The sequence below is a fragment of the Schistocerca gregaria genome, chromosome X (assembly GCF_023897955.1).
Source record: "Schistocerca gregaria isolate iqSchGreg1 chromosome X, iqSchGreg1.2, whole genome shotgun sequence".
NCBI classification, from domain to species: Eukaryota; Metazoa; Arthropoda; class Insecta; order Orthoptera; family Acrididae; genus Schistocerca; species Schistocerca gregaria.
This window is the reverse complement of record NC_064931.1, coordinates 673140802-673429159: the sequence shown is the minus strand read 5'-3', so window position 1 is coordinate 673429159 and position 288358 is coordinate 673140802. Positions and strand designations below refer to the sequence as shown.

Below are 288358 nucleotides of genomic sequence, written 5' to 3'. Positions count from 1 at the left end.
GAGTAGGACACAAAATTTGCGACTGTACCCTGACAGCAGTAGTAGTACAGTGGCATTTCCTTTGTCTGCTGATAGAATGAGTATTCCAGGATCATTCCATAATTCTCGAATGCCAGCTCTTTCCATTCTCATGATGTTTGTCACGGGGGGCAGGAGGGGGAGAGGGGGGGGGGGGGGGGGGGAGGATGGCACATATCTCGTTGTGTCTCTTCCGCATTGTCATTAGCTAGGGTGGAAATTACACTCACAAAATCTGCAGGTATAGTAGTTGATGATGGTGCGAAGTTGATTTCCTTTTTCAGAACTGATTTTGCACACTGTTAATCTATTTCCCCATGAGGTTGATTATGGTTCATGGTTGCTCTTCTTACGACTGTTGTTCTCTTGGTGCCAGATGTTCAAACTGGGAAACTTGTTTGGTGGTATCACTGCTTCGAGATTGGACTGCATGAGCCCAAGTAATGGTGCCTTCCTAAGAAACAGTATTCACTCCTTCCAAACTAACTACAAGAGTAGACCAGATATGGTTTAACAGCTCTACTAAAGAGAGAGCCTGCACACCACTTGTCTGTCCTCTCCTGGAATATACAGCACAATAGTTCAAAGAAGGGCAACTCATTTTGTATTACTTTGAAATAGGGGAGAGATTATCATATATGATATGCAAGTTGTGTGACAAACATTAAAACAAAGGTGTTTTTGTTGGCTCAAGATCGTTTCGTAAAATACCATCACTAACTTTCTCATCCAAAGGAAAAAAAATTTTTTGTCACGCACCTACACAGGAATAAATTATCATCAAAATATAATAAGAGAAATCAGAGTGCATAAGGAGAGATTTAGTTGTTTGTTTTCCCCATGCGATGTTCAGGAGTGGAACAGTAGAAAAATAGTCTGAAGGTGGTTCATTGAATCCCATGCCAGGCACTTAATTGCGGATTGCAGAATAGTGGTGTAAATGAACAAGGATGTGTGTAGGGACAGCCAAAGCTCTCCAGGTAGTGCAGCTCAGGGCCATCAACCAAGAATTGTGCTCTGCTGTCACTACTGATAATGCAGGGGAGGAAGCACAGTAGACCCGCCAATAGGATCTCACCTGACCAACAATGTGAGTGACTGTTAGATGCTCTGTGCCAATTATTGGATGTTTTTAAATCTGGACTGGAGAAGAGACAGGTCAAGTGTCTCATGCTTAAACACTGTGTGAGCATTTGGGGATCATCTACCAATTAGCTAATGGTTGTTGCCAGCTTAACAGCACATAATTCTGGAGGAAGCGAAGATGATGCTGTGCAATAACATCATTCAGCCCCCAGGGAGTTCTTTGTTCTCTGCTGTAGTCCTTGTGAAAAGAAGGATGGCACAGGATGTTTCTATGACAACTATCACTGACTGAACAAAATCACAGAAAAAGATGTCTAGTCACTGCTGTGGATGGATGACACCCCAGACTAGTTGAAAGGAGCAAAGTATTTCTCAACTATGGACATGCGGACATGATACTGGCTAATCATGGTAGACAAAGCTGACGGGAAAAATATGCATTCATAATTCCCATTGACCACTATGAGTTGAAAGTTATACCGTTTGGACTGAGTAACGTTCCAGCCACCTGCAAACATATGATGGTCACAACCTGCTCTGACACCTTAAATGGACAGTGTGTCTTTGCTACATGGATGACACTGTCGTTTTTTCAAAGACATTTGAAGACCATATAAGATGGCTGACAACCGTGTTAAAATGTGTTCAGACTCCAGGCCTCCACTCGAATCTGAAAATGTTCCTCTTCACCACACAAAAAATACAAATCTTGGGACACCTAGTTAATGGAGTCCATCTTGATCCAGAGAAAATAAGAGCAGTCACATATTTTCTCAGTGCTGGGCATATTCTTGACAAACCATTCAGTTGTGACAGACCAGTGCTAACTCACTAGGCTGAAGGCTCTGTCTGGTTGACTAGCAAGATGGGCACTGAGTAGCTTCAGGAGTACATCACCACAGTGGTATACAAAAGTGGATGCAAACACAAGGACACAGACTTCCTTTCAAGGAATCCCATTGCAGAACACAGCAGTATGGACAAAATCTCAGTAACTGCTGCATTAAATGACATAGCTGCTGAACAGTGGAGAGAGTCAGCATTGCTGAAAGCCATAGAAGAACTGACCAAAGGAGAATTCCAGTTAATAAACAGAACCTTGTATAAGAGGAACTATGATCCAACTGGGTGCAAATGGCTGCTTATCATCCCTGCTATGTAGACAGTTATCCTGAAGCTATTACACAAAGCGCCAATCTAGGGTTCGTGAAGAATCTAGACAGAATCCAACACATGTATCACTTGCCAGGTGTCCACTGATCCATTTGACACTATGTCAGCTACTGTAAGGAACACTAGCAACAGAAGAATATGCTGCAGCTGCCTCTGGGGCATCTTGTGCCAAATCCACCACAGTAGCAACATTCCACAAACCTGGATTTGACCTCTTGGGGATGTTCCTGAAGTCAACAAATAGAAATCAATGTATTACAGTCTGCACTAACTACTTCACCCGCTATGTTGTCACCAAAGTTGACTGCCAAACCTCTGGAAATTGCAAGATTCTTTGTAGAAGACATCATTTTGAGGCACAGTGCACCCTGGCTGAAGATTTCTGAATGTGGAAACGTTTTCCAGTCAAGAGTAGTATCGGAGGTAATTTCACATTGAGACATCATTCGCAGGTCAAAACTGCCTACCATCCACATGCAAATGGCCTCACAGAAGGCTTTAGTAAGAAGTATATCAGATACAAAGTTAAGGATTATGTCTCTTCATCAAGAAGACAAAAGCACATAGAAATTTTCTGTTTTCTCCTCATAAAGTCCTCTTATGCTCCTGAGGCTCAGATCGACATTGTTGGCTTCCCATTTGAGGAAATTTAAGGCCTACTAATGACCACAAAGCTTCACGCCAGTTCAAACAAGACCACCAGGTAAAGTACTTATCATTTCTGAAAGGTTCTAGATATGTCTTATGTTTGTACATTCTTGCTGCATGCTGGGGTGCAACATGTAGACGACATCCGAAATGGTGCACTCCAGGCAACGTCCTTCATGAAAAGGACATCGAAAAGTCTACACAAACAAAGACCATACTGGATCACATCGATCTCTAATGGTGCCCACAAAACAAAAATGGCAATTTTAAACACCAACTGACAAGGCACTTTGGCTCCAAATTAAATAATTTGCAAATCAACGTAAAAGGAATCTCCAGAGACAAATGTGAATACCTAAGCAGATGGGCAACTGATAATACCATTGACATAATAGCTCTTCAAGAAACTCACCAGCCACCAGAAGCTCCTGAAGCAAGAATTAATACTGCAGGATATAAGCTGATAGCACACATACCACCTACTAACCATGGGTTAGCTGTTACGCCAGGAACACTCTCAGTCACTACAGAATAATTAAAGAAAAACAGCAACATGACGTTGAAACAATTGCCATCGACGTTAACAGTGTAACTATCATGACTACTTACAAACCATCCAAAACAATCTGGGTAAATTCTATACTTTCCACCTTCCCTCACACTTTAACAGCTGGCATACTAATTCGTGCTACAGCAACACTGATGAAAATGGTGAAAAACTAGCCCAGTGGATAGAAAAAGAAGATCTACATGTGAGCTATGATGCCATGGACCTGAAAACTTTCCAGTCAGCAAGGTGGAACACAAACACCAACCCAGACTTGTGTACAGTTAGGAAGGACTCTAATAACATCCCTCTACCCCATACAAAGAAAATATTAAAGAACTTCCCAAACAGCCAACACAGGCCTATGCTAATCACCATGGGTATATAATTCCCCCTAGTAACCTCCATTAGGAAACTATGATGGAAGTTTAACAAAGCAAATCGGACATAGTATACCAAAGAAATCAAAGACAGTATTCAATGGATCAAACCTAAAGTAGAAAACTACAAATGATTTATTGGGATGATAATCAGTGCTGCTAAGAGAAACATACCCCGAGGCTGTTGTAAGGGATATATACCTTACTGGGACGAAGTCACTGAATAGCTATACAAAGAGAACAGCAAGAGCATTGATAACAAAAAGGGAAAACAAATACTAGAATCATTAAACCAAAAATGGAGAAACAGATGGAAAACATTAACATCTGAGTTTAACTTTACCTATTCCGGCAGAAAGGCATGGTCCCTACGAAGGTAATTGGGCTCTGCTTTTTCTAAAACCATTAGTGAACCAACCTTACACGCCTCACAGATAGCACAACACATTAAACAACAAGCTGAAAATGTTCCTCTGGACCGAACAACTGCATTTGAAGCAAAGAAAGAGTTGGAAGAAATGGGCAAAAATCTGCAACCTCACCCCTATTACTCGAACACCTTCACAGAGCTAGAAATAAAAGAAGCCATTAGGAGCCTCAAAAATTGGAAAGTTGCTGGCACAAACGGGATCTTCCCAAAATTCATCAAACACCTACAGAAGAACGGCACACCTTGGCTAAGAAACTTCTACAACCACATTCTCAACATTAGGAAGATCCCACAACTGTTTAAAATAGCTCACACTATAGCAATACTCAAACGAGGTAAATCACCAAACGATCCAACAAGCTATTGCCCAATAGCATTACTGAGGACAAGCTACAAATTGCTGGAAAAACTCATATACCGTATATATAAGGCTATAGATGAAGTTACCACCATTCCAGGCAAACTTCCTCAATAATCATAGCTGCTGCGAGCAAGTACTGGCTTTGACATCATACATAGAAGCCGGCTTCCAAAGAGGACTGAAAACATCAGTGACATTCATGGACTTAACAGCTGCCTACGATACTGTTTGGCTGGATGGTCTCATGCCGAAACTGGGGAAAGCGATCCCATGGCTTTGGCTCACAACTGTCCTGAAGAACATGCTCACCAATTGCAACTTTAAAGTGACAAGTGGAATGGACGTCAGTAACTCTTTTAAGATCACGAATGGACTACCCCAGGGCTCAGTCTTAGCACCACTTTTATTCAAGCTCTACACCGGCGATACACCTGACAGAGTAAGCAAAACATGCGGATATGCTGACGACCTGGGCATATCAGTTCAAAGCAAATCTCTCAAACAAGGGGCAAAGACTTAACCAGATGACCTTGAAGGTCTTAACAAGTACTACAGAAGATAGTGTCTGCACCCAATCTCTTCTAAGACAGAGGTCTGAACTTTTCATCACAACAATAAAGCCGCCAATGAAAGGCTGACCACGTTATTTGAACAACAGAGGGTGAAACACAACTTCCATCCTAAATATTTGGGTTTAACACTGGGCAGGACCCTAAATTACAAAGAACTCCTTAAAAATGTCAGTCATAAGCTCAAAACATGGAATAATATCATTAGGAAATTGGCGGGTACTTCCTGGGGTGCAGATGCATCAACTCTACGAACAACAGCAACATCAATAGTCTACACCACTGCAAAATACTGTGCTCCTGTCTGACAGAGAAGTCACCATACCAAGATGGTAGTTGTGAAGCTACACGATACCATGCATTTTATTGCTGCGACATTGAAATCTACCCCAATACAATGGCTCTCTGTCATCGCCAACATAGCGCTGCGAAAAGTAAGGTGGCAAAAAACATCTATTAAGGAATGCGTAAAAATGACACAAACAGATGACGAAAAATGCCTACCTATTCAAGACATCATTAGAAATTTACAAAATCACCAATTGAAGTCATGAAACTCGATATGCAATAACAGCAACATAAGAGGAGAGGAAAGCTTTAACCTTGCAGACACTTGGAAAAAGGAATGGGAGAACTCATTCAGTAATTATCACCTTATAACTGACCCCTCAAAAGCACTAAAAGGGATCAACTTTGCTAGGAAAGAATGGTTTAAGCTCAACTGTACCTGAAGTGGCTACACTAGATGCAAGGCCACGCTCTATAAACGCGGATTTGTAGATAACCCAAGCTGTGACTGTGGAGCACCTGAGCAATCTCTGGACCACATCACAAAAGTGTGCCCTACCAGGAAATTCAGTGGATCAGAAGAGGACTTCAAAGAAGCCCATCCTCGAGCTATAAAGTGGATCCAAGACCTGCATATCTATGTGTAACCAATAGCATCTAGTCTCACATAATACATGTCATATTTCTGTGTATCATATCACATTGACCATTGTATGTATAAGAAATATTTTATTCACTACTTCATTATTTTAAATATATCTGTATGTATATTCCTTTGCATTGTAATGACAATTTTTGTATATGTGCTGCCGGCAAGTCATTTGATAAATATTTAAATTGGTGTCTGTAATAAACGAGCATTCAGTGCCGAGTGTTGCACTTCATTGGCAGTCCTGCTTTTGAATTTGGACTCAATTCTGGCTATGTGACAATACCGAGGAACCATGAACCACAGTCTTCATAGGCCACAATAGTGCCACTATTGAAATCTGACACATTCTGGAAGCCATTTCTCCTTCTTACACATCTCATAACAAAGTATTCTTACAAATAACAAACATGAAACTGTGATTTCCCAATGAGAAAACTGCTGTATAATATTTAATATGCTACCTACTTAATGTGTTTGTGCCAATATGCTCATTATTTGTGTATTCAAGAAAGTAGTAAATTTCATGCCAATCTGTTGTTTGTCGCAGGCTTTTTTTATGGTTTTGTAATTTTAATGGCCAGTTGATCAAAATAGCTTTCATGCATGCACCTTGGCATAACCAACTTGGACAGTAAGATGGCACTGCGAGCTGTGAGTGGCCACCACAACAAATTGGCAGAAAGAAGCCATGCTCTCAGGGCAATCATTGAATCACCTGGCGGAGTCCTGTGGCTGCTGCCTGATATAAGCGGATGCTCCACTGGGTATCGCGCTTCCCATTGGCGCTATATGATCCGCCTATTACGCCAGCCGCTGTGTGATGACAATTACCACCTCACACCCAGACTACTCATGGACTACGTGATTATGTAATACTTCTTTACCACTTGTCCGTCCAGTGAATATGGAATATAGTGTTAGTGAGTGTAAACCTCAACAGTGGCAACTAGTATTTTCCGGATCTGTTGAGCTTCAATTACACTGACATATGGACTCAAAATTGCTGCACCAGTGACTGGCACAATAACAGTTCCAGCGATAGTTGGACAGGCAAATAGTGGAGCAACAGCATCAGCAGTTGGTTTTACAACAACAGTTGTCAGCGTTGTCTGTCACGAGATGCCTCGCCTGCAGCTGTTCCTCCATTTCCTTCCTTTGTGGATGGCGTTGAGCTGTGGGACACATATTTACAGCACCTCAACCACCATTTTGCGGTGTAAATTATGATCAACACCAGTTGAAAGTGATAGTTTATTTTTCTTCCATGATCCTTCCAAGCTGTGTTAGCTTTGCTCCACAAGTTGTCTCCTACAGCAAACCGTGATACTTTGTCATTTCCCAATATTTGCACTTTGTTGTCAGACCACTATGGAAGTCAGTCTTGAATGGCACGTGCAATATTGGGTCATTAAGCTTCACAGCCTTAACCGTCGTCATGTTTTCACCTGCTCAGCAAATGCTTGTCGAAGTTTGTATGCTGATTCTATGATTAGGGAGCCTCTATTTCAATTTAAACTGGATATTTAAGCGTGCACACGAACTATGCACTACGCAGATCCATCCTTGGACGAAATTCTTAAAATTGCTATAGAGCTTTCGAACTGGAGTAGTGAGTGGACTGTTCAGGGGAATCTCTTTTTACTACACTGGCTGTGACGGCCAGGCCAGCAGTACACATGTCGCAAGCACGCACCAGGAAAACTGGAGCCCACCCTGGAATTCTGAGTAAACAACTTGTACCTCACAGTCATTCTGAGTTGCACAATGACACATCAATTTCCTGAGGAAATGGGTCTTCCTGAATGTTTTCTAGTTGATTTTCTCGTTTCTGTGCACAGCTCAAGGCAAATTTGAAATTTGTACTAATACACAATGGTAACAAATTTAGTTCAATATCACCTGCTCCCTCAAGGGAGGTGAAAGTAGAACATAAAAACCTAGTTTTGATCTTTGAGAAAATTAAGTCTCATAAACATTAATGGATGGTTTGTCTAGACCTATGAATGGTAAACTTTCTCCTTGGTCAGGAAAGTGCTTCTTGTGAGTCTGGAATAGCAGAGAAAAAACACACCCCAGTTGGGCCTTTTGAGGCAGTATGTAAAGGTTTTTGATAAGAGTAGATCACGCTTTGCATATATAGGGAAAAATGTCTGAGCTGAAAGCGGAAAAATTAAAGCAGAAATATTTGACGATCCACAAATGCCAATGCAAAGGCCCTCGTGATAAAATAAAACGTTATAAACTACACAGAGGGCATCCACCGCATTCACCAAATTTCATCACTAAAACCCAGCGAGGGTACGAAGTGGGATGACCCAGAAGTCACACTTAGGAGCCCAGTAAATTGTATCTCAGTCAGGCCATCCACATTTAGATTTCCTGCAGTCTTCCAAGCATAAGCTTAGACTGGAGAATGATGAGAAGGAAACCTAAACGTAAATGCCCTGACTGAGATTCGAACCACTGCCCTCCTGACTGTGAGTCCTGAGTCTTCCCACTTCGCCATCTCGCTGGGTTTCAGCTTTTGTCTACGGAGAGGAGTTTTCTCCTACACAGAAATATGGAAGTGATTGCGCATGCGCGAGAGTCTGTGTGCGCACGCGCGTGAATGTGTGTGTGTGTGTGTGTGTGTGTGTGTGTGTGTGTGTGTGTGTGCTCGGCGGAAGGCGGGCTGGGGCGACGGTAGCGGAATACACGAAGGCGTACCCCCAGGAACGTTAGGACGCGTTGTCGTGTGTCGGATAGCCAGATGCCGGATTTACTACTGTTCCTGTTCCCTTGAACGATGTTATAGCACACAGCCATCTCTGCAGAAGCATAATACAACATGCGGCCTGTAGGACGAACCCCATGAATGAGGAACTTCGTAACTTGGTCCTTTCCAACAATATTCTATACCTACATCTACAGGGCGTGGACACAAATATGGAAAAACCAAAAGTACAACATCTTACCACGCCTAAGGCGGTATAGGAAAATCGTTGGCATTCTAAACAGATTCTAGTAGTCACAAACTGGCGAAAACAGGTACTGTGCGGTTTTCAGGGGAATCTTATACCCTTCTTCCTGAAAAATATTGGGAACTTCAGATAGTGATGATGGAAGTGCGTAGTGATCACATACACTTCATTCCCAATTTGACGACGAAGGCTAAATAATGCTGAGATCTGTCAGTGTGGTGACCAGGGGAGATGCGACAACTCAATCTCTTGGTCACAAACCAGTCTTGGACGATGTGAGCTGCGAACAGGAGCAATGTCTTCCTGGAACACAGCACCTATATCTTCATGATTACTTTGCTATTTACAAAAAGTGCCTGGCAGTGGGTTCAATGAACCACTTTCAAGCTGTCTCTATAGCGTTTCATTCACGAACGGCGAACAGATAAAACAAGGACTTAATTTTCCTGTGCAAGCCCTGATTTCTCTTATTTTATCGTGATGATCATTTCTACCTATGTAGGTGGGTGCCAAGAGAATGTCTTCACAATCGGAGGAGAAAACTGGTATTAAAGTTTCATGACAAGATCCCTTCCCAACGAAAAACGCCTTTGTTTTAATGATTGCCACTCCAGTTCACTGTCTCACCTTCTTGGCGATAATGCAAAGCGAGCTGCCCTCCTTTGTACTTTTTCGATCTCATCCGCCAGTCCCATCTGATGCGGATCCCGCGCCGCACAGCAATACTCCAGAATAGGGCGGACAAGCGTGGTGTAAGCAGCCTCTTTAGTAGACCCGTCGCACATTCTAAGTGTTCTGCCATCGAATCTCAGTCTTTGGTTATCTGTACCCACAACATTATCTATGTGATCGTTCCAATTTAGGCTATTTATAATTGTAATCCCTAAGCATTTAGTTGAATTTACAGTCTTCAGATTTGTATGAGTTACCGTGAATCGAAATTTTGCGGTTTTATTTGATACTCATGTGAATAACAACACACTTTACTTTGTCCAGGGTCAATTGCCACTTTTTGCACCATACAGATACCTCTTCTAAATTATTTTGCAGTTCATTTTGGTCATATGATGACTTTACAAGACGGTAAATAACAGCATCAACTGTAAGCAACCTAAGACGACTACTGAGAGTGTCTCCTTTCTGCTGAACTTGTTTCCGGTTTTAGGCAGCTATTTGATATTCAGTGCTGGCTATTTGGGCTTGGAGATCAGGTTCTTTACCAACACAGCTACAACAATTAACAAGAATAATACCCATCGCTTTTACAACTAACTGACTGTGTTTTACCTATCCCCTTTTAGACGGACGCCCTTTCTGTGGTTCCACCACTCGGCTCTGCACCAAAGGAACACAGTCCGTTCTATCGACGATGCTGCAGGTCACTATAGGAGAACAAATATTGTACCATGTAATAAATCTGATCAGACAAAATTGACACACAATCCTTGGCAGTAATATGACGTTGTACTGTTACTATGGGCCCCAAGGAATACCAAGGTATGGCTGACCATATTATCACCGAACCCTCGCCAAAAATGGTTTAAATTGCTCTGAGCACTACGGGACTTAACTGCTTAGGTCATCAGTCCCCTAGAACTTAGAACTACTTAAACCTAACTAACCTAAGGACATTACACACATCGATGCCCGAGGCACGATTCGAACCTGCGACCGTAGCGGTCGCGCGGTTCCAGGCTGTAGCGGCTAGAACCGCTTGTCCACACAAGCCGGCAACCCTCGCCATGTTTCGCTCTTTGCAGCAAGCAGTCTTGAACACAGGCTTGGGACATGCACATGCCAGACATTAACACGGGCAGCAGTTGGAAACAGTGTAAAACAAGACTCACCCAGCCAAATGACTTTCTCCCATTGCTCCATATTTAAGGTTTTATGCCTTCAGTACCACATTTTCCTGTTACACCCATTGCAGTCGCCAATGCTTGGTTTTGAAATTAAACATCAGCCTGCAATTCTCTGCTTATGAAAACCCCTTCCTGTTGTTTATGCTGACAGGGTTCTCCAGTGCGACATTGAGTTCTGCAGTGACTGCTATAGCTGTTGTTCTCTTATTTTTCGTCACAGTCCTCTTCAATGATCATCTGCGATGGTTACTCAACACACACTTTCGTTCGCATTGTGACTCAGAGAATGCGTTTCCACTCTCATTGTATTTGGTATAAATCATTGATGCAGTGCCTCATGAAACACGAAGCACTTCACCTACTTGGTAACAGAAACAAATACAAAAAAAAAAAAAAAAAATACTTGGCAATGTATGAATGCAGTTACCTCTGACATAACACACTTACAGCAGCACAGAACACTCTTCTGACCACGACTGACACTTCAACGAATAGAGGGCATTGCACAGGTGCCATTCGTGATAAAATACAACAGCTAATCCAGCAGGTTTGGCTATCATCTGCATTTATGTTCAAGAATGCTTTGTATTTCTTGTAGTGCATCCCTGTTTTGGTCCAACACTTGTATATCTAAAGCCACTGTCGAACCCTTGTATGTCTACAAACCCTGTATATCTGCAAACCACTATGAAATGTATGGCAGAGGGTACTTCCAGCTGAACTGGATACCGTTTATTCTCCTTCCATTCACGTACGGATTTTATGAAAAATGACCGTTTATACGCGCTGCAGTTAACCTAATCCTGTCCTCTCGATCCCTATAGGGGCGTTGTAGTATATTCCAAAATTCATCTACTAAAACTGGTTCCTGACACGTTGTATGTAGGTGTCTGCCAGTCCAGTTTCTCCAGAATTTCCGTGACACTGTCCTGCAGATCAGACAAACCTATGATCATTGCTGTGTCAGTTCTCTGTATACGGTCAGTACTCTTGTTCGTCCTATTTGGAAAGGATCACACACACTATTGCAATATTCTAGGAAGTGTCGTATGAGTGTTTTGTAAGCAGTCTCCTTTGAAGACTGAGTACATCCTAGTATTCTACCTATGAAACGAATTCTGCGATCTGCTTTGCCTACGGATGAGCAAATGATATGCAATTATTCAGTTTACAGGGTATGTATATATGACGACTGTTTATATTAATGAACACATTATTTTTTGTCCTACTCACCCAATTACATTTAAAAAATATTTTCTTTCTCAGGCAACCGGCTTTTAAAGGGAAGTTCGCCCATGAATTAGGACTGGGTTGTCCAGGGAAAATGAATCTAATTTATATTTAAATCTTGACACGCTACCTGTCAGGCATAGTACGTTATTGTGCAAATAATCAAAAAATTCTTTGCAGCGTATTGAACTCATTTGTGAGTCACTGAAAGCTCTAACAATGGTTAATAAAGTTCACTTTTTCCTCTATTGTTGCAGGTGAGTAAAGCACTATACTTCTCAAATTGTGGTGGATTATTTATGACGATTTTGTGACATCACAGTTAAAATGCACAGCTCCTTGAAGAAGTACCTACATGACGACCGCGTGTGAACATCACTTATTACTACTTATTATTCTTACGGCTCGCTTTTGGGCAATCAGTACCTTATTTCTAACTGGTAACGTCCCAAGAAAATTACTACATGAGTCATTATTCAGAGTACATACGCAAAATATGTTAGTATGTTGTTTCCAAAACTAGCAAAAGTAGCAAAAACAAAAGTAGCTGAATTTAACTGTTTGAGAAACTCAGCAACACGCTTCTTCCAGTTCATTTTTTCATCGGTATGTAGATCGAAAAATCTGAAGCATTCTACCTCGCTTTCCGACTCCTGTTCTTGTGCCACGCTTATTGTTGATATTACTCTGTTTATTGTACAGAACTGAATATTGTGTATTTTCCCAAAAATTTAGGGAGAGTCCAATTTCCGAGAACCAGTTAATAACCCTTTGAAAAACATTATTAACAATGTCTTCTGATGCTTTCCCTTTAATGGAATTTCTTAAAACACAAGCATCATCTACAAAAACGTACCAGTTTTGCGATCAACTTTGATTCCAAAGGAACTGTTGTGCACAGGGACCGTAGACTACAAGGAAGGAGAGAAACACAGCATTCAGACGCATTTCCATAACTTTTCTTACTCTTGCATATGGGAAAAGCCGGCCGCGGTGGCCGAGCAGTTCTAAGTTCTTCAATCCGGAACCGCCCCACTGCTACGGTCCCACGTTCGAATCCTGCCACGGGCATGGATGTGTGTGATGTCCTTAGGTTCGTTTGGTTTAAGTAGTTCTACGTTCTAGGGGACTGACGACCTCAAATATTAAGTCCCATAGTGCTAAGAGCTATTTGAACCATATATGATGACGGCTACTTAGAGCCGAAATCTAGATATGCAACAGTTATAAAACTAGTGGGTCGCGAATGATTGCCGTGTGTCTCTTCTGCCATAAATTCGGCGATCACCCCTTTTCATTCCTTCAAAACCTGTTACATCCAAGAATTGGTATGTGTTGACAGATTCCAATTAAGACTCGTTGATATTTTAGTTATTATATACTACATTGTTTTCTTTTTGCGAAGTGCATAATTTTGCATTCTTAGCGCTTGAAGAGTGTCCAGGTGTTGCATCATTCTGAAATTCTATCAAGATTAGACTAAATATCTGTAGACCGTATTTCAGGCAGCTCTTATTGTAAATAACTACACCATCTACTAAAGGTCTGAGGTAACCGTTAATATTTTCTGCACTGTCATTAATTTTCAACATGAACAGCACGGGCAGCATCACACTTTGCTGGGGAACAGGGTGCCCCAGGAGGAATGGTCAATATTGAGGGATGTTACAGGAACGATCGTTTGAAGCAAAAAACTTCATACAGGCATATGCCCCATTCCGAATGATTTTCGAGACAGTACACATTTAATGAACATCGTTATTTATTTTCTGTATTCTTCAATAAATTGCCAGCTTCACTCATTTACAACAGTTAGTAAATATAACATTATTAGTTTAACATAGTATCAGCTCAAAAATATCTCCAAGTATTATCGTAAACGTCACATCACAGCTGATGTATGGTTCACAATCAGTGTTCGAGTATTGCAGCCCCAACTTCAACGCATTTGTTCACCCTTGGAGAACATGTGTTAGCTGTCACTGCCTCAGCATGTTCCCTAATGAGGGTAGCAGGGTCCATGATGCGACCATGCGGTTCATCTCACGTACATACCTTTCTCTTGTACATCTGAGACTTCATCCAAGTTCAAAGTAAAAAATCCAATGATGTAATAACTGGCGATCTTATTGGCCAGTTAACTGGACTACTAAGACCAAACCAGCGACTACGGAAGAGTGGCTGATAAGTTTTCACATAAGTCTGGTAAAATGTAGAGGGTCTCCATAATGCTGGAAGTACATCGCAGTTCCTGAAGCCAAGAGACCGCTCTCAAGCTTGCAAGATGCAAATCATTCTGTCTTGTTATTCGCTCCTCTAAACTGATTGATCGTAAAAAGAACTTGTAAATTGGGTTCCACTGTGGCGTGCAGATTTTCCTGCGGGCCACCGATAATTATTGAGTGTGTTGTTGATTACGATCCATATAAACGTGTCTACATGAGCAAAACGTAATAATGGAAGCAAATTACGATTGTCATGTAACCAGTGACAAAATTTAATTATGATGCTATCGTCGCTATTATGAAGATTGTAAAAGGTAGTATGTAGAATGGGTAAAAGTACCCAGGCGAGGCCACAGGCAGCTGCGACAGCGGCGCGTCCCAGGGGAGTGACACGCCAGAAGGCGACCTGGCTGCTCTTTGCTCAGCGGCTGCGGAGACGGTTGTGCGTGGGTCTGAACCCATGCCCCTCAGACAGGCGACAGACGGTGGCTGACGTTGTGACGTCGAGTCCCTCCCTGGGTCTCATCATTTCCGGCAGCAGACAGGAACAGCAAGCCAGCAGGGCCATGACGCCAAGTCTCACAAAGGACCCACTGTGGCGGCACTCACAGCCTGGTCTCGAACCATAGGCTGCTGCAGGCGCTGCACAGTCGTCTGATTGGCCAGTCGTGCTCCAGCATTGTGGTGCGGCTACTCAGAAGTTACCAAGACCCTGACACGAATAATGTCCTGTTCTCAAATTCAGCCTCATTTATACTCCATTACTACCCATTTGTTCCTCTAAATCCTGGTGTCTAGTCACACTGCCCATAACAGAGAGACCTGCTTCAGTGCAGTGGCAACGACCCAGTTGGTACTATCTATTGACACACAGTCAGCATGGGTTTAGAAAAGATAGTTCCTGTGAAAGACAACTAGCTCTTTATGCAGATGAAGTGCTTAGTGCTATTGACAAGGGATTTCAGATCGATTCCATATTTCTGGTTTTCCGGAAAATTTTAGATATTGTACCGCACAAGCGGCTTGTAGTGAAATTGCGTGCTTATGGAATATCGGGTCAGTTTGTGACTGGATTTGTGATTTCCTGTCAGAGAGGTAACAGATCGTAGTAATTGACGGAAAGTCATCGAGTAAAACAGATGTGATTTCTCGCGTTCCCCAAGGTAGTGTTATAGGCCCTTTGCTTTCCTTATATAAATAAACGATTTGGCAGACAACCTGAGTAGCCGTCGTAAGTTCTTTGCAGATGACGCTGTCGTTTATCGACTAATAAAGTCATCACAACATCAAAACAAAATGCAAAACGATTTACAAGAAGTATCTGAATGGTGCGAAAATAGGCAATTAACCCTAAATAACGAAAAAGTGAGGTCATCCACATGAGTGGTAAAAGGAATTCGTTAAATTTCGGTTTATAATAAATCTGTCTAATCTAAAAGCCGTAAATTCAACTAAAAGGCTAGGTATTACAATTACGAACAACTTAAACTGGAAGGAACACATAGAAAATGTTGTGGGGAAGGGTACCCAAAGACTGCGTTTTATTGGCAGGACACTGAGAAAATGTAACAGAACTACTAAGGAGACTGCCTATACTACACCTGTCCGTCGTCTTTTAGAATAATGCTGCGCGGTGTAGGATCCTTACCAGATAGGACTGACGGAGTACATCGAAAAAGTTCAAAGAAGGGGAACACGTTTTGTACTATCACAAAATATGGTACATGTTCCACATCCACGACGGTCTCCTCAGCACGGACCTATGGAACGAAAAAATTATCTAATCTAATGAAAAGAGTGTCACAGCAACGATACAGAATTTTGGCCTGACGAAAGTAAAACAAGGGCGTTTCTCGTAGCGACGGAATCTTCTCACGAAATTACAATGACCAACATTCTCATACGAATGCGAAAATATTTTGTTGACACCGACCTACATAGGGAGAAACGAACACCCCGATAAAATAAAGGAAATCAGGGCTCATACGGTAAGATATAAATGTTTGTGCTTTCCGCACTCTATACGAGATTGGGATAATAGAGAATTGTGATCGTGGTTCGTTTAACCCTCTACCAGGCACTTAAATGTGATTTGCAGAGTATCCTAGTAGATGTAGATTCTTTGCTGCGCGGGGCAATTTGCCATTGCACTAAGCTATACTTGCTACACAAGTCACTTACGCATCTATTATTCTGCCTTATTTGTCGACGTAGCATGGCTGGTGGCCAGCGCTGTCACTATAATAATCCGTTGAGGCCTCCATGCTACTTTCAGCGCTTACAATTAAGATTTTTTACTTTTACCAGAATTATGGGTCGCGTCACTACGCAGTGTAGTAGGAGTAATACCACCTACATTATGAACATATGACTTTCTCATTCAGAATGTTGCTTTGCCTGTGAGATGATCGTGTTAAGCCTCACGTACGAACAGAAACGTCTACCAGCACGTGTCAGAATTCGACAGTGGCAGCATCGTGAACATTCGAAAAAGTGGTTTATCGTTCCGCGATATCACTACTTGCCTTGGTTGGCACTCCACGATTGTCACGTGATATGGAATTAATGCGTTCAGTAGATTCCTATTCAGCGACGTGGGAAATCGCAACAATCACATATGTCTGGAGCCCGTGGGACATGTATTTTCATTCAACTGTCCAGAATCACAAAGTAAAGTTACATGCCAAGAACCAGGAAATGGGATTGCTTACTACACGACAAGTGTCCACGCGGAGAATGGGGTGGCGTCTCGAGCACTACGGACTATCAGTGCAGAAACCATTGCTGCTGCAACCCTTGACACAGCAGCAGAGGCAGGTAAGGTGAAAAACCCTGGACACAGGAGTGGCGCCATGACACTCCTTCTGCGTATACCATCATAGTTTTTCAGCTTTCCCATCATTGTCATACATGCTCCAATACCTGGTATCATGCTACTGATGGCTAATGAGTACAGGAAATGTCTACTTCTGGTTCTCATAGCTGGTAACTTGGACAGCAGCCGTTATATTTCCGACTTCTTAAACCAAGTGATATTACCTTATATTTGAGGTCTCCAGAACGTTATCTTTCAGCAAGACAATGCAAGACCGCATGTAACCACACTGTCCAAACCTGCCTCTACACAGAGAGTGTACAACTGTAGTCCTGGCCAACACGTTCTCCAGATCTCTCGCCCATTGAATACATTTGATCACGGGTTGCCAAGAGACTAGGATGCTTGCACTTGACACTACGATTGGCATGTAACTGAAGCAGCATAGCGTGCTGCACCCATACCTCTCATACAAGTTCAGTTCAACTCAATGCTCAGCCAAATTAGAGTTATCGTTGCTGCCAGAAGTGGCAATTCTGTGTATGCCACTCATATTAATGTGACTACCTGACAAAAGCCTGAGAGACCACCTTTTGTAATGTGAGATGTGCAGAAGTAGTCAGTGAGGTTCTAGGGGCACAGAGAGGGATGTGGAGTCATGCCGACTCCAGGGTGGTTGCCAGAAGTTGGCAGTGGGATCGAGCTAGTCTCACAGATCCTCAACTAGGTTCAATCCGGGGAGGCTGGCGGCCAGGGGAGTACAGTATACTCATCCTGTCGCTCCTCGAAACACGCACCTACGCTGCGAGCTATGTGACATGATGTTTTTCCCTGCCGATAGGTGGCATCGTGTCAAGGAAAAACAAACTGGATGTAGGAGACAGAGGGATACAAGTACATTTGCTGAAATATTGTGCCTCCAGAATGACGAGATTACTCAGGGAATGCCATGAAAACATTCCCCAGAGCATAATTCTCCCTCTTGGTTACTGGGTGTTTCCTTTCAGAGAATCCTATGAAACATAATACGTGATTCATCTGAAAAGAACAGCTGTCGAGACACTAAGTGGCCGCCAGTTGAAGTATTGGCGTGCAAATTACAGCCTTTTCCCGCCGATGAATAACAGTCAGCATGTGTGCTTGAACCAGAGACCTGCTCCAGGGATCATACACAGCGAAGCTGGCTGAACGGTCGTTGAGGAGACACTGTTGCTACCTTCTTGGGTCATCTAGGTAGACAATTGCTTCGCAGTTGCACGGCTATTCCCCTATACACAACTCCGCAGCCGTGGATCACCTCTGTTATCAATGGACTGTGGGGCACCAAGTTGCCTCAACGCTAGTTTTGGATGCCAGGATACTTTAACCACAGTTGCACATGAACAGTTTACACAAATAGCCGTTTCGGAAATGTTTCCTCCATTGGTAGGGGAGCTCGTGGTCGTGCGGTAGCGTTCTAGCTTCCCACGCCCGGGTTCTCGGGTTCAATTCCCGGCGGGGTCAGGGATTTTCTCTGCCTCGTGATGACTGGGTGTTGTGTGATGTCCTTAGGTTTGTTAGGTTTAAGTAGTTCTAGGGGACTGATGACCAGAGATGTTAAGTCCCATAGTGCTCAGAACCTTGGTAGGGATGCCCCATTTGTGCATCATATAAATCACTCCATTTCCGCATTACGATAACTACTGCACTGTTTTCCGCATCCCCGCGACACTGCTGGTGGTGTCACCTGTCACCTTATGTCTTTGCGTGGTTATTGCATGTTGACGTCGAACATTAATGTTACTGGACCGTGCAAAATGCGGAACCTGTACGCTACCAAATCACCTACAGATTTATTCACGTATTCTTTCTACTACACTGTATGCGCACTATGAGTAAAATGTCATTATTTTCTATCCTTCCTGGTGCGCAGTTTCAATGGCAAGCAATGTCTTTTCGATCGTTCTTACAATGTGCTACAAGGGTATCATCAACTATTACCACTGACGGATTCTGATTTCTATTCCAAAACAATGTTTGCATACATCTCCACAGCTGTCAGTTGTTGCAAGTATGAAGCAAGTAATGGTTTCCCATGAATTAGCATTTCTGCACGTAACGTGTCATTTAGCACTGCATCTGTTTCCTAGCTAGTGGAAGTGGAGCGTTCTGGTTTTGCGAAGATATAAATTATACAACAAAACTAATTTTCGTTGAGAGAAGAGCAGTAGAAAGAAAGAAGGAAAGTTCAATAGCCCTTCATTCTGTTTTGCACAGCGTGGTCACCAAAGATATTAACTAAACATCGAAACTAGTCTTTGTACAACGAAGACGATGGAGACAAAATGGAACGTTTGACTCAAATGCTCAACAACAACGGTATGATTATCTACCGACTACTTCCTCAGTGGGAGAAGGATGAGAAAGAAATTCGTCTGCGTCTCATTCAAAGAATCGACATGGAAATTGCTTGCATTGATTCAAGTGAACCATAGACAACCTTAATCTGAGTGGACAGATTATTTACTCGAAATCTATTTCTACTGAAAGGAAATCTACTATCTTAGTAGAAATAAATTATTGTTCATTTAATGCATTGGACTGAGGAAGTCAAATTTATATTGGCGCTTTGCACACCTATTGTCAACATTAATAACTATTACGCCATTTTAAGATAATCAGGGAAACTAGCAATGAAATAATTACACAGGCCAAAAACAAACTGTTTTTTATATCTAGGATTTTAGAATTGATTTTAGCCACAGTTGGGGCATTGAATCAAAAAGTGAAATCAGTCTTCCTCTATCCGCTCTTCTTTTTTTAATCATTGTTGTTTAACCTGCACTTCTACATGAAATGTGCATTTGTAACTCTGGTTTGTGCACTTCTAAATCACATGTACGAGGATTGGTTCCTGTACGTTTGCCCTATTGCCTGTCTGCTTTCTAATTAGTTTCAGGAATATCCACCAGATGGAGTTGGTGGTTACTGTGTGAGCTCTGGCCGTACAGGGCTGAGCGAGAATGACGCCGCTTGATCTATGCTGTAGTTTTTTGCACTAGTGCTGTTGAACAGAAATAATATAAGTTAAAGTAGAAGAAGTTGTGTAAATCACATTGATGGTTTTTGCTATGTATGCAGATAGTAAAGGCTGAAAGGAACCGAAAACCTATTGTTGAGTTTGTAAACACTTTTGCAATAAATCTGTAAAACTTGTACAGAAAATTTACGATTGTTGACTATGGGGAAACGAAAACATCTGATTCAAAAGCCACTCCGATACCTGTTGTTTGTGAGGACTGGTGTTGCTCCTCTGATACTAATGACGATGAGAGTGATTATGGGGGTATGGCATTAATTCCTCAGGGTTCAAACTGGGATGAATTAATAACCCACCACAGATCTCAAGCCATCAAAAGAAGCTTTTGTATTACTGGCTTCCAACAAAAAAGTACTGGATCAAGGAACGAAAGTTATGTTTTACCATACAACAGAAAAAGTTTGCTACCCTTCTTTTTCTTGAAATGGTTATCTGAGGCAAAATATCCCGATGAGCCATTCCAATTGAAATAAATCGCTGTTGTAACTACATAATAGTTTTAGTTCAATGGAACTAAACTAGCTTGTGTAGATACTATTTCTTAATATTTCTTCTTGATTTATTTCACAATTAGTTTGTCACCCATAGTAAAACATAATACACAATTTTTTCTTAGTATCAACTTTTTTACCCATCAACAAGACAAAAAAACGTAGTCTCATCACCAAAACCTCTTTTTACACAGAAGGAGCTCATTTTCAATTGATTGCTGATAACAAAAACGTTACACATGTGTCTCACATACAAAAGCTGAAAAGTCAAAGCAGCTAATAACTATGCCCAACCTGATTTGGGATGCATACAGTTCTATATAACACAAAATTGTTGTCCAAAATGTTCTAGAATTTCCTTTGTCAAAATAATTATTAGAACGACATCTGTTTTTACAAACAGTGGAGATTTATGCAAAAATTATACCTTTTTTGGTTACAAGAATGCGATTTGCAAAAGAAATTTTATATATTCCTGTAATAAAATTTAGAAATATAAAAATCCACAAAGTTCTAAAATTTGTTTACATATTGCAGTATTAAATTATTATGTCAAGCAGAAATTTTCTAGTGAAGTTAACTGTGGTTTTTGAATTCACTTAAGACTATTGTCTGATAAACAATCAATTACGTTTTTCTACAGCTCATATGACATTTGGAAGTTTGTTGAGTACATTTCATATACAGAAAAAACTGTATATATGGAGTGAAATCCAATGAAAACCTTTAAGGTTAACAATACCTTTTAAATATAGCCTTCTGTAAAGTGAAATCTGTAGGATGACCAGTTTTCATAATTTTATGTCTTCATGGTTTAACTCACACTAAAGAGGTAAATTTGGAAAAGAATACTATTTCGTAAATACTTCAAAGTATCGTGTACCTATACAAGAGTCGTTAACCTCATACTTTACGATCTAAATCGGAATAAATGTTAAACAAATGGATGTGGAATCGTATCTTTCGGTTTTGTTCAGGCTGGTGTTGTAACGACCTGTTGATCCAGGAAGCCCTTCATTTACGGAGGAAGGAAGAACGTCATTAACGACCCCTTAGTTGACGAGAGAAAATCATTTCTCGTCCATTGCATATCAAGTTGGACCTTTTGAAGCAGTTTGTAAAAGCTTTTGGCAAGAACGGATCAAGCTTTGCATATGCAGGGAAAAATGTCTGAGCTGAGAACGGAAAAATTCAAGCAGGAATATTTGACGATCCGCAAATAAGGCTACTCTCCATATGAAAACTGTCACCGATTGCTACCAAGGAAGATCGGATATGCACGTGATGGCAGTTTATGGCACGAATTTAAAAATGGACTGCTCAATAATACAACCAAGAATATCATGGAAAAGAAGCTTCCTAAATTTTCAGGGAGTGGATGTTATCATCAATGACTTTTTTATTTAGTATAGAATAATATTTATATAATACAATAGTAAAATTTATTGTTTAATTTTTATTCATGGACTTATATTAAAACAGTATAACATATATTTCACTAAAATCTTGTATTTTTGAATTTTAAGCTCCTTGGAAAATATTAATCAATTGTTTGAATTCAGGACATGAAATTCTTAGAAAATCAGCTCAAAACACTCTGGTGTTATCCTAATAAATAGCACTTTACACGAATTTTAATGCTATGGTTTTCAGTCAAGACTAGTTAATGCAATTATACTAAGAAACATACAAGTTGGAGCATTTTAAGCATTTCATAGGATTTTTAGTCAGTTCATTGTTACACTAATAATAATCTATGTTTTTGCTCGTGAGTATTATCTTTCGCTCTGTGCTCTGTGGTAATGAAGGTTAGAATGTAACATACCTTGAATCAGAATTATTACAAAGGGGCACTGTCTTACTTGAAAGGGCAGTTTAGAAAATTGGTCATAACTATGTTCAAGGAGCCGTAATATCATTTGCATGAAATGAGTTAGAGACACGTGAGGAATTGTTAATCTTCCTGAACGAGAGTCCAGTGTTTCCATGGCTGCACCACATCGTACATAAAATACAATGTGGACTGCTGATGTGCTGCAATTATTTTTTGTTATCTGTTGTTGGATTTTGCTCAAAGAACAATTTTTTAACTACTCGAACACGTTGGGTTGGCTACACCAAAAATAGCTACCGCACGTAAACTGGCCAATGAGAGGGCTGTCGTGATAAAATAAAACGTAATAAGCTACACAGAGGGCATCCACCGCATTCACCAAATTTCATTAATAAAACCCAGGGGGGTGACGAAGTGGGATGACCCAGGAGTCACAGTTAGGAGATCAGTGGTTTGTATCTCTATCAGTCAATCCACATTTAGGTTTCCTGCAGTCTTCCAAGCATAATCTTGGATAGGAGACTGCTGAGAAAGAAACCTAAATGTGGATGGCCTGACAGAGATTCGAACCACTGCCCTCCTGACTGTGAGTCCTGTGTCTTCCCACTTCGCCACCTCGCTGGGTTTGTGCTTTTGTCTAAGGAAAGGAGTATACTCCTACATAGAAATATGGAAGTAACTGCGCATGCGCATCCCCGCGTGTCTGTGTGTGTGTGTGTGTGTGTGTGTGTGTGTGTGTGTGAGCTCGTGGTCATGTGATGTGTGGAAGGCAGGCTAGGGCGACGGTAGCAGACACGTGAAGGCTACCACGCTTTCTCGTGTGTCGGATAGCCAGATGATGGATTTACTACCGTACCTGTTCCCTTGAACAATCTTACAGTACACAGCCATCCCTGCAGAAGCAGAGAAAGAAGGAGGAACTTCGTAACTTGGTCATTTATAGCACTAGCCTATATCTACAACTACAGGGCGTGGACACAAATATGGAACAACGTAAAGTACATCTTACCACGCCTAACGCGGCGAAGGAAAAAACAGCTTCTAGTTATCACAGAACGGCGAAACACAGGTTCCGTGCGGCTTTCAGGGGAATCTTGAACAATAGTTCCTGTAAAATATTGGGAATTTCATGCAGTGATGATATAAGTGAGTAGTGATTACGTACACTTCATTCCCAATTTGACGATGAAGGCTGAATAATGCTGAGATCTGTCACTGTGGTGGCCAGGGAAGGTGCGACAACTCAATCTCTTGGTGACAAACCAGTCCTCGACGATGTGATCTGTGCGAACAGGAACCATGTCTTCTTGGAACACAGCATCTATATCTACATGATTACTCTGCTGTTCACAAGAAAGTGCCTGGCAGAGGGTTCAATGAACCACCTTCAAGCTGTCTTTCTGCCATTCCACTCTCGAACGGTGCGCGGGGAAAGCGAGTCCTTAAATTTTTCTGTGCGAGCCCTGATTTCTCTTATTTTATCGTGATGATCATTTCTTCCTATGTATGTGGGTGCCAAGAGATTGTTTTCGGAATCGGAGTAGAAAACTAGTATTGAAATTCTGTGAGAAGATCCCGTTGCAACGAAAAACGCCTTTGTTTTAATGATTGCTACTCCAATTCACGTATCATGTCTGTGGCACTATCTCCGCAACTTCGAGGTAATATATAATTAGCTGCCCTTCTTGGTAATTTTTCGATGTCATCGGCCAGTCCCATCTGATGCGAATCCCACAGCGCACAGAAATACTCCAGAATAGGGCGGACAAGTGTAAGCAGTCTCTTTAGTAGACCTGTCACACCTTGTAAGTGTTCTGCCATTGAATCTCAGTCTTTCGTTGTCTGTATCCACAACATTATCTATGTGATCGTTCCAATTTAGGATATTTGTAATTGCAATCCTTTATTATTTAGTTGAATTTACACCCTTCAGATTTGTGTGACTTGCCGTGAATCGAAATTTAGCGGATTTCTTTTAGTACTTATATAAATAACTTCACACTATACTTTACCCAGGTTCAATTGCCACTTTTCACACCATACAGATGCCTTATCTAAATCATTATGTCGTTTGTTTTGGTAATCTGATGACTTTACAAGACGGTAAATCACAGTATCATCTGCAAACAATCTAAGTCGGCTACTGAGATTGTCTCCTACTTCGTTAATATAGATCAGGAACAATAGAAGGTCTGTAAAACTTCCTCGGGGAACGTCGGATAGTATTTCTGTTTTACCACAAGACTTTCCGTCTATTACTACGAACTGTGACCTTTCTGACAGGGAATCATGAATCCAGCCGCATAACTGAGGCGATATTCCATAGGCACACAGTTGGTTTGAAGATGTTTGTGAGGTACAGTGTCGAAATACTACTGGAAATCTAAAAATATGGAATTAGTTTGACATCCCCTGTCGATAACACTCATCACTTCATGAGTATAAAGAGCTAGTTGAGTTCGAAGGAATGATATTTTCTGAATTCGTGCTGACTACGTGTTAATAAATCGTTTTCCTCGAGGTACTTCATAAAGTCCGAATACGGTAAATGTTCCAAAATACTATTGCAAATCGACGTTAGAGATATGGGCATGTAATTCAATGGATTACTCCTACTTCCCGTTTTGGGTATTGGTGTCACTTGAGTAATTTTCCAGTCTTTAGGTACGGATCTTTCTGGGAACGACCTGTTGTATCTAATTGCTAAATATGGACCTATTGTATCAGCATACTCTGAGAGGAACCTGACTGGTATACGATCTAAACCGCAAGCCTTGCTTTTATTAAGTGATTCTAGCTACTTTGCGACAGCAAGGATATCTATTTCTATGTTTCTCATCTTGGCAGTTGTTCTTGATAGGAATTCAGGAATATTAACTTCGTCTTCTTTGTTGAAGGAGTTTATGAAAATTATGTTTAATATCTGTTCTTTAGTGGCACTGTCATAATGACTTCACCGTTGTTATCGCGCAGTGAATGTAGGCTAACTCGGGGCAGAACGGGATAGCGGGGCACAATGGGAAATTGCTCTTTTCTAGACTGCACAGTGTTGCAACCTGCTGTATGGCCATGTAACTATTTCTCCGAATGTAAGGGAAGTGAGGGCAGCCTCTCTGATTTAGTTCCAAGTGCGAGATCTAAGTGAAATGTTGTCCATCACGGTACCGCTTGCGTTGTTCTAACGTTTGGTGAGTGTCAACGAAAGGTAAGTTGTTAATTATATACCCTAAAATGACACATTCCCTTAAAGTGCATGGTATTTGTTATACTTTAGTTATTTACTGCATTTAAATACATTAGTTACTACACTCCATAAAAGTTGTTAACCTCAAAAGTGCTCTTGGAGCGGAACGGGACAGGGCAGAATGGGATAGTGTCCTGTTCTGCTCCCTCATATTTTGATGCTAGTAGAAAGCAAACCCAGCCTGGATGTTCATGGATGCCAGACTCTCCCAACCAGCTACGTTCGCCGAACAACTCAGCTTTCCAGATATCGCCCGAGGCTGTCATTCGAATCTGTCAATATACTCGGCGGAGTACAAGACGAAAAGGAAAAACCGTCGTATTAACAGATCCTCCTTATAAGAAGGAACTGCAGAATGCTGTCGCACGTAAACCAGGCCTATAGAAAGGAGTAGGGTGCACAAATATAAGCAATGTCAGGACAGAGACGTCAGGTGCAGTGCAACGTAAGGCAAAATTATCAAATTGTACACCAAAAAAACCGAAACAGAGGACATCAAAGACCTTCAGAAAAATAAAATGAAGAAGTGATGGAGAAGAGAGAATCAGAGAGAGAGGCTGCTGAGTGTCACTACTGTGGGGACTTGTACTCCGTTTCTAAGGCTGGGTCGCATGCCAGAGTGGGCACACAATTCATGTGCTGGCATAGACAGTGAAGATGAGGAGGAAATACTGATTTGTGACTATTGTCGAAAGGGCTAGTAGTTAGTGGTTTGGTGGTTATTAAGCATTGTACATTTTTCAGAATGACATTAAAATATTTTCTTATTTTGAAGAATGACTTTTTAATTATTTAAGTTACACATTCCTTAGTCTGAATTGCCTGTTATAAAACATTTTGTCATAGTTTAATACGATATTCGAAATTCAAATTCAACTTGTATGCAATAATTAAAAAAAAAAGCCTTATCCCATTCTGCCCCGTGGGTGGGGAGGAATGGGAAATATGCAAGACTTTCTTCGAAAAATTGTAAAAAATGCAAAATGTATGGTTTTAAGTGATTTTAAAATAAGGTAATTTAGGTTACATTACAAGGTGTTTTTTATCACTTTAAGAAGTGTTCCCTTGTGTTCCCTTATTTTATAGAAATTCTTAAACTTTAAGTATCCCGTTCCGCCCCGAGTTCCCCTATTAACTGCGTCTTGCCACCAGTGTGCTTTATGCATCACCAGAATCTCTTTGGGTTTTCTGCCAGATTTCGTGACAGAGTTTCGTTGTGGAAATTATTGAAAGCATCTCGCATTGAAGTACGCACTATATTTCGAACTTCTGCAAAACTTTGCCAGTCTTGGTTATTTTGCGTTCTTTTAAACTTGGCATGCATTTTTCGCTGATTCTTCAACAGTGATCTGATCCGTTTTGTGTACCACGGGGGATCAGTACCATCACTTATTAATTTATGTGGTATGTATCTCTCAACTGCTGTCGACATTATCTATTGTAAAACATTCCACAACTTTTCTACACATACATGATCAAATCGGAAGGAGTGAAGACTGTCTGTTAAAAAGGCGTTAAGAGCATTTTTATCAGTTTTTTTTTTAAATAGATATACGTAGCGTTTCTTTTTGATGGTTATAGAAGTTATGGTATTCAGACTAGCAACTACTGTTTTGTGGTCGCTAGTCCTTGTATTCGTCACGATACTCACTATTTGTCCAGGATTATTTGTTGCTAAGAGGTCAAGTATGGTTTCGCAACCATTTACGCACGAGTTGGCTTATGAACAAACTGTTCAAAATAATTTTCTGAGAAAGCATTCAGTACAATTTCGGATGACGTTTTATGCCTGCCGCCGGCTTTAAACGTTTAATTTTGCCAGTAAATGGAGGCTAGATCAAAGTCACCACCGACTATAATAGTATGAATGGGGGAACCTATTTGAAATGAGAACAAGTTTCCTTTGAACTGTTCAGCAACTAATAGTCGGAGCGTCGGTAAAATGACCCAGTTTATAGTTTAGTCTGGTTGTCAAGTATAACCTCTACCCATACTATTTCGCAGGAACTATCTATTTCAATTTCACTACAAGTCAACTAGTCTTGACAGCTGTAGATACTCCACCACCAATTGTATTTAATCCACCCTATTTGAAAACTGTTAGACCACTGGAAAAAATTTATGCTCAACTTGTTTCTGGCTTTAGCCAGCTTTCTGTACCTTTAACCATTTGATCTTCAGTGCTTTCTATTAGGGCTCGTAGCTCTGGTTCTTTCCCAACACCGCTACGACAATTTACAACTATAATACCGATCGTTTCTACAACTAACTGTCTGTGTTTTACCTGTTTTACCTACCACCTTTTAGACGGACGCCCTTTCTGTGGTTCCCTGAGGCCCATTAACCTAAAAAACCACCCAGTCCCTCCCACACAGCCACGGCTACCCGTGTAGCAGCATCCTGTGGGTAGTGGACTCCTGACCAATTAAGCAAAACCCGGAAACCCACCACCCGATAGCGCAAGTCAAGTAATCTGCTGCCTACACGGTGACAGGACCGCTTGAGCCTCTGATTCAGACCCTCCACTCGGCTCTGCACCAAACTACCACAGTCCACTCCATCGACGATGCTGCAGATCAGTATTGGAGAACAAATATTGTACCATGAAATGGATCTGATCAGACAAAATTGACACACAATCCTTGACAGTAATATAACCTTGCAGAGTAACAATGGGGTCCAAGGAATACCACGGTATGGCTGAATAAATCATCACCGAAACCTTGCCATGTTTCGCTCTTGACAGCAAGCTGTCTGTATCGTAGGCATGGGACATGCATATACCAGACATTAACTCCTGCAGCAATTGGAAACAGTGTAAATCAAGACTCAGCCAACCAAATTACTTTCTTCCATTGTTCCACATTTAAGTTTTTATGGCTTCAGTACCATGTTTTCATGTTACACCCGTTGCAGTCGCTAATAATTGGTTTCGAAATCCCACATCAGCCTGCAGTTCTCTGCTTATGAAGATCCCTTCCTGTTGTTTTGGTGCTGAGAGTATACTCGAGTGCGACATTGAGTTCTGCAGTGACTGCTATAGCTTTTGTTCTCTTATTTTTCGTCACAGTCCTCTTCAATGATCATCTGCGGTGGTTACTCAACACACACTTTCGTTCGCATTGTGACTGAGAGTACGCATTTCCGCTCTCATTGTATTCGGTATAAATCTTTGATACGGTGCCTCATGAAACACCAACCACTTCAGCTACTTGGTAACAGAAGCAAATACCATGAAATCACCAACAATCTGGCCATGTATGAATTCACTTACCTCTGACATAACACACTTGCAGCTGCACAGAACACTCTTCTGACCACGACTGACACTTCCAACGTATTGAGGGCATTGCATAGGTGCCGTTCATGATCAAATACAACAGCGCACCCAGCAGGTTTGGATAGCATTTGCATTTATGATTAAGCATGCTTTGTATTTCTCGCAGTGTTCCCATATTTTAGTCCAACACCTTTTTAACTACATCCATTGTCGAACACCCTGTATGTCTACATCTATATTCTTCAAACCACTATAAAATGCATGGCAGAGGGTACTTCCAACTGAACTAATTACCGTTTCTTCTCCTTGCATTCACGTACGTGCAGTTAGCTAATCCAATTCTCTTGATCTCTGAGGGGGCGTTGTAGGATAAACCAAATTTCGTCTACTAAAACTGTATGTAGATGTCTGCCAGTCCCGTTTCTCCAGAATTTCCGTGAAACAGTCCTTTTTTTTGTCTTACTCACTCAACTATATTTAAAAACATTTTCTTTCTGAGGCTACCGGCTTTTAAAGAGAAGTTCGCCCATGTGGTAGAACTGTGTTATGCAGGGAAAATCATTCTAATTTATATTTAAGTCTTGCTGCGCTGTCAGTCATAGTACTTTATTGTGCAAATGATCAAAAAATGCTTTGCAGCGTATTGAACTCCTTTGTGAGTCACTGAGCGCTTTAATAATGTGTAATAAAGTTCACTTTTTCCTCTAGTGTTGCAGGTGAGTAAATCACTATTCTTCTGAAATTGTGGTGGATTGGTGACATCGTATTTAAAATGCACAGCTCCTTGAAGAAGTACCTACATGACGATCGCGTGTGAACATCACTTATTATTACTTATTATTCTTGCTGCTCGCTTTTGGGCAATCAGTACCTTTTTTCTAACTGGTAATATCCCAAGAAAATTACTACATGAGTCATTATTCAGAGTAAATAAGCAAAATATGTTAGTATGTTGTTCTGAAGACTACCTATTATACTAAGAACAAAAGCAGCTGAATTTCACTGTCTGAGAAACTCAGCAATACGCTTCTTCTAGTTCAAGTTTTCATAAGTATGTAGACCCAAAAATTTGGAGTATTCTACCCTGTTTACTGACTCCTGCTCCTGTGCCGCGTCAATTGTTGATAATACTCTATGCATTGTACAGAATTGAATACAGTGCATTTTCCCAAATATTTAGGGAAAGTCCAATTTCAGAGAACTAGTTAATAACTCTTTGAAAAACGTCATTGACAATGTGTTCTGTTGCTTTCCCCCTAATAACATTTGTTAAAACACAAGTATCATCTGCAAAAAGTAACAGTTCTGCGATCAACTTCGATTCCACAAGGAACTGTTGCGCGCAGCGACCGTAGACTATAAGGAAGGAGTCAGTCGCATTTCCATTAGTTTTATTACTTTTGCATATCTGAAGACGGCCATTTAGAGCCAAAATCTAGATAGGCAAGAGTAGTAAAACTAATGGGTCGTGAATGATTGCCTTCCTTAAATTCTGCGACCATCCCGTTTCATACCTTCAAAACCTGTTATATCCAAGTATTTCTATGTGTTCACAGATTCCAATTAAGACTCGTGATATTGTAGACATAAAATGCTACATTGTTTTCATTCTGCGAAGTGCGTAATTTTGCATTCTTAGCACTTGAAGAGAGCGTCCAGGTGTTGCATCACTCCAAAATTCTATCAAGATTAGACTAAATATCTGTGGACCGTATTTCAGGCAGATCTTAATTGTAAATAAGTACACCATCTGCAAAAAGTCTGAGGTTACCGTTAATACTTTCTGCACTGTCGTTAATATTCAACATCAACAGCAAGGGCCCCATCACACTTTGCTGGGGAACAGGGTGTCCCAGGAGTAATGGTCAATATTCAGGGATGTTACAGGAACGATCGTTTGAAGCAAAAAACTTCATACAGACATATGTCCTATTCCGAATGATTTTCTAGACACAACACATTTAATGTACATTGTTATTTCTTTTCTGTATCCTTGAATAAATTGCCAGCTTCACACATGTACGCATGTACAACAGTTAGTTGAAATGGCTCTGAGCACTATGGGACTTAACATCTATGGTCATCAGTCGCCTAGAACTTAGAACTGCTTAAACCTAACTAACGTAAGGACATCACACAGCACCCAGCCATCACGAGGCAGAGAAAATCCCTGACCCCGCCGGGAATCGAACCCCGGAACCCGGGCGTGGGAAGCGAGAACGCTACCGCACGACCACGAGATGCGGGCCAACAGTTAGTTAATACAACACTAATCGTTTAGCAGGGTATCAGTTTAAAAAAAAATTATCAGTAAAACATTTGTATTTTTAGCACATTCACCCCTAAGTACTATCTACACGTCACATCACAGCTGATATACGGTGCACAATCAATGTTCGAGTATCCCAGAGCGAACTGCAATGCATTTGTGCACTCTTGGCGGACATGTGTTGCTTCTCTGAGTGCCTCAGCACGTATCCTAATGAGGGCAGCAGTGTCCATGATGCGTCCACGCAGTTCATCTCGCGTATTCATCTCTTGCTTGTACATCTCAGACTTCATCCAACCTCAAAATCAAAATGGCGTAAGGTAGGGCTATCTTAGTGGCCAGTTAATTGCACTACCACGACCAAACCAGCGAATAGGGAAGTGCGGCTCAGAAGTTTTCTCATACGTCTGGTAAAATGTGGAGGGTCTCCCTAATGCTGGAAGTACATTGCAGTTTGTGAGGCCAAGAGAACCCTCTCAAGCTTTCAACATGCAAATCATTCTGTCTTGTTATTCGCTCTTCTAAAATGATTGAACCTATCACCATGTTACCGATCGAGCCACATCAAACAGTGATCGGAAAAAGAAGTTGTAAATTGGTTTCCACTGTAGCGTGCATAATTTAGAACAGCCACCAATTATTATTGAGTGTGCTGTTGATTATGTTCCATATAAAGGTGTCTACATGATCATAAATTATTAATGGAAGCAAATGACGATTGTCATATGACGAGTGACAAAATCTAACTACTATGCTATCGTCGCTGTTACGAAGATTGTGAAAAGGTTGTATGTAGAATGGGTAAAAGCAACCAGCGAGGACGAGACCACAGGCAGTTACGGCAGCGGCGCTTCCCAGGGGAGTGACACGCCAGAAGGCAACCTGGTTGCTCTTTCCTCGGCGGTTGCAGAGGCTGTTGTGAGACGGTCTGAATCCATGCCCCTCAGACAGGCGACAGACGGCGGTTGACGTTGTGACTTCTAGTCATTCCCTGGGTCTCAGCATTTGCGGCAGCAGACAGGAACAGCAAGCCAGCAAGGCTATGACGCCAAGTCTCATAAAGGACCCACAGGCGGCAGACACGGCATGATCTTTAACCATAGGCTGCTCCTGGCGCTGCCGAGCCGGCTGATTGGCCGGTGGTGCTCCAGCATTGAAGTGCGGCTACTCAGCATTTACCAAGTCCCTGACTCGAATAACGTCCTATCCTCAAATTCAGCCTCATTTATACTCCATTACTGCCCATTTGTTCCTCTAAAGCCTGGTGTCTAGCCACACTGCCCATAACAGAGAGAGCTGCTTCAGTGCAGTGGCAACGACCCAATTGCTACATCATTTTGAATTACCTATTGACACACAGTCAACATGGGTTTAGAAAACATCGTTCCTGTGAACGCGACTATCTCTTTATTCAGATGAAGTGCTTAGTGCTATTGACAAGGGATTTCAGAAAGATTCCGTATTTCTGGATTTCCGGAAGGTTGTAGACACTGTACCGCACAAGCGGGTTGTAGTGTAATTGCGTGCTTATGGAATATCGTCTCAGTTATGTGACTGGATTTCTGATTCCCTGTCAGAGAGGTCACAGTTCGTAGTAATGGACGGAAAAATCATCGAGTAAAGCAGATGTGGTTTCCCGCGTTCCCCAAGGTAGTGTTATAGATCCTTCGCTGTTCCTTATCTATATAAACGGTTTGGGAGACAACCTGAGCAGCCGTCGTCCGTTGTCTGCAGATGACGCTGTCGTTTATCGAGTAATAAAGTCATCAGAAGATCAAAAGAAACTGCAAAACGATTTAGAAAAAATATCTGAATGGTGCGATAATTGACAGTTGACCCTAAATAACGAAAAGTGTGAGGTCATCCACATGAGTGCTAAAAGAAATTCGTTAAACTTCGGTTTACAATAAATCTGTCTAATCTAAAAGCCGGAAAATCAACTAAAAGCCCAGGTATTGAAATTACGAACAACTTAAACTGGAAGGAAAACATAGAAAATATTGTGTGGAAGGCTACCCAAAGACTGCGTTTTATTGGCAGGACACTTAGAAAACGTAACAGTACTACTAAGGAGACTGCCTATACTACGCTTTTCCGTCGTCTTTTAGCATACTGCTGCACGGTGTGGGATCGTTACCAGATAGGACTGACGCAGTACATCGAAAAAGTTCAAAGAAGGGCAACAGGTTTTGTATTATCACAAAATATGGGATGGAGTGTCACAGAAATGATACACAATTTTGGCTGGACAAAATTAAAAGAAAGGCGTTTTTCGTAGCGATGGAATCTTCTCACGAAACTCCAATCACAAACTTTCTCCTCCGAATGCGAAAATATTTTGTTGACACCGACCTACATAGGGCCTGATAAAATAAGGGAAATCAGAGCTCGTACGGAAAGATATAGGTGTTTGTTCTTTCCGCACGCTATACGAGATTGGAATAATATAGAATTGTGATGGTGGTTCGATTAGCTCTCTGCCAGGCACTTAAATCTGATTTGCAGAGTATCCTTGTAGATGTAGAGGTAGATTCTTTGCTGCGTGGAGCAATTTACCATTTGCTAAGCTATACTTGCTTCACAACTCACTTACGCAATATATTATTCGGCCTTATTTGTCGACGTAGCATGTCTGATGGCCAGCGCTGTCACTATAATACTCCGTGTAGGCCTCCATGCTACTTTCGGCGCTTACAATAAAAATTTATTACTTTAACCATAATTCTGGATAGCGTCACTTCGTAGGGTAGTAGGAGTAATACCACTTACACTTTGTATATATGGGTTTCTCATTCAGAATGTTGTTTGCTAGTGAGATGATCTTGTTACGCCTCAAGTACAAACGGAAACATCTACCAGCACGTGTCGGCATTCGACAGTGGCAGAATTGTGAACATTTGAAGCACTGGTTTTTCGTTCCGTGGTATCACTACTTGCGTTGGTTGGCATCCCACGATTGTCAAGCAGATATGGAATAAATGCGTAAATTAGATTCCTATTGCGCGACTTGAGGGATCGAAACAATCACATATGTCTGGAGCCCGGGAGACATGCATGTTCACTCAGTTGTGCAGAATCACGAAGTAAAGTTACATGCCAAGAACCAGGAAATGGGTTTGCTTACTACACGACAAGTATCCACACGGAGAGTGAGGTGCCGTCTCGAGCACTACGGACTATCATTGCAGAAACCATTGCTGCTGCAACCCTTGACACATCAGCAGAGGGAGGTAAGGTGACAACCCTGGACACAGGAGTGGCGCCATGACACTCTTTCTGCGTATAACATCATGGTTTTTCAGCTTTCCAAACATTGTCATACATGGCATCATGCTATGCAGGGCCAATGCGTACAGGAAATGTCTACTTCTGGCTCTCACAGCCGGTAAATTGGTCAGCAGCCGTTATATTTCAGACTCATTAGGCCCAAAGGTATTGCCTTATATTTGAGGTCTCCAAAACGTTATGTTGCAGCAACACGATGCGAGACCGCATGTAACCACACTGTGCAAACCAATCTCTATGCAGAGGGTGTACAAGTGTAGTCCTGGCCAAAACGTTCTTCAGATCTCTCGCCCATTGAATACATTTGGTCACGGTTTGCCAAGAGACTAGGATGCTTGCACTTGACACTACGATTGTCATGTAACTGAAACAGCATAGCGTGCTGCACCCATACCTCTCATACAAGCTCAGTTCAACTCAATGCTCAGCCAAATTGGAGTTATCGTTGCTGCCAGAACTGACCTCCTGACAAAAGCCTCAATGACCACCTTTTGCAGTGTGAGATGAACAGAAGGAGTCAGTGAGCTTACAGGGATTCAGAGAAGGATGTGGAATCATGCTGACTCCATGGGCATTTCCAGCTGAGCTAAGTTTCTCAGTTCAGGCTCCCTGGTGGGATCCAGCTAGTCTCACAGATTGTCAACTAGGTTCAATACAGGGGGGTTGGCAGCCAGCGGAGAACGTTATACTCATCCTGTTGCTACTCAAAGCACGCACATACACTTCAAGCTATTTGACATGATGCTGTGTCCTGCCGATAGGTGGCATCATGTCAAGAAAAAGAAATTTCATGTAGGGGACAGATGGATATAAGTACTTTGTTGAAATATTGTGCCTCTAGAATGATGAGATTGTCCAGGGAACGCCACTAAAAACATTGCCCAGATCATTACGCTCCCTCCTGGTTGCAGGGTGTTTCCTTTGCTTTCAGACATTACTATGGAACATAATACGTCATTCATCTGAAAAGGACAGCTGTCGAGACACTCAGTGGCAGCCAGTTGAAGTATTGGCGTGCAAATTACAGCCTTTGTCGCCGATGAATAGCAGTCAGTATGGGTGCATGAACCAGAGACCTGCTCCAGGTTCCTCTGCCTCGGGGTGTTGTGTGATGTCTTTAGGTTAGTTAGGTTTAAGTAGTTTTAAGTTCTAGGGGACTGATGACCATAGATGGTAAGTCCCATAGTGCTCAGAGCCAGCCTGCTCCAGGGCTCATACACAGCGAATTTCGCTGAGCAGTCGTGGTGGAGATACTGTTGATACCTCCTTGGGTCATCTAGGTGGTCAATTGCTTAACAGTTGCACGTCTATGCCCCCATACACATCTCCGCAGCCGTCGTTCACCTCTGTTATATATGGCCGAGGTGCACCACACTTGCCTCCGTGCCGGTTTTGAGTGCACGGTATACTGCAGCCACAGTGGCACATGAACAGTTTACAAAAATAGCGAGTTCGGAAATACTTCCACCCTAGGTCCGAAAGCCAATGATCATGTCCTTTTGGGCATCATATAAATCACTCCATTTCCGCATTACGATAACGACTGCATTGCTTTCCGCATCCCCCCGACACTCTTGGTGGTGTCACCTGTCACCTCAAATGTTTGAGTGGTTATTGCATGTTGACGTCGAACATAGTCAGTGGCCACATTAATGTTACTGGACCGTGCAAAATTTCGGAACCTCTATGCTTCCAAATCACCTACAGATTTATTAACGTACTCTTTCTACTACACTTTATAAGCACTATGAGTAAAATGTCATTATTTTCTATCCTTCCTGGTGCGCAGTTTCAATGGCAAGCAACGTATTTTCGATCGTTCTTACAATGTGCTACAAGGGTGTCATCAACCATTACCACTGGCGGTTTCAGATTTCTATTCCAAAACAATGTTCGCATACATCTCCACAGCTGTCAGTTGTTGCAAGTATGAAGCATGTAATGGTTTCCCATGAATTAGCATTTCAGCACGTAACGTGTCATCTAGCACTGCAGTTATTTCCTAGCTAGTGGAAGTGGAGCGTTCTGGTTTTGCACAGATATTAATTATACAACGAAACTAATTTTCATTGAGAGAAGAGTAGTAGAAAAAAAGAAGGAAAGTTCAATAGTCTATCATTCTGTTTTGCGCAGGGTGTTAACCAAAGATATTAACTAAACATCGAAACTAGTCTTAGTACAATGATGACGATGAAGACATAACGCAACGTTGGGGGTCAAATCCTCAACGACGACGGTATGATTATCTACCGAATACTTCCTCAGTGGGGGAAGGATAGGGAAGAAATTCGTCTGCGTCTCATTCAAAGAATCGACATGGAAATTGCTTGCATCGATTCAAGTGAACCATAGACAACCTTAATCTGAGTGGACAGATTATTTACTCGAACTCTTTTTCTACTGGAAGGAAATCTACTATCTTAGTAGAAATAAATTATTGTTCATTTAATGCATCAGAATGAAGAAGTCAAATCTATGTTGGCGCTTTGCACACCTATTATCAACATTGATAACTGTTACACCATTGTAAGATAACCAGGGAAACTAGCAATAAAATAATTACACAGGCCAAAAACAAACTATTTTTATATCTAGGATTTTAGAATTGATTTTAGCTACAGCTGGGGCATTGAATCAAAAAGTGAAATCAGTCTTCCTCTATCCGCTCTTCTTTTTTAATCATAGTTGTTTAACATGCAATTCTACATGAAATGTGCATTTGTAACTCTGGTTTGTGCACTTCTAAATCACATGTACGAGGATTGGTTCCTGTAAGTTTGCCCTATTGCCGGTCTGCTTTCTAATTAGTTTCAGGAATATTCACCAGATGGAGTTGGAGGTAACTGTGTGAGCTCTGGCCATACAGGGCTCAGCGAGAATGAAGTTGCTTGATCTATGCTGTAGTTTTTTGCACTAGTGCTGTTGAACAGAAATAATATAAGTTAAAGTAGAAGAAGTTGTGTACATCACATTGATGGTTTTTGCTACATATGCAGAGAATAAAGGCTAAAAGGAAACCGATAACCTATTGTTGAGTTTGTAAGTACTTTTGGAATAAATCTGTAAAACTTGTACAGAAAATTTACGATTGTGGACAACCGGGAAACATCTGAAACAATGTCCACGTCAACACCTGTTATTTGTGAGGACTGGTGTTGTCCCACTGATACTAATGACGATGACAGTGATTATGTGGGTATGGCATTAATTCTGTAAGGTTTAACCTGGGATGAGTTAATAACGCACCAGGGATCTCAAGCTGTCAAAAGAAGCTTCTCAATTACTGGCTTCCAACAAAAATGTACTGGATCAAGGAACCAAAGTTACCTTCTACCATACAACAGAAAAAGTATGCTACCCTTCTTGATCTTGAAATGGTTCATCTGAGGCAAAATATCCCTGATGAGCCATTCCAATTAAAATAAATCTCTACTGTAATTACATAATGGTTTTAGTTCAACAGAACGTCATGTGAAAATGACTCTTTCAAGATATGATCAAACAATTTGTAGAATAAAGGTAAATATTCATATTGTTTCAATGAGAAGCGGCAGCATTCACCTAATTTGGGTATGAATAGGTTCTCAGACTGTTTAATAGCTTGTGAAGAAACTATTTCGTAATCTTTCTTCTTGATTTATTTCACAATTAGTTTGTCACCCATAGTAAAACATAATACACACTATTTTCTTAGCGTCAACTTTTTTACCAATCAACAAGGCAAAAAAACGTAGTCTCATCACCAAAACATCTTTTCACACAGAAGGAGCTCATTTTCAATTGATTGCTGATTACAAAAACGTTACACACGTGTCTCACATACAAAAGCTTAAAAGTCACCTCAGCTAACAACTATGCCCAATCTGATTTGGGATGCATACAGTTCTATATAACACAAAATTGTTGTCCAAAATGTTCTAGAATTTCCTTTGTCAAAATAATTATCAGAACGACATCTGTTTTTACAAACAGTGGCGATTTATGCAAAACTTTTACCTTTTTTGGTTACAAAAATGCGAGCTGCAAAATAAATTTTATATATTTCTATAATATAACGTAGAAATATAAAAATCTTCTAAAATTCGTTTACATAGTATAAAATTATTATGTCAAGCAGAAATTTTCTAGTGAAGTTAACTGTGGTTTTTGAATTCACTTAAGACTATTGTCTGATAAACAATCAATTACGTTTTTCTACAGCTCATATGACATTTGGAAGTTTGTTGAGTACATTTCATATACAGAAAAACTGTATATATGGAGTGAAATCCAATGAAAACCTTTAAGGTTAACAATACCTTTTAAATATAGCCTTCTGTAAAGTGAAATCTGTAGGATGACCAGTTTTCATAATTTTATGTCTTCATGGTTTAACTCACACTAAAGAGGTAAATTTGGAAAAGAATACTATTTCGTAAATACTTCAAAGTATCGTGTACCTATACAAGAGTCGTTAACCTCATACTTTACGATCTAAATCGGAATAAATGTTAAACAAATGGATGTGCAATCGTATCTTACGGTTTTGCCCAAGCTGGTGTTATAACGACCTGTTGATCCAGGAAGCCCTTCATTTTTAGTTTTTATACTCTCAAAAAGACAATGTCATGTTTTGCTTCGTAATTAGTGGACTCCTGGGGAAATGGGACTTCCTGAAAGTTTTTTGTTTGACGTTCTTGTTTCTGTGCACAGCTCAAGGCAAGTTTGAAATTTTTATTAATACACAACGGTACAATATTTAGTTCAATATCGGCTGCTCCCTCAAGGGAAATGAAAGAATAACATAAAACCATAGTTTTGATCTTTGAGAAGATTAAGTCTCATAAACATCAATGAATGGTTTGTCTAGACTTACGAACGCTAAGATTTCTCTTTGGTTTGCAATGTGCTTCTTGTGACTCTGGAATAGCAGAGGCAAAACACATCACAGTGTTGGAAAGGAACGGCCAAAGAGAGAAAATATGTACGGAGGGAGGAAGAATGTCATTAACGACCCCTTAGTTGAACGAGAGAAAATCATTTGTCGTCCACTGCATATCAAGTTGGGCCTTTTGAAGCAGTTTGTAAAGGTTTTTGATAAGAACGGGTCATGCTTTACATATACAGGGAAAAATGTCTGAGCTGAGAACGGAAAAATTCAGCCAGGAATATTTGACTATCCACAAATAAGGCAACTCTGCATATGAAAACTGTCGAGGCACGCTACCACGAAAGATCGGATATGCACGTGATGGCAGTTTACTGCTCGAATTTAAGAATGGACCGCTCCAAAATAAAATCAAGAATGTCATGGAAAAGAAGCTTCCTAAATGTTCAGGGACTGGATATTATCATCAATAACATTTTTATTTTGTACAGAATAATATTTATATAATACAATAGTAAAATTTATTGTTTAATTTTTATTCATGGACTTATATTAAAACAGTATAACATATATTTCACTAAAATCTCGTATTTTAGTATTTTGAGCTCCTTGGCAAATATTCATGAATTGTTTGAATTCAGGACATGAAATTCTTAGAAAATCAGCTCAAAACACTACGGTGTTATCCCAATAAAGAGCACATTACACGAATCGTAATGCTATCGTTTTCAGTCAAGACTAGTTAATGCAATTATAGTAAGAAACATCAAAGTTGGAGCATTTTAAACATTTCATAGGATTTTTAGCCGGCTCATTGTTACACTAATAATAATCTATGTTTTTGCTCACGAGTATTATCTTTCGCTCTGTGCTCTGTGGTAATGAAGGTTAGAATGTAACATACCTTGAATCAGAATTATTACAAAGGGGCAATATCTTACTTGAAAGGGCAGTTTAGGAAATTGGTCATAACCTTGTTCAAGGAGCCGTAATATCAATTGCATGAAATGAGTAAGAGACACATGAGGAATTCTTAATCTTCCTGAACGAGAGTCCAGTGTTTCCATGGCTGCACCACATCGTACATAAAATACAATGTGAACTGCTGATATGCTGCAATTATTTTTTGTTATCTATTGTTGGATTTTGCTCAAAGAACAATTTTTTAACTACTCGAACACGTTGGGTTGGCTACACCAAAAATAGCTACCGCACGTAAACTGGCCAATGAGAGGGCTGTCGTGATAAAATAAAACGTAATAAACTACACAGAGGGCATCCACCGCATTCACCAAATTTCATTAATAAAACCCAGGGGGGTGACGAAGTGGGATGACCCAGAAGTCACAGTTAGGAGATTAGTGGTTTGTATCTCTATCAGTCCATCCACATTTAGGTTTCATGCAATCTTCCAAGCATAAGCTTGGACAGGAGACTGCTGAGAAAGAAACCTAAATGTGAATGGCCTGACAGAGATTCGAACCACTGCCCTCCTGACTGTGAGTCCTGTGTCTTCCCACTTCGCCACCTCGCTGGGTTTGTGCTTTTGTCTAAGGAAAGGAGTATACTCCTACATAGAAATATGGAAGTGACTGCGCATGCGCATCCCCGCGTGTCTGTGTGTGTGTGTGTGTGTGTGTGTGTGTGTGTGTGTGTGTGTGTGTGTGTCTGACTGTGAGCTCGTGGTCATGTGCTCGGCGGAACGCGGGCTGGGGCGACGGTAGCAGACACGCGAAGCCGTACTTCCAGGAACGTTATGACTCTTTCTCGTGTGCCGGATAGCCAGATGACGGATTTACTACCGTTCCTGTTCCCTTGAACAATCTTATAATACACAGCCATCTCTGCAGATGCAGAGAAAGAAGGAGGAACTTCGTAACGTGGTCATTTCTAGCACTAGTCTATATCTACATCTACAGGGCGTGGACACAAATATGGAGCAACGTAAAGTACAACGTCTTACCACGCCTAACGCGGCGAAGGAAAAAACAGCTACTAGTCATCACAGAACGGCGAAATACAGGTTCTGTGCGGTTTTCAGTGGAATCTTATACCATTGTCCCTCAAAAATATTCGGAACTTCACGTAGTGATGATGGAAGTGAGTGGTGATCATGTACACTTCATTCCCAATTTGACGATGAAGGCTCAAAAATGATGAGATCTGTTACTGTGGTAGTAAGTGGAGATGCGACAACTCAATCTATTGGTCACAAACTAATCGTGGAAGACGTGAGCTGTGCGAACACGAACCATGTCTTCTTGGAACACAGCATCTACATCTACATGATTACTCTGCTGCTCACAACAAAGTGCCTGGCAGAGGGTTCAATGAACCACCTTCAAGCTGTCTCTCTACCATTCCATCCTCGAAGGGTGTGTGGGAAAACCGAGCCCTTACACTCTTCTGTGCGAGCCCTGATTTCCCTTATTTTATCGTGATGATCATTTCTTCTTATGTAGGTGGGTGCCAAGAGAATGTTTTCGCAATCGGAGTAGAAAACTGGTATTGAAATTTCATGAGAAGATCCCGTTGCAACGAAAAACGCCTCTGTTTTAATGATTGCCACTCCAATTCACGTATCATGTCTGTGGCGCTATCTCCCCAACTTCGCGGTAATACATAACGAGCTACCCTTCTTGGTACTTTTTCCATGTCATCGGCCAGTCCCATCTGATGCGAAACCCACACCACACAGAAATACTCCAGAATAGGGCGGACAACCATTGTGTAAGAAGTCTCTTTAGTAGAGCTGTCACACCTTGTAAGTGTTCTGTCATTGAGTATCAGTCTTTTTTTGGCTGTATCCACAACATTACCTATGTGATCATTCCAATTTACGGTCACAGGTTCGAATCCTGCCTCGGGCATGGATGTGTGTGATGTCCTTAGGTTAGTTAGGTTTAAGTAGTTCTAAGTTCTAGGGGATTGATGACCACAGCAGTTGAGTCCCATAGTGCTCAGAGGCATTTGAACCATCATTCCAATTTAGGATTTTGTAATTGCAGTCCTTAATTATTTAGTAAAATTTACAACCTTCAGATTTGTGTGATTTGCCGCGGAATGAAATTCAGTGGATTTCTTGTAGTACTCATGTGAATAACTTCACACTTTACTTTACTCAGGCTCAATTGCCACTTTTCGCACCATACAACTTCCTTATCTAAATCATTTTGTAGTTCGTTTTGGTCATCTGATGACTTTACAACAGGGTAAATGACAGCATCATCTGCAAATAATCTAAGACGGCTACTGAGATTGTCTTCTATGTCGATAATATAGATCACGAAAAATAGAGGGGCTATAACACTTCCTTGAGGAACGCTGGGTATTGTTTCTGTTTTACTAGATGTCTTTCCGTCTATTACTACGAACTGTGACCTTTCTGACAGGAAATCACGAATCCAATTTCACAACTGATGTGATATTCCATAGCCACGCAGTTAGGTCCGAAGACGATTGTGAGGGTTGGTGTCGAAATGCTTCTGGAAATCTAAAAATATGGAATCAAATTTACAGCCCCTGTCGATAGCTCTCATTATTTCAGGAGTATAAAGAGCTAGTGTGTTTCAAAAGAACGATATTTTCTGAATCCCTGCTGACTGCGTGTCAAAAATGGTTCACATGACTCTGAGCACTGTGGGACTTAACAACTAAGGTCATCAGTCCTCTAGAACTTAGAACTTCTCAAACCTAACTAACCTAAGGACATCGCACACATCCATGCCCGAGGCAGGATTAGAACCTGCTCCCGTATCGGCCGGACAGTTCCAGACTGAAGCGCCTACAATCTCTCGGCCACGACGGCGGGCCCAAATAATAGTTTAGTCAAGTTGTCAAGAATAACCTCTACCCATACTATTTCGCAGGAACTATCTATTTCAATTTCACTACAAGGCTAACTACTTCTGACAGCAATAAATACTCCACTACCAATTGTATTTAACCTATTCTTTCTGAAAACTATTAGATCGTTAGACAAAATTTCTGCTGAATTTATTTCCGGCTTTAGCCAGCTTTCTGTACCTATAACTACACTCCTGGAAATGGAAAAAAGAACACATTGACACCGGTGTGTCAGACCCACCATACTTGCTCCGGACACTGCGAGAGGGCTGTACAAGCAATGATCACACGCACGGCACAGCGGACACACCAGGAACCGCGGTGTTCGCCGTCGAATGGCGCTAGCTGCGCAGCATTTGTGCACTGCCGCCGTCAGTGTCAGCCAGTTTGCCGTGGCATACGGAGCTCCTTCGCAGTCTTTAACACTGGTAGCATGCCGCGACAGCGTGGACGTGAACCGTATGTGCAGTTGACGGACTTTGAGCGAGGGCATATAGTGGGCATGCGGGAGGCCGGATGGACGTACCGCCGAATTGCTCAACACGTGGGGCGTGAGGTCTCCACAGTACATCGGTGTTGTCGCCAGTGGTCGGCGGAAGGTGCACGTGCCCGTCGACCTGGGACCGGACTGCAGCGACGCACGGATGCACGCCAAGACCGTAGGATCCTACGCAGTGCCGTAGGGGACCGCACCGCCACTTCCCAGCAAATTAGGGACACTGTTGCTCCTGGGGTATCGGCGAGGGCCATTCGCAACCGTCTCCATGAAGCTGGGCTACGGTCCCGCACACCGTTAGGCCGTCTTCCGCTCACGCCCCAACATCGTGCAGCCCGCCTCCAGTGGCGTCGCGACAGGCGTGAATGGAGGGACGAATGGAGACGTGTCGTCTTCAGCGATGAGAGTCGCTTCTGCCTTGGTGCCAATGATGGTCGTATACGTGTTTGGCGCCGTGCAGGTGAGCGCCACAATCAGGACTGCATACGACCGAGGCACACAGGGCCAACACCCGGCATCATGGTGTGGGGAGAGATCTCCTACACTGGCCGTACACCTCTGGTGATCGTCGAGGGGACACTGAATAGTGCACGGTACATCCAAACCGTCATCGAACCCATCGTTCTACCATTCCTAGACCGGCAAGGGAACTTGCTGTTCCAACAGGACAGTGCACGTCCGCATGTATCCCGTGCCACCCAACGTGCTCTAGAAGGTGTAAGTCAACTACTTTGGGCAGCAAGATCTCCGCAACTGTCCCCCATTGAGCATGTTTGGGACTGGATGAAGCGTCGTCTCACGCGGTCTGCACGTCCAGCATGAACGCTGGTCCAACTGAGGCGCCAGGTGGAAATGGCATGGCAAGCCGTTCCACAGGACTACATCCAGCATCTCTACGATCGTCTCCATGGGAGAATAGCAGCCTGCATTGCTGCGAAAGGTGGATATACGCTGTACTAGTGCCGACATTGTGCATGCTCTGTTGCCTGTGTCTATGTGCCTGTGGTTCTGTCAGTGTGATCATGTGATGTATCTGACCCCAGGAATGTGTCAATAAAGTTTCCCCTTCCTGGGACAATGAATTCACGGTGTTCTTATTTCAATTTCCAGGAGTGTATTTGAGCTTCAGTGCTTTGTGTTAGGGCTTGGGACTCTGGTTCTTTCCCAACACAGCTACGACAATTTAAAACCACAATACCGATCGTTTCTACAACTAACTTACTGTGTTTTACCTGCCCGCTTTTAGACGGACGCCCTTTCTTAGGTTCCCTGAGTCCCACTAATCTAAAAAAAAACCGCCCTGTCCCTTCCACACAGCCACCGCTACCCGTGTAGCAGCTTCCTGTGTGTAGTAGACTCCTGACCTATTAAGCGGAACACGGAAACCCAGCACCTGATGTCGCAAGTCAAGGAATCTGCAACCTACACCATCACAGAACCGACTGAGCCTCTGATTCAGATCCTCCACTCGGCTCTGCACCAAAGGACCACAGCCTATTCTATCGACGATGTTGCAGATCACTATTGGAGAACAAATATTGTACCATGAAATGGATTTGATCAGACACAATTGACACACAATCCTTGGCAGTAATATGACCTTGCAGAGTAACCATGGGATCCAAGGAATACCAGCTTATGGCTGATCTAATCATCACCTAACCCTCGTCATATTTCGCTATTGACAGTAAGCTGCCTGGATCGTAGGCTTGGGACATGAATATGCCAGACATTAACGAGGGCAGCAACAGGAAACAGTGTAAAACAAGACTCAGCCAACCAAATGACTTTCTTCCATTGCTCCATATTTAAGTTTTTATGGCTTCAGTACCACATTTTCCTGTTACACCCATTGCAGTCGCTAATACTTCCACATCGGCCTGCAGTTCTCTGCTTATGAAGACCCCTTCCTCTTGTTTTGCTGCTGACAGTGTACTCGAGCGCGACATTGAGTTCTGCAGTGACTATTACAGCTGTGGTCCTCATATTTTTCGTCACAGTTCTCTTCAGTGATCATTTGCGATGGTAACTCAACAGACACTTTCGTTCGCATTGTGACAAAGACGGCGCGTTTCCGGGCTCTTTTTATTCGGTATAAACCTTTGATATGGTGCCTCATAAGACACTAACCACTTCAGCTACATGGTAACAGAAGCAAATACCACAAAATCACCAACAATCTGTCCATTTATGAATTCACTTACCTCTGACGTAACACACTTACAGCTGCACAGAACACTCTTCTGACCACGACTGACACTTGCAATGTATTCAGGGCATTGCACAGGTGCCGTTCGTGATCTAAAACAACAGAGCACCCAGCAGGTTCTGCTAGCATTTGCAGTTATGTTCAAGAACGCTTTGTATTTCTCGCAGTGCTTCCATGTATTTGTCCAACACCCGTATATCTACATCCATTGTCGAACCCCTGTATATCTACATCCATACTCTGCAAACCACTATGAAATGTATGGTAGAGTGTACTTCTACCCGGCCTGTGTGGCCGAGAGGTTCTAGGCGCTACACTCTGGATCCGCGCGACCGCTACAGTCGCAGGTTCGAATCCTGCCTCGGGCATGGATGTGTGTGATGTCCTTAGGTTAGTTAGGTCTAAGTAGTTCTATGTTATAGGGGACTGATGACCTCAGAAGTTAAGACCCATAGTGTTCAGAGCCATTTGAACCATTTGGTACTTCCAACTGAACTAATTAGGGTTTCTTCTCCTTCCATTCACCTACAGATTTCGAGAAAAATGACTGTTTATACCCCTTTATACTCTCCTTAGTTAACTTAATCTTGTCCTCTCGATCCCTGTAGGGGCGTTGTGGTATATTCCATAATTCTTCTACTAAAACTGATTCCTGACACTTTGTATGTAGGTGTCTGCCAGTCCGGTTTCTCCAGAATTTCCGTGACACTGTCCTGCAGATGAAACAAACATGTGATCATTGCTGTAGTCTTTCTCTGTATATGTTCAGTACTCTTGTTCGTCCTATTTGGAAAGGATTTACATCACCATCTACATGGTTACTCTGCAATTCACACTTAAGTGCCTGGCAGAGGTTTCAAAAAATGGTTCAAATGGCTCTGAGCACTATGGGACTCAACTGCTGTGGTCATTAGTCCCCTAGAACTTAAAACTACTTAAACGTAACTAACCTAAGGACATCACACACATCCAAGCCCGAGGCAGGATTCGAACTTGCGACCGTAGCAGTCGCACGGTTCCGGACTGCGCGCCTAGAAAAGCAAGACCACCGCGGCCGGCGCAGAGGTTTCATCGAACCATTTTCATACTACTTCTCTACCATTCCACTCTCGAATTGCGCGAAGAAAAAGGACCACCTAAATCTTTCCGATCGAGCTCTAATTTCTCTTATTTTATTATAATCATCATTTCTCCCTACGTAGGTGGGTGTCAAAAAAAGATTTTCACGTTCGGAAGAGAAAGTTGGTGATAGAAATTTCGTAAATACATTTCGCCGCAAAGAAAATCGTCTTTGTTTCAGTGACTGCCACCCCAACTCGCGTATCGTATCAGTGACACTCTCACCCCTATTGCGCGAGAGCACGAGACGAGCTGCTCTTCTTTGCAATTTTTCGATGTCCTCCGTCAATACCACCTAGTAAGGATCTCACACCACGCAGCAATATTCCAGCAGAGGACGGACAAGTGTAATGTAGGCTGTCTATTTAGTGGGTCACATCTTCTAAGTGTTCTGCCAACAAAGCGCAGTCTTTGTTTCGCCTTCTCCACAACATTATCTATGTGATCTTTCCAATTTAAGTTGTTCGTAATATTTAGTGGAATTGACAGCCCTTAGATTTGTGCGATGTATCGTATACCCAAAATTTATTGGATTTCTTTTAGAACCCATGTGGATGACCTCGCTCTTTTGTCTGTTTAGTGCCAATTGCTACTTTTCGCGCCATACAGAATTTCTCACTAGATCATTTTTAATTAGAATTGATTGTCTGATGATTTGAACTAGACGGCAAATTACAGCGTCATCAGCAAACAATCTAAGGGGGCCGCTCAGATTATCACCTAGATCATTTATGTAAATGAGGAACAGCAGAGAGCTTATGGCACTGCCTTGGGGAACACCAGATATCACTTCTGTTGTACTCGATAATTTACCAACTATCACTACGAACTGTGACACCAGAGCACTATTCTAGGAAGGGTCGTATGAGTGTTGTGTAAGCAGTCTCCTTTGAAGACCGAATACATCCTTGTATTCGACCAATGAAACGAACTCTGCGATCTGCTTTGCCTACAGCGCAGCAAATAATATGGAATTATTCAGTTTACAGGGTACGTATATATGACGACTGTTTACATTAATGAACACATTGATTTTGTCATACTCACTCAACTACATTTAAAAATATTTCCTTTCTCAGGCTACCGGCTTTTAAAGAGAAGTTCGCCCATGTAGTAGAACTGTGTTGTCCAGGGAAAATGATTATAATTTATATTTAAATCGTGCTGCGCTACCTGTCAGACATAGTACGTTATTGTACAAATGGTGAAATTTTTTTTTTGCATGGCATTGAACTCCTTCGTGAGCCACTGACTACTTTAATAATGGGTAATAAAGTACATTTTTCCTATAGTTTTGTGGGTGTGTAAATAACTATTTTTCTCAAATTGTGATGGATTATTTATGACGAATTTTACTAGCGAATATATGTATAGCGACACTACAACTAAAATGCACAGCTCCTTGAAGCAGTACCAACATGACGACCGCGGGTGAACACCACATAATATTCTTACTGCTCGCTTTCGGGCAATCAGTACCTCATTTCAAACTGGTAACTTTCCAATAAAATTATTTCATGAGTCATTATTCAGAGTAAATACGCAAAATATGTTAGTATGTTGTTTCCAAGATTAGCAATTATACGAAGTACAAAAGTAGCTGAACTTCACTGTTTGAGGAACTCAGCAATAGGCTTCTTCTAGTTCAAGTTTTCATAAGTATGTAGACCCAAAAATGTGGAGTATTCTACCCTGTTTACTGACTCCTGTTCTTGTGCCGCGTCAATTGTTGATATTACTCTCTTCATTGTACAGAACTGAATATGGTGCATTTTCCCAAAAAATTAGGGAAAGTCCAATTTCAGAGAACCAGTTAATATCCCATTGAAAAACATCATTAACACTGTCTTCTGTTGCTTTCCCTTTAATGGCATTTGTTAAAACACAAGTATCATCTGCAAAATGTACCAGTTCTGCGATCAACTTCGATTCCACACGGAACTGTTGTGCGCAGCGACCATAGACTATAAGAAAGGAGAGAAGCACAGCATTCAGTCGCATTTCCAATGGTTTTATTACTTTTGCATAGGTGAAGACGGCTATTTAGACGCGAAATCTAGATAGGCAAGAGTAGTATAACTAATGGGTCGCGAATGATTGCCGTGTGTCTCTCCTTTCTTAAATTCTACGATCATCCCGTTTCATACCTTCAAAACCTGTTACATCCAAGTATTTGTACGTGTTGACTGATTGCAGTTAAGACTCGTTGATATTGTAGTCATAAAATGCTACATTGTTTCCTTTTTGCGGAGTGCGTAATTTTGGATTCTCACCACTTGAAGAGAGTGTCCAGGTGCTGCATCACTCTGAAATTCTATCAAGATTAGACTGAATACCTGCGAATCCTATTTCAGGCAGATCTTAATTGTAAATAACTACACCATCTACGAAAAGTCTGAGGTTACCGTTAATATTTTCTGCACTGTCATTAATATTCAACATGAACAGCAAGGGCCACATCACAATTTCCTGGGGCACAGGATGTCCCAGGAGGTATGGTCAATATTCAGGGATGTTACAGGAACGATCGTTTGAAGCAAAAAACTTCATACAGACATATGCCCTATTCCGAATGATTTTCGAGACAGGACACATTCAATGTACATCGTTATTTATTTTATGTGTCCTTCAATAAATTGCCAAATGGTTCAAATGGCTCCGAGCACTATGGGACTTAACTTCTGAGGTCATCAGTCCCCTACTAGAACTTAGAAGTAATTAAGCCTAACTAACCTTAGGACATTACACACATCCATGCCCGAGGCAGGATTCGAACCTGTGACCGTAGCGGTCGCGCGGTTCCAGACTGTAGCGCCTAGAACCGCTGGCCACTCCGGCCGGCAATAAATTGCCAGCTTCACACATGTACGCATGTACAACAGTTAGTTAATATAACAATATTCGTTTATCAAAGTATCAGTTTAAAAATATGTATTTTTAGCACATTCATCTCCAAGTATTGTACACGTCACATCAGAGATGATGTACGGTGCACAATCCATGTTCGAGTATCCCAGCGCAAACTTCAATGCATTTGTGCACTCTTGGAAGAACACGTTGTGTTGCCTGTCTGAGTGCCTCAGCATGTTCGCTAATGAAGGCAGCAGTGTCCATGATGCGTCCACGCAGTTCATCTCGGGTATTCATCTTTTGCTTGTTCATCTCAGACCTCATCCAACCTTAAAATCAAAATGAAGTAAGGTCTGGCGATCTTCGTGGCCAGTTAATTGTACTACCACGACCAATCCAGCAACTCGGGTAAGTGCTGTTGAAAAGGTCTTTCATACGTCAGGTGAAATGTAGAGGGTCTGCGTAATGCTGGAAGTTCATTGTATTCCGTGTGGCCAAAGGAATGCTTTCAAGTTGTTCAACATACAAGGAAGTCTCTCTTGTCATTCGCTGTTCTAAAATGAGTGAACCTATCAACATGTTACCGATCGTACCGCACCAAACACTGATAGGAAAAAGAATTTGGAAATTGGTTCCCACTGTAGCGTACGGATTTTCCTGTGAACAGCGATAATTATTACGTATGTGTTGATTACATTCCATATAAACGTAGCTTCATCAATGAATAGTTTTAATGGAAGCAAATGAAGATAGACATTTAACAAAGGACAAAATTTAATTACTGTGGCATTGTCGCTAATGTGAAGATTGTTGCACATAGTATTTGAAATGGGTAAACCCCCCCCCATGAACCATGGACCTTGCCGTTGGTGGGGTGGCTTGCGTGCCTCAGCGATACAGATAGCCGTACCGTAGGTACAAGCACAACGGAGTGGTATCTGTTGAGAGGCCAGACAAACGTGTGGTTCCTGAAGAGGGGCAGCAGTCTTTTCAGTAGTTGCAAGGGCAACAGTCTGGATGATTGACTGATCTGGTCTTGTAACAATAACCAAAACGGCCTTGCTGTGCTGGTACTGCGAACGGCTGAAATCAAGGGGAAACTACAGCCGTAATTTTTCCCGAGGGCATGCAGCTCTACTGTATGATTAAATGATGATGGCGTCCTCTTGGGTAAAATATTCAGGAGGTAAAATACTCCCCCATTCGGATCTCCGGGCGGGGACTACTCAAGAGGATGTCGTTATCAAGAGAAAGAAAACTGGCGTTCTACGGATCGGAGCGAGGAATGTCAGATCCCTTAATCGGGCAGGTAGGTTAGAAAATTTAAAAAGTGAAATGGATAGGTTAAAGTTAGATATAGTGGGAATTAGTGAAGTTCGGTAGCAGGAGGAACAAGAGTTCTGGTCAGGTGACTACAGGGTTATAAACACAAAATCAAATAGGGGTAATGCAGGAGTAGGTTTAATAATGAATAGGAAAATAGGAATGCGGGTAAGCTACTACAAACAGCATAGTGAACGCATTATTGTGGCCAAGATAGATACGAAGCTCACAATTACTACAGTAGTACAAGTTTATATGCCAACTAGCTCTGCAGATTACGAAGAAATTAAAGAAATGTATGATGAAATAAAAAAAAATCCAGATAGTGAAGGGAGCTGAAAATTTAATAGTCATGGGTGACTGGAATTCGAGTGTAGGAAAAGAGAGAGAAGGAAACGTAGTAGGTGGATATGGATTGGGGCTAAGAAATGAAAGAGGAAGCCGCGTGGTAGAATTTTGCACAGAGCATAACTTAACCATAGCTAACACTTGGTTTAAGAATCAAGAAAGAATGTTCTATACATGGAAGAACCTTGGAGATACTAAAAGGTATCAGATGGATTATATAATGGTAAGACAGAGATTTAGGAACCAAGTTTTAAATTGTAAGACATTTCCAGGGGCAGATGTGGACTCTGACCACAATCTGTTGGTTATGACCTGTAGATTAAAACTGAAGAAACTGCAAAAAGGTGGGAATTTAAGGAGATGGGACCTGGATAACCTGAATGAACCAGAGGTTGTACAGAGTTTCAGGGAGAACATAAGGGAACATCAAGAGCTCAGATGGTAACCCAGTACTAAGCAAAGATGGGAAAGCAGAAAGGTGGAAGGAGTATATAGAGGGTCGATACAAGGGCGATGTACTTGAGGAAAATATTATGGAGATGGAAGAGGATGTAGATGAAGATGAAATGGGAGATACGATACTGCGTGAAGAGTTTGACAGAGCACGGAAAGACCTGAGTCGAAACAAGGCCTCCGGAGTGGCAACATTCCATTGGAACTACTGACGGCCTTGGGAGACCCAGTCCTGACAAAACTCTACCATCTGGTGAGCAAGATGTATGAAACAGGCGAAAAACCCTCAGACTTCAAGAAGAATATAATAATTCCAATCCCAAAGAAAGCAGGTGTTGACAGATGCGAAAATTACTTTTAATAAGCCACAGCTGCAAAATACTAACACGAATTCTTTACAGACGAATGGAAAAACTAGGAGAAGCCAACCTTGGAGAAGATCAGTTTGGATTCCGTAGAAATACTGGAGCACGTGAGGCAATACTGACCTTACGACTTCTCTTAGAAGAAAGATTAAGGAAAGGCAAACCTACGTTTCTAGCATTTGTAGACTTAGAGAAAGCTTTTGACAATGTTGACTGGAATACTCTTTTTGAAATTCTAAAGGTGGCAGGGGTAAAATACAGGGAGCGAAAGGCTATTTATAATTTGTACAGAAACCAGATGGCAGTTACAAGAGTCGAGGGACATGAAAGGGAAGCAGTGGTTGGGAAGGGAGTAAGACAGGGTTGTAGCCTCTCCCCGATGTTATTCACTCTGTATACTGAGCAAGCAGTAAAGGAAACAAAAGAAAAATTTGGAATAGGTATTAAAATCCATGGAGAAGAAATAAAAACATTGAGGTTCGCCGATGACATTCTAATTCTGTCAGAGACAGCAGACGACTTGGAAGAGCAGTTGAATGGAATCGACAGTGTCTTGAGAGGAGTATATAAGATGAACATCAACAAAAGCAAAACGAGGATAATGGAATGTAGTAGAATTAAGTTGGGTGACGCTGAGGGAATAGATTAGGAAATGAGACACTTAAAGTAGTAAAGGAGTTTTGCTATTTGGGAAGCAAAATAACTGATGATGGTCGAAGTAGAGAAGATATAAAATGTAGACTGGCAATGGCAAGGAAAGCTTTTCTGAAGAAGAGAAATTTGTTAAGATTAGTATAGTATCAGGAAGTCGTTTCTGAAAGTATTTGTATGGAGTGTAGCCACGTATGGAAGTGAAACATGGACGATAAATAGTTTAGACAAGAAGAGAATAGAAGCTTTCGAAATATGGTGCTACAGAAGAATGCTGAAGATTAGATGGGTAGATCACATAACTAATGAGGAGGTACTGAATAGGATTGGGGAAAAGAGAAGTTTGCGGCAGAATTAGACCAGAAGAAGGGATCGGTTGGTAGGACATGTTCTGAGGCATCAAGGGATCACCAATTTAGTACCGGAGGGCAGCGTGGAGGGTAAAAATCGTAGAGGGAGACCAAGAGATGAATACACTAAGCAGATTCAGAAGGATGTAGGTTGCAGTAGGTACTGGGAGATGAAGAAACTTGCACAGGATAGAGTAGCATGGAGAGCTGCATCAAACCAGTCTCAGGACAGAAGACCACAACAACAACAACAAAAGTAACCAGCATGCAATGTTAATCACACATGTGTTCGTGGGACACTTATACGCGCAGAGAGTCGCCATGTGCTTTTAGTACGAAGGGCGTTTGAAAATTCCGTGCAAAAATAAAAATTACTTACGTGTTTGGGGTAAACCTTTTTTTAATTTTTTCACAAAGTCTCCTTTTACATTTATACACTTCGTCCAACGCTGTTATAATTTGTGGATTCCTTCCGAACGATTGGAATTGTCCAAGACTGCAAAATAGATTTAGTTGCTGCAATCACCTCCTCGTCTGAATAAAATCTTTGTCCCGCCAGCCATTTTTTCAAATTGGGGAACAAACAGCAGTCCGAGGGAGCCAATTCTAGAGAATAGGGGGGATGTGAAACGATTTGGAGTACTGTTTCCAATCATTTAGCAACGACAACTGCTAAAGTGTGTGCTGGTGCATTATCGTGAAGGAAAAGGACTTTTTTGCGATCCAATCGCCGGCGTTTTTCTTGCGGCTCAGTTTTCAAACGGGCCAGTAGCGATGAATAATATGCACCTGTACTAGTTTTACCCTTTTCCAGATAGTCGATGAGGATTATCCCTTGTGAATCCCAAAAGTCAATCGCCATAACTTTTCCGTCCGAAGGAATGGTCTTTGCCTTTTTTGGTGCAGATTCTCCCTTGGTAATCCACTGTTTGGATTGCTGTTTGGTCTCAGGAGTATAGTAATGTATCCACGTTTCATCCACAGTGACGAACCGACGTTTAAAGCCCTGCGGACTCTTCCTCAACAGCTGAAAACCATCCTTGCAACACTTCATACAATTCCGTTTTTGGTCAAGCGTGAGCAATCGCGGAACCCATCTTGCGGAAAGCTTTCTCATGTCCAAATGTTTATGCAAAATATTATGTACCAGTTCATTCGAGATGCCCACAGCGCTAGCAATCTCACGCCCCCTAACTCATCTGTCATCCATCACCATATCATGGATATTATCAATGATTTCTGGAGTCGTAACCTTCACAGGGCGTCCAGAACGTTCAGCATCACTTGTGCCCATATTGTCACTCCGATAATTTTGAAACCACTTATAAACTGTTCTAATCGAAGGTGCAGAGTCACCATAATGTTTATCAAGCTTCTCTTTAGCCTCCTGAGGCGTTTTGCCTTTCTTAAAGTAATGTTTAATCAGCACAGGAAATTCTTTTTCGTCAATGTTTTGACAGTTACTTGAGTTTCTTGATTCACACGATGCGAACCATAAAGAAATAGACCAATATGGCTGAAAGTTGGTGTGCGTTCTTTCCAAAGATGCTACTAACTAAACATGACCTCGATACGCGCCTGTAGTGCCACCTCTAGGACTTTACAAGGACTTTTCAAACGCCCCTCGTAGGGCTAGGCCGTGCCATTGCAGCAATGTGAAGCTGTTCCTGGACATGTTGTTGAAATACGTGTCCAGATGAAAAATGGGAATTTCGAAGAATACCTGTTCCATGCAATGTGCTGAAAGCTTGGGTAAACACTCTATGACTAGGAATTCCACGTGTCGCAAAGCGCCGACGGTATTCTTCGATAGCCGTAAACATACACTATATCTATACATTCTTCATTAGTGTATTTGTGAGGCATTTTACCCAGTGTATGTACGAAAAAAGTTGACCAGCACTTCTTTCTGATACACACTCAATCCATCGCACTATTTCAGTTACTACACACCATGGACAACTACACGTCCAGCAGGCTAGTTTAATGGCAGAAAGACATCCTGAGCAAGCAGGTTGAAAGCAACGAGGCAGGTTGCCCTAGAATTAAACGTCAAAGATGCTGGCTGGGTAAGACATAGCGCGCCCCACCAGCCCAAAAACAAAACTACATTAAATGCGTATTATCTCGGAAACTGGTCTCAATGGGGATTATGTCCATCTGAACTTCTCTCCTTTAATTGAGTGTTTCTGTCACACCCACGAATATAGAGCTTCATTGTTGTGTACTTTGGTAAATTGGGCTAAAAACCGATATCGTCTCTTACTCACCGACCTACATCTATATCTATATCTACATTTATACTCCGCAAGCCACCCAACAGTGTGTGGCGGAGGGCACTTTACGTGCCACTATCATTACCACCGTTTCCTGTTCCAGTAGCGTATGGTTCGTGGGAAGAACGACTGCCGGAAAGCCTCCATGCGCTCTCGAATGTCTCTAATTTTACATTCGTGATCTCCTCGGGAGGTATATGGTTCAAATGGCTCTGAGCACTATGGGACTTAACATCTGAGGTCGTCATTCCCCTAGAACTTAGAACTACTTAAACCTAACTATCCTAAGGACATCACACACATCCATGCTCGAGGCAGGATTCGAACCTGCGACCGTAGTGCTCACGCGGTTCCAGACTGTAGCGCCTAGAACCTCACGACCACCTAGGCCGGCGCAAGACTTAAACGACTGGTTTTTTATTTAGCGTATGGCTGATACAGACATATCATAAAATTAAATTACTTATACATATGTACATATTGACCTACAAGAAACTTTGGAGTTAAGCACCTGAGAAGATGTTAAGCAGGCGCACATCTGTCACTGCTTCTCACCGACCTTTCCATTCTTCAAGAGGTTTGAAATCCTTAGGAACCATGACAGCAGCATCGCACAGAGTTGGATGGCGTGATTTCAGTCTCTTACGATTTAAAAGTGGCAGGTCGCAATGCACGGGTAGGTTAGAATTCCTGGAGACCTTGTGGAATTCTCTCGTAAGAGCAGTAGATCTGCCTAGATCAGGAGGCATTATACCGGTTAACAGTGGAAGCCAATAAACGGGAGTAGATCCGATTGCGCCAGATATTATGCGCATTGTCGTATTCAGCTGGGTGTCAACAAGCGTTGCATGATGACTGTTCATCCAAACAGGTGCACAATACTCAGCACTTCAGTACACCAAGCCCAGAGCTGAAGATCGCGGGGTGGTTGCTGAAGATCACCAGGTAGTTCCGCAAAGCTTATGTTGTTTCGAGTCCTCAACTTCTGAGCTAAGTTAAGAACATGTTGTTTGAAGCATAGTGTACGGTCCAGGATGACTGGTTAAACTGGTTAAAGGAATTCTGTGAGCATGAAGTGAATTCGATGTCGTGAAAGGCCTACTTATTACTCGCTTTATTTCACCAAAATCAGGATCCATAAATTTTTTTGCCTTTCTTGTCATCAGGCTCACATTTTTGACCTCTTGAAGCTGGACTCAACCATTCTTAGACAACGTAGTGCAGGAAGTGGGCAAGATATTTAGGAATCCATGGCGTCCGACAGACAGCTTATTGACTCGTGGCGACATAGTAAAGTCACGCGGCCACTGTGAGTGTTTTAGAGGGAAATTCGAAAGTCATGTAAGAAAAATGAGTTACAAAAGCACAAAAGTACACTATCTGAACAAAAGCGCCTGGACATCTATTGATGGACATTAATATGGAGTGTGTCCACCCGAAGACTTCCTGATGGCTTGAACTCTGAGACAATTTCAATGAGACGTCTGAATATCTGTCGAGGAATGACAGACCATTCTTCCTTAAGAGCCGAGATCAGATGCTGTAGCTGTGTTGGACACTGGAGTATGGAGTGAAGTCTACGTTCTAACTCATCTCAAACATATTCCATCGGCTACAGGTCGGGATTCTGGGCAGGTCTATACATTGGAAAAATGTTATTCTCCACAAAGCATTGTTGGACAGATGCTACGTCGTCATTATGATAAACCAGTCATCTCTTCTGAACTGTTCCTGTGCTGTAAGCAGTACACAATACGGTGACAGGTAAAATCAATTCATATCCTCCCTCATTCACTGTTCTCTTAACCGCAATAAGGGGGTCACGTTTTAATCACAGAAAACACGCCCATACAATAACACCATCTCCTCCGAACTTTACTGTTGGGACTACGCATGATCGCAGGTGACCTTATCTAGGCATTCGCCACAACCTGTTCACTAGAATTGTCATAGAGATATTAATCACTCCAGATCACTCTTTTCTAGTCACCCACTGTCCATTCACATCGCTCTTTACACCATACCAAGCGTTGCTTAGCAACGAATACAGAAATGTGTGGCTAGTAAGGATCTGCACAGACATTGTACCCCATTGTTTTTAACTCCCTATGCACACTTGCTGTGTTAGCGGGTAGCGCTCTCGACTCATGAGTGATCTCTTCCGCTGGTTTAATACGTTTTTTTACAACCTTATTCCACAATGCTCGACGATCCCTGTCCATCAGTACATTAGGTCTCCCTGGTCTTGGTTTATCTTTGGTAGTTCCTCTGAATTTCCACGTCGAAATTCACTTTATCAACAGTCGACTTCGACAGTTTTAGAAAGGTGGAAATGTCACTGTTTTATTTCCTGTGACTGGTCAATGCCGCCCACTGTGGCCGTGCGGTTCTAGGCGCTTCAGTCCGGAACCGCGCTGCTACTGCCGTCGCAGGTTCGAATCCTGCCTCGGGCAAGGGTATGTGTTATGTGCTTAGTTTAGTTATGTTTAAGTAGTTCTAAGTATTAGGCGACTGATGACCTCAGATATTAAGTCCCATAGTGATCAGAGCCATTTGAATCATTTTGAGAAGTCAATGGCCGAAGTCACTGAACTCAATGAGCGACCAATTATGCTGTTCCTGCTTCTTTACTGAAAACACAATACTGTCTACTTCCTTTTAAACAGTTGGTTCTGCCTCTCACGACATGTAATTTGCAATTCTGTATTACTTCGGGATTTCCAGATACTTTTAATCAGATAGTATGTTTTTACAAAAAGTGTATATTTTTGGTTTAATAATTGCACCAATTGTAAAAACTCCAAAAAAATTTTCAACATCGCTATTACAACACTATAACGGCTTTACCCATATAATTGCAGAAAACCCTACACAACGTCTGTTGCGGCTGTATCTGCCACTGTGGTTCAAAAATGGTTCAAATGGCTCTGAGCACTATAGGACTTAACATCTGTAGTCATCAGTCCCCTAGAACTTAGAACTACTTAAACGTAACTAACCTAAGGACATCACACACATCCATGCCCGAGGCAGGATTCGAACCTGCGACCGTAGCAGTCGCGCGGTTCCGGACTGCGCGCCTAGAACCGCTAGACCACCGCCTGCCACTGTGGGTGCATAACAAAAATGTACTGGCGAAGTAAAGCTAGCTCTGTAATAACACTTTTTTTTGCTTTCTGTGTAATCTATTTTTAAGGATTACCATAAAAGACGAACGAATAGAACTAAAGGGAATAGCATAAGTGCCAAACGAAAATTCATATAATTTCTTTGTAAGCTTGGCATTTCACTAAATATAAAGCCGGCCGCTGTGGCCGAGCGGTTGTAGGCGCTTCTGTCCAGAACAGCGGTGCTGCTTCTGTCACATGTTCGAATCCTGCCTCGGGCATGGATGTGTGTGATGCCCTTAGGTTAGTTAGGTTTAAGTAGTTCTAGTTCTAGGGGGCTGATGATCTCAGAAGTTAAGTCCCATAGTGCTCAGAGCCATTTGAACGACCTGGTATACAAGATAGATGGGACAGGTAAAATACCCACTGACCCTCAAGAAGAATGTAATAATTCTAATTCCAAAGAAGGCAGGCTTTGGTAATTTGGTACTGTGTTGCAATATTTCACATAACATACCCGACACATTACCTATTCCATGTGAGGAAGTACTGTAGCAGTTTCTTAAGTTTGAAAAATCGGGATAATTGGTTTGTGTTTCCTGTCAAACCTTCATCTTCACTCTTGGGAGGCTGTTAATACTCAACAAAAATGCCATATAGTGAATGATTCATTTTGTCATGTGTTTGGGCTACACGTAAAACCTTCTTTTTAATTTTATATTTAAAGTTACAAATAACAGCTTTAATCACATGCATCACATGACAGAATTTATCCAGGTTTTGTGTGTGTTAATGATAGAAATTTCAGTTGATTTTTTGACCTTATATAATTATATAAGTTTAAAATGATGTGTTGCACATCTTCTGCGACGCCTTTTTCAGCATCTGTCAGGGAACAGTCCTGTAGAGTATTATTCAAACATACTAGGTTATGACAAATAGAACTCGTATGTTATGTCCATGAAATTTGTTTTGTTTTAGTAGGTGCTGTTATAAAAGAGAATGTAAATGATGTCCGGTAAGCATTTCCCAAGAACTGATTTTCTAATGTTAAATGTATCTAATGTGATATTATTTATTCTTATATGACTTTATTTTTCATTAAGACAAAATTTATTCTGTATCATCAGTCCTCTCATCTGAACGAAGCAAACTAAAGGTAATGACAAACTTATAATATTTGCTTCTCACAGTGTAACAGTTCTCCAATTTCCTCAATGTACCCCCACATACAGGCCTTGTAGATTTCATGTTCATATATATTCAAAAACAAATTATCCATCTTGTAACTAGATGAAGGATATGAAATCAAATAATGAAATGTGAATGCTGCTTTATAGGCTTTCAGTGCGAAAATGGTTCTACAGTGGTTTTTTTTCAGTTAGTTACTGTAAAATCTGCTCTGGTGTAGCCCATAGCATGAGTTCAGCCTAGGGGTCTAAGCATCCTAAATATTACCATGACCTTCGACCATAAATATAATAGACTGGCCCCGACGTCATTTTCGTGGCTCCAACATCTCTGGGCTAAAGTCACGTGAATGTTGGCAAAACATGGTTGTTTCATATTGCGCTTATGGCTGTACTCAGCGTTTTGTTGGGGGAAATGGCATTACATTTCAGGTGTGTTTCTATGATAGTGCAGATGAGTTTATTGAAATCTGCTGAAGTGACCTTTATATGTTTTTTACCCCTGAAATACAGTATCACGTAAATTAAATTGTTGAAAGTGATGCTTGTAAAGTCAGACTCATATTATATTTTGGAAAGTATCTGTGATAATTCGGATACAGAAGTAAGTATAACTGTTCCTCGTTCCTACTCATAGGTTCCCTAAGAATGAAAACCGAAGGCAGCTTTGGATACAGGCCCTGAAACGGAAAAACTTTAAGCCATCTGCACATAAGCGCGTTTTTGTATATACAAGTGAGATTATAATAAGGTAAGAGCACCTATAGTCGACACATGAAGAGAATTTTTTACTACCTTCTAATACTATTAAATAAATGTTGGCTGCAAAATTATTTTCTGAAACTTCAAAGGCTCACCTTTCATGTAAAATGTCGTTTTTTTAAACTGATAGTTAAAACTTTTATAAAAATAGTAGGAACTGTAGCTTTGAAGTGAACCTAAAATTGATACTCTAAAATGGACCTGCTCGTAAAGTCGACAATTTCGGCACCAATAGTTGACATAATTCCCATATCCCATTTTCTTTTATAAGTGACTAGAGCTCAAAACGCGGCGAATCCAATATTTAAAGTTTTGACAAGAGCCCACTCTTACTGTTTAAAAGAATTTTAACGACACTTTAATGGATAGTTTATAGTAATTTCGTTCCGCTGCCCACCAGATGAATTTGTTAGATTTTATAAATGGTACTGTGAACAAATCCAGGTCAAATGTAGTTCTCACATAATTCTTCGCAAATAAAAAAGTAATTTTTGTTGGAAACGTTTGGCAGTCAGTTGAGAAATGTGGGTAAAATACGATACAAACATAGGATGGCAGACCGTTGATTTGAAATCCCGCCTCCTTTTTGCAAACAGTCACGTGGTTTATGTTGGAGCCACATCAGCCCTATAGCTTCTGCACAGCAAGGCCAGTCTACTAGTATCTATGGTCGAAGACCATGACTGACTTGAACAGTTTTTAGATTAGCATAATTTAATACAGGTGTAGTCAAGCAAAAGCGCTCCAGCCGCTCTCTTGCCTGGCGATCCGAACGCAGCGGCGAGTGGGGCTGCAACGCCGCGAAGGCGTATCCTACGTGAGCGACAGAAGCGACCGACAGCACTCGACATGTTGATACGCGACACTCCAGCGACAAGCAGCAGCATCGGGCCAAAAGGTCGACTGTCCTGCATGCGAGCGACCATGTCGTGCTGCGAGACGGCTGCTTAGAGCCGACCAGCTGTTTCTATAAAACGGCGCCCCTAAACTGTAGAATATTGTAGCTGGAGAGTGAAGTTACAAACTTAACTTTGCTTAGGAAAATAAAGCGAAAAGGGATGCTGTGCATGAAATTTACTAAGGGAGGAAGCGTCATGATTTATACCATCAACTACGAAGATCACCAGACAATTCTTCGAATACACGTGAATGAGCGGAGGGGCATTTGACTATCTCATAAATAAATTAAAGACGAATGTTTTTTACATCATCAAGAACTTTTAACAGCCGATAAATGTGGAAGAATGACTGACTAGCCTAAATATCAAGAATAAACGTACACAAAATAGACTGAGCAGTGGTGTAACGGTAGCGTTCCCGTTTTGTGAAAACAACTGTGGAAGCGTCGTGGGTTGACCCTCAGCACCGCCAAAAGCTAGCCCACCTGGAGAAAAAAGTGTGCAGTGAAAGTGAATAAATGGAACAGAAAAAATGGTTCAAATGGCTCTTAACACTATGGGGGTTAACATCTGAGATCATCAGTCCCCTAGACTTAGAACTACTTAAACCTAACTAACCTAGACGGCCGGAGTGGTCGAGCGGTTCTAGGCGCGACAGTTTGGAACCACGCGACCTCTACGGTCGCAGGTTCGAATCCTGCCTCGAGCATGGATGTGTGTGATGTCCTTAGGTTAGTTAGGTTTAAGTAGTTCTAAGTTCTAGGGGATTGATGACCTCAGCAGTTAAGTCCCATAGTGCTCGGAGCCATTTGAACCATTTTTATGAACCTATTCCAATATATCACACACATTAAATTCCTAATAAATTACAATGAACAACCATGAAATTTTACAGATATTTGATGTTGCGAACGTAATTCATCAGCAGCCAGTGTTACGGCCAAGCGTTTTAGTTATTCTTAATAGTCTGTAAAAGTAAAGGATACAATATATTTGAAAAGAAAGTCAAAACGAAAGAAATCGGTCAAATATTTTGTGAAATGATTTGTCTAAAAGTAAAGGCCAAGTGTTTCAGTTAATCTTAATAGTCGGTAAAAGTAAAGGATACAAAATATTTGAAAAGAAAGTCAAACGTCTAGTGAAATGATTTGTCTAAAAGAATAAAATAAAAAATATTAGAGAAACGTTTGATGCAGCTCATTTTCTGTTCATGATTTCCAGCATCATTCAAACGCAAGTAGAACGTTTCTCTGGTCTATTAATTTCTTTTACACAAATCATTTCACAAAATATTCGACCGATTTCTTTCGTTTTGTATTTTCAAGTTTTATTCAGAAAGCATGATCTACTCGTTTGCATCCCGAAAGGCCAGCCGCGGTGGTCTCGCGGTTCTAGGCGCGCAGTCCGGAACCGCGCGACTGCTACGGTCGCAGGTTCGAATCTTGCCTTGGGCATGGATGTGTGTGATGTCCTTAGATTAGTTAGGTTTAACTAGTTCTAAGTTCTAAGGGACTGATGACCTAAGATGTTAAGTCCCATAGTGCTCAGAGCCATTTGAGCCTTCGGAAAGTCTTCTGTTCTCGAAAGTCCTAAATATGGTACTTGATGCGAATGAATCCTTTTTGACATTTAAATACCGCACCAATGTATCTTTTTATGTGCAAGATAGCTAGGCCTTAAACAATTAACTTTCTGACACTTTAGTTACACAGCTTGGCAGCTGCATTTCGTGAAATATTTCAGGTTTTCCTTAACTCATTAATTAAGTTTTCCTTAATTGCCCTGATTATTTAAAGCAGTTAAATATTTGCATGCAGAAATAGCTCTCACGCTGGTCGCTTTGATATCCCGTTTGCCTGTTTCTCTCTGTTTGTTTGGCTACGAAAATTCGGACAAAAATTCATGGTGTAATTTATAGGGAGTCTTGTTTTCGCTCTGCTCACGCTTTTTCAAAAACATATCGAGTGTTAATCATACGGTAAAATAGTCCTTTCTGCGTGCTGTCATTTCCATAAAACGTCGTTTCGATATCTTGAACCGTTTATGAGATACGACGATTTTTACGACCACCTGATTCCCCTCCCGTCGGAGGTTCGAGTCCTCCCTCGGGCACGGATGTGAGTGTTGTCCTTAGCGTTCAGTTAGTTTAAGCAGTGTATAAGTCTAGGGACCCATGACCTCAGCAGTATGGTCACTTTGGAATTCACACACATTTGAACTAGATTCCGGAAGCGCAGGAAAGGATTCGGACCCGCAGCGGGTGACCCGTCCGCGGATACAACAACCAGTGCCTCAAGAATGAAAAGAAGTATCATTCCGTTCTCAACTTTAAATATAATTTAGTTATATTGGTAACATTTCATACGCAATAATGCATGGCTTTCAACGAACTATAAGGAAGGTCTTCGCAATGTGATTTTACCTTTGCAAATTCTTAAAAATTTCGTGCAGCCATTATTCAGTTACGTGCAGCACAGTAACTATGACGAATAACGAAAATAAATTCAGATCTTGATCGAGCAAAGATATGAAGCTATAAGATGCGGAAGAATCAAATTTTTTCACCGAATAGTTTTCTCAAAATCGGATGATACGTATTCCATAGCTGCAGTCGCTTGCGCTCCACTGCTTTGCCGAGTACGGCACGTGGCTGTCGCTCTGTGTCGCGCGTCCTGCAACGACGAGTTTCAAACACGTTTGAATTCAAACGTCGCTAGTTGCAGCAGAGAACTGGCAGCGCCACGGATGTCGCCCACGTACGGAACTTCCTTAACCATACCTGCAGATGTTTTTTGTGTCGCCTGAAGCTGTCGCGCGCTGTCGCTCGCTTCTGTCGCTCACGTAGGACACATCCTAAGACGACGCAGTCGGTTTCTCACAGTATGCTAAAATTAAAATTGTGTTAAATTAGATTCACTTTCTGCATTAGGAATACCATGGCGTCCACGCACTTGCCAAAAAAAGCAAAAGTGGAGAAACCATATTACTTAATGTTCAGTGGCAACTGTTTTATTTTTCTGTAGTTTGAAGGCCACATAATGTGCTTAATGCTCCATCGCACTGTTATGTCTTGGAAAAAGATACATCGTGACATCATTACAACACTAGCCACAAAGGCAATAAGCTGCACTTGCCTTCTGACAAAGTGAAAAAAAGCCTGTAGCGAAAAATCGAAGGCTATATAGAACAGTCTTATATCCTCCTTTCAAGACACTGTCCATTCCGTTCAACTGCTCTTCCAAGTCCTTTGCAGTCTGACAGAATTACAATGTCATTGGCGAACCTCAACGTTTTTATTTCTTCTCCATGGACTTTAATACCGACTCCGAATTTTTCTTTTTTTTCCTTTACTGATTACTCAAATACGGATTGAATAACATCGGGGGCAGGCTACAACCCAGTCTCACTCCCTTCCCAACCGCTGCTTCCCTTTCAGTCCTTTCAGTCGGGTGACGCTGAGGGAATTAGATTAGAAAATGAGACACTTAAAGTAGTAAAGGAGTTTTGCTATTTGGGGAGCAAAATAACTGATGATGGTCGAAGTAGAGAGGATATAATATGTAGACTGGCAATGGCAAGGAAAGCGTTTCTGAAGAAGAGAAATTTGTTAACATCGAGTATAGATTTAAGTGTCAGGAAGTCGTTTCTGAAAGTATCTGTATGGAGTGTATCCATGTATGGAAGTGAAACATGGACGATAAATAGTTTAGACGAGATGAGAATAGAACCTTTCGAAATGTGGTGCTGCAGAAGAATGCTGAAGATTAGATGGGTAGATCACATAACTAATGAGGAGGTATTGAATACAATTGGGGAGAAGAGGAGTTTGTGGCACAACTTGACAGGAAGAAGGGACCGGTTGGTAGGACATGTTCTGAGGCATCAAGGGATCACAAATTTAGCATTGGAGGGCAGCTTGGAGGGTAAAAATCGTAGAGGGAGACCAAGAGATGAATACACCAAGCAGATTCAGAAGGATGTAGGTTGCAGTAAGTACTGGGATAGAGCAGCATGGAGAGCTGCATCAAACCAGTCTCAGGACTGAAGACAACAACAACAACATACAGAACAGTTACAAAATTTTGTATTGTCGACATTATCAATTATTTTAACTCACTAAGTGTCTTGATGCAAGTGGAGAATCATTTCGTAACAGATATGGCCCTCAAGACTAATGATATGAAACAAAAATTATTTGTCAGTCCGTTTTCGCTTTTGGCTGCCGATGTACCTCGTCATTATCTCCAATTTGGGTTGATACCTGTGCAGTGTTGCCCCTGGCGTAATGACCTGTCTGTCCAATCCAGGTATTTACAACACTCCTATAAAATGTTCCTCAAGAGCAATATCCGTGACTGCACAGGATAGCCGCTAAAGTTATGTCAGTGTTTGGTTCTACGTGTGTGTGGTTCCAATGGTTCAAATGACTCAAATGGTACAAATGAGTTAACATCTGAGTTCATCAGTCCCCTAGACTTAGAACTACTTAAACCTAACTAATCTAAGGATATCACACACATCCATGCCCGAGGCAGGATTCGAACCTGCGACCGTAGCAGCCGCGTGGATCCGGACTGAAGCGCCTAGAGCCGCTCGACCACAGCGGCCGGCAGACGGTTTTTTTCTGCTATGAAATCCAAAAAGTCCCGCCAGAGTTTGGTTTTAACAGATTTTAATCCGTGTAACTACATGTACTTGACTGTATCACGAACCATAATTCCAGATATATGACATTCTAAAATCCAAATGTCTATAAATTTGTAAACATAGCAACTTAATGTTAAATGCCTGTATGTAAAGCTTTTTGTAGTTAAAGTCATTGTATTACCACTATCTAGCACACTTATTGACTTATGTATTGCTCTGTCAGAAAAACGAAAAGTTGAAAATAAACACTAGCCATAGAATCCTGCTTATAAAAGTATGCTGCAGTATTCGCATCTCAGAAGTAATCATACTGTTTTGCAAATATGATTTCCTAAGTTTCCCATGTGTGCAGTCTTCAGCATATATTCGGCTCACTCACACACCTGCTCGAAATAGCACAGTGGCGGAGGAAGCTGAGCCGACAGCTGCACTCGCAGAGCGTGAACATGCTCCAGGAGCGCAAGTCTTGGCAGTTCCTATTCTGTAACCTACATACCGATCAGTGCAGTAGGTTAGCCTCGGTAGTGACATCATTTTTGGTTACTTATCCCAAGTTCCTATTCAGTAAGCTTCTGAGAACTGTTACCGATTGGTCCTCCTGCCGATTTTTTGACAACTGTACTGAGAGGTTTTAGATTTTAATATGGCCCTCTCGTTCGGTTCGTTGGATTTATTTGCAGCTAGAGTTTGGAATTTGATATATTGAGCGGTTTTAGCTTCGGATTTAGTGATTGTGTTACTGAAGAATCACCTGGACGTGCCTGGGTGGAAAGTTAGTTCATAATAGACTATTTTCCTTTTTTAGAAATATAGTTTGTATTGTTACTGTGAATGATTATAACATAGAAAACAGTTTCGGTCAATATTCTGACAAAATACCTGTTGTTTTTACGTAATTAATAGTATAAAAATCATTAAATGTCAAAAGATCGGCTGTGCTGTATGTCACATGAGTGTTAGCTGAAATTACTACTGACCTCGAGTACTTTTTCCGCAAATGGTGTATCTGTTAATTATCGAAACGCGTTTAAAACTTTTAAGTAAGAATGCTATGGAATTTTGTGAAACCTGATAGAGGAAACCTTCCAAAATTTCATGTATTTACGGCGTACGTCCGCATCATTCGGCTACGAAGTCAGCCTGCATCTTTCTCGACTGTAATTATGTGGAATAAAGTACTGAATACATGTGAGTTGTAGTAGCCAAGTAACAGATTCTGAGATTTCTTTAATCGTCAACGTTAAGAATTTCTCTGAAATATTCGTTGTTATTTACACGTAAGAGTGCGTTTTCTCACTAATGAGTACCTTCGATTTCGTGACTTCCATCTGTTTAAGAAATGAAAGATGAAATTCCTATGTGTCAAACAACTGAGAGTGACATTTATACATTTTCTTGTCACAAATAATTCACCTTTTTTTTCTTTTTTTTTTTTTGGCCGGTTGCGTTGGTCTAGCGGTTCCAGGCGCGCAGTCGGGAACCGCGCGACTGCTACGGTCGCAGGTTCGAATCCTGCCTCGGGCATGGATGTGTGTGATGTCCTTAGGTTAGTTACTAGGTTTAAGTAGTTCTAAGTTCTACGGGACTGATGACCACAGTAGTTAAGTCCCATAGTGCTCAGAGCCATTTGAACCATTTTTCTGAATACGTGGTGATTTCCGAGTGTGTGGTCAGACAGGAATCTAAGAGCACAACTTAAGGTACTCAGAATGAAACTAGCAGTAATTGGCTTTATGCTCTAGCTTGTCACAAGTATTTATCTGTGGTCCAATGCTTAACAACAGTAGACAGAGATGAAAGATGCCTGCCACAAAATTTTTAGACTATACCACCACATACGAAACATTTTGAGTCATCATATGCATGTAACAAACTACAACGAACTTCTATAGATAAACTCGCCACCCACTACGAAAAGGCGATTTTTTAATTTTCTTTTTATGAACCAAATCATTGATGTAACATGTAGAGAAGTAGGTACTTCATCATTTGGATCTCTAGGAGTGAGTTACAACCACATTCTACGCAACTTCTCATTCTTTGTCACTCTCTTAAACCATTTTTCAGGATCCTGGAAATGTGTTTCGTCTATGCAACTAATTGAAGGCAGTTTGTTTACTGCCATACTCTTATTTATGAAGCATCTTCACGAATAAAAGAAGCTAAGCGCATATAGCAATAAACAAACTGCCTTCAATTAGTTGCATAGAGGAATGTACCTCCATGAATTTAGATGCAACTAAGGTACGATGGAAAACAGAAAAAATGACAATTTTGGGGGGGTGGGGGTTCTATAGATGTATTTGTACAACGTGGCACTACACTCCATTCCTAACCCATATTGCGAAACGTAAAATCCAAAACAAGACATCGATGTGAATAATTTGACATTTATGACAGTTTCCAGAACACAGTAATTTTCCATCGTTATCACGCATTCACGGAGGCCCATGGGCAGCGAAATTTGAAGAGTATTACATACACTCCCGGAAATGGAAAAAAGAACACATTGACACCGGTGTGTCAGACCCACCATACTTGCTGCGGACACTGCGAGAGGGCTGTACAAGCAATGATCACACGTACGGCACAGCGGACACACCAGGAACCGCGGTGTTGGCCGTCGAATGGCGCTAGCTGCGCTGCATTTGTGCACCGCCGCCGTCAGTGTCAGCCAGTTTGCCGTGGCATACCGAGCTCCATCTCAGTCTTTAACACTGGTAGCATGCCGCGACAGCGTGGACGTGAACCGTATGTGCAGTTGACGGAATTTGAGCGAGGGCGTATAGTGGGCATGCTGGAGGCCGCGTGGACGTACCGCCGAATTGCTCAACACGTGGGGCATGAGGTCTCCACAGTACATCGATGTTGTCGCCAGTGGTCGGCGGAAGGTGCACGTGCCCGTCGACCTGGGACCGTACCGCAGCGACGCACCGATGCACGCCAAGACCGTAGGCTCCTACGCAGTGCCGTAGGGGACCGCACCGCCACTTCCCTGCAAATTAGGGACACTGTTACTCCTGGGGTATCGGCGAGGACCATTCGCAACCGTCTCCATGAAGCTGGGCCACGGTCTCGCACACCGTTAGGCCGTCTTCCGCTCACGCCCCAACATCGTGCAGCCCGCCTCCAGTGGTGTCGCGACAGGCGTGAATGGAGGGACGAATGGAGACGTGTCGTCTTCAGCGATGAGAGTCGCTTCTGCCTTGGTGCCAATGATGGTCGTATGCGTGTTTGGCGCCGTGCAGGTGAGCGCCACAATCAGGACTGCATACGACCGAGGCACACAGGGCCAACACCCGGCATCATGGTGTGGGGAGCGATTTCCTACACTGGCCGTACACCTCTGGTGATCGTCGAGGGGACACTGAATAGTGCACGGTACATCCAAACCGTCATCGAACCCATCGTTCTACCATTCCTAGAGCGGCAAAGGAACTTGCTGTTCCAACAGGACAATGCACGTCCGCATGTATCCCGTGCCACCCAACGTGCTCTAGAAGGTGTAAGTCAACTACCCTGGCCAGCAAGATCTCCGGATCTGTCCCCCATTGAGCATGTTTGGGACTGGATGAAGTGTCGTCTCACGCGGTCTGCACGTCCAGCACGAACGCTGGTCCAACTGAGGCGCCAGGTGGAAATGGCATGGCAAGCCGTTCCACAGAACTACATCCAGCATCTCTACGATCGTCTCCATGGGAGAATAGCAGCCTGCAATGCTGCGAAAGGTGGATATACACTGTACTAGTGGCGACACTGTGCATGCTCTGTTGCCTGTGTCTATGTGCCTGTGGTTCTGTCAGTGTGATCATGTGATGTATCTGACCCCAGGAATGTGTCAATAAAGTTTCCCCTTCCTGGGACAATGAATTCACGATGTTCTTATTTCAATTTCCAGGAGTGTACTTTAACCACACTTTTCGGTAGTGTGAAGAATAGCGAGCCTGTGTCGGCTGCTAGCCGCTTTCCGTTTGTTCCACTGCAGTGCGCATGCGCCGAATTGAGACAGATTGCTTTTGACGGGTTGGTGCGAGGAGAACTGACAACAGCGTCTCGGTTCGCTACGACCGTTCGGCATCGCTTCCGAAGTGCTTACAGAATAATGTTGGGGTTCTCCTTCGAAAACAAGACCGTTTGGTACCCTCGCGAAACGAACCGATCGGTAAAATGGCGGAAAGATACAGAATAGGGCCCCAGGCCTGGTTTAATATCTGACAGTGATTTGGATTCCCCCGACAGCCAGAGTATCAGTATGGAGCGAAGCTCAGGGATACTCAGGCATCAAACCACGGGTGCAACTGGTTCCTGCAGAGGGCGTGGCCACCACTGCAGACACGTCACGTGGGCCCATCCAGACTTGACAGTGTTCCTAAATACCGCGACTCTGGACTTGTCCGGCAGTTCTCGCTATTGCCTGAAACCTTCGATATGTGCCATTGATAACAGAATGATTATTGGTTGTGTTTACGTTTTTCGATTCGGTTCGCGTCCTGCACTGTCTGTGCACTCTTACTATGACTGTCACTACACCTTGAACTTTCCTTCTACATAGCAGTACACGTCATGAACACCATCGTCTTTGAACACAGGAACCATCTGTTTATTCCACCGGTCTCCGCGTCACTGTCAGTGCGAGTGATCGCTCCTAAACTGTGTTCTACCTGCGCCAAGTAGGATAGAAAAGTGATGACGTGGGCTTCCTCTCCGAGCACCTATTCACTGTGAAGCATAGATCCTGAGCTTCTAAAGTTGTGGACTCGGAGTTGCAGCTGCAAATGGAATAACAAATGCAGTGATAGGAAGAAGCAGTGGTAATTCCCACAGCAGCACACACCAAAAATAGGAGTTGCTATTTCAACTACTGCAAAACCAAATAGATTTTGGTCCTGATGGATCAATTGGGACTGACAGATCGCCTTGTCACCCCCTGACAAAGGCGTCATCGTTTGCAGCACGGAAGGATGTGGGGTCAGCACACCACTCTCTCGGCCGTTATTGACTTTCTTGAACTTGGAGCCGTTACTTCTCATTCAAGTAACTCCCCAGTTGACCTCACAAGGCTGACTATATCCTGGCCCAGACCTCCCATAGAGGAAAAATCCCTGGAAGTACTGGAAATCGAAACAGGGCCCCCAAATAGCAGCCAGACACACTGACCACTCAGCTACGGAGGCAGACGAATTCTTCAAAGTGGTGCATAAATTACACACACACACTAGGACAACGATGTTTTGATCTTTCTGATGCTTGTGGATTACTGACTGACTACTGCGCTCACCTAACCTATGTAGCTGAAACTAGTCTCAAATTTAATATACACGCTAAGCAGTGCAAGCAAATATACACAGCATGGGCTGCTGAAATGCAAGGCTTAGCACTCAAGTGTGATTCTTCCAGTAAACGGTGTGGCACATTGTACGCAGTATCATTTATCCTTGATATTATTATACGTCTAGCTCGTGATAGAAAAGTTAGAGAGAAAGCTTTAGAGTCATCTGTTCTACCACTGAGCGATGTGTTAAAAACTACCTAATCTCCCGAGGTAATAGCGTAACTGCAAGCTGTGTTTCACAGTATTTCTGCTATCGGCCTTCTTAGCGGCAGTAGTTGTTGTTGTTGTAGTGGTTCAAAAATGATTCAGGTGGCTCTGAGCACTATGGGACTTAACATCTGAGGTCATCAGTCCCCTAGAACTTAGAACTACTTAAACCTAACTAACCTAAGGACATCACACACATCCATGCCCGAGGCAGGATTCGAACCTTCGGCCGTAGCTGTCGCGCGATTCCAGACTATAGTGCCTATGTCAACCAATCACCATAATCCTTATTACCGAGCACTAGATCGTCTAGTAGTCTGGCAAAGCAGGATTCAGTACTTACAGCAGTGGTTAGCGGTCCACTGCCCTCATTGTTGGTAGACGTGCACAAATTGTTCGCAGTCAGGGTGCCCCAAATTTAGAAGAAGCTCATACAAAAGTTTTTTCCACGTCGTTATCAAAGAGTCCCAGAGAAGTTTGTGCAATCAAATCGTATCCAGATTGCGACCAAAGGAATGAACGACGTCGCTGCCCAGTCCGTGACATCAGCTGTTTTGCATGCTGCAAACCGTGTCCGGCGGGAGACAACAGCAGCAACCAGTGCGCTGCATGCTATCTTGCCAGTGCCAATAACAGCAGCAGACGATGTGCAGAAGCTCATGGTGCAGCTGGAAGTTAATGGAGCAGTGGCAGAATTCCAGTTGCACAGAGGCATGAACATTATATGAGAATGCAGGTTTTCTCGGCAAATCTCGATGATTAAATCTTCGCCGGCCGCTAGTGGCCGAGCGATTCTAGGAGCTTCAGTCTGGAACTGCGCCTCGCGATGTCTCGGGCATGAATGTTTGGGATGTCCTTAGGTTGTTGTTGTTGTTGTTGTGGTCTTCAGTCCTGAGACTGGTTTCATGCAGCTCTCCATAGTACTCTATCCTGTGCTAGCTTCTCCACCTTCCAGTACCTACTGCAACCTACATCCTTCTGAATCTGCTTGACGTATTCATCTCTTTGTCTCCCTCTACGATTTTTACCCTCCACGCTGCCCTCCAATACTAAATTGGTGATCCCTTGATGCCTCAGAACGTGTCCTACCAACCGATTCCTTCTTCTGGTCAAGTTGTGCCACAAACGTCCCTTCTCCCCAATCCTATTCAAAACTTCCTCATTAGTTATGCGATCTACCCATCTAATCTTCAGCATTCTTCTGTAGAACCACATTTCGAAAGCTTCTATTCTCTTCTTGTCCAAACTATTTATCGACCATGTTTCACTTCCCTACATGGCTACACTCCATACAAATACTTTCAGAAAGGACTTCCTAACACTTAAATCTATACTCGATGTTAACAAATTTCTCTTCTTCAGAAACGCCTTCCTTGCCATTGCCAGTCTACATTTTATATCCTCTCTACTTCGACCATCATCAGTTATTTTGCTCCCCAAATAGGAAAACTCCTTTACTACTTTAAGTGTCTCATTTCCTAATCTATTCCCTCAGCATCACCCAACTTAATTCTACTACATTACATTATCCTCGTTTTGCTTTTGTTGATGTTCATCTTGTATACTCCTCTCAAGACACTGTCGATTCCATTCAAATGCGCTTCCAAGTCGTTTGCTGTCTCTGACAGAATTACAATGTCATCGGCGAACCTCAATGTTTTTATTCCTTCACCATGGATTTTAATACCTACTCCGAATTTTTCTTTTGTTTCCTTTACTGATTGCTCAATATACAGATTGAATAACATCGGTGAGAGGCTACAACCCTGTCTCACTCCCTTCCCAACCACTGCTTCCCTTTCATACCCCTCGACTCTTATAACTGCCATCTGGTTTCTTTTAATTGAAAATAGACTTTCGCTCCCTGTATTTCACCCCTGCCACCTTTCGAATGTGAAAGAGAGTATTCCAATCAACATTGTCAAAAGCTTTCTCTAAGTCTACAAATACTAGAAACGTAGGTATGCCTTACCTTAATCTTTCTTCTAAGATAAGCAGTAAGGTCATTATTGCCTCACGTGTTCCAGTATTTCTACGGAATCCAAACTAATCTTCCCTGAGGTCAGCTTCTACTAGTTTTTCCATTCGTCTGTAAAGAATTCGTGTTAGTATTTTGCAGCTGTGGCTTATTAAACTGATTGTTCGGTAATTTTCACATGTCAACACCTGCTTTCTTTGGGATTGAAATTATTATATTCTTCTTGAAGTCTAGGGGTATTTCGCCTGTTTCATACATCTTGCTTTCCCTTCTTTGCTTAGAACTGGGCTGCCATCTGAGCTCTTGATATTCATACACTTGGTTCTCTTCTCTCCAATGGTCTCTTTAATTTTCCTGTAGGCAGTATCTATCTTACCCCTAGTGAGCTAAGCCTCTACATCGTTACATTTGTCCTCTAGCCATCCCTGCTTAGCCATTTTGCACTTTTTGTCGATCTTATTTTTGATACGTCTGAATTCCTTTTTGCCTGCTTCAGTTATTGCATTTTTATATTTTCTCCTTTCATCAATTAAATTAAATATTTTTTCTGTTACCCCAGGATTTCTACTAGCCCTTGTCTTTTTACCTACTTGATCCTCTGCTGCCTTCACTACTTCATCCCTCAAAGCTACCCATTCTTCTTCTACTGTATTTTTTCACCCATTCCTGTCAATTGTTCCCTTATGCTCTCCCTGAAACTCTGTACAACCTCTGGTTCTTTCAGTTTATCCAGGTCCCATCTCCTTAAATTCCCACCTTTTTGCAGTTTCTTCAGTTTTAATCTACATGTCATAACTAATAGATTGTGGTCAGAGTCCACATCTGCCACTGGAAATGTCTTAAAATTTAAAACCTGGTTCCTAAATCTCTGCCTTACCATTATATAATCTATATTAGTATCTCCAGGATTCTTCCATGTATACAACCTTCTTTCATGATCCTTAAACCAAGTGTTAGCTATGATTAAGTTGTGCTCTGTGCAAAATTCTACCAAGCGGCTTCCTCTTTCTTTTCTTAGCCCCAATCCATATCCAACTACCACGTTTCCTTCTCTCCCTTTTCCTACACTCGAATTTCAGTCACCTATGACTATTAAATTTTCACCTCCCTTCACTATCTGTATAATTTCTTTTATTTCATCATACATTTCTTCAATTTCTTCGTAATCTGCAGAGCTAGTTGGCATATAAACTTGTACTACTGTAGTTGGTGTGGGCTTCGTACCTATCTTGGCCACAATAATGCGTTCACTATGCTGTTTGTAGTAGCTTACCCGCATTCCTAATTTCCTACTCATTATTAAACCTACTCCTGCATTACCCCTATTTGATTTTGTGTTTATAACCCTGTAGTCACCTGACCAAAGGTCTTGTTCCTTCTGCCACCGAACTTCACTAATTCCCACTATATCTAACTTTAACCTATCCATTTCCCTTTTTAAATTTTCTAACCTACCTGCCCGATTAAGGGATCTGACATTCCACGCTCCGATCCGTAGAATGCCAGTTCTCTTTCTCCTGATAACGACATCCTCTTGAGTAGTCCCCGCCCGGAGATCCGAATGGTGGACTATTTTACCTTCGGAATATTTTACCCAAGAGGACACCATCATCATTTAATCATACAGTAAAGCTGCATGCCCTCAGGAAAAATTACGGCCGCAGTTTCCCTTTGCTTTCAGCCGTTCGCAGTACCAGCACAGCAAGGCCGTTTTGGTTATTGTTACAAGACCAGATCAGTCAATCATCCAGACTGTTGCCCTTGCAACTACTGAAAAGACTGCTGCCCCTCTTCAGGAACCACACGTTTGTCTGGCCTCTCAACAGATACCCCTCCGTTGTGGTTGCACCTACGGTACGGCTATCTGTATCACAGACACACGCAAGCCTCCCACCAATGGCAAGGTCCATGGTTCATGGGGGTGTCCTTAGGTTAGTTACGTTTAAGTAGTTCTAAGTTCTAGGGGACTGATGACCTGGGATGTTAAGTCCCATAGTGCTCAGAGCCATTAAATCTTCTCGGGTTGACAGCCGAGTCAATGCATTGGTCTCCAGCAACGTTCCAGCAAGTTTCTTACTTGACTTCTTCAGGCGAAATGTCGGTTTCTCACGGTGTCACTAATTCCGAGACTGTCCTCGAGTCCAGTGGTGTGGGAGGGTAAGCAGCACGGCTGCTGTTCCTTCGTCGACCTCTCAGGTTGATTGGTGGCCTCTCGTTGGAATCGGCACGTGGCTACTTCCTTAGGTTTTCGAAGTAGGCTTTTGCTGCTTAATCTTCTGGGGCAGGCTTCCGCCTGCCGGAGCGCCACTCTTCCTTCACCCACTTCTCCTCGACTTGGTAGACACTGGCGGGGGCTGAAAATAGGGTGGGCATTAAGCAGACGCAACTTCTTCTCTTTATTCGCACGAAATAATGGCCGCTATCGACAGGGGATCTCAAGTTGATTCCGTATTTCTAGATTTCCAGAAAGCTTTTCACACCGTTCCTCACAAACGACTTCTAATCAAGCTGTGGGCCTATGGGGTACGGTCTCTGTTGTGCGACTGGATTCGTGATTTCCTGTCAGGAAGGTTGCAGTTCGTAGTAATAGACGGCAAATCATCGAGTAAAACTGAAGTGATACCAGGTGTTCCCCAGGGAAGCATCCTGGGACCTCTGCTGTTCCTGCTCTATATAAATGACCTGGGTGACAATATGAGCAGTTCTCTTAGGTTGTTCGCAGATAATGCTGTAATTTACCGTCTAGTGATCCACATGAGTTCCAAAAGAAATCAGTTGGAATTCGATTACTCGATAAATAGTACCATTCTCGAGGCTGTCAATTAAACTAAGTACCTGGGTGTAAAAATTACGAACAACTTCAGTTTAAAAGGCCACACAGATGGGGAAGGCGACCGAAAGGTTGCGTTTCATTGGCAGGACACTTAGAAGATGCAACAAGTCCACTAAAGCGACAGCTAACACTACACTCGTTCATCCTCTGTTAGAATATTGCTGCGCGGTGTGGGATCCTTACCACGTGGGATTAACGGAGGACATCGAAAAGGTGGAAAAAAAGGCTGCTCGTTTTGTATTATCACGTAATAGGGGAGAGAGTGTGGCGGATATGAAACGCGAGTTGGGATGGAAGTCATTAAAGCAAAGACGTTTTTCGTCGCGGCGAGATCTATTTACGAAATTTCAGTCACCAACTTCCTCTTACGAATGCGAAACTATTTTGTTGAGCCCAACCTACATAGGTAGGAATGATCATCAAAATAAAATAAGAGAAATCAGAGATCTAACAGAAAGGTTTACGTGTTCGTTTTTCCCGTGCGCTGTTCGGGAGTGGAATGGTAGGGAGATAGGACGACTCTGCCAAGCACTTAAATGTGAATTGCACAGTAGTCATGTAGATGTAGACACTCCCTCGTGCAACAGGCCACGGGTGTGGCGAAGTTAGCCCGGGTGGTGTGGAAGGGGAGGCTTGGGCATGTCTGGTGGCGTAAAGGGATAAGGGTTGTCCCAGTGTGGGTACGACCCATCCCTTACGGACGCCGCAATCTTGAGAAACGGCTGCACACTGCGCTCATCTGGGAGCGGCAGGTACAGGGGCAGCTCTTACTCTTCTGATGCCTGTTCCTCATCGTGTGAGGAAGCGGACGGCGTCTCTTCCCCAGTTCTTGTGTCTGTCTCCACATCGGGAAGCAGAGCAGGCATCTCGACGTCCATCTCCAGGTGCAGTGCCTCCTGCTTTTCTGCAGGGGGTGAGGCGGTGGTCGTCTGCGTGGCGGGGACAGGCGCCTTATTCTTCAGAACCCGCAGCTCCTCGCGCAGCTGCTGGATCTGTCGATGGGCAGCTGCTATCTCGTCCTCGAGTGCGGCCCTCACGGCCGCAAAGGCGGCTCGGAAGCCGGCCATGGCGTTGTTTATTTGGCCTTTGAGTGTGTACTCAATTTAGCCATCGGCAACACATAGTGACAATGTACACATAATTGAATAAACAAATACAGAAATGCGTATTTACAAGAATAAAAAGCTTAACTGTTACAGTTTTGTACATACATAAATAAGATGTGGTTGACATCATCTTCCGGCTCAGGATCACACTCACATGCTGGTGAACTGTAAACGTTGATCCGATGTAGATGTGGGAAAGAGGCATGATTGAAGCGGAGTCTTATGATGGTAAAAATCGTGGATCGGTCCAGATGTGTCCTCATGAACCACGGCTGTGAAGGTTGGTTGGTTGGTTGTTTGGGGGAAGAGACCAAACTGCGAGGTCATCGGTCTCAGCGGATTACGGAAGGACGGGGAAGGAAGTCGGCCGTGCCCTTTCGAAGGAACCATCCCGGCATTTGCCTGGAGAGATTTAGGGAAATCACGGAAAACCTAAATCAGGATGGCCGGACGCGGGATTGAACCGTCGTCCTCCCGAATGCGAGTCCAGTGTGCTAACCACTGCGCCACCTCGCTAAGTGGCTGTGAAGGAATCCGAGGTTGTAGCACTGCGTAATAACCGCATTTTTTCTGTTGAGAAACGTTCCACATTTCCTGCCATTGTTGTCTTGCGTGATCCTTGACTTCACGTAAGTAGTCTGTATAAGGAAGGTGCAGATCCAGGACAGTGCCTAAGGTTGCCGCTTGTTTGGTTAATGCATCAACGTCATCATTATAGAGGATACCAGAGTGGGAAGGTACCCACAACAAGTGGATCGTCCGGCCCGTGCTGCGAATATATTCAGATATGACATCGAAGATATAAATGTTGGTTGTTTTGATCCATCGACTGTACTGAATGTTTTTAAGAACGCTTTGCGAGTCAGATACTATCAATATCTTGGGGAAGGAAGTGCTAGAGACAAACTTAAGCGCTTCCAAAACTACCACTGTCTCTGCCGTAAAAATAGAAGTGCTCGTAAGCAGTTTGAAGCTTTTGCGGATCTGGATCTGAGGGCAGAAAAAAGCGCATCCTGTACACTCGTCTTGCGGAATTTTGGAGCCATCGGTATATACACAGAGCAAACCCGGCCATTGTGCTTGAACGAGACGATTGAAGCCAACGTTGGCATTAGAACTGTCCAGCCAGGTCGTACTTAAATAATGGACTGGGATCTGGGAACAGAGCGTTTGAAGATCATATTCAAAAACATGTAGATGCGCTGAACGCCGTATAGAATGTATGACAGGTGACCAATTGTCAAAGCTGGCACAAACGGCTGGCACTTTATTCTTTCTGTGGGATGCAATCCACAGTCGGTAAATGCAGTCTCTACTTTGATAGACGGAACTGTCCACAATGGCCATGCTTTGTATGTAGAATATGTCCGATAACATTTGGCGCCTAATGCTCAAGGGCATCTCCCCTGCTTGTATTAAAAGGGCGTTGGTGGGCGTCGATTGCATGGTTCCAAGACAGGTACGAATGGCTCTATATCGAAGAGTATCTAATTTGGAGAGATGAATCTTTGGCGCAGTGTGGTAGAATTGACAGCCATAGTCTAATCGTGATCGAATTATCCCTCGGTACGTGGTGAGTAAAACACTCTGGTGCGCTCCCCACCAGACACGAGTGGGTGTTCTGATTACGTCTTCACGCCAGACACCGCCGCAGAGCGTGTCGCGCCGTGCTGGCGGCGGAACTCTTTGAGGTAGCCGCAGCTACGCGTTTGCGGCGTGTAAGCCGCCGCAGTTCGCGCATCTGCAAGCCACCCCTCGTGCCTCGGGACAATTACGAGTGTCGTGCGCTGCCGCGCACTTCAAGCATACAATGGCGTTCTTGCATACACTCGCAGTGTGGCCCACTTGCTGGCACTTGTAGCACTGCACTTCCTTCTGTGTACGCTTCGGCTGTCGTTTGCCGCTGCGGTTACTCCCCATTGCGTCGATGAGAAGCTCCAGCGCGGCTGCAAGCTGATTCCCTTGCGTCCAGACGGATGCCGTGGTCTCGCGGTTCTAGACGCTCAGTCCGGAACCGCGCGACTGCTACGGTCGCAGGTTCGAATCCTGCCTCGGGCAGGTTAGTTAGGTTTAATTAGTTCTAAGTTCTAGGCGACTGATGACCATAGATGTTAAGTTGCATAGTGCTCAGAGCCATTTGAACCATTTGAACCTTGCGTCCAGTCATATCTTGCGGCTAGTGGCATAGGCGAGCGACTGTGTGCGTCGCGTGTGCGCTCTCTCTCTCTCTCTCTCTCTCTCTCTCTCTCTCTCTCTCTCTCTTACTGCAACTGGCGACGTTTGAATTCAAACGTGTTTGAATCTTGTCGCTGCAGCACGCGCCATAGTGAGAGTGACAGCCACGTGTCTTCTCGGCAAAGCAGTGGACCGGACGCGACGGCAGCAATGAATTACTTAACATCTCATTTTAAGAAAACTATTCGGTGAAAAAATTTGATTCTTCCGCGACCTATAGCTTGATATCTTTAAACAATAAAGGTCTGAATTTAGTTTCGTTATTCGTCATAGTTACTGTGCTGCACGAAATTGAGTACATAGCTGCACGAAATTTTTAAGAAATTCCGCAGCTAAAATCACATTGTGTAGACTTTCCGTATAGTTCACTTAAGGCCATACATTATTTCGTATGAAATGTGACCAATATATACTGGGTGTTACAGAAAGGTACGGCCATTCCTCACACACACAAAGAAAGAACATATGTTATGTGGACATGTGTCCAGAAACGCTTACTTTCCATGTTAGAGCACATTTTATTACTTCTCTTCAAATCACATTAATCATGGAATGGAAACACATAGCAACAGAACGTACCAGCGTGACTTCAAACACTGTTACAGGAAATGTTCAAAATGTCCTCCGTTAGCGAGGATACATGCATCCACCCTCCGTCGCATGGAATCCCTGAAGCGGCGATGCAGCCCTGGAGAATGGCGTATTGTATCACAGCCGTCCACAATACGAGCGCGAAGACAAGAGGTTTCAAATGCCCCCATAAATGAAAGTCAAGAAAGTCAGGTGAGCGTGGAGGCCATGGAATTGGTCCGCCTCTACCAATCCATCGGTCACCGAATCTGTTGTTGAGAAGCGTACGAACACTTCGACTGAAATGTGCAGGAGCTCCATCGTGCATGAACCACATTTTGTGTCGTACTTGTAAAGGCACATGTTCTAGCAGCACAGGTAGAGTATCCCGTATGAAATCATGACAACGTGCTCCATTGAATGTAGGCGGAAGAACATGGCGCCCAATCAAGACATCACCAACAATGCCTGCCCAAACGTTCACAGAAAGTCTGTATTGATGACGTGATTGCACAATTGCGCGCGGATTCTCGTCAGCCCACACATATTGATTGTGAAAATTTACAATTTGATCACTTTGGAATGAAGCCACATCCGTAAAGAAAGCATTTGCACTGAAATGAGGATTGACACATTGTTGGATGAACCATTCGCAGAAGTGTACCCGTGGAGGCCAATCAGCTGCTGATAGTGCCTGCACACGCCGTACATGGTACGGAAACAACTGGTTCTCCCGTAGCACTCTCCATACAGTGACGTCGTCAACGTTGCCTTGTACAGCAACTTCTCTGACGCTGACATTAGGGTTATAGTCAACTGCACGAAGAATTGCCTCGTCCATTGCAGGTGTCCTCGTCGTTCTAGGTCTTCCCCAGTCGCGACGCAAGTCATAGGCTGGAATGTTCCGTGCTCCCTAAGACGCCGATCAATTGCTTCGAACGTCTTCCTGTCGGGACACCCTCGTTCTGGAAATCTGTCTCGGTACAAACGTACCGCGCCACGGCTATTGCCCCGTGCTAATCCATACATCAAATGGGCATCTGCCAACTCCGCATTTGTAAACATTGCACTGACTGCAAAACCACGTTCGAGATTAACACTAACCTGTTGATGCTACGTACTGATGTGCTTGATGCTAGTACTGTAGAGCAATGAGTCGCATGTCAACACAAGCACCGAAGTCAACATTACCTTCCTTCAATTGGGCCAATTGGCGGTGAGTCGAGGAAGTACAATACATACTGACGAAACTAAAATGAGCTCTAACATGGAAATTAAGCGTTTCCGGACACATGTCCACATAACATATTTTCTTTATTTGCGTGTGAGGAATGTTTCCTGAAACTTTGGCCGTACATTTTTGTAACACCCTGTATAAATTGTATTTTAAGTGGAGACCGGAATGAAATCTCTTTTCATTCTTGAGATATTTGTTGTTATATCCACGGACGGGTCGCTCGCGGCGCGCCTGAACCCTTCCTCCAGTTCAGGAATCAAGTGGTCGTAAAACTCGTCGTATGTCATATAAGGTTCAAGATATCTAAACGACGAATTTTGTAAATGACACCACGCAGAAATGACTATTTCATCATATGATTAACACTCGACATGGCAGACTCCCTACAACTTACACCATGAGGTTTTCTCCAAATTTTCATGGCCAAACAAAGGGAGAGAAACAAGTAAACGGGGTATCAAAGTGACCAGCATGAGGTCTAGTTTGGCATGAAAATATTTAACTGCTTGAAAGTAATCAGGGTAATGAACGAAAACTTAATTAATAAGCTGAGGAAAAATTGAAATTATTCACGAAAAGCTACTGTAAATGAAGTGTCAAAAATTTCATCCGTTCAAGACCTAATTATTTTGCACACGAAAAGATACATTGGTGCGATATTTAAATGTCAAAAAGACTTCCTTCGAATCAAGTACGTTAAGAAGGCGGCAAACGAGGAGTCAGTAAGATTATGTTTTCTGAATAAAACTTGAAATTAAAAAACGAAAGAAATCAGTCAAATATTTTATGAAATAATTTGTGTAAAAGAAATAAGTAGATCAGAGAAACGTTCTAAGTGCCTCTGAATGATGCTCAAAATCAGGAACAGAAAATGAAGTGCACCAAACGTTTTCCTAATACTTTTTATTTCATACTTTTACACGAATCATTACACAAAATGTTTGATTTTCTTTTCAAAAAATTGTAAGCTTTACTTTTACAGACTATTTAGAGTAATTGAAACGATTGGCCTTAACACTGACTGCTGATGAATTACGTTCGCAACATCAAATATCTGTAAAATTTTATGATTAATTGTAATTTATTAGGAATCAAATGTGTGTGATATACTGGGATAGGTGTGAACATCAAGTTCTTTGGCAAGACCTTAAAAACATACTTAGCGATGCTGCGTAAACAGTATACATAAAACTTAGTATACATAATTGTAACTGAGTCAGTAAAAATATAAGAACGGTCCGCAAACGAAACCTTTTCTTTCGATAGGATCTAGAGAACTTTATCGGATCAGATTCACTTATTTCTAAGTATACATCTACATATATATAGGGTGTTTCAAAAATGACTGGTATATTTGAAACAGCAATAAAAACTAAACGAGCAGCGATAGAAATACACCGTTTGTTGCAATATGCTTGGGACAACAGTACATTTTCAGGCGGACAAACTTTCGAAATTACAGTAGTTACAATTTCCAACAACAGATGGCGCTGCAAGTGATGTGAAAGATATAGAAGACAACACAGTCTGTGGGTGCGCCATTCTGTACGTCGTCTTTTTGCTGTAAGCGTGTGCTGTTCACAACGTGCAAGTGTGCTGTGGACAACATGGTTTATTCCTTAGAACAGAGGATTTTTCTGGTGTTGGAATTCCACCGCCTAGAACACAGTGTTGTTGCAACAAGATGAAGTTTTCAACAGAGATTTAATGTAACCAAAGGACCGAAAAGCGATACAATAAAGGATCTGTTTGAAAAATTTCAACGGACTGGGAACGTGATGGATGAACGTGCTATAAAGGTATAACGACCGCGTACAGCAACCACAGAGGGCAACGCGCAGCTAGTGCAGCAGGTGATCCAACAGCGGCTTCGGGTTTCCGTTCGCCGTGTTGCAGCTGCGGTCCAAATGACGCCAACGTCCATGTCTCGTCTCATGCGCCAGAGTTTACATCTCTATCCATACAAAATTCAAACGCGGCAACCCCTCAGCGCCGCTACCATTGCTGCACGAGAGACATTCGCTAACGATATAGTGCACAGGACTGATAACGGCGATATGCATGTGGGCAGCATTTGGTTTACTGACGAAGCTTATTTTTACCTGGACGGCTTCGTCAATAAACAGAACTGGCGCATATGGGGAACTGAAAAGCCCCATGTTGCAGTCCCATCGTCCCTGCATCCTCAAAAAGTGTGGTCTGGGCCGCTATTTCTTCCAAAGGAATCACTGGCCCATTTTTCAGATCCGAAACGATTACTGCATCACGCTATCTGGACATTCTTCGTGAATTTGTGGCGGTTCAAACTGCCTTAGACGACACTGCGAACACCTCATGGTTTATGCAAGATGGTGCCCGACCACATCGCGCGGCCGACGTCTTTAATTTCCTGAATGAATATTTCGATGATCGTGTGATTGCTTTGGGCTATCCGAAACATACAGGAGGCGGCGTGGATTGGCCTCCCTATTCGCCAGACATGAACCCCTGTGACTTCTTTCTGTGGGGACACTTGAAAGACCAGGTGTACCGCCAGAATCCAGAAACAATTGAACAGCTGAAGCAGTACATCTCATCTGTATCTGAAGCCATTCCGCCAGACACGTTGTCAAAGGTTTCGGGTAATTTCATTCAGAGACTACGCCATATTATTGCTACGCATGGTGGATATGTGAAAAATATCGTACTATAGAGTTTCCCCGACCGCCTCATCTGTTGTTGACAATTGTAACTACTGTAATTTCGAAAGTTTGTCTGCCTGAAAATGTACTGTTGTCCCAAGCATATTGCAACAAACGGTGTTTTTCTATCGCTGCTCGTTTAGTTTTTATTGCCGTTTCAAATATACCGGTCATTTTTGAAACACCCCGTATTTCCCATGTATTTATTTATTTTTATATATTTAATGGGATTCTACTACCACCACTAGAAGGTTCCGAGTCGTCTTCGCGTAATGAATGTAAGGGGGCCTCCCTCTAAACCGTTTGCTCTAAGGATCAATCGTATGCCGTGAATCATTTTTAAGTGAGCCTACTAGTACTCGGAACGCCCCAATGGGCCAGAGGATCTTCGAATAATGTGGCTAAATAGTTCGATAGTCGTGTGCCGTACAATGCATTGTGGCGGAATGTCTCATGAGTCGCTGTCAGGTGGACCCACAGGTCCAGAGCGTTTTCGGGAGCGGCTTGCAAAATGTAATACAGCACCTTGCCCTTTAGCCAGTTGACGGCGTTAGTTCTTGTAGTGGGAAAGTAAGTGGTATTTGGGTGTAGGAGTTCGTCTGGTGTGACAGACCTAGACCTCTTTCAAACACGTAATCACGAACAATATACACTATCCCCACACCACAGTTATCTTTTGTTCACAGGTGTCAATTTGTTTACTTATGTTTGTATTTAGCGTAGTTATTCGTGTAGTAGTCATTTCTCCGCATTTATTAGCTGTTAAAAGTTTTTGATCATGTAAAAAAATATATTCGTATTTAATGTATCGATGACATGGTCGAATTCTCCTCTGCTCATTCACGTGTATTTGAAGAATTTGTCTGGTGATCTTCGTGGATGATGATATTTATGAATTTCTCCATGGAGATTCCTCTCTTTGTAAATTTCATGCACAGCATTCCTTTTCGTTTTATTGTCTTAAGTAAATCTAATTCTGTAGCCTTACTTTCCAGCTACAGCATTTTACAGGTTAGGGACGTCGCTTTCTAGAAACAGCTGGTTGGCTCTAAGCAGCCATCTTGTAGCGCGACATGGTCGCTCGCACGCAGGACACCCAAGCTTTTCGCCCGATGCTGCTGCTTGCCGCGTGAGTGTCGCATATCCAGAATTCACTCGCTGCCGCTCGCTTCTGTCGCTCACGTAGAACACGGCCTAACTATAAGCCTTACTTGAAGGCTGAATTGGTGAAGTGTTTAGTCTTTGCGACATTTACTTCTGCTTTTGGAGTGGAAGGGTAATGGTCATGGTATTTTTTGTGGGGGTCCTGTCGTTTGTGAGAGAAGTGTTTTATTATCCTGGGTTTATCTGGGAATAGGTAGTGGGTTTTATGAATTTTCATGTTAATAGGAATATGGGCTTTCGATTCTGAATTCTCTTGGGTTGTAGTAACCAAGGGAACTTATCAGCGCTTTCAGGGATTTCCTACCTCTATCATAGGTAGAATGCTTGGGCGATATTTTTAAACCTTGTTTTAAGAGGTTCTATATTGACGGCAGCGTGCAAGTCTGCAGTGGGGAAACTGGAGTCTACGTCTATGGCTCTTTTCTAGGCTCTGTTCTTTATTGCTTGCCATCTTTTGATATGGGATTTTGCAGTGTAGCCCCGTACAGGACATTCGAGGATAGGGCGCACTAGTCTGCATTGGCTGCTCTCTCTGTTTAGAATGGGGTATAGTACGTGGAGCCTTTGACTTTCTTTTGCCCTCAGGGCTTCTATGTGTCTATGCTATGTGAGGCGTTGGCCCGTACTCACCCCGAGGTACTTTATGTCGGGCCGCCACTCTATGTTGCGCCTGTGGTGACGGAGGGTGGGGTATGGGTGGCGGCGTGAAGGTCTCTTCCCTTTCCTATGTGTAAGCCTAATTGCTTGTGTTTATCCACTGTTCGGTGCTGTGCGCCATTTCTTGGCCCATCTGCCCGTTTTGTCAAGGACGTTTTGTAATCGTCTAGTGACTAGGTTCCTGTTTTCTGTGCAAAAAGGGCTGTGTCATCAGCTTACTGCTCTGTTTCTACCGCCGGTTCGGTGGGGTGTCCGCTTTGTATAGGTTATATAGGATGGGTCCTTTGACGCGACCTTCTGGCATTCCTGCATGGATGCGTCTTTTTTGCTAAGTGTGTGTTGTCAACTTTTACTGCGAAACTTCTGCCTGACAGGTAGCTTTTTTTTGAGTTTGACTATGGGCTCTGGGAAGCCCTGCGTGTACAGTTTATATATTAGTCCCTCGTGCCAGACCGTATCAAAAGCTTTGGCTACGTCTACTAGGACCGTTCCACAGTAGCCCCTGCGATTAAGGGCTTTGGTGCTAGCCTCTGTCACCCTAATTAGTTGTTGTGGGGCAGTATGGCCTCTCTGAAAGCCAAACTGCATCCTGGGGAGTATCTCCTCTCCTGCTATGTCCTGCTGTATGGGGAGAAGCAGGAGACGTTCATACAGTTTGCTTAGTGACGGTAGCAAACTTATTGGCCTGTAATGTTGTGGAAAGATTGGATCTTTGGCTGGTTTCGCGATTGCGATCACTTCTGTACGTTTCCATTCCTAAGAGAACTTGCGTGATCTCATTGAAGATGTTCGCGATGTGCGTACTCGCTACTGGGGGGGGGGGGGGGGGAGTTTTTTTAACAGCTCGTTTGTGACTTTGTCGTGGCCAGGCGCCTTGCTAGTCGGTAGCGGTTTTATGATTGCTACTACGTCTTCTGCGGTGAAGAGCGGTAGAGCGTCATTTTCATCGTCTTTACCGAGGAAGGCGGCCAACTGCCTCCTGGCCATAGTATCGTGTTTCCTATCCTGTGACTCTGCCGGTCGGAATTGTTTTTTGAAGATGTCCGCGAGCGTGTTAGCCTTGTCAGCAGCACTGAACGCGAGGCTTCATTCATCGTGCAGAGGGGGCATTTTTTCCCGTCTTTTGGTAAACTGTTTGGTTGCCTGCCAAAGGCTGTTGTCTTCTACTTCAAGAGTGGAGAGACGTGCGGACCGTTCCTGGTTTCTGTGTTCTGTGAGGGCTGCTTTCAGCTCTCTCTGGACCCTGTTAAGCAGTCTTCTGGTGCCTGGGTTTCTTGTTAACTTCCATTCCTTCGTGATCCTATTTTTGTTCCTAAGCTGACGCAGGTGCGGAGGGAACTGTTTAGAGGGGAGATCGCTTTCTGGAGGCCTGGGTGTGTCTTCCTGAGCTGCTTGTAGGATTGTTCCGGTGAGGTGGTGGAGCGCCTGTCCTGTGGTTTCTGCTGTGGGAGGCGGGGTGTCGGCAATGTCCGTGGCCAAGTCATGACGGAATTGCTCGCAGTAGGTGTTTGTGTATGAGTACTGACGCTGCTGACGCAGGACTCGGACGGTTTCGTGTCGGCGAAGAAAACCTTTCGCCAGCCGAGGCTTCCAGCGGCCCAGGGAATGGAACCCACCCCGAACAGGTTTCACGCGGTGGCTGATGAGCCAGAGACAACACAAAACAACGCGATAGAAACACAAACACAGAAACAAGTCACCCACCAACTCCCTGTGATTGTAGCAGAGTTTTCTCAGAATTACGAGGAACTCTTTGAGTTGCTAAAAACAGAAATCGGGGGAGGCAGTTTCAAGAGGAAACCTGCCGGTGATGACAAAATAAAAATATCACTACACGCACTAGATGACTACAATACAGTCAAAACACTTTTCATGAATAAAAACATACCTCACTACACGTTCCCCACAAAAAAAAAAAAAACACGAAACAAGAATATCGTCATCAGAGACCTCCCGAGACGACTATGCCCCCAGGCAATCAGAACAGATTGACTGCCCAGTGGTACGTCGTCAAGGCCGTGCAGCAGATGGCAAAGTGGAGAGCAAGTGGCCACTTTTCCAGGTCACACTGCCAGACATCCCACAGAACAAAAGGGAAATTAAGTTGATCCTGGCTGTGCCTGTCACCACCGAACCACTCCGCTGCAAAAACAAGACGGTGCAGCGCTTCAGATGTCAGGGCCTAAATCATATCGCCGCGCACTGCACCATGGCGATAAGGTGCAGAAAGTGCACTGAGGCCCATGACACGAGGTCATGCACACTAAAACCTTCGGAATCACAAATAAGGTGCGCGCTGTGTGACAGAAACCACACAGCGAGTTACCAAGGTTGTGAGGTCCACAAAAGACACTCACAGCGGACAAAGAACGCAAGGGACCCCTCCAACACACGAAAACAAGATACCACTACCCCATCAGGACACACAAAGAAACAAAACACGTCAACACACACATACAGGGCTTGGGTAAAACCAAGACCGGACACACCAAGGGCAACATACACTGAAGTGGTTTCTACCTCGAGAAACCATGGAAACGTAGCCCTATCACCACAACACCAAACACAGTCAGAAGAACAACACTGGAAAACACACAACAACAACGACCAGGTCCACCAAGAGAGAGGAAGTTCTAGGGAACTCCACACTCAGTTCACCCTCTCGGATCAGTTGCTAGGCATTATGCTGCAGACCATGAACCTCATCATGGAAATGATGAAGGAATTTAGGGAGGCCCAGAAGGAGAACACTCAGATCCTCGTTGCCCTTCAGGCAGCAGTCCAGCAGTCGCTCCCCTCTGCAACTTCACACTGGTTTCAAAACCCCATCATGGATAGACGACTATACCCAAGGCCTGACAATGTGCATCTTTAAGGCAGATGGCACTGTTAATCAAGAGGTCGAGTTCAGAGAACTCATGATGGAGTTCTCCATCGACATATGCATGATGGGAGAAACCCACCTAAAACCGGGAATAAAAGCGACAGTCCCCAACTACGTTAGCTACCGTAAAAGCAGGCCAACCCAAGGCAGAGGGATGGCCATATACATAAAAAGATGGATCCTCCACCACCAGGTATTCTTACCAGCTACCAATAAAATCGAAACCGTGGCTGTGGAAGTAACCACTGCCACCGGACCCCTAACAATTGTTGCAATCTACCGACCCCCATAAGACGAGATAGACGAGGGAGATATAGCTGCTTTAGGGCAAATTGAAGGCAAACTCATAATAGGAGGCGACTTCAATGCCAAACACCTCGATTGGAACTCTAGAGTAACCTCCAGAGCAGGCGCCAAATTGCGACGACAAGCGCGCGACCACCACTTCGAAACATTTTCCAAAAAATGGAGGTAAGCCCGACGTGTTAGACAAAGCCCTCACTAGGAGGATCGCGGGGTTTGTGGCCGCAATGGCAATCAACAGAATGTCTTTCGACCATAACCCAGTGATTCTAGAGGTCGATGTGGGAGAATGGGTAGCACTCTCAAGGTACCAGACGTCTTACAAACGCACAGACTGGGAGCGATACCGAGAAACTGTCGCCACTGATATCGCTCGCGCTCCGCCACCTGCTGCCGAAACAGTAGAACGAGCGCTACAAGACCTAACAGGCAACATTCCGCAGGCAGCGGAAGGTGCCACTCCACCACAAAGGGATGGCCCACCCCCGCAAGTACAACTCCCGGAACACTTACTAGCCCAAATCCGTCACAAGAACAGAGTGGCGAAATAGTGGAAGATCACCAGAAATCATTCTACCAGGAGGCTACTCAATCGTCTGCAGAGAGAGCTGCAGATAGCGTTCAACGAGCACAGAAACCAGCAATGGCAAAACCGCCTCACAGCTCTCAAAGTAGACGATCACACACTATGGCAAGCAACCAAGCAATTCACAAAAAGGCGCACTAGGAAGCCCCCACTGCACAGTGAGCGGGATCTGGCCTACAGCCATGCTGAAAAGGCCAACGCCCTCGCCGACTCCTTCGAGAAGCAGTTCCAGGCGGCAGCACCCCAGGATGAAGAACATGAAGTGGTAGTCCGTCTTCAACTGGATGCCTTCCTCAATGCTGAGGAGGACCCAGAGGACATTGCAAAAGTAATTAGGTCCTTCCTCACAAAAAAGGCGCTGGGACGTGATAGTGTTACCAATCAGTTAGTTAAAAACCTCCCACCCTCGGCTATCGAACACCTCGAGAACTTCTTCAACGAGATTACTCGTTCCTGCGAGTTCCCAGCTTGCTGCAAACACCAGGAAGTGGTCGCGATACACAAACCAGGGAAAGACTCTCTATTCCAGCAGCACTACAGGCCGATTAGACTCTAGCCAACTCTCAGCAAGATCTATGAGCGCCTCCTGCTAAAAACTCATACAGGACCATATTACCAGAGAGCAACTTCTGCCGGATTTCCAATTCGGTTTCCGGCAGAACCACTCTGCCCCACAACAAACCATGACAGTGGTTGTAGCAGCCACAGAAGGCTTCAACCACAGAGGCTACTGCGGTATAGTGCTACTAGACGCAGCCAAAGCCTTCGACTCAGTATGTCATAGAGCACTACTCTACAAGTTGTACACTCAAGGGTTCCCCGGGAGCATAGCTAAGCAGATCAAAAGCTATCTCACGGATAGAACTTTCTCGTTCAAAGTAGAAACTTCCACCCACACCAAAAGGCGTATTCGTGCTGGGGTGCCACAGAGATCGGTTCTGGGGCCCGTTTTGTACAATCTGTACACTGTGGACACACCAACGGCCCCCCTAGTGCACACCGCACAGTACGCAGATGACACAGCCTTCTACGCTCGAAATGCGAACAAGGACCTGGTCATCTGTGGACTACAAAGGGTTTTAGATGAAACAGAAACTTGGGCCTGTCACTGGCACATCACCATCAACTCTGAAACGACGCAGGTTATGCTGATCACCCGGAGGCTCGAGGAAGGCGCGGACCATCTCAACGCCCTCTCCTCCACCTTCACCTAAACGGAACCCAACTCCCCTGGCGCAGATCCGCCAAGTATCTTGGCGTAACCTTGGACTCTCGTCTTACGTGGAAACCCTACATAGACGAGGTCCACAGGAAGGTCTGTGCCAGAATGTCCATCCTATACCCAATCCTCAACACTACCAGCTCCCTTCCCTGCTCTGTAGGAGTGAATGTTTATCAGGCCCTTGTACGGCCAGTAACGGAGTATGCATGCACTGTCTGGGGATATGCGGCGAAGCAGCACCTGGAAAAGCTACAGAGGTTGCAGAACTGCACCGTCAGGAGCGCATTGCATCTACCCCTGGGATTCCCCACAGACGATCTGCACACCGCAGCTGAAATCCCACTCCTGAAAGAACGTTTCCAATATCTGGCAAGGGCCTTCTATGAAAGCTCTTCCAGATCAGGAAACATCCTCATCCACTCCCTACGTCGGTATGACATGTCCCGCGACAAGCATAAACGCCCATTGACGACCTTCGACGACTAAGTCAAAGAGAAAATCCCTACATCCAATACCTAATCCTCCTGCCTCCCCCATAATATCATTCATCTCGCCAACCTCAGGCAAGTACCAGACACACACAGAATATTCATCACATTACACAGACACCCAAAAACTACAGAAATAATCACACACACAAGTAAACAAGTGGAGTAAAAGCCGAAAGGCTACAAACTCCCCAAAACAATTCCCCAAAGAGGGAAAAGTATCAAATGAGAGTGAGTGAACCCGACACTTCGTCTGAAGATGGCAAGTAAGAAACTTGCTGAAACATTGCTGGAGAACAACGCATTGAATCGGCTGTCAACCCGAGGAGATTTTATCATCATAAGCATGACCATGTTTCTGATTAATGTTGACATGTAACAGTGCATTGAATCCTCACAGCTGTGGTGTTCTTGGCGTAGAATTGTGACGTACAGTGGACAATCGACCCCATTGCAGGATCAGATCGTAGTCTAAGACCAGTATAAAAGTAACGCTTGGCAGCTAACGCTGGTAGTAGAAACTCTTGGGTGACAACCATCATGTTTGGCCCAGACACTTTTACGGGTTCAGGTAAATCTAGTTCCAACCGTGATTCCAAGGAACCTGATACATTCTGTGCGCAATATAAGCAACTGTTTGAATCTTTATTAGATTGAGCAACAGAGTTTAAAGTCCATGAACCCTTAAAGTAATCAGCAGTACCTTAGATTTCTAAAGCACTTCCAGTGCCTGCTTTCCATGTACTACCAAGTTACAAAATGCGGAACTAGATAGATTGCAAAGTACGAGAGTAATATCCCGAGTCTCGTATAGCCTGTGGGAAAAGCCCATGGTTATAATTAAGAAGCCAAATGGATCACTTGGAATGTGTGTCGATTTTAGGTCTACGATTAACGCTCAAACTAATGTAAATCCGTACCCATTCATAGACCAGGGGAATTGTTGAAAAAGTTGGCTTGGAGCCACTATTTTTCCAAGGCAGACCTCGTTCAGACAAAAATTTTAATAACTAATACGCCAGTCGCCTTGTATCGTCCTGACAGATAGCCGTTTGATGGTGCGAGCGTTCCCACAACTCGTTCAAGGTATGGAAAAAAACCTGCAGAATCTAAAATTTGTATTAGCGGCTTCAAGTCCATGGACTCCATTGCCGCCTTCATGAATGTAGTTTCTTTGAGCCAATTCTGAAATACCATGAACATATACACTCTCCAAGCCAAAAAAAAAAACAATGTACCATGAAGAAATTATCCAAATGGGACGGAAATCGGTAAATGTGATGTAGTTGTACAGACAAACAACTTGCATGATTTATTAAAGTGAAAGAGCTCCATAAATTGAGTAAGTCGACAAGGCATTGCTCCACGTCTGGCCCTTATGCAAGCAGTTTTTTGACTTGGCATTGCTTGAAAGAGTTGTTGAATGTTCTCTTGAGAGATATCGTGCCAGATTCTGTCCTAATCAATTGCATAAAGAAGGAATTAAATTCAAGTTATCGGAGGCGCGCCAGAAAGCTTTCTTGCAACTTAATAAGTGACTTGTGTTGGCTCTTTGCTTAGCAAGGTTAAATCAGGGTAAGAACTTAATGCTAGCTACTGGTGAATGAGATTGTAGCACTGGTGCAGAGCTTTCCCACAAATACTCCGATGGCACAAAACAGCTACTTGCATTTTTTGTCTAAGACATTATATGTCCTGCAATGAAATTACTAGCAAATAGAAAAAGAGGGGTTGGCTGTCACATACGGCATCAAGAAGCTTCATATACACTCCTGGAAATTGAAATAAGAACACCGTGAATTCATTGTCCCAGGAAGGGGAAACTTTATTGACACATTCCTGGGGTCAGATACATCACATGATCACACTGACAGAACCACAGGCACATAGACACAGGCAACAGAGCATGCACAATATCGGCAGTAGTACAGTGTATATCCACCTTTCGCAGCAATGCAGGCTGCTATTCTCCCATGGAGACGATCGTAGAGATGTTGGATGTAGTCCTGTGGAACGGTCTGCCATGCCATTTCCACCTGGTGCCTCAGTTGGATCAGCGTTAGTGCTGGACGTGCAGACCGGGTGAGACGACGCTTTATCCAGTCCCAAACATGCTCAATGGGGGACAGATCCAGAGATCTTGCTGGCCAGGGTAGTTGACTTACACCTTCTAGAGCACGTTGGGTGGCACGGGATACATGCGGACGTGCATTGTCCTGTTGGAACAGCAAGTTCCCTTGCCGCTCTAGGAATGGTAGAACGATGGGTTCGATGACGGTTTGGATGTACCGTGCACTATTCAGTGTCCCCTCGACGATCACCAGAGGTGTACGGCCAGTGTAGGAGATCGCTCCCCACACCATGATGCCGGGTGTTGGCCCTGTGTGCCTCGGTCGTATGCAGTCCTGATTGTGGCGCTCACCTACACAGCGCCAAACACGCATACGACCATCATTGGCACCAAGGCAGAAGCGACTCTCATCGCTGAAGACGACACGTCTCCATTCGTCCCTCCATTCACGCCTGTCGCGACACCACTGGAGGCGGGCTGCACGATGTTGGGGCGTGAGCGGAAGACGGCCTAACGGTGTGCGGGACCGTAGCCCAGCTTCATGGAGACGGTTGCGAATGGTCCTCGCCGATACCCCGGGAGCAACAGTATCCCTAATTTGCTGGGAAGTGGCGGAGGGGTCCCCTACGGCACTGCGTAGGATCCTACGGTCTTGGCGTGCATCCGTGCGTTGCTGCGGTCCGGTCCCAGGTCGACGGGCACGTGCACCTTCCGCCGACCACTGGCGACAACATCGATGTACTGTGGAGACCTCACGCCCCACGTGTTGAGGTGTTCGGCGGTACGTCCACCCTGCCTCCCGCATGCCCACTATACGCCCTCGCTCAAAGTCCGTCAACTGGACATACGGTTCACGTCCACGCTGTCGCGGCATGCTACCAGTGTTAAAGACTGCGATGGAGCTCCGTATGCCACGGCAAACTGGCTGACACTGACGGCGGCGGTGCACAAATGCTGCGCAGCTAGCGCCATTCGACGGCCAACACCGCGGATCCTGGTGTGTCCGCTGTGCCGTGCGTGTGATCATTGCTTGTACAGCCCTCTCGCAGTGTCCGGAGCAAGTATGGTGGGTCTGACACACCGGTGTCAATGTGTTCTTTTTTCCATTTCCAGGAGTGTAAAATCTGGACCGATTCCCACAAGTCTGAGACACAGAGGTGGCGTGCGTAAGAAAGCTTTAAAAAAACTTGTTTTTGTCAAGTAAAAACAGAATGGAGGTAGATTTTAAAAAAAAAAACGAGTTTTAAAATTTTATCGAATTGATGCTTTTTTTTTATTTATATGATTCACGTTAAACGGTTTCTGCGCATTCAGTTCACGTAAGAACGAGTTTCACGTGCTGCATTTAGCTCGACTTTAAACCAACGTACCTCGCCAACGGACAAAGTTTATTGAGTAACGAAAATTTCGTTTTCACTTTATCCATATATCTACCTTCGTGTAGAGTTTTAACCCATTCATATAAGTTTAATGTATGTAAGCGGCGCGCTTGAAAAATCTTTCAAGAAAACGTGTATTTTGCATGTGAACTCCAAACGAAGCAAGATTTTTCAAACGGTTAACACTTATCTTAAACCAACGTACGATACACCGGTGGGTCAAAGTTCAACCATCAGTCTCGCTCCATTCCGGAGTTATTTAAGAGTGTTTTTGCACGTCAAATCCGAACGGTGCACATACAAATGGTGACCTTAGATGAGCATTGAATTCATATCAATTAAAATATTTTGCAAAAGGAATTAGGCGATTCGTACAATTTGCCTAGGCGCCAGTTTTGGTTCATCGTTCCAACCTTGCTTAATATACTGTAACGCAGCTACAGTAAGACAGATTTTCGAATGGCTATCAAAAGGCCGCTGGTCCGGGCTAAATCAAACATTTTTTTACCTCATGTTCTTAGCTGAAATAGGACCGAGCACCAACACCACTCCCACCCACACACCCAAAGCGGGACTCTGCGCACGATATTTTCACGATTCCTCGACTTCTTTATTCTTCCTATTTCTTTACTATAGGTTAATGTTGTGATTGGATGATGTATAAGTATTAATGTAGGCAAAGAACGACAAATATGGATTACTAAAAGTAGGAAATAACACAAAGTTGAGTCATGTAGCTATCATTGTAGGGAAGTTTGAAGTCTGAACTCGGTGACATTTTCGTCCTTAGTACACCGGCTGTGTACCGAGCGCTGCGTGCACACTCACCGTTAACTTGAACACTTTGCCCCGCCGTCGAGTGTCTTGCTGTGAACAGTGGCACCGTCGGCAGACTGCTTCTCGAGCAACCAGCCGTTCGAATTTAGCACGATGAAGCCTTTTATTAAAGCGTCAAAAGCTTCAGTACAGTATTCCATTACTGCAGACGCAGAAAAGAAGAGGTTTTAAAAGCAAGAAGCGAGACGCTTTTACTGTTCAAGCGCAGGTTTACCACGCGAATGCCTGTTAAATAGAACGCGCAGTAGTTTTAGTGCTCAGTCTGTCTGCATTGTGAATCACATTGCCTTGAATGTCCCTCCCTCTTGCGAAGACCAGCCGTGACTCATGGCTGGGGAGGTAGTAGCTTCTCTTGAGCGCGAAGCCACCTGTGAGGCACTGTGTCATCATCAAAGCGACTGTGGTCGTGTACTGTATTATTATGCGTGGTTAACTTAAAAGCTTTGTATGAAACTTTTCTTCAGGTTAATAGATACTTCGTAGCAGACAGAACTGAGTTGTCGTTCTTAATGGTGCGACACCATCAGAAGCAAAGGTAGTTTCCAGTATCTCGAGGTGGTATAATGGTGCCGAGAATACAGAACATCGCAAATTCCGGAACTCTGTAAGTAATATAACTGGAAAACGGTGATTTTGCAAAAACCTTAACATTCACAGCGAAAATATGTGCATCTCGTGTTGTATAATGACAAAAGTGACCTAAATAAGCACAGCGAAATCAGACAAACACGCCGATGAGTGAAAGTGTACAGCAACCACGTCTTGTCGCAAATACACCTGAGTTTTAGAGGAAAATGTTCGTTGGTGTGGGAAACGAGCAACGGAGGGAATTGTGCGTTTTAAATACAAAGTAACACAATAGTTGAGCGAATGCTGAACAAAAACAGAAAATATGGCTGTATACAAAGGAACGTTATGTTCATTTAGGCCAAAAACTCATGAAGAAGATCTCATCACAGTGTTAACAGATGAACTGAGCTACCTGAAACACAACAGAGCTGATTTTGAGAGTGTCGGCTTGGATTCATTAAAAGAATGACTTACGAGGAGAACACGACAAGCGCCATAACCTGTTTCCCTAGATACTCTGCTAAGTGGAGGACGAGTCAAAATAAGCGAACACATGACTCGGCTTGTCTGTAGATACTCGGCCGTTTATGAGAAAACGGCGGTCAAAGTTTTCGACGTAATTTAGATGTCTCAACAGCAGTGGTGGCACAGACGCTAGTGTCGTGGCTTCAAGCTTTTGCACCCTGTATCCGAAAGCTGATTTTTTTTCATTTATCTATCCATGTCTGCAGAATATTACTACTCGAGTGAGTTTTCCTACGTATATTGAAATAATATTGCCCTTATTCGTCCAAAAATTATTTGTCCGTTGAATTGATTAAATAAAATAAATGGATGAGAAAATGATTTGAAATTGTTTTCGGTGAAATTCCTTTAGTGTGTCTTGCCAGGAATATTCGTGTTGTTGCATATTTATACTTTTGGAAAAGTGATGTGTTATGCATGGTTTGAAGCGAAATTGTTGACAACACGTGAAATCTTCATCAATGTTAACGACGTTTCTTTCTCGAATGAGACTCAAACCAGGAACTGTGACTGTGGCAAACCTTCTTCACGCAATGCTCATGGCGTTTGCAATTTCTATGTTCCAAATGTTTCTACGATCGGTGTGATTCAAGGGAATGCATGAAATGTTCCTGAAGAATAAGCATAACAATAAAATATAAGAATGAATGCAAGAATTAATATAAGAATGAATATATTATCTGATATGAGAATGAATTATAAGACTGTGAGAATTTAAAAAGATTTTAAACCCTGAAAAAACAATTCAAACATATATTATATAATAAATACATGACGCGTATTGTAAAACCCAGCCGGCCAGAGTGGCCGAGCGGTTCTAAGCGCTACTGTCTGGAACCTCGCGACCGCTACGGTCGCAGGTTAGAATCCTGCCTCGGGCATGGATGTGTGTGATGTCGTTAGGTTAGTTATGTTTAAGTAGTTCTAAGTTCTATGGGACTCATGACCTCAGATGTTGAGTCCCATAGTGCTTAGAGCGATTTTTTTTGTAAAACCCAGATGAATGTTAGATTTAATATAACGCCCTTACGCTCCCTAACCGGATAAGAAACATTCTTGTAGCAAACTTCTGCGGATATGGGTAGATCAATGGAAAAAAAACAATAATCATGTTTGGAACACGGGGCTCAAAAGTGAGAAGCCGCGACGCTAGTTGCTATGACACCGCTTCGGTTTAAGTTGTAACGCACTAAACGGCACATAAATTGTGTCCAAAAATTTGACCGTCGTTTCTCAAACACGGTCGAGTATCTACGGATCAGCCGAGACAAGTGTTCGCTTATTTTAACCCCTCTTCCACTGAGTGAAGTTTCTAGGAAATCGGGTTGAGGCGCTTGCCATGTTCTCTACGTAAGAAATTCTTTTAACGAATCCAGACCGTCACTCTTAAAATCAGCACTTTTTTTTTTTTTTCAAGTAAATGAGTTCATCTATACTGAAGCGCCAAAAAACTGGTATAGGCATGCGTGTTCAAATCGGAGATATGTAAACAGACAGAAAACGGCGCTGCGGGCGGCAACGCCTATATAAGAGAAGTATTTGGCGCAGTTGTTGAGCGGTTACCGCTGCTACAATGGCAGGTTATTAAGATTTAAGTGAATCTGAACGTGGTGTTATAGCCGGCTCACGTGCGATGGGACACAGCATCTCCGAGGCAGCGATGAAGTGGGAATTTTCCAGTGCTACCATTTCACCAGTGTACTGTGAATATCAGGAATCCGGTAAAACATGAAATCTACGACATCGTTGTGGCCGGAGAAAGATCCTGCAAGAACGGGACCAACGACGACTTAAGAGAATCGTTCAACGTGACAGAAGTACAAACCTTCCACGAACTACTGCAGATTTCAATGCTGGGTGATCAACAAGTGTCAACCTGAGAACCATTCAACGAAACATTATCGATGTTGGCTTAAGGATCGGAAGGCCCACTCGCGCCCCGTTGATGACTGCACGACACAAAGCTTTACCCCTCGCCTGTGACCGTGAACACCGACATTGGACTGTTGATGACTGTAAGCATGTTGCCTGGTCGGACGAGTCTCGTTTCAAATTGTATCGAGCGGATGGACGTGTGTATGGAGACAACCTCATGAATCCATAGGTCCTGCAAGTCGACAACCTCATGAATCCATGGACCCTGCAAGTCAGCAGGGAACTGTTCAGGCTGGTGGAGGCTCTGTAATGGTGTGGATCATGTGCAGTAGGAGTGATATGGGACCCCTGATACGTCTAGATACGACTCTGACAGATAACACGTACGTAAGCATCCTGCCTGACCACCTGCATCCATTCTTGTCCACTGTGCATTCCGACGGACTTGGGCAATTCCAGCAGAACTATACGACAGCTTGAATTGCTACAGAGTGGCGCCAGTACCACTCTTCTGAGTTTAAACACTTCCGCTGGCCATCAAATTCCCCAGACATGAACATCATTGAGCATATCCAGGATGCCTTGCAACGTGCTGTTGCACCTCTTTGTACCCTTCGGATATATGGACAGCCCTGCAGGATTCATGGTGTCAGTTCCCTCCAGCACTACTTCAGAGATTAGTCAAGTTCATCCCATGTCGTTTGGCGGCACATCTGCATGCTCGCGGGGGCCCTACACGATATTAGCAAGTGTACCAGTTTCTTTGGCTTTTCAGTGTGTTAACACTGTAATGAGATCGGTCTTACTGAGTTTTTACCTGAATAAACATAACAGTCCTTGGTGAAGGTAGAGAACTGGAACAATCGTTAATGTGTACAGAGCAAGCTTCTAAGAATCAAAACGGCGTTTTACGTAAATCTGAGAACACTATACCAGAGAGAAATAAATTCAATGTCCTGGCCATGTATGAAGATCAAGAAATGGTCACTAACAATGATACCCTGAGAAACAAAGCCGTAATTAAAGGACAAAATAGGAATGCTGTAAATTATCTCAACTGAATTTAGCCTGAGTTATCTAAACCAGATGTTTCTAGTAACGTAGAAAACATACAAACGGAAGACACAGCAGTGCTCAGCACAGAGAAAGCAGAGAAGGAAGGAACAATGATAATTGTGGGGCCAGTCATGGAAGTGGCATGAACGAAATCATAAGAAAAAAATCTCTACCTTCATTAAGACTGGGGCCGTGTCAGCGTCAGAAATAGCCAACTTTAATTCCTATTACTTTATTGCGTTGACAGCATACTCAAATATAGAGAAACGAGTACCAAATGGCTGATAAAGCTCTACAAGGCTGTATAGAAACTCTAAAACAACTAATGTAATTATCATAAACACTCCACTACGTTATGACTTACCGTCATAGTCGTGTGTCAACAATGAATCTGAGCACAAGTATATGTTTTTGCAGGAATTTTAAGAATACTGCAGTTGTGTATATAATAATTACTTGAGACTCAGAATTCATGTGAATCATGGACTACACCATAACTAAATACGAAAACAGCTATTGGCAGCGAAAATAATTTCTGTTTTACGACGCCAGGAAATTACAGGCACTCCTAAAACAACTCCTAAGTAGTTGCTGATTACAAACTGATTAACAAAGAAAAGTGCGACGAAAACATTTACGAAACCCAATCCACTGCGTACTGAAACCATCATTGCAAACTACAACAAGCAGCTAATGACAACACTGTCAAGAGGTTACTTTTCTACTGAGATAATCTGTGCAGAACCTACACCAAACGCAGGTCCACCCAAGCACGAATCCAGCAATAAAGTAAGAACAGCGAAAAAGACCCACCAACTAAACACTATGTGATTCGTCCAAAATCACCATCGTCACCAACAGAAGAAAGATCCACAACAAAATTAACAGCAGCACCAGCATCAGCAAAAACGCAGAGAAAGTGCCTGAGACCAAAAAGATAAGTAGCGAAATCATCATCAGTAACAACTGCAGTAGACCCTCAGAGAATTCTCTGAGATCAAAAGATGCATAATAATGAGTAAGGATTTTTTGTGATTTTGTATCATGAAACGTATATCGAAAAGACAGAGAGAGGGAGTGTTCACTGTAATCGCTAAAAATATTATGACAAATTGTGTCTGCGAAGTTATCTGAACGCAGGTAACCAGCCTAGGTAAACTCAGTCATCGAATTTTTCACCGGCCACCCGATAACGCTGTGACAGTTGTAGAATCATTCAAAGAAGGTCAACTTTCAGCTCATTCAGTGTTAGTTGGAGTTGAATTTAACATACCTAGTATCGACTGGGGTGTTTAAAGTGTCGTTGCTGTTAGCTGGGAGAGGTAATCTTGTAAAGTATTTCTGAACACGCTATGCGAAAACTGCGAGAGGGAATCTTGTGAAGTATTTCTGAACACGCTTCCCGAAATGTGTCTTAAGCACCTAGGCCGACAACCCACAAGCAATGAAAATATTTTAGACCTTCTAGCTACTATCCAGGCCTGACCATATCGACAGTGTCAGTATAGAGACAGTGCTTATCATCATGTCGTTATGGCGACGATGGTTTAGTAAAGTTAATAGATCCATCAAGAAGGCTAGAAGAGTTTTAATGCTGAAAAGAGCAGACATGCAGTTATTAGCGTTCTTAGACAAAGAATGGACATCATTTAGTCCCAGTATGATGGACGTAGAGGAATGATGGACAAAATTTAAACTGATTGTATACCGCACTCCGGAGAAGTATGTGCCGAGTAAGGTGATTAAGGACAGGAAAGACCCACCGTGGCTTAATAATAAAATTCGGAAAATCCTGAGGGAAAAGAGATTTTTGCACTCTCGGTTCAAAAAAGAATGCAGAGGCGTTGACAGACAAAAGTTAGTAAAAATTCGTGCGGCTATAGTAAAGTGGATACGCGAAGTATGCAACTTCCACAGTATTATGTTTGCGAAGCCTTGACAAGAACCAGAGAAAATTCTGATCCTATGTAAAATTGTTAAGCAGGTCGAAGGCTTCTATTCAGTCACTCGTCGAACAGTATGGTGTTGTAATAGAAGAAAGCAAAAGGATAACTGAAATTTTAAATTTCGTGTTTAAAAAAACCAGTCACCCAGGACTATCGTACAGACATACTATAGTTCGACCGTTACACAGACTCCCTTACGGAACATGTATACATAGACATCCTTGGCACCGAGAAGGAGCTGGAAGAGCTGAGAACAAATAACTCGCCTGGTCTGATGAAAACCCAGTTCGATTTTACAAGGGCTTCTCTACGCCATTTTCCCCTTACTTAGACTACATTTATCGCGAATCTCTCACCTAACGCAAAGCCCAAGCGACTGGAAGCGAGCGCAGGTGACTCCCGAATATAAGAAAGGTAAAAGAACGGATCCGCAAAATTACAGACTAGTATGCTTAACATCGGTTCGCTCCAGGATTCTTGATCATGTTGTAAGTTCGTATACAATTAATTTCCGTGAGCCTTAAAGCTCCTGGGCTGGTTGATGTGGCCGAGAGGTTGAAGGCGCTTCAGTCAGGAATCGCGCTGTTGCTAAGGTCGCAGGTTCGAATCCTGCCTCGGGCATGGATGTGTGTTAGTTAGGTTTAAATAGTTAAGTCTAGGGTACTGATGACCTCAGATGTTAAGTCCCATAGTGCTTAGAGCCATTTGAAACACTTTAAAAGCTCCTGTCCAGGAATCAGCATAGATTTAGAAGACATCGCTCAGCCTGCAATTTTTTAACCCGACGTCCTCTGAAGCATGGACGAAGGGCAACAGACAGATTCCACATTCCTAGATTACCGGAAAGCGATTGACATAGTGCTCCACAGCAGACTGTTAACGGAGGTACAAGCATACGGATTAGGTTCCCAGACATGTGACTGGCTCGGAGACTTCTTGAATAATAGAACCCAGACGAGGGTTCATCACAGTGTGACATGATAGCTTTTGATTATTGAGTTTCTCGCGGTGTATTTGATAATCAAAATAGCCACGGGTGTACTGCCGGTCTATAGTGTCCAACGGGCACAATATTTCGACGATCAAACATGTCGCCATCATCAGGTGAAATGACGGACTGATCTCCTGTGAACGTGCCGGCACGGAGATCCGTACGCTATGGCTGCTCAGAGGGAACTGGGTTCGGTCGCCTTTTTCACAAGGATGGGGCCCCTCCACGCCCGCACCAACGTGGTGACCAAACCAAAAGTTCTACTGTCACCTCCGTATAACACGTTAGTTTTAGAATCAGGAGTCACAAGATGCAGGCTGTGATGTTATCCATGCGTCTGGGTAAGATTACTCATTTACATGGTCCATCAGGAGATAGAAGTGGTCGAAAACGATGGAAGGGTAGCGGTTGTAAGGGCAGAGGAAAAAAAAGTGCCAAGGCAAGCGCCAAGGGAAAAAAAACCTCTGCGACAGTAGGACGGGTAGTAAGGGCAGTAGCGGATTGCTAGCTGCGACAGCGCATGCAAGGTGTGGTTATGTTAGTGCGAGGTATCGTGCATCGTTACCGTTGTCGTTGCTGGCGCTCGTTCCAGGATCTGCTGCTGCTGCGTCCCTGAAACATTTCATTGTCGTCATATATTAGTGGGCGATCGGTCATAGATCAGCTCACAGTGTGGGGGGTGTGTGTGGCTGGTTTGCGTGCTGTGTACAGTACGGTTTCCCTGCGATTGCCGGTATTTCGGCGGGTTAAGCATCTGGGGTTGCCAGTAGTAGCTGAGTTGCAGGGGCTCGCCAGTACTGTCATGTTAGCGTGCTATGGACCATAGATGTTCAGTTTCGTGCTAATAGTGTTTTTGGTCTATTATGTTTCCATCTATGGTTGCGGTCGTAGTTACCCAGAGAAAGGATAAACGGTTTACGCGAGTGTCTCGTGTTTCTGTATAGTCGTGTGGAGAGTTTTTGGAATACCTGCAAGATGGTATCTAGCCGATATTCCCGGTGAAGGTCCGCGGTGCGCGTTGCTTATGTTTCTGAGTACTTTGTTCTGTATGAGCTGCAGACGGCGCACACGTGTGGGCGCAGCGTATCCCCAAACGGGAGTAGCATACGTCATCAGAGGTCTGATAAGTGTGGTGTACATGGACCTGGACACCCTCCTATTCAGTGTGCTATGCCTGTTAAGCATAGGCTAGAGTTGTTTGAGCCTCGCGTTTGCTTTGTTGGTCACGTGTTGGATGTGATCCCCCCAGAGTAGTTTCCGGTCCAGCCAGACACCGAGGTATTTGACCTTCTCTCGGAAACGTATTGGGCGTGCGTGTAGTGTTATTTGATTGCAGTGTTTATGTTTGCGCACTAGTTTCGGTCTTCTGGTGAACAGAACGGCTTCGCACTTGTCGACGTTTACTCTAACACGCCACTTCACCAGCCAAGGCTCTGCCGTTCTGAGTGCAGTCTGTAGTCGTGAGTTAATGTTAGACGGCTTCCAATCTTGCGCTAGGATGGTAGTGTCATCCGCGTAGATTGCCATCGTCGTGTTATGTGTAGCTGGGAGGTCGTTAATGTAGAGGTTAAACAGTAAGGGCCCTAGGATGCTTCCTTGGGGTACCCCTGCCTGTATACCATGTCGTGTTGATTGTTTGCCCTGCACGTCAGTGTTGAAACTCCTGTCCGTGAGATATGAGTGTATGAGACGTACGAGCCCGTCGGGGAACCCTGCGTCGCTTAGTTTGCGTATGAGGCCGTTGTGCCATAGACGATCGAAAGCCTTCTCGATGTCCAGGAACACCGCACCAGTTGCTTTGTTCATGTTGTATCCGTGTGTGATGTATTCGACGACGCGGAGGAGTTGTTGTGTTGTCGAGTGGTGATTCCTGAAGCCGAATTGCTCCGGCCTCAGGGTGTCATTTGTAATGCAGTGCCTAGTGAGTCGTTTTAGTATTACCTTCTCAACAATCTTGCTGAGCGCGCTCAGCAGGCTGATGGGTCGGTAATTTTGTGGGAGGGAGTGGTCTTTCCCCGGCTTCCTGAACATCAGGACCTTGGCCGTCTTCCAAAAGGCGGGGAAGTGTTGGTGTTTGAGTATGGCATTCGTGATGTGCGTGAGATATTCTATTGATTTATCCGTGAACTCCTGGAGGACACGGTTTTGAATGCCATCGTGACCAGGGGCCTTCCTAGCAGTGGTATGCATGATGGCCCATTTCACTTCAGCTGTGCTAGCCTGGCGGATGTTGTTGCGCGCTGGTTGGGCCAGGATGCGAGTGACCTCCTGGTCAGTTGCAAGTGTGAACGCTGGATCTGAAGGGTCCATGTTCGGTGTGAATGACGCTGCAAGTGTGAGGGCCATCAGTTCAGCTTTTTCTTCCGCAGAATATGCCGGTCCGTCGGGCCCTTGTAGCGTGGGTGTGTAGTGTTTCTCCCTGGTGAAGTGTCGGGCCATCTGCCACACGCCAGGTCGCCTGGTGTCTAGCCCTGCGAGTTTTTGGTCCCACTGTTGTGTTTTAAATGTTTGTATTTTGTCCCGGATTATTCCCTGGAGCCTGTTAATGTGCCGTTTGAAGTGCTGGCGCCTGGTACGCTGCCAATACCTCCTGAGGCGATTCCTCATTGAGATAAGGCCCAGGATCTCCTGGGGCAGGGCAGCACTGTATTGTTGTGGTGTGCGGATTGGTATGGTGCCGGCTATTGCGTCTTGGACGGCGTTAGTGAGGGTTTCAACAGCATCATCTATTTGGGCTGTCTCATTAATTGCGTGGGTAGGTGGGATGTGACTGTCAAGCGTTTCCTTGAACAATGTCCAATTCGCGCGCTTGTAGTCGAGCATCCTGCGTTGGTCAATGTGCTGCAGTGTTTCTTCAATGTACAGCATAACGGGTTGGTGATCTGAGGGCAGATCGTTTTCAACAGCAACGTTGAGTGTCGTTGTTATGCCCTTGATGAGGGCCATGTCTAATACGTCTGGCCTCTGTCCCCTCCGGTAGGGAATGTGCGTCGGTTCGGTTGGCGCTAGTGTAATGTAGTTTCGTCCTAGCGCGTGTTCGTATAGTTTTTTGCCGTTGGAGTTTCGTATACGTGAATTCCAGTCTGGGTGTTTCGCGTTAAGATCTCCAGCGGCTATTACGTGCGGTGACATGTTGAGTATAGTGCTGACGTCGCGTGTCTCAATGTTCTTAGGACTGTTGTATACTGACACCAGTGTGGTATAGGCTCCGTTGAACTTGACCCTGACGGCGGTTGCCTCTAATTTTTCAAGTTCAGGGAGCACTATGTTTGTGTGTTCAATGTCTTTGTGTATAATGATAGCCGTTCCACCGAAACCAGAGCCGTCCGGTCGGTCGGTACGATAGACGCAGAAGCTGGTAAAGTTTAGGTGGTTGTGCGGTTTGAGTTTAGTTTCGCTCAGTAGTGCGATAAGGATGCCCTTACGCTCCCGGTTCTAGGCGCTCCAGTCCGGAGCCGCGCTGCTGCTACGGTCGCAGGTTCGAGTCCTGCCTCGGGCATGGATGTGTGTGATGTCCGTAGGTTAGTTAGGTTTAATTAGTTCTAAGTTCTAGGGGACTGATGACCACAGCAGTTGAGTCCCATAGTGCTCAGAGCCATTTGAACCTTACGCTCCATGAGCGCGGCAAGTTCCGCCCTTTTGTTGTTGATCCCGTCTGCATTCCAGAACAGGATCTGTGATAGTGTCTGGTTGTTTGCGAAGGGGGCCGGGTGTGGCGTATTATCCATGTAGGGGTGTGAACAGTGTGGTGAATGCTGATTGCATGGCAGTCCAGTACTGTCCGGGTTGGGCATTCATGAGCTGTGTGATCAGTGTGGTGACGACCGAGAAGATCCTGACAAGGATCTGTTGGGTCGTATGCTGGGGGAATAGTGTTTCCAATATTCCACCTTGTGTTGTGTTTGTGTTGTGCATGTCGGCCTGTGGCTGGTTTGTGGTGTTAGCGGCCGCTGGTGCGGGTGTTGGCGTTGTGTGTGGGCTGGCGCTTGTGTTGCTGCTGTGTGCTGCAGTCTGTGGTGCCTGTGTTACAGTTGTGGTGACGGGTGGAGTAGTGTGTGTGCTGGTGTCGCTGGCTTGCTGACTGTGTGCCTGCGTTTCAGTGTTCTGTTGTTGCGGAGTGGTTTGTTGTGGCGATCTTGTGTTCCCGTTCCTGTTCCCTCGAGGTCGCCTACGCCTTCTTTGGGTTTTCGGTTCTGGGGGTCCTTGTGTGGGTGCGTCTTCCTGTGCGGTCTGCGTGGTTTCGCATGCCGTGGCCTCAGGGAGTGGGGTCGTGTTGTTTTGGGGAGCTGGTGTTGGAACCGGTGTGGTTGAGGTGTTTTCTGTTGGCTGAGACGGTTGTATTGTTGTCGCAGCGGTTGTGTTTTGCGCGTGTGATGGGCGCGGAGGTTCCGCCGCCCGCACCGCTCCTCCAGGGCTCGTAGCCATGGCGAACGTTACACCGTTCCTGACAGGGTTTGGTGCGGGCCTTGGACGTGGTATGGCGCTGAGTCCTCTAACTTGTTGTGTTTTACGCCTCTTTGTATACGTCGCAGCCCCTGTAGTTGGCCGCATGGCATTGACCACAGTTGGCGCAACGGCGTACGTTTCCTTGTACTTGTGTGCAAGCGTTGGATGCGTGTTTGCCAGCGCATCCGCGGCAACGGGGTGCCAGGCGACAGCGAAGGGTTGAATGACCGAATCGCTGGCAGTTGTTGCATTGTTGGGGGACGAGTGGTGGTTCATATAACTCTACCCTTACGTCCATCCGCAGAAGGCTTTTTATCTGCAGAAAGCCGCGGGAGGCGGCCGTATCGGCCATCTCGACCAGGTAGTGTGGTAGGCGGATGTGTGTGCGGAAGCCCGTCATCCGGTTAGCACTTCTGCAGTCGAAACCAAGGAAGTTGAGCGCCGCTTGAACTGTTTTGTTCGGGGTGCTGGGATCCACTCCCTTCACCACGTACTGCTGTGTCCGCTCTTCAGCCGTTCTGTACGTGTAGTGTTCGATCCCTTGTTCTTTGAGGAAGAACAGGAGATCTTTGTATTCTGCGTTAGTAGCCACGTACAGTGAGGCCCTATCCCCAGAGTATTTAGTGTGGAGCGTGCAAGGTGTGTGCCTCGCTTCGAATGTAGTGTTGAGGACGCTAAGGTCGCCATAGTTCTGTATCACGACTGGGGGAAAACCAGTCTTTTGTTGTGCGGGCGTAGCTGCGGTTTGTGTAGTTGTGTTATTACTGACCGCAGGTCGGTTCATGTTGGTTTCAGTGTTAGTGTTCTTCGCCGGATGTGTCGGTTTTGGTGTAGGCAGCAACGCCTTTCGGCTGCCTAGCGAGTTTGGTTGCTCGCTTGCGCCTGTTGTGTTTTTGCGTTTGTGTGGAGGGCCCTCCACCTGCCAAGTCCCAGTGTAGTGCTGTTCTGTGTCTTCGTCCGCCGCCGCTGATTCCGCCACTGGAGTCAGCTGCGACAGCGGGACGGTCGTGCAGGAGTCACCAGTAGCAGGCGAGTGCAGCGTAATGTGCAGTGTAGTTGTCCGTTTGGGTGTGTCGTTTGCGCCGCAAAGGTCGGTTATTAGCCGACGTTGGTCCAGCAGTTCCTGCACTTGCGCAGCGATCTGCCGATCCTTGTCGGCCAATACCTCCCCCACGGCGGCAAGCGGGACGCTGGCGTCGACGGGGACAGTCGACCCGAGCTCCTCTTCGCTGCAGCCTTGCTGCGGGTTATGGCGGGAGAAGCACCGGCCGAATCTGCCATCTTGGTGTTCTGGGAGGGAGGAGAATGGGGAACGACAATTTTGCTCTTTCTGAAAAGAAAAAGCCCTAACTGTTTGACCCTACGGAAGTGGGGGGGAGTGCCCTACGGCCTAGCGTGCGCCGTTAGTGCAGTGGCGCGGCACCTAAAGGAGGTGCGGAAGAAGAGAAGCGGCCTACAATACGCGGGGTGATCCGACGTGAACGGGCCCCTGGCACTGATGCTACCGATGCACCGGCCATCACCGGCTGAGAGCTCCTTCCGCCACGACGGCCAGAGCGCGTCTGCGGTTCGGTCGCGGCGGCGGCCGATTTAAATACCCTCCACCCGAGGCGCGCTCCCTCCGCCGTCCGCGCCCCGCGCCACGGTCGCGGGTGGAACAGATTGCGTCGGCGTTTGAGATGACGTCGGTGTGATGGCTCTGTCCGGCGTGGTCGTCACAACTATAGGTTTGCTCGATTTACTCTTGATTAACCCAATCGCTGGTTCCCAAGCCTTGCTAAGATTATAGCCACAGTCACGGTTTATGAGGTCTTCCTTGGTGCGAATTTCGATGGCCTCTCTAACAACGCTGTCCCAGTATCTCGACGTCTGTACCAGAATCCTCGTGCGGTCATACTCCATAGCGTGATTTTCCGACAAACAGCGTTCAGCGACCGCCGACTTGCTCGGATACATCAGTCGAGTGTGCCTCTGGTGTTCACGGCATTGTTAGTGCTGTTGAACAGGTTGCAGCTCGACTTCCGCCAGAATCAGCCGAGGAAATACGTCGTGAAACTTGTCGTGCGTTGACGAAATCCAAGCCGATCAAGTTAAATATCAGCAGTAAAGAGAGGGCGGCCATTCGTGATCTGAGGGAACGTTCTGAAATTGCTGTCTTACCGGCGGACAAAGGCAATGCTACAGTTGCTGTCTCCCATAAGGACTACACTGATAAGATGCAGAGCCTGCTAAATGACGATTCCTACCGGAAGATCAGCGTTGAACCTACAAAGAAGGTGGAGAACAAGACGAGGGTTCTTCTCAAGTACGCAGATTTACCGGAGGGTGACGCCATAAAATTGTTACCCCAAGGTCCGGTACCGCCTAGACTATATGGACTCCCGAAGGTTCACAAAGAGGGGATACCATTACGCCCCATTGTCAGCAACATCAGGGCACCTACATATTTGTTGGCCAAATACCTGAAGGGAATATTAAGTCCTTATGTGGGTAAATGTCCTAATCACATCCGTAATTCCGTGGATTTTGTTAAACGCCTTGATAGCTTCAGGTTGGATGAGTCAGATATCATGGTGAGTTTTGACGTCGTTTCCTTGTTTACGAGGGTACCCCTGCGAGAGTCGCTAGAATTGATTAGTCAGAAGTTTGAAGAGAATACCACTGAACTTTTTAGGCATGTCTTGACTTCCACGTATTTTCTTTTTAATGGAGAATACTACGAACAAACGGAGGGAGTCGCCATGGGTAGCCCACTCTCACCGGTGGTAGCGAACTTGTACATGGAGAACTTCGAGGAGAAAGCCCTATCGTCATCCGAATGGAAACCTATTTGCTTTTTCCGTTACGTGGACGACACGTTCGTCATCTGGCCACATGGTATGGATAAACTCCTTGACTTCCTTACACATCTAAACTCCATACACCCCAACATCAAATTCACTATGGAGACTGAAACGGAGGGTAAATTACCTTTCCTTGACCTATTGGTCAAGAAAAGGGCTGACGGCACCCTAGGTCATGGGGTGTATCGGAAGACAACGCACACTGACCTGTATTTGCACGCAGACAGCTGCCACCACCCTTCACAGAGGAATGGGGTACTTAAAACTCTAGTACATAGGGCGCGCACTATCTCTGACGCAGTGTGTCTACCCCAGGAATTGGAACATCTGAGAACTGTATTTCGAAAAAACGGGTACTCAGAGTGGCAGATTCAACGTGCTCTCCGCCCAACCACTGCAGCACAACCTGTTGAGATGGATGAAGTCACGAGGGAGGAGGTAGGCACTGCATTTATTCCATACACAGGCGCACTCTCGGGGAAAATCGCCCTCATTCTGAAGAAACACCGGGTCGGAACTGTGTTTTGTCCTCCGAGTAAAACTCGTGCATTGGTGGGGAGCGCCAAAGATGACCTCGGTTTGAGGAAGGCCGGCGTGTACCAGATTCCGTGTCAACGTCGCAAGTCGTATATTGGTCAGACGATGCGTACCGTCGAGGATCGATGCCGTGAACACCAGAGGCACACTCGACTGATGTACCCGAGCAAGTCGGCGGTCGCTGAACATTGTTTGTCGGAAAATCACGCTATGGAGTATGACCGCACGAGGATTCTGGTACAGACGTCGAGATACTGGGACAGCGTTGTTAGAGAGGCCATCGAAATTCGCACCAAGGAAGACCTCATAAACCGTGACTGTGGCTATAATCTTAGCAAGGCTTGGGAACCAGCGATTGGGTTAATCAAGAGTAAATCGAGCAAACCTATAGTTGTGACGACCACTGCGGACAGAGCCATCACACCGACGTCATCTCAGACGCCGACGCAATCTGTTCCACCGCGCGACCGTGGCGCGGGGCGCGGACGGCGGAGGGAGCGCGCCTCGGGCGGAGGGTATTTAAATCGGCCGCCGCCGCGACCGAACACAGTTCCCTCTGAGCAGCCATAGCGTACGGATCTCCGTACCGGCACGTTCACAGGAGCTCAGTCCGTCATTTCACCTGATGATGGCGACATGTTTGATCGCCGAAATATTATGCCCGTTGGACACTATAGACCGGCAGTAGGCCCGTAGATATTTTGATTATGATTGCTTTTGTTCTCTATGCAGGGTGTTCGGAATTACCGCTACAAGCCTACAAGGGATTGAGTATATGATATTTTGAATAGAAACCCATGTCCGGAAACTTAACGTTTCCGCTCTATGACGGTTTCAGTCCAGATATGCAACGTGCCCACGTCTGCCGAGGGAAAGATAAAAGTCTCAGAGTTGCTTGTCCTGGTACGCAATAGCGTAGGTAAGTTGACGTCTACTACATCAGACGGTCTCCTGATGTCACTTAACGTCGCATGCCAAGTTTAATTTACGAGACTACTGTAGAAACAGAGGAAGATCTGCTGTCACGAGTTCTGGCCGCTGCAATTAAAGAATAGTTCAAATGGCTCTAAGCACTATGGGACTTAACATCTGAGGTCATCAGTCCCCTAGACTTAGAACTACTTAAACCTAACTAACCTAAGGACATCACACACATCCATTCCCGAGGCAGGATTCGAGCCTGCGACCGTAGCAGCCACGTGGTTCCGGAGTGAAGCGCTCGGCCACAGCGGCCGGCGCTGCAATTAAAATTTAAGAGACACCACGGAGAGTGCGCACCAGAACATGTTTCGTAGGTACAGTGTTTGTAACAACGTTGATGGTCGACACATCGAGCCGCTGTTGTAATGAACCAGTATCTTCACTATAATTTTTTTTAAATTGTGAAAACACGTAATGTTTAAGTGTTAATACAAACAAATATGCGTAAGTGATAAATGAATGTCTCGTTATGTTTTAGTTAGAATTGTTATCTAATACACTCATGTTCAGAAAGAAAACAGAACACCTTGAACGACTAGAGACAGGACCTTGATATTCAAAGGATATGTACATCAGTATGTTCGGCAGAAATGATTAGCATTTCAGTCACCTCGGTTCAGCATGTGTCCTGTTGCCTAGTAGGCACAGGGTCCGCCATGGTTTCTGACAACTTGTTCCATGCGTGATGGCATCGACGCATATAAGGCGAGAATGGCGTCCTGTGGGGTAGCCATCCATGCTGCATTCACCTGGTTCCAAAGTTCATCTGTAGTGGTTGGCATTGGGTCACAGCTCTGCACCCGTGGTTTCACCATATCCCACGCATTTTCGATTGGCAACATGTCTAGTGATCTGGCGGGCCAGGGAAAAATGCTGACATGCTGTCACACCAAGAAGGCACCTGTTCATGCTGCATTGTCTTGCTGACAAGTGGCGTCTAGGGTGTTGTACAGCAAGGGTATGGCTATGGATCGCAAAATATCATTCAGGTGGGTCACACGGGCCACAGTGATCCGAATACACTTAGTGTGATTTGTGGTTGTACCCAATAGCACCCCACGACAGTTGGCGCTGTGTGTACTGTGCGAATACAGTCATTGTGATGCCGCTTCCCCTGTCTGCGGCAAACCATTTTCAAACAAACGGAACCAGTATTCATCCGTAAGCACTATCTGATTACATTCCTGTCCACAGTGATGTCGTTCCATACACCACTGCCCTCCAGAATGTTTCTGCACATTCGTCAAAGATTAGCGGAGAAGTGTACGATGCGTACGTAACCCATGTCGTAATAAACGGCGACGGACTGTCACCCCTGAATAGTGTACGATACGTCGCCCCGTTGCGCCAGAGCCGAGGAGGACGCAGATCTGTCCTACAATGGCATTTGGATGAGGTGTCGATCTTCTCGCCGGGTTGTCAGGATGGTGCGACCTGACCCATCTCGTCGTGTTCCACTGCCTTCCGTCAACCATTCGGCACACACCCGCTGCACTGCCCAAACACTTCGTCCCACACGAGCAGCAATTTCCCCGATGGATGCATCACATTCTCTCATGCCAATTAGGCGCAATCTTTCAAACTCACTGATTTGCCGGTACGGTTCGAGCATACGCCTGCGAGGCATCCTGCACGTCTGCTCAAATCATACTGATCCATTACCTACGGTTTGGCCCACGGCCTTGCCGCAGTGGTAACACCGGTTCCCGTCAGATCTCCGACGTTAAGCGCTGTCTGGCTGAGGTAGCACTTGGATGGATGACCATCGGGTCTGCCTAGCGCTGTTGGCAAGCGGGGTGCACTCAGCCCTTGTGAGGCAAACTGAGGAGCTACTTGACTGAGAAGTAGCGGCTCCGGTCTCGGAAACTGACATACGGCCAGGAGAGCGGTGTGCTGACCACATGCCCCTCCATATCCGCATCCAGTGACGCCTGTGGGGTGAGGATGACACGGCGGCCAGTTGGTACCTTTGAGCTTTCATGGCATGTGCGGGAGGAGTTTAGTTTATTACCTTCGGTTTACAGCGACAACGAGAGCCGCAGGCGCATTTTATAGGTTGGTGGTGTTGCGCCGCGATATCAGTGTTGGCCCTGAACTCGCGGGACAATAGGACTGAAATGCTAATCATTTCTGCAGAACATACCAATGTACATGTCCTGTGAATACGAACGTCCTGTCTCTAGTCGTTCAAGGTGTACTGTTTTTTTCTGAACATGAGTGTAATTGTACTGCGCCACACCTAACTAAATTTCTCAAGCAGAAGTGAGTTAAACATCTGAATCGAAACCATCTCAAACGGAAACGGTACGTTTATGGAAATAGGTTCCTATTCAAAATATTTTGTACTCGCTCCCCCCTTACAAGACCTAGAAGTTTGTAACGGGAATTCCCGAACACCATTTACACATAAACGAGCTGATAGATAGGATGAGCATCAATCTACGACTGTTTGGACGCTGTAGTGTACGGAAAAGTGTTATAATTGTGTGCGCGTTGTAAGATTTACGATGACTTGGGAATGGTCCAATCCTAAATCTGTTCTGCCGAAACCTATCCTGAAATTCTTCTCTTAGGAAGAACACACCGAAAGAAACGCGCTGTCAAAATTTTATCTGCTCGAGCGCACTGTAGTTTTGAAAAAAAAATTAAAGTTCTTCAAATTTACCGCACGAAGCACCACTTATAACAGCGGCTTGTATAGCTGTTGCTACATAGCGCACGATTCGGCGAATACGCCAGCACAGTCTTGAAAAGAGAACGTAGTGCCGCATAGCGCGAAGTCTGGAGTGCATACATGTGAATTTTAAACATTTAAAGCGTAGCAAAAATGTTTCAAATTGTTCATTTTTGAATAACTTACAGTTCATATTGACAACAAAACTGTTGCACATTACAGACGGATTCCATAAATCAGGACTTTAATTTGTTGGCATGAAATGTTTTATACTAATTGCTTAGCACAGTTCTCGTGATAATTTTTGGGTAACGTATATTTGACTAAAAACGAAACATTTCCTTGTTTATTCCCTGTAGTCTTCACAAAAATTCGAATTGTGTATTGGTGTCGCCCTAACCGCCGTCTGCTTCACGTCTGCTGTGCAGCGAGCTACCTTAATTTAAGTATTATCTGTATTTTTCTTACTTGTCACTTCTTCTTCTGCGTGTTTTTGCTTTTAGGAAGCTTTAATAGTCGAGTGCTATTAAGTGTTCCATAGATCTCGTGTTTGTTTTGAATACAGTCAGAGAGAGTCCCTTTAGTCAGCCATAGTGCCAGTAGTGCTAGTGTTTGTTTTCAATACAGTCCAGAGACAGGTAGTGCTATTTTCCTTGTTTTCTACAAGAAGTGGTTAGCAATCACGGTTTAGTCAATAATCAACCGCCTTTAGTGAATTAGCAGTCTAGTTAAAAGTTAACACTCTATAGTAAATTGATTTCTTAGGATGGATAGGATGTGTGGCTGCTGTGTACGGACGCAGGAGGAGCTGGCCACTCTTCGCGAACAGCTGAGCGTGTTGATGGCCGCGGTCAGCCGTCTTCAGGCTGCTGCCTCGGAGTGTAGCGGCAGTGGGGAGTCTGGTGCGTCGCAAGGCACACCCCAGGTGTTACATGCTTCATACACTGTCCCTGCTGTCGAGACATCTTCGCGGGTACCGGGCACGGTTGGGCCACCCTCTCCCCAAGGGGAGTGGCGGGTTCAGCGGCGTTCGCGGCGCACGAGGCGGAGGGTCAATGTGGAGGCTGGCCGTGTGGCATCGCCCGCTCTGCCTGTGAGTGGACATGTGGCCGCTCCTTCAGCAAGGTCCGAGCAGGCACACGGGGGGAGGGGTTTATTAGTTATTGGGAGCTCCAACGTTAGGCGGGTGATGGAGCCCCTTAGGGAAATAGCGGAAAGGTCGGGGAAGAAGGCCAGTGTTCACTCAGTCTGCTTGCCGGGGGGTCTCATCCGAGATGTGGAGGAGGCCCTACCGGCGGCGATAGAGAGCACTGGGTGCACCCGACTGCAAATTGTTGCTCATGTCGGCACCAATGACTCCTGCCGTCTGGGTTCAGAGGTCATCCTCAGTTCGTACAGGCGGTTGGCGGAGTTGGTGAAGGCGGAAAGCCTCGCTCGCGGGGTGGAATCAGAGCTAACTATTTGTAGTATCGTTCCCAGAACCGATCGCGGTCCTCTGTTTTGGAGCCGAGTGGAAGGCTTAAACCAGAGGCTCAGACGATTCTGCGGAGAGCTGGGGTGCAAATTTCTCGACCTCCGCTATCGGGTGGAGAAATGTAGGGTCCCCCTGAATAGGTCAGGCGTGCACTACACGCCGGAAGCGGCTACGAGGGTAGCGGAGTACGTGTGGAGTGCACATGGGGCTTTTTTAGGTTAGAGAATTCCCTCCCTAGGCCCGACAAGACGCCTCCTGAGACGCGGCAAGGCAGGAGTAGGCAAAATGCAACAAGGAATAACAATATTAATGTGCTAATAGTAAACTGCAGGAGCGTCTATAGAAAGGTCCCAGAACTGCTCTCATTAATAAACGGTCACAACGCCCATATAGTACTAGGAACAGAAAGTTGGCTGAAACCAGACGTTAACAGTAATGAAATCCTAAACTCTGATTGGAATGTATACCGCAGAGATAGGCTGGACAGTGAAGGGGGAGGCGTGTTTATAGCGATAAGAAGTGCAATAGTATCGAAGGAAATTGACGGAGATTCGAATTGTGAAATGATTTGGGTGAAGGTCACGGTTAAAGCAGGCTCAGACATGGTAATTGGATGTCTCTATAGGCCCCCGGGCTCAGCAGCTGTTGTGGCTCAGCACCTGAAGAATAATTTGGAAAATATTTCGAGTAGATTTCCCTACCATGTTATAGTTCTGGGTGGAGATTTTAATTTGTCGGATATAGACTGGGAGACTCAAACGTTCATAACGGGTGGCAGGGACAAAGAATCCAGTGAAATATTTTTAAGTGCTTTATCTGAAAATTACCTTGAGCAGTTAAACAGAAAACCGACTCGTGGCGATAACATATTAGACCTTCTGGTGACAAACAGACCCGAACTATTTGAATCAGTTAATGCAGAACAGGGAATCAGCGATCATAAAGCGGTTACTGCATCGATGATTTCAGCAGTAAATAGAAATATTAAAAAAGGTAGGAAGATTTTTCTGTTTAGCAGAAGTGACAAAAAGCAGATTACAGAGTACCTGACGGCTCAACACAAAAGTTTTGTCTCAAGTGCAGATAGTGTTGAGGATCAGTGGACAAAGTTCAAAACCATGGTACAATATGCGTTAGATGAGTATGTGCCAAGCAAGATCGTAAGAGATGGGAAAGAGCCACCGTGGTACAACAACCGAGTTAGAAAACTGCTGCGGAAGCAAAGGGAACTTCACAGTAAACATAGCCAAAGCCTTGCACACAAACAAAAATTACGAGAAGCGAAATGTTGTGTGAGGAGGGCTATGCGAGAGGCTTTCAATGAATTCGAAAGTAAAGTTCTATGTACTGACTTGGCAGAAAATCCTAAGAAATTTTGGTCCTATGTCAAAGCGGTAGGTGGATCAAAACAAAATGTCCAGACACTCTGTGACCAAAATGGTACTGAAACAGAGGATGACAGACTAAAGGCCGAAATACTAAATGTCTTCTTCCAAAGCTGTTTCACAGAGGAAGACTGCACTGTGCTTCCTTCTCTAGATTGTCGCACAGTTGACAAAATGGTAGATATCGAAGTAGACGACAGAGGGATAGAGAAACAATAAAAATCGCTCAAAAGAGGAAATGCCGCTGGTCCTGATGGGATACCAGTTCGATTTTACACAGAGTACGCGAAGGAACTTGCCCCCCTTCTTGCAGCGGTGTACCATAGGTCTCTAGAAGAGCGAAGCGTTCCAAAGGATTGGAAAAGGGCACACGTCATCCCCGTTTTCAAGAAGGGACGTCGAACAGATGTGCAGAACTATAGACCTATATCTCTAACGTCGATCAGTTGTAGAATTTTGGAACACGTATTATGTTCGAGTATAATGTCTTTTCTGGAGACTAGAAATCTACTCTGTAGGAATCAGCATGGGTTTCGAAAAAGACGGTCGTGTGAAACCCAGCTCGCGCTATTCGTCCACGAGACTCAGAGGGCCATAGACACGGGTTCACAGGTAGATGCCGTGTTTCTTGACTTCCGCGAGGCGTTTGACACAGTTCTCCACAGTCGTTTAATGAACAAAGTAAGAGCATACGGACTATCAGATAAATTGTGTGACTGGATTGAGGAGTTCCTAGATAACAGAACGCAGCATGTCATTCTCAATGGAGAGAAGTCTTCCGAAGTAAGAGTGATTTCAGGTGTGCCGCAGGGGAGTGTCATAGGACCGTTGCTATTCACAATATACATAAATGACCTGGTGGATGACATCGGAAGTTCACTGAGGCTTTTTGCAGATGATGCTGTGGTGTATCGAGAGGTTGTAACAATGGAAAATTGTACTGAAATGCAGGAGGATCTGCAGCGAATTGATGCATGGTGCACGGAATGGAAATTGAATCTCAATGTAGAGAAGTGTAATGTGATGCGAATACATAGAAAGATAGGTCCCTTATCATTTAGCTACAAAATAGCAGGTCAGCAACTGGAAGCAGTTAATTCCATAAATTATCTGGGAGTACGCATTAGGAGTGATTTAAAATGGAATGAACATATAAAGTAGATCGTTTGTAAAGCAGATGCCAGACTGAGATTCATTGGAAGAATCCTAAGGAAATGCAATCCGACAACAAAGGAAGTAGGTTACATTACGCTTGTTCGCCCAATGCTTGAATACTGCTCAGCAGTGTGGGATCCGCACCAGGTAGGGTTGATAGAAGAGATAGAGAAGATCCAACGGAGAGCAGCGCGCTTCGTTACAGGATCATTTAGTAATTGCGAAAGCGTTACGGAGATGATAGATAAACTCCAGTGGAAGACTCTGCAGGAGAGACGCTCAGTAGCTCGGCACGGGCTTTTGTTAAAGTTTCGAGAACATACCTTCACCGAAGAGTCAAGCAGTATATTGCTCCCTCCTACGTATATCTCGCGAAGAGACCATGAGGATAAAATCAGAGAGATTAGAGCCCACACAGAAGCATACCGACAATCCTTCTTTCCACGAACAATACGAGACTGGAATAGAAGGGAGAACCGATAGAGGTACTCAGGGTACCCTCTGCCACACACCGTCAGGTGGCTTGCGGAGTCTGGATGTAGATGTAGATGTAGGATGACGAAAACAAACATTGTCCTAGCACAGAGCACATCCGATTTGAGACAAATTAATGCATTCAGGAACTTCACAGTAATTATTAGTTTTATCTGGACAGATCTTCGATAAAGCAAGAATGGTCGTGCCCGTTGTTCCCAACATTGTGCTGCGTACAAGACATATCTGATGAAATCCGTAAAACTTGATGAGGCAAACTGATAACGCATTGAAAGTAAAACATTACTGTTACGCTGATAAAACTGAAACGACAGTGATCTATCGGAAATTGTATTGTGTGACAATTTTCTTAAAAATGCTTTACGCTGTCGAGAAATATCTTTATTAAGGGGCTAAATCACACTATTAGTGTCGGACAAGAAAAGCAATGATTTATTTTCCGCAACTACTACGAATATGTTTCGGATGTAGTACTGAAAATTATTCTCTCCCATTTTTCAAGATTTTGCTATGTCGATTACAAGACCTTCTTTTGCAACTAAACAGTTTTTTTTTAATTTTTGGCACTAGTTTGCAGTGAAGTTACTGAGACAGATATAAAGCTGCGGAAACAGTATTCCACAGACACATATCACTGACATTGTTGCCTACAAACGTATCACAGCATTCATCGACTGCACACGCGATTCTTTTTTTCGCACGAAATCAGAAAGTGCTGCTTGCACGCAGTTCTTGTATGAAACATAACTGAATGTCTTTATGTACAGTGTTTTATTGGACAGAAAGAAGTTATGAATTTATTTGGAATACTACCTATTAGTAACATCTTCCCTACGCATTTACTTGCTGTAACTTCGTAATTTTGCAACTTCCTTTTCCATATAATTTTCTGAATCTGTTTCACCAGGTCGTCGAAGCCGGGAAATCAGTAATGCTCATCTCACTTGCACTTCATAAGCCCGTAGTCTGGTAGATTTCCCTCTGTAACGGAGCACTGACTCTCACAAATAATTCTAGATCTTTAGAACAGTTTTTCTTTCATTCTTTTGCGAGCTTCATTTGGCGCATTTATACTATTCACGTTCAGATTTTTAAAAACAGCAGGCTTTGCAGACAGTTTAACTTTTAAAATTTTTCTCCCTCCTTCGTTTAACCAACATTTATAGACTTTTCTTTCTCACTGAAAGCCATTATCCACCATGTTTTCTTTGGGATAGAAAGGTATTGCATTTCTGCTGTGGACTTTGATTATAACAACAATAATCATTCGAAACAAAATTCACGGAATTGTTAAGGTTACTTCCTCTTTCTTCTAATTTCTCCACAAATTCTATTGAAATTTCGACATCATTCCAATGCCTATGCAAGAATTTAACTAATAAATAACACATATGTAAGTCTTCAGAAGTAGGTGATTTCGATTGCGTACCACATTCTTCTTATTTTATCTTTGGATGTTGAAAACATTAGTTGGATACTATATTACGGCGAAACTCTGGAACCAGCACAAAGACTGATGCTATTAGCAACACAAAGAACATTAATTCACTTGTCCCTCCATTGATAACACTTAGCGATGCCGTAACTGCACCCGCTAATTATTATGGATATTAAATGAAGTGTAAATTCGATTGAATAGTAACCGTAACAACGTCTGCTACAGTCTTCTCCTGGCGTCTGGCTAGCTACGAATTTGCCAGTTTTCAATAGGTTTTAAAAAATACTTATAGTGTTTCTTAGCAAAGTTAATTTTGACATTGTTTTTCTTTCAGTCCATTGTTCCTGTATTAAAGATTCAGGGCAGCTTTCAGAACGTCATATTCGATCGTTTCCTCGTTGCATAGAATTTCCATTTGGTATGATGAATGAAAACTTGCTCTAAATATAGAAAAATGTAAGCTAATGCAGCTGAGTGACAAAAACAGTCATGTTCGAGTACATTCTTTGTGGTGTACTGCTTGATACAGTTACGTCGATTAAGTCTCTAGGTGTAAAGCTACATAGCGACATGAAATGGAGTGACTATATAAGGTCGGTCGAGCGGAAGACGAATGAGAGACTTTGGTTCATTTGCAATATTATATGACATTGTAGCTCTAGTACATAGGAAACTCCGTACATAACACTTGTGCGACCCTGTCCTGAGTCCTCCTCAAGTGTTTCGGATCCCCACCATGTCCGGTTGAAGGTAAATATCGAAGCAATTCAGAGGCGTGTTGCTAAGTTTGATACCGGTAGATCCAATCAACAGGCGATTATTAATGAAATGCTTCGTGAACTCAAACGGGAATTCCTGGAGGGAGGTGTTCTTTTCGCGAAACCCTATTGAGTAACTTTAGAGAATCACCATTTGAGAGTGACTGCAGAACGATTCTCCTGTCATCAATATATATCTTACGTAAGGACCGCGAAGACACGACGAGAAGAAATAGGGGTTGTATGGAGGCACAGAGACTGTCGTTTGTCCCTGGCTTCATTTGCGAGAAGAAAAGGAAAGGGTATGACTAACAATGGTACGAGGTACTCTCTGCCATGCACCGCATAGTGCCTTGTGGAGTATGTATGTTAATTTAGATGTGGATGAACGTCGAGAGATACATCCTGTATATAAGTAACGTTGCCTATCCCAATAATGACTGATGTCGTCACCTTTCCAAGAAGACTATCTTCTCTACAAAGAATAGTCCCTTTAGCGTATTGAAAGGAATAATTACATCTTGATTAGTGCGGCCTAATAGTAACAGATGCAGAGATAAAGTACTTCCTGTGCTACAAATCAGTATCTCCATCACAAGAAATAAGATGCTAGAATTAGGACATTATTGTAGAAGCAAGAAAGTGGATGGAGACTGTACATCAGAATACTAGCTAACCTCGACGTTATGTTGGTGTTTTGAATAGTGTGCACAGTTCAGCTGCTTAAAACTGACGGACCGTAAAATGATTATCGTAAGTCTTTATAGGTTTCCTAATTGAATTGTACAAATATTCTTCAAAAACTCTGAACTTAAGTGAAAAAGCATTAAAAAAAGGAAATATTACTATCTTTAGTGACTGCAACGTAGAAACGTCAAACACTAATAATCAGTTTTAAAGATCCCGTTTTAACGTTCTAAAGTTATTATACACTCCTGGAAATTGAAATAAGAACACCGTGAATTCATTGTCCCAGGAAGGGGAAACTTTATTGACACATTCCTGGGGTCAGATACATCACATGATCACACTGACAGAACCACAGGCACATAGACACAGGCAACAGAGCATGCACAATGTCGGCACTAGTACAGTGTATATCCACCTTTCGCAGCAATGCAGGCTGCTATTCTCCCATGGAGACGATCGTAGAGATGTTGGATGTAGTCCTGTGGAACGGTTTGCCATGCCATTTCCACCTGGTGCCTCAGTTGGATCAGCGTTCGTGCTGGACGTGCAGACCGGGTGAGACGACGCTTTATCCAGTCCCAAACATGCTCAATGGGGGACAGATCCAGAGATCTTGCTGGCCAGGGTAGTTGACTTACACCTTCTAGAGCACGTTGGGTGGCACGGGATACATGCGGACGTGCATTGTCCTGTTTGAACAGCAAGTTCCCTTGCCGCTCTAGGAATGGTAGAACGATGGGTTCGATGACGGTTTGGATGTACCGTGCACTATTCAGTGTCCCCTCGACGATCACCAGAGGTGTACGGCCAGTGTAGGAGATCGCTCCCCACACCATGATGCCGGGTGTTGGCCCTGTGTGCCTCGGTCGTATGCAGTCCTGATTGTGGCGCTCACCTACACGGCGCCAAACACGCATACGACCATCATTGGCACCAAGGCAGAAGCGACTCTCATCGCTGAAGACGACACGTCTCCATTCGTCCCTCCATTCACGCCTGTCGCGACACCACTGGAGGCGGGCTGCACGATGTTGGGGCGTGAGCGGAAGACGGCCTAACGGTGTGCGGGACCGTAGCCCAGCTTCATGGAGACGGTTGCGAATGGTCGTCGCTAATACCCCAGGAGAAACAGTGTCCCTAATTTGCTGGGAAGTGGCGGTGCGGTCCCCTACGGCACTGCGTAGGAGCCTACGGTCTTGGCGTGCATCGGTGCGTCGCTGCGGTCCGATCCCAGGTCGACGGGCACGTGCACCTTCCGCCGACCACTGGCGACAACATCGATGTACTGTGGAGACCTCACGCCCCACGTGTTGAGCAATTCGGCGGTACGTCCACGCGGCCTCCCGCATGCCCACTATACGCCCTCGCTCAAAGTCCGTCAACTGCACATACGGTTCACGTCCACGCTGTCGCGGCATGCTACCAGTGTTAAAGACTGCGATGGAGCTCCGTATGCCACGGCAAACTGGCTGACACTGACGGCGGCTGTACACAAATGCTGCGCAGCTAGCGCCATTCGACGGCCAACACCGCTGTGCCGTGCGTGTGATCATTGCTTGTACAGCCCTCTCGCAGTGTCCGGAGCAAGTATGGTGGGTCTGACACACCGGTGTAAATGTGTTCTTTTTTTCCATTTCCAGGAGTGTATGTACTGTGTACAAACAAACATGCAACGAGTAAAAAAGCGTGCCTGGATATTATTACAGTTAACTTCTCTAGTGGTATTTCTATTGTTAGTCAGAGACAGGAATGTTTTTTTCTGACAGTAAAACATCACTCCTTATACTCTATAGTCAACAGTATACTCACACCAACAATGAAGAAGATGCAATGACTTGATTGAGAAGGCAGAGCGACGAGTTTGTAAACTTGTTTGCTGATAGCTTTAGTTACGTAAAATAACTAAGATTGAACAATGTAATGTTGAAACGATGTATAATAGATTCTTCAGCAGATGTATTGATGTGTGGTACAATTGTTTGCCTCTAAGAAAGACTAATTTTAAAGGCAGTCCTGAAAGAAAGTCACCAAGCTGGTACAATAGTGTTATTACTGCGAAGGATATATAAAAATGAGTAGAAGAGTGGAACTACGTTGTCTGACACAGGCTATAAGGAATATCTGAATTAGACGAAAGTTTACAATGCCAAAATCGTTTACCAAGAAAGTAGCCTATGGCGAGTATATAGAAACTGCTACAAACAAGTATAAAGCAGCAACGGAAATTTATCACACCAGAACACACTTCTTCCCCTACGGTCGCAGGTTCGAATCCAGCCTCGGGCATGGATGTGTGTGATGTCCTTAGGTTAGTTAGGTTTAAGTAGTTCTGAGTCTAGGGGACAGATGACCTCAGATGTTAAGTCCCATAGTGCTTAGAGCCATTTGAACCATTTTTGAACACTTATTCACACACAAGATAGATATCCTATGAACCAGGCAAACTGAATGAGATCTTAGTCTTTCAGTAAAAAGAATTGGAACGTAATCAATGTGGCTGGCCATTCTGCAAGTGAATTATTTCATAACAGTTTCAGGTGAAATAGTTTTCACGACCACTGAAGTCATGATAGTTGTCAAAAAAATCTCCTGTTTTAATACTACGGATAATTACTGGCTATCCAACTACACTAACAAGAAAACTATTCATCTGATCTGTAACCCTTTAGCATTCATTTTTAACAGTTGCCTACAGTTTGGAATTTTCTCCAAATCCATATTTGTTCTAGCTGTGTAGTAAAACAAGGAGCCGCCTTCAAATTTTTTAGAGAGCACCTAGGACAAACCTGGCTGTTCGCGCTTGTCTTTCTGTTTTCAACCTCCATAATGTAAGAATCAAGGGCTGCAGTTTTAGTGATTTCACAATAGACTACCTTATTTTGAGTTACTGAAGTGCTGTTTTGTTATTAATCCTCCAGTCCACAGGTTTAATTTCATTATTCATTGTATTATGATTTGTATTTCTCAGAATTTCTAGCAGGGAAGAGGTAACACTTCGATGTGGCACCGATCTGCTACTTGCATGACTCCGTTACTAATCAGCACTGCCCATTCTTACTTATTGTATGTTCGACCCCTGTAATCATTCAGAAAAGAAGTCCGAGGTACCGCGATACGCAAATTACATCTGCTAATACGAGGCGTGTTTTTTTTTTTTAAGTAAGTACCGTTTTGAAATTTAAAAAAAATTCATGCTAAGATATCTGTACCTTAATCTACATTTCTACATAATTTCCGTCAATACTGAGGCACTTGTCATTACGTTGCACCAGGTTTTGAATACCCTCCTCATAGAAGTCTGCCGCCTGATTTGTTAACCACTGCATCACCACTGTTTTGACTTCATCATCGTCTTGAAGATGCTGATCGCCCAGGTGTTTCTTCAAGTGCAGGAACAGATAGTAGTCACTGGGCGCAAGATCGAGACTGTACGGAGGATGATCTAGAGTTTCCCACTGAAAAGATGTGATGAGATCTTTGGTCTGATTCGCCACAAGCGGACGGGCATTGTCTTGCAGCAAAACGACGCCCTAGCTCAACTTCCATGGACTGTTGCTTTGATTCTGGTGTGACATAGACCACCCATGTTTCATCGCCCGTAACAATTTGGTTTACGAAATAATCACCGTCGTTGTGGTACCGCTAAAGAAAAGTCAATGCACTGTCTAAACGTTTTTGTGCACATCAGTCAACATTTTCGGCACCCAACGTGCGCACAATTTTCGGTAATTCAAGTGCTCGGTCACAATGCCATACAAAACACTACGAGAAACATTAGGAAAGTCATCCCGCAAGGAGTAAATCGTAAAGCGTCTGTTTTCTCTCACCTTATTCTCCACTTCCTGCACCAAACCTTCATTAACGACCGAAGAACACCGACTCCGTTGTTCATCATGCACATTTGTGCAGCCATCTTTAAATGCTCTCACCCACTATCTTGCCATTGCATCACTCATAATATTTTCTCCGTAAACTGCACAGATCTCACGATGAATATCTATCGCTTTTAGGCCTTTAGCACTAAGAAATCTTATAACAGCCCGTACTTCACAGTCGGCGGGACTCACGATTATCGGAGGCATCTTAAACACTCAGTACACAACGTAAACAAGGAAGAATCAGGTTGTAATGGCGTCAGTGCGTAGATTAAGGTACAGGCTTTCATGTAAAAATAAAATTATTGAGATGTCTTAGTACGTCTTTTTTAATTTCAAAACGGTACTTACTTAAAAAACACGCCTTGTATTCAATCGATCCACATCTTCTGCGCCGCTCCCAACCCCAATCTGAGACCACAGTATTCTTCATTCCGGTATTTTCAGCGTCATATTGTTTCTGGTATTTCTGTGTGATGCTGTTTCTGGCCCTTTTTGGAAAATACAAACAGCTTTAGTGTTTCACTCTTTCTATTTCACATTCTGGCACCAAGCCCTCATTTGTAATATACCTCCCAAATTATCAACATAAAATATCAGTGTTTCATACTTCAAAACCTCCAAGTGTAGCTGAATACTGCTAAACAGAACATGTAATATAATTCCTTATCAGTGCACTTCTGGTGTGCTAAAAATTCGCTATGTATGATATAGTTACTATTGGGAACGAATACTTACAAACTCTAACAAAGCCCTTTATCTTTTTCTTGTGATCTGGTACAACAGTTGTAGATAAACATTGTCTCCGTCGTCTTTGTGGGGCAGATGTTCATATTTATGATTGAAATTCTCTTCTGCATATTGCTTTGCTATTTATTTTCCTCCAAAATGACGTCTTGACAATAACAGCTTGAAAATACACATTATAATGAACAATTTTTTACAAAAACACATAACATTTGAAAGACAGAGCATATCTTTACATTTCTAAGATAAGTGACTAACTGATCATTGGTTGGCACACTTCTCATTTATTTATAGGTTACTGTTTGGCGCCAGAATGTTCTTGAAAATTGAACTTTTCTAATTACAGTACTTACCAGCTGCGACCTCAGTTTCAAACAAATATTACATTTTTGGATTTTATGTATATTAATATCAAAACTGAGATCATACTTTCTAGATATTGCAGGTATTTTTACATTATGAATTTTCCATAACCTTCATTTAATGACATGATTTGCACAAAACTAATTACATTTTCTTCATCATGTACCAGCAATCTACATATTGACTACGAAAACTAAATTCAAACTGTCCCCATAACATTCTTAACATTTTACATTTCTACATGTTGCTCGTTGCAAAATGCAATGAATAACGCAACACAAAAGTGCAGTACTAAACAACAAGTCATTTCAAGTGTACACCTCTGTTTATCTTTCTTTATTTCAAAGTGATCAACAGGTTGACGAACATTTTTCGGAAAACTAGTACTTACGTATTGTACTTGACCAAAAAGCAAATAGAATTTTTTTAGTTGCAATCCGCAATGAACCCAGATGTTACATTTATGTGATCATCTATATCGCTTTGTATGTAGAAAACATGTATCCTGCAGTGTATCAAAAGATATAGATCGTCTTCTTTACTAAAGGAACCTTGCCCACCCCTGATACAGTTCACGCTTCTGTAGGATGAAATACCGTGTCTAACCAATACAAAAATAAGAACCAAACGTACACATTCGCCTACGTACATACTCCACAAGCAACCGTATGGCGAGTGGTGGAGGGTACTTGTACCACTACTAGTCATTTCCTTTCCTATTCCACTCGCAAGAGCGAGGGAGAAGCAACTGTCTATATGCCTCTTACCGGCCCTAATTTCTCTTATTTTCGTTGTACTTACGCGACATGTACATATGGCGACCAGTAGATTAGTTCTGCGGTCAACTTCAAAAGCCGGTTCTCAAAATTTTCTCGTTGGAATATTTTATGGAGGTGGAGCTGTACAGCTTTCATGAACTGCGTTATGAATACACAGCTGTAACAGTATATTTTGTTATAAACAACATAATGTCCGTCTAGGATCGGACCATCATGGGGTCCACTGTACCAGAGAAGAACAAAACCACATTTATCAAACTGTGTAACATTAAGGTATGCAGCTGTTACGTGAAACGGCATTAAGTACATCATATCTTACATCACTGTAAGAAAATACTTACAAAACCACTCATCTCAGCGTTTGCGTAATTGCAATAATAGTTGTCAGAAGTATATTGTTTCATTACTACTAGCAGCTGTATATACACTACTAGCCATTAAAATTGCTACACCAACAAGAAACGCAGATGATAAACGGGTATGCATTGGAAAACTGTAATATACTAGAACTGACATGTGATTACATTTTCACGCAATTTGGGTGTATAGATCCAGAGAAATCAGCACCCAGAAAAACTACATCTGGCCGAAATAACGGCCTTGATACACCTGGGCATTGAGACAAACAGACCTTGGATGGCGTGTACAGGTACAGCTGCCTTTGCAGCTTCAACACGATGCCACAGTTCATCAAGAGTAGTGACTCGCGTATTGTGACAAGCCAGTTGCTCGGCCACCATTGACCCGACGCTTCCAATTGGTGAGAGATCTGGAGAATGTGCTGGTCAGGGCAGCAGTCGAACATATTCTGTATCCAGAAAGGCCCGCCCAGGATCTGCAACTTGCGGTCGTGCATTATCCTGCTGAAATGTAGGGTTTCGCAGGGATCGAATGAAGAGTCGTAATACATCTGAAATGTAACGTCCACTGTTCAAAGTGCCGTCAATGCGAACAAGAGGTGACCGAGACGTGTAACAAATGACACCCCATACCATCACGCCGGGTGATACGACAGTATGGCTATGACGAATACACGCTTCCAATGTGCGTCCACCGCGATGTCACCAAACACGGATGCAGCCATCATGATGCTGTAAACAGAACCTAGATTCATCAGAAAAAAATGACATTTTGCCATTCGTGCTCCCACGTTCGTCGTTGAGTACACCATCGCAGGCGCTCCTGTCTGTGATACAGCGTCAAGGATAACCGCAGCCATGATCCCCGAGCTGATAGTCTATGGTGCTGCAAACGTCGTCGAACTGTTCGTGCAGATGGTTGTTATCTTTCAAACGTACCCATTTGTTGATTCAGGTATCGAGACGTGGGTGCATGATCCATTACAGCCATGCGGATAAGATGCCTGCCATCTCGACTGCTAGTGATACGAGGCCGTTGGGATCCAGTACGGCGTTCCGTATTACCCTCCTGAACCCACCGATTCCATATCCTGCTAACAGTCATTGGATCTCGACCAACGAGAGCAACAATGTCGCGATACGATAAACCGCAATCGCGAGAGGCTACAATCCGACCTTTATCAAAATCGGAAACGCGATGGTACGCATTTCTCCTCCTTACACGGGGCATCACAACAACGTGTCACCAGGCAACGCTGGTCAACTGCTGTTTGTGTATGAGAAATCGGTTGGAAACTTTCCTCATGTCAGCACGTTGTAGGTGTCGCCACCGGCGCTAACCTTGTGTGAATGCTCTGAAAAGCTAATCATTTGCATATCACAGCATCTTCTCCCTTTCGGTTAAATTTCGCGTCTGTAACACGTCATCTTCGTGGTGTAGCAATTTTAATGACCAGTAGTGTATATTGAGATGACAACAGTTATGGGAAAACGGTATGCACACATACAGATGGCGGTAGGATAGTGTAAACAAGGTATATGCAACGTGTGCAATAGCCGAGATGTCATCTTTACTCCTGTGATTCGTGTGGGAAGGTTTCCGACGAGATTATGGCCGCACAACTGAAATTAACGCACTTTCATCGCGGAATGATAACTAGAGCTACATGCATGGGACATTCCATTTCGGAAATCGTTAAGTAATTCAATATTTCGAGATCCACAGTGTCAAGAGTGTGGCGAGAATACAAAATTTCAGGCATTACTTTTCATCAACGACAACGCAGTGGCCGGCGGCCTTCACTTGACGACCGAGGACGGCAGCATTTGAGTAGAGTTGTCAGTGCTAACAGACAATCAACACTGCATCAAACAACGTCAGAAATCAGTGTGGGAAGTACGACGATCTTCCGCGTTAGGACAGTGCAGTAAAATATTGTGGAAGCTAGTGGAGACTCCATAGTGGTGTGGGCTGTGTTCACATGGGTCCTCTGGTCCAACTGAACCGATCATTGACTGATTATGGTTATATTCTGTTACTGGGAGAGCCGGCAGGAGTGGCCGAGCGGTTCTAGGCGCTACAGTCTGGAACCGCACGACCGCTACGTTCGCAGGTTCGAATCCTGCCTCGGGCATGGATATGTGTGATGCCCTTAGGTTTAGTTAGGTTTAAGTAGTTCTAAGTTCTAGGTGACTGATGGCCGCAGCAGTTAAGTCCCATAGTGCTCAGAGCCGTTTGAACCTTTTTTGTTACTGGGAGACAATTTACAGCCAGCGTACAGCCATCCTGATTTAGGTTTTCCGTGATTTCCCTAAATCGCTTCAGGTAGATGTCGGAGTGGTTCCTTTGAAAGGGCATGGCCGACTTCCTTCCCCATCCTTCCCTAATATGATGAGACCGATGACCTCGCTGTTTGGTCCCCTCTCACGAAACAACCAACCAACCATTTACAGCCATTCATGAACTTCATGTTCCTAAACAGCGAGGGAATGTTTATTAACGACAATGAGCTATGTCACCAGGCCACAATTGATCGCGACTGGTTTGAAAATCGTTCTGGACAATTCGAGTGAATTATTTGGCCACCCTAATCACCTGACATGAATCCCATCAAACATTTACGGGACATAATCAAGAGGTCATTTCGTGCAGAAAATCCAGCGTCGACAACACTTTCGCAGTTTTGGATGGCTATAGTGGCAGCACGGCTCAGTGTTTCTGCAGAGGACTTCCAACGACTTATTCAGTCTGTGCCACGCCGATTTGCTGCTCTACGCCGGGTAAAAGGAGCTCTTACACGATATTAGGAGGTATCCCATGATTTTTGTCACCTTAATTTATAATGATCGCAAGTTGTAGTAGAAAATGGCAATGACACGGAAGCAAGCGCCTCTTCGTGATCATATCAGTTGGACTCTAGACAACTGCAATACCATGGCCTGGTTAGATGAGTCCCGATTTCAGTTGGTAAGGGCTGATGGCAACGTTCGAGAGTAGCGGAGACACCTCGAAGCCATAGACCCAAGTGACCAACAAGCGCTGTGCAAGCTGGTGGTGGCTCCAAAATAGTGTGGAGTCTGTTTACATAGAATGGACTGGGTTCACTGGGTTCTCAGGTTGAAATCAATAGCTCATTGACTGGAAAGGGTATGATCGGCTACTTGAAGACCATTTGCAACCATTCATGGAACTTCATGTTCCCAATGAAGGAATTTTAATGATGACAGCGTGCTATGTCACCAGGCCACAGTTGTTCACGATTGGTCTGAAGAAACTTTTGAGCAATTTGAGCGAATGATTTGGTCACCCAGACGACCCGACATGAATCCCATCGAACATTTGTGGGATATAATCGAGAGGTCAGTTCGTGCATAAAATCCTGCATCGGAAACACTTTCGCAATTTTGGACGGATGTAGAGACAGCGTGGCTCAGTTTTTCTGCAGGGACTTCCAACGACTCCTTCAGTCCATGTGACGTCGAGTTGCTGCACTATGCCTGGAAAAATGAGGTTCGACACGATATTAGGAGGTGTCCCGCGACTTTTGTCACCTCAGTGTACGTAACATTATGTTTATTTAACCTCATAGACATTTGCGTGTGGTATACTCATGCACTGAAGAGAGTAGGTCAAATGGCTCCGAGCACTATGGGACATAACTGCTGAGGTCATCAGTCCCCTAGAACATAGAACTACTCAAACCTAACTAACCTAAGGACATCACACACATCCATGCCCGAGGCAGGATTCGAACCTGCAACCGTAGCGGCCGCGAGGTTCCAGACTGTAGCGCCTAGAACCGCTCGGCCACACCGACCGACCAGTAAGTCAAAGAGTGTTCAATGAAGCATTTATCAACTAGTGATGAGCTCGTTTGTTAATACTACACACATATTAACATTACACATAATGACGAACACAAGATGCATCCATTATTCCACATTAATGATTCAATTAGAAACCGGTTGCATTTTATGATAACTGTATAACATTAATGAAAGCACAGACAGACACACTTCAATCTACCCAACTCAGAAAGTAATATAGGTAGTGATCATACAGATAACATAATCATGACATGCAGTGTCAATTAAAATCTAAATTATTTTTTTATTCCCATGAAAGAACTCCCCCCCCCCCCCCCTTCTAACAGCCGTGTACCGCAAGTCTCTAGAGGAACGGAAGCTTCCAAATGATTGGAAAAGAGCACAAGTAGTCCCAGTCTTCAAGAAGGGTCGTCGAGCAGATGCACAAAACTATAGACCTATATCTCTGACGTCGATCTGTTGTAGAATTTTAGAACACGTTTTTTTCTCGCGTAACTTGTCGTTTCTGGAAACCCAGAATCTACTCTGTAGGAATCAGCATGGATTCCAGAAACAGCTATCGTGTGAGACCCAACTCGCTTTATTTGCTCATGAGACCCAGAAAATATTAGATACAGGCTCCCAGGTAGATGCCATTTTCCTTGACTTCCGGAAGGCGTTCGATACAGTTCCGCACTGTCGCCTGATAAACAAAGTAAGAGCCTACGGAATATCAGACCAGCTGTGTGGCTGGATTGAAGAGTTTTTAGCAAACAGAACACAGCATGTTATTCTCAATGGAGAAACGTCTACAGACTTTAAACTAACCTCTGGCGTGCCACAGGGGAGTGTTATGGGACCATTGCTTTTCACGATATTTATAAATGACCTAGTAGATAGTGTCGGAAGTTCCATGCGGCTTTTCGCGGATGATGCTGCAGTATACAGAGAAGTTGCAGCATTAGAAAATTGCAGCGAAATGCAGGAATATCTGCAGCGGATAGGCACGTGGTGCAGGGAGTGGCAACTGACCCTTAACATAGACAAATGTAATGTATTGCGAATACATAGAAAGAAGGATCCTTTATTCTATGATTATATGATAGTGGAACAAGCACTGGTAGCAGTTAATTCTGTAAAATATCTGGGAGTATGCGTACGGAACGACTTGAAGTGGAATGATCATACAAAATTAATTGTTGGTAAGGCGGGTGCCAGGTTGAGATTCACAGGGAGAGTCCTTAGAAAATGTCCATCAACAAAAGAGGTGGCTTACAAAACACTCGTTCGACCTATACTTGAGTACTGCTCATCAACGTGGGATCCGTACCAGGTCGGGTTGACAGAGGAGATAGAGAAGATCCAAAGAAGACAGGCGCGTTTCGTCGCAGGATTATTTGGTAAGCGTGATAGCGTTACAGAAATGTTTAGCAAACTCAAGTGGCAGACTCTGCAAGAGAGGCGCTCTGCATCGCGGTGTAGCTTGCTGTCCAGGTTTCGAGAGGGTGCGTTTCTGGATGAGGTATCGAATATATTGCTTCCCCCTACTTATACCTCCCGAGGAGATCACGAATGTAAATTTAGAGAGATTCGAGCGCGCATCGTCCTTCCCGCTAACCATACGCGACTGGAACAGGAAAGGGAGATAATGCACTGGCACGTAAAGTGCCCTCCGCCACACACCGTTGTGTGGCTTTGGGGAGTATAAAGGTAGATGTAGATGAATGCGTATCAACATATAGTAAACGGTTAAATATTTATTATAAAGTGATTATCATCATTAGTTTTGACAGTTCTGGTACTTTATCTGTTTAACATAATACTTATTTACAGTTATATAGTATATTACTGGAAAGGCTGCCATACAATTTACTATTTACTGGTCGTTGTGATGAAAAGTTAAGTATCTATGGATGATTCGTAAATAATTCAATCAAAGCGCCCGTTAGAGGTACCCAGTAATCACAGATACCCACATTACAGAAACTGCGGCCGGCCGCGGTTGTCTCGCGGTTCTAGGCGCCCAGTCCGGAATCGAGCGACTGCTACGGTCGCAGGTTCGAATCTTGCCTCGGGCATGGATGTGTGTGATGTCCTTAGGTTAGTTAGGTTTAAGTAGTTCTAAGTTCTAGGGGACTAATGACCACAGCAGTTAAGTCCCATAGTGCTCAGAGCCATTTGAACCATTTTTTACAGAAACTGTGAGCACAAGTGGTGCCCTTGACCCATTCCTTCTTTTATGCTCATAGCAACTCTGTCTATATTAACATGTCATTATTTATAAACCACAATGATATATGATACAGAAACAACTGGAGCATTGCCGTATAACAGAGCTGTATAAATTAAGACAGTACGTAGACCATAAAGCCAGCTATGAACTATTGAGAAAATGGAAGTGAGCGTATGGCATCGTTGGCCGGGAGGCCCCAATCGGTGAAGTTCGGCCGCTAAGTGCATGTCTCATTTCAGTAGACGCCACATTGGGCGGCTTGCGCGCCGTTGATGAGGATGAAATGATAATGAGGACAACACAAGACCCGCTCCCCGGGCGGAGAAAATCTCCAGCCGGCCGGGAATCGAACCCGGGCCCGCTTGCATGGGAGGCGAGCACGTTACCACCCAGGTAAGAAGGCCGATACTAAGAAGGCCGATACTAAGAAAATACTAATCTCAAATAGGCAGGTGACCTACATTGCCACTCAAGAGTTTTATTAAAAAATGTGATGATTTGTATGCCTTTTGTACAGCATAATGTAATTCTTAACATTTATCAGTAGTGTTTCCCGAAAAGAACGTCATCTTCCCTCCTGGGATTCCCATTTGAGTTCACGGAGCATCTGCGTAAGACTCGCGTGTTGACCCATACTAAAAATAACAGATCTAGCAGCCCACCCCTGAATTGCTTCGATGTCTTCCTTCAATCGGAACTGGTGTAAATCCCGAACACTCGAGCAGTACTTAACTATGGGTCACAGTACAGCTATATACGCAGTCTCCCTTACAGGTAAACCACATTTTCTTGAAATTCTGCCAGTAAGCCGAAGTCGACCATTCGCCTTCCCTACTACCGTCATGACGTTCTAGTGCCATTCAATGTCGCTTTGCAACGTTACGCCTAGATATTTAATCGACGCGACTGTGTCAGACAGCACACTACTAACACTGTATTTTGACATTAAGGGATTGTTTTTCCGACTCATCTGCATTATCTTAGAATTTTCTACATTTAGCGCAAAATGCCATTCATCACACCAACTAGAAATTTTGTTTAAGTCATCTTGTTCCCTCCTAAAGTCACTCAACCTTCCCGCACATCACAGCCTCATCAACAAACAGCCGCAGATTACTACTCACACTGTTCGCCATTTCATTTACGTATATAGAGAATAAGAGCGATTCTATCACACTTCAAAAAAAAAAAAAAAAAAAAAAGAAAAGAAAAAGCTCTGAGCACTATGGGACTTAGCTTGTAAGGTCAACAGTCCCCTAAAACTTAGAACTACTTAAACCTAACTAACCTAAGGACATCACAAACATCCATGCCCGTGGCAGGATTCGAACCTGCGACCGTAGAGGTCGCGCGGTTCCAGACTGTAGCGCCTAGAACCGCTCGGCCACCCCGGCCGGATTATCACACTTCCCTGGGAGACTCTTGTTGATATAGTTGTCTCTGATGAACACTCACCGTCGAGGGCAATGGACTGGATTCTATTACTTAAGAAGTCTTCGAGCCACCCACGTATCTGGGAACCTACTCCGTATGCCGGTACCTTCGTCAACCGTCTGCTATGGGGCATCGTGTCAAAGGCTTTCCAGAAATCTGGGAATATGGAATCTGCCTGTTCCCCTTCATTCATGCTTCGCAGGATATTATGAACTGAGTTTCCCGCAAGTGATACTTTCTAAATCCGTGTTGGTTTGTGGCCAGAAACTTTCCCGTCTCAAGAAAATTTATTATATTCGAACGGAGACTATGTTCAATAGTTCTGCGGCAGACCGAGGTTAAAGATATTGTTCTGTAACTTTTTTGCACGTCTGTTCTTTTACCCTCCTTATACAGGGTGTTACAAAAAGGTACGGCCAAACTTTCAGGAAACATTCCTCACACACAAAGAAAGAAAATATGTCACGTGGACATGTGCCCGGAAACGCTTACTTTCCATGTTAGGGCTCATTTGATTACTACTCTTCAAATCACATTAATCATGGAATGGAAACACACAGCAAAAGAACGTACCAGCGTGACTTCAAACACTTCGTTACAGGAAATGGTCAAAATGTCCTCCGTTAGCGAGGATACATGCTTCCACCCTCCATCGCATGGAATCCCTGAAGTGCTGATGCAGCCATGGAGAATGGTGTATTGTATCACAGCAGTCCACAAAACGAGCACGAAGAGTCTCTACATTTGGTACCGGGGTTGCGTAGACAAGAGCTTTCAAATGCCCCCATAAATGAAAGTCAAGAGGGTTGAGGTCAGGAGAGCGTGGAGGCCATGGAATTGGTCCGCCTTTACCAATCCATCGGTCACCGAATCTGTTGTTGAGAAGCGTACGAAAACTTTCACTGAAATATGCAGGAGCTCCATCGTGCATGAACCACATGTTGTGTCGTACGGGTAAAGGCACATGTTCTAGCAGCACAGGTAGAGTATCCCGTTATGAAATCATGATAACGTGCTCCATTGAGCGTAGACTAAAATGAGCTCTAACATGGAAATTAAGCGTTTCCGGACACATGTCCACAACAGAATCTACGAAGCCAACCAGGCGCAGCATTTTCTCTCCTTTATGACGAGCGCTTCTATATCCCGCAAGCGTTCGGCAGTGACGTTAAAAAGCTGCGTGCGTTAGTTCCAGTACGTCTAACAGCTTAGTCTTGCTACTTCTCGGGCCAAATCCCGCAACTTGGCCCCAGATCAGTCCTGTTGGGTTCATATTGTAATGGTACAGTAGCAAATGTAAAAATTCAGCGTCTGTATGATTTGCTCGATGCTGTGAAAATAATTGTCTTTTATGTTTCTACGATACTTATTTACCTGCAATACGTGTAACGACATTCCTCTCAACAGCGAGTAGTTCGCCTTCCGTAATGTTCGCACATGCGTTGACAATGCGCTGACGCATGTTGTCAGGCGTTGTCGGTGGATCACGACAGCAAATATCCTGCAACTTTCCCCACATAAAGAAATCCGGGGACGTCAGATCCGATGAACACGCGGGCCAATCCACCTGTCATGAAATATGCTATTCAATACCGCTTCAACCGCACGCGAGCTGTGTGCCGGACATCCATCATATTGGAAGTACATCGCCATTCTGTCATGCAGTGAAACATCTTGTAGTAACATCGTTAGAACATTATGTAGGAAATCAGCATACATTGCGCCATTTAGATTGCCATCGATAAAATGGGGGCCAATTATCCTCGCATAATGCCGCTCTATACATTAACCCGCCAAGGTCGCAGATGTTCCACTTATCGCAGCCATTGTGGATTTTCCGTTGCCCAATAGTGCATATTACGTCGGTTTACTCGGTTTACGTCACCGCTGCTGGTGAATGACGCTTCGTCGCTAAATAGAACGCGTGCGAAAAATCTGTCATCGACCCCGTCATTTCTCTTGTGCCCAGCGGCAAAACTGTACACGACGTTCAAAGTCGTAACCATGCAATTCCTCGTGCGTAGAAATATGGTACGGGTGCAGTCGATGTTGATGTAGCATTCTCAACACCGACGTTTTTGAGATTCCGATTCTCGCGCAATTTGTCTGATAATGATGTGCGGATTAGCCGCGAAGGCAGCTAAAGCACCTACTTTGGCATCATCATTTGTTGCAGGTCGTGGTTGACGTTTCACATGTGGCTGAACACTTCCTGTTTTCTCAAATAACGTAACTATCCGGCGAACGGTCCGGACACTTGGATGATGTCCAGGATACCGAGCAGCATACATAGCACACGCTCGTTGGGCATTTTGATCACAATAGCCAGCCATACATCAACACGATATCGACCTTTTCCGCAATTGGTAAACGGTCCATTTTAACACGGGTAATGTAACCCGAAGCAAATACCGACCGCACTGGCGGAATGTTACGTGATACCACGTACTTAGACGTTTGTGACTATTACAGCGTCATCTATCACAAAGCGAAAAAAGTGGTCCAACTAAAACAATCGTATTTATTTACGTGCTACACAAATATGTAATAAAAATGAGGGGTCCTATTAAAAAAAACGCAGTTGATATCCGTTTGACCTATGACAGTAGCATCTGGCGGACCAACCATAGGGCCATCTTTTCCCCCTTCAAGATAGACGAGTTTCGTTATTTGTAGTTTTTTCGTTTGATGCTTATTTCGTGAGATATTTGGCACGGTCACTATCAATGGAACTAAACTGGCAAAAATGTAATTGTGAACATATCAAGAACTATAAATTTAAGAATATTTTATTTTGATCTGAATTTCGTATCTTTTAATTGGCTTAGCAGCTCTTAATTGACAAAATTGGTTTTCATGTTAACAATGATATATACGAAGCTACTTAATAAGAAGGATGTGAATGCTACACATTCCAAGGAATTAAAATCCTGCTGGTGTACGACAAAGCACATTTTAGAATTTCTTCGATGTTGTTAATAATAAAAACTGCTTAAAATAGCAGTTTTTGAAGTTTTTTCCATACGCTTTCAAGGGAAGGAACCCTGGATTTTCTTTCTCTTCTAGGAAACCGCTCTCACCAACGAAATTTCATTAATCTGCCACTGCCTGACTTAACTGTAACTGCAATAAATCTTTAGAAGCAGAATCTGAATTTTATTTTCCCTCTTAAAGACAAATCATGTAATGCACAGAACAGTATGCAAGAAACAATTGATTTAATGCTAGCACAATTAGTCTGTACTAAATTAGTAACATTCTCTTTCGTGATTTCTTCTGCCCCCTTAGTTTTGTTTGACATGACGTTAACAACTTTTTTTGTTTTCAGCTGCACGTTTATGCCATTTGGAATTGATATGCACTTTTTGCACATGCGTGAAACCTTTTGATAACTGCCATGCGTTATACGTGGCCGGAAGGACACAAAATTTACATAGTGTAACTTTAATTGAGCTAGAATAAACCAACCATGGGTATAATGACAGGCAGCCGTACCGAAAAAATCTAGTTATGCTGTCTACATCATTCCTGAAATTACAAATTCGTCAGGTGACAATGGATTCCATATAACGTTATACTTCAGGCAATCATCAACCTTTTCTTTCAACATTATTTCTGACGTCGGAAATATTGACCAGGAGACTACTATACCGTCCATCAAAGCACTTGAAGCCAGTAGAAGTACTGGCTATGTCTGTATTTCCTTCATAAGTGCAATAACAGGAATTGTTAATAGATATGTCTGAGTCTGGCTCGCCCTTGTCTTGTGATATTTCGTCGCAGGTAATATAATTTTCGATTCCCTCACGCTCATTTTCGGCTTTTATTCGTTTATGAGGTACAAAAACTTACGAATATTGGTCATTTTTTCATTGTATTCACTATGCTTTTACGCCTCATAACATTCTAAATAAACCACATTCATGCATTACTGCTCACTTTCAACTATGGTAAACACTGAGTAATAACACTGCTGACAACACTCTTGCGCCGTTCCAATCAGCTGAGTTCCCCCCATCCACTTCAGCAATCCCATTAAGTGATATGTTCATCGAATACACAACGGGGATAGGGAACGACTGCAGTTATAGAGAGCTATGATTCTTTCAGTGATCAGTACGACAAAACAAATACACTAAAGGAGGGGTCATATATTATTTTTATTTCTAGGTGAAATGGCATGTAAATCTGAAAAATTGCGGAGGAGGAGGAGATTAATGTTTGATGTCCCGTCGACAGCGAGGTCATTAGAGACGGAGCACGAACTCGTGCTAGGGAAAGATGGGGAAGGAAATCGGCCGTGACCTTCCAAAGGAACCATCTCGGCATTTACTTGAAGTGATTTAAGGAAAGGGCGGAAAATCTAAATCAGGATGGCCGGACGCGGGTTTGAACAGTCATCCACCCGAATGCAAATCTTGTGTGTTAACCACTGCGCCACCTCGCTCGGTGTGAAATATTGCGTGAGTGACTTTTGTTCAAATGGCTCTGAGCACTATAGGACTTAACTTCTGAGCGACTTTTGTGACCTACTAATACCTAAGTACCTAAGTTGGGGATGTGCTTACTGAAAGATATTCGCTAAAGAAAATAGCACTTCCTTCTTTCGATTCATATTTTTTATTAGATGTATTTACACTGGTAACATCTAATCTGGACGAAAAAACGACGAGCGAGGCATGCAACTATTACCACCGTTATACCTTAGCAAAACATCTTCCTGAGAATCAGAGAAAATTCCGAACCTAAGAAAAACCGCGAAGCAGGCCGAATCCTTCCATACAGTCACTTATTGAGCAGTCTCGTAGGGCAATAGAAGACAGCAAAAAGAAAGCTCAAGTTTTAAAATTCTCGTTTAAGAAATCAGTCACGAAGGAAGCTCGGACAAACATACCGTCTTTTGACCGTCGCACATACTCCAAAGTGGAGGGTATAGAAATAGGCATCCGTGGCGTTGAGAAGCAGCTGGAAGTGTTGAAAACCAATAACCACCTGGTCCGATGGAGCCCCAATTCGATTTTACAAAGAGTACTCCACGGATTTTCCCCTACTTAGCTTGCATTTATCGCTAATGTGTCGCCCAGCGTAAAGTCCCAAACGACTGGAAGAAAACACAGATGCTTTCCGTATACAGGGTGTTACAAAAAGGTACGGCCAAACTTTCGGGAAACATTCCTCACGCACAATATGAACCCAACAGGACTGATCTGGGGCCAAGTTGCGGGATTTGGCCCGAGAAGTAACAAGACTAAGCTGTTAGACGTACTGGAACTAACGCACGCAGCTTTTTAACGTCACTGCCGAACGCTTGCGGGATATAGAAGGGCTCGTCATAAAGGAGAGAAAATGCTGCGCCTGGTTGGCTTCGTGGATTCTGTTGTTGATAGGTTCGTTGTCAACGTAGCAGGTGACACTTCCAGAACTGAAATGCTAAGAGATTACCAGACGACTGACTGTAAGTAATACTTTCAGTGGCTTCAATATTTAACTATACGGTCAAATCCTTCAATACTCTCTGACGTTACACACAACTTATGCAGAAAAATTGCCCTGTGGCTAAGTCAGGAATTTTCATCATTCTTGTTTTTAATTACAACAGTACGTTAGCTGAAAAAGGATAACCTGTTGCGGTTTTCGTCTAGTCGTCTAAGGAACGTATAGTGGGAGATTTGCAGTGTATTATTTCATTCTGCTTAAAATTAAATGACATTCGAAGCTGTATTGCTTCTCTGCTCGTCCCTTTATACGTGTGAACTGCACCTGAGCACGTCACTGCAGGTTAACTGTATCACCCGACCTGTAAGTCGATGTGCTCGTAATGCACAGCACAAAAGTACCCTCATTATCGCACTTGACAGTACTCGAGACAGCTTGGCTGCAGTCCCACGTGAAACGGAAGTCCAAAGAGATTCCAGCAAACGCGGAAGAAAACATAGTGCTACGTTTCATCAGTTTTATTCTTATGATGAACGGATAATACATATATGAGTTATGAGTATCCTAGCTGCAAAAGCGGCTAAGTCAGTTTTAAGAGATTTTTCGGAAAATACAAAAAAAAAAAAAATCCTAGCCCTGCTCTCACAGCAATACTACAACGGTGGTTAATATCTAAATTTAAAAAAAGAGCGAATCATAGCGACCACATCATAAATGTGTCTATATTTCTACATTAACCCCTTATTAGTATTTTTATGTAAAAATTTGTACTTACCCCGTTTTGCAACCGAATGGGCCAGATAGCTGCTTCTGCAACACCATCGGCGGCCATGATGGAATGCAGTCCGTTGCAATACCGGCCCGCTTCTGCAACTGCATCGGCGGCCATGATAGAATGCAGTCGGTTGCAAGACCGGCCGAAAAATGAATTCCGGTGTTTATCTGGCCATGCCGGTAAGAATGGTAGACTATAGTAGTTTACTAAAATAATGCGAAAGGAAGAAAATTAAACGAACAAAGTGCTGAAATACTTTAGATATTTAAAAAGATTGAAACCTTTACAAAAAAAAAGAACTAAACACCAACTACTACAAGGTACAATATTAACATTACACAGATTTAATCACTGAATTCAGTGTTAACACGTGTCATGAAAATGAGAAATCTTTGGAAACAAATCTTGGAAAAATGAAATACTGCATTGAAACGATCACAAGGTAAAATGAAGTATACAGCGCTTAAGCTAACTTCGGGGAATGGTCATGTAAGAGCTCAAAATTAAGTCCTTCGTCCTCGTCGTTTTGACATTCGTCTGTTTACATGATCTGCTGCTGCTCAAAAACATCAGTGAAGAATTTTAACTTTTCCTCCTCGGGCCATGTCTCTCCCCAGTGTAGTTTTAAGACTCGCTCGACGTCTGTAATTTCAGCTTTTTTCAATGGGACGCCTTTTGGAATCTCAGGAAGAATTTCTTTCATGACACGTTTGCCTCTTTTAAGAATTGAAGAGTGCTTCTCCTTGCACAAGACATAATTTTCTGTTTGCTGCCTTCGTGATGATAATTCTCTTCGACTTTTGAAACTGGAAGTGCCAGGATCCAGGAGCTTTGATGACGTCAATGGCGATTCCTCCAGTCTCTCACTTTGCACCCGTCCAACCCCAAATGCACCACTGTACCGAATTTTTTCATTATGTCGACGTATACTGCAAGGCTTTCGATTACGCTCAATTTTGCAAATTTTTGCTCCATGTTTCCAAAAACTCTATTAGAGTGTATAAAATAATAACCGACGATCGGGAACCAAACTTCAACGCTCTCTACGTGTACTGGAGCAGCTTACAGGAACCAGTACATCAACATCCCAATCACTGTTGTATTCTTGTTTTGCCCGCCGCATCCATCCGAAAAGAGGTGTAATTTGGCGACACCATGCAAACTGGAGTTGAGCAATTAATTATGAAGAGGTGAAGCAATCTGATTCGACCCCTTTGCAAATTAGTTCCCCAGCCAAACATACGAGGTCACATTGTCTTTCGTCTGACTGCTCGTAGAGGAACCTCGGCAAACCGTGAAATTATATAAGTACATCTGTCTGGAATAATAAGCCGCCTGAACAGGGACTTTTGGAAGGACTAAATTTTTCTAGTAGTCGTAACTCAAAATTAGTTGACCTTCGATGTCCTCCTTCAGCCTTTCATAAAAACATCGCTCCGAACTTTGTGAGCTGTAAGCTGATGTTCCAAATTTTTCTTTTCCATTAGCCGATTTTCGAAGGAAATCATGATTTGTAAGGACGAGCATGTAGAGCATGTGTCAATAGAAGGTGCTCCGAAACCAATATTAAAATTATTGTAGAATATTGTCCGGTAGTAGCCATACTTTACGTCCAGACCAGGAAATTTGTCACAGAACATTTCCAACATTATTTTTACATTTAATTCACTGGACAAACATAGGCGATGTAGCATTTTCCTTCTAGAATAGTGACTTTCGATCGGCTTGAATTGTTCATTGTGTCTGACAACTTCATTTTCCCTTTCTTCGCACAGCTTCGTTCTTCTGTCACATCCTTTTCTTTCAGCGGTTGCAGGTGAGGAATTGTTCATTATACTCTGACAAATTTTGTTCAGTCTCATTTTTTTATCTGCAAAATCCCGTGAAAGCCGCTCTGCAAACCCTGATGTTTATAGAAACTCCTTCACTTTTTTGGGAGCACAAACTCCGTAATTAGTTGCTTTCTTGATACTTTGTCTGCTGTAGGCTTAGAATCTTAGATGTTCGAGGAGATGACACAGTGACATGCTGTCGAATGTAACTGTTCTGCCATTCTTGGTTATTCTGTTAGTAAAAGTTTTGATAGGTCCGTCCTACGTCCTGCATAGTGACTTCTTTACATTTCAACTTTCCAGCAGGATGTTTACTGTTTGAAATCTGTGTAAACCCTTTCGGTTGGTACCTACAGATAAATGAAAAATGAAACTGAAAACCAACTGATAGTAGTTTTATTTCAATGCAATCAGAAGTTCGGTGTTTCTATTTCCAAGTACCTTGAATTTACAAGAAAAGTGTTACAGAAAAGGTTAGGTAATGTTGCCAGGGCATTAATTCCAAGAACATTAAAATTGTAACGAATATTTGAATATTACTCTAAGCAGTGGTCTTTCTTACCTCTTTCTTTTCTCGACGATTCGTTTCCATTGGTTTACATTCCTTCTTCTCTTTCTAGAAGTAGAGTTTCTCGTGGCATCTCCTCTCTCATCATTAACGCTAATATCAGCTCTATTGTCGTCGGGTTCGTCGAAATGTACTACAATAGTAGAAATTTCCTCTTCATAATCCCTGCCCATTTCGAACTGTGCTACAATGAAACTGCCTACAAAGTCGTTTTAAAATACACAGTGGAACGAGTGTGCTGGTAGGTATTTTTATCGTATAACAATGCCTTCTCGCACTTACAGCAATGGAAGCAAAATCATATGAGAATCTACCCAGTACTGCCAAACCAAACGTTTTAATCAAAAATGGTTCAAATGGCTCTGAGCACTATGGGACTTAACTTCTAAGGTCATCAATCCCCTAGAACTTAGAACTACTTAAACCTTACTAACCTAAGGATGCCACACACATCCATGCCTGAGGCAGTATTCGAACCGGCGACCGTAGCGGTCGCGCGGTGCCTGACTGAAACGCCTAGAACCGCTCGGTCACTCGGGCCGGCAAACATTTTAGTCACATCTGGCTAAAAATCGGAACTTTTTTAAAGTTTTACGTGTGACAAGATAATATGCCCAGGTCAGCAACCGTACACTTTGTCGGCGGCTATTATCCCATTAAGACTGCCTCTTATGTAACCGAATAGGATTTGGCCGCTTTTGCAACCTAACGTGTAGAAAACATAGCCGCCTTTGCACCCGTACGCGATTTTCACACATTTTAAAATGCTTAGGACCGTTTTTGAAGCCTGATCGATACATTATTACATAGTCCGTGAAAACCTGTACAAGAAAGTGCCTCTAACTCAATTTTCGATGCTTTTGCAACTGGGCTACTCATATAAAGGGTGATCACCTAAAACTTGTACCGCAAATATTGCGGAAAAGGAAAGTGCTACTGATGCGCTGTTCTCACAGAATGGATTGGTAGTAGGAGGCTCGTATTGTTAGCCAATAAACAGGTCTTAATAATAATAATACGAAAGAGTATTTTTTGTGCAAGCATAGGCTTTTTTAAGTGGGACAATGCTGTGCACATTAACATATTAAAAGTAGGGTAAACTAGGATGTCAGTGGTGTTTGTTGCAAGATTCTAGTGCGAGTCGCTTAACGAGATATCGTATATTGAAAAATTCCCACACTGATACTTGGTTGTGCGATTCAGCTTGCATAGTTGCTAGGTATGATGTTATTATGTTCCCTTACAGTGTACTTGTGCGTTCCTTGAATGCACTGCGACTTGCTAGTCAGTTAGTGTGTGTCAATCAACAGATGGGGACGTTTGCTACGCAACAACCATTGCACGAACAGTTCGACGACGTTTGCAGCAGCATGGACTACCAGATCGGATACCATGGCTGCGGTTACCCTTGACGGTGCACCACAGACAGGAGCGCCTGCGATGGTGTACTCAACGACAAACCTGGGTGCACGAATGGTAAAACGTCATTTTTTTTTTTTCAGATGAATCCAGGTTCTGTTTACAGCATCATGATGGTCGCATCCGTGTTTGGCGACATCGCGGTGAACGCACATTGGAAGCGTGTATTCGTCATCGCCATACTGGCGTATGACCCATTGTCATTGGTTACACGTCTCGGTCACCTCTTGTTCACATTGACGGCACTTTGAACAGTGGACGTTACATTTCAGTTGTGTTACGACCCGTGGCTCTACCCTACATTCGATCCCTGCGAAACCCTACATTTCAGTAGGATAATGCACGACCGCATGTTGCAGGTCCTGTACGGGCCTTTCTCGAAACAGACAATGTTCGACTGGTGCACTGGCCAGCACATTTTCCAGATCTCTCACCAATTGAAAATGTCTGGTCAATGGAGGCCGAGCAAATGGCTCATCACAATACGCCAGTCACTACTCTTGATGAACTGTGGTATCCTGTTGAAGCTACATGGGCAGCTGTACTTGTACACGCCATTCAAGCTCTCTTTCCCTCAATGCCCAGGCGTATCACGTCCGTTATTACGGCCAGAGGCGGTTGTTTTGGGTACTGACTTCTCAGGATCTATGCGCCCAAATTGAGTGAAAATGTAATCACATGTTAATTCTAGTATAATATATTTGCCCAATGAATACCCATTTATCATCTGCATTTCTTCTTGGTGTAGCAATTTTAATGGCCAGTAGTGTAGTATAACCACTAGACAATGTAACAGAAAGAAACAGGTGATGACAGAAGTGAGGGAAATTAATGTTCTCGCTGCTGTTGCGCTTGATCCGCACGTTAGCTACCACTCAATCGCGTGAGGAAGTGGCAAGAGTCAGGCAAATGTCCTACGCACTCTCCCTTGTCATAGGTTCCACCCCTGTTACGTCTCTCTCTATCAAGAGGTGCACGGAAACGATGATGAGAATCGTGTCAACTTCTGTACAGGGGCATAAAGACAGGCTACTCCAGATGTATCAGTATCTTGTTTAGTGATGAACCCAGAGTTACCAATCATGGAAAGGTAAACTGACGAAACTTGCACTACTGGTCTATTGGCGATGTAAACGTGTGGTGTGGGATAATGAACCATGAGCACATTGGCCTGATTTTCATAGATGGAACACTGAAAGCACACAAGTATTGCAGCCTCCTAACAGACCACGTCCCACGGATGCTAGAAGATATTCCACTGCAGACTTGAAGGAACCTGTGGTACCATGTGATGACAGTCCAGCCCATAGTGCACGAAGTACTACAGCATGTCTTCACAAATTGTTTCTACGTCACTGGGTTGGACATAGAGGACTTGTGCCTTGGCCGGCCCATTCCCCGGATTTGACGCCTGTAGACTTTTTTGTGTGGGGAAAGTTGAAAGACGCTATCTAAAAGGACATACCAGTTACACACAACGATATACAACAACGTATTACTACAGCCTACTTGGACATTTCCGCTGAAATGCTAGCATGTGTGCAGGAGTAGTTACATACCAGACTGGAAGTGTGTATTGTTGCTGCCAGTGGTCATTCTGAACACAGCCTGTGATGGCCAGTTGTCTCATTACTGGTCATAATCCACATACCTAGCGTATGCACTTGTGTTGTTTTTAGTGTGTGCTACCACTGGCATTGTACAAGAGTCAGAGTTGGAACTTTTTGAAAATGACTCACTAGAATCCTGCAAAGGAAGCACCACAGACATCCTAATTTACCCTTCTTTTAGATCCTTACTCTCAATAGGCACTGTTCCATTTAAAAAGTGTATGTTTGCACAAAAAATACAATCTCTAAGAATTATTACAATCTGTTCATTGGCTAACAATACAAGCCCCTGATTACCAACCTATTCTGTGAAAACCGCGCGTCAATAGCACTTTCCATTTCAACAATATTTGTGGTGAAAGTTTTAGGTATTTCGCTCCGTATGATATCGTATTTTGTGGGTCAGAGCAAACACGATTTAGTTTCGTCATAAATCAATTTGAAAACTGTCAGTCAGAGCTGTTTCCACAAAGAGGTTTTTATGGTAAGAAACTTCTTTGGTAATATCTTCAAGCTGTACTGTGCAATCACTGATACTCCCAGAGAAATACAGTCTGCTGCTCTTACAATTGCTAATTCTGTACAAGCACAGATTGAGGTTTGATCTTGGAGGGGGGGGGGGGGTAAAAAGTGTAAAGTGGGTGGCTTGAAGTCTCTACAGACACTCCATCCCCTCCCCCCTCCACCCCAATTCCATTCCGAAACTCATCTTGCATAAGCCACTTTTAATGTGCCACATATGTCTGTGATTTTAATAACAACAAAATATAGTAAAGTCTTTAAAGTAATAATAATAATAATAATAATAATAATAATACACTGTACAATAAAACAAAAAAAGACCCACCCTGAAGAATTATCTGAATGGGACAAAAATTTGTAGACATGATATAACGTACAGACAAATAAATTATGGCAATTTTAGGTAGACTGGATGATTTATTTAATGGCAAGAACTTCACAAATAGAGCAAGTCAATAATGCATTGGTCTTCCTCTGGACCTTATGCAAGCAGTTATTCAGCTTGGCATTGATTGCCAGGGCTGAAGGATGTCCTCCTGAAGAGTATCGTGTCAAATTGTGTCCAACTGGTGCATTAGATTGTCACAATCCAAAATGGTTAGAGGGTCCTGCCAATAATGCTCCAAATGTTCTCAGCTGCGGAGAGATTTGACCACCTTGTTGGCCAAGGTAGCCTTTGTCAAGCACGAAGATGAGCAGTAGAAACTCTTGTCGTGTGCAGGCAGGTATTATCTTGCTGAAATGTAAGCCCAACATGGCTTAAAGTGACAGTCAAGTTGGTATCAGGTGCCCTGATGAACAGACCATTTGGAGGCCAGTGCAGCACTCTGAGGTTTATTCTTATTTTATAAGACCTCTGTTAACATAATTTGGAGAGAACAAACAGTACTGTTCTGCAATACTGAACATACAGCCAGTGTTACACAGATTCAAAAACATTATGTCATTTGTTGCAGTATACAGAAGTCACAGCTGCACTCCATCTCAGTGGTAAAATTATGGCTAATCATGCTCATATAATTGGCTTTGCAGGAAGCCAGAACATTTTGTTTGTGATCATACCTTTGGCAACATTAAAAACTGTCTATAAAAAAAAAGCAGAAATCGTCAAGTATCCTGTTCTGTTTCTTTGGTATGGAAGGAATTTTACCAATTTACCTCTAGTTTTGGTAAATGTTTGTATGACACAAGCAGTACTCAAATGTGATAAGCTATTGAAGAGGTAAAGTTAAGAATGTTCAAAGTCCTGCACACAACAATAAAGTTCCTTAAGTTTCAAGTCAAATAAGTAACTTAAAAATAAACTTCTTAAGCATTGTGCATTGTAATACATTATTTATTACATATTCAGAAATAAAAAATTGCATTTAACACATGGAACATGAACAGTTAATTTCAAAACAAAAAGACATCGGGACTTTGACTGCTTCTGCCAGTTGTGGAGCATAATTAATTGGCAGGTCATCAACATTCTTAATGTCATCTTCATCTCCTCGTCCAAACCTAGGGCAGGAACCAGTGAATCAGAGAATTATTGAGGATTGGGATTGGTCAATAATGGTTTTAAATATATTAGATTCTTGAACTTTGCAGGTTTAAGGGGCAGTTTGCCATTGTAAAGTTCTCTCAGTATGTTTAGAATACTTTGATTGTTACACTTTCTTGTTTTCTGTGCCCTGATTCTCAGCAAAAACAGTTTTCAAATAGTTTTAAAAGTAGTTTGTCTTGTGAAGCACCAATCTTGCCTGCTTTTGGTCAACTTTTAATTTCTAATTGGTGGAGTTGGCACAAGGCACTTTTTAACATAAAACACACATAAAAAGTCTTTCTAAGTTTCAAATTTGATGTCTATGGCCAAATGATGTTAGTGAATGGTCATGGTTTGATTCTGGCATTTCTGATGACATCCCTTCAGTCATCGGATGTCTCTAAATAAGATTTCGCATTGACAAGACCTTTCATATAACAGTGGCCTCTTATAGCGAAAACTACTTTTACTGATGTACGTTGTTTCTGTGCATGAGCTGTGTAATGCAGAAAATGCATAACCATGAAATTCTTGTTCTGACTTGCATATGGGTTGGGAAAAAAGAATGATGTGTTTTACTACTGGGCTGAGATTATTCTCACCATCTCTCCTCTTCCAGGTGGCACTTTCATCATACATGTAAAATACTGAAGTTTAGTCTGATGATACGTGTATATTAAAAGATATGAAATTCAGTTGACGATGACTGTATACATCAGGTGTGGTTACATTCAGAGCAGGCAGATTCTTTTTTTAATCAACAATAATTGCCTCAATTTCTTCATGTTTTCTGGATTCTTTATAGCAGTTTCTTTTGACTGAATAAAACTTCGCACTTCTCACCATATGATCTTGTCTTTCCTTTGCCACAAAGCCTTCTTAGCCTTACACAGTATTATAAATTGCCATGTAGAGACTTTAAAGAAACACTCTGAAATCTGTGGCCTCAGATAGATGGTTGAAGTAAATATAAAACCAAATAAAATGAACTGTGTGAGTAAATTAATCCATTTTTTTTTCCTTCATGAAATGTATGAGAGGAAGTCATCTTTGTAAGTAAGGTAGGTTCTGGGCTAATGAGGCTTTAGGTCCTTCGTCAGTAGTCTAATGTTTTCTCTGACACTGATACCTATGATTTCAATCAATTACAACGACTGTATATGTCTTTTTCAGGGTATCCAAAAATAAATATTGAAGTTTCCATCAAACATTTCTTGGAAAGTTGTTGAACCACCAGTATGCTCTTTGTTAGACTCAGTATATATTCCGTATAGTTTGGCTTCATCTAGCCCTTCAGGTAGGCACACTCTTGATGTATCCTTTAAAGAATAGTGATATTTCCTTCCTCTCATAGATTTCATGAAGGAAAAAAATGGATTTAGTTTACTCACACTGTTGATGTTATTTGGTTTTATATTTGCTTCAACCATCTATCTGAGAGTCACAGATTTCAGAGAAGTGTTTCTTTAAAGTCTCTACATGGCAATTTATAATACCGTGTAAGGCTAAGAAGGCTTTGTGGCAAATGGTTACATCTGGCAATATATCACTACCATAAACATGTGCACATGCCTGATAACAATAAGACACACAATCACTTGCCACTGCATCATGCTTTCTGTTGCACCACTGCTGAACTGGAACAATTGTGATCAGTTCACTCAAATACTGATTCTGTTTGTTGCAACCCCCACGTTTATTTACGTTAGATATAATGTGTGGAGTGCCACTATGAGGATGCAATGGTAATGAGTGTTAGTTACCTTCGACAGTGTATGTGGTGAATTGAAGTTAGTCAGGAATGCCTTTAAGGTGACGGAGACACCATGAGTTGGTTACCTTTGACAGGGTAAGGGGTGAATTGATGTTGGTCGAGATTGCCTTTAAGTTCCTTCTCTAGATTGTCGCACAGATGACAAAATGGTAGATATCTAAATAGACGACAGAGGGATAGAGAAACAATTAAAATCGCTCAAAAGAGGAAAGTCCGCTGGACCTGATGGAATACCAGTTCAATTTTACACAGAGTACGTGAAGGAACTAGCCCCCCTTCTTGCAGCGGTGTACCGTAGGTCTACAGAAGAGCGTAGTGTTCCAAAGGATTTGAAAAGGGCACAGGTCGTCCCCGTTTTCAAGAAGGGATGACAAACAGATGTGGAGAACTATAGACCTTTATCTCTAACGTCAATCAGTTGTAGAATTTTGGAACAAGTATTGTGTTCGAGTATAATGACTTTTCTGGAGACTAGAAATCTACTCTGTAGGAATCAGCATGGGTTTCAAAAAAGATGGTCCTCTGAAACCCAGCTCTCACTATTTGCCCACGAGACTCAGAGGGCCATAGACGCGGGTTCACAGGTAGATGCCGTGTTTCTTGACTTCCGCAAGGCGTTCAATACAGTTCCCCACAGTCGTTTAATGAACAAAGTAAAAGCATATAGACTATCAGACCAATTGTGTAATTGGATTGAAGAGTTGCTAGATAACAGAACGCAGCATGTCGTTCTCAATGGAGAGAAGTCTTCCGAAGTAAGAGTGATTTCAGGTGTGCCGCAGGAGAGTGTCGTAGGACCGTTGCTATTCACAATACACATAAATGACCTTGTTGATGACATCGGAAGTTCACTGAGGCTGTTTGCGGATGATGCTGTGGTATATCAAGAGGTTGTAACAATGGAAATTGTACTGAAATGCAGGAGGATCTGCAGCGAATTGACACATGGTGCAGGGAAAGGCAATTGAATCTCAATGTAGACAAGTGTAATGTGCTGCGAATACAAAGAAAGATAGATCCCTTATCATTTAGCTACAAAATAGCAGGTCAGCAACTGGAAGCAGTCAATTCCATAAATCATCTGGAATGATTTAAAATGGAATGATCACATAAAGTTGATCGTTGGTAAAGCAGATGCCAGACTGAGATTCATTGGAAGAATTGTAACTAAATGCAATCTGAAAACAAAGGAAGTAGATTACAGTACACTTGTTTGCCCACTGCTCGAATAGTGCTCAGCAGTGTGGGATCCGTACCAGATAGGGTTGATAGAAAAGATAGAGAAGATCCAACAGAGAGCAGCGCGCTTCGTTACAGGATCATTTAGTAATTGCGAAAACGTTACGGAGATGATAGGTAAACTCCAGTGGAGACTCTGCAGAAACTACGCTCAGTAGCTCGGTATGGGCTTTTGTTAAAGTTTCGAGAACATACCTTCAGCGAAGAGTCAAGCAGTATATTGCTCCCTCCAACGTATATCTCGCGAAGAGACCATGAGGATAAAATCAGAGAGATTAGAGCCCACACAGAAGCATACTGACAATCCTTCATTCCACGGACAATATGAGACTGTAATAGAAGGGAGAACCGATAGAGGTACTCAAGGTACCCTCCGCCACACACCGTCAGGTGGCTTGCGGAGTATGGATGTGGATGTAGATGTAGATGTAGAAGGTGACAGAAACTCCATGAGTTGTAATACAGCTAGGAGAAGCTGGATGTTCTTTCTGCAGTATTGCAGAAATACTTGGCAGGAATGTAGCCACTTTCCATGACTGTTGGTAGTGGTGCTCACAAGAATGTAAGGTCGCATGAAGACCGGGTTCTAGACGGTCACGTCACCCTACCAAGAGGGAACATGTTTCGCACATCATACCGCATCTACAGCAGCAATTTGAGCAGCGGTTGGCAGCACAGTGACACAACAAACTGTTACGTATTGTTTACTTCAAGGACAGCTTCACGCCAGATGCCCTGTAGCGTGCATTCCACTGACCCCAATCACTGTCATTTTTTACTTCAGTTCCATTAAGCAAGAGGTCATTGGAGGGCATGGTGGAGGTCTGATTCTGCCTTGGTGCCAGTGATGGCCATGTGTTGGTTAGAATGAGGTCAGTTGAGGGTCTGCAGCCAACCTGTCTGCATGCTAGACATACTGGATCTACACCTGAAGTTAGGGTCTGGGGTGCAATTTTGTATGACAGCAGGAACACTCTCATTGTTATATTATGCATCCTGACTGCAAATTTGTTTATCAATCTGGTGATTTGACCTGTTGTGCTGTCATTCATGAACAGCGTTGCAGGGGGTGTTTTCTGACAGGATAACACTCAACTACATACCTTGTCATTACACAACATGTTCTACAGAGTGTCAAAATGTTGCCTTGGCCTGCTTGATGACCAGATCTGTCTCCAATTGAGCACTCATAGGACATGATCGGATGAGAACTCCAGCAGCATCCACAAACAGCATTAACCATCATTTACCGCATCATCCACAAACAGCATTAACCATCCCTGTATTGACCAAATAAGTGCAACAGGCGTGGAACTCCACCCCACAAGCTGACATCCGGCACCTGTACAACACAATGCATGCATGTTTGCATGCAACATTCTGGCTGTTATACTGGTTACCAGCACTTCACATTTGCAAAGGCTTATCTCACACTTACGTGAACCTGTGATCTTTCAATGTTAATATAAGTCTCTTAGTATTGTAGTCATTTCACCAGAACAGTTTTTCTCTGTGACTGTTCCTCTAGAAAGCAAAACAGGCATACACTATTATTGCATATAATACTGAGGTAAATATTTAGAAATCACTCCTTTTCTCCTCTTTATATCTTTCAGGCAACTATTGCAATATTACCATATTGTCAACATGCATGTGTGAGCATTTTGACTGTTACCTCTTACACCAATCACAAAGTAACTACTGGTGACTTTTCCTTTCTTATTGATGTAATTAACTGTGTGTGTGTCATGTTAATAAATATAAAACAAAACTAGGTCCCAGCTCTCTGGCAGAAACGCGGCATCTTTTTGACAATATTCAGACTTTCATTTCAACATAGTCATATAATAATATAGAATAAAATTTTTAATACGATGTTTTTGGTATTGCACTTTATTGAGTAAAAATAAAAATTATTTATTAACAAATGCATTATGAAAGCATTTTTAGTTCATACAATACCGCAGCAACTTTGGAGTACAGAAAATATCATAATCTGCAGTCTTCAGTATTAGATTCATAGTTACAGACTAGATGTTCATTACGTAACGCTATAGGACACTCATTATTCCAAAACTTGTGCACAAATGTCTGTGTTGCATCTTCTGATATTACGCTCCATGTATATTGCATACCTGTACACTGATTTTGAGACAGTATGGATTCTCACTGGAGTTTTTTCCATGTTGGAGGACTATCACAAACTTTCACCATTCATCACACAAATTGGCACTTTCGGTACAACCTAAAATAAAAGAGTATTTATCAAGAGTGTTTCCAAACTGCTTACATTTATATGCATTACACTGACACTAATAAATTTTGTTCAAAATATTAGATATTGCATTGAGTTTGATCCTCCTACTTGTGTCTCTAACAGAAATATGACTATCAAATAATAAACTTTCTTCCAGACAATGTAACTGCCATATAAGAAACAATATTTTATTATTAATACTGTGGAGAGGCCAGAACAATGTGGTTCCAGAAGAGGGGCAGCAGCCTCTTCAGTAGTTGCAGGGGAAACAGTATGCATGATTGACTGATCTGTTACAATAATGTCAGACAATATGGCCTTGCTGTGCTGGTACTGTGAATAGCTGAAAGCAAGGGGGAAACTATAGCCATTACTTCTCCCAAGGACGTGCAACTCTACCATATAGTTAAATGATGATGGGATCCTCTTGGGTAAAATATTCTGGAGATAAAACAATTTCCCAATCAGATCTCCAGGTGGGGACTACTCAGGAGAATGTCACCATCAGGAAAAACAAAACTGGCCTTCTACAGATTGGAGCATGCAGTGTTAGATCCCTCAACTGGGTAGGTAGATTATAAAATTTTAAAAAAAAAGGAATGGTTAGGTTGAAGTTAGATGGGATGGGGATTAGTGATGTTCGGTAGCAGGATAAAGAGAACTTCTGGTCAGGTGAGTACACTGTTATCAATAAAAAATCAGACAGGGATAATGCAGGTGTAGGTCTAATAATGAATAACAAAATTCGAGGGTTTCCCAGAAAGTAGTGCACCACATTTTTTTTCTTCAACAATTCTTTATTGAAGATAACAAGAATTACACACATGAAAGATTGGTGTTTCATCTACATACCCTATTTTTCCACATAATCTCCATCCCATCCTATGGCCTTCCTCAAGCGAGAAACAAGGGCATGTATGTCCTGTCAGTACCAATCCCCGTCCTGGTGGTGGAGCCAGTGCTTCACTGTGTGAATCACCTCCTCATCAGTAAAATGTCTTCACGAATGGCATTCTTTAAAGGCCCAAACAAGTGGAAGTCCAAGGGGGCTAGGCTAGGTGCGTCAGGTGTGACAGGTGTGACAGACACTGCTGCAAATAATGGAGCTCCACCAAATCGCCTTCTGATGACCTCACCCTCCATGCCCAGCAACTAACTGTACTTTTGTTGACAGCAGATGCTCCATAGACAGTGCACAAGCATTTGTGAATATTCACCACAGTTTCTTTCTCTGCAGTGAGAAATTCAATGATGGCATGTTGCTGTAACATACATCTCCTACAGATGCGATTTTGAAACTATCCTGCAGCTACACTATCTGTCAGAAGTGACAGAAACTTGGCACGCGCTCTCTCTCTCTCTCTCTCTCTCTCTCTCTCTCTCTCTCTCTCTCTCTCTCTCTCAGGAGACTTCAGATAATACATATGGAATGTTCTTCATTTGTAGCATTGTTTTTGGCTGAGAAAAAAAAGTGGTGTGTTACTTTCTTGGCGACCCTCATAGCAATGTGGGTAAGCTACTATGCGCAGCACAGTGAACACATTATTATACACAGGATAGGCATAAAGCCAACACCCACAACAATAGTACAAGTTTATATGCGAACTAGCTCTGCCAATAATGAGGAGGGTGAAACAATGTATGATGAGACAGAAGAAATTATTCACACACTTATGGGAGAGAAAAATTTAATTGTGACGGGTGACTGGAATTCAGCAGTAGGAAGAGGAAGAGAAGGGAAAATAGTTGGAGAATATGGACCGGGGGAAAGGAACAAAAAAAGAACCTGTGTGCTAAAATTTTGCTCAGAGCATATTTTAATCATCACCAATACGTGGCTCAAGAATCAACAATCATGGAAGAAACCTGAGATAATGGGAAGTTTCAGATGATTACATAACAGTAAGACAGACATTTTTGGAACCAGATTTTAAACTGTAAGACACTTGCAGAGCAGCTGTGGACTCTGACTGTAACTTATTGGTCATGAACTGTGGGTAAAACAGAAGAATATGTTGCAAGAACGAGGGAAATGAACACGGTAGAAGACAAATGGACAGCTTGAGAGATGAAATAGTGAAGGCAGCAGAGGATCTAATAGGTAAAAAGACCAGGCCTGGTAGAAATCCTTGGACATCACAGGAGATACTAAATTTAACTCATGAAAGAAGAAAATATAAAAATCCAACAAATGAAGTGCCAAAAAAGACTACAAATGTCTAAAACATGCAATTCACAGAAAGTGCAAAATGGCTAAGCAGAATGATAGAGGAAAAACTTAAGTCTATAGAAGCATGTATAACTAGGGGGAAGATAGGTACCACCTACAGAAAAATTAAAGAGGCCTTTGGAGAAAAGAAAACTAGCTGTATGGCTATCAAGAGCTCAGATAGCAATCCAGTACCAAGCAAAGAACAGAAAGGTAGAAGGAATATATAGAGGGTCTGTACACAAGAGATGTACTTGAGGGCAATGTTATAGATATCAAAGAAGATGTGGATGAAGATGAGATGGAAGATATGACACTGTCAGAAGAATTTGACAGAGCACCAAAAGACCTAAGGAGTTGACAACATCCTGTCATAACTACTGATAGCATTGGGAGAACCAGCCATTACAAAGCTCTTCCATCTGGTTTGCAAGATGTATGAGACAGGTAAAATACCCTCAGACTTCAAATAATAAATCTAATTCCACAGAAATTAGGTTCAGACAGGTGTGAATATCACTGAACTATCAGCTTAATAAGTCATGGTTGCAAAATACTAACATGAACTATTTACATAAGAATGGAAAAACTGGTAGAAGCTGACCTCGGAGAAGATAGGTTTGGGTTTTAGAAAACCCAACAACCTATCTTAGGTCTTGTAGATAGGTTGAGGAAAGGGAAACCCATGTTTACAGCTTGTGTAAGTTCAGAGAAGGCTTTTGACAACGTTGACTGGAACACACTCTTTGAAATTCTGAAGGTGACACGAATAAACTAAAGGGAGTGAAGGATTATATGGAACTTGTACACATATCTCAGTTATAATACACCAAGTGCATGAAAGGGAAGCAGTGGTTGAGAAAGGAGTGAGACATTGGAAAGGAGTGAGACAAGGTTGTAGCATATCCACAATGTTACTCAAAGACACTTTTATTGCAGCAATTGTTGGGGCAGGAGCTGCAGTCACTGAATGTGCTGCACTCTAGGTGACTGTTATACTATGGATACTTACCTCTCTTGTGCAGAGAGAATAATGGTGTTTGTTAAAACCACAGTAAATACTCACTTGCAGAAAAAACAACTGTTTAAAATTTACTGTTCCATATAGGAAAAGGAACCAATAATGAAACATTCTGTGAATGTGCACCACACCTTTTTCATTGCTAATACAAAGATATTTCCACAATTAATCAATCCAGCTATATGTATACACATTTCAATTACTTGAAAAGTGTATCTCATCTGCCTGCATGACATTTGTTTCATTGGTTGATTGATTTGGGGGAGGGGTCAAACAGCGAAGTGATCGGTCCCATGCATGACATTTATGTCCATATTATTTTCCATTTGTTGTGTGTTGGCCTGATGAAGCTAAGTTTATTGCAGGTCACTCTAACAGTATGCATTTCCAAAGTTTTTCATCATCGTTATCACTGAGAAACATGGCACCACACCCTCTCAGCTACTGTTCAAGTACAGTATGAACAATAATGGAAATTCGTAAACTGTGAGTTACCTTATTATGTTATGGTATGGGAAGATTTCAACTTACTAACTATAGGCTGGAAACCTCTATAATGATTATGGCAAGCAATAACAACAGGGATTTGTGTGATATTGTTATGAATCCTTATCTAAAATTTACCTCGGACAATTAGTAAGGGAAGTGACTTATGAGGGGAAAATGTCTTAAATCTAGTTACAAATTGGTCTTAACATTTTAATTTAGTTAACATAAAGCACAGAATCAAAGCTGATATAGCAGTTATAGCATCACCAGCATGAGTGTCATTAGATATGTTAAGAAAGGCAGATAGATATTTCTCATTAATAAATGTGACAAAAAACAGATTTCAGATTATCTGAGCAGACAATATGAAACATTAATCATTCTGTTGTTAGCTGCCCTAAATGGAAAACGTGGTTTGTTGGTATTCCACAATTTTCACTCTTATAAATGACATAAATTGATGTTACAGTATTCATCTGTGGCATGCTAATGTAGAAGATGTGACAAATTCAGCTAAGTAAAAAGACCCAAACATTGCACAGGTTTGTTTAAATATGTAAACTAACTTTCAGTTTTTCCATGGTGGGATACCACGTCATGTATCAGGTAAAACTGATTCAGAATTCTATAAATATTTTATTGTTTGTATTAAGGCTTGTGTGTAGCATAATATATTGCGTATCTTCAAACATCTGTGAGTGCTGCAAAAGATCTGTACTACAATGTCAATTGTAAACAACATTTTGGCAGCAGAACCCATCATTTAGACAACAACTGCCTCCTGATTTCAAATGGTACATGTGTGCTAAATTATACATTTTTGAGAATTTTTGGAAGCTTTGAGTGCTTTGTGTAATATATTTCACAATAAATCAATGGTTGTGAGCTATAGTTCTGTACTCTGCTAACTTTAGCAGCAATATATTTTTGGAAAATCATTTCCCCACGTGAATCTGTTAATGAAGATGTTTTCACTGAAATTTAACAAAAGCCACTATCTTTGGTGTTGAAACTTCATATCTTAAAAAAAGGAACTTGAAGGCCTTGTAGGGTAAGAAATCACAAAACTAAAAAATCCAAGATTACTTTAAAGTTACTTGTTTATTGTTAAACAAAAACAATCATTTTCTGAAAAAAATAATTCAAATTTAATTGGGTAAATAAAAAATCTACTCACCAAGTGGTGGCAGAACACACACATAAAAGAAAACTGTAATTGAGCAAGCTTTTAGAGCCAGTGGCTCCCTCTTCAGGCAGAAGGATTGAAGGGGAAGAAAGAGGGGTGAAGGAAAAGGACTGGAGAGGTCTAGGAAAAGGGGTAGATTTTGGGAAAGTCACCCAGAACTGCAGATCATGGGAGATTTACCGCACATGATGAGAAGGAAAGACTGATTGTTGGGGACTGCATGAGATGATATTTGAAAACCTGAGAGCTTACAGATGGAACACAGGGTAATATGCAAGACAGAGATTACTGCTTACACATCATGCACAAGTTAATAAGAGCAAAAAGATAAGTACATTGTATGTAACAGAGGTGGGAGGGGGCAGTGAAAAATAGATAGGTAAGACATTGAAAGATATAGAAAACTAAAGTGGAGTGAAGAGAAGAGTAGTTACTGTGAAGAAATGCTAGGATGGAAGAAGTTAACATATATTAAGACCAGATGGTTCGCAAGATCCAAAGACATGTTGCAGTGCTAGTTCCCACTTGCAGAGTTCTGAGAAACTGGTGTCTGGGGAAAGAGTACAGATGGCACGTGCGGTGAAACAGGCTCCGAGGCCATGGTTATCATGTTGTAGAGCATGCTCGGCAACCGGATATTGCATGCTGCCAATATACACCCTCTGCCTATGCCCATTCATCCTAGTTGATAATCTGGTGGTTGTCATGCAGATATAAAAAGCCAAACGGTGTTTACGTACCAGCTGGTACAAGACATGTCATTTCACAGGTGGCTCTCCCTTTGACAGTATATCTTTTGCCAGTTACAGGGCTGCTATAGGTGGTGGTAGGGGGGTGCATATGGCAAGTCTTGCAGTGAGGACAGTCACAGGGCTAGGAGCCATAGGGTAGGGAGATAGGTGCAGACGGAGCACAGGACCCGACACGAATATTGCAGAGATTGGGAGGGCAATAAAAAGCTGTTCTAGATGTGATGGGTACAATTTCAGACAGAATGAATCTAATTTCATAGTATGTTTTTAGGAAGTCATGGCCCTGTTGAAGTAGCTGATTACACATTAAAGACCAGGATAATAATGAGTCACCAGTGGTGTGCTTCAAAGCTGTTTTTACAGTGATCAGAAATACCAGGATTGGATAGGATGGCCCAGGAAATCTGCTTTTGAACTTGGCTGGTGGGTTAATTATGTGCAGTGAAGGCTGAGGTGAAATTCTTGGTGTATTGCTCAAAGAGTTTGCATCTGAACAAATATGTTTGTCTCAAATGCCAAAGCTGTATGGGAGGGAACATTGGACATGTCAAGGCAAACGTATTTGTTCAGATGCAGACTCTTTACAGCAATACACCACCAGTCTCACCTCAGCCTTCACTGCACGTAATTACTTCACCAGCCTAGTTCAAAAGCAGAAATCCAATCCTGGTACTGCTGATCCCTCAAAAAAAAAAAAAAAAAAAAAAAAAAAAAAAAAAAAAAAAAAAAAAAAAAAAAAGCTTCAGAATACATCACTGGTGACTCAGTATTGTCCTGGACTGGAATGTATAAATCAGCTACTTCGACAGGTCAATGATTTCCTAAAATCATGCCCTGAAATGAGATCCATTCTGTCTGAAATTTTTCCCACCACATCTAGAACAGCTTTTGATCGCCCCCCCTCCCCCCCATCTCCACAATATTCTTGTCGGGTCCTGTGCTCCGTCTGCACCCATCTCCCTACCCTATGGCTCCTAGCCCTGTGATTGTCCTCACTGCAAGACTTGCCATATGCACCCCCCTACCACCACCTATAGCAGCCCTGTAACTGGCAAAAGATATACTATCAAAGGGAGAGCCACCTGTGAAACAACACGTCATGCACCAGCTCTTATGGAAACACTGTTCGACCTTTTACATCAGCTTGACGACCACCAAATTATCAATTAGGATGAATGGACAAAAGCAGAGGGTGTATACTGGCAGCATGCAACATGCATGCTCTACAACATGACTATCATGACTTCGGTGCCTGTTTCACCAAACATGCCAACTGGATTCTTCCTCAGACACTAATTTCTGAGACCTCCGCAGGTGAGAACTAGCACTACAACATGTCCTTGGTTCTCACCACCCACCTGGCCTTAATTTATGTTAACTTCTTCCACCTCAGCATCTCTTCACAGTTTTCGGCATCTTTCATTGTCACATCTATTTTTCACTACCCCCTCCCACCTCTGCTACATACAATGCACTTAGATTTTCACTCTTATTAACTCATGCAAGACGGTTAAGCAGTAACCTGTCTTGCATATTACTCTGTGTGCTCTCAGGTTTTCAAATCTCATCCGATGCATTCCTCAATAATCAGTCTAGCCTTCTCGTCCCGTGTGGTAAGTCTCTCCCAACCCGCGGTTCTGGGTGACTTTCCCCAAGTCTATTCCTTTTCCTAGACCTCTCCAGTCCTTTTCATTCACCCCTCTTCCTTCCCCTTCAAGCCTTCTGCCTGAAGAAGGAGCCACTGACTCTGAAAGATTGCCTAATTACAACATTCTTTTATGTGTGTGTTCTGCCACTGCTTGGTGAGTAGATATTTTATGTAGCCAATTAAATTACTGTTTGTTGTTCAGATAAACATTGCACCAGCCACATGCAGCCCCACTGTGAATGCTGCTCTCAGGCACTGGATTAACTACTTGGTGTTTGCAAGTAATTGGAAATTGTCCAGACTGCTATCAAGCACTGTAAAGCCGGTGTGAATGGATGGTTGGGTAGACTTCTGTCAAAGGAGCGTGAATTACTATCCTCTCCCAAGCGTACTGTTCCTTCTCCAGGAAATACACGATGTCAACAACTAGACTCTGAGTGGTGAGTCAGTGGTTGGTCCAGAGGAAGGCCAGGACTGGAAAAAACTTCAAAGTTCTACACTTATCACTTTTACCAACAGGTTTAAGGTGCTGTCTCCCACTGGAATGGTAACTGTTGGGGCAGTAGGACTAAAAAACAAAACAGTCATTACTGTCAACACTAGTCACATATACATATCCTGGAAACTGAGTCATCCACATCAATTTGATAAAAGAATTGTTCATATTCTCTGTGGAACATGCCACTAATTAAGTAACTAAGGGTAGGGCTCCAGTAATCATTGGCAGTTTAAACATATGGTGAATAATGCTACCCTCAGGGAAATGGCAGCATGGGCTGTGACGCATCACCTTCTGCACTCAGAGTGTATGCCTAAGAACCTCATTTAACATGCCAAAGAGGGTTTACTGGAAGTCACTGAGAGAACAGGATGACACCATTTGTATATTGTGGCACACGATGGAACAAACAATATGTCACCTGGGCTCTGAGGACATTCTTGATCATTCTAGTGACTGGTAGAAAAGTTGCAGAAGATCAGCCTGACAGAGTTCTAATTAAACTCACAATATGCAGTATTGTCCCCAGAACTGATCATAGTTATCTCATTCTGAGCCAAGTAGAAGGCTTGAACCAGAGACTTTGAAGTTTCTATGACAAGCTAGGCTGAAACTTCCTGGACTTTTGCCACAGGACTGAGAAGTGTATGGTCCTCCTAAATGAGCCTGGGGTGCACTACATATCAGAGGCCGTTACCAAGGAGGCTGACTGTGCCTGGAGTGCAAACAAAGGTTTCTTAGATTAGGTGACTCTTTCATGAGTGATGTAGCAGGACCTTATTGAAATATCTCTTACAGAACCAAAGAAATTCTAGTCTTGTATACTTGTTGACAGTGGCAACAAAGCTACTGTCCAGACACTACTGGTGACACAGGAAACAAAACTGAGGGTAGAAAATCAAAAGCAAAAATGCTGAACTATGTTTTCAAATGTACATTTAGGAATGGAGATTGGGAAGTACAGCCTAAGTTTAATTCATGTACCACTGCAAGAACGACTGATATACATATTACTGTCAGAGACATTGAGGAGCAGCTGAAATCACAAAAATTTTAAAAAAGGCTACAGGGCCCAAAAGAATCCTTGTCAGATTGTATTCAGAATTTGCATCCAAGTGATCTCCCATTTTAACCTAATTTGCTGGAGATCCCACAAACAAAAACTGTGTCCTGGAGTCAGAAGAAACTTCAAGTCACAACTGTTTGCAAGAAGGGTAATAGATCTGATCCACAGAATTACCATCCAATATCTTTTGGCATTCATCTGTTGTAGAATCTTGGAACATATTCTGAAATCAAACATAACAGAATGACCTCTCCTATACCAATCTACATGGATACCAAAAGATTTGTCATGCAAATACAAGTCATACTTTTCTCATATGACATCCTGAAAACTATGGAGAGAGGTAACCAGCTGGTTGCAGCATTTCTTGATTTCTAAAATACATCTGAGTCAGTACAATGTCAATGTTTATTAACAAAAAGTAAGATCATATGGGAGATTAAATAAAATTTGTGACAGGACGGAGGACTCCTTATTGGGTTGAATACACCATGTTATCCTGGGGATAGTGGGTCATTGACAGAAATAAAAATATCTTCAGGTGTGCCAGTGGGATGTGTGTTGGGGCCCTTGCTGTTCATATTGTCTATCAATTAACCAGCAGATAGTATTAACAGCAACCTCAGACATTTTTTAGATCACACAGTTATCTGTAGTGAAGTAATTTTGTTTGTACATTGGCCCACAGCCTCAAAATATTTTTCAAATGGAAACATTGTCTATTATTGGCTATACTCTTCAGCTAAAGAACAAAGCCTGTTACCTGCCAAAGGTGAAGAACATCACTCAACTGTAGAAGAATGTAGGTCGCAGCAGACCAGTAATAAGAATTTATGAGCACATAAGGAATAAAGTTTTCATTTGTATAACAAAACACTGTCTAAAAAAAATGCAAAAATGTCCATACTAGATTTCAAACTGGTGCAAATACTAGCAACTTACTTTAAATGTTCAGAAATGTAAAATTGTGAACTTCATAAAATGGAGAAAAATAGTTGGGTGTGACAATTTAAGGGGATATCAAATAGAATGATCAAATAGGCTCAGCTGTGGGTAAAGTAGATAGCAGACTATGGTTCATTGGTAACATAGCAGGATAATGCAGGCAATCTACACAGGAAACTGCTTAAAAACCCTTCTGCATTCCATTTCAAGTGTATGGGGCCCATAACAATTAGTACTGACATGTATAATGAATGTAAACAAGTAAAAGTAGTATGAATAGTCACAGGTTTGTTTGACTCACAGGAATGCTGAAAACCTTAAACTGGCACAAACTTGAATATACATGCCATCTGTTGCTGGTAGTGGTGCATACACGTCTTGCTGCCAGCCACAAGCACTAGTCATTTTTTTAATAGAATTATTCTTAGTCTCGCAGCCCAACCAAGATGATGCAGCTGTGCCACATGAGGACACCACATGGGATTGTCAACAGAGAGTCGAGGCCACTGCAGGACAGCAGTTTTGCACACTACATCTCTCCACAGACTTATAGAGGCGTGACACCACTGGCCACTCGTGTACATCCCCTGCAGCACAGCCAACTCCTGCCCAGGGAGCAGGAGGTTTCTTCCCATGCCCACCAGCCACTGCCAGACAGGGAGCCCAGTGTGGTGGGCACCCCTGCTGTGATGTCAGCAGATGGTACTTGGGGCCAGAGAAGCCATGGCAGCATAAAATTTGCACAATGATGGTGCAGGGTCCATGCAACCAGCTTATGTAACAAGGTCACTGGCACGATGTAGTGCTGCACCGGCAACAAGGGTTGTGCAGGCAGACAGCTGAGCAGAAGTCGGCAGCCAGCTGGGCACTGACCCTATGCATCAAGCAGTGCAGATGTGTCAATAAAAGAACTTGTTACATTTGCAGCTGCCGTCCTCTGCCATCTGGGCTCGACCTCTGCTCCACCTCCCGTTTGCAGCATCCTGGCTTCTAGCCACCACACCCTGCACCACAAGCACTGTACCTTAATCAGTCCCACAATCAGCAATTATTTTGTCAACACATCAGTGAAACGATCTGTGCTCAGCTGTGAAAATAAACGTGTATGAACTTCCTTGTGTAGCCAGTCAGTGATAGGTGTAAATATGGATAAGGGAGACATGATTGTTGAACCTGTTAGAGCGCTATCGAAGAGTTATCCTGCCACTGTCAAAAGTCCATTATATTCGGTAACTAACTTGGCCAACTAATGTTATTATCTGGAGAGAAAGTGGACTGATTAGATGAGTATTACTAATGAAATTATTTTTATAAACTGCTGATACTATGAAAAAACGTGAGAACTGGTCATCAGTTGCATGCAACTTAATCTGAATAAATAAGGAAGAGTATCAAAATTAAATCAATGGTGTTACATCCGTCCTTGAACTGTGAGAACAGCAACTAATACAATTTCAGGATCTGAGACTCAATTATTCATGCACCACTGAGGACTTGCAGTGACACTGCCAGATTGGTAACTTAGTAAGGTGAACTTTATTATTATTATTATTATTATTATTATTATTACTATTTTTATAAGCAAACTATCTATGAACTGAAGTGACATGTAAAGGAAACGGGTCAGTGCTGGCACATCAAGAGTCCCAGAATCACTCTTCATCAATATGTACTTGTCAGAACTACAAACAAAGGCTTTACTGTGTTCAGGTGTGTCTTTATTGTAGACAATCATTTCATTTTACACTGTCTTTATAATCTGCAGAATATACCAGCCACAAATAAGAAATGCATGATAATATTCTTCAAATTACATAGACGTACATGACTGCTGCATTTGTCTCCCTGTCTGGAGTGGGGAGATTTCTGTGCCTACATGGGGCAGCCTGTGTGCACAAATCAGAAGCCCGTGTGACTCTGCGAAGTTGCATTCACCCCCTCACCTCTCCGTTCAATGGCTACATGCACCTATAGTGCCCGTCATTTATGTTGGCGGCCGAGTTTAGGTTCGTTCTGCGCATCTGATGTCACAAAACACAGTCAGCCAATGAACAGGTAACGACGTTGCCAGATCTCGACTGCAGTGCAGAGCACGGACGAGTGTTTTCAGTTTTAGAAACGTTCAGTCATAAATAAAGTAATAGAACAAAATCAATGTCTTGATAGCAGACTTTCTTTTATAGAAAGTTTGGAAAAAGCATTCTTGATATCAAATGCTTCATATTCTATGAATTAATTAAACCTAACAAGTAATAAGACTCCTAATTCAGGCGATAGCAAGGAAAGGTGTTTGTGTCAATCTCACGAACCGCTTTCTCTCAATAAAGAACAGTGGTAATTGTTTATTTCCTATTGTACTTCAACAAAGCGTCAGTCATTCATAGTCATACCAACAGTATTTGTCAGTATTTTGCGTGACGTGTTAGACTCCTCATGTAGTTACATTGTAAGATGAGCTGTGTTAGCGTAACGGTTAAGGTGTTGGGCTACTAAGCAAAAGGTTATAACGGTTAAGGTGTTGGGCTACTAAGCAAAAGGTTATAACGGTTAAGGTGTTGGGCTACTAAGCAAAAGGTTATAACGGTTAAGGTGTTGGGCTACTAAGCAAAAGATTATGAGTTCAAACCTTGCACGGTGCTTAATATTTTCTTTATTTAAAAACAATATCGCAGTGTCTTACTTCACAAATTTTATTCATTTGAATGCAATTTTTTGCAATTTCTAGTGCTTTGTCTCTTCATTAACCCTTTCGCTGCTGCAGACACGTGCTCCCTGCATTCTGTGCTGTGCACGATTTTGTTATCACTGCAATGCTCTCCTGTGCAGACACATGGTGTTCCCACTGCTTCGACACACTTATCATTCGATTTCACAAAAACTGTTTGGCCCAAAAATTTGATTTTTACACATCTTCTTGACTGATACCTTTCCCCCATGAATGACTTAATTTTGTTTCGATGTTCAACACAGTTATTGTGCAGCATTAAATGTAGTAAACCATTGCACGAAATTTTGAAGAGTTTTCAGAGGTATAGCGTATACTTTCCGTATGGTCGATTTTAGAAATGTGGACAAGATACCTAAATTTCATATAAAATTTACTGTATAACAATATCTCATTTAATTTAAGTACCACATAGGTGTCGTATGTAATACTGAGAAATATTCCATCTTTCGCGACTTTAACAAAAGTTTTATTTACACCGGGCACGTTTGGTTTTATTTTAAAGCACTTCAATCAACGAAAGGTGTGGCACATACACAATGTTACAATGATACTCATGTTCTCTTTTTTGTTTTTGTTCCACAGTCACAGTTTTACCAATGGTATTGAAATATATTCCTCTTCCGCAACTGTAACAAGCGCTTATTTAGACCAGACGCGTTTCTCTCTTTCGAAGCATCTTCAGTGGACAGTATTTTCTCTCCTCCATTGCCAAGTCACCTTTCATAGTTTTGTGCTGCGGTGACACAATTTTCAACGTTTGTGTCGGCTGATCAGTATTTTAGCAAATAAATGCTGTTTGTGCATGCCACACACAAAAATTATATTTGACATAGCTCAGAACACTTCACTGATAGACGGAGTCCTAATGTTCACGTAAGTCCACAGTTTTGTTTAATGTATTTTGTCTACTTCCTTTTGATAGCTTGAAGTGCTTTAAAATAAAGCCAAAGGTGCCCAGTGTAAATAAAACTTTTGTTACAGTCGCAAAAGATGGATAATTCTCAATATTACATATGACACCTAATGTGGTACTTAAATTAAATGAGATATTGTTATACAGTAAATTTTGTATGAAATTTAGGTATCTTGTGCACATTTCATTCTCAACATTGTGGCAACTAAAATCGACCATACGGAAAGTATATGCTATGCACCTTTACCTCTGCAAACTCTTCACAATTTGGTGCAATGGTTTACTATATTTAATGCTGCATAATAACTGCATTGAACATTGAAACAAAATTAAGTCATTTATGGGGGGAAGGTATCAGTCAAGAAGATGTGTAAAAATCTAATTTTTGGGCCAAATAGTTTTTTGTGAAATCGAATGATAAGTGTGTCAAAGCAGTCAGAACACCATGTGTCTGCACAGGCGAGCAGTGCAGTGACAAGCGCACACAGCGCGGAATGCAGGGAGCACGTCTTTGTAGCAGTGAAAGGGTTAATGCGGCCGTGGTGGGTTTACTTCATGAACTGTGTGCTCCCCCCTAAACGTAAGCTTGCAAACTATACTATACTATGGCGCTGCTTCTCTTGGCAAGTGCGTCGTGTGCAACTGGCAACGCAGCAATCTCCCACGTCTGTGCAGGCATGCGCGAGCCGCCAAGATAAAAGAATTGAACTATGGTGCACACATAAAGTTAAACAGATGTAAACACACCTTTACAAGCAGGTTAGTTTACATGCATCTATCAGTAGTTTTGTCAGAGAAAGTTGTTGTTGTGTCAAAAGAAAACTTCACCTGATAAACCAATAAAATTTTGAGACAGAATTTCTTCCCACTGCCTATTTTCTAGGGGCAAAACTGTTAGTACGGCCAAAACATATAAAATTATACAAAAATACCCAAGCTTTCAAAACTATCTGCTGCTGGTGTGTGTGTGTGTGTGTGTGTGTGTGTGTGTGTGTGTGTGTGTGTTCCACATATTTTCCTAAACTAGTGGACCAATTTCAAGCAAACGTGATATACATATCCATTACTGTCAAGCAACAATTGGTGAGGGGTAAGAACCACCTACCCACCACAGTTCAGGACATTTGACTTCATTAACACTGAGATGCATGAAAAACTGCTACATTGTGCATGACATTTACATTTTCACTCCTTTGCTACTAACTCTATTCACAACACATTTTGCAGACACTATCCACAAAAGTTGCTGAATGTAACCACAAAATTATATCACTGTATGATATACAGATCAGGAAAAACTTTTGCATCATGCATGACATTTAAATGTACTTATTCTTAAGTACTAAAACACTCCTAGTCAAGTCAACTTAAGGTAATCCCTTACACCTGCTTGTGCTTTTGGCATGTTTGAACTGTGAAGCAAAAATGGCAGTATACAGAAACTATAGCTGCCTACAGAGATATGGAGAGGCATTGCCATAGTGATGTTCACAAAACTGCACTCTAGCACCAAGTATACTGCTCAAATACATACAAGGTTTCATTTCTAATAGAAAATTGGCAAAATTAATATCCACACAATGCTGGGTTTCTCAGCTAGTAAGTCTATAGAAAATCAGCAGCAGGGTGCAGTGCTGTTTATGAAAGAGGACAGTATATTGAACATTTCAGAAACATAAGTCAGTGTTTCCAGTAAATGTTCAGTATTTATGAGAAATAACATGTTCTTACATAGCACTTGAAAGTCAGTAATAAAAGTTAGTGTGATCTTATAATCTTTTAAATGAACAGATGCATCACCCATGGGACAAGTGAACAGCAGATCTATTTCCTAATTCTTGTCAGTTAACTTTTACTTGTGTTTTCTCTTTGTATCAAACTGATGTTAGACATATAATTTATCTGTGGATAAACAATAAACTAAACAATTGTGGCTTCATACCTCCACAAACATTATTCATTGTATAGGAATCATAGCCGGAGTTAGGAAATTGTATGTTCTGTTTTCTTCATTATATTTTCCACACACAGTCAAACATAAGTTCAGTGTCAGTTATTATTAATAAATTTTAATGGACAGAAAACTAGAACTTACAGTGTTGACATAAAATTTACGCTTCATATTGCAGGTAAGTGTGGCTTGGTGGTAAAGTGCAATCTTTGGATTGATGACTGATTTACTTTTTCTATTGCAGGTAAACTTTGAGTAAAACACACTGGATATTCTCATTCAGAATACAGCAATAAATAAATAAATATGTACAGTATTATTTACATATTTTAGAATCACAGTGGTTAAGTATTGTCACACATACCTCAGAATATACAGCAATGCATAAATATTCCGTAGGAACACAATATTTAGTCCAGTTTTTAGCTAAATGCTTGTATTCCAGTTATAGCTCTCCCAAGAATGAGAGCATGGATATCGTGAGTACCTATAACAGATTGATCAAGTGCAGTTGTCCATTATTCGCATTCAGGAAACAAAGAGGAAAAAGACAGAAAAAGTGTATGACCTTACCTTCATATGTATTGACTGATTCCAGATTCAGAACATGTCTAATAATATGATATTCATCAGAAATGCCATTCCCACCCAACATGTCACGAGCAGTGCGTGCAATGTCCAAAGCCTTTCCACAGGAATTACGTTTCAGTATCGATATCATTTCTGGAGTACACCTTAAAAGAATATGTACAAAATGAAACTTTGACTTATATGGAGAAAATGAAGATGGTTTAATATGTAAGTGAGAAAGTGAGGAATTTGTGTAAAATCTTGAGAACAGCTATTTTTATTATATTATTATGAAACACAAATGGCTTTTCACATAAGACAACTTTTGTTGATGAAACTGAAGCATATAATTAGGAGACCACTCTTGCATCACAACATCCAGTTTCACACTACACCTAGTCACCTAATACATAGCTGCCTCAGCTTGACATACAAGACAGCTGCACATTATCAGAACATGGAGTCTCCATGTCCCTAATGCATGGTTAATGACACCCCAGACCAATTCAACTGGGATGATGTGCAATCAGGACATCAAATATCCCTCAAACCACTGTAGCGTGATTTTGACCTGTTGGTATGGATTGTGTTTTCCTGGGAACGCCACATCTGGTAGGGAGACCATAAACTATGAAGGAGCATTTTTTTTTTTTTTCCATTAGTCTACTGACTGGTTTGATGCAGCCCGCCACGAATTCCTATCCTGTGCTAACCTCTTCATCTCAGATTAGCACTTGCAACCTACGTCCTCAATTATTTGCTTGACGTATTCCAATCTCTGCCTTCCTCTACAGTTTTTGCCCTCTACAGCTTCCTCTAGTACCATGGAAGTCATTCCCTCATGTCTTAGCAGATGTCGTATCATCCTGTCCCTTCTCCTTATCAGTGTTTTCCACATATCCCTTTCCTCTCCGATTCTGCGTAGAACCACCTCATTCCTTACCTTATCAGTCCACCTAATTTTCAACATTCGTCTATAACACCACATCTCAAATGCTTCGATTCTCTTCTGTTCCGGTTTTCCCACAGTCCATGTTTCACTACTCCAGATGTACATCCTCAGAAATTTCTTCCTCAAATTAAGGCCGGTATTTGATATTAGTAGACTTCTCTTGGCCAGAAATGCCTTTTTTGCCATAGTGAGTCTGCTTTTGATGTCCTCCTTGCTCCGTCCGTCATTGGTTATTTTACTACCTAGGTAGCAGAATTCCTTAACTTCATTGACTTCGTGACCATCAATCCTGATGTTAAGTTTCTCGCTGTTCTCATTTCTACTACTTCTCATTACCTTCGTCTTTCTCCGATTTACTCTCAAACCATACTGTGTACTCATTAGACTGTTCATTCCGTACAGCAGATAATTTAATTCTTCTTCACTTTCACTCAGGATAGCAATGTCATCAGCGAATCGTATCACTGATATCCTTTCACCTTGTATTTTAATTCCACTCCTGAACCTTTCTTTTATTTCCATCATTGCTTCCTCGATGTACAGATTGAAGAGTAGGGGCGAAAGGCTACAGGCTTGTCTTACTCCCTTCTTAATACGAGCACTTCGTTCTTGATCGTCCACTCTTATTATTCCCTCTTGGTTGTTGTACATATTGTATATGACCCATCTCTCCCTATAGCTTACCCCTACTTTGTTCAGCATCTTTAACAGCTTGCACCATTTTATATTGTCGAACACTTTTTCCAGGTCGACAAATCCTATGAACATGTCTTGATTTTTCTTTAGCCTTGCTTCCATTATTAGCCCTAACGTCAGAATTGCCTCTCTCGTGCCTTTACTTTTCCTAAAGCAAAACTGATCGTCACCTAGTGCATTCTCAGTTTTCTTTTCCATTCTTCTGCATATTATTCTTGTAAGCAGCTTCGATGCATGAGCTGTCAAGATGATTGTGCGATAATTCTCGCACTTGTCAGCTCTTGCTGTCTTTGAAATTGTGTGGATGATGCTTTTCCGAAAGTCAGATGGTATGACGCCAGACTCATATGTTCTACACACCAACGTGAATAGTCGTTTTGTTGCCACTTCCCCTAATGATTTTAGAAATTCTGATGGAATGATATCTATCCCTTCTGCCTTATTTGACCGTAAGTCCTCCAAAGCTCTTTTAAATTCCGGTTCTAATACTGGATCCCCTATCTCTTCTAAATCGACTCCTGTTTCTTCTTCTATCACATCAAACAAATCTTCACCCTCATAGAGGCTTTCAATGTATCTTTCCACCTATCTGCTCTCTCCTCTGCATTTAACACTGGAATACCCGTTGCACTCTTAATGTTACCACCATTGCTTTTAATGTCACCAAAGGTTGTTTTGACTTTCCTGTATGCTGAGTCTGTCCTTCCGACAATCATATCTTTTTCTATGTCTTCACATTTTTCCTGCAGCCATTTCGTCTTAGCTTCCCTGCACTTCCTATTTATTTCATTCCTCAGTGACTTGTATTTCGGTATCCCTGATTTTCCCGGAACATGTTTGTACTTCCTCCTTTCATCAATCAACTGAAGTATTTCTTCTGTTACCCATGGTTTCTTCGCAGCTACCTTCTTTGTATCTATGTTTTCCTTCCCAACTTCTGTGATGGCCCTTTTTAGAGACGTCCATTCCTCTTCAACTGTGTTGCCTACTGCGCTATTCCTTATTGCTGTATCTATAGCGTTAGAGAACTTCAAACGTATCTCGTCACTCCTTAGAACTTCCGTATCCCACTTCTTAGCGTATTGATTCTTCCTGACTAATGTCTTGAACTTCAGCCTACTCTTCATCACTACTATATTGTGATCTGAGTCTATATCTGCTCCTGGGTACGCCTTACAATCCAGTATCTGATTTCGGAATCTCTGTCTGACCATGATGTAATCTAATTGAAATCTTCCCGTATCTCCCGGCCTTTTCCAAGTATACCTCCTCCTCTTGTGATTCTTGAACAGGGTATTCGCTATCGCCCATGACTATTAGATTTTCATCCCCCTTTACATACTGCATTACCTTTTCAATATCCTCATACACTTTCTCTATCTGTTCATCTTCAGCTTGTGACGTCGGCACGTATACCTGAACTATCGTTGTCGGTGTTGGTCTGCTGTCGATTCTGATTAGAACAACCCGATCACTGAACTGTTCACAGTAACAGACCCTCTGCCCTACCTTCCTATTCATAATGAATCCTACACCTGTTATACCATTTTCTGCTGCTGTTTATATTACCCGATACTCATCTGACCAGAAATCCTTGTCTTCCTTCCACTTCACTTCACTGACCCCTACTTTATCTAGATTGAGCCTTTGCATTTCCCTTTTCAGATTTTCTAGTTTTCCTACCACGTTCAAGCTTCTGACATTCCACTCCACGACTCGTAGAGCATTATCCTTTCGTTGATTATTCAATCTTTTTCTCCCTCACGGCAGTCCCCTCCCGGAGATTCGAATTGGGGACTATTCTGGAATCTTTTGCCAATGGAGAGATCATCAGGACACTTCTTCAACTACAGGCCACATGTCCTGTGGATACACATTACGTGTCTTTAATGCAGTGGTTTCCATTGCCTTCTGCATCCTCATGTCATTGATCATTGCTGATTCTTCCACCTTTAGGGGTAATTTCCCACCCCTAGGACAAGAGAGTGCCCTGAACCTCTATCCGCTCCTCCGCCCTCTTTGACAAGGTCGTTGGAAGAATGAGGCTGACTTCTTATGCCGGAAGTCTTCGGCTGCCAATGCTGATTATTTATCAAAATTTAGGCAGTGGCGGGGATCGAACCCGGAACCGAAGACGTTTTTGATTATGAATCAAAGTCGCTACCCCTAGACCGCGGGTACCTATGTGACTAATAAAAATACTGGCAATTTCCACAGCTTTCATAATGCCTTCTATAGCAACCCCAGGTCCCAACAAGGTCCATGTCACCTTTTCCGAACCTTCAACTGAGTTGCCACTCTGCTACTAGCAAATTCACTGATCATATTTCAAACTCTAATCTCTACTAGGTAAGTATAATTTGTTTGCTTTTGATAAACATTAGTAATATCAGAATATGAACATCCAATAACCTATGCTGCTTTTGCAGTAATCATTTGTAGCTTCTAAATTATCAAAATGTGACTTTTGTTGAAGTTAATCAGCAGTTTTCTGTAATCTCAGAATACGGAGTACACTGAATGACTTAACTGCACTCTTTGCACCTGCCATGCCACGAGTACATAAATTTGAGATAGGTGCTGTGTAGGAAAGAGAGTGGTCCTGTTTTCAAAGTGAACACTTTGGCATGCCACATGACTGGCAGTCATCAAATTTTGTACTGGTCATTGGCATAACAGTTGAGAGCAGGATGTTAAAGATATGCAATATTAGCATATTTCATCAAGATCAGATCATGTGTATATGGCACATGAGACACTCCATTTGAGGCTATGTGATTGATGGGCTTTTCAAATGCCACTCTTTCAAGGGTGTTCCTGAGGACTTGCTTATGGGGAAAATCACTACCACCAATCTCATATGTCATGAGAAAGAACACAGTGATGAAAGAGATTTCCACTAGCTCCATTAGTTAGTGCAGGTTGTAAGATTTAAGTGATGGGCCACAGCCAGTTCAATGCAGAACAACGACGACGTCATTTTTTCCTATCTCTGTCATTCCTTAGTTGCTTCAAATTTCATGGATGTACGTTTCGAAAATGTAAGTCAATGAAAGTTAGATTGTCTATGCCATATACGTTTCACTTCTTTTATTCATGAAACATCTTCAGTGGTCTGTAATACATTTTTCTTTTTATACATAAAATAAATGTATTATGTAATAGTTACAATATGTTACTATGTTACATTTTCTCTTGTTTTTTAGATTACAAACAACTTTTATTACACAGATCTTGTTAGGTTAAATTATCATTTGATGTTACTTCCGATTTTCAGTATTGTTAGTTCATGTGTGTGGTCCTGTAGCTGTGTTCATAGGGTCCCTATGCACCAGCTGGGCGATTTATGGCAGTTTTTTCACCCACATTTATTACAACACATTACTTGCACTTTTCATTTTGTGATCAATATGTGCTTGTTTACAGTATGTGGTATCGCCAACTATCACCATGTGGTTTATCTTTTGTCTTTTGTGTGTGGTTTCATATTTTTCCATTTGTTTTGGGTGTGTGTATTTTGTTATGTTGTTATGTGTAAATGTTACATTATTTGTGAGAGCAGTCTTTTTTTTCCTTAAGTGAATAAGTGTGTGTGTGTGTTTGTGTGTGTGTGTGTGTGTGTGTGTGTGTGTGTGTGTGTGTGTGTGTGTGTGTGAGAGAGAGAGAGAGAGAGAGAGAGAGAGAGAGAGAGAGAGAGAGAGAGAGAGGGGGGGGGGGATGATGGGGAGGGGGGGGGGATGATGGGGAGGGGGGGAGGAAGAGTCATCAATTATTTACTCTGGTTAATGTTTCCGATTTCTGTTTATTATTGTTTTAGTGGCTAACATGATCAGAGAGTTATTGATTACATTAATTAGGTCATTAACTACTTTCTTTTTCATTGCATGAGCTCTTTGTATGTGAAAGTTTTCTCGTAATGTCAGGAGTTTTTTGTTGTGACTGTTCACTCTTCTCACATAAAATTATTAGAGTGAACGATCACAACAAAACTCCTCATATTACAAGAAAACTTTCACATACGAAGAGCCCTTGCAATGAAAAGGAAAGTAATTAATGACCAAATCAACATCTCTCTCTCTCTCTCTCTCGCCACACACACACACACACACACACACACACACACACACACACAAAATAAATGAAAAATGATAAATGTGGGTGAACAAACACCAGAAATCAGCCAGCTGGAGTATGGGGACTGAATGAATACATCTCCAGAACCACATATGGACTAACAACACTTGAAATCATAACACCAAATGATAATTCAAGATCACAAAATTTGTGATACAAAAGTTGGTTCTAATCTAAAAAACAAGAGAAAAACATGACAAAATGTAACATACTAACATTCTGTAACTACTATATAACACATTTATAAAAACTAAAACTTTGTGTTCTGCCTTATGGCAGGTCTTGTCATGGAGGAAGCCTCATCAGAGAGGTCCACCCCATGAGCGACTAGGGAAGTAATTCCAGTGGTGGTTTCCTGTTGCCTTCCACTGATGATGATGAAATGATAATGAGGACAACAAAACACCCAGTCCCTGGGCGGAGAAAATCTCCGACCCAGCCAGGAATTGAAACTGGGCCCCATGACATGACAGACCACCATGCCGACTTCTCAGCCATCGGGGCGAACACAAATTTATTATATGTATAAAAAAGAAATATGTATAACATGCCACTGAAAATGCTTCACAAACAAAAGAAGCAAAAGGCATATGGAGATAAACACACTGCCTTTCATTTAGTTACATAGATGGAACATACCTCCATGAACAACAATGATGATTGGTCAGCACCCACAATCATCCTCTCACTATAATGCGTAGAAGTCACCACTCTCACATGCTAATTGAACATCAAAGAGCATGGATATTCATATCATCACTGGACACTGACAGTAAAGAAAGTTACCTGAACTGACAAGGTGCAGAACACACTGGTACACTCTTATGGCGGGGTATGATTACACCAAAAACAAGGTGAGCTGTTTTTCCAAAAGAACACCATTCAGGCCAGTAGCAGTGGTATAACCGTATGGTGGACATGGAATGAAATGTGGTTCCTGGTATAACTAACATTGTTCCTCACCAGTGAATGATACAACAACCTTCAGCCCAATCAGGTGCACACTAAATCTCTCACCTCCCTCTCCAGGTGACTTGTACCTTTAGAAAGACAGTCCCTTATCCGAGAAAGTTTTCTGGTCCTCCAGGTCACCTGACCTTAATCATAATGAGCACATATAGGACACCACATGTATGTCTCTTGGATCCATTTCTGGCCAATTTCTGTGTGTTGTGGTCAACAGTTGAGTAGTTATGGATCAGGGAGGCTATCTACACACACTGTTTCACACAGTCCGAGCAATGACATGTTACTGCTGTCATAAGGCCGAAACGTTTTGCTAGATGCTATTAGGTTCTATTCCTCATTACTCCATAATACCTCTGGTATTATGACATCCCCCCTGGGCTACTAGGTGAGCTCAGTTTTGAGGAAGGATGTTCATAACATTAATATTATAGGCAATCAGTGTGTGAGGAATTTTCTTAAGCTTGGTCTTCAGTTTTTCCCACTACCCACCCGCCATCTGTTTAAATTTGTTGAAATACTCAGAGACAGTCACTGTGTGAAATGTACCAACTTATCTCATGTTTAAAACAATTTTATTTTAATAGTAAAAATTGCACAATTTAAATTGAGTTTGTTGTATATAAATCAATATCTTGTAGGAATGAGTCATTTTACAATCCATCACAAATTATTTTTTGAATATTGTTACAGCATGCTGATCTGATTTGGTAATTCTTACCCATCACCTTTACCACATTAGAATAACATAAATTCTTCTATAGAACAGGAGGAGATGTAAAGGAGAAACTTTCTCAGTTTGTTCTCAAATTGTGCTTTGCTGTCAGCCAAACATTTTATATGCCTCATTAAGTTATCAACAATTTTTGTTGCAGCATTACACTACCCCCTCTTTTTTTTTGCTAAAGACAACCTTTATGTGGAGTAATGGATGTCATTTTTATTTGTGGTATTGTAATTATGTACATCATAATGTACAGTAATGAACTGCAAACTTCATGAGGTAATAAATATACTGTGAAGCAGAAGTGAGGATGCCCAACTCCTTAAACAAATGTCTACAAGGTGATCATGGTTAAGCTACCACACATTATTCTTGTTGATAAATAATTAAACTTTAAGTGTTTCATTATACAACACTGGAAAATTCTTACTCTTATCAGTAAGTATGACAAGCACACTTTTAGGATCAATTTTAGAAGTTCTGGGCATGTTATTCATCTGCAAATGTGTCACATGACACACGAAAGTCATGATTTTTTTTTATCAGCAATCACATTAAAGGACATTTTGAAGTTTTCAACCTCAGATGATTTTCACGAGTATTCATTTTACAGGGTGATTATAATTAAAGTTAAAATTTCAAAACACTGTAGAAATAACACCACTGGTCAGAATGATGTCAAATTGCAATGGAAAATTATTGGAGAAGGGGGAAAACACATGGCAGATGAAAAATATAGTATGAAAATTGATCAACAGATGGTGCTGCATGTGACAGAATAGGTAAATGAAAACACCCGTCATGTGCACGACACATTGAAGTTGGTATAAACACTCAAGGTACACGGCTTTTCCTCCTTTCGCATCTGCGACGTTCGCAATGACTGTCTCAATGCAGAATCACGCTCTGCTTGTAAAGCTGTATTACAAGAATGATGACTGTGCACACATCATTCTGTGGAAGTACTGGACACTGTAGGGTTTTAAAAAAGGCGTTGGTCCAATGACTGCCGTGGGTCTGGAGAAAATTATTCATAAATTTGAAAAAACGTGTTCTTTTGGTGAGCAACCTGATAGGCAGAGGAAACAAATTGATTTGATGTCAGTGGAAGCAGTGGCCACAGCAGTGCAGGAGGAGACAAGTGGTGGTGTGCAAACGTGTAGTGCACGGAGAACTGCCTGAACATTGGACATACCCATGAGCATTGAGCGTAAAATCCTACAAAACACTCTTCTTTGCTATACATTCAAAATTACCCATGTACACGAGTTGCTTCCTGTTGACCTGCCAGCAAGAGAGACCTTTGCTTGCATCGAAGTGGACAATGATTGGCCAGGGAAGATTTTGTGGAAAGATGAAGCCCACTTACATCTGACAGGGTATGTCAATACACAGTGTTTTCGAATGTGGGCAAGAGAAAATCCACACGCAAATCAACCGGTTCCACTTCATCCTGAAAAGGTCACTGAGTGGTGTGGGTTTACGGCATCATTTATCATAGGGCCATATTTTACAAAGAGACAGGTGCTTCTGGTCCTGTTGCCTGTACCATCACTGGTAAGTGCTATGAGTGTCTCTTGCGCAACCTAGTTATTCTAGCTCTCCAAAAGCATGGATGTGTGGATGGGATTATATTTATGCAAGATGGCACGCCTCTGAACATTGCAAATCCAGTTAAGCAGCTGCTGAAGTGCCATTTCAGAATTGATAGAATTATCAGCCGCCATTTTCTTACAGCCTGGCCATCCTGATCACCTGATCATAACCGTATGACTTCTGGCTGTCCAGCTGCCTGAAAGATGATGTGTTCAGTGTTCCGACTGCAAACTTAGCTGCACTGAAGGCACGCACTGTGCAACACATTCTGAACATGACTCCGGAAACACTTCCATCAGTTGTGTAATATTTTGTTCCTCAATTTCAACTTGTTGCAGAAAATGGTGGACAGCATGCTGGACATTTTTTGGACCAGTCACACAGAAATTAATAATGTGATCTGATTTTGATTGATGCTTCTTGTACAGTTTTTGGTCTCAGGACAATTAAAAACTGATGTAAGTAATGCTTTGTATGTGATTTTTTGCCTCAAGACAATTAAAAACCAATTTTTCCCATCCAATGTGATATGACCTTGCCGTGGTGGATGGGCTTACGTAACCAACAGTATCACACCTGTACACGCATGCAAACTGAGTAGTTAAGTTTGTTTAACCTCAAACGTACACCTTAGGCATTGTTGTATGATTCATTTGTCATTTGTAGTCGACCACTATTAAATTATATTGCTTACAGTGCAATCTATTGCTACATTTCGTAACTATTTATTTTCCGTCTGGCATACGTTTCCCCCTTCTCCAATAACATTCCGTTACAATTTGATGTCATTCTGACCAGTGGTGTTACTTCTACAGTGGTTTGAAAGTTTAATTTTAATTATAATCATCCTATATTATATCTTGCATGATTGCCCAATTTTGGCCTTGCAGGCCATTTTCAAGCATGGTAGGCGTTGATGTGTTGTGCAGTTACCCTGTTATTAAACAGTGCATACAGCCAATCTGAAAGCCAGCACATGACGTGCAAGTATGGCTGTGGTACCCCATGTGAACCAAATAGGCAGTCACATCAATTAAATATCTAGGTGTAAAGTTGCAAAGCAATATCAAATGTAACAAGCACATGACATCAGTTGCAGGGAAGGCAAGTGGTCAAATTTGTTTTATTGCAAGAAGTCTTATTAGTATAGCTCATCTCTAAAGGAGGCCACATACAGAATACTTCTTGAATACCACTAGAGCCTTTGAGACTCTACCAGGTAGTATTAGAGTACATCGGAGCAATTCAGAGGCACGTTGTTAGATTTGTTATTGATAGGTTCAATCATTATATGAGTATTATGGAAATCCTCTGAGAAATTGAATAGGAGTCCCTGGAGGGAAGATGACATATTTTTAGTGAAACACTATTGAAAAAGTTTAGGAAAGCAGCATTTGCAATTGTCTGCTGAAGAATTTTACCACGCCCAATGTACATCTTCTGTAAGGAATATGAAGTAAACATAAGGAAATTTGGGTTCATACACAAGCAATTAGACAGTCTTTTCCCCCTCACTCCATTTGTGAGTGGAACAAGGAAGAGAATGACTCACTGCAGTGCAAGGTAACCTCTGCCAAGCACCATAAAGTGGCTTGTGGACTATGTATGTAGATGTAGATGTCTACATCAATTTATGGAAGTAAAGGAAAACATAAATAACTTTGAGAGGATCTGAACTCTCCTCCATCAAATTTGTGTCCAGTTCCTGTAATTAGTACTCCCCCTTGGGAACTTTGCAGCATAATAATGAACCTCAGAATATACTGTAACTAAGTATGTGATTTCACAGTACTCTAATCAAATGAGTCATTTAGTGTACAAAGGATTTACTCAGTGAAAAATATAGTAACATGCTAGCCATTTATATGATTTTGTTTTAATTAATATTAAGCTATCTTTAATCTCTGTTTTTCAACATACATTGATTTATACTTAACTATATGTGCAATGTCACATACACTTTATAATCTTGTACATTTATAAATTTTTCAATTGTATACAAGCAAAATGGCACAGTACCTTGGAAAGGTACTTTTAAAAGGGCACAGCTGATTTCCTCTCCAACCTATTTCTAATGACCTCATCAATGACAATGTTAAGCTCTAATATTCCATCCTTTTCCTATGGAGATGGAGATGTCAAGCAGACATGATTTCAGTTTGCATTTGATGTTAATTATATTGTATATTAGATTTTTCACATACTTGGATAAGGGGTGAATTATTTTTGGGACTGCATAACCCACTGCTTTCTGCATCACAGTAAGCCTGAGTGAGGTTTGTTACCAGGAATTTCTGAGTTGAAAGTGAACATCTTCATTCCCAAATGAATTACATAGCATTTCTTGTGTAACTTTGAAAATTATGACATAAAAGTAATTACAAGTCAATGTGTCTTTATAGAGGCAGTTAATACCACAGGACAGAATTCTAGGGTGAAAAATGTTATTATTCTTTTATATACCTTATATTTCACCCTTATTTAAAAAAATTATTTTCAGTAATGAACAAGTTTGGATTATCTACGTTTTTTTCAACATATTTCAAATTAAGTTTTGATTTGATTGAATATGTTGTTTTCCCTTTGTGATTAAAATCAGCAATATTACAAATTCTTATTCCTCAAAAATTAGTACACTTACAAATTCTTATCCTTCAGGCGACCCACATGAAGACATGCTTGAAGAGCTATTGATATTTCTGTAAGCATATCTGCTAATTTCTTCTGAATGAGCTGGGTGGCTGCTAAAGGCCGTCCAAACTGGTGACGCTCTAGTGTATATCGACGTGCTTCTGCTAAGCAAAACTCTGCTGCACCCAGGGCTCCCCAACCAATACCATAACGAGCATTACTAAGACAGGTAAAAGGTCCCTGGAGAAAAAGGGCACAAAAAAAGAACCTTAAGTTACAACAGATCCAACACTTACAATAAAAATGAGAAATATGGAAGAGTTTATTTTGAATATAAATAGAACACAGAGAAAATTTGTATCATCTTCACTTCAAACATCAGCCCTTTTTTAGTTTTGACTGTTACAGTATGCATCAATTCCTTAGTATTCTTCGAGTTCATTATATCCACATTGTGTAAACTGTAAGAACCAAATGAGTATTGATTATATAATCCAATGTGCCTCAACTAAAAACACATTTGTAATGTTTATCAAGATTAATCCACAAGATAACAGATTGTAGGGTTAAGAGTAGTTTTTTTTTTTCCCTTTTAGGCTTTGAAGAATAAATCGGATCAGCCATCATAAATGAGTGTAATGAATACAACTTTTATCTACGTGACAATCTGATTGTTGATTTGGAAATTATGTACATATCTGGAGATGTGCATTAAGGTCAGTGAGAACCTAGGGATGAGAGTTACTTTTTTCTTTTAGGCATTGAAGAATAAATCGGATCAGCCATCAGAAATGAGTCTAATGGATACAACTTTAATCTATGCAACAATCTGTTCGTTGATTTGGGAATTATGTACATATCTGGAGATGAGAATCTAGATTATTCCATGATTGAATTTAGAACATCCAAAGTAATTGTGTCAACAATTTGCTTACAGTACTTCATGAAATCCGTGCTCAGCTGCAGGATGATTTGCCTCATAATGGGGAAGGAGAAGATAATTTGAAAGAGTAGCAACATAATTGTACAAATTTTCTCAGTTTAGATAAAAGAGTAGTGTCTCACACTAATTGTATTTTCTTAAAATTAGTAGAAATGGTCATACATATTGCAAATCTTTAACTGGCAATACAATTATAGAAAATAATTAGTTTTATTTCATACAAATGAAACTATGCTGTTTTGGTATCAGCCTGTAAAAGAAGACATAAGTTTGTATCTTTCAACTTTAAACCTGCCACTTACTTTTCAAAATATTTTGGAAGACTATTTATGATCAGATTTATTGGCATGTTGCAATTACTTTTTGATTCCTTCCCAATTGGGTTTCCATATAAGATACTTCACAGAGGATGCTATAATCATTTACAGGAATAAAATACTTTGTTAACAGTATCCTCTGAGTATCTTTTTGAATTTTTGGACCTCTTCCAGGTTAGACTTACAAAATTATAACAGCGGTTGCCAATAAAATAGTTGTACAGATCAACTATTACTACTACGCAACACAAGCAACAAAAGTGTCAAATTTCTTAATACTATTTTATAGTAGTGGATGACACTGTAAGTCATTGAAACGAGATAAATGTGCTGGAAATTCAGAACATACAACATGTAAGGTTCCTATGTAGCCAAACAGACAATTAAATTGGTAGCTTATTGATAACTAACTGATGCAACGAAGTTTGCTCCAAAAATTATTTTCTGACAGTATGACAGACAAGTGATTCTGTTATATTCTTTGTGTATTTCTGTCATCTGCACTAATGAAAAGAATTTGCATTTCATAGGCTACAGTTAAACAGAAGAGGGAAGTTCCACAATTGTAATAGGCTTGCCTCTCTCATACAAATGGCAACCATGAAAAAGCCAACACACATTGCAAAAAGATCGGTAGAAAAGGACTCACCAAAGGTGGATGTACCAGAATTAAATAATGCTAAATATACAATTATGTACCAGTTTCTGAGAATACATAAGAAAGGAAAAGAAATACGCTTGGTTGGCTGACTTTGAAGTAAAGATGCTGTAAATACAATAAATAGCTATAAACCCACAAATGAATCCATTCCAAAAATTTACAATCACATTGTACTATCTTTGCATGATAAAACTATGAAATACACAGCTCTTTTTTCTTTTTATTAACACATCAAGTTCCGTAGGACCAAATCTCAAAGGTCATGGAACATGTCAGAACATGAAATTACAACATAAAAGTAATAACAGATAAAATAAAATGTATATGAACCCAAAAATGACAAACCATACGTTTGAGTAAGCACAATCAACAATATAACATAGGAACAAGCTTAATTTTTCAAGGAACTCCTCGATAGAATAGAAGGAGTAACACATGAGGACACTCTGCAGTTTCAATTTCAAAGTGCATAGATTGCTGCTAAGATTTTTGAACTCTTGTGGTAGCTCACTGAAAATGGCTGCAGCAGTATACTGCACACCTATATGCACAAGGGTTAAGGAAGTGCAATCCAAATGCAGATTGGATTTCTGTCTAGTATTAACTGAATGAAAGCTGCTAACTCTTGGGAATAAGCTGATATTGTTAATAAGAAATGACAGTAAAGAATAAATATACTGGGAGGCCAATATCAATACCCAGACTAATGAACAGGGGTCAACAAGAGTTTTGTGAACTTATTGCGCAAACTGTGCATTTCTGAAGCACAGATATCTTTTGAAAATGATAAGTGTTACCTCAAAATATAATACCATATGGCATAAGACTTATGTTATAAGTGAATGAAAATAAGCAAAGCAGACTAATTTTCATGTTGAACGATCACTTACTTCAGATACCGTTCAAACAGTAAAAATGGCATCAATAAGTCTTTGGACAAAATCCTGAATGTGGGCTTTCCATGACAGTTTACTATCTATCCTAACACCTAGAAATTTGACCTGTTCAGTTTCATTAATCATACGCCCATTCTGTGAAATTAAAACGTCAGGTTTTGTTGAATTGTGTGTTAGAAACTATAAAAGCTGAGTCTTACTGTGATTTACCATTAGTTTATTTTCTACAAGTCATGAACTTATGTCATGAACTGCACTATTTGAAACCGAGCCAATGTTGCACATAACATCCTTTACTACCAAGCTAGTGTTATCAGCAAACAGAAATATTTTAGAGTTACCTGAAATACTAGAGGTCATATCATTTATATAAATAACGAATAGGAGTGGCCCCAACACTGATCCCTGTGGCACCTCCCATTTCACCGTACCCCACTCAGACTCCGCATCACCACTATTCTCAACACTGTGAATAATGACCTTTTGCTGTCTGTTGCTAAAGTAAGAAGTGAACCAATTGTGAGCTACTACCCACATTCCATAATGGTCCAATTTCTGCAGCAACATTTTGTGACCAACATAGTCAAACACCTTAGTTAAATCAAAAATACACCTAGTACTCGAAACCTTTTGTTTAACAAATCAAGTACCTCACAGAGAATAGAGAATATAGCATTTTGAGTTGTTAAACGACTTCTAAAGCCAAACTGTACATTTGATAGCAAAATGTGTGATATAAAATTATCAATTATCCTTACATACAGAGCATTTTCAATGACTTTAACAAACATTGATGGCATAGAAATAGGTTGAAAATTGTCTACATTATCCCTTTCTTCCTTTTTATAAAGCGGCTTTCCTACTGAGTACTTTAATCATTCAGGAAACTGACCATTCCTAAACAAAAAATTAGAAATATGGCTAAATACAGGGCTAACATGTGCAGCAAAGTACTTTAATATTCTGCTTAGCACTCCATCATATCCATGAGAGTCCATAGTCTTCAGTGATTTAATTATTCACTCAATCTCCCCCTTGTCCGTATCACAGAGAAATATTTCAGACATCAGTCTCAAAAAGGCATTTGCTAAGAGTGTTATATGATTTTTATTTAATTCACCAGCAATGCTCAGAAAATGATTGTTAAATACTGTACATATATCTGATATATAAGTAACAGAAACTGACTTTATATTGCCGACCTTGTGCTTCTGACTGGACACTTCCTTCACAACTGACCATATGGTTTTAATTATATCCTGTGAATGAGCTACTGTATTTGCATGCCATGTACTCTTTGTCTTCCTAATAACATGTTTAAGCACCTTGAAGTACTGTTTGCAATGCACAACTGTAGCTTGATTGTGACCACTTTTAACGTTTTGATATAATTCCCACTTTGTTCTACATAATATCCTTACCCCACTAGTTAGCCACCCAGATTGCCTTTTACTGCTAGTACCCTATTTAGCCCCCCCCCTCCCCCCTCATGAACCATGGACCTTGCCATTGGTGGGGAGGCTTGCGTGCCTCAACGATACAGATAGCCGTACCGTAGGTGCAACCACAACGGAGGGGTATCTGTTGAGAGGCCAGACAAATGTGTGGTTCCTGAAGAGGGGCAGCAGCCTTTTCAGTAGTTGCAGGGGCAACAGTCTAGATGATTGACTGATCTGGCCTTGTAACACTACCCAAAATGGCCTTGCTGCTCTGGTACTGCGAATGGCTGAAAGCAAGGGGAAACTACAGCCGTAATTGTTCCCGAGGGTATGCAGCTTTACTGTATGATTAAATGATGAAGGCGTCCTCTCGGGTAAAATATTCCAGAAGTAAAATAGTCAAGAGGATGTCGTTATCAGGCGAAAGAATACTGGCATTCTATGGATCGGAGTGTGGAATGTTAGATCCCTTAATCGGGCAGGTAGGTTAGAAAATTTAAAAAGGGAAATGGATAGGCTAAAGTTAGATATAGTGGGAATTAGTGAAGTTTGGTGGCAGGAGGAACAAGACTTTTGGTGAGGTGAATACAGGGTTATAAATACAAAATCAAATAGTGTTAATGCAGGAGTAGGTTTAATAATGAATAAAAAATAGGAGTTCGGGTATGCTACTACAGACAACATAGTGAACGCATTATTGTGGCCAAGATAGACACGAAGCCCACGCCTATGACAGTACTAGATCTGCAGATGATGAAGAAATTGAAGAAATGTATGATGAGATAAAAGAAATTATTCAGGTAGTGAAGGGAGACAAAAATTTAATAGTCATAGGTGACTGGGATTCGATAGTAGGAAAAGGAAGAGAAGGAAACATAGTATGTGAATAAGGATTGTGGATAAGAAATGAACGAGGAAGCTGCCTGGTAGAGTTTTGCACAGAGCACAACTTAACCATAGCTAACACTTGGTTCAAGATCCATAAAAGAAGGTTGTATACATGTAAGCAGCCTGGAGATACTGATAGGTTTCAGATAGATTATATAATGGTAAGACAGAGATTTAGGAACCAGGTTTTAAATTTTAAGACATTTCCAGGGGCAGATGTGGACTCTGACCACAATCGGTTGGTTATGAACTGTAGATTAAAACTGAAAGAACGAGAGGTTGTACAGAGTTTCAGGGAGAGCATAAGGGAACAATTGACAGGAATGGGGGAAGGAAATACAGTAGAAGAAGAATGGGTGGCTTTGAGGAATGACATAGTGAAGGCAGCAGAGGATAAAGTAGGTAAAAAGATGAGGGCTAGCAGAAGTCCTTGGGTAACAGAGGAGATACTGAATTTAATTGATGAAAGGGGGAAATACAAAAATGCAGTAAATGAAGCAGGCAAAAACAAATACAAGCGTCTCAAAAATGAGATCGACAGGAAATGCAAAATGGCTAAGCACAGATGGCTAGAGGACAAATGTAAGGATGCAGAGGCTTATCTCATGAGAGATAAGATAGATACTACCTACAAGAAAATTAAAGAGACCTTTGGAGAAAAGAGAACCACTTGCATGAATATCAAGAGCTCAGATGGAAAGCCAGTTCTAAGCAAAGAAGGGAAAGAAGAAGGGTGGAAGGAGTATATAGAGGGTCTATACAGGGGCGATGTTCTTGAAGACAGTTTTATGGAAATGGATGAGGAGGTAGATGAAGATGAAATGGGAGATATGATACTGCGTGAAGAGTTTGACAGAGCACTGAAAGACCTGAGTCGAAACAAGGCCCCGGGAGTAGAAAACATTCCATTAGAACTACTGACGACCTTTGGAGAGCCAGTCCTGACAAAACTCTATCATCTGGTGAGCAAGTTGTATGAGACAGGCGGAATACCCTCAGACTTCAAGAAGAATATAATAATTCCAATCCCAAAGAAAGCAGGTGTTGACAGATGTGAAAATTACCGTACTATCAGTTTAATAAGTCACACCTGCAAAATACTAACGCGAATTCCTTACAGACGAATGGAAAAACTGATAGAAGCCGACCTCAGTGAAGATCAGTTTGGATTCCGTAGAAATGTTGGAACACGTGAGGATATACTGACCCTACGACTTATCTTAGAAGAAAGATTAAGGAAAGGCAAACCTACGTTTCTAGCATTTGTAGATTTAGAGAAAGCTTTTGACAATGTTGCCTGGAATACTCTCTTTCAAATTCTTAAGGTGGCAGGAGTAAAATACAGGGAGAAAGCAGATGGCAGTTATAGGAGTCTAGGGGTATGAAAGGGAAGCAGTGGTTGGGAAGGGAGTGAGACAGGGTTGTAGCTTATCCCCGATGTCATTCAATCTGTATATTGAGCAAGCAATAAAGGAAACAAAAGAAAAGTTCGGAGTAGGTATTAAAATCTATGGAGAAGAAATAAAAAACTTGAGGTTTGCCGAGGACATTGTAATTCTGTCAGAGGCAGCAAAGGACTTGGAAGAGCAGTTGAACAGAATGGACAGAGTCTTGAAAGGAGGATGTAAGATGAACATCAACAAAAGCAAAACAAGAATAATGTAATGTAGTCGAATTAAGTCGAGTGATGCTGAGGGAATTAGATTAGGAAATGAGACACTTAAAGTAGTAAAGGAGTTTTGCTATTTGGAGAGCAAAATAACTGATGATGGTCAAAGTAGAGAGGATATAAAATGTAGACTGGCAATGGCAAGGAAAGCGTTTCTGAAGAAGAGAAATTTGTTAACATCGAATATAGATTTATGTATCAGGAAGTGGTTTCTGAAAGTATTTGTTTGGAGTGTAGCCATGTATGGAAGTGAAACATGGACAATAACTAGTTTAGACAAGAAGAGAATAGAAGCTTTCGAAATGTGGTGCTACAGAAGAATGCTGAAGATTAGATGGGTAGATCAAATAACTAATGAGGAGGTATTGAATGGAATTGGGGAGAATAGGAGCTTGTGGCACAACTTGACTAGAAGAAGGGATCGGTTGTGAGACATCGAGGGATAACCAATTTAGTATTGGAAGGCAGCGTGGAGGGTAAATCATAGAGGGAGACCAAGAGATGAATACACTAAACAAATTCAGAAGGATGTAGGCTGCAGTAGGTACTGGAAGGTGAAGAAGCTTGCACAGGATAGTGTAGCATGGAGAGCTGCATCAAACCAGTCTCAGGACTGAAGACCACAACAACCCTATTTAGGGCATTCTAATGGAAAGCAGCTCTCAAAGAGCATCAGAAATGTGTTAAGGAAAGCATTATATTTGTCATCTATGTTACCAGTACTATGAACATCCTACCACTCTTGTTCCTTGACAAGGTTTAAAAAATTCTCAATTGCTTTTGGATTAAATGGTTCAAATGGCTCTGAGCACTATGGGACTTAACTTCAGAGGTCATCAGTCCCCTAGAATGTAGAACTACTTAAACCTAACTACCCTAAGGACAAAACACACATCCATCCCCGAGGCAGGAATCGAACCTGTGACCGTAGCGGTCGCACGGTTCCAGACTGTAGCGCCTAGAACAGCTCGGCCACTCCGGCTGGCTTTTGGATTAACTTTCCTGCATAGTTTGTAATTATGTGTGACATTTGTTTGAGTACAAAATCCTTTTAGTGTTAAAATTGGTGCATCATGGTCTGAAAGGGCATTCACCCTTTTACCAACAGAATGCCCATCTAGTAATGAAGAATGAATAAAAATATTGTTTATGGCTGTGCTACTGTTCCCCTGCACCCTAGTTGGAAAAACACTATCTGCATCAGATCATGTGAATTTAGGAGATCTACCAACATCATTTTTCTTGCACCATCATGTAACAAAATTTATACTGAAGTCACCACATACCACTAATTTCTCATACTTCCTATAAAGTGAATCAAGAATTCCCTCTGGCTTGGGCAAAAATGCTCTGAAGTCAAAATTAGGGGACCTATAAACAACAACAATTAAAAGTTTAATTTCACTAAATTCAACTACAACTGCACAACATTCAAATATCTGTTCAGTGCAGTGCCATGGTACATACCTCTATGGACTCAAAAGGAATACTGTTTTTTACATACATGGACACTCTCCCACCCCACAATGAAATCCTTGAAAAGCAGCCATCTAACCCGTATCCTAGAAAAGGAAGCCTCTGAATTGTCAAATTATTTAAGTGGTGCTCTGATATACGAATAATTTCATAGTCACCATCTATAAGCAGTTCACTAACTTTATGTCTAATAAATTTAATATTCTGATGAAATATGCTAATTCCTTCTCTACTTGGAAACATGGCATCCTCTGAAGGTGAGTCCTTAGAGGGACTTCCTTTAAGCAGGTATACCCATTAGCTGACTTCATTCAAAAACGGTGCAACGCTAACACCAACTACTACAGCAATTTTTCTGAGAGTGATACTACCACCACCCACTACACTGTCACCTATAAGCTTTGCCAGTCTCCCCTTCCCATACCTGTTGAGGTGCAGGCCATGCCTAGTGAAACGCGATCTACTGATAAACTCAACTGGCACCACTGCAATGTAACCCATGCCCTCTGCCATCAGTGCCCTCTCCAGCCCAATGTTAACGTGCTTAACAGCTGCATTAAGATGAGGCTGATCATGATGCTGAAACAGTTGCATGAAATGCAGATTAATGCCATCAGTTTGAGTAGCTATCTTCATAAGGTCACCACCTACATCACATTCCCTGTCCCTATCAAGGCTATTCCCTGCACCAGGTCTAATTTGGTGCTTAGCTTTGTGTATGTAATTAATTTCCTAATTTATTTTGACCATTCCTAGTTAATATCTTTTGTTATAGAGTGAAATCAGTAATTGTTTCAGGACTTAAATTCTATTGTTTACTTATAAACAAAAATAAAATCTGTAATAATTATAAACATTTGGAAGAAGAAATACTAGAATCCTTTAAGTATTTGCTTGGCTCTATTCGAAAACATGTTAGCAAAGCCAGCCCTTATTTAATTCCAAAATAATTACCAGGTTGGTCAAAAGCATTGTTTGCATAACTAGATCTGCTAATTTCATTATTTAAACAAATAATTTGGCCTAATCTTTGTGGTAGAGAGAACTGTTAAGAAGGAGGAATTTTTCGATCTATTCATTTAATTGAATGAATTATGTTTTAATTGTAATTTCTGTAACTTAAAACATCAAAAAAGTATAGTCTTAGTGCCTATTACTGTGAGGATTTATAAAAGCCCTATTTTTGGTCCTGAGACAGTCCGTCCACGGCCAATTTTCAGAGGGAAATTATGTACTGTTTCAAGTAACAACAATGCATCAAATTTAACAGTGGAATTAGTGTAACACAAATAGGCCATGTGTTAAGGCAATGACAATGTCTGTTCAAGTTATTTGAGAAATGGTGTCACACATACCTTATTCTTCTGCAAGAACTGTGAACTGTGTGGTTAGCTTTTTACTGCTCATAGATGTTCAACAGAAAACTATCATAGCAGTATGCTGATGTTTGCCTGCAACCTATTAATGACGCTTATCAAAATTTACCAATAGTGAACTGTGTAATACTGGGGGTTGTGGACAGTGACAGTAAAGAAATGTGAAACACAACTGTGCAACTGTTGGCTACATTAATTACAGTAGTCAGTGTTGAACTTCCACCCCACCCCCCTCCTATTTTTCAGCCAGTATAACAATGCAGTACGTCAACACCAAGGACCAATGAAGAAACAAAGCAGGTGAACATCACAAGCTTTCAGCCAAGTGCTCATTGGCCATTTTCAAGAGGTATGACTGCCAGTGGACTGCTGGTACACTCTTATTTACGCTAGCTGCCAGCTGACATCACTGGTGCTCACAGCCTTGCCATATATGGGCATAATTTGACTTGGCATTCAATGTGCCCACTTCAACCGTGTGATCTCTGGATTCCACAACATTCTGAGCTGCAGGAGACCATCTCCATTAAGGGCATTATTGGTGATTTTTATTTCAGTGGCTTCTTTAATTACACAGTCCCAAAAGCCATTAGTGTGAGCCACAGCACTGGTTTCATCGAATTTGATCTGGCGACTGTTTTCTAAAGCATGTTTAGCTAAAGTGGATTTCTCAAGGTAGTGTATGCCATAAAGCCTCTTGTTCTTCTGTCTGCATTGTTCTAACATTCATACTGATTTCCAACATATGACTGGCCGCACTCGCAAGCCATCTTGTAGACCCGAGGTATTCTGTGAGCTGCTCCATTTCTAACTGGTCTCAGGACCTCCGAATATTTATCAGAGACCTGAAGATCAATTTGATTTTGTGTCTTTTTCAGTAGGTGGCTTGTCTTGCTCAACATGGACCCACAGAATGGCAAGAAGAAAAGTTTCTTTTCCTACTTTTTGTTGGTGGTCTTATTGTGATTCTCACTTGAAAGCACTCCATTTATTTGATGAATGTTGTAATCGTTGTTCCTGAAGACCATACTGTCACCCTCATTAATATGAAGATGGTCAGTCTAGTTGATAAAATCATTAGACCACAGAGTTGTGGTCAAAACGCACAATTACCCTGAAAGAGTGGTTTGGTGTGGGGCGGTAGAGGGGTGACGTGGACCACAGTAGTCATTGTAGGGTTGTGGACCACTGTGGCTGCGGCGGGGATGGAGCCTCTCCGTCGTTTCTAGGCCCCCGGTTAACATACAATACAACACAATGATGATCATTTATGAGTCACTGCAAGCTTAATATCAGTAAAATGTATTGTCTTAATACAACTGGCCAGAGCCAATAGTTTTTCTTATTGCACAAAAAAATGTATTTCATTCTCCTCCATTTATTTTTCTGCTTTTCACATCATAACTAAGAATATTCCTGTTACTGTCAACTGGAGATACTATAAACACATTTTTTGTGTTTTCTTTATTTTATAAAGTGTGGTTAGTTATGTTGTTGTTGTTGTTGTGGTCTTCAGTCCTGAGACTGGTTTGATGCAGCTCTCCATGCTACTCTATCCTGTGCAAGCTTCTTCATCTCCCAGTACCTACTGTAGGCTACATCCTTCTGAATCTGCTTAGTGTATTCATCTCTTGGTCTCCCTCTACGATTTTTACCCTCCATGCTGCCCTCCAATACTAAATTGGTGATCCCTTGATGCCTCAGAACATGTCCTACCAACCCATCCCTTCTTCTAGTCAAGTTGTGACACAAACTCCTCTTCTCCCCAATCATATTCAATAACTCCTCATTAGTTGTGTGATCTAAGCATCTAATCTTCAGCATTCTTCTGTAGCACCACATTTCGAAAGCTTCTATTCTCTTCTTGTCTAAACTATTTATCGTCCATGTTTCACTTCCATACATGGCTACACTCTATACAAATACTTTCAGAAAAGACTTCCTGACACTTAAATCTATACTCGATGTTAACAAATTTCTCTTCTTCAGAAACGGATTCCTTGCCATTGATAGTGTACATTTTATATCCTTTCTACTTCGACCATCATTAGTTATTTTGCTCCCCAAATAGCAAAACTCTTTTACTACTTTAAGTGTCTCATTTCCTAATCTAATTCCCTCAGCATCACCTGACTTAATTTGACGACATTCCATTATCCTCGTATTGCTTTTGTTGATGTTCATCTTATATCCTCCCTTCAAGACACTGTCCATTCCGTTCCACTGCTCTTCCAAGTCCTTTGCTGTCTCTGACAGAATTACAATGTCATCGGCGAACCTTAAAGCTTTTATTTCTTCTCCATGGATTTTAATACCTATTCCAAATTTTTCTTTTGTTTCCTTTACTGCTTACTCACCTCACCAAAAGTCTTGTTCCTCCTTCCACCGAACTTGAATAATTCCCACTATATCTAACATTAACCTATCCATTTCCCTTTTTAAATTTTCTAATCTACCTGCCCGATTAAGGGATCTGACATTCCACACTCCGATCCATATAACGCCAGTTTTGTTTCTCCTCATAACAATGTCCTCCTGAGTAGTCCCCGCCCTGAGATCCGAATGGGGGACTATTTTACCTCTGGAATATTTTACCCAGGAGGATGTGATCATCATTAACCATACAGTAAGGCTGCATGCCCTCAGGAAAAATTGCGGCTGTAGTTTCCCCTTGCTTTCAACCGTTCCCAGTACCAGCACAGCAAGGCTGTTTTGGTTAGTGTTACAAGGCCATAAAATTCAATCATCCAGACTGTTGCCCCTGCAACTACTGAAAAGGCTCCTGCCTTTCTTCAGGAACCATACATTTGTCTGGCCTCTCAACAAATACCCCTCTGTTGTGGTTGCACCTACGGTACGGCTATATGTATCGCTGAGGCACACAAGCCTCCCCACCAACGGCAAGGACTATGGTTCAAAGGGGGAGGTGGTTGGTTATATAATTGATACAAATGGGTTTCTGTATATCATTCAGGTTCTTAAGGGCAATTGTAGCCTCAAAATGAATGGAAATCGTGTTTATGACATGTTTTAACAACATTGTGAGTAAAGTTACCCAATTCAAAGAGTACATGCATATTCAAATGCAGAGATATGCAAACAGGCAGAATATGGCGCTGCAGTCTGGTGCAGTTGTTAGATAAGTTACTGCTGCTACAATGGCAGGTTATCAATACTTAAGTGAGTTTGCACATGGTGTTATAGTCGGTGCACAAGGGATGGGACACACCATCTCCGAGGCAGCGATGAAGTGGGGATTTTCCCATATGACCATTTCACGAGTGTACGGTGAATATCAGGAATCCAGTAGAACTTCTATAGTATTTCTATAGCAGAATGAGGCACTACTAACCATGATTTCACTTTAATAAAGACTGGATACGTACATAAAATATTGCAGGTGTTCTTTGAACTACAAAGATCATCTTTGTAATACCACAGGTTCATCAAGTAGCCCCTAATTATTGATTTTGGAGATATCTCCAACATCAGGCCATACAAATGTCTATGTTGAGTCGCCTGTCATCTTCACGAACTTAACTTGAATCTCATCATAAGATAGCACTTGTCGAATAATTTCCTCAGTATCCTTATTTTCTGCTTTTGTTTGCAGTCGTCGTGAAGTTACCCCCACCCAAGCAAAAGTCACACACCTTTGCTTGTTTTTAGCTTGCTAGTAAAATGTCTCCACTAAAAGAGTGTTTCACGTACTGTTCCACATAACTATGACATGGCAATGACAGTTTCTAAGCAATGTAAAAATACGAAACGATACTCACATCCAATTAACTGCATTTATCATCCTGCAGCATGATGCACGAACAACACTGTCATGATTTTTCAATCCAGTAAAGTTCACTATGTCTTATCTAAGCAGTCATTTTACTCAGAATTTCCAAAACAGGTCATGGGCGGCACCCCACAGAACTTAATGGGAAGTGTGTAAAGTAACCCAGGTTGCATAATTTAACCCAGTTTATGGTACATCAAATTCAGTCATTATCTAAAAACCATTGCACAGTATACCCTTGTACCAGTTTCATCCTCTCAGAAACTAAACTCTGCTTCTATCCTGTTAAACACAAAAATAGTTTTATACATAATCACTATTATGAATTTGAATATTTTATTTCTGTCCATTCAAAAGACAGCAGTAGATTTTAAGCAACTTTCTTCTTCTCTGAATTTCTAATTGCTCTGAATCACACACAAATTTGATAATTACTGAAGATTTTTGTACCCAAATGTACAAAAAGCTTTGGACAAAAACAGAAGGCATTCAGCCTGATCCATCTATTTGCCGTGCTTTCTGTCAAACTACAGCAAGCTGTAGTCTCAAAATAAAATGGCACAAAACCTACAGCACTGCTCCCTGTCAGGCACTGCTGCAATTGCATTCTCACAATGAGTGGCTTTTGGATATTAGCGAGATCATGAAAACCAATCTTCTCCAACAGTTAAGATGTTCATCTGATGATTAGATTATAGTGTACGTTTTAGAGTTCAGTGGTTACATCATATTTCAGAAGAAAATATAAAACTGACAAGAATATTTAGAACATACAGAGTGAATATCGAACACACACACACACACACACACACACACACACACAGGTCAGTACAGTAGTATTTCTATATGGGAAGGAAAGAATTAGGGTTCATACCCAAAGGGTTTCAAATTACCAATTTCCAAGGTTATTTCATATGTAAAGACCGCATTATACACAGAAAAACATTCACAGGCAGTAGTATGGATCAAAACAAGAAAAAAAGTCTAGCAAGCATGGGCTCCAAAACTGGTACCTTAAGAGCTTCGAGCACATGGTCATCTTTGCTACTGTGAAACACATCACTTGTACTGAACAAGTGCTCATAGCTCTTAAGGTATGCATTTTAGAGCTTATGTTTACTAGACATTTCTTTCTTGTTTTGTTCATGCTACTACCTCTAAAAGAGTACTGGCGGAATTATGGTTCACCCTTTGTAGAAGCAATGTTCAGCAGCGTATGAAGAAAATGTCAGATCCCAAGAAAGAAGTGATTCCATGATAACTAAAGAGGATAACAAAAACATATGCACTGATCTCAGTTTGATGTATTGAATAAATAGACATTTATACTATCTGTAGACGGAGGAAAAGCATTTGACAGTGTTGACGGGAATACTCTCCTCAAAATTATGAATTTATCAATGATAAAACACATGGAGTGAAAGGTTATCTAAAATAAGTACAGGCCAGAGTCAAAGGACATGAAAGAGAGGCAGTAACTGAGAAAAGAGTGAGACAGGATTGTAGCATATACCCTAAGTAACTTTATTTGTAAACTGAGCAAGCATCAAATGAAACCAAGGAGAAACATGGAAAAAAGAATTTAAATTCACAGTGTCGCAAAGTATTTGCAAGATCAGCTGAATGGGGTGAACATTGTCTTGAAAACAGGATATAAAATTAACATCTAAGAAAGTGGAACAGGAGTAATGGAGTGTAGTTGAATTATATCAGGTGATGATTATGAAATGCTGAAAATAGAGAAATCATACTATTTGGGTAGCAAAATAACTGATGACAGCGGACGCACAAATGACATTAAACATAGACTGGCAATAGCAAGAAAAACTTTCCTGAAAAGCAAGATGATGTTAACAACAAATACAAATTTAAGTGTTAGGGAGCCTTTTATGAATGTATTCATTTGGAGTGTGGCGTCATGTAGAAGTGAAATGAAGAAAATAAATGGTAAAGAGAATATAAGCTTATGTGGTGCTACAGAAAAATCCTGAAGATTAAATGAATAGACTGGATAAGTAACAAGGAGGTACTGAATGGAATTAGACATCAAAGAGCTTAACATCAAAACTTGCCTAACAGAAGAAAGAGATTGATTAGACACATGCTGAGGCATCAAAGAATAGTTTAATTTGGCCTAGAGGAACGTGTCAGGGGTAAAAATTGCAGGAGGAAATCAATGTTAAATACAGTAGGCAGGTTTAAATTAATGTAGGGTGCAGTAGTTATGCAAGTAGTAAAAGACTTATACCGGAAAACAAGTCAGTCTTCAGACTGATGAATTCAACAATTACAATAAGCACTCAGTATTACTCAGCAAGGTGAATCAGTTACCTGGCTGTAATGGGAACTACTTGGCGATGTGACTCGTTACAGTAACGTTCCAGTCCACAAAAAAGGGACTGCAGAAAATACCTTTGTGGAAAGCCATGACTACTTGCTATTAACATCACTAATATTACAGGCAATGAAAACAAGGAAAGTGTGATAGTGCTGACACAGGAGGTGATAAAAGATGCATTCAGTTAGGGAATGATGTGCAAATTACAGAAGGAGGGATATGATGCCAAGTGGAGTAGGCCATCAAGTATGTGCCCCAAAACAGAATTAGAGAAATGCAAACAATAAATATTTCATTTGTGATCTAAATAAATTGCTGCAGTATTACAGACATGGAAGGAAATACAATATTTGCAGAAGTTTCACAGCTGTTGTTTCACTGAATTAGCCTTCCCTACTAGAAACGAAACGCTAAGAAAAACAGTTCCATCTATGTGATTTGATTTTAGAAGTTGCTAGAATGAATGAGTCATGAACATACTGGCAAAAAAGCCTATGATATCAGACTTTAAAAAAAAATTTAAAAATGAAGAATTAGCATAAAGTGAACAATGGTTTACTTAGATGAGCCATGGATCCATACACACTACACTGTGAAAAATATTGCAAAGTGGCAATGTGTGAACAGTGTCATTGGAAAACAGTGCCAGAGAGTGTTTCATTGTTGTGACTGCAGAGTTTTATTTTTTGTTCACGTTTATTCTGTGATTACAACAGGAAAACTTCAGACTATCATGTAGAAATGGCAAAAAAACTACAAGTCTGTAGAGACAAAAGAAAACCAAACTTTCACATTAATTACGGAGCAACAAACATTTTCTCTTTATTCAATTGGTAAACTCTTGCAAAAAATGTCCCTTCTTACTGCTGTCACTCCATCTAGACCTAAATCCTACAGAACTATATACATCACACATCTTACTCTCTAACCTGAAAAACGTAACAGCTCATGCTTCTGCTGCTAATAAATAAATGTCATTTGTCGTCTAGCTTGGTGCATACCTTTTGATGTAACACTACTTTGGTGATTTATGCAACAATTTTTCTGGTTATAGTTGGCATTACAAGGCTAAGTGGATTTCCTTCCAAACCTTTCCACCTACGAAAAATTTGAGATGGTCACCGGGAAGCAAACACAGGACCTTGGCATTACTAGCCACAAATGCTAACCACTAGACCACAATGTCACTTTGCTTATGTGGCTCTGACATTATCTTTTACTGGTGTGTCATTAGAAGTCTTGAAAGTATACGTATCATGCCAAAAAAGTGTGTGATGATGATTGGAGGAGACACACTTTGATGGACAAGGAAATGAAAATATAAATAAAATCACTCAGCACAGATTCAGACAAGAAGTCAGCATTGTCATCCTTCAGTGAAACAGCAGACAAAGAATCAACAGATACACACGTAGAAAATAGCAATGTCACTGGGGAAGATAGTTTTCCAGATATTGCCCTTCTTACTTCTGCCCACTGTGAGCAGCCAAGGTGAGATATACTATGTGTCCCAGTTCTGGTCTTATTCTAAATGGGTACTTCATTCAGATGTGAGTATAGACATTTAGCGTGTGACAGCACTCCTCTTGTAACAGTACTGGAAAGTACACCATCACTACCTCCCCTCCTTGCTTATAGGGCATGAACACAGGGGCACCGACACCCTGGCCAGATAATTGGATCACTTTGCTGGGTAAAACTTCAGCTACGGGAATTAAAATACACTCATCTGTGGAATCTAAAGGAAGTTCTAGACATTACAGGCATAATAAAGAAGAAAATTGTAGAAAATAAAGTAACTTTTGCATCTGTTGCCTAAAGAAGCTTCTACTAGAATAAAGAAATTTTTCTTGCTGCTCTGAGTTAATACATACACAAAACATGACACTTTGCCGTCACTTGTTCCTACCAACACACAATTCTCATTTAACAAAGAATTAAATACTGCTCTTGGTTGGTGTCTTTTGTCAGTCTCACACATTGCAATTCTTGACTGAATTACTCTGCCAATATTCAGTATGTTCTGGTATAAGATTAGTGATCATGGTAGTGAGTTATGGTGACACATGACAAAAACAAAATTCAAGCTTACTTTGAAACTAGTCACACCAGGAAGAACGTTTTCCTCTGGAACTTCAACTTCATCTAAGAAAATCATTCCTGTAGCAGATGCCCGAAGTGAGAATTTGCCTTCTATTTTGGGTGTTGCCAATCCTTTAGCTCCATTCCTTTCCACAATGAATCCTCGTAACTTGCCGTCTTCACATTTTGCCCAAATAATTAAAATATCTGCAACTGGGGCATTGCTTATCCTGAACAGACAATAAGTTACATAAACATAGATGCAGTATTACAAGTACACTTTTCAAATCAAAAGAAATCAACACAATGGAAACTCATCATAGATAGTATTAAGGAACAAGCATATGACAATATAGTGTGTCTGAAATTCCCAAATATAGCTACAGGTATGTACTATTGTGCATGCCCGCTCGGTTAGCTGTGCGGTCTAACGCACTGCTTTCCGGGTAGGAGGCATGCCTGTCCCCGGCACAAATCCATGCGACGGATTAGTGTCGAGGTCCGGTGTGTCAGCAAGTCTGTGGATGGTTTTTAAGGCGGTTTTCCATTTGCCTTGGCGAATGTGGGCCGGTTCCACTTATTCTGCCTCAGTTACACTATGTCAGCGATTGCTTCGCAAACACTTTCTCCACGTATGCATACACCATCATTACTCTACCATGCAAACATTGGGGTTACACTCGTCTGGTGACATGTTCCTGGGGGAGGGGAGGTGTCCACTGGGGGCTGAACCGCACAATAATCCTGGGTTCAGTGTGGGGCGGCATTGGGGTGAGTAGACTGCTGTAGTCTGTTCTGGGATTGTGTACCACTGTGGACTATGGCAGGGAGGAAGCCTCTCCATCATTTCTAGGTCCTCAGTTTCGTACAATACAATACAATATTATTATGCATGATTATTAACATAGAAAACACCAGTGTAGGATTTTTGTAACATAAGAAATTATATTATTATTATTATTATTATTATTATTATTATTATTAACCTTTATTTGTCTATGATACCTTTACAGCCTTGAACATTGTAATTACTGCACACTTACAATGAGGATATCATGTCGTACATATAAGGAATACATTAGCTAAAATAGAAGCACATTAGATGCCATTATATAAACATTCGCCACCACTATTACACTGCAACATTCAAAAGTAATACTACTGATAATGGAGTTCAGAAATGTCTGAGTGGGTATAAAAGTCTTTTAATTAACAGTGTCGTCACCCAGCTGCATTCCCGTAAGTTATTTGAATACACCTTGTTCATGTATTGCATGAATAAAATCTCTATTCATTATGCTTACTGCATCATTCTCTTTTACAAATATAACTGTCATAAGCATATACCTTTATTATATAGTCAATAAATTATACTTAATATAGTCCCAACATGACTAGTGTTTGCTTACAGTAGTAATTACCATAACTAGTATCTTCTGAAGCCTGATTATTTTATCCATGTAGACTGTGGGTGCTCCACCCCAAATTTCAGTCTCGTGTTGTAAATGTGAACGGATTAATCCATAGCACATTTGTTTAATGATAGGAGGAGTTATATATTTTTCAGGTGTTTTAGTAAACAAATATTTCAGCTAGTCTCTTTACTGATGTAGCTGACAGACTCTTTTCATGTAAGACACTCATCAATAACAACGTCTAAAAATGTATGTTTATTGGATGTTTCAACTGTAGACAGTGATTCAATATTTATATACACTTGAGACTGGTTGCAATTGAGCACCAACTTTATCACAACAGTCTTGGCCTTATTCGGTATAAGTTTATTCATGATCAGATGTTCCATGATTAGTTTAAAGTTGTCTTTATTGTTTTGGAAAGCTATCTGCTCATTGCGGCTGAGGATAATGAATTCTGTATCAGCAGCATAGTTCACTAGCTTTAAGTTTTATGATCTAAGAATACTTCCCTGGGAACTGCAAAGTGGAGAGACTTGTAAGCTGATTTTACTGTGAGGCATTCTTACTTCCATTCTTATAAGATAGTTTAGCATACTGTCTCCCATCTCAGAGATAACTTATGAATTTTAGTGATACTGCTATTATACCGCTAATTTGGATAAAAGTACTGTATTATTTATAGAACCACATGCCTTATTCAAATCTAGAATTATTACTTGCAACACTTAATACAGCGAAAAACCATACTTCAACATAATTGTTTCTTTTGTATCTGCACAGGCACGACAATGTTGCAAAACCTAGCCATCAGCACAAATGTCACTAATCTAGCCACCTGTGGGCACTCAACCCGGGAGACTGGAAGCTGGACCGCAGAAGAGGATAAACTCAATGTGCAAGTTGATCTATGGGGGAACAGGGAGTCCAAACACCATGTAGAGACACAGGGAGAAAAGCGCGCAAAATGCAACCAGCATGAATTACCAAACAAAGAACATGTGGTGGAAACAAGAGCATGCTGCAATGTGGAAGCCAGGTCAGTGTTAGTCGATCACTCCATAAGAACTCACTGGCCCAACCTATTGTCCCTGGCAAGTAAACACCTGAGTCAGCAGTTCTGCCCATATGACACTCCACACATGACGTCCATGATAGCTTTCTGCACTTCTCTACCACAGAACCCACTGCAGTTCATCTGTGCCCATACACTTGTCTGCTGGTGGGGATACCAAAATTTCAATTGCGCAACACATTATTGAGTAGTTCTACAGCCCTGAAAGTTTTCCTTGGTACCCAAGCCACAAAACACAATATCTTTATTTATGCCACACTCCTGGTGGAGTAGAGGGGTGATGTGGACCACAGTAGTCATCGTAGGGTTGTGGACCACTGTGGCTGCGGTGGGGATGGAGCCTCTCCGTCGTTTCTAGGCCCCCGGTTAACATACAATACAACACAATGATGATCATTTATGAGTCACTGCAAGAGTAATATCAGTAAAATGTATTGTCTTAATACAACTGGGCAGAGCCAATAGTTTTTCTTATTGCACAAAAAAATGTATTTCATTCTCCTCCATTTATTTTTCTGCTTTTCACATCATAACTAAGAATATTCCTGTTACTGTCAACTGGAGATACTATAAACACATTTTTTGTGTTTTCTTGATTTTATAAAGTGTGGTTAGTTATGTTGTTGTTGTTGTTGTTGTTGTGGTCTTCAGTCCTGAGACTGGTTTGATGCAGCTCTCCATGCTACTCTATCCTGTGCAAGCTTCTTCATCTCCCAGTACCTACTGTAGGCTACATCCTTCTGAATCTGCTTAGTGTATTCATCTCTTGGTCTCCCACTACGATTTTTACCCTCCATGCTGCCCTCCAATACTAAATTGGTGATCCCTTGATGCCTCAAAACATGTCCTACCAACCCATCCCTTCTTCTAGTCAAGTTGTGACACAAACTCCTCTTCTCCCCAATCATATTCAATAACTCCTCATTAGTTGTGTGATCTAACCATCTAATCTTCAGCATTCTTCTGTAGCACCACATTTCGAAAACTTCTATTCTCTTCCTGTCTAAACTATTTATCGTCCATGTTTCACTTCCATACATGGCTGCACTCTATACAAATACTTTCAGAAAAGACTTCCTGACACTTAAATCTATACTCGATGTTAACAAATTTCTCTTCTTCAGAAACGGATTCCTTGCCATTGACAGTGTACATTTTATATCCTTTCTACTTCGACCATCATTAGTTATTTTGCTCCCCAAATAGCAAAACTCTTTTACTACTTTAAGTGTCTCATTTCCTAATCTAATTCCCTCAGCATCACCTGACTTAATTTGATGACATTCCATTATCCTCGTATTGCTTTTGTTGATGTTCATCTTATATCCTCCCTTCAAGACACTGTCCATTCCGTTCCACTGCTCTTCCAAGTCCTTTGCTGTCTCTGACAGAATTACAATGTCATCGGCAAACCTTAAAGCTTTTATTTCTTCTCCATGGATTTTAATACCTATTCCAAATTTTTCTTTTGTTTCCTTTACTGCTTGCTCACCTCACCAAAAGTCTTCTTCCTCCTGCCACCGAACCTGAATAATTCCCACTATATCTAACATTAACCTATCCATTTCCCATTTTACCCAAGAGGACGCCATCTTCATTTAACCATACAGTAAAGCTGCATGCCCTCGGGAAAAATTACGGCTGTAGTTTCCCCTTGCTTTCAGCTGTTCGCAGTACCAGCACAGCAAGGCCGTTTTGGTTAGTGTTGCAAGGCCAGATCAGTCAATCATCCAGACTGTTGCCCCTGCAACTATTGAAAAGGCTGCTGCCCCTCTTCAGGAACCACACATTTGTCTGACCTCTCAACAGATACCCCTCTGTTGTGGTTCCACCTACAGTACAGCCATCTGTATCGCTGAGGCTCGCAAGCCTACCCACCAACGGCAAGGTCCATGGTTCCTTTTAATAAGCCATAATTCTTTTATAAGGTACAATGTATTCCCTTCCACAGAGAAAATGCAAGCAATAAGAACTGAAATATACCAGCAATAACTTCAGCATGGACAACACCAATACCATCAACTACTTTAGTAACAACTAAACAAACAGGAGAGCCAATAAAAAGGTTTGGAATAATGCAGTCGCCAACAGTCTTAGGAAATACAAGCTTTAGTGTCCCTGCTACCATGTCCATCGTCATTTGTGCCATTCCAAGAAACACGGGCTTGAGACTCATACAGGCAATACCAAAAGCAACATTTTGAGGTATTCCAGGTGCATTTTGTGAATGTATGTAATTCACTTTTGTAATAGTTCTGACACACATCTGTCACTGGCAAAAAACATGAGAGGCTATCGTTTCTTATACCAGGTAAACTCTTATATTATTATGTTAATTGCTAAATAATATTTTAACGTTTTATTTTAGACAGTGAAAATAACCACTAAATTTTTGTACTATTCTGAACCACACACGGATAAAATTACTGTCATAACAAAGCAGCAAGAATGGGGTCCAATGAGAATACGTTGGGGGCAACAGAAAGGGAGAAAAGACATGGGAGTGTGTCCTCCGTGACGGAAACAAACAGAAGGCTGTCAGAGGTGGGAGCTTTCCACTGTTTATGGTCAAGATACAGGACAGCAGTAGCAGCCAGCAGGGGGTCTTTAGCATGGACTAGTGAAGAAGGACATGGCACCTGATCCCACATAACGCTGCCATTGTAGTTGATGCAGCCACTGCCATTATGGACACTTCATCCAGAATTAGGAGCTCACTCAATTGGTAAGTCCTAGTCTCCAAGATGACATGGGTAATAGTCTCAAAAGTCAAAATGGCTGTTATTTGTTATGCTACACAAAGGATGCATCAATTACCATTTTGTAAAATGATCCCTGTTGCCTCAAAGACTTGCTCTAAGGACATTTTATTAACTGAACTTAATGCTGTAGCAGTGGTTCAGAAATTCATTTATGTAAGCTACCATGTTTGCTGAGAATACGTAAGTCACAAGATATTTGATCCTGTTAGTTATCATCTCGCAAGTCACCGTAAATTAGTGACTCAACCCCTTTTGCAAAATTTCTTCCAAAAAATATAGTAGGGAAAGATATCACACCAGCTATGGAGTTTAGTGGCATCATCTTGCCAAAAGTGCTATGAAGACATCACAACTAACTGAACTTTCCAACAACGTAGAACTGTAACCACAATAATTTAAAAAAAAAATGAGTTTACTGTTTCATTTACCTTTCACTTCATTAACTCTGTCACTATTAACTTTTTACTGGACTGTATACTGAACTCTTACTTTTTTCTCAATACTATCTCAGAAGCAAAACTGGTAAGAAACTTGTATTTTTCATCTTATTCACGTATATGTTTGGACTCAACTTCTTCGATGAAGTTGAGTGTCACCTGTTAGCACTGTTGGCCACAGAACTCAGGTTACTGTGGAGCAGAGATATGAATGTATAAAGTTTTCCTTTGCAGGAAAACAATTTCATAACTACTATGACCAAATGTGAGAAGAGCTAGGGAGGCTGTAGAGAGTGAAAGTGATGGAGGTTGAGGCCAGCCTGTTGCCAGGGGCAGAGATGTTTTTGTATGGGTATTTATGAACCCAGTGTAGTGGGAACACAGTATAGCACATGTGTATGTAGAACTAGCATTTCTATTGTTAATAACTTTTCTCATACAGACCAGGAAAATAAAAAAATTACTACTAATTTTCTGTCTAAAATAAAACATACAATCTTATTTTGTAGTAAATATTATGTTAATTATCTCTTTGTTAGCTGTGTAAAAGACTCAAACCCTTCCATCTTCATACTCTTCATCAATATTTTGCCACATTTGATAACTTTTGAGACAAAAATTAGGTCAAAATATAACAGAATTGTTATAATTTCTTGTCATGGATAGAGACACAAATATTTAAGGTACTGAGAAAATATACGCCATTAATGAACCCAGTCTTGTTGCCTATCGCCTATTCCAGTCATATATCAACAAGGAAAGCCACTTTGTTGTATATCAGTGCCAGAAGCATCAGGGGCAACTTTATGAGGTACTATATTTGTGGTTTGACCTGTAAATGCCATTTGCATGAAACAAATGAAGATCTTTGTATAAAATGTTTTCAGTTCTCTTGCCATGTGAAATCAGAGTAAAAACTAAAAATTTTGATGATTATATCAATCGACTTCATCAACAGTACCTGACAGCAACCAGCTGATGGATGTAATCATTAAAACCTAAATGTTTTACTATAATTTTAAGCAGCAAAAAGACTAAAAACACCAGATTCTATTATGTTTAAATTCTGAATTTGAACAGTCCTATACAAACTTCCTAATGCACAGTGGTACTGTCCATTTTAGGAACTCTGTTGTGAGTAATTAAAACTAGATGATCACACAGTAGAAGACTATCATACAGATTTGGAAGTGTCACACACAGAAAATTGCAATGCCAGGAGATTTGAAAGTAGAAGTGCGTGCAGCTCAAACTACATCACTTCCCCCACATTCAATACCATCAACAGCCTATAACAGTACCCACCTCATTGGCAAGCCATGTGGGTTGATCATCCATAGCGAAAGAGGCTACTCCCAAAGAAAGCAACAGAGTGACAACACAGCAAAACTGGTTTGTCACTTATGTACATAGGATGTGACAATCTAACTTGAACACATCTGTAGGCCACATAAATTTAAAAATCCTCAGCTATTTGTGATCTCAGCCAGTGTGGACATAACGCAGTCACTTAGTCAGCTTTAATGATTATTGCAAACACAAAACTATGTTCCATTTGGAAACTTCATTTCATTTGACCCCATAATTAGGGCTGCTGTTAAGTCAGTGCCCAATGCAATTCCCTTCTAAATATTCAGAAACCTCTGCCATTAATTTGCTATGATTTTCTCACCTGGATCAGGGAGTGCTACAAGTTATGTAGCCAACCATGGACCTTGGTGCAGTGGGATGGCTTGTGTGCTTCCAAGATACAGTTACCTGCACGATAGGTGTAACCACATGTGAGGGGTGTCTGGCTCAGATTAACATAGGCCTCCTGAAGAGAGATAGCAGGTTGTTCAGTAGTTGTTGGGATGATTGATTGATCTGGTATTGTAATATTAACCAATATGGCCTTTCTATGTTGCTACTCCACTGGCTGAAATCAAGAGGAAACTACAGCTATTATATTTGCTGAGGGCACGCAGTTCTATTGCATGGTTTAACAGTGCTGGTATCCCCTTGTTTAGAAGGCCAGGAATTTAATAGCAATAAATGGAAAATGGGAAAAAAAGTGGGAATATATGGACTAGGGGAAAGGAATGGAAGGGGAAGCAGCCTGGCAAAATTTTCACAGAGTATAGTTTCATCATTTCCACACTTGTTTTAAGAATCATGAAAAGAAATTTGTATGCACAGAAAAGACCTTAAAACACAAGAAGGTTTCAGACAGATTATATAATAGTAAGGCAGAGATTTCAAAAGCAGGTTTCAAAGTGAAAAATATTTCAAGGGACAGATGTGGACTCAGACCATAATATAGTGGTTATAGATTGCACATTAAAACTAAAGAAATTGCAGAAAAGCAGGAAATTAAGGAGATGGGGCTGCCTAAGTTAAAGGAACCAGGGGTGGTTGAGAATTGCACTTGGAGCATTACGAATTAACTGAAACTGGCAGAAGGAATACAGTAAAAAATGAAAGGGTATTTTAATGAAAGCAGCATAGAATTATAAAGGCAAGAAGAAAGGCCCAGTAGAAATCCTTGGATAACACATGAGATATGGAATGTAACTAACCAAAAAGAGAAAATACAAAAATGCAATAAATGATGGTGTCAAAAGGGAATGCAGATGTGTAAAACATCTGACTGACAGAATTGTAACATGGTAAAGCAGGAATGACTAGGGGAGCAATATGAAGCTGTAAAAGCATGCATGACTACAGGAAAGACATATGCTGCCTAAAGAAAAATCATAGAGACCTTTGCAGAAAACAGAAGCAGCTATATGGATGTCAAGAGCCCAGTTGGCAAGCTACTACCAAGTTAAGAAAGGAAGGCTGGAAGTTGGAAGGAATATATGGAAGGAAAATAAACTTGAAGAGAATATTATAGAATTGGAACAGGAAGTAGATGAATATGAGATAACACATGTGATTTTGCAATAAGAATTTGGTAGACAGCTGAAAGATCTAAGCCAAAACAAGGCACGTACGGTGGATGACAATCCCTCAGAATTACAAAGAGCCTTAGGAGAGCCAGATATGACAAAAACTAGTCCACCTTGAGTGCAAGATTTGTAAGAAAAATGAAATATAAACTGACTTCAAGAAAAATAAAATAATTCCAATTCCAAAAAAGGCAGGTGCTGACAGGTGTGAATATTACTGAACTATCATATTATTATTATTATTATTATTATTTCTTTCCTTTCTCAGGCGTTATGTTTGGTTAAAAATGGAAAGTGACGCGGACCTTGATCAAGTGTGACTTCCTTTTAACTGTACGGTATATGTTACATTGCATTGGACTTTTCGGTAATTGAACATGTATCAATAATTACAGATTTCTGTAGTTGTATATATACTTTTGGATGTAGCAGTATTGCATCGATGTACTGGTGGATATTGTGTGGAATGACTCCCATAGTTGACAGTATAATTGGTATAATGTCAACTTTATCCTGATGCCACATGTCCTTGACTTCCTCAGCCAGTTGGATGTATTTTTCAATTTTTTCTCCTTTTTTTATTCTGTATATTTGTTGTATTGGGTATGGATATTTCGATTAGTTGTGTTAATTTCTTCTTTTTATTGGTGAGTATGATGTCAGGTTTGTTATGTGGTGTTGTTTTATGTGTTATAATGCTCCTGTTCCAGTATAATTTGCATTCATCATTCTCCAGTACATTTTGTGGTGCATACTTGTATGTGGGTGGGAACGTGTTGTTTTATTAGTTTATGTTGTATGGCAAGTTGTTGATGTATTATTTTTGCTACATTGTCATGTCTTCTGTGGTATTCTGCATTTGCTAGTATTGTACATCCACTTGTGATGTGATCTACTGTTTCTATTTGTTGTTTGCAAAGTCTGCATGCATCTGTTGTGGTAACTGGATCTTTAATAATATGCTTGCTGTAATATCTGGTGTTTATCATTTGATCCTGTATTGCAATCATGAATCCTTCCATCTCACTGTATATATTGCCTTTTCTTAGCCATGTGTTGGATGCGTCTTGATCGATGTGTGGCTGTGTTAGATGATACGGGTGCTTGGCATGTAGAGTTTTCTTTTTCCGATTTACCTTCTTCTTATCTGTTGATGTTATGCGATCTACAGGGTTGTAGAAGTGGTTATGTAATTGCAGTGGTGTAGCCGATGTATTTATATGAGTGATTGCTTTGTGTATTTTGCTAGTTTCTGCTCGTTCTGGAAAGAATTTTCTTAAATTGTCTACCTGTCCATAATGTAGGTTTTTTTATGTCGATAAATCTCCTTCCTCCTTCCTTTCTGCTTAATGTGAATCTTTCTGTTGCTGAATGTATGTGATGTATTCTATATTTGTGGCATTGTGATCGTGTAAGTGTATTGAGTGCTTCTATGTCTGTGTTACTCTATTTCAATACTCGAAATGAGTAGGTCAATATTGGTATAGCATAAGTATTTATAGCTTTTATCTTGTTTCTTGCTGTCAGTTCTGTTTTCAGTATTTTTGTTAGTCTTTGTCTATATTTTTTTAGTTCTTCTTTAATATTTGTATTATCTATTCCTATTTTTTGTCTGTATCCTAGATATTTATAGGCATCAGTTTTATCCATCGCTTCTATGCAGTCGCTGTGGTTATCCAATATGTAATCTTCTTCTTTAGCGTGTTTTCCCTTGACTATGCTATTTTTCTTACATTTGTCCATTCCAAAAGCCATATTTATATAATTGCTGAACACTTCTGTTATCTTTAGTAATTGGTTGAGTTGTTGATTTGTTGCTGCCAGTAGTTTTAGATCATCCATGTATACAAATCAAAACATGTGGTGCGTGGTTGAAATGATCTCAGTGACAAATCTAAAGTGTACAGTGAAAACTATTACTTGTGCAACAACGAGGGTGCAGTGGGAATGCATTTACATTGATTGGACAAACATTATGAAAACAAACACTCGAAACCGACATTTCACGTAAGTCACACGCAATGAAAAATCTGTAACGCAACCATCTGTGTGTGGCATGTTTATAATTATGTTTTATTTATATTTTAGGACAATTAATCTATAAAAAAACACCAAATGACAGAAAGAAAGCGTGCAAACCATCTGATGATGAGTCACAACGATTTGAAACTGGTAACTGTTGTGATAGTGCCACGACATTTAACAGTGCCGCCACGACAGTACGCACAAACGGCGATAGAGGCGCTCCGCGAATCAGATGAGCGCGGGAGCGCCACCTAGCTACGAACGGCACCGGCCGCATGTCACGGCACAGCAGTCGAATACGAGAGACTGAGTTGTAATCATGTGATCAGCTATTGTTTCTAAGAGAGAGTGTGAAAATCCACGCAATTATTGTGATTAAAGGTTATAACACTTTTTGGCGACGAGGTCGGGATATTTTCACCGCGTTGTGGATTTGCGTGTTCGTGACGGGGCAGACATGGAACAGCTTATGCAAGCGCTCATTGAACAACAAACACAGCTGACGGCAGCGATTCAGGCGTTGTCGACGTCGCTTACTCATCGTCTGTCTTCCTCTTCTCCGCCTCCATTCCCTCCTTACGACGAGGCCGCTGAAGACTGGGAGAATTATGAGAAGCGTTTGCGGCAACACTTCTTGGCTTTCGGCGTTGTCGACGCTCCTATGTGTAAGTCGTTATTTCTATCTTGGATTTCCCCTCGGGTCTATCAGCTGCTATCTCAGTTAGCCCCTCTGCGGGAACCAGCCTCCCTGTCCTTCCAAGAAATGTGTGACTTATTGTCTGCCTATTATCGAACAAACACCCACGTCGTTGCCGCCCGCGTGGCGTTCTACCGGTGTCGTAAACAGCCCCATCAATCTTACCGGGCTTGGGCGGCGGAACTACATGGCCTGAGTAGGAAATGTCCGTTTGTCACGGACACTCATCACGAGTCTTATGCGGATTCAATGGTTAGGGATGCTATTCTACGGCTTGCTCCTGATAAAGAAGTTCGGCAACGTGCCCTACAACTGCCAAACCCGTCGTTGTCGGAAGTTCTAAGCATCGCTCAATCCTTTGAAGTGTCTCACGCTGCTGGCGCGCAAATAGACGCGTGGTGTGATGTAGGCGCTGTACAGTCAACTCTCGACAAGGACAATTTGCCTGTTGCACAGGAGAACGAAGATGTGGCGGCGGTTCACTCGCGTAAACAACGTCGCGTTGGGCCGCAACGCTCGCAGCGAAACCAGCAACCACAGAAGCCGGTTCGTTCCGCGCTTCCTTCTTGCCCCCGTTGTTTCGTACAGCACGACAGGGCAGCGTGTCCAAAACGTTGGGCCACGTGTAATTCATGTAGGAAAAAAGGCCACATTGTTTCTGTGTGTCAGTCCCATAAAGTTCCTGTCGACGAGGACGAGGCGTCGGACATGGATGTTCACTGTGTGCTTTCTCAAACAAATAAGTTGTTTGTTACTGTTCGTGTTCTGAATAAAGACATCCGCATGCAAGTGGACACTGGCTCTGCAGTAACTCTCATTAATTCTCGCACGTATTTGGCGTTGGGCTCCCCTCCTTTGTCTCCAGTTACGCGCAATCTGAGGACTTACAATCAGCAGAAAATTCCTATCATGGGCCAGTTTGATGCTTCCACTGCCTACAAGTCTGTTGTTCGGCCCCTCACGTTTTATGTGGTGGATCATGCGGGCACTGAAAACCTGTTCGGTTATGATGCTTTCCAGTTGTTTGGGTTCTCCATTGATGATGATGTGCACCTCATATCTGAGGACATTCCGTATCAACAGCTTGATGGATTGTGTTGTGAATTTTCGTCCGTGTTCTCTGTTGGTCTGGGTTGTGCCAAGGATTTTGCAGCCCACATTACTCTTAAACCTACGGCTCGCCCTAAGTTTTTCCGGGCACGCCCTATTCCAGTGGCGTTGCGTGCACCTGTCAAGGCTGAGCTAGACAGGTTAACAGCTTCAGGGATTCTCCTTCCGGTTACCTCCAGCGAATGGGCATCGCCGATCGTGGTGGTTTCTAAACCAAACGGGAGTCTGCGATTGTGTGGTGACTTTAAAGCCACTGTCAACGCTCAGAGCGTCATTGACACTTATCCTCTTCCTCGTCCTGAGGAGTTGTTTACCAAGCTCGCTGGGGGCCAGTTCTTTTCCAAACTTGACTTATCGGAGGCGTACCATCAGTTGCCGTTGGACGCTCCTTCCAAGGAATTTCTCGTTATCAACACTCCTTGTGGGTTGTATCAGTACCAGCGATTACCATTTGGCGTCGCTAGCGCACCGGCCATTTTTCAGCGGTTTTTGGAACAGCTCACGGCTTCCGTTCCCGGCTGCATAAACTATCTGGATGACATTGTTGTCACGGGAGCCTCCACTGCGGAGCACCTTCGTAATTTACGTTCACTGTTTCGGGTTTTGCATTCGGCTGGGTTGAGGTGCAATCTGGACAAGTCACAGTTCTTCCAACCCTCCATTGAGTATCTTGGTTTCCAGTTGTCCCGTGAGGGCATACGCCCTCTCCGTGAGCACGTTGCGGCCATTAACGCTCTACCCCGGCCGTCTACGGTCAAAGAACTTCAGGCGTTTCTAGGCAAGATTGCTTATTATCACAAATTCATTCCATCCGCAGCAGCGGTAGCTTATCCTCTGCATCAGCTGTTACGCAAAAACGTCCCCTTCTGTTGGTCCGACGGGTGTGAGCAGGCTTTTGTCCGCCTGAAGGCTCATTTGCAGTCGGCGCCTTGTCTTGCCACATTCCGTCCGGGTCAGCACTTGGTTCTGGCGACTGACGCGTCACAGTATGGCCTAGGGGCTGTTCTCGCCCATCGGTATGAGGATGGGTCGGAACGACCCATTGCCTATGCTTCCAAGACCCTCAACGAGGCGCAACGGCGTTACTCTCAAATCGAAAAGGAGGCGCTCGCTATCATTTATGCTCTAAAAAAGTTCAGCGTTTTTTTGTATGGTTCTAAGTTTCACCTCATCACCGACCACAAACCGCTGGTCTCTCTGTTCAGCCCCTCGGCGTCACTTCCGGATAAGGCAGCTCACCGCCTGCAACGTTGGGCCTTATACTTGTCTCGTTTTCATTATGAGATTCACTATCGCCCAACGGCCCAGCACGCAAACGCGGATGCATTGTCGCGATTGCCGATGGGCCCCGACCCTGTTTTCGATCGCGATGAACTCCTCTGTTTCCACATTGATGAGGAAGAACGTCGTGCAGTCGAGGGCTTTCCACTTACAGGTTCGCAGGTCGCGTCAGCTACTGCGCGGGACCCGGTCCTGCGTCGGGTGATCGGTTTTGTTCAACGAGGTTGGCCAGACAGGACCGGGGGCCGGGCATCGGATCCCCTTCGCAACTACCATGCCTTGCGCCTTCGTCTGTCTGTTCGTGATGGTGTTGTTCTTCTGGCCACGGATGGCGCATCTCCACGGGTCGTGGTGCCAGCCTCTCTTCGCAAAGATGTTCTCAAACTGTTGCACGGAGGCCATTGGGGTATTTCTCGGACTAAGTCCCTGGCCCGCAGGCACGTTTATTGGCCCGGAATTGATTCGGACATCGCCCATATGGTTGCTGCATGTGGCCAGTGTGCTCAACAACTGGCGGCACCTCGTACAATGCCCTCTCCGTGGCCTGATCCAGCTCAGCCATGGGAACGGGTGCACGCCGACTTTGCTGGCCCCTTCCTCGGTACTTATTGGCTACTGTTGATTGACGCCTTCTCGAAGTTTCCATTTGTTGTTAGATGTCCGTCACCCACCACTGCGGCGACGACGCTGGCTTTGTCCAAAATCTTTGTGCTAGAAGGTCTTCCATCCACGATCGTCACGGACAATGGCCCTCAGTTCTCTTCGCAGGCCTTCCGTGATTTTTGTACTGGACAAGGGATTCATCATGTTACCGCACCTCCCTTCCATCCGCAATCGAATGGGGAGGTCGAGCGCCTTGTCCGCACTTTCAAATGCCAGATGAAAAAATTCCTTAGTGATTTTTCCACAGATGACGCCCTGCTGCAATTTCTGAGTTCTTATCGCTTCACGCCTCTGGGTGATCGCAGCCCTGCTGAACTCTTGCATGGCCGCCAACCGCGCACTCTACTGCACCTGCTTCACCCTGTCAGGCCTTGTACTGTGTCCCCTAGTGCGGGAAAATACTCGGTGGGCGCCGACGTGTGGGCACGAGGGTATGGATCTCGCCCTAAATGGATTCCAGGGGTGGTCAAGGCTCTTCGTGGCCGCCGGCTTTGTGAAATCCGTACGGGCGACGGCACGGTTGTTCGCCATTACGACCAGATGCGCCCACGAGTGGTGGCCATGCCTGTGCCACCGCCCCATCCTTCGCCTCCACCAGCTCGAGACGCCAGTCCTGTCGCTGCTGCCGATCTACCGTCCGTGTTGATGCAGCCGCCGTCGCTGCCGCTTCCAAGTACTCCGGAACCGGCCCCAGTCGCGACGCCGCCTTCTCCGGGACCCATCTCGCTGGAGCACACTCCCAGGTCAATGACACCTATGGATGCTGCTCCGGAGTTTTCACCCATCATCTCATCCAGGAGGCACGTTCCTCGCACGAGCTTCCGTCCTGGACATTTTCGACCATACTCCCGTGTCTCTGCGCGGGATCTCCTCGGGGCCTCACAAGAGGCCATGGATGTCTCTGCGCTGTCCATGTCTCCAAGGAAGTGAGTGTTTATTTTTTTCAAGGGGGGAAAAGTGTTGTGATAGTGCCACGACATTTAACAGTGCCGCCACGACAGTACGCACAAACGGCGATAGAGGCGCTCCGCAAATCAGATGAGCGCGGGAGCGCCACCTAGCTACGAACGGCACCGGCCGCATGTCACGGCACAGCAGTCGAATACGAGAGACTGAGTTGTAATCATGTGATCAGCTATTGTTTCTAAGAGAGAGTGTGAAAATCCACGCAATTATTGTGATTAAAGGTTATAACAGTAACGGTTTCCTTTGAATAAAGGAACTCAAAGTAAATTTGTGTCTGGTTGCTGTCCTAACACCATCAACATTTGTCTTCAAACAACAGCCATGGTCACCAACTGGTTTTAACTGTTCTTGGGCTAGATCAAGTAAACATTGCGAGAGAATTTTGTATGTGACCAGAAGAAGAGAGATTCCTCAGTAATTATTAACATTGGCTCTATCCCCTTTTTTATGCAATTGATGAATCGGGTCAATTTTCCAGTCCTCAGGTATTTCCTCAGATTGCCAGATATGTCCTATTAGTTAAGTGATCTATTTTATAGTGTTAGGGCCAGCTGATTTTTAGTAGTTCTGCAATTATACCATCTTTTGTGTAAGCTTTATTGTTCTAAGTCTGTTAATTTGTTTAACTATTTCAGTTTCATCAGGTTCTTTAGAATTAGCGTTGGTGTTATTTTGCTGTGGTTGGAATTTATTCGGTCGTTCCAGACAGTTTAAAAGTTTTAAAAATAATTAGCAAGTGCCTTACAATTTTCCTGGTTGTTAAGAGGCAAACTGCCATTTTCATTTTTGAAGCAAAGACTTTGAGGTTGGTAACCAGTTAGTTTTGTTTTGAATGTCTTATAAAAGTTTCTTGTATTGTTCTTTTGGAAGTCTTTTCGATTTCTAAAAGTTGGGCATTTTCACACTTCCTTTTAGTCTGTTGGATTAATTTAGATGTTTCTTTTATTACCGTTAGAAAGGTGTTGCATGTATTTTCAGTTTTGTTACTATTCCAATTTTTAATGCTTCCCACCAAGGGTGTTTTTGTTTCTTTCGAAGCAGAATTAAATTTTGTGCTGGTTTGATGAACTTTTCTTTTAGGCTTTGCCAATTGTTGGATTGTTTTTTGTCAAGCTCACTTGTTAGCTTTGAGGTTATTTTAGCAGTGTCAAATTTTGGGATAACGTTGTTTTGTTTTGAAGAGTTTTTGAGGATTAAGTTTTACTTTTATTCATGTTAAATAATGGTCAGAATCAAGATTAGCCCCTTTCCTAACTTGGAAATTTAAAATTTCTTTGTCGTTAGGGTATGAAATTGCTACATGATCAATATGAAATTCCCCAATAAATGTATTGAGCTCCTGTCAAGCTTTTGTTTAGAAGGGTTCTTTTTAAAATGCGCTGATGTGATTTTAAGGTTAAAATTTTTGCATGTTTCAACAAGTCTTTGACCATTTTGGTTGGTCTACTTATGAGCAGGAAATCCATCCACCATTTTCTTATATGTCCTTCTCTTTACCTAATTGAGCATTAGAAGCACCCATTAAAATTTCAGCATGGTTTGAGGGAATTTCGAGAAGATGCTTTCTAACGTTTCCCAAGCATCAGTAACTTATTCATGTTTTTTACAGTTATCTTCGTTGACTGGCATATGGCCATTAATTAAAGTGTACGCTTTATTTGCATACTTAATAGAAATTGTTATTAGTCTATTATTAATAGGTTTTACTTCCATCATTGAATTTAAAATATTTTTGGAGACTGCAAAAGTGACTCCCAGATGTGGTGTATTATTAAGTATTCTTTTATCAGTTTTACTTTTAAAGAGACAATAATTGCAATATCCATGGTGTTCTTGTCTGTCATTCATGTTTCTTGAAGTGCCAAAATTTGAATCTTCTGTTCTTTTAATGTATCTCCCAATTTATGAAGTTTACTTGGTTGCAAAAAATGTATTTGTTTTGATTTTAAGTTGGCGAGAGGACTCCGACTTCCTCTGTTGAATCACACTGCATTTTAACCTGGCTACCCTAGAGTCCGAAAGACCTGTCATGCTAGAAATACTGCCAGTGGATTGACGACTTGGTGTAATATTGTGATTATCAAACTGCTCCATGATAATTGTACCTGGAATCAGATGGGGTTGAGTAGACTCACTGAGTGAAATCAAAGTGTTAAGACTGGAAGGGTTAGTTCCAGAATATAAATTTCAGCCACACCACTGGTGTGCTTCAGGACAAACACAAAGTGGACTTGGTTTTATTTTGGCTTGGTCCAGGACTGCTTATTCTGCATTCACAGCTGTCTACCATAATTGATGGAACGTTCACTATCTGCCACCTGTGACCACTCCAATATCGTAGGCAAGGTTGACTTCTTAGACTTTTAGTTACAGTCTTGAAACCTGAAAATCAGCAACTGACAGTGGTTGAAGGAGAAAGAATATAAAATGCAGACTGGGAAAAGCAAGAAACATGTTTCTGGAAAAGAGAGATTTATTAACAGATACAAATTTAAATGTTCTAAAATAGTTTTTAAGTGTATTTGTTTGGAGGGTAGCCTTGTACAGAAAAAGAGAACAGAAGGTTGTGAAATTTGATGCAAAAGAAGCAATATCTAATTTGTAAAAAAAAAATGTTATTTAACATTTTTCTGAACATTTTAAAAGTGCGAATACAAGTTTTGCTACAGCTGCAATAGAAATTCTGTCATAGCAGTCTCAAAATCTGTGGTTCTGAGATATATATATATATATATATATATATATATATATATATATATATATATATATATATATATATATATATTTTTTTTTTTTTTTGACACATGTACCAGTACTGAGTACCGCTACATACCATCACAAATCAAGCACTGAACAGAAGTATACTGAAAATTAGATGGATAGACTGAATAACAAATGAAGAGGTACTGAATTTAACTGGGGGTCGGGCGGGGAGGGGGGGGGGGGGAGTAATCTGTAGCACAACTTGACAAAAAGAGGAGATCAGATGATGCATTATTATCTCCTGAGGTATCACCGAATTGTCAATTCGGTAATGGAGGGCGTGTAAAATTTTTGGAGACCAATGCTTGACTACAGTGAGCAGGGTGAAAGGATTTAGATTGCAGTTTATGTAGAGATGATGTACAGGTGATCTAATGACATACCAACTATGCTTATTTATATTTACAATGAAGCGCCTCTCACAATAGGCCTACACAGATGAACAACTGCTGTGTACTGCATACCACAGATTTTTTAAACTATGTATAGAGATGTAATAACAGTGTTGGGAAACTGTAACATTCATACCACAAAAAAAGCTTTTACTTTGATATGAAAGAGCAAGATTTAGTTTTGATGACTGTAAGAAAATGGAAGACAGATTCATGTAGCAACTGATTTGATAACTGTCATACATTGATTTATCCATGAATATAAATTGGAAATGAATACAAATGTTCCAAATGGAAAAACCAAGACTCAAATTGCTCTGAATGAAAATGCTTAAGAAAGAGAGATGGGACCCAGAAATCTCGTCGTTTCACATTCTACCAAAGTGTGTAAACATTAGGAGATTATCTCAAAGACAATAGAAATTATTTAACGCAGAAATAACCTTATACTATTAAGATGGTGTAATAAACTAAATTAACTTGTGAGGAAGCAAGCTGGTTTCAAATCCCCTCTTGTTTTGCCATCTGCCTCCTTAAATTCATTTTTTTTTTCAGTTTTAACTAATTACCATTAACATACACAAGTATAATCTGTATTTTCGCATAAGAGAACAGTTGGCTCTCATTTTTAAAGAATTTAACATCAGATCTAATTCTGGGCTTAGCTTTAGGTATGTAATTGATTTTCTAATTTATTTTGACTATTCCTAGGTTATAGGGTAAAATCCGTAATTGTTTCATAACTTAAATTCTACTGTTGACATATAAAAAAATATATATTCTGTAGTAATTGTAATCATTTTGAAGATAAAATGCTAGTATTCTTAAAGTATTGATTTGCCAAAACCTGTCCTTCATTAATTCCAAAGTAATTAAGTTTTCTCAAAAGTATTGTTTACATAACTATATATGTTAATCTCATCATTTAACCAAATAATTCAACCTAAAGATTGTAGTAGAAGAAACTGTTAAAAAGACAGAATTTTTCAATTTATTCAATTAATTTAATGTGTTAAGTTTTAATTGTAATTTCTGTATATTTAACTTCGAACAATGTGTAGTTTCAGTACCTATTATTGATAAGGACCCGATTTTTGGTCACGAGGCAGTCAGTCCACAGCCGAGCTTCAGACGTGAAACCTATGTTGGTTAGAACAACAACAATGCTTCAAATTAACAGTGAAATAAGTGTTACACCAATAGGCCGTGTGTTAAACCAATGACAGTGTCTGCTCCATACATACCTGATTATTCCTCAAGAACTGTGGACTTTGTGGTTAGGTTTTACTGCTTGTAGATGTTCAACAGGAAACTATTGTAGCAGTATGTGAATGTTTGCCTGCAAGCTATTAATGAGGCTTATCGAAGGTTAAACAATAGTGCACTGGCCATATCACTGTGTATTATTGGGGGGGGGGGGGGGGGGGTGAACAGCAAAAGTAAAAGACTGTGAAAAGTAACTATGCATCTGTCGGCTACATTATTTACCATAGTCAGTGTCCAAATTACAAACGCCATTTTCCAGCCAGAGCAGCAACACAGTATGTCAACACCAAGGACAACAAACAAAGAAATAAAGTAGGTAGAACCGTTACAAACTGAGTAGTCATTCTATTCATCAATGTGTATATACTGAGTTAACATTTTCACATGAATGAGACCAAATTAAAAATAATAAGTCACTTAATCAATCAGTAGAACCAATTTAAAGCTAATCAATTTCCTAGGAAGTCAAATCTCACCAATATATTAACACACACAGCTCAAAAACTCTTTCTGAGAATGGAAACTGAGCTGCAATTTAAACACTGCCTAACAACCACCAATAGAAACTACAGTAATGAATATGTAAATCACTTTCTCCATTACTTCAGCAAAGAAAACTGGAAAGAGATTTACAACTGCAAACACACGGATGGAAAATATAATATTAAACTTAATCAGGAATTTTTCCTACTATTTTTAATTGTGCTTCCGTACAACACAGAGTAAAATATACACAAAGAAAACATAAAATAAATGGATCACTTCTGGAATTCTGGTATCCTCAAAAAATATTACTACACAGGTTGTCACAACAACTCACGTCACCAGAATACTTATTGCAAAACCTATAAAAATATCTTCAAACTGGTTGTCAAACAAGCAAAAATAATGGCAAATGACAAATACATAAAAAAATTCGACAAATACAATAAAAGCCATATGCCACTGGCAGTCCTAAGCCCGGGGCCTCATGTTGCAAGTGTTGATGAAGGAGGGGGAGGAGTAACACCTCGTTAAAAAAAAAACCTGTGTTCATCTGGCTCCAGATGGTAGAACCCTGTAAGTGCCCCTGCCTAAGGTTCCTAGGTGAAACCTGGTCAACGCTCTCGAAGGTGGAAGAGGAATCCGATTCCCAATGGCAGAGAGGCAGAAGAGCCTAGTGGAGTTAACCATTAATTAAAAATCAAATCAAAATCAAAAAGCTCTGTTCTCAAATTGGGCACCTTTTGGTCAGTGTCTGTCTCCATGTAAGGGGCAGCTGTGAATAATCCTCCAGGGTTAACAACCTTGGTTGTAAAAAATGGTGGCTCTAGAAGTCACCATCAGGACTGAAAGAATTATCAATCATGGAAAAGTGTGATGTGAAACTAATTAGCCCAGGTGGTCAATCCACCACACATTAGTGCGCAAGCAGACATTTTGATTCTGATAATTCTGCAATGTCGCAATGTCACACAAAGATGAATCGGAACGTCTTGGAACCTCAAACAAAATAAAATACAGGAAAGCAAACTACTTAGCAACTTTTAATGCAAATTCACTTTTGAATGTGGGGAAACTTAAGACTCTAATGGACACATTAAATGAACATAGAATCATCATTGTCTGGGCAATGGACCACAATCTTGGATGAGGACAGCTTTGAATCAGGAGGATTCAGGATACTTAAGGAGAAGACAGGGACGATAGTTATGAAAAATGTTCCCCACCTTGGGACAGGTTTCGTAGTTAACAAGAAAGTATTAGGCTCCATTATAAGCTTTGACTCTGACTCTGAAAGGCTATCCACACTCACGTTTCAGTCAACCAACAAAGTATACACCGTTGTAAATGTTCACACCCCTATAAACATTGGCAACAAAAAGAATAAGAAAAAGGTGGAAGTATTCTGGAACAAACTAGATGACAGGATCCCCAAAAAACCTAACATCATCTTTCTAGGGGATTTTAATGCCCAAATGTGGAGAGAGAAAAGGTTGAGGCATATAGTGGGGAGATACTTGGCACATAACAGGATGAATCAAAATGGTATCAGGCTCATCGAATTATGCCAGGCGCACAATTTGGTCCTGAAGTCAACTAGCTTTAAGAAATTACCAAGAAAGCAGAAGACATGGGTTTCACCTAACCATCTCCTGGGAGAATTCCAGTTAGATCATGTTGCAATAAAGCGGAAATTTTGTAAGGAAATCTAAAATGTTAGGGTTCTCAAAGGGGCCAACCTCGATTCTGACCACTATCTATCCAAAGTGAAACTGAAGATCATCCCCAAGAATAACTTTCATAGGAAAAACCTTGCATGAACGAGATATGATCCATGGAAATGAAGGAGGAGGAATGGGGCAAGTTAACCAGTGACCTAGAAGACCAGGACTGGAAACAGATGGAGAAGAGTCTTATGACCAAGGCAGAGCAGCTTGGTCCTGTTACCAGGATGAAGAAGCACAGGTGGTGGAACGATGAGTGTGATAGACTACTTGATCTGAGGAAGAAGACGTGGCACATCTGGCAAACCAAAAAGGATGAGAGTGCCTGGCAGCACTTTGTGGAAACTAGAAAGATGGCGTCCAAGGAGGTCAAGAAAAGTAAGAAGGAGCAAGGAGACCAACTGCTCAGGAAGATAAATGACGAATTTGCTAAGAACAACATCAGAAACTATTATTGGATCTTCAGGGAGAAGCTAAACAGATATGACTCCACACCTCAAGACAAAAAAGGGAACATAGGATAGTAATAGGGGCAACTGTAAGATACAAGCAAAATATTTCAAGGAACTTCTAAACTGTGAGGAACTATACCAAAAGATGGCGTTCAATGGCGGACCGAAATCATCCCCTAACCCAGGCTCTAAACGCCCACCTGTAAGTGAGATCCAAGCAATACTAAATCATATGGAAAATTTCAAGGCATCGCGTGAAAACCAGATGACAGCCCGATTATGGAAGTATGCAAGCAAAAATGAAATTGTCTTACGCCAGAAACTTTTTGAAGTGATTTGGAAGAAAGGAATCATTCCAGAGGAATGGAAAATGGCCCTGATACACCTTCTTCACAAAGAAGGTCCTATATCTGACCCCAATAACTACAGAGGGATTTTTCTGGTGGATGTGACCTACAAGATATTGTCCAGAGCTCTACTTAAGAGTAGAATCCTAACTGGATTGCCAGATTGGGAGTATCAAGCAGGGTTTAGGAAAGGAAAATCTTGCCATGAACAGATCTTAAACCTCAGAAACATTTTAGCATATCAGAAGCAGAGGGCAAAACCATATATAGTGACTTTTGCAGTCTTCCAAAAAGCTTGTGATTCCATAGACAGAGAGTCGTTGTTCAATATTTTGGAGGAGTTTAGCTTGGATGACAAGACTCTAAATATCATCAAGGAGACACTCACTAATACGTCCTCTAAAGTCAGATTCATGGGCGAATTGTGAATTTTTGTGAATTGTGTTTTAATCATCTCTTGACGTACATTTGCAATCCATTTGGTTTGCGTACAGGAGACATGTCAAAAATTTATAAAACAATTACAATGATTTTTACATTGATAAGTAATAGCACTATAATAAATAACAGCACTATAAGGATAACACATTGTACCCAGCTCAAATTTCCCATTTGTCCTGCATGAATTCATCCACTGAGTAGTAACACTTCAGTACCTCATATAGTTTTCTCTTAAGTGAACCTAAATTCGCCTGCATCTACTTGTTCCCTTTTAATTTATTACAAATTTTCATTCCCATGTATTGAGGTCCCTGGGCATACAGTCTGAGGCGGTGGATGGGGAGCATAAAATTTTCTTTGTTTCTGGTATCATGTGGATGGACAAAACGCTTTCCCTCAAATAATTCATGTCTGGTGTACAAAAATATAATAATCTCATATATGTATAAGGATGGCAGAGTTAATATTTTAAGTTTTCTAAATAATGGTCGACACGATTCTTTGTGATTTGCAGTGCACATATTTCGTATGATTTTTTTTTCTTTATTTTTAGTATCCACACTATGTTTGTCGAGTTACCCCAAAAAACATTACCATACCTACTAATCGTTTTTGAAGTAGCTTGTATATGCTACTTTTCGTGTGTCCATGTCAGTTGCAGTTGACAATATTTGCATTGCAAATGCAAAGTTGCTCAGTTTATTTGCCAGGTATTCAATGTGTGCCTGCCAGCTCAAATTTTTATCTACATTTAAACCTAAGAATTTGACTGAGTCAACTTCTTGCATACCTTGGTTGTTGTGTACAACCTTAATCTGCTCACATTTTGACTGTTTGGTTCGGAACTTTATCATGTGAGTCTCGGATATGTTTAGATTCAACCCATTTAGCTCAAACCAAGTTTCTAAGGTACTGAGGGTACTGATCACAGATTTGGGAATTTTTTCCAAGTCCTGATCTTTAACTAAGACAGAAGTATCATCTGTGAACAGAACTGATGGAGATCTGATATTTAATGGTAAGTCATTAACGTAAAAGAGAAATAGGACTGGGGCTAATATGGATCCTTGTGGACCATCCTGAGATATTTTTTTTTTCCAGTCAGAAAAATAATATGTGCCATTTGAAAAAATGCTAACTCTTTGCTTTCTGTTGGATAAGTAGGAGTTAAGCCATTGTAGGGTACTGCCGCTAATGCCATACTTTTTCAAGTTTGTAAACAAGCAATGCATGGTTTACGGGATCAAATGCCTTTGTGAGGTCACAGAAAATTCCTGCCACATTATTTCTCTTGTCTAACGATGTGCTTATTTTCTCAATGAAACTGTTTACTGCATTGATGGTGTTTTTACCCTGGTGAAAACCAAATTGATTGTTTAGAATAACAGAATATTTTGCAATGAAGTTTTGGATTTGTGCAACAGCAAGATTTTCAAATATTTTAGATAGGACTGGGCGAATGGAGATAGGACGATAATTTCCCATGATCTCTCTTGATCCCTTCTTGAAGAGTGGTTTGAATTCAGCATACTTCAGTAACTCTGGGAAGCAGCCCTCTTCAAAACATTGATTTATTATCTGAGCTAGTGGGTTTGCAATTCTATTGTGTACCACTTTAATAACTTTGGTGGGTATTCCATCCCAACCTGCAGATTTTTTGTTTCTTAATGTTAGAATAGCAATTTCTACATCCTCCACAGAAACTTTTGAGAATTTCATAAAGTTTTCAGAGTTTTTGCCTAGGCCAAAGGGATTTACTTTGTTGTGATAATCACTTACATCTACATTAGACTTTGCTACATTTATAAAAAAAAAAATTCATTAAAGTACTCTGGCATTTGAGCTGGATTTGCAATAGTATTTCCTTGAATGTCAACTTTTGAAATTTCTTGGTTACAGGCTTTAACACCTAACACAGATTGAATGACAGACCACACAGCCTTTGTCTTATTTTGATGATTTAAACTTGGCCTGTTATTTGCCAGTTGTTTTGCTGCCTTGACAACTCTTTTAAATATGGTTTTACAGAGTCTAACATATTTAATGAAAGCAATATCTTCATTATATTTTAGTTCTCTGTGCAGTTGCCCGTGAACTGTCAGAACCTTTTGAGATGAGAACAGGGGTCCGACAAGGGGATGGTCTCTCACCCGTGTTGTTTAACTGTGCACCCGAAAAGGTTGTGAGGCAATGGAATGCAAGAATGAGAGGGGAATAAGACTTGGAACAACAAACAAAGGAATCACGATTAAGTGTTTGGCATTTGTTGACAACATGGTGCTGCTTGCAGAAACATGGGAGGAAGCTAAAGAACAAATTGCAAAGTTACAAGAGCAGGCAGGGAAGATAGGACTTAAGATTTCTTACAAAAAACTGAAGATTATGACAAATATACTGGTTACTCCTAAGAGAATTAAAGTAGGGGCTCAAAAAATAGAGTTGATTAGGAGTTTCAAGTACCTAGGGGAATTGAGTGAATGGAACAACCTTGAAGGGAAAGCAATAGAAGCAAGAAGGAATAAAATGGAACTAGCTTTCTCAAAAACCAAAAACACATACAATAAGAAAGCCCTCTCTTGGAAAATCAAAATAAGGCATTATAGCACAGTAATTAAGCCGGAAGCACTATATGCAGCAGAGACACTAGTCATAGGGAGGAAAGGGCAAATGGAGAAATTGGAAATCAAATTTTGAGAAAGACCATGGGCCCCAAATTCCAAAATAACAAACAAGCTTTCTATAGAAACAAAGCCCTGTATACAAAGTCGGATAGACTCTCAAAAACAATGAGGAAAAGGAGGAATGATTTCTATAGACACATACTCTGAATGAATCCCGACAGACTAACTAAACAAATCTTTGACTTCTTTTACAAAAAAAGTACTAAACCCAATTGGTTTAAGGAAGTGGAAAAGGATTTGAGAAAACTCCAGATTACCAAAGACATGTTAAAGAATGGTTCAGCCAAGACCATGACCAAAGTCAAAACTAAAAGGTTCCAGGTTAAGATCAACACCAGGAAACCGATTCAGATATCAGAGGAGGAAAGAAAGAAGACATCAGATAGAATGAAGAAATACTGGGAGAAAAAGAGAGCACAAGCATAAAAGAAGTGATTGATCTGATGTAACCCAAAGATGGGTGATTTGAAGTTAAAAAGAAAACAGACTAATCAATTTCATAGAAGAAATTCCTTAATACGCAACATGGATTCCAAAAATCTAAATCTACTGAGAGGGCTATTTTTGCATTCCTAAATGAAGCCTTAAGTGCAATAGACAGCAAAGAGCATATTTCAGCATATTTTAGACCCCTCTAAATCATTTGATGTCATCAATCACAACATGTTGCTTAAGAAACGTGAATCTGTCAGTACTAGAGGCCCAGCCTGTGAATGACAAAACCATATCTCCACAACAGAGAGCAATTAGTTGAGCTTGCTATCCAAGAAGGGAACAAGATAAAGTCCGACTGCTCAGAAAAGCAGAGCATTAGGTACGGTGTACCACAAGGCTTCATTCTAGGACCAACTCTGTTTCTACTGTTTGTGAATGACTTGGAACCAACCAATCCATGCCGTAACTACATAAAATTCACAGATGACACAAATTTGATAATAAAAGGAAGGGCCAGAGAAGTGTTACTGCACGAGATTACAAAGTGTACCACCCACAATACAGACTGGTTTTCTTGAAACAGTTTAGTATTAAATACAGAAAAAAAACTGTTACAATACACTTACACACAGTGCAAAATAAATTTCCACCGACATCAGACATAGAGTTGTTTACCAGGACTCTTGAAAATGTAAGCTCTACAAAATTTCTTTGAATATGGAACAAGAAGATCTAAGATGGGTTCAACATGCAAAATACATTACAAATAAATTGAATAAGATTTGTTATACTATCAAAATTCTTTCTGGTTGCACATCAAAAGAGACACTAAAAATGTACATTTTGCCCAGGTAGAATCCTTATTGTGATATAGCATAATCTTTTGGAGAACTACATCTGCAAGCAGAAGTTGTTTTATATGGCAAAAAAGAATTGTAAGAGCCACAGAAAATGCTGCTTCAAGAAGCCCACGTAAGGCCTCATTTAGGAAACTTAACACCCTTCCGCTACTGTTTCTGTATATCTTAAAAGTGATACTATTTGTTAGGCAATTCTTTGAAAACAGCAACAATCTTGTATCAATTAACCAGACTATACATCTGCATAACTCAAGGAGAAAGTAGGATATACATGTTCAACATGCATACACAACACTGAAACAGAATGGACCACAACAAACACAAAACAGACTCTACAATAAGCTAATTAATAATATTAAAACAATAAAAGACATTTCAAAATTTAAAATTGCTGTCCATAAATATTTATTGCAAAAGTGTTGTTATAGTATAGATGAATATCTTGAAACATAAAAATTTGTTGACAAATATTAAAAAAAGAATGACTTAAATGTTGATCAAAAGATTTATGTAGGAAAACCTGATTGAAATACCTGTGTTAAATATCACGTATGAAAGCCAAATTTTTAGCTGTGATAATATTAAGTCTAAATCAATATAAATATACTTGTATGATTTAAAAATGTGTATTGCAAATCACAATGACTTGTCCAATATCAAATTGTACACTTCGTACAAAAAATGATTAAAATGACCAATAAAAAATGAAATGAAATTTCTCTGCATTGGGAAGTTAATTTTATAAATACTTTCCTTGAGATTGTTACTGAAAGTCAATGTAAATTTTCGTGGGAATTAGATTGTTATAACTTTCATGTATGGCTACATGCTGGCCACTTAGATGAATGTCTGGGAGTTCTGTCTGCCCCATGACTCCTCCTACTTACCACAGATGTGTGTGTGTGTGTGTGGCCAGCTGTGGTGGCCGAGTGCTTCTAGGCACTGCAGTCTGGAACCACGAGACCACTACAGTCGCAGGTTCAAATCCTGCCTCGGGCATGGGTGTGTATGATCTGTCTCGCGTGTGTTTAGGTTTAAGTAGTTCCAAGATCTAGGGGACTGATGACCTCAGATGTTAAGTCCCATAGTGCTTAGAGCCATTTGAGTCATTTGTCTGTTTGTGTGTGTGTGTGTGTGTGTGTGTGTGTGTGTGTGTGTGTGTGTGAGAGAGAGAGAGAGAGAGAGAGAGAGAGAGAGAGAGAGAGAGAGAGAGAGAGAGAGAGAGAAGAGAGAGAGAGAGAGGAGCGAGAGGCGGGGGCGGGAGGGGGGGGGAGAGAGAGCAGGGGGCGAGGGGGGAGAGGGGAGGGACGGAGAGAGTGAGAGAGAGAATCGGGGGGGGGGGGAGAATAGAATGACATTCAATTGAAGCATTACTTCTATGCTTCTATTTGTTTGGTAACATATATATTATGATGTTATTCATTCTGAGAACATTTTTTTTCTTGTGGATTGCCAGATGATGAACAAAATATTCTAGTAAAAGCATTCGCTTATTGCACGGTACCTTTAAGTATACCAAAATTTCATATTTTCCACACAAAAGCAGAGATTCGCAGAGTCAAATACCTCACACAGATAACATGAAAAAAAGCTGAATTGGTAATTCCTTGGACTTCAATGACTTCTTGACCTCTGAATATTACATACATATATTCATCTTCAATTCCTGAATCTCCTTTTCTTTGGCACAAACTGTAAATTCTATGCTTGATCACTGTCAGAATATCTAGTGGATACTTGTAGATGAAAGCCTGAAATTTGTTCCCTGTGACAGATCAAAATAGGCATGCAAATATTGCTGTGCAAAACTAACAATGAACCACGTATTAACATAAATACAAGTGCCTTTTTACAGTCCAAATTTGCCTTTCTCGTGAGGTTTTTGTACTTGTAAATCATTCAACTTGTCACACTTTCTCTTCACTGAGAAATTTCAGTGATGTAAATAGTGTTGCACTGTTTTGTGATTATTAAACACCAGATGAGCTATTTGTGTCTGCAATGATGTTCACCACTGGATAATTAAACTTTTGCATTTGCAGTAGATTGTCGTCTGGTAATAAATGCCATGAAGCACAGAAAAAATTAAAAGGCTGAAACACAGTACATTCTTGCTAGTATAATTTCACACGTGTCCACCCACCCTCTCTCTCTCTCTCTCTCTCTCTCTCTCTCTCTCAGTCTCTCTCTCTCATCTCTCTCTCTCTCTCTCTCTCTCGCTCTCTCCCCCCCCCCCCCCCCGCCCTCTCTCTCTGCAGTAACTACATCATTTTATTCACAGAGAAGATAAAATAGGTCTCATAATATGTATGGGTTTCTGCAAAGCATGAACAAATTTTACATCAACGTAAATAGGTAGACAATGAAATCAGGGCAATTTTTTGATAATTTCACACACAATATGGAATGACAAACTTGCATTAGAAGCATGAACACCACCAGCAATACTATGCTTCATACCTAGTAACACACATTTCAAATTACTAATAAAAAATTACTGAAAAAATTCCCAAAGCAGTGACCAACTTACCATGTCTTGCTTCCAGTAAGGAAATATGATTTAGTAGCCGCTGAGTACTTTGCTTTAGTTTGTAATCCAGCTATATCACTTCCATGGTCTGGTTCAGTCAGGCCAAAGCAACCAATAAGCTCACCTTTTGCTAAAGAGTGGAGAAACAGACTTGTACAGGCAGTTACTCACGTATGTTAGAATGTATAAATTAATTCCGAATATTTTGTTTTTTAGTTTTTTTTTTCACTCCATGTGTTGTTAACTGTAATAGACACAGTCATGGAAAAGTCTTCTTGTTAGCCAAGTTGTGTCACTAAAATCTAGAATCTAAGCTTTTCACAACCATCTAAACAATGAATGTCACGAGGAAAATGGACTGTTTAGGTTTACGAATTACACCATCTACAACAAGGTGGAGGATACAAAGCTTTTGAAATGCAGAAGACGAGGCAGGCAGTTTGAATGTCCGTGGAAATAATGCTAACAGCTGAAAGATGGGGTAACACCCAACCATCAATCTCCACTCAAACCAAACATGCAAGAATGAAACTTACCTGGGCACCAGTCCATATTCCATATCTTTTAAAACTGTTTTCACACAGTTCAGCATGCCTCTCAATGTGCAGTATCCACTTCCACACTGTGTTAGGCAAATAAACTGGGTTTCAGTTGAAGTTACTGTTTTAAGTTTGAATTTTCTGGCAATTCTTCTGCTACAGAGTTCCAGCATACAACATTGTGATACAAAATTTTTGGTTCAAAAAAAATGTTTATTTGTGCCCGTTTTCCATGTTGATCTACACACAAAATTACTTTTTAATTATAAGTGGCATACATATTCCATGTATGGAACTGTTTAGATAGTCTGGCTCGTATGCTGTTGCTTACAGTTTCTCAGATTCTTCTATTGTAACAAAGCTTTTCCTTCAATTTTGTACACAAATGCTGTTTAATTTATCAGGCACTAGAAATATATATAATTCAAGCCCACAAAAACTACATTGATTAAACTGCCACAGGTATGGTTAAACATGGAGTGGAAAATGTACATGACATACAAAAGATGTACATGGACAGTTCTGCAGGAACAGATCACAATTCAAACTCCGAGAAATCAAGATCCTAGCCAACACAACTTCAGCCTAGATCTCCACAACAGAAAGAAGCATAATAAATGCAAACTTGTGACAATAAACTCAACTGGAGCTGACATTCGTTACTGGGTACAGCATGGAGGTGGGCACAGGCCACAGTACAGGCATGTCAGACTGAATGAAAACAGTTTCAGTGTAAGAAAATGAAGTTACAGGTTAATGCATCAGAAGCTGCAAGGTCTTTTGAGATGGTGCACAAGATCAGTTAGGAGAAAGATGGGATGGGAAATTGCCTGCAACTTTTTCAAACAAACCATCTGGCATTTGCCTTAAGTAATTTACAAATACCATGAAAACCAAAAATCTGAATGGCTAGGAGGAGATTTTATACCCAACCTCCTTAGTGTTACTCCAGTCTCTTAACCACTGTCTCTCTCACCTTCTTCAGTACTTCCAGAAGAACAGTAATGGGATCAGTGCTCATCTTACTGTCAGTTTGCTCATCTTACTGTCAGTTCTTTATTCCTTGTCCAAAAATGGATGTGCTGCTGTCCTCTGGCTACTGCACAAGGAAACACCCAAAGTGGTGGCTGGGAAGGCAAAGCTAGTTCTCCCACCCTCCATGTTTCTTTTGTTCAGTAAGTGCCAATGGGGAGCATTTCACATAGTATGTGATTCTAAATGCACACTGTTGTCACAATGACATTTCCACCACAATCTCCAGCTAGGTAGCATCATAAGAAGCAAAGGATACTGAACAGATATCCGTCATTGGTTTGTGTAAACATACTGTTCCTGGTTCATGTTGTCATGGCTTTATCATTTTGTTTTAAAAACACACAGTATCAAATGAAGAGTCATATACACTGTCTACAAATTTCTTTGTGACCTTAGAGATAATCACAGCAGAGATGAAATCCTGCCATCACCACAGGTTGGGCAAAAAGCTATGTGTTGGTACACTTTGAACAGTGCAGTAACACTTGCAGCTCCATGGGGATAACAAATCTATGGTGAAGAAAGGTTGTTTCAGTCTCTGAAAAAAGGTATTAGTCAAAGCACAACAGCCACTTACTTGTGCAATTTCCAGAACAAACTTGTTCATTACGTTGATTTACAGTGCTAAGATCATGGTGAACAACTGACATATGAACTGGCAGTAAACATCCTCAACAATTGGATTACCTAAATTACCTTAGATTTTCTACTCACTGAAAGCCTCACAGCGATTTCACCAAACCCTCGTGGAAGAAAGGAAGAGAGATTAGAGTTTAATATCCCATCGACAATGTGGTCGGTAGAGATTGAGCTCAAGCTCAGATCACAAAAGGATGGGGAGGAAATCAGCCATGCCCTTTTTCATACGAACCATCTCAGCATTTGCCTGAAGTCATTTAGAGGAATCACAGAAAACCTAAATTTGGAGGCATGGGCATGAATTTTAACTGTCATTATCCAAAATTTGAGTACAGCATGCTAAACACTGTACCACATCACTCGGTGCCGCTCTTGGAGAGGATTTGATACATTAAAATATCTAAAATGAGCTGTCAACACAGACTACCAACACACTATTTTAGACCAGCTGACTCATCATCACCAGTCAATAGAAAAGAATTAGAGATGGGATAGACAACACTTAAAACACCTGTGTATTATTAGAAGAAAAGATCACTGGTTTCTAGAAACGAAAAAGACTAGAACAACTTGAAAGTTTAAATCTCAATGCCAAAAGAGAAATCTATCTCAAGCCCTGGTTCTACTCATTAAAGTTAAAAATATACATTTCACATAGACGTAAAATACATGTTGCAGCAAAGAAACTGAAATAAAGAGCAACCGGTGGCAACAGAAAGCAAAGGAACTACAAGAGTTATCTGATGCGAGAGGCCTATGATAGTCACCATGTTTACGAAAGATAATCACAGCATCTGGCTCAATTATTGAGGCACTTATCTGGTCTTCACCACAGGTAAAACCTTTGCTCAATATTATTGAACACACTTGAGACTGTCTTGAAGAAAACAGTCCTGGAATCTCAGTGTGGCTTTAATTTCTCAAGAGTCATCAATGTCAGAAGGATCCTCTTGGAATAATGCACCTCTGTAAAGGACATGGAAAACAGAATCTGTACTACCCATGTAGCCTTTGGACACACCTGCCATTGGGTCTTCTCAATAATGATCTAGGAATAAGCAATAAACTGATAGAGTAGCAAGTATTTATTGTTTCATTCCTGCAATATGGACATGAAAACTGGACTCCTCATTGCTGTTGCATCATGAAACTGGAGCAGGTACACATGTCTGAACAATTACAAAGTTTTTGAAGATGGATAGTCGGCTCAGCACAGAGCATCAGAAATGACTATGTAGTTAATACCATAATGTAACAATCACAAATAATGATACAGGGACATCATACGTCATGCATACCACATGAGAGTACAGCAAATGACTGTAAGAATGGCATTACATTGTGTCCTTTTATGAATCTTGAAAGTCATACCACATTCACTTTCTCAAATGCTAAAGTAGATGACAGATCAACTGGTAAACTAGGTTTTGCCCTTTTGTGTGTGTGTATAAAAAACAACCAGTTAAAATGTGACATATTACAATCTGTACACCACAGGCACCATGCATTACAGGAGGAATACATGTGTTAGGAGACAGTACTGAATATAAATGCACATCAAAAGGATGTTATTCCACCTCAGTGGCTGCGAGGACTTACGTAATGGCCAGGTTGCAGCTTGTTGTCCCTCACGTCCAGTCACTCTTTCTTCCTATATCTCAACAGTAATATCACTGGTTATAGGGGAATGTTACATTGTGTCTCAGCAGATGTTAAGCAGGCATCCTTGGATGTAGTACACACTACTTCATTGCCTCTCTATTCACTAGTACCTGGGAAGAATATCACCTCTTCCCCTAGATGTTGTGAAGAAATGAGGACACTCTGCATATTCTGCACTGGTTTCTCTGCTGTGTACCGGCACTGAACGGCTTGCAGTGTACTGAGGAAATCATAGTAATTTTATAGCTAACACACGTCTCATCTGGTCCAAAGCATTGTGAGATGTCGCATCATAGTGTAGTGCTTATCATAATAAGCAGGTGTTTTCTTACAAGCCACAGGTAATGCCCAAATATGACTTCGAGAAGGTTTGTCTAGTAATGCAGTGCCATTAAACACACAACACTTCTTATACTCACAATACCTCTTATATTCAATACTTACATCCAGGAAGCTATAGACAAGTTCATGAAACTACTGTGGTGGGGATCAAAGTTAATGGGCAGAAGATAGAAATATAAACATGCTGTGTTTCACAGATTACAGTGTCGTAGTCACAGAAATGAAAGAATATATAGACAAGTTCCACTGCACTAGGGAAATAATTTTCTGTAAAATGTATAGTATGAGAATAAACAAGAGAAAGACTAAAGTGATGGTGTGCAGCAGGATCACTAGGGATCTCACTAGGGATCCATCTTAAATCAGTGACCACTACATTTCATTACATAAATACTATTATTAATAACATGTGACAGTAAAATGCCTTTCAACACTGACATATACAACAACCTTAACAACATTCATAGAATACTCTAGCAATAAGAAACAAAAACTTAATTATAAATAGACTGCTGCAACATATAATACAGGCAACTTCAACACAACAATATAAAAATAAATGTGCATTACTCAATAATTGACTTGGAATTAATGAATTTTGTAACAAAAGTGTGCATGACTGTACACTCTTACAGCAGATATAAAGACATTTTGGTGTGTTTTGCACTATTAACAATATGTAATTGGCCATGTTATTTGACTGAATTGGAAGAATACGTCTCTGGCTAATGTCAATATTAGACTTCTTTGGCACTACAGCCAAATGGTCAGTCTTGGGTGTTAAGTGTGTCAGAAGAATTCTAAGGGTACATGTTAATGTAAATGCGGGTTACTAGGGCCTCCCATCGGGTAAACCATTCGCTGGGTGTAAGTCTTTTGATTTGACGCCACTTCAGTGACTTGCTCGTCGATGGGCATGAAATTGTGATGATTAGGACAACACAACACCCAGTCCCTGAGTGGAGAAAATCTCCAACCCAGCCAGGAATCGAACCCGGGCCCTTAGGATTGACATTCTGTCGCACTGACCACTAAGCTACTGGGGGCGGACAGAGAACAACTTATTCAAAAAAGAGGAGAATTATTCTGGAATAGAAACAGGAAGCACTCAAAACTGTTGCATGCAAACATCATTCTGTACGAGTTGCAAATATAATCTACCGATATGTGTGGGTACATTATAAGATGAAAGTAAGTGATTGCTGTATGAATAGAATTTAATACATATGGGTTTTATATCATTTCAGAATTTATCATTGACCTGTTATCTGCAAATTAGCTTTTTCACATCATTACTGTCTATTGACTCATATTTTAAAAGAATGTGTGTAATTTCTGATTTTTTTTGCAAAGTGATAAATATTCAGTAAACTTTCATGTACAAACACAACATTGATATAATAAGCATTCCTGTCATGTATTCAAACAAATAAATATTGTAGATAAATAAATATACTTGCAAATCTGATAATATGCATTTTGTGCTTGTCTATCTATTTACTGTTAATAATGTTTAAGTTATAAGGAAAGTGATCAAACATATTTAAAGCTCTTGGCAACAATTCTATTATATTTTTCTCAAATAAAATTTACACTTAATGAACAAAGAAAACATAGCTTACCCAACTTTGGAAGAAACTTGTCCTTTTGTTGTTGTGTACCAAAATCATGAATTGGACCCATAACTAGGGAAGACTGCACACTCATGGCAGATCGATAACCACTATCAATCCGTTCCACCTCACGGCACATCAGTCCACTAGCTACATTGGAAATACCAGCACATCCATACCCCTGAATGGTAGCACCGAGAATTCCTAGTTCACCAAATTCTTTCATAATCTCTCTGTCAAATACTGGAATGAAATTATGATAAAATTGTTGTAGTAACTTTCATTACAAGGTGGATCAGTTTCTGTAAACTAAATAAATTTATACAGTTAATCAAATTAATCTAGTATTTATCTACTCAAAAATTCTTTCACTTTTACAAAACCTGTATTTACTGTACTTCTACACATCTAATACTTTTGGTACTTTTCTACAGCACAACTTTTGCAGTGGAAAAGAATCATACCTCAGGCAACCAAATCAAATGTAAAATTAATTAAATGTCTGGTGTTTCTCACTTTATGCAGCAGTTATGTTGTTAATAGAATGACATTAGATTTGTTATGGAAGTGGTCATGCATCCAATATAATTGCATCACTGTATGTCTGTACCTATACTCTCAGAATAAGAATTAATTGTATTTGAAAAAGTACTTTTTATTGACCCATATATTAGGGTCATTTCTTGTTCCATTCGTTGATGGTGGTTGTGTCATGTTATTAGACTAGCTTTATATTCACTCTCTCTGTAGGTATATAGAGCATGCAGAAATTCTCCTACCACTAAAGAGACTAATAAACATAACAAAGAGAGTAAGAATACAATGTGTATCTCTATCAGAGTACTCAGTAGCTAGCACCTGTATTTACATTCTATAAACAGCCTAGTTTGTCAGAAAACATAGACCTGTTTGCAGTAAATGGTAGAACACACAACCTGACACACAGATCAAGACAAGTATTCATGTTGTTTTTGTGGTCTTCAGTTCTGAGACTGGTTTGATGCAGCTTTCCATGCTACTCTATCCTGTGCAAGCTTCTTCATCTCCCAGTACCTACTGCAGCCTACATCCTTCTGAATCTGCTTAGTGTACTCATCTCTTGGTCTCCCTCTATGATTTTTACCCTCCACGCTGCCCTCCAATACTAAATTGGTGATCCCTTGATGCCTCAGAACATGTCCTACCAACCCATCCCTTCTTCTAGTCAAGTTGTGACACAAACTCCTCTTCTCCCCAATCATATTCAATACCTCCTCATTAGTTGTGTGATCTAGCCATCTAATCTTCAGCATTCTTCTGTAGCACCACATTTCGAAATCTTCTATTCTCTTCTTGTCTAAACTATTTATCGTCTATGTTTCACTTCCATACATGGCTACACTCCATACAAATACTTTCAGAAATGACTTCCTGACACTTAAATCAATACTCCATGTTAACAAATTTCTCTTCTTCAGAAACACTTTCCTTGCCATTGCCAGTCTATATTTTATATCCTCTCTACTTCGACCATAATCAGTTATTTTGCTCCCCAAATAGTAAAACTCCTTTATTATTTCAGGTGTCTCATTTCCTAATCAATACCTGTTTTCAAAAATTTTGTTGCATTTTTTATGTTTGTTACAAATTTGTTTTTTCTGCAGAAAAATGTAAGCTGGTTCTACTGGCTATTTATTCAAAAAGATTAATTTGTTTTACAGCATATGTCACAATGCCAGAGAGTATAGCAAAGTCTTCTGCAAATGGAAGACAGTTTATTCCAATATTTTTGTTTTGTCTCCCTATCTTACTGGTGAAATCTTACATTCATTCAACTTTTCATTCCAATTCTCACTGTTTTCTTCTAAAAAACAATTAAAAAGAACTGGGTACAGGCCATCTTCTAGCTATATACTTCTGTTTATTTTAATAGAACTATGTATGTCTCCCAAAACTTCACATTAGATATTGAGCCTTTAAGTGTTACACAAATTACATTTGCTAATTTAGACTTTACACCTAATTATTGAATAATATTATTCACAGCTTCTCTGTCAACAGAATCAAAAGCCTTCCTGAAATCAACAAGCATTACCACAACATTTTTTGTATTGCATAATCTATGACAAATGACTGACTTCAGATTAAATATTTGTTCAGAATATGATCTGCCCTTCCTAAAACCACCTTCATATTCAACTAAAAGTCTAGCCTGTGTCATTTCTACACTGTTTAGTATGATCTTGAAAAAATATTTTATATCAACCAGCAGCAAAGGACTTCTGCTATTGTTAACATCTTGTTTACTGCCTTTCTTATGTTGTCAATTTATCAAGGCTATCTTTCACTATCTTGGCCTTTTTTGTTTTTCAGATTTCTTCAAAGATTAATTGCAGGTCAATTTTTTTTTAATTTTTGGTACAGACAATCTGAAAAATTCATCTGTAATAGCGTCTTCGTTACTAGTTTTATTGTTTTCTAAGGTCCTAATTAATTTTTCATGTTCTTTGATACTCAGAGGAAAATCATGTAGACTTTTCTGAGTGTTTGAGAATTCCAGCTTATGGATTGCTTCCAGACAGTTAAGAAGATCATCAAAATATTTGGAAGTATTTTCCAATTTTCAGTGTTGCTCAAGCCAAGTTCACAATTTTCATTTATGAAACAGACACCTGGGGTTTGGTATTCTTCCAGTCTGCTCTGAAATGTCTAATAAATACCACAAGCATTACTACTACTACTACTACTACTACTACTACTACTACAAATATTTTAAAATACTCTGAATGCATATTAGTCATGTCCTGAATACAGTTTATCAATAAGAAATTGCATAAGAGTTCTTGAAATGATCCTGTTTCTGCCACTGCCATGTAAGAGATCTGGACTTAAGCTCAGAGTAACACTCTATGGATATATAATATGGAAGAGTAAAGAAAAGAACAGATGGGAGAGACATTTTTGTGGGCAACATTTTGTCTGGTTTATCTGCTGTATCCTATTCAGCTTGGAAACAGTGCAATGGCCAGTGCTGGCATGGCTTTCCAATTTACATAACCATCTTAAAAGGAAATTCCCAGGAGAGAGTACAACTTATTATGAACATTTGATCAAAGAAGTGAGAGAATACCTTCATTTCTATGAGCAAGAGTAATACGAGGTGCCAGCTTCTCACTGCAGTAAGCTCGGACAGTGTCTCGTATGCTGATTTCATCTTTTGTAAGCTGTGACTCAAGGTTCAGTGGATCTTCCCAGGAAAAATTACCTGTAAATTAAAAATATACAGTCTACATAAATTATTTTACAAATGTTAATTGCAGCTACATGTCACCTCCAATTTCATGTTGAAATGCTTCCATTTTTAAATCACTATTCAGCATATTGCAAATAAAAGAGAAATCTAAAATTACGTATGTATCACATAAGGTAGTGATGAAATGTGCAACTCAAGGAAAATGACCACGAAATGTTTAAGATATTGCCACCACCCTCTCCAGTGTCTGACCAAAAATTAGTCATGGTCCAGCTATAGCAAAGACTGGAACAACATTTCATCTCGCATCAAGTATTGGGTGATGCTGGGTGCAAAGCTTTCCTCATCACTAATGTAGGGCCAGAGATATTTAAATCAATCCAGAAGTGTCCAGAACTTGAACCAGTGACTCTTTCCTATTCTGAAATTAAGAATAAATTAGGATCACATTTCAAGTCACAATTCCTTGTTACTGCAGCCAGGTATAATTTGTATTTTAATGTTTAAGAAACTGAATCAAGGCTATAAAGGGTCGATAGCACAACTACATGGTTTAACCAGAGATTGTAAATTTCAGTGTGAAAGTTAGAAAAAAATGTGTGGAAAGCCATTTACAGATTCTTGAATTAGAGATTTGCTAATCAAACACTGGAAAATGCAGTAAGGAATTTAACAATATTATGGAAAGGATAGTTGCTACTGTGTGCCACACACACACACATGAGACTGCAGTCACTGGCAGCTGAAGCCGTATGGCTTAGTATATCAGTGTCCAAGAAGTCGTCTGCCAGTGAGGTGGAGAGACAAAACTTTAGTGACCCTGGAAGAAGCAAATCCAAGAGCCAGCACTGAAAATGCCTGAGACAGAAGTAAATGGGCAAGCACATGCAATCAATTTTTGTGTTGTCACAAATCTGTTTAGTCATGATTCATGAACTGGAAATGTTGATCATCTCGTTATGTTTTATGTTTATGAATTTGTATATTTTTGTCTTCTTCCATGGGCTTAAATGGCCTATTTATGGGCAATAAATGATTATTATTATGATGATGATGATGATGATGATGATGATGATGATGATGATGTTTTAACTGTAACACTTAGAGTTACAGTAAGTAATGCTAAAATTTCACATTGACACAGGCTGATCAATTTCAATAATTAAGGTACAGGTGTACCAGAAATTAGGGTCATCAAAATTAACAAAATTTTGGACTTCACTGTTTAGTTACAGCAACCAGCACATCCCCGCCAAAGGTCAATTTACAATGTACACTGCAAATAAGCAATTTACCAAACAGGCAAGATTCATAGTTGTCAGTTCACATAATGCTACAAATTTGCTGGGCTTTGAGCTCTTCAATACACTAGGCTTCACAATTCATGAAAGAGTGAATCACATTCATACTGACATTTCGACAAAAAAGTTACAAAAACTATTGCAGAAATATCATTATTTTTTTTTCAGAAGCAACAAGTAGCATTAAAAATTACAAGGAACACACCATGTTGAAGCCAAACAGTGTCCAAATTTTGCAAAGCACGCAATTTTCCCTTTGTAAAAGAATAAAGTTAAAAAGGAACTTGACCACCTGGAACAATATGGTATCATAGAATCCATAACCAATGGTCAATGCTGCCATTTTTACTACTCAAACAGTATCTGAAGTAAGCAATCGTTCAACACAAAAAGTAGTCTACTTTGCTTATTTTCATTCGCTTGTGTCATATGGCATTACATTTTGGGATAACTCTTTCCATTCTAAAAGGATATTTTTGGCTCAGAAATGAGCATTTCGGATCAATAAGTGGTGTACATTCATGAACCCCTTGTCGACCCCTGTTCACTAGTCTGGGTAATCTGACATTGTATTCTCAATATATATTTTCTTTACTGTCATTTCTTGTTAACAATATCACCTTATTCCCAAGAATTAGAAGCTTTCACTCAGTTAATACTAGACAGAAATCCAGTCTGCATTTGGATCAAACTTCCTTGACACTTGTGCATAAAAGGTGTGCAGTATACTGCTGCATCCATTTACAATTAGCTACCACAAGTTTTCAAACATCTTAGCAGTAATCCACATGCTTTCAAATTGACACTGAAGAGCTTCCTCATGTGTCACTCCTTCTATTCTGTTGAGGAGTTCCTTGAAAAATTAAGCTGATTCCTATGTTATATTGTTGAGTGCATTTACTTAAACTTATGGCTTGTTCTTTTTTGGGTTCGTGTGTATTTTATTTTATCTGTTATTACTTTGATGCTGTAATTTCATGTCAGCAAGGTGTTGCATGTGCCTTAAAAACCACATAAGACCACAATGTGCTCAAATACCTACAAGAAGAACTCCTTGGCTGGTCTCTTTTTAAGGATCTGATGATTTCCATGCAGCCAGCCATGTGGAAGACTTGCAGATACAGCCAACAGCTGCCTCCAGCAGTGGGGCCAGCTGCAGCTAACCTGAATGTGGACATCTTGCTCTGACTCACAGACAAACCTATTGAAATGGACATGGTAGGATAACTTTGCTGACCACCCCCTCGCCGAGGTAGGAAGTGAGGAAGCATCAAGCTTATGAAGCCAGCTCCATCAGCTCCTCCCCCCCCCCCCCCCCATCAATCATTCCTCACCCCTCACTCACACTCTCCCCCTCCCCCCCCCCCCCCCCCACAATGGGAAGGATACTGTGTATATAGCCATACGGCAGACAGCAATATCACAAAAGGGTGCTACCAAGCACACACATTTCATGTCAGGAGCCTCAAAAGCAGCAAGCAGTCACCACCTAGCTGACACTCACATATTGGAACTAATTTATACTTTTACTACAGGTCCTTCAAAGCATCAGATCCATCTGCTGTTAGTGATATCAGTCATCACTGAGGGTGCTCTCATCAGGCAGTACTTTCTGCTTTCACCAAAGAGTTTGTAGATGCAAGATTATTCTGCCAGCCACCTTGACTTTTTGGAACTAGACTTGCTTTAGTGGACATAAGATTGCACTTCCCATTAAGTTGCTGCATATATCTACACCTACAGCATTCTCTTATGATTCTTCCTATAGCACGAAGAACAGTTTTTTTTAACTGTTTCAGAATGGTCTGATCGCCCTACCAAGTCATATTGTAACTCACCAGCAGCTTGTCGTCTATTGGGTAGCATTGCTGCTTCTGGATCATGGAGTAATGGGTTCAATTCCCAGCCGGGTTGGGGATTTTCTCTACCTAGGGATTGGGTGTTTGTGTTATCGTCATTATTTGTGACAGTGGCTACATTGGACTGTGTAAAAATTGGGACTTTGTACAGGCGCTGATGACAGCATAGTTGAGTGCCCCACAAACCAAACATCATCACATTGTAACTCAGGAGATGCTTAGCCAGGTTGAGATTGGTGCTATGGAATGCTTTTCAATTAATTCACTTTAATTTTAAATGTCATTTGACTCCTACATATGCTAGAGGCACTTGATAATAAGGCTTCATCCCTGACTCTAGTTCTGACTACAGAAATTAAGTGTTGCTGTAGAAGAGTTTTCCTAGTTTGTGTGTATCTCAGGGACAAACCAGTTATTAGCAAAACTGCTCCTACATCAAATCTGACAGTGGGAAAATTGCACTACCACACTAATGTTCACGTGACATGTACGCATACATGGCACAGGCAAACTGTGATTCATCATTCCGTAAGATGCTCTTCCAATGTTGTATAGTATCCTGCCACAAATTTTGCACTTCTGTAAATGCTAGTGAACTTCCAGTTTTGTGATCCCTGGATTAGGTGCCATAGCTTTCTCATGAATGCAACCCCTAAAATCTCTTGACAATTGGTAAGAGTACTGGCATTACTCTCTGATCAAAAGTCCCAAGTCACCAAGATTGATGTTTTATAACTCCCTGTTATTTCCATTTTATCACTCCAAAACTCATTGTTGAATGCCATTTCTGAAATTCTCCCAAAATGTAAAAAGTAGAAAGACTGAATTCATGGGCACCAATAGTCATGCATTTTGAGCCACAATTGCTTATTCTTGAGTACCCATTTGACTGCTGTGGCTAGTATAAATTCTTTTAAAGCTGATGTAGCTTACATAGATTCATTGCAAGTTTGTTTGGGTCTTGCAGTCTGTCTAGTTTCTTTCTGGGGCATGTGTTTGGTTATTAATGGCAACCTAAGTATATGAAAGAGTTTAAGTGTGTGCACAAGTATAAAGTGTAGAAACTTAATTGTAATTAAGATGCTTGATAAAAAAATTTAGTATATAGTGCCTGAGACACTTGCAGGAAATTTCACAGAAGAATTCACCATTCATCACGAAGCATTGGTTTTTCAGCACCTTTTTTATTCACATGCTAAACAAGATCTTTGCTGTTGTCTTATGGCTATTAAGTCTGAGATGATCAGTATGGTTATTCAAGGAGGATTTTCCTCATGGCAGAGACAGACGTTAAAGAATGCTGCAGCTCTTCTTCAACAACTGCTGCCTCTTGTCTCGTGGTTTCAACATTCATAGCAAACAGGAGCTTTTGCATAGCTTCTCTTTACTATCTGCTGTATTAAGGATGCAAGGTTGTGGTGGTTTTCCATGACTGGTACAGCTATATCATTCATAAATCTGTCAAACTTCTCTCAGCCTACTCTTTTCTGGTGCTTTGCTTCAATATGTTGGTACCAAATGATGAAGCTTTCTGTTCTGGCAATATCCTCCACAAGGAGTGATTAACTCTCACATCCTACTTTATCTTTCATTACATAAGACACTTAATCTTCTTCCATCATATTCAGATTCATTGTGTGGCATAGCTCCAAAATACTTTTTGCATGCAATTGTACATTCATTTGAAGATATTGCTCCCAATAGTCCAGATGTTTTTCTGTCAAGCAGACTTCCTGCTGACTCACATCAAAAGAATTCTTAAATTTAACTTCAAATTTCTCCCAGCTCTTGAGCTTATCTTCATTGTTCCTGAACCAATAATGTGCTCCACTGTCCATGTCAGAATATGAAATGGTAACTCACACCATACTAGCCATCCTGTATATGGAAAACACAGATAAATAACTTATGTGTAAGTGGCTCATTAGTATTAATGTACTCATTGGTCTCTTGCTTGAGGGAGCAATGCCCAGTTATCATTCAAGTTTCTCGCCATGAAAGTCATAGCTTTTTGATAGCCACAGTGGTGCTGATGGTCTGAGTAACCCAGAAGTTACACCAAACTATGTCATATTAATACCAGAATCATATACTGAATAGATGTGCAGGATCATCAATAATACTTAATAACAGTGTGTGTGTGTGTGTGTGTGTGTGTGTGTGTGTGTGTGTGTGTGTTTTTTCTAATAGAGACTCAACCCTACAATCCTCAAATCACCATTCTGTACTACTTCCACTGTGCCTGTAAGCCTGTAAGCTAGCTTACCATAAATGGCTCATGTCTCGTCTGACCAGTGCCAAAAATGCCTCCCCCCCCCCCCCCCCCAACCGCTTCCTCCCTCCCTCCAAAATGCTTGGCCATCTGGAGGCCCTGCTTCTGACCAAGCACTCCATATACCACAAATCTGGATGAAATTGGTGGTGATGAGCAGGTGTGTTCCCACCGCAAATTTGAGTGTCAGTGACTCTAGCATCTAATTCGATGTTTCCTCCTTTGATACTTTTTTTTTTTTTTGCAGTGGTCTAAAAACGCTCCTTTCATTGGGATGGGAAACATACTGTTTTTGATACTACAATTGATACGAAATGATACATAATTTGTTTAACCATAAGCTTTTTTTGCATTTTTATGTACTGTGATGGGAAGATCATTCCAACCACTCGAGTGGTTTTAACCTGTCGTATTATTTTGCTTATATATTGTTCTTTTACTTCCTCAGATTCAAAACACTTATCTGTGTAGCAAAGTACTGAGTTGGTAAGTGGGTCTGTGTCTGGAATTTTAGTGTCAGTTGCGGAAATAAAATATTTTCTATGAATTTTATGGTGCTTTGGCCTTACCTTCATATCTGATATTTATTGCCTTCCCATTTGTGATAGTATGTGTTTTGTGGAATTTGTTAGTGAGGTTCCAGGAAGTACAGCTTACATTTGGTAGTTTGCTACTGATTCACTGTGGACTTGTTTCCTATGGTTTGGGACTTCCAAATTGAAACTCTCCTTTGCAGTCATATATTTTTCTCTGAAAATGTACACCCTAGATGACTTTTACAGTACACAGAGGTCATGGATATTCTGTATGAGCTTGACTAATCTGCCTGGTAGTTTCAGCCTCTCTCTTTTTTCACACTGATTATGAATTGTTTTTGTTTTAATTCGACAACAAGAATTAAAATATCGCAACAGAACTGAACAGAATTCATTTTATTTATTATTTGATCCTTCTAACTGATAGACAATGTCCCAGTTCTATCAAGCTAGTATATGTTTTAGTGTGATTATGTTCGTAGTGGTTAGGCTTCGATCGGTTGAAGCATTTTTGCAATTCCTGGAGCCTCCATATTTAAGTAATCAACTTTCTGATAGTAATGATCAGAGTAGTGGAATTATAGGTTACTGAACTTAATACTATCTTCATGATATTTGCTAATTATTATATAATGTGTCCCACTGGAGGATAAATCTGTTACTCTGGTGTCTGAAATAACTACATTTGGGTGATTGTATGAATGTAATATATACAATTAATTTTAAATGACAACAAGAATAGAATAAATGTTGCATATGATTGGTATTACTCAACACACAATATTTTATCATAAAGTTTCAACTTTGTTAGTATAATTCATCATTATGGTGTTTAGCACGAGTACAATGAACAAACCTTATCTGGGTTAGTTTTTAAAAAGCTTTTCTGCTACCAGTCATGATTTTTCTTTATTTATATTTTTTTACATGATGAGTTTCAGGAAATGATTCCTATTTCCCCACCTTTGTTTATATTTTTGTTGTACATGGTCTACGGGTGACAAAATGTTTATACTATTTCTTTCTTTAAAACTTGTTATAACATATCAGTTTAGCGTGGAAAGTAGTCAAGTTGAGTCAAAATCATGTCTGTATAACATAAGAAAGATTTATTCTTGGTGGAGATGGCCTTCAGGCAATAGAGAAGAAGACAGTGGAGAAGACAACTAGAGTAAAGTGGGGATAGACATTTTCTGAGTAGTGCACTCAAGGGAGCGATTTAGGACACTTTTATGTGAGTTCTTGAAGAAGGCGGACATGCCTGTGGTACACTGTGATATTCAATTGTATTGGTGATTGACTGCGGGTGGTGAACAGCCACAACAAGACTAACTTCAGCCGCAATTCTAACTTTCACAAGGTCTGAATGTACTCCAGTGTAGAACTTTTAACTTTTCTGCTTGCATTTTGGAGCTGAGAATAAACAGACAGAGTGGGAGTTCCTACTTGTTATCCCTCATATATTAATGTGTAGATCATTATGCTGAACTTAGAATTATTTTGAGCTGGTGAATATTTTGTGCACTGTGATCACAAACTGGAATTAGGTTTTCATGTCTTGGATGACTATTTAGCTTGCAAATTTTGTACCATTCTCATAATGCTGGCAATGCAAATTTACTGCATTTAATAAGGTTATTTTATGTCTTTATTGTACTTTGTTATTAAAGGACCATTTCTATTTATTTGAGATTTACCTTCTTGAATAAACATTATGCACCTAATTCTCTGATGTTGGACTACATCAATTACATACATTAGAACAGAACCCTTTTTCTTAATTATTCATTATCTTTTATTTATTACTTCTGTTAATTTCATTAATTTGCAATTCTAGCCAATGCATAGACTATTCAACTGTAGGATCACAGCTACAAGTTATAGCTGCTGGGCATGAAAGCAGATGTGTGGCTCGACCCTACAATATCATTGAGCTATTCTTTTTAAACAGAGCTGTGTATAGCCAAATAACCTTAGGTATGAGTAACCACAGGTGAAGTCACAACTGATTTGCTCATACAGGATGCTGGTTACAAAACCATCTACACAGGGTACAATATCCATTAGGTAACATCACAGAATGAATGCTGTGAGAAGGAAAGACTGGAAACTGACCAAACATAACAAAATGTGTTCTCACTGTTTTTGGGGACAGAACACACACTGAATGTCAGTTTTATCTGTCTGTATTAAGAAAAACTGTGGATTCAGAAATAGCCTTTTCATCTCATGTACTTCTCTTCTTGGATCTTCAAAACAAACAACAAAAAGGAGGTTACTTTCAAGAGGTGAAATGCACCGTATCGCTGGATCAAATATGCATTTCAGACCAGAAAAAGTTTGGAAATTTCTTTCTGGCGGTGTTTTATTCATGAAAGCACTATAACATTTTATATTTAATAAAACTGTTGTGTGCACATGACAGAACTAGAGAATAAGAAACAATCATCAACAATAACCTGCTACTGTTTTGGGGCATCTAACATGGCAGTGCTAGTTTCAAAGCTACGTATAGTGTTAGTCTGTAGCACTATCTCACCTTATTATACCTCCATGGGTAAGTAAGCATGGGGCAAAGTGATACATCCATTCCATCCATTGGCCCCACGTCATGTGGGTGAACTGTAGTGGCAGATTTAAGGACTGCGGTTGACCGCCTCAGCCCCACTTGTCTTGGCTCGCTAATATGTACTGTGTGCTCTCCAGTGTATTTATTTACAACAGCCTTGTGATACCTAGCTATTTTCTGAACATTGATTTGAGCTGTGTTATTCCTTGTCTTTGACGTGTGGCTTGCACATTAACATATAAATTTACCTAATGTGCTGCTGTCTCCATTCTGCATTCGACCTCATGTTGTGCCTTCCATAAACGACCAAAATCACGCATGGGCACAAAATGTGTTGTTGAGGAAGCAGACTTATAACAGAAAAGATAAAGATTGTTTGAAACTACAACCCACCCCATGCCAGAATAAGACATACAAGGTCACTTTGCTGTGTGTTGCAACCAAGATGGCAAGCAATTTTCTGAGCTCTGGAAACAACGGCTCAATCAGCAGCAAAAGCCCATATAGGAGCTGATGGATCTGGCATGTTTATAGTTTATTCCTGCAGTCGCAGCTTTTGAACCATTTAATGAAGCTCAAGAGGACTGGAAAATGGACTAAAAACATTAAGCACTTCATTTCCTGCAATTGACAAAGTGCCCTGTGAGACAGTCACTTTTTTATTATCTACAAACCCATAGCTCTAGTGTCTTGTTCAAAAACTGGCTCCTTTTTCTGAACCATCAGCATTGCCCCTAACAACTATTAACTTGTAAACAATAAAAATGGCATGTTCAGTCATAAGAGGTTGAAATTGATTTCTTATCTCTTATAACCGAGGCAGCCATTTTTCTTGTTTACAATACTAATATTGTGGTTGTTGAGCACATAGTTCCCAATGGACTCCAGCATCAAGAACCATTAACTTGCTTTAAATGAACATTTTCCACCAAACATATATGTGGTGGCCGTTCATTTAGAGTTCCTTTAACACTGTAAAGAAACATAAGAAAATTGTGCACTCTGGATCACAATATTGCAGTATATGAGTAGAAAATATAAGTTTGTATGTTCTCATGGAAAATTATATGCAGAATCATTAACATGTGATGACATGACCAGATTAGCACCAGACAGTGAAGTGTGTGCTGAAGCATTAAGACAGTCAGACCCAGTTGAAGTTTTATGTACTGCCAGGGCTACTGAAATTTTACAAGCACCTCAGGCACCCAACTGTCACCTCAACTGGCAAATGTGGTACAGACAAGTCTGTTTGATGGTAAAATTGCAAAAACATTTCACAGTTCAAATGGAAATGGAGTGGTGCTTGCCCAACCTGCATGGCATCAAAATCCCGCATGATCACAGATTTTCATCTCGGTCTCAATGAAATTTTCATAGACTACCCTTTGGCCTGGATTCTCTCTCTTTAAATACTAGACATAGTTGCCCACATTATGATGATCTCTGACAATAGTGTTTTTGCCAGCCAACCAAGCCAATCGCAGTCAAGCATGCCAATTCCAATAAATGACATCACAGACTTGAGGGTGGCATGATGTAACTCTGTGCTATTATCCATGTTTCATGGTATTGTAATTTTATTCCTTTTTGATACAGGGGCCTCAGTCTTAATTATTAATCAACCTCTGTATCTCCAATTGAGGTCTCTACCCCTAAAAATTCTGATACTAGGCCAGTTAATTACTTCCTCTCCTTTTACAGGCAGAACCCTCAAAGAAGAATATTTTCAGCCTCAGTGCATATGCAGCATTTTGGACTTCTATCCATCTCTTAGTACAAAAAGTTCATAACACCAGCCCATGTGCAGATTCTTTGTTTCTCCAATACACTCCCTTTTTTTTCTGAAGATTTGAGGAGGTCGTCTTATTTTTTTTTTTCTTTTGGTGACATTGCATTAAAAGGCTAGGTTGTTCCAAAATTGTCAAAGCCCAACAGATACCTTTAGCTTTGCAGGATGACGTTTAAGTAGAACTAAACCATTTAGAGGGGATAGAACTGTAACAAGTGATGTACCAGATTCCTTATAGCAGATGGGCATCACCTCTCATCATTGTTCACAAACCAGTTGGTGCACTACACCTTTGTGAGGACTTAAAAAATATGATAAATGCTCAGTTGATAGGGAAGTCACATCTGTGTCCTGATGAATTATTTTCAAAACTGGCAAAGGATCAATATTTCTGTAATACTGATCTTTTGGAAACTTATTTTCAGCCTCCTTTGGATGAGGCTTCTGCTGATAAATACTCCTTATGGTTACCTTTCATCACTGCTTGTGATGTTTCATAAATTTCTAGAACAAACTACTACCAATATTTCACAGTGCATCAATTATCTGGATAGTGTCACAGTACAAACAAAATGAATCAATGTTTCCAAACTGCTCCATGTCTAACTTTGTATCAGCCTCATTTACCACCTGTGTTACAATGTACATGTTACCATATGGCATTGGGTCATTCTATGGCATAAGTACCTGTATGATTTGGAATGGCCTGTCGCATTCGAAGGAAGGAAGGAAGGAAGGAAGGAAAATCAGGGTGTAATGTCCAGTTGACACTGAGATTGTTATAGTTCAGTTCTTTTATCTTGGCGGTTAGCGCATGCCCGCCCAGATGCAAGAGATCTGCGTTGCCTGTTGTAAGCGCCAAGAGAAGCAGCACCATAGTATAGTTCGCAAACTTACGTTTAGGGGGCAGTGCGCAGTTTATGAAGTAAAGCCACCACGGCCTCATTCACCCTTTCGCTGCTACAGAGACGTGCTCCCCACATTCCGTGCTGTGCACGATTTTGTCATCATTGCACTGCTCGCCTGTACAGACACATGGTGTTTCGACTACTTTGACACACGTCATCATTCGATTTCACAAAAACTATTTGGCCCAAAAATTTGATTTTTACACATCTTCTTGACTGACACCTTCCCCCCCCCCCATAAATTACTTAATTTTGTTTCGATGTTCAACGCAGTTATTGTGCAGCATTAGATGTAGTAAACCATTGCACAAAATTTTGAAGAATTTGCAGAGGTAAAAGTCCATAGCGTATACTTTCCGTATGGTTGATTTTAGTTGCCACTAGAAATATCAAAAAATTACATTCAAACAAATAAAATTCATGAAGTAACACACTTCAATATTGTTTTTAAAATAAAGAAAATATTAAGCACCGATGAAGGTTTAAACTCGGAACCTTTCGGTTAGCAGCCACACACTTGAACCATTACACTAACGCAGCTCGTCATTAAATATACATCTCGAAGGACTTAAATATATCATGCAAATTACCCAGAAACACTGTTGATATGATTATGAATTACTCACGTTTTGTCGAAGTGCAACAGGAAATAAACAATTACCACTGTTCTTTACTGTGAAAAAGCGGTTAGTGAGAATGATACAAACACCTTTCCTTGCTATCACCTGAATTAGGAGGCTTATTGCTTGTTTGGTTTAATTAATTAATAGAATATGAAGCAATTGGTATAAAGAATGCTTTTTCCAAACTTTCTATAAAAGAAATTATGCTATCAAGACACTGCTTTTGTTCAATTACTTTATTTATGACTGAACGTTTCTAAAACTGAAGACACTCATCCATGCTCTGCACTGTAGTCGAGCTCTGGCAACATCGTTCTCTGTTCATTGGCTAACTGTGTTTTGTGACGTCAGATGTGCAGAACGAACCTAAACTCGGCCACCGTCATAAATGATGTGCACTTTAGAGATGCAGCAGAAACTCAGAATGTTTCAAGGATGGGGAATGAAGATGGCAATACCCTTTCAAAGGTACTATCTCAGTATTTGCCTTGAACATGTTGACCTCAGCAAAAGAAAATTATTCACAGTTAGAGACAGAAACATTAGCAATTATCCAGGGTGAAACAGAAGAAATGAAGTTTTTTCACTAGCGAATGACTTGTGGTGTTTTATTTATAGAAAAAAATACATTAAATAATAACACTTTTATTGTAGTTTTGAAATCTACATACATTAATCAGAATCAGAAAATAACACAATTAAGATGATATCCTTCCTGTTGGATGCAGATTCACAGCCTCTCCTTAAAGTTCTGCACAGCTTCTTCCAATATTTCATTCAATACAACTTCAGTTTCTCGATGAATGGAAATTTTCAGGTCATCAATTGTTCAAGGTTTGTTCACGTAAAATCTGGATTTCAGGTAGCCACACAAAAAGCAGTCATAAATTGATACAGCGTACGGGCCAAGAAAAATCTCCAAATTGTTAAGTGGCGTGTTGATGAAACATTTAACTAATCACTTCCACAGATACTCTTGCTATGTGAGCTACAGCACCATGCTGTTGGAACCCCATTTCTCTCATATTCACCCAATGCCTTTCCAGTTCTGGATGCAGAAAGTTGTTTAACATCATGATGTAGTGCACTGAGGACACAGTAACTACAGTTTCTCCCTCTTCAAAAAAGTACGGACCAACAATCCCTATCTTGGAGACACCACACAACACTGTTACTTTTGAGCCGTCAAGTGGCTTCTCTTATGCCCTGTACCAACAAACAATGTTCAAATGTGTGTGAAATACTATGGGACTTAACTGCTAAGATCATCAGTCCCTAAGCTTACACACTACTTAACCTAAATTATCATAAGGACAAACACACACCCCTTGCCCAAGGGAGGACTCGAACCTCTGCCGGGATCAGCCGCAGAGTCCATGACTGCAGCGACTAGACCACTCGGCTAATCCCATGCGGCCCTGTACCAACAGTTCTGTACACTGACATAGATGGAAATGGGCTTCATCACTCATCATTATTAAGAAATCAGCATTTTCTGTATAAATAGTGTGTATTATGCTACAAAATTCTGTGTGTTACACAAAATCTCTTTCAATTATCTGCTAGGTGATCATTATTTTTCACGGAAGAAATCTCAGCTCATCATCTTAGATGTGATGAAGCGAATGATGTGACATACCCAGCACTATGGCCTGTTGCCTAGTGGATTCTTCCAGACTAGCAAGAACTGCTCTTTTCCGTCTGTTTGCATTTTCTGGAGCTTTGACTGAGTGGGAAGACCAGATGGTTTTTTCCTTCATTGCAGGTGCAGTATTTCTAAATCTCTGAACTCACTGAAATAGTGTGTTTCAATATAGGATTGCACTTTGATCTACAATATTAAAATTTTAATAGAAAAGATGCTAAACCATTACAACAGAATCATTGTTTCTAAAAAAAAAATTGCTCAGCAGCAAACAGAGAATGCTCCAGGCTCCACAGCGACTGAAACAGCGTTGACTAAGCTGCCTGCAAGAAGTCACTAAGGACTATATCCCAAGCCCCCACTGAGTACTAGTCGTTTGAGAACACGTTTCCTCTTCTCCACCCAGTATTTGGTATCACATTCAAATGCAAAGGGAATTCTGTGGGTCCATTCCATGGGGCCATGTGTTTTATTTTGATAGATGTGTATTCTCATTTCCCACACATAATAAAAATTGAAGAGACCATGGCAGAAAATACCACTAAGGTTTTCAACAGGTTTTTTTTTTTTTTTTTTTTTTTTTTTTTTTGCAATTGGAAAGGAATTAGGCATGTTACACCACCTCTGTTTCACCTTTCATCTAATGACATGGCTGAGCAGTTTGTGAAAAAATCTTGACAACTACTCCTACCGATTCTGACCTGATCTCCTTTTTATCCTTGTACCGGGTTACACTGTTGTATGAGTAAAACAAGGCAGATCGTCTGCATGGACAATCTCTTCATTCCTTCTAGATTTCTTCCACTCTCCATCAGCACAAGAAGAAGAAGAAGAAGAAGAAGAAGAAGAAGCTATGGTGGGTTCAACATCTGGTCACACGTGTTTACACTTGTTCTGGCTGGGTACACGTCTCCCCCTCCACCCAGTAAGTCTGCCAGCTGGTTCTGGTGGCTACACCTACATGCATACTTCGCGAGAACCAGCTTTGTTTCTACAGTCTAGGACAAGCTCTGCCTCCGGATCTGTCACATCAGTGGAGTCAGCCTGGCTCGCCCATTCCAAGGACTGACAAGAGCAGACATAGGGTCTGGTTCCAAGCCAACATCCCAGCCGGTGGGTGCTTGGAATTCCCAGTTCTATAGCTGTTGTTCACCACCCTTATAGATGTGGACCCACATGATATACAGACGGATCTCCAGTTCGTGCTCGGTTTGATGTCTGACCCACAGCCCACTCAGGAACCAGCAGCAAGCTGCGGGTCTGATCCACTGTTGCCTCCTCCATCTATGGTGCTGGACTCAGGAGTGGCTCCTCTGCCACCAGCAGCATCAGGAGCCACACCCCAACCTATGCAGCATACCATGCTTGCCTCATCCTTCCTGCAACTGCCAGGATGGTTCTGGCCCTATAAGCTGATTCAACGATGGAGGGGTTACAAGAGTATTGGGTGAACATGAGAGGGAGGGATCTTGTAATCCCTCTGGAAATATTGCTAGATTAATCACTGTAGTTATGCACATGTCCGGAGAGATTGCTAGGTATTGAGTTGAGTGATACATCTTTCAGTGTCAGGTGGATGAGACAATGACGTCTAACCAGATTCTGAGATTTGTATGTGGGCATGCTTTGTCATGTTGGAGCAAGATTTGTTTTGAATTTTTGCCAGAATGAAAATACTGGAAATTGTTCTTGAGTTTATTCAGAGACGTCACATATGACTGTGAATTAAGTGCTGACACTTTTGGCAACACATACATGAGAATGACACCATTGCTAGCCCAAAAGCCTGTCATCAAGACTTTGCCAACAGAGATAGCTGACTTGAATTTTTTCTTTTTTGGTGACTGCTGGTCACGTCACACCTGTGACTGCCTTTGGGTGATTGCGAGTCATGCCACACCTGTGACTGCCTTTTGATTTCTGGCTCAAAGTTATGCACCCAGATTTCATCACCCGCAATGATCAGTTGAGCTCATCTTGAGCACATCTTTGAATATCCAAGATCTGGCATTGCACATACATTTCCAATGCTCACTGACAGCAGTAGACCCAACTGTCGAGTTGTGATCTGGTGGGCTGAACTGTAATCACACAATTCACCATGTTGGGAACAGTGGATGTGATAGGACATTCCGAACTAACAGTATAAATATGGACATCATTTTTTCTTCTGAATTCTAATTGATTATTTACAATAAATATCACATGAGGCAATACACTGATGATCTAAAACAATATGACCAACTACTTAAAAGCGTGTTGGCCCAGCTTTTGAACACAAAATGACAGGGATTGTGTGTGGCATGTCTGGAACCAAGCACCGCAGGTTTCAAATCCGCACCAGATGGCATGGAACTCTAAGACCACAAGAGGTCTCTGCAGCAGTCACACCGTAAGCCGTGGCTGCACGTGCTCCTGGCCCCGAGTCTAACATGAGGGTGCCACTGCGGAGCACGTGGTCCCAGTGGCCAATAGCGACATACCTTGTCGTGTATTTAGGTAGCTGCCTCTCACTCAGTGAGACAGTCTGGTATTCACATTGAGTCAGTTGATATTTTGCTTACAGACATTGTGTTTATGTTGCATGTGCTTACTTCCCGTTTATGAGTGGATGTTGTTTTGATTTCATGAGGTAATCTCTTGTGACCCCGTTCCTTAATACTTTGTTGTTAATCTTGGTGTCTTGCCTGATTGCCTGTCTGTCGAGCTTGTCCTTCCATTCCCGTTCGTCTGTCGTGTTTGTTCACGGGCCGCTCCCATTCGGTCCCGCCATGTTTCCGTTGGCGGCAACCCCACGACGATTCCAGTCATGGTTACAACAGCATAGATTTAACAAGTCATTGGTAGGTTTCTGAAGAAGGCACCAGAAGTCAACATACAAGTCCCATAAAGTCTGTAAATCACAGGCTGGTGGCTTGTTGCTTCATAGCTAGAACGTGATATCATTCCAGCAGTGTTCCATATGGTTCACATCATGCAAATTTGGTGGCCAAGACATCATCAACATGAGTTCACATTCATGCTCCCCAAATCACTGTAGGATGATTCTGACCCTGTGACATGGACAGTTATCCTGCTGCAACATGTCATTACCATCACATAAGTGATCAAGTATGTATAGATCCAGCTGGTTTGCAATAATGTTTATGTAGTCCGCAGCTGTCTTGGTGCCTTTGATCACCACCACAGGTCTCACAGAATGTACCCTCAGAGCAGCAATACTTCTACCACAGGCAATAACATAAAATATCTGACAAGTAGCAAAGTAACTTTTAAATCTAACCTAAAAATCATTTCTGGTTTCATTCATTTTTTAATTTAAAAACTGGTAGCCTGCAGCCTGTAAAAAAAGCTGTAGTTTTTTAAGTGTAGCAGTGTTATTTTATTGTTAACACAAATTGTGTATAAATATCCTGTAAACTGACTCACTCCACATCATTTTGATAAGAGAATCATTCAAATGATCTGCCTAACATGTATCTAACTAACTAACAACCTCTCATGGTGTGGCGCACATTTCCTGCAGCCATTTGCCTAGATGAAAGAGTATCCTGAATTGATCATTGAGCTAGTTTAACAAGAAATGTGGTCCATCCAACTAAATGCAATGTTTCCATTGAATTACAGTCCAATCTCAATGACCCCATGCCCACTGCAATCACAACTGATGATGCTGTTGGGACAACTCAGGAACGGGAAGGGGTTATCTGGTGTGGTGTCGAACATTCAACTAAACAAACTGAATGGTGTGTTTCGGAACACTTGTATCTTTACCAGAACTGCACTTTGTCATCATATCTGCCACAGACCCTGCTTTACAGAGCACGCAAGCCTCCGACCTCCACATCCTGTGATAAGTTGCAGACTTTCAACAACTTATTACCCACTTGTAGTTTCACTGTCTTTTAACCAATTCGTACAGGCTGCTACTGGCAGTAACAGAAAATTTCTACACACGAATGGTAAACAGGCATGCTACAACTGCTACCAGAGTGTACCATGTGAGGAATATTAAAGAGCAAAGTGTACTGTTCTGTATATACAAATAGTTGGTTAGTTGGTTGACTCGGGGTTAAAAGGTCTAAACAACAAGGTTATCAATTCCTTGATCCCGGGGTAGTTCATCTGGAGTTAGCAACATCCACCCAGAATATGCTCTGATGATTAAAGTATGTACGAGCGGTAAAATTGAGACCTGATCCATTACAGTCAAGACGTTAAAGAGTACTCCAGATTCAAAAGAGTGCTACCCCGAAAAAAAATAAAAAAAAATGGTGTAGCAGGAAAGCAGGCAAACTACACCTAAAAGCAATTAAAATAAAGTAAATAAAAGTAGACCCGCCTGGCTATCTGCACGGTCTAATGCGCTGCTTCGCAAGTGGGGAGGCATACCAGTTCCCGGCACAAATCTGCCTGGTGGATGTGTGTCGAGGTCCGGTGTGCCGGCAAGCTTGTGGATGGTTTTTAATGTCGTTTTCCATCTGCCTCGGAGTATGTGGGCTGGTTCCCCTTATTCCAGCACAGTTACACTATGTCGGCGATTGCTGTTCAAACACTGTCTCCACGTAAACGCACATCATAATTACTCTACCACGAACACATTTGCAGTACACTCGTCTGGTATGAGACATTCCTGGGGGGTCCACCAGGGGCCGAACTGCACAATAACCCTTGGTTTAGTGTGGGGCAGTGGTGGGGTGGATGGACTGCTAAGGCCTGTTGTAGGGTTGTGGACCACTGTGGACTACGACGGGACGAAGCCTCTCCATCTTTTCTAGGTCCCCAGTTCAATAAACAAGACACACACACACACACACACACACACAATGAAAGTATGAGCTGGTCAAGGAGGTAGGATTGGGGACCCCAGACCCAGCATGCAATGGGAGATGCCCCAACCCAACCACTTCGGCACTACTCTGAATGTAGCTTAAATCTGATATCTGAGAATAAAAACCACTTTCATGGAGAAAATGGACAACTAGTTCAACCATCCATGAATTGTTCACCAATATTAGAGGCAAGGAGTTCAGAAGACTATGCTCAGTATGGAGGGCCAGAAGGACAGGGCATTCCACCGGGATATGGGCTACTATCTGTTAGGCTCCACAACCACAATGTTGGTATGGTTCTTTACACAAAATAAAACTACAGGTTAGCCTGGTATGATCGATGTGCAGGCGACATAGGATGGTGGATTCATCCGGAAGGAACTTGAGGAAGAGGGCCATGCAGCAGTAGTCTCCTTGACAGTGCAGAATTTATCGGAGGGGGCAGCAGCCCGCCAGATGTAGTTCCAGAGGGGGATGTCTTAAACTTGTCTCTTATGCATCAGAAAGGTTGCCAGGTAAGAGGATGATGCTGATGCTGTCACAAATTGGGTTGCAAGGTATTCAGCAAGAGCCAATATGCAACGGTACAAAGACCATCCCGAAGGGCAAGATCCAGAACAGCTGTTGATAATTGGCAGCCCATAAGAGTACAGAGATTGGCCCACATGCAGGAGGAAAAGATACATATTCCCAAGAAGGAAACAATGTTTCCAGCATTCCTTTTTACTGTGCTTAATTGGATACTGAGCCTTGGTGCAGAGTCACCTAAAAGTGAAGAGGGTGGCATATGAAGAATGCTATGGGCAGCACTGAAATGGGTAGGAGTGGCTTCACTGAGGAGACACAGCTCATGATCATTCAGAAGTTGGTCAATCTGAAGACCCCATCTAGACAAAGTAGTACCCCCCCCCCCCTTCCCCCCTGCCCACACACACACACAAAGGAGGTGGTGCACATTTAAATCCCAAAGTAGAATAAAACTGGGGGAAAGCTGATGCATTAAGGTGATCAACTCATCAACTCAATAACAGTAAGTGGATTGCCTGGAGGTAAATAAGCACTACAAATGGTGTTCGTTGAGGTTGTATACACCCGCACCAGTACCAGTACTGCTTCCAATGTGCTATGAAGTGCATCTACTCACTGCTGACATCTATGTGAACCAATGTACAGACTCCTCCCAATGCCTTATAGGGGTCAGCACAGTTCAAACAGAATACACGATAACTACTGAACATTGTGGAATGGTCACCAATGAAGCATATTTCTTATAGGGCAACAAAAATTGCAGAAAAGAAAGAAATATGGTGTTGCAGTCCCAGCATGTGACGGTAATACCCATTACAGTGCCACTGAATGATAACAAGACAGGTATCCAGGTTAGGTGTGAAGAGGCCAGGAAGGTTAGTCACACCCCAGGATCACAGCCTTACACTGGTGGGGATGGAACCACTTCAATCAGCATTGGTTCAGAATGCAACTGTGGGGAGGGGGGTGGGGATGGGGATATGGCCCCTCAGGGGTCACCAGAGTACACTTGTTCTGATTTTTCTTCTTCTCCTTCACAGCCTTTAGTGGCCAAGATTCTTGCACAGCCTATCCGCAGTGACCAGGGGACCAGATGAACAGCATGCAGCACTGGGACCCACTGGCTGTGGCTTCTTCAGCCACTGGCTTCTGTCTGGCCTGTCATCTGCAGGTTCCAAGGGAGGAGTCCCAAGAGGGAGCCCTGGCACTGGCTCTTCATCTTTTCTGGGTGGGTCTGGGATGTAGAGCCCAAAGTTGGTGCCACGTGAACAAGAGAGGAGGGTGGTGGGATATCTGGTTTGCAAAAATTTCTTTCTTACAGACTAAGCAAATCAGTGAATGAGGAGGATGGTGTGCCATACAACTGACACAAAAAGGCAGTTGTTTGCAAGGACTACCTTTGTGGAGTGATCGTCCACAGTTTCCGCACTACGGGTCTGCTGCACAATGAAATGACATACGACCCAAGTGTAAGCATATGAAACAGCTCATGGGTAGCAGGACATTAAGTTTCACATCACAGCCGTACACTATGACCTTAAATTTTTCCGAGGGGTGAGGGAACTTACTTTAAAGACTAAAATGAAAGCACCAGTATCTGTTTGATTATCCTTGGGGCCAGAGAAAATGTACGCCTCACTTTTCGATATTAGCACTTGGCTCCTTGTCTGTTTGGAGTGCGAGGTCTCTGAAAGATGACTACTTGGGCCATATTCAAACTTTCATGTCGAAAAGTGGTCACTGATATGTCACCCAGTCATTTACGCACCTGAAGAGCACTAGATCATGCAGCACAGAAGACTTTAATCAGTAATGAACCACAGCACAATTTTTTGAATGACTCTTCTTCTCCCTATTTATCTTCAATATATTCCACAAAAAATAATATGATTTACCACAGTAAAAGTACCCCCATCTGTTCAAGCACATACTAAGTATTGGATAAAGTGTTTCCCTGCCAATCATCTGGACTGTTCCTCTTCCCATGGAGTATCTCGGGTAGGGAAAGCCACAGGATTATAACTGCCCGTATTGAAATTTCTACAGCCATCTGATGAATCGACCAGATCAGAATGATCATTGCTTTAGTTTAATTTGATACGTTTCATGTGCAAAACATATGCCTTGATGCCACCAACTCTGATCCAGGGCTCTAGCCACGGGGGGCAGCCATCCGCAGCAGAGGCCCTCTCATGTGACAGATATTGCTGGGGGTCCTGATGCCCCAGGAAGACAGGCATCTACTCCTTTGCATGCATGGGGAGCTAACAGCTCAGGCATCAGCAATATGATCCCTATGGTGTGAGGGAGCTGTACTGAAAGAGTACATAATGAATCCCCTGCATCGGAATGGCTATCACATTGGCTTTTAAGCCCATAATGAGATTACACAGGTATTGTGTGCATGTGATCTTGTACACTGCATGCAGTACATGCTATTTAAGATGTTCTTCCCAAGCCAGAACACACTCTTTTGAGAATGAATGTCACCCTTGCACAAAAAATTACTTCAACCAAAAAGTTTTGTAAAGTAAATGAATTAAATGTCGAGAAGGGAAGGCAAAACCTAGAAGATAACTGGGTCAACATCAAAGGCCCCAATCATCAGAAAGTAAGTAAGAGAAGGAAGGATAGTCTGAGATGAGAGACTGCAGTTCAAGAAAGGAAGCAGGTGCTGCAATAGCTTGGGGCCTTGCACTCTCACACAGATGCTCATGAAAGAGTCATGAACCCCCTGAAGGAAGAAAACAAATTAATTGCAAACATATCTTTATTAGCTTATGAAGGAAATTTATTTTAATAAAAGAAAAAGCAAATGCCCAAAATGTCACAAGGTTCTATGATATTACTCACTTTTGACTTCAAAGGAAGGAATATTGGTGTTTAACATCTCATTGACAATGAGGACATTAGAGACAGAGCACAAGCTCAGATTTTGTCAAGGATGGGGAAAGAAATTGCCCATGATTTTTTAAAGGAACCATCCCAGATTTTGCCTGGGGACATGGAGTGATTTACATAAATCACAGAAAACTTAAATTCGGATGGTTGGATGTAGATTTGAACCATCGTCCTCCCAAATGTGTGCTGTGGATGGGTGACACCCCAGACTAGTTGAAAGGAGCAAAGTATTTCTCAACTATGGACATGCGGACATGATACTGGCTAATCATGGTAGACAAAGCTGACGGGAAAAATATGCATTCATAATTCCCATTGACCACTATGAGTTGAAAGTTATACCGTTTGGACTGAGTAACGTTCCAGCCACCTGCAAACATATGATGGTCACAACCTGCTCTGACACCTTAAATGGACAGTGTGCCTCTGCTACATGGACGACACTGTCGTTTTTTCAAAGACATTTGAAGACCATATAAGATGGCTGAAAATCGTGTTGAAATGTGTTCAGACTCCAGGCCTCCACTCGAATCTAAAAATGCTCCTCTTCACCACACAAAAAATACAAATCTTGGGACACCTAGTTAATGACACTGGAGTCCATCTTGATCCAGAGAAAATAAGAGCAGTCACATATTTTCTCAGTGCTGGGCATATTCTTGACAAACCATTCAGTTGTAAAAAGACCAGTGCTAACTCACTAGGCTGAAGGCTCTGTCTGGTCGACTAGCAAGATGGGCACTGAGTAGCTTCAGGAGTACATCACCACAGTGGTATACAAAAGTGGATGCAAACACAAGGACACAGACTTCCTTTCAAGGAATGCCATTGCAGAACACAGCAGTATGGACAAAATCTCAGTAACTGCTGCATTAAATGACATAGCTGCTGAACAGTGGAGAGAGTCAGCATTGCTGAAAGCCATAGAAGTTTTGAAGATTGAAGAACTGACCAAAGGAGAATTCCAGTTAATAAACAGAACCTTGTATAAGAGGAACTATGATCCAACTGGGTGGAAATGGCTGCTTATCATCCCTGCTATGTAGACAGTTATCCTGAAGCTATTACACAAAGCGCCAATCTAGGGTTCGTGAAGAATCTAGACAGAATCCAACACAGGTATCATTTGCCAGGTGTCCACTGATCCATTTGACACTATGTGAGCTACTGTAAGGAACACCAGCAACAGAAGAATATGCTGCAGCTGCCTCTGGGGCATCTTGTGCCAAATCCACCACAGTAGCAACATTCCACGAACCTGGAATTGACCTCTTGGGGATGTTCCTGAAGTCAACAAATAGAAATCAATGTATTACAGTCTGCACTAACTACTTCACCCGCTATGTTGTCACCAAAGTTGACTGCCAAACCTCTGGAAATTGCAAGATTCTTTGTAGAAGACGTCATTTTGAGGCACAGAGCACCCTGGCTGAAGATTTCTGAATGTGGAAACGTTTTCCAGTCAAGAGTAGTATCGGAGGTAATTTCACATTGAGACATCATTCACAGGTCAAAACTGCCTACCATCCACAGGCAAATGGCCTCACTGAAGGCTTTAATAAGAAGTATATCAGATATGCTATCAACGTACATTGATGTCAAACACAGACCCTGAGATACAGTACTGCCTGTCGTGACATTTGCATACAACTCAGCACAGCAGGACACTGCAGGCTTCACACAGTTCTTTCTGCTCCATGTTCACAAGGCTGAAAAGAACAATGGATGTCCTGGAGAAAGATCAAGAGTGCTGCAACGCCAAGAACTGGCCAGTGAGATACAGCCCCAAAGACTAGGGATAGATTTTTATGCCTGTGCAGTAAGCAAGGCTATTGGAAAAGTTACTGAAGTGCTACTTCAGGCTGTATCATGTCCTTTGCTGCTTGTCTGACATCACATACAAAGTTAAGGATTATGTCTCTTCACCAAGAAGACAAAAGCACAGAGAAATTTTCTGTTTTCTCCTTATAAAGCCCTCTTATGCTCCTGAGGCACAGATCGAAGGTGTTGGCTTCCCATTTGAGGAAATTTAAGGCCTACTTGATGACCACAAAGCTTCAATGGGAGTAGCTACCTTTAATGGTCACCACAGTGAAGAAGATGTGAGAACATGACCAGAATGCAAGGAGCCTAGTGAGAATTTCTGAAACAGCTATCTGACATGTGGGTTGCCAGTTCAAACAAGACCACCAGGTAAAGTACTTATCATTTCTGAAATATTCTAGATATGTATTATGTTTGTACATTCTGGAATATTCTACATTTGTATAGACAGAAGCATTGGCCATCCAGGAGGTCAGCTCTGCTCTATTCTTGCTGCATGCTGGGGTGTATCATATCACATTGACCACTTGCACGTATAAGAAATATTTTATTCACTAGTTCATTATTTTAAATATATCTCTATGTATATTCCTTTGCATTGTAATGACAATTTTTGTATATGTGCTGCCGGCAAGTCATTTGATAAATATTTAAATTGGTGTCTGTAATAAACGTGCATTCAGTGCCGAGTGTTGCACTTCATTGGCAGTCCTGCTTTTGAATTTGGACTCAATTCTGGTTATGTGACAATACCGAGGAACCATGAACCACAGTCTTCATAGGCCACAATAATGCCACTATTGAAATCTGACAAATTCTGGACGACATTTCTCCTTCTTACACATTTCATAACAAAGTATTCTTACAAATAACAAACATGAAACTGTGATTTCCCAATGAGAAAACTGCTGTATAATATTTAATTTGCTATCTACTTTATGTGTTTGTGCCAATATGCTCATTATTTGTGTATTCAAGAAAGTAGTAAATTTCATGCCAATCTGTTGTTTGTCACAGGCTTTTTTCATGGTTTTGTAATTTTAATGGCCAGCTGATCAAAATAGCTTTCATGCATGCACCTTGTCATAATCAACTTGGACAGTGAGATGGCACTGCGAGCTATGAGTGGCCACCACAACACAACTGGCAGAAAGAAGCCATGCTCTCAGGGCAATCATCGCATCACCTGGCGGAGTCCTGTGGCTGTCCTGCCTGATATAAGCAGATGCTCCACTGGGTACCGCACTTCCCATTGGCGCTATATGATCCGCCTATTACGCCAGCCACTGTGTGATGACAATTACCACCTCACACCGAGACTACTCACGGACTATGTGATTATGTAATACTTCTTTACCACTTGTCTGTCCAGTGAATATGGAATAGAGTGTTAGTGAGTGTAAACCTCAACAGTGGCAACTAGTATTTTCCGGACCTGTTGAGCTTCAATTACACTGACATGTGGACTCAAAATTGCTGCACCAATGACTGGCACAATAACAGTTTCAGCGATAGTTGGACAGGCAATTAGTGGGGCAACAGCATCAGCAGTTGGTTTTACAACAACAGTTGTCAGCGTTGTCTGTCACGAGATGCCTCGCCTGCAGCTGTGCCTCCATTTCCTTCCTTTGTGGATGGCGTGGGACACATATTTACAGCACCTCAACCACCATTTTGTGGTGTAAATGATGATCAACACCAGTCGAAAGTGATAGTTCATATTTCTTCCACGATCCTTCCAAGCTGCGTTAGCTTTGCTCCACAAGTTGTCTCCTACAGCAAACCCTGATACTTTGTCATTTCCCAATATTTGCACTTTGTTGTCAGACCACTACGGAAGTCAGTCTTGAATAGCACGTGCAATATTGGGTCATTAAGCTTCACAGCCTTAATCGTCATCATGTTTTCACCTGCTCAGCAAATGCTTGTCGAAGATTGTATGCTGATTCTATGATTAGGGAGCCTCTATTTCAATTTAAACTGGATATTTAAGCGTGCACACGAACTATGCACCATGCAGATCCTTCCTTGGACGATTGCTATAGGGCTTTCGAACTGGAATAGTGAGTGGACTGTACAGGGGAATCTCTTTTTACTACACTGGCTGTGACGGCCAGGCCAGCAGTACACATGTCGCAAGCACGCACCAGGAAAACTGAAGCGCACCCTGGAATTCTGAGTAAACAACTTGTACCTCACAGTCATTCTGAGTTGCACAATGACACATCAAGTGTTCCCACTAATAGTTCTTTTTTGGAGGTTGTGTCTCCTTCCATGCCTGGCAGGCACATGGGGCAGTGCCATCTTCGCTCATTCCCTCAGTATTTCTACTGGCATTTGCACGAGTGCTGCCTACACCAGTTTGCTATCAGTTTTGCCATGTCATTCATGGTGACATTGCTTCCATGTGCCATGTCGTGCCTGCACAGTGGATTAGTGATGTGGCCACGCACACAGTATCATCTTTTCCAACTGACTCCATTCACACCATTGGCACTGTCTTAGCCTGGCAACAGGGAAACCCTTCAAACTCCTACTCATGCAGCATTTCCAGGTGAATGCTGGCACATCTGTAACCATTTCAGAGTAAGGTCATGGCCTGTGGCTGTGGGTTTTCAACAGAAGTCTCATATAAAAATGTGTCCAGCATGCTTTCATTTTTGATGGTTTGTTTTGGCACAGCAGAAAACGTTTTTGGGTTAATGTTTTCAAGTAATCTGGGTTTTCCATTTCTGAGAATGTTTGTTTAGTCTCCCTGGATATTCTGTTTTAAGGTATTTAATATATGATGACCTCATTTTCGAAACTGTTCGCTCCATGTTTGGGTCGGGCAGTATCTGTCGAGGTACGCCTTCAACTGAACCATGTTCGTCCCTGTGTTCCGCACTGATGCCCCCGATTCCTCACATCCTCCAGGACACAGTGAAGACGGAACTGGACAGGTTGATCACCCTTGATGTGGCTGTCAAAGTTTCTTCCAGTCAGTGGGCTTCACCACCCACCATTGTCAAAAACCCAGATGACTGTCTCAGTCTGTGTGGTGATTTTAAGCCTATGGACAACTAGATGATAGTAGATTCTTTTCCAATTCCATGTCCACAGGATCTGTTCTCCAAACTACAGAACAGAGACTGTAACAAAAAGACTGATCTGTCAGGCACAAATTTACGGCTGCTGTTACACACAGATTCCTGTGACCTTTGACTTGTACAGATATAACTGGTCTCCATTTGAAATCACTAGTGCCCCAGCTCTTTTTCAGTGCTATTTGGAACAACTGATTCAGAGCGTTCCCCCATGTGGCAGTTATTTAGATGACACCAATGTGAGAGGAACCAAGCACCTCCAGAATTTGCACTCCTCATTTTCTCACTTATAGTCCAAGGGCCTGAAATGTAACCTTAGAAAGTGTAAGCTTTTTCAGCCCTCAGTGGAGTACTTTGGCCTCCTCCTCTGCAAACAAAACATCTGTATGACCAGAGACCATGTGCAGCCATCGATAAAATGCCCCACCCCCAACTCTGGAAGAACTACACTGCTTTTTGGCGAGGATTTGCTACTATGGTCGCTCACTTTATGTGGTCATCTGTGTGTGAGGCAGCATTTCTTGCACTAAAACAGGCTCTGCAATTTGCGCCATGCCTCATCCCATACTCATCGGGAAAGCTCTTCTCTTTGACACTGATGCCCCACAGCATAGACTTGGCGTGGTGCTCTCATTCTCATGCCCAGACCCCAATGGCTCTGAACATCCCACTGCTTTCCTTTTTAAATCTCTAAGCAAAGCTAAGCGCAACTTCTTACGGATATTGCCTACACAGTGAAATGTTTATAACTGTCTGTACTGTGTGAAGTTTCAATTTATCATGGACCACAAGCTATTATTCACATTCTTTGGTACTCAGTCGAGACTCCTGGACAAACCTGCACAAAGGCTTAAGTGATGGGCAATGTTTCCACCCACATACACATACAACTTTCTCGACAAACCTTCTGGTTGCCATGCAAATACCAAGGGTCTGCGTCATCTGCCGGATGGCCCGGATCCAGAGTTTGACAGAAGCCACTGTTCATTATTTTTCAACTAGACTTTGTTGACCTTTCAGGAGTTCCACTCAATGTGCGGCTCAGACATGGGTGGACCTGACACTCTGTTGTCTAGTGGAACTGGCATGGTTGACCTGAAAGATTGCCCAATGACACCCATGGCATGCTGGGGACATACTTCACCCTCCATCCTAGCTCTCCTCCTGTAATGGTGTTCTCCTCCTCCAGACAGAACAAGACTGGCCTCTTAAGTCATTATTTGGCCAGCCCTGCACTCAAAGGTCCTGGATCTTCTATGTGCCAGTCGCTGGGCTGTTTCCTGTATGAAGCAACTGGCCCTTTGGCATGCCTAGTGGATGGCCACCAAAACCAATATCTGTTTGATCCTGTACCACGTATGCCTGCAAGCAGCTAGCTCACTCCCCCCTCCCTCTTTCAAGGTTTTTCTGCCCTGGCTCCATTCTTGGGATTGTCTTCACATTGACTTTGCCAGCTCTTTTGTGATGGATGTGGCCCATTGTGCTCAACTCATTCTCCAAGTTTCCTTATATCCAACACTCGCCTCTACTACGTCAGCAAATGTCATTCGGGCCCTGTTTCACATCTTTGCAACTGAGAGTCTCCTATCAACCACTGACCCAGACAACGGTCCCCGTTTGCCTCTACATAGTTCACTGTTTTTGTGAGCACCAACGGATCACACACTTGCTCACTGCCCCATTCAACCTGCAATCCAACAGTGAGGCGGAACAGAGGGTACAGGTTTCAAGGAGAAGATGTCGGCCATGTACACTTTGCTTCTACAGATGAGGCCCTAAGAACCCTGCTAAGTTATTGCATAGTCAGCTGCTGTGGACTCTCCTTACACTGCTGTCTCCTCGAGGATCTTGGCTCCCGTGCCTCACACCTGTCGCCGGTTCCAGCTTGGCATCTCGGTTTGGGTGCGATTGTTCGCTGTTCATTCTGGGTTCCTTATCTGGCAGTGTCAACATAATCAACTACGCTCCATATTGCCACAGTTGGCATCTTCAGCCATGGACGCCATGTCGCCTCACCCTCTCCTGACTCTTCTTCATCCACCAGCTGTGCCTTGCATCAGCTAGCCCCTCAGTGCCCAAGTGCTCATAGACTGCACTCAGGCACTACAGTCTGTCTCTGTTCCAGATCCAGCAGAGGTGGGTCTATCTCCACTGGCTGCTCCATGCACTACCACTGCTATTGACAGTCCTGGGATTGTCAACATAGACATGCAGCCTATCTCGGACTCAGCCCCACAAGGGGCCCTCCCACCCCCCGTACCAATCATTGCCCTGCCAGCAACTTATCACAGTTGGCACTAAAGGGGCCGCTTCTGCCACTGTGTCATATGTGCCACCTTTGGGATGGGGGGGAGAGGGTGATGTAACCGACTCGGACAGTGAGATGTAGGAGATTAGATTAGATTAATACTTGTTCCACAGATCATGAATACGACACTTCGTAATGATGTGGAACGTGTCAGGTTAATGAAAGATGTCTGTACAAGATATTACATTACACAAAATATTGCATGACACTAATGCTTAAGTTAGTTTTTTTTTCCTCCCTTAATTTATATCTAAAAATTCAGCCAATGAGTAGAAGGAGTTGTCATCTGGAAATTCTTTTAATTTATTTTTAAATGTTGGTTGACTATCTGTCAGGCTTTTGATGCTGTTTGGTAGGTGACCAAAGACTTTAGTGGCAGCATAATTTACCCCCTTCTGTGCCAAAGTCAGATTTAACCCGGCATAGTGAAGATCATTCTTTCTCCTGGTGTTATAGCTATGCACACTGCTATTACTTTTGAACTGGGCTGGATTATTAACAACAAATTTCATAAGTGAATATATATACTGTGAGGTTACTGTGAGGATCCCTAAATCCTTAAATAGATGTCTGCAAGATGACCGTGGGTGGGCTCCAGCAATTATTCTGATTACACGTTTTTGAGCAATGAATACTTCTCTACTCAACGATGAATTACCGCAGAATATCATATCATACGAAAGCAGTGAATGAAAGTAGGCTTAGTAAGCTAATTTACTGAGATTCTTATCACCAAAATTTGCAATAACCCTAATAGCATACGTAGCTGAACTCAGACGTTTCAGCAGACCATCAATGTGTTGCTTCCAGTTTAACCTCTCATCAATTGACACACCTAAAAATTTTGAAAATTCTACCTTAGCTACAGAATTCTGTTCAAAGTCTATATTTATTACTGGAGTTGTGCCATTTACTGTACAGAACTGTATATACTGTGTTTTATCAAAATTTAAAGAGAGTCCATTTGCCGAGAACCACTTAATAATATTGTGAAAAACATCATTTACAATTAAATCACTTAGTTCTTGGTTTTTGGATGTTATTACTATACTTGTATCATCAGCAAAAAGAACTAACTTTGCATCTTCATCAATATGGAATGGTAAGTTATTAATGTACACTCCTGGAAATTGAAATAAGAACACTGTGAATTCATTGTCCCAGGAAGGGGAAACTTTATTGACACATTCCTGGGGTCAGATACATCACATGATCACACTGACAGAACCACAGGCACATAGACACAGGCAACAGAGCATGCACAATGTCGGCACTAGTACAGTGTATATCCACCTTTCGCAACAATGCAGGCTGCTATTCTCCCATGGAGACAATCATAGAGATGCTGGATGTAGTCCTGTGGAATGGCTTGCCATGCCATTTCCACCTGGCAGACTCAGTTGGACCAGCGTTCGTGCTGGACGTGCAGACCGCGTGAGACGACGCTTCATCCAGTCCCAAACATGCTCAATGGGGGACAGATCCGGAGATCTTGCTGGCCAGGGTAGTTGACTTACGCCTTCTAGAGCACCTTGCGTGGCACGGGATACATGCGGACGTGCATTGTCCTGTTGGAACAGCAAGTTCCCTTGCCGGTCTAGGAATGGTAGAATGATGGGTTCGATGACGGTTTGGATGTACCGTGCACTATTCAGTGTCCCCTCGACGATCACCAGAGGTGTACGGCCAGTGTAGGAGATCGCTCCCCACACCATGATGCCGGGTTTTGGCCCTGTGTGCCTCGGTCGTATGCAGTCCTGATTGTGGCGCTCACCTGCACGGCGCCAAACACGCATACGACCATCATTGGCACCAAGGCAGAAGCGACTCTCATCGCTGAAGACAACACGTCTCCATTCGTCCCTCCATTCACGCCTGTCGCGACACCACTGGAGGCGGGCTGCACGATGTTGGGGCGTGAGCGGAAGACGGCCTAACGGTGTGCGGGACCATAGCCCAGCTTCATGGAGACGGTTGCGAATGGTCCTCGCCGATACCCCAGGAGCAACAGTGTCCCTAATTTGCTGGGAAGTGGAGGTGCGGTCCCCTACGGCACTGCGTAGGATCCTACGGTCTTGGCGTGCATCCGTGCGTCGCTGCGGTCTGGTCCCAGGTCGTCGGGCACGTGCACCTTCCGCCGACCACTGGCGACAACATCGATGTACTGTGAAGACCTCATGCCCCACGTGTTGAGCAATTCGGCGGTATGTCCACCCGGCCTCCCGCATGCCCACTATACGCCCTCGCTCAAAGTCCGTCAACTGCACATACGGTTCACGTCCACGCTGTCGCGGCATGCTACCAGTGTTAAAGACTGCGATGGAGCTCCGTATGCCACGGCAAACTGGCTGACACTGACGGCGGTGGTGCACAAATGCTGCGCAGCTAGCGCCATTCGACGGCCAACACCGCGGTTCCTGGTGTGTCCGCTGTGCCGTGCGTGTGATCATTGCTTGTACAGCCCTCTCGCAGTGTCCGGATCAAGTATGGTGGGTCTGACACACCGGTGTCAATGTGTTCTTTTTTCCATTTCCAGGAGTGTATATCAAGAACAGTAAAGGACCTAAGATCGAACCCTGTGGGACCCCGTGCTTGATAGCCCCCAGTTTGAGGAATCAGCTGTTGTATTAACATTACATGAACCACTTATTTCAACTTTCTGCATTCTTCCAGTTAAGTATGAATTAAACCATTTGTGCACTGCCCCCCTCAAACCGTAATGATTTAGCTTATCTAAAAGAATTCCATGATTTACACAGTCAAAGGCCTTTGAGAGATCACAAAAAATACCAATGGGTGATGTCTGGTTATTCAGAGCATTTAATATTTGATCAGTGAAAGCGTATACAGCATTTTCTGTTGAAAAGCCTTTCTGAAAACCAAACTGACATTTTGTTAGTACTTTATTTTTACATATATGGGAGGTTACTCTTGAATACATTACTTTCTCAAAAATTTTTGATGGAGCTGTCAGAAGAGAGATTGGGCGATAGTTGTTGACATCCGACGTATCCCCCTTTTTATGCAATGGTTTTACAATGGCATATTTCAGTCTATCGGGGAAAACACCCTGCTCCAAAGAGGTATTACATACGTGGCTGACAATCCTACTTATCTGTGGGGAACAAGCTTTAAGTATCTTGCTGGAAATGCCATCAATTCCATAAGAGCTTTTACTTTTCAGTGAGTTTATTATTTTACTGATTTCAGAGGGAGAGGTTCGTGGAAATACAGTTGTTTCAAACTGCACAGGTATGGCCTCTTCTATTAGAAGTCTTGCCTCTTCTAGTGAAGATCTAGATCCTACTTTCTCCACAACATTTAAAAAATGATTATTGAAAATATTTCCAATTTCAGATTGTTTGCTAGTACACTTGTCATTCAGTTTTATGGCACTAAAGTCTTCCTGTGCTCTTGGTTGCCCTGTTTCCCTTTCAATAATATTCCAAATTGCTTTAATTTTATTATCAGAGTTACTGATCTCAGACATGATACACATGCTTCTGGACTTTTTAATAACTTTTCTTAGTACCGCACAATAGTTTTTATAATATTGAACAATTTCGGGGTCAGTACTCCCTCTTGCTGTTAGATACAGTTCTCTTTTACGGTTGCAAGATATTCTTATTCCTTTAGTTAGCCAAGGTTTTTTATATGTTTTCTTGGAATTATGTTTCACTGTTTTCTTGGGAAAACAATTTTCAAATACCCTTAAAAATGTATTGTGAAATAATTTATATTTCTAGTTTGCATTGTGTTCCATATACACTTCATCCCAGTCTAGCTCCTTTAGTCTTTCCCTAAAGTTTGCAGTGTTTATATTGTTAATTGAACGCACTGCTTTGAAATTCTGATTTGATATACTGCATGGAGCTATGCCATGTACTGTAATTAGCTGTGCACCATGATCTGAAAGACCATTCTCAACAGGATAAGCATTTATGTCCTTAAACTTATCTTGGTCTATAAAAAGTTATCTATCAATGTCCTGCTGTTCTTTGTTATCCAAGTAGGAAAATTAGTGACGGAGCTCAAATTGAAAGAACTGAGTAATACTACAAGGTCATTCTTCCTATCACACTCTTTCAGGGAATCAACATTGAAATCCCCACAAATGATAATTTGCTTCCCCCTGTCCGACAGATAGCACAACAAAGCATCCAAGTTTTCTAAAAATAGCTGGAAATTCCCTGAGGGGGACCTATACACTGTTACAATTATGAAAGTGCCATCGTTTAGTTTTAGTTCAGTGGCACATGCTTCCATATGTTGCTCTACACAAAATTTTTTAGTTTCTAAATGTTTTGCGCTGTGGAAGCTTTTGACATATATGGCAACTCCTCCTCTCATCATATTATCTCTACTTACATGTGCAGCTAATTTGTACCCATTGATGCTAACCTTTTGCACATCAGTGACAATGTGATGCTCAGACAGGCATAGTACATCTATTACATTCTCAGTTTCTATATCTTCTAAACAAAGCAGAAGCTCATCAATTTTATTCTTCAATTCCCCAATATTTTGATGAAATATACTAACATTTTTCATTTTACTTTTGTGAATATCTTTAACTTTCTTAACATCTTTAGTACTTGCCTGGCTGAGTTTCCCACTGGACACTGATCTTACACTAAAAAAGAGTTACCACCATGAGATGTAGTTCCTCCCCCCTTTAAATTTCCTGCTATCAGCCCAGCCAGTTTACCCTTCCCCTTCTTGTTGAGGAGTAGCCCATGTCTAGTATAGTCCCACCTACAGAGTGAATCAACAGGAACCACACCAATGTGTGACCCCGCATCAGATCCAAGTAGCCGTTCCAACTCCAAATTAACTCTCCTGACAGAAGAGCTCAAATGAGGCCGGTCGTGGCACTCCAGAACCGACACAAACCCAACAGTGGTATGACTCAATGCCGATGCAATATTTGCCAGGTCACACTCTATGCTGTACCCCGGATCTCTGTCAATACTGTTGTCCGGCCCACCCACAATAACCACGGTATCTCCCTTAGTAAAGCCTCTACATAGTGAACCTAAATCCTCTGTAACCTGCCCCAGTCTAGCACTAGGTTTGAAAAAACTTGTGACCTGGTATTCTGACCCTAATTCCTCCTGCAGAAGTTGGCCCACACCCCTAACATGCGAACTACCTAGCAACAAGACTTTCTTTCTCTTTGCACACTTCCCTACTTTCTTATTCAATTTGCTGCTGAAAGCTTGTTGAGCCCTGTCTACATCTACTTCTGTGAGAGGCTCATCAGTTTCCGACTGAGGCAACAGGTCAAACCTATTTTGTACATTAATAACAAAGCTGTCAGAAGAATTTCTTGGCCTGTTCCTTATGCCTGTTGCCACTTCCCACCCCTGTTTACCCTTCTCCCCCCTTAACCTGGACAGTTCTCGTCTAGCCTCATCTAACTCAGCCTGAAGGGCAGCAATTTTCCCCTCCTGTTCCACAATCTTTCTATCTCTACTGTTATCAGAACTGTCTGAAATCAATCTATACTTGATGCCTGCCGCCTGCATTGCCGATGCTGCTGTGAGCGGTTGCCACAAGATCAACACTGGAGAGAAGCCTTGAGGCAACTGTTGGATCACCTGGCAGGATCCAGTGGCTGACCTGCTTGGCTTAAGCGGGCGCTCTGCCAGGAATGCCAGTTCCCACTGGTGCTATGTAAGATATGCATTTTATGCCAGTCATCTTGTGGTGACAACTACTGCCTCATAACCAGACTACTCTTGGACTGTGTGATTCTGTACTTCTTGCTCACCATGTGTCTATGGAGTGAATACAGAATAAAGAGTGTTTGCAAGTGTAAACCTTAACACAGCTGTAACAGTTTCATATACTTCATCTAGTTACAAGATGGATAATTTATTTTTGAATATATATGAACATGAAATCTACAAGGCCTGTATGTGGGGGTACATTGAGGAAATTGGAGAACTGTTACACTGTGAGAAGCAAATATTATAAGTTTGTCATTACCTTTAGTTTGGCTTCGTTCAGATGAGAGGACTGATGATACAGAATAAATTTTGTCTTAAGGAAAAATAAAATCATATAAGAATAAATAATATCACATTAGATACATTTAACATTAGAAAATCAGTTCTTGGCAAATGCTTACCGGACATCATTTACATTCTCTTTTATAACAGCACCTACTAAAACAAAACAAATTTCATGGACATAACATACGAGTTCTATTTGTCATAACCTAGTATGTTTGAATAATACTCTACAGGACTGTTCCCTGACAGATGCTGAAAAAGGCGTCGCAGAAGAAATCACTATGTGCAGCACATCATTTTAAACTTATATAATTATATAAGGTCAAAAAATCAACTGAAATTTCTATCATTAACCCACACAAATCCTGGATAAATTCTCTCATGTGATGCATGTGATTAAAGCTGTTATTTGTAACTTTAAATATAAAATTAAAAAGAAGGTTTTAAGTGTAGCCCAAACACATGACAAAATGAATCATTCACTGTATGGCATTTTTGTTGAGTATTAACAGCCTCCCAAGAGTGAAGATGAAGGTTTGACAGGAAACACAAACCAATTATCCCGATTTTTCAAGCTTAAGAAACTGCTACAGTACTTCCTCACATGGAATAGGTAATGTGTCGGGTGTTGTTGTTGTTGTTGTCTTCAGTCCTGAGACTGGTTTGATGCAGCTCTCCATGCTACTCTATCCTGTGCAAGCTGCTTCATCTCCCAGTACCTACTGCAACCTACATCCTTCTGAATCTGCTTAGTGTACTTATCTCTCGGTCTCCCTCTACGATTTTTACCCTCCACGCTGCCCTCCAACGCTAAATTTGTGATCCCTTGATGCCTCAAAACATGTCCTACCAACCGATCCCTTCTTCTAGTCAAGTTGTGCCACAAACTTCTCTTCTCCCCAATCCTATTCAATACCTCCTCATTAGTTACGTGATCTATCCACCTTATCTTCAGTATTCTTCTGTAGCACCACATTTCGAAAGCTTCTATTCTCTTCTTGTCTAAACTAGTTATTGTCCATGTTTCACTTCCATACATGGCTACACTCCAAACAAATACTTTCAGAAACCACTTCCTGATACATAAATCTATATTCGATGTTAACAAATTTCTCTTCTTCAGAAACGCTTTCCTTGCCATTGCCAGTCTACATTTTATATCCTCTCTACTTCGACCATCATCAGTTATTTTACTTCCTAAATAGCAAAACTCCTTTACTACTTTAAGTGTCTCATTTCCTAATCTAATTCCCTCAGCATCACCCGATTTAATTTGACTACATTCCATTATCCTCGTTTTGCTTTTGTTGATGTTCATCTTATATCCTCCTTTCAAGACACTGTCCATTCCGTTCAACTGCTCTTCCAAGTCCTTTGCCGTCTCTGACAGAATTACAATGTCATCGGCGAACCTCAGTGTTTTTACTTCGTCTCCATGAATTTTAATACCTACTCCAAATTTTTCTTTTGTTTCCTTTACTGCTTGCTCAATATACAGATTGAATAACATCGGGGAGAGGCTACAACCCTGTCTCACTCCTTTCCCAACCACTGCTTCCCTTTCATGCCCCTCGACTTTTATGACTGCCATCTGGTTTCTGTACAAATTGTAAATAGCCTTTCGCTCCCTGTATTTTACCCCTGCCACCTTTAGAATTTGAAAAAGAGTATTCCAGTCAACATTGTCAAAAGCTTTCTCTAAGTCTACAAATGATAGAAACGTAGGTTTGCCTTTTCTTAATCTTTCTTCTAAGATAAGTCGTAAGGTCAGTATTGCCTCACGTGTTCCAACATTTCGACGGAATCCAAACTGATCCTCCCCGAGGTCTGCATCTACTAGTTTTTCCATTCGTCTGTAAAGAATTCGCGTTAGTATTTTGCAGCCGTGGCTTATTAAACTGATAGTTCGGTAATTTTCACATCTGTCAGCACCTGCTTTCTTTGGGATTGGAATTATTATATTCTTCTTGAAGTCTGAGGGTATTTCGCCTGTCTCATACATCTTGCTCACCAGCTGGTAGAGTTTTCTCAGGACTGGTTGTCCCAAGGCCGTCAGTAGTTCTAATGGAATGTTGTCTACTCCGGGGGCCTTGTTTCGACTCAGGTCTTTCAGTGCTCTGTCAAACTCTTCACGCAGTATCGTATCTCCCATTTCGTCTTCATCTACATCCTCTTCTATTTCCATAATATTGTCCTCAAGTACATCGCCCTTGTATAAGCCTTCTATATACACCTTCCACCTTTCTGCCTTCCCTTCTTTGCTTAGAACTGGGTTGCCATCTGAGCTCTTGATATTCATACACGTGGTTCTCCTCTCTCCAAAGGTCTCTTTAATTTTCCTGTAGGCAGTATCTATCTTACCCCTAGTGAGATAAGCTTCTACATCCTTACATTTGTCCTCTAGCCATCCCTGTTTAGCCATTTTGCACTTCCTGTCGATCTCATTTTTGAGACGTTTGTATTCCTTTTTGCCTGCTTCATTTACTGCATTTTTATATTTTCTCCTTTCATCAATTAAATTCAATATTTCTTCTGTTACCCAAGGATTTCTAGCAGCCCTCATCTTTTTACCTACTTTATCCTCTGCTGCCTTCACTACTACATCCCTCAGAGCTACCCATTCTTCTTCTACTGTATTTCTTTCCCCTATTCCTGTCAATTGTTCCCTTATGCTCTCTCTGAAACTCTGTACAACCTCTGGTTCTTTCAGTTTATCCAGGTCCCATCTCCTTAATTTCTCACATTTTTGCAGTTTCTTCAGTTTTAATCTACAGGTCATAACCAATAGATTGTGGTCAGAGTCCACATCTGCCCCTGGAAATGTCTTACAACTTAAAACCTGGTTCCTAAATCTCTGTCTTACCATTATATAATCTATCTGATACCTTTTAGTATCTCCAGGATTCTTCCACGTATACAACCTTCTTTCATGATTCTTAAACCAAGTGTTAGCTATGATTAAGTTGTGCTCTGTGCAAAATTCTACTTGGCGGCTTCCTCTTTCATTTCTTAGCCCCAATCCATATTCACCTACTATGTTTCCTTCTCTCCCTTTTCCTACACTCGAATTCCAGTCACCCATTACTATTAAATTTTCGTCTCCCTTCACTATCTGAATAATTTCTTTTATTTCATCGTACATTTCTTCAATTTCTTCATCATCTGCAGAGCTAGTTGGCATATAAACTTGTACTACTGTAGTAGGTGTGGGCTTCGTATCTATCTTGGCCACAATAATGCGTTCACTATGCTGTTTGTAGTAGCTTACCCACATTCCTATTTTCCTATTCATTATTAAACCTACTCCTGCATTACCCCTATTTGATTTTGTGTTTATAACCCTGTAGTCACCTGACCAGAAGTCTTGTTCCTCCTGCCACCGAACCTCACTAATTCCCACTATATCTAACTTTAACCTATCCATTTCCCTTTTTAAATTTTCTAACCTACCTGCCCGATTAAGGGATCTGACATTCCACGCTCCGATCCGTAGAATGCCAGTTTTCTTTCTCCTGATAACGACATCCTCCTGAGTAGTCCCCGCCCGGAGATCCGAATGGGGGACTATTTTACCTCCGGAATATTTTACCCAAGAGGATGCCATCATCATTTAATCATACAGTAAAGCTGCATGTCCTCGGGAAAAATTACGGCTGTAGTTTCCCCTTGCTTTCAGCCGTTCGCAGTACCAGCACAGCAAGGCCGTTTTGGTTAATGTTGCAAGGCCAGATCAGTCAATCATCCAGACTGTTGCCCCTGCAACTACTGAAAAGGCTGCTGCCCCTCTTCAGGAACCACATGTTTGTCTGGCCTCTCAACAGATACCCCTCCGTTGTGGTTGCACCTACGGTACGGCCATCTGTATCGCTGAGGCACGCAAGCCTCCCCACCAACGGCAAGGTCCATGGTTCATGGGGGGATGTGTCGGGTATGTTATATGAAATATTGCAACACAGTACCAAATTACCAAAGCCTGCCTTCTTTGGAATTAGAATTATTACATTCTTCTTGAGGGTCAGTGGGTATTTTACCTGTCCCATCTGAAATTTCCCCTTGTTTTCAGTCATTTGCAGTACTAGTGCAGCATTGGTCACGTCAGTTAAAGTTACAATGTCAGATCAGTGAATCATACAGACCCAAGGTGATAGCTAGAAGCTACATAAAAACTATGCATGTTAGCAGTGCTGGTTTAAGGACCAAGTGACCCAAGCCGCTGCATAGGGTGTCAAGCTGAAATGGGTGCCAGAGGCACCTCAACTGTAAGATATCTACAAAGGACATATCGCAATTAGTAGCACCCACTTGGGTACTAAGCTACGAAGCTAAGGGCACACAGGTGCAAGATTTGAACATAATGGGTATCACAATTAGTAGCAAAAAGTGACATGATTGAAAGCATAGAGGCAAAAGGTGGGAGGGTGCAGGAATCAAACAGCAAGTCACTTGTGTGGAAAAATGTTCTTGAATGGGCCCTACGTGTTAGCCAGAAATCGCTGAAAAATTCAAGTCGCGGGCTGAGGCAAGAGCCTGAAGTAGTTCCCAGTCAGTGAAGGGTTCATATATAGTATTTAGTTTGGTAGGCAGTGAAACATAAAGAATATTTCTTCCACTTGTAGCTTCTGCAGTAGAAAGATAGCCAGATAGTAAGGCGACACTGATGCTGTCACAAAGTGGGCTGCAAGGTATCCTGTGAGAATTGATGAATCGCTAGAGAGACCGCCCTGTAGGGCAAGACCTGGAACAGCCGTTCAATGCTGGTGAGCTTCATCTGTGGAGGATGTTGTTTGAATCATTGCAGGGTTCATGAGTAGTCCTGAATTGCTATTGCAATGCCTTTGGTCCCCCATGCCACCTGCCGACGATGGGGGCTGATCACTCCAAGACGCCTTGGACAACCTCATCAATACAATCTGACAGACAGGCAGCGTATATAACACCAAGGGCATATAAAGGCTGGTTGGCTCTGCGAAGTGCCCAGTGTAATAGGCGGTCTGTCAGCCAGTGGAAAGGAAATGACAGATCACCGAAAGTGGTCATTGTCACAAAGGTTGTCCTGCAGTCACCAAAGAAGAAAAGTCACAACATTAAGAAAAGAAATCATTAGATCAATAGCTAAAATGGTGTCATGAGCAGCACTGAAGTGGGTTGGAGAACCATCACTGAAGAGGCACAGACCATGGTCTGCAAGAAGCTGGTCAATTTGAAGGCCCTACCAGATGAAGTGGCACACAGGGGGTCATGTGCATTGTTGTATTAATGCAGTCAATTCAACATATGAAAGCGGCCTACCTGGAGGTAGATAAACATTGCAAATGGTAATTGCTGAGGTTGTTTGTACTTGCACCACTATTGCCTCCAACGAGGTACAAAGGGGTAGCCATTCACCAACAACATCTGAATAAGTCAAAGTATAGACCCCTCCAGATGACCTCTTGGGACCAACATGGTTCTGACAGAACACACAATAACCACAGGGCATAGGAGAATGGTCACCAGTGAAGTATGTTTCTTGAAGAGAAGAGGAAATAAAGTGTTGCAGTTCTGGCAGGTGACAGTAATACCCATAAAAACTCCACTGAATGATCATATGACTGGTGGCCAGGTTACACATGAACGGGCCAGGAGGGCCAGTCATGATGCAGTATCACTGCCTGTCAGCAGTGGGATGGAATCACATCCATAAGCCCCAGCTCAGAATTGGACTGTGTGGGGGGATCTCCAGAGGGACCAAAGGAGCCTTATCTTGATTCTTATTTTTCTTTTCCTCTGTAACCTTTGGTGGACAAGCTTCATTCAAGGGACTATCCACATTGAGAACAGGAACAGAGAAAGAGTGAACAGCCATGGGATCCACAGTATCCTTGTTTGGCGTCAGGGCTCAGGTCAGGGGGTTGCTGAGGAGATGGATCCCATGAGGGAGTCCTGTCACTGGTAAATGCCCAAGAACAAGAATGCTTCTCTGCCAAGTGTGGAAGTGGTTCCTAAAGAAGGTAATGTGGCAACCATGGGAGAGGAGAGTGGTGGGAGATCTGGTTTGGTGAAGGCTGAGATGGGGTATAGTCATAGTATTAGTATAACTTATCATCATACCAGCAGTATGTAGACAGGCATATTTTTTCTGTGCCTCAGCATATGACAGATGGTCAATATATTTGTATTCTTGCATCTTCTATTCTTTCTTGAAAAGTGGGCAAACTAGCAAACTTAAAAGGCGATTTTCTGTGCAGCTGACGCACAAAAGTGAATGTTCACAGAGACTATCTTTGTGGAGTGATTGGCCACAGTTGCCACGTTATGGATCTGCTGTACAACAGGATTATGTATACCAGACGATAACCATCTGAAGCATCCCACAGGTGGTGGGCCAAACAGTTACACATCACACCTGTACATCATGATCTTAACCTTTTCTTGTAGGGCATTCCCTTCAAAGGCTTGAAGGCATCTGTATTTGTAAGATTACCCTTGGGTCCTTTTTTTAACATGTCTGGTAAGATGCACACCTCGACACTGGACATTAGTCCAGTGTTCTTCATATGTCTGGATTGTAAAATCTCTGTGGAAAATGATTCCTTGGACCATGTTCAATGTTTTGTATGCAGCAGTGGCCACACATGCCACCTATACGATCACATGCCTGAAGAGCTGTAGATTAGGCAGCAGAGGAAGTTTTAATTAATAACGAACTATTCCACATTCTCACCAGAGACTCAACTTCCCCGAATTTGTCTTGCATTTCTGACAAAAAATAATTGTTTCGTCGCAGTAAATGTACCCAATCAGTCTGTATACAGGCAAAACATCACAAGGTCATATCTCTCTGCATTATAATAATCTTTCGCGCCTGAAGAGACTGCTGGGGACTTTGGGCCACGAGCATAAGAAAGTTTAGTTTCCTTCATGTGTGAAACTTCTGTCTTGGTACCACCCACCCCAACTGGAGGCTCACCTCACATGTGTCACACAGCCACAGCAATGGCCACCTGGCCAGTAGACTGTTGCCCAAAGTCCCTATGCCACAGCCATGATGGACACAAACTCCTTGGTTTGAATCAGGAGTTCCCAGCTAAGGCATCAACAGTGTGATCCCTCCATGGTCAGGTGGCTACCACCATGCGGGTACTTGACAACTCCCCACAACAGAATGGCCCCCTCCACAACAGAATGGCTACCATGCTGGTTTTTGGGTGCAGTACCTTTGCAAGAAAGGAAGGATTCAAAGAGAGAATGACACAACAGGTGGAATATATGCTGTGCTGAGCAATCTTGCCTGCATTATTTGCACCACACTTCTGTAAAATTTGGAAAAGAAGTAGCAAGTCAAACCCAGCAAGGGGACCATATAGGTAAGAATGAAAAGTTATAGAACCCTATAAGAGAACAAAACGAGTATTGCATCCAAAATCACAAACCAGATTCGGTACCAAGAAGACCATCCAATGGAAAGGCAGAGAGGAAAGAAGAATATAGAAGGACACCCTTGCAGCACAGAAAGGGAAGTAGGTCTGTAAGGGTGGGGCCCCATGGGGCCAAGCAAGCATTCACAAAAGAGATGTGAGCCCCGTGGGGAGACAGGGAGCTCAACAACAAATTTAAAATTCACCGATGAAAGTTTCCCAGTGGGAAAGAAAGGAATAGAGGTCAATAAGAGTTTAATGTCCCATTGGCAGTGCAGTCATTAGAGATGCAGCACAGGCTCAGATTATGAAATGATGGGGAAAGAGATCATCCCCACATTTGCTGGAATGACTTAGGGAAATCACAGAAAACCTAAATCTGGATGGTTGGACAGGGATTTGAGCCATCAGTTTCCCGAATTCGAGTTCAGTGAGCTAGCCACTGTGCCACTTCGCTCGGTGTTTCCCAGTTGGGATCTGTGGACAGGTAGATTGAATCCATTGGCTTTGATTTGTAATGTGATCATGATGCAGCATGTTACACCCTATATGTATAAACAGACAAAGAAGAGAATACTGACAACATTTATTTTGCTTCTACATTATATTTTGGAATGTAGGTAATACTCTCAAGTGCAGCCCAAAATCTAAGTTATGTTGGAAAGTAAATGTTTGGGGGTGAATTGGCAAAGATGACTAATGTGAATGCAGAATTCTAATTGTAGTGACATGTTGATCTGTAGCAGAGCCTGATGTTAAGGTTAGGTTGAAAGATGACAGTTTGGTTGCAGGTTGGCAAATCCAACAAATGCAGTCTCATGACAATAATAATAATAATTTTTGTTGTGCTACATATTTTACATAAATTGGATTTTGATGAATGGTTTATGTCTCATATTTTGATGACATCATGGGTCACAGGAGGCAAGTGACAGTGGCAGAACTGCTTACAGAATACTGACACCATGAGAAACATATTTTACATCATCAACTCAGAACCACAGACATCTAGGTTCTGATCAAAACAAAAGATTTCTGATTCAAAATTTCAGCTTTATTTTTAACTTTTGCATATTTCAAAACTACTCCTTTTTCCATATTAGCTTTACATGAAAATGGTAGTTGTAAAAAAACATTGATACTTAGCTTTTCAATCCTTGTGGTTAACTGTGAACAACTATCTAGTTTTCCTGTTTCTGTATGAGAATATTTCTTTAGGATTTTTCTGTACTTTATGATTCATGCACTTATAAAAACCAACATTCTGAGCTGGATAGAAAAGGAGAGTGGTGATCAAAATGTAAAAGAAGAGAATTTGTAGTTTGAGCTGGAAATTGTGTTTCTGGTGCAGGGCATTAAAACTAATTCCTTAACACAGTGGCTTCAGTATATTTGAATGGTGCTTCTATGTACATTCTTTAGTATAGCATATCTGTATGATTTTTATACACTTGGCAATGTCTTCAAGATTTGGGTTTTGTTGATGCTTATTATGAGTGCTTATCTGTATGTTTACAGTCATTTTAAGAATAAAAGAAATATTTTTTCTGTGTTTTACTGTATCAATGGTGAACCTCTAAACAAGTAACAGTTTTTTAACTGTGTAAACATGATTTATCTAATTTCATTATACAGTACATGCCATGAACAAAATAAACAAACAAATCTGACTGCAACCTAAAAAATATATCTTTCTCTGACTCCAGTAATCACAGGTATTCCTGTATTGCTATTTGTTTGCTAGTAATCTACCCTGTCTCTTTTGGTTAGTACTTCGCCATTTCTCAATTGTGGCAAAAAATATAGCATAGATATGCAACATTGTTGTTATCAACACCAACCAACTCAGCTCTTTCAATACACAACTGACTGCAGTGTTTACTAAAGGCCAGTTATAGCGTTGTCATACATTCACAAAACTCACTATGTATATTGTTGCTACTCCTATTCCAGCCATTTAATATTAAATGCTGTAATCCAAATCATACAAAAGATTCCCATGTTCTATGTGACCTGTCTAACTTTGATACTAGCTTTCACAGCATTTGTGATCTGATATTCTCCACACAACTTATCTTGCATCAGCCGTCTTACACCCTACCCATAACTGCTCAACTAGTGCAAGACTCTCTTATTACCTTATCTTGCTTCCAAAGCATCACTGTCACTCCTATAAATCTGCTGCATCCTACATTGTTATCAAGGTGGCCAAGATTAATTCCCTTCTACTTCATGTAACAGGAGAAGCTTTTTCCTAACAGAAGTTTCAAATGTGAATTTTGCATTTTTTTTTATCAGTTTTTACTTGCTGCCCTTTGTCAGTTTACACCATATCTTTTCCAATCAACCTATCTAATTCGAAGTACTCAATTTCTACTTCTGCCTGAAGGATATAAAGATTTCTTCCCTGTCTCTCAATAATCCTGCCACACCTCCATAACCTCCGGATCCATGGGAGAACCTTACCAAACGCTCTACTAGCCTCGCCACGCTAGTCACCAGAGTGAAAACTGACTCACAGTCTTAGTGTATTATTGCCAAACTGAATCATTTATGGTAACATTCACATTTACCACACAAGATGCTAATTTTACAGTAAGGTAAACTGGTAATGGCCCATTAAACTGCCCAACAGCTAGCAATGCTTATTGATAAGTGCTGCCATTTAAGTTATGATATATTTTTAAAGTTACCTGTCAACATTTGCAACTTACATTTTTATTATTATAACTGAACTAACTGTAGAAAGGTAGGAAATTCAGAGAATGACACTTGGATAAATTTAATGAACCAAAGGTTCTTGAGAGTTTCAGAGAATGCATTAGGCAATGTCTGACTGAAGCAGGGAAAAGGAATATAACAGAAGACAAATAAGAATCTTTTAGAGTTGAAGGAGTGAAGACAGCAGCAGGTCACACAGGTAAAGAAAGAAGCCTAGTAGAAATTTCTGCATACTACGGGAGATACTGAATTTAATTGGTAAGCAGATGAAAGGGAATACAGGTGTCTAAAACATGAGCTTGACAAAAAAATGCAAAATGGTTAAGCAGGAACGGGTATAAGACAAATGCAAGGTTGTAGAAACATGAATTACTGGGGGAAAGACAGTTGGTGCCTATAGGAAAATTAAAGAGACCATTGGAGAAAAGAGAAGCAGGTATACGGCTACCTCACATGGCAGGCCAATACCAAGCAAAGAAGGGAAAACTGAAAGGTGGAAATAAGTGAAGATGAAATGGGAAATACGATACTGTGGAGCACTGAAATATGTTGAGCAGACTACATTCGCTCAGAGTTACTAAAATGCTTGGGAGAGCCAGCCGTGACAAAACTATTCCACCTGGTGTGCAAAAGACGTGAGACAGCAGAAGTACCACACCTTCAAGAAAACTGTGATAATTACAATTACAAAGAAGGCAGGTGCTGACAGGTGTGTATGCCATTGAACCCTCAGCTAATAAATGCAAGATCCGAAATGTTGACAAAAATTACTTATTGAAGAATGGAAAACCTGTTAACAGTTAACTTTGGGGAAGGTCAGTTTGGATTCCAGAGAAATATAGAAACATGTGAGGCAAAACTGCCCCTGCAGCTTGGCTTACCACATAGGTAGAAGAAAGGCAAGCCAACATTTATAGCACTCATAAAGTTAGCGAAAGCTTTTGATAAGGTAGCAGAGATGAAATACAGGCACCAAAAGGTGATCTACATAAATGAGGCTGCAGTTATAAGAGATGAAGGGCATTAAAGAGAAGCTAGAGTTTGAGAAGGGAGTGAGACTGGGCTGTAGTGTATCCCCAATGTTGTTCAATCTGTACATTGAGAAAGCTGTGAAGGAAACCAAGGAGAAATTTGGAAAAGGAATTTAAAAAGTTTAGGGATTAAAAATAAAAACTGACATTTGCTGATGCCATAGCAATTGTCAGATGGCTAAGGACTTAGTTGAGTGGAAAGGACAGTGAATTGAAAATAAATTATACGATGAACATCAACAATTATTAAAACAAGCTAATGGACTGTAGTCGAAGTATATGCAGCAATGCTGAAGAAATCGGAATAGGAAATGAGACACTTAACAGTAATAGATGAGTTTAGCTGTTTGAGCAGCAAACTAACTGAGGGTGGCTGAAGTAGGAAAGATATAAAATGTGAGCTGACAACAGCAAGAATAGCATATCTGAAAACTAGGAATTTGTTAAAATGTAATATAAATTTAGATGTTAGAATGTCTTTTCTGTAGGCGTTCCTGTAGAGTGTAATGTAATATAGATGTGGAGCCCCAACAATAAGCAGTTCAAAGAAGAAGAAAATAGAAACTTTTGAAATGTGGTGCTATAGAACAATAGCAAAGACTCCACAGGTAAGTCGAATAACTAATGAGGAGGTGCTTAATCTAATCAGGGTAAGAAAGAAATTTATGGTACAACTTGATTAAAAGAAGGGATCGGGTTGATAAGAGAGACCCTGAGTAATCAAGTAATAGTTCAATGATGGAGGTGAGTGGAGTAAAAATTTTACAGGAGACCAAGGCTTGAATACAGTAAGCAGGCTCCAATTGAGGTTGGTTGTGATAGATACCCAGAAGTTAAGGGGCTTGCATATGATGAGATTACTGTATCAATCCTGTCTTTGAAATGGAGACCTCAACCATGTTTATTATGAATAAATAAATTCCTTGCAGTCTGTTAGTTTAGTCAAAAGCTTTACTTTTTAAAAATTTAATCTACGATCAGGCTGTTCCAATGAAAATGTCTGCTGCAGACAATGCACTAATTTTATGTCTCCAGTGGAGTGTTGAACTATGCGAGGTAAAATTTTTAGAGTGGTGGGGAAAAGGGAAATATGTGGTTGATATAAGAGTAAGATGGATATAAATACACTGCATATAAAAATAGATTCATAAAAGTTTCAAATAATGAAGGAAAAATTTAGATATATTTTGATAACGTCAGTTTATCTTTGAGATGGATAAATCGAATTGCATGGGAATTATGAAGGAACATTAAGAGTTTAACACATTTTAAATGCTGAGATAACTAGACACAGATTATGTGATAAATTGGGAAAGAATTATATGGAACCCCCTCCCCTTGATTTGTCCACAGAACAGTTTTGGTATTCACCTTAAGTGATTTAGGTAATTTATACAAAACTTAAATCTCAATGGTTAGCAGGGAAGTTAAGCACTATTCCTGCATTATGAGTCCAATGCCTTAACCATTACCAAACATCATTAGGTTACCCTATAGGAATAAAACTGAACAAAACATTTATGATGGATTAAAACAATTTCATGAATGCCATCTGCAATCGGGGAGAGCACTACTGCCATGCGGCACACACAAAACTAATGTTACTGCATTTTCAACATTGAATCTACCCACAATAGAACAAAACATCAAAAGCACATTGTTTGAGAATCAGCAACAACTGAATGATAGCTTCCTAGTTTCATTTTATTCCACTAATTAGTGTTCGTAGAAGGTAACTTCAATGGTCTAAGTGATGATGCTTTCAACCCCAACACAAACAGTATGTCCGCGTTTGTTCACTGTATGGGCAACTCATTACATATGGGTATCGATGATTACGGTTAAACTGCACGAAATGAAACAGGCTATAATAATTAGGCTTACGCAGTTGCAATTGTTACTCTAGCTATATGATTAAAAACAGAGGAAAATGCATAATCTAGAAAATGAACAAATTCATTGATTGGATAGGACGTGGTTAGTAGCAGATCACACGGAGGACTGAACGAAAATCTGTACATCGTTAATGGTGCAGTACATGTCTATAGGTGACATGTACTGCACCATTAACGATGTGCAGATTTCTGCACGTGACGTTTCCAGTACTTACAAGGTACTCAAATGCGAACACTTAACAGTACGCAACGCAGGATTACTGGCATGAATTTTTAACTAACGATCGTAGAACTTCATTTGAATTTACAAAGGATACATCTTACTTGTTCAGCTTGAAAAAACTGTTTACGAATAAAACTACGAATCACTTTATTCAGAATTGCAGAACACATTTTGACGATATGCTTCTCTACTACAAGAAGCTCAGAAGTTTACATAATCTCTTTAGCTCAACGTGACATTCTCATAGATAACGAAGCTGTTGTTTTTTTTCGCTCAGGGCGAAGTACAATTTCAGAAAATTGCCACTAACTCTTGTTGATATAGGGAGTTGCCAACTTAATTTTCTCGCGGTTTTGTCTTCAAGTCAAATGACAAGAATGGAACCTAATATTTAGGTATTTTAGAGACTGCCAACATAACACAAATTCGGTGGTGGTGGTAGTAGTAATAGTAGTAGTAACAACAACGAAATGTTACGCTGCTTTACGTTTGCGCAGAAGAGCATTGCGTGTTGGCATATTAGAGTGGAATTCGGATGGGCGCAAACCTGGAAATTGGAGGTTTGAGCAAAACTGCGTACATCTGTGGGTGCAACTCGCATCTGCATACACAAATCGTAGTGTATGGGCAGCCAAACAACGCAAATCTGGCGAGCGAGAAGTGTTTCAGTCAGCTGTTTGTTCAAATTCCAGATAGTGTGTTTCAATTTTGCGTACACAGTTAATTCTATAGTAGATATGCTTCAGTGCTTTAGGAAATTCATTGCTGAATTTTTTGAAGTATGTAGGAGTCATCCACGTTTGTGGACAGTTAAGACCAAGAATTACAGCGATCGAGATGATAAGACAGCTGCTTACAATTCTTTAACAGAGACAACAAGAGCAGTTGATCCTATGACATACATGGGAACTGTAGTTATAAAAAAAGTTATCTATGTGGACTAAGTCAGAATCATAAATCTGCATGCTCTGGATTTAGAAACATCACTTACTACGATGACCTGAATACAAGATTGCTAGTAAGGCCAATTCTCACTGCTCGCTGCTCGTCACGTCATGTCACTGTTTTTCTGAAGAACTTGCGGAAATTAAA

General features: G+C 41.7%; 2 protein-coding genes across 2 annotated transcripts in view; both read right to left on the bottom strand.

Annotated features, from left to right (window-relative positions):
* Nucleotides 1-77901, bottom strand: part of LOC126298269 (glutaryl-CoA dehydrogenase, mitochondrial-like) — a 952805-nt gene extending 874904 nt beyond the window's left edge. Inside the window, 1 exon segment of the mRNA XM_049989570.1 lies at nt 77606-77901. Within this exon segment, the coding sequence (XP_049845527.1) occupies nt 77606-77901 (296 nt within the window).
* Nucleotides 77902-154556: 76655 nt separating this feature from the next.
* On the bottom strand, nt 154557-287839 carry LOC126297759 (glutaryl-CoA dehydrogenase, mitochondrial-like). Its single transcript, XM_049988933.1, has 10 exons — nt 287361-287839; nt 273974-274003; nt 238876-239010; nt 235776-236009; nt 229937-230066; nt 200212-200431; nt 182337-182566; nt 170631-170791; nt 170422-170544; nt 154557-154638 (listed from the first exon to the last, which is right to left on the bottom strand). Exons 1-9 carry the CDS (start codon nt 287434-287436, stop codon nt 170480-170482), a joined length of 1281 nt encoding a protein of 426 aa, XP_049844890.1. The 5' UTR covers nt 287437-287839; the 3' UTR covers nt 154557-154638; nt 170422-170479.
* Between the last annotated feature and the right edge of the window lie 519 nt (nt 287840-288358).

What these genes read in the sequence shown, in the direction of transcription:
- LOC126297759 (XM_049988933.1), bottom strand. Translation starts at nt 287,436, where the DNA reads ATGTGTTCTGCAATTCTGAATAAAGTGATTCGTAGTTTTATTCGTAAA. An exon ending in CAAGTTTCTTCCAAAGTTGG is followed by an intron (nt 230,067 to 235,775) that starts GTAAGCTATGTT and finishes TCCACTCTTTAG; the next exon opens with CAAAAGGTGAGCTTATTGGT. An exon ending in ATCAGTCAATACATATGAAG is followed by an intron (nt 170,545 to 170,630) that starts GTAAGGTCATAC and finishes AATCTGTTATAG; the next exon opens with GTACTCACGATATCCATGCT.